General features: G+C 46.4%; 5 protein-coding genes, 1 long non-coding RNA gene, 1 other non-coding gene and 3 pseudogenes across 10 annotated transcripts; 3 read left to right on the top strand and 7 right to left on the bottom strand.

The window, feature by feature from the left end:
- Positions 1-12524: 12524 nt before the first annotated feature.
- LOC146188641 (uncharacterized) lies at positions 12525-13232 on the bottom strand. The gene is made up of 2 exons (XR_014707569.1): positions 12926-13232; positions 12525-12709 (listed from the first exon to the last, which is right to left on the bottom strand). It is a non-coding gene; the product is annotated as an uncharacterized LOC146188641 (long non-coding RNA).
- Positions 13233-50967: 37735 nt separating this feature from the next.
- Positions 50968-51120, bottom strand: LOC146188640 (5.8S ribosomal RNA). Its single transcript, XR_014707745.1, has one exon. It is a non-coding gene; the product is annotated as a 5.8S ribosomal RNA (ribosomal RNA).
- A 22712-nt stretch (positions 51121-73832) lies between these two features.
- Positions 73833-274008, bottom strand: LOC146188633 (uncharacterized). Of its 4 annotated transcripts, none has more exons than XM_084603865.1 (5): positions 273752-274008; positions 272969-273139; positions 267497-267656; positions 264168-264302; positions 73853-74011 (listed from the first exon to the last, which is right to left on the bottom strand). In XM_084603865.1, the coding sequence occupies exons 2-5, from the start codon at positions 273084-273086 to the stop codon at positions 73909-73911; spliced, it is 516 nt and encodes a 171-aa protein (XP_084459991.1). In that variant the 5' UTR covers positions 273087-273139; positions 273752-274008; the 3' UTR covers positions 73853-73908. The 4 variants fall into 4 exon arrangements, with proteins under 4 accessions (XP_084459993.1, XP_084459994.1, XP_084459991.1 ...); XM_084603866.1 differs by lacking the exon at positions 73853-74011 and adding an exon at positions 154342-154463; XM_084603867.1 differs by lacking the exon at positions 267497-267656 and having other exon boundaries at positions 73833-74011.
- Positions 78646-91288, bottom strand: LOC146188639 (uncharacterized; annotated as a pseudogene).
- Positions 110420-112321, bottom strand: LOC146188638 (uncharacterized; annotated as a pseudogene).
- On the bottom strand, positions 149500-151613 carry LOC146188637 (uncharacterized). Its single transcript, XM_084603414.1, has one exon. The coding sequence runs from the start codon at positions 151611-151613 to the stop codon at positions 149529-149531; it is 2085 nt and encodes a 694-aa protein (XP_084459540.1). The 3' UTR covers positions 149500-149528.
- LOC146188636 (uncharacterized) lies at positions 164246-175355 on the top strand. Its single transcript, XM_084603412.1, has 6 exons — positions 164246-164453; positions 166706-166756; positions 168060-168170; positions 171421-171659; positions 174321-174480; positions 175105-175355. The coding sequence occupies exons 1-6, from the start codon at positions 164246-164248 to the stop codon at positions 175353-175355; spliced, it is 1020 nt and encodes a 339-aa protein (XP_084459538.1).
- LOC146188635 (uncharacterized) lies at positions 202311-207307 on the bottom strand (annotated as a pseudogene).
- On the top strand, positions 219845-232754 carry LOC146188634 (uncharacterized). Its single transcript, XM_084603411.1, has 4 exons — positions 219845-219974; positions 231444-231583; positions 231643-231881; positions 232568-232754. Exons 1-4 carry the CDS (start codon positions 219845-219847, stop codon positions 232752-232754), a joined length of 696 nt encoding a protein of 231 aa, XP_084459537.1.
- Positions 274009-276584: 2576 nt separating the features above from the next.
- On the top strand, positions 276585-277022 carry LOC146188632 (uncharacterized). Its single transcript, XM_084605094.1, has one exon. It carries the CDS (start codon positions 276585-276587, stop codon positions 277020-277022), a length of 438 nt encoding a protein of 145 aa, XP_084461220.1.
- The last annotated feature ends 11336 nt before the right edge of the window (positions 277023-288358 follow it).

The following is a 288358-nucleotide window of genomic DNA, read 5'->3' as shown; positions in this document are numbered from 1 at the left end:
TGTGTCTCCAATGTCAGTGCAGTGCTTTCCGGTTTCATGTTCTCGTCGTGCGACGACAGCTTTTGTGCAACCGTGACGCCTAAATATTCGAACTGCGCGAAGACATCTCTTCTGATTCCTCATTTTTTGGTGTCAATAACCCAGGGCCGCACGCGATTGTGGGCCATTAACTGCTCTAGCAGCCGGCATGAGGCTGGCATCCTGTAGTGAAGACGTGCCCGTATCAGTGACCTTGGTTACGGATGTACCAGAGCGGCATGTCGCAGCATCCGCAGTGAATGCTGAACTGCCTGGTATGACTAGTCAAATTCTCTTAATGCCACACAGCGTGATGTCCTGGAAGATCTTTGATCGAAGTATTCTTCAGTTTTTGATTTCTCTAAAGCCACGAGCTCAGACTCCTTATCCGGGTCACGCACCAATCATCGCATTGAAACTGGATATGCGCACCCTATTCGTCAAAAACCGTACCATGTGGCGCCATCCGAGCGCAAGGTGATCAATGAGCAAGTTCGTGAAATGTTGAAGCAGGGTGTCATTCAAGAGTCGTACAGTCCACGGGCTGCTCCAATAATTCATGTGAGAAAGAAAGACGGCACATGGCGATTTTGTGTAGATTACCGCCTTCTGAATTCAGTCACTAAAAGGACGTCTATCCGCTTCCTCGCTTTGATGACGCTATTGACTGTGCGTCATATTTTTCATCTATAGACCTGAGGTCGGGATACTGGCAGATTACTATGCACCCAGCAGATAAGGAGACGACCGCCTTCACTCCCGATGAACTGTTCGAATTTATTGTAATGCCCTTTTGTTTGTGCAATGCGCCCGCGAAATTTTAAAGATTCATGGCTTCTATACTGCATGGACTGAAATGCGAGGTTTGTATGTGCTATCTGGACGACGTAGTCGTCTTGGGCCGAACATTCCAAGATCACAACGACCGCCTGGTGCTCGTTCTGGACTGCTTGCGCCAAGCTGGCCTCATTCTAAATTCAAAGAAGTGCCGTTTTGGTGAGCGACAGGAGTTGGTGCTTGGTCACCTCGTCGATGGTGAGTGTATCCGACCTAATCATCAGAAGACCGTAGCTGTTGCTGCATTTCAGCAACCTCGAATTGTGAAGATCACCAGTTTTTCGGGGCTGTGCTCCTATTTCCGGCGCTTCATTCATCATTTTTCAGACTTCACCTACCCGCTCAGGTGCCTACTACATAAGGACGCTTCATTCCAGTGGATATCTGAGTGCGACTCGTCTTTCCGGCAACTGAAGTTCCTATTAACATCGCATCCTATTTTACGGCACTTCAACCCTTCTGCTCCAACGGAAGTGCATACTGACGCAAGTGGAATAGGCATCGTTGCTGTCCTCGTTCAGCGCTATAATGACCGCGCACATGTGATTGCTTACGCCAGTCGGACTCTAAGCAAGATCGAGCGCCACTACACCATTACCGAGCAGGATTGTCTGGAAGTTCGCTGTGCAGCGGTTTCGCTGCTACCTGTACGAACGGCCTTTCGTAGTAGTAACAGATCACAATTCCCTATGTTGATTACGCAATCTCCGTGATCCGTCTGGTCGCCCGACTTGCTGGACACTTCGATTACCAGCATACGACTATACTATTGCATACAAGAGTAGCCGACGGCACGCAGATGCGGACTGCCTCTCGCGGTTGGCACTTACCACGACAGAATGTGACGCGGGCAGCTTCGAGCATTGCATCACTGCTTTATCTACGAGCTTTCCCGATATTCGCATCTTCCGAACAGAGCAACACAGCGGCCAGCACCTAAAGCCGTTCTTGAATGCTGCTCAGGACCCCCAACCTTGAACAGCCAGTTTGTCTACGTGAAGGCCTGCTGTACAAGGTTTACTCAGACACTGGCCGTCGGTTCCTGCTGGTAGTGCCTGAAAGCCTCCATCTGTCTATTTTACGCGCCATGCATGACGATCCAGCTTCCGGACACCTGTGATCGGCGACAGCTTTGCACCGCACTCAGGAGCGATTCTACTGGCCCCGGATTCTCCACACGATTGAGCAGTATGTGGGAGTGTCAAAGTCACAAACATCCTACTGGTGTAGCCCCCGCAATGCTCCATCCTGTAGCGCCGCCATAGGCTAATTTTGAGAAAGTCGGAGTTGACCTTTTGGGCCCTTTCCGAGAGTCGCAAAAAGGCAATCGTTGGATTGTTGTATGTATGGATCATCCTACTCGCTACTGTGATACGGCCGCTCTTACCGCCGCTAGAGCATATCGAGTGTCTCTTTTTATGCTGCATTCAGTGGTCTTGCGACATGGTCCCCGAGAGCTGTGATAAGGCCGTCAGTTTACTGCCGATGTAATAGAACTTCTCCATTTATGCGCGTCTGATTTGATGCAGTTAACTCTTTACCACCCTCAGACAATTTGTTTAACAGAACGCACCACCAGAACTCTCACCAATATGCTTGCAATGTAGTTCGTCGCTCCGGACCATAAAAACTGGCACTGAGTTTCCCCGTTCATCACGTACGCATTCAACACTGCCAGGCATAAGACCGCCGGATACAGTTCGTTCTTCCTACTGTACACCCGCTCCCCCGACACACCCTCGATACTATCCTCCCATTTTTTACTGACGATTACCCGTGCTTAGCGGAAACTCTCTGCCTGACTGAAGAGGCGCGGCGGATAGCCAGATTACGGACTTTGACATCACAAGACAGATCAAAAGCTCGCTATGACGACCACCATCGCCAGATCACCAACCTCCCCGGCGACCTAGTCGGGCTTTGGAAACCTATAAGGAAGCGCGGCTTACACCATAAAATGCTGGCACGATACACTGGTCCATATGTGATTTTAGAGCGATTCGGCGAAGTAAACTACCAGATAGCACGCTTTGCGGCCAGTGGACGACGTTCGGCGAACATTGAGTTGACGCAGGTCGTCCGCCTGAAGAGGTGTCACAGTCGTCACAAAACCTGACTCGCCCGGAGGGCTTTGTTTGCGAAAGAGGGGCAAATGTTACAGACTAGATGGATGAAAAAAAGGAGCTTAGTGTAGGAGGACGAAGAAGTGTGTGGTAGCGCAGGTGCTGTCTGGCTCGGGCGCGCTGTTGTTTTGCCGCGGTAGCGTTGCCTTACGTGGTGACAAGAGCGCTAGAATATGTTTTGGTATTCTCATACCAATTATCTATGCCCTAATCTCTGTAGGGTTCTAAGGATTTAAAAAATGTCAGCTGCTACTTCCTCCACCACTAAAGCGCACGTGCCACAACTCACTATTTCTATCACTTATCCAATATTGTCATCTAGTTTGGGGTAATGGTAGGAAGCAGTCACTTCATATATTGCGGATTTTGTAGAAGAATGCCCGGCGCACCGTACCAAATTCGCCATATAATGCTCAAAGTGCCGTTTTAATTAAAAACACGGTTATAAGTATAGATCTGCTCTGTGAATATCAGCTTATAGCGTCATTTAATCATGAACTACGCAATCACATTACCGACTTAAGTAATACTGCCAACTTGAAGGAAAGCACTTCGTCTCACTGCACAAGCTTTCGTGAAATCTGCAACGTAAGGTTCCCCGTACTAATTATGGTCTACAGGTGCTGCCGTCTAGCCTTCCGCGTGCACTTAATAAGATTAGCTTTACATTACAACAACTCTGTCTATTATCGAAGAACGTTTTGCATGCAATGTTTAGTTGAAAAAAAGTATGTTCCCCTTTATTCTTTTTCATAATGGTTTTGTTTGCTTTTCTTTTTTTTTTTTGGTTTTCGTCATCACAATAGATTTTTAAGGTACTACATTTAACCTTTTGTTCTTGAGCTGTTTCAGCTGTCCTGCTTGCCAAATTTAAGGGGAGGAAGGGTCAGTCAATCTGCGCCGCATGCAGCTTTTTTCCTGCTTTCCTCCCCATATGTAGCTCTTAAATATTCTGTATATATATGGTGAGATAAAGTGAAACTAAAACTTATAAAAGCTAGGACAACAACATTGTACGAAAGTGGTCCTTCCGACACCCTATAAGCTTCAGGCCTGTGCTCAAGAATTTCCAAGAAAACAAAGGAAATCTGACTACTAGTGGGTGCTCTGTCAAGCATACCAACAAGTTCGGTAATTGTGCCATTCCTGTCATATATAAGATTCCCCTCTCTTGTGGTAGGGTACATACAGGTGAAATTGGCAGATGCATGGCCGCCCACGTGAACGCGTGAACTTGCTGAAAAATGCGTCAGACCAAAATAAGCTCCCTCTTCACTGCATAAAATGTGGAAAATGTATTCCCGACTTTAACAGTATTTTAGCAATCGGAAAATGAGGGAGCCGAGAGGAAGGGGTGCTTGTGAAGGCCCGTCACTATAGGATGCAAGGCAGTGGCAATTGCTTTAGTGCACCGTCGCTTTTACTCATCAATAAAGAAGTAAGATAGTTAAGCTAATCTTTTGCCATGTAGGTTGTAAGCAACACATGATGTTTTACGTGCCTATGATTGTCAGTGTCCACGCAACACTGTGTTGAAACGACAGTTACTGATCCTCTTTTGAGCATATATATCATTTGGTTCCTTGGCCAGCCGTTTTTTCGAGTAAACATCAGTTAGTCCAGCGCTGTCCCGTGTACTTCTTTTCTCGTGTTTTGTCTTTCTCTGGTTCAGTATGTTAGAAAGAAACTACACACTGGGCGCCACTGCGTTGCAAATATGCTGTCAAGGCTCTCGACAATGTAATCACGAGAATATAACAGAACGAGGGTCACATCTTTAACGCGGCAAAATATAACACACTTCGGTGCGAATAGCACGATGTGACGCGGACAAAAGGTCCCGAGCGGTATAACGAAAGGGTCTTGACGCATTATAGCAACTCACGGAAAAACACCTAACCGATTCCATAGTCAATAAGGTACATGTACACTTTTAGCGAAGGCTCGATTAACGCCCTTACGTTCAAACATGGCGGCTCAGGGGCGCTCCGGAGCACCCAGACAAGTGTGGGACCAACTAAATCGAGTGAGTTGAATGAAGTCTGGACTATACGTATGAAATTGGCGCGAAATACAAAGTGTCATTTTTTCGGGCTCACTCTGCCGTATTTTCGAAGCCGTCCTTTTGAAGAGGGCCTCTCAGCGCTAGCCGGCATCTGTCATTCTATTGGGCTCAAATTCTGCTGTTTTGGTGCTGTTGACAATTAAACCCCGCCATTAGATGACGGCACAGGAAAGGAGAAAACCAGCACCTCGTCCAAAAGGACAGGCTCGGCATACTTGTAATGCATGGCCTGTAAATCGCTGGCGTAAACGGCCAATTCGCAATATAGCGTCGAACAAGTATAGCTCCAAAATATTCGTGCTCTATTACATCAAGCCCACAAATACAGTCACAAAGCATAGCAGCAAATAGTATAACAAATCCAGCACTGACCAACATATGCAAGTTACCAAAGAGCACATGTAAGGCTTACGACGCATGCAGGCGGGAGCTCATATGTGAAAGTCCTACGGGAGAAAGTGAAGCGTGAAACCGTCGGTGTACAGTCCTCGCTGTTCACGGTGAGTCAGGCCGCCTTCGAATGCCGCGAGCTCAGTTTAATAGGCACCAAGCTCTTTGAAAGAAACGAAAGCGTGCCACAACGGCGCGAAAAGAATTAATGATGACCGCACGTACAATGAGAAAACGACGCACTTACAAGCTGGGAAGAATCCTACCTAAGACAGCAATGACTGAGAAGCACCTTGCATGCAAGATAAAAACTTCGCAACAAGCACGATTTAGGACAAGCGATGTAACTTCGTACCATTCCCGAGAACGCCATCGCTTACAGTGTGACGGCAGTGATAAGAAACTGTTTCGTTTCCCATGCCCAACACCCAGCAAGGCATGCATTCTCACCAATGCCGATGAAGCACCAATAGCGGACCCACCAAGTGTGGCAAAATTAAAAATAAAGTCAAGCGTTTTATATTAAAAGCTAACTTCTTTCATAAAACAAGGTGAAACATGTTGTTACGTGCTGAGTACGTAACCAGGCTCTTATTCTCAGCTGGGGAAGGCGAGATGATGATGATGACCTCAGACAAAGGAAGGCGAGAGCCCAAGGCTCACCAGTTTCAAGCTTCTTCCTCATTGCTTCCACCTCTTTTGCCTCCTCTTCGCTTGCGAACCTTAGCACGTCGCAGTATTTATAGCCTTGTGTTGTTGCATCGCTATTTAAATTGCCGTTTTATAATTTTGTTATTTCAGTGTTTTTCTCGCCCCAACCTGTGCACGTGTTGCTGTTGCTCTGAACCACTTTTGGCCGAGCATTCGCCTCCAATCTACATCCGCCATGGCACCGCTTCAGCCTTCGTCCACGCAAGGGTCCGTTCTACCATCCTTGTACTACATCAGGCTGGCCAGGGGCTCTCGCCGACTGAGCAACTGTCCCTCGCAGGGTTCTCGTCAGGCAAAGTCCTCGAGCCTTGCTAAACGCAGCAGTTAACGGTGGCGGCAGGAGGGCGCGGTGCCCCGGCTGCGGAGCTGGTTACGATGTACAACGGTGACGACGGCGCGAAACTCAGAAACAGGCGCTAAAGCGCTGCGCTCTAAAACTGGACACCCTGTATACCCAATGCCTGATGACATGGAAGGTGCCGTAATTATGGAAGTTTGCAAACATCTTAGTAAGAAAGAGGACACTAAGTACTTAAACAATTACCAATCACAACAAGACCAATCAGCATACCATTCGTTACGTAAAACGTATTTACTAAGGTAACCACTCATAGCTTCAGGACACACTTCAATCAACTAAAGGATCAGGCAGGTTTCCTGGTATGGTACTCTATCATCGATCACATCCATACTATCAACCAGGCGTTATAAAAGTGCTCAGAATATAAGCCGCCCTTATACAGTGCAATAATTTACTACGAGAAAGCATTTGACTCAGAGGAAATATCAGCAGTCATGCAGGCATTTCGAAATCAGGGTGTAGGTGAGACATACGTGAAATAATGAAATAATCTATAGGGGCTGCACAGCTACCATCGTCCTGCATAAGAGTAATAAAATTCAAATTCAGAAGGGTTGAGAGACATTTTATACAGTTTAAAGAGTATTCGACGAAAAGACGAAAGGCCTGCAGGTTTTCCCTGCGCAATATACAATATCTCATGCTCTGAAGAAAGTTCGCTAAAGAGAAGCTATTGATGTGGTTTCAGTTGCTAGAAGATTATGCTAAATGTGCAAGCAATCACGCAGAGGCAATATGGAAAGAAAGAGCCACTCCTTCTGCGTCAAATATCACCTTTTATTCCTTACAAAGAAGAATACAGAAGAGGTGATTTATCAGATCTTCTCATGCGGCGCCATGTCCATCGGACAGACCGCGAGTTGTGAAGGAGGATGACAGAACATGTTTATTTTTATCGTTAGTAGGGGTAGCGGGGCCCTCATTCTAGGGTCCCGTTGGCCGAGGCTGCAATAACTGCGTGGCGGACCAGCCATTGCTAGCGCTCTCGCAAAGGGTCCTGCAGGGTGGCCTCCCTTCTTCTCTGCAGGTGTGAATGAGTGGAGAAAAAGAAATAATCTGGCAAGCTTATACCATGTGGTTAGAAATTGTCCACTCTGCGCAATCGGTACAGTCAGTGGTATAAGAAGAGGGGTGCCAGAGGTTGACGAGATATGGGGAAAGAAATGTATTTGTTGGTAGGTGGCGGTGAGTTGCTGCTTTTTCGGTAGACTGGGTGGGAAAGGGGTGGTAGGGGTACGACGAGATAGCCTGTATTTTTCAAGCAGTACTGTGTATGTGCGGATCGGGGAGGCATACGTGTGGTCCGGGGGAGGGGAGGCGCGGAGAACAATACCGCAAGCGTGTCGATCTGGATTCCGGGACACAGGTCAATGCCGGGCAATGGTTGTATATATTGAGGGGAATAAAGTAGATTTGTAATAAGGGAGTAATTACTCATGCCCAGCATAGAAGCTTCCCATGGACATGCTCGCGAGGTTTGTAAAAAACGTGTGATCGAATGTGAAACAAAAGTCAAAAGAACAAATTCGAAACAAAAGACAAAAGAACAAATTATCTCACTTTGTCTTCCAGTGCAAGAACTACAAATGCAAACATGAAAAATAATATAAAAAAAACGGAGAACAAAAGACAACCCTTAGCCAAATTCACGTTTAGGGTTAAACCTTTCTAGGCTCATATAACGATCGCACAGAGTGTGCATCAACACGAAGTGTCCACCCCTGCTAGCGCTCTAGCGAAAAAAATAGGAGAAAAATAATTAGTCTATGCGATCAATGAGGCAAAATCAACATAGAAGCCAAGTTTGATCCTCTAGAGTATTTAGTATAATAATTAGTATCAGAAATATGAAATATGCGTCGAAATAGCGCACCACGTCGATGTAATCAGGGGAGCTAAAAACAGCTGAGGTGTCGGAATAGTACAAAAAACATCACTATTGCCTCAGGACGCCATATATTGCAGACTTATATTTGAAATGTATAAATAAAAGTAACTAGCACTTAATATCACTTGAGGACCTAAAATCTGGGTGAAGACAATGAAAAAACTTGAATGATGAGGTCACAACGGTAGAAAGACGCCCGGGCAATATGGGATCTAACAAAATGAGGAAAAAGTACCGGATTTTTGTCGAATTACATAAAAAAAGCCTAATTAAGCATAATTAGTGGTCACCACAGAATCAAAATTGGGATCAATGTCCCTCAAAAACGAAGAAAATTGGATGGTGATGTCATATTCTACAAAAAGACGTGAAAGCACTTTGAACGGTTCCCAATGAAAGAAAATGAGCTCATATGAAAGCAACGCAGACAGTAAAGAAGACAATGAGTGCAAAAGAAAAAAAAAAAGGTTAAACACGGCGAATGAGTACACAGCCGGATGCCCGCCCTCGCCTTACCGCAATTAAGAGATATCTAAGTGCCTGAAATGAATTTTGAGATTAAAAAGTGGAAATGCGTGTTCGACTACAAAAACACGAGCATTATTTTCTGCCATCAAAATAAAGAAACAAGCAAGGTAAAGGAGGCATTTCACTCATGTACCACAGGAATCAGATGATCTTCCTTAGTATTATCTCATTGAGCTATCCTGCTTCCCACTACTGGTTTCAATAAAATTTTATCTACTCACATTTTATTTATATGCCTGCACACTAGTTTCTTTTCTTCAATAAACATCAGTTGATAGCCAGCGCTTATTTGTGCGCCACTTTAGGCTTTGGTCTGTTCCGCCTGCACTGTGAGCAAAATGCTTATGTATTGATGAGTTTTGACATTGCCTTCACCTTTCAATAAATATTCGACCTTGACCTAAATAATGAGTCAAACGAGCACTTCTCGGCCCATTGATTAACCGAGACAGATCAAACCTATCCTAATTTCTCCCCCGGTTCTGCATTGAGAGAACCATTTACTGTCGGTCTGGTCTTTGTGTGACTGAAATACAGTATTCTATCGACACAAACCACCATTTATATATTGTCGATTTAAATTACCTTGTTACGAATCTGACGTTTAGACCCGTCATTGATACGTTTACAATTGCTTCTTACAGTGTTCCACATTTTCCTTCAAATTAAAGTGACGTCCGAAAATGCTGGTCTTATTTTGCCTCGCTTTGTTTTTTGAACGCCGCTACAGGGCACTAAATGTTGATTTTGTTTCTATAGAATATGGCATGACAAGAAAATTTTTGTTAATTTTTTGCCACGATTTCCGCGCTTTGTTCGTAGAATTTTTTACCTTGACCTGCATACAAACGTCATTAGGTGAATGATGAATTTGTCATGCATAACTCGCCATAAGCCTTCAATGACAAAAAAACCTCCAACCTACTTCCATGTAGTGGAGTGTCCACAGGAGGCTGTCCTTGGTCTTTTGTGTTCTTAATTTGCATTACCGATCTATACCGGCTTATGCGTTGTGATATCTGCTCGGTGGTAGGTTACAGCCACATTTATCCATTCATCTTCCCGTTGCAAGCCCTTCTCGCAATGAACCTTTATAGGCCGCTCCACAGCATTCGCAAAATGGTGTTTGATGTCGCTGATGACTCTCGGCCAGAACAAATATCAATACAGGCCTTTTCATCACCGTCACAAACTTTGTTTCCAATGCACATTTTTCATCTCCTCCTGTTTATCTCGTCCATAAATAGCAAATACATTGGCATTATTGTATCTTACAATTTATTCGTGCGTCGAATGATACAACAGACATCCTCTGTCGATACAAAAGAGCCCATTATTGTTTCAGCAGCAGCGCTAAATACTAAAATATAGAGATCATACGTTCGGTCAAGCAGGGCTCTCTGAATGTTGCAACTAAACGCTGTCCATCAGCGGCTTGGGTAGCGCATAGTGCGACACCACATTCTAAGTAGTTGAAGATGTACGGTTGGTGGATAATGCACCTGACTAGATGCTGTTGGCCTCAAGGCGGCTGTACGGTCGTTTTTATTGCTTTAGCAATACTCCGCCAGATTTCAGCCCGTGGCGGAGTCCCCGGAAGGGACGCGTTTGATCTTGAGCCACAACCGAACCCAAGTTGGCGGCTCCTGCTAGTCCACACATAAAGCTCCGCTTTAACCAAGCCGTATGAACGTGCCCTAGTAGCCTATAGTGGTAACGTGATTGCCAGGGTATTGGCAGGCTGATTCTGACATAACCGCCCCATGTGAAACGAGAGACCCAAATTGGCAGCGCCTGCCAGGGGGCCACGGACACGGTCACGAAGTTGTTTAATGAAGACTAGTGGTTCATTTCTGTGTGATGTCTTTACTCATAGCTAAATATCTCAAGCTACACAATGAGGTACACTACTTGCTGAACCATAAGCGCAGCCATGGAGGTGTTGATAACGTAGTTCATCCCGGTTTAACTGGAGATAAACCGTAGCCGATTTTTTAGAGGCGCGGCGCCCATCCGCCTTCCGCCCGCTGGTGGATGCGTTCAGGCACGGGAGGCGCATAGGGTGCTATACTGTCGCTTTTGGTATATGCGACGGAGACGGACGACTCCTACGCTCTAATTGGCGCGCCCGGTGCGCGTTGCCTCGAACGTCGAAACTCGAAACTGCATATGGCGGCTGCGGCGCTGGTTTGGGTAAATTTTTCCTCTCCATGGTGGCTCTCATCGGCTATCAAATTAATCTGTACTCTAACTGTAGAGTTCATGAGTCCCTGCATATACAACACAAACAGTATGAACTGATCATTAGTAGAGTTGTTAGGTCACCGGCAATGCAATCGTCCAGCAACCGCGTAGGCACATACGTGCCAGCGGCGTCTGGTTACGTCGTTTACTTGGTGTGTTCACGCTAGTATTGAGGAAAAGATGGCACGAATTTTTTTCAAGTATTCCCGGAAGTATACATTGAATGGTAAAGTGTATACATTCATATCTTCCTGCCTGTGTTCACGCGTTCACTTTGAGAAAGCCCCCGCGGCAAAGATGTCGGAGCGGGTCATTTATTGTTCTCACCCGACATCACAGCCTTTAGGCATTTTATAACAAGCCTGTTTTACTGTGAGGAAATAGACTTCAAAGCATAAACAAAGATGTTCACCTGTTCACCATTTGTAGCATGTAGAGAAGTGCTATTTACAGTGCGGTTGTCCCCGGTGGTAGCAATTAGTAGCGTGTACATTTCGCCACATAATCCTCATTTCTGGCTGCAACATATAGCTGTGCTGTTGCATATTGGATGCATTTGCATGCAGAAAATGTGTTGAGGTTGAAGGCCTCGCCTTCAAAAAACGGGTCCGCGAGCCATGGTCTCGCCCGACGAGTGACAAATCGAGTCTCTTAAAAAACACCGGTTTATTCCGGATAAACAAAAAAAGCAAAACAGAGAAACATAAGGCGCTACTGCGCTGAGAACAGGCTGTTCATGCGCGCGACATTAGAACAACGGAAAGCGGCAAGAATGTCAGGGCCTTACCGCGGCGAAACAACACACACTGCGGAGCGAATAAAACGAGCAATGGGGCCAAAGCGCTAACGGCGACACAAGAAAGATTGCCCCTCGCGGCACAGCAACTCACAGAAATACGCCTAGGCTGCTCCTGCAGGCACTGCTTCCATCTTCGTGTCGGCGATCTTCTTTCGGTCGTCCGTGAACACCCTGCTGGCCCATGACGCTCGCCGGTTGCCCCCGCGCCGGCCTTTCCGCCGGCGCAAAAAGCCCCGCGCCTCGCTTCTGACGCGCTTATCTACCCTCGTCTGTCGCCGCTAACATCACGCCCCCCAAGATTATCTGCTTGCTCATGCGCACTCGCGCTGCCCGTGCAAACACAATACAAATAGAAAGACGCGCGCGCGGTTTGAAACACCTTAAGGGGCTGCGGAGCCCCACACTCCCCCCCTCTCAAGACGGGACACCTCCCGAGATTTCTAAGAACGAAACAAAGAAGGGCACTGGGAGGAGTACAAAAACAGTGCTGGTTCTGACGAGCTGCCCGCTTGAAGGAATCCGCTGGATTGGTGGCATTCATCAGACGATGGTCCAGGTGGTTCACATCTGGTAGACCCGAGTGCCGTTACGTACTTTCTGGCCGCTCGCTGATAATGGCCAAATCAGGAGGCTCAGCCTTTTCTTTCTCTATTTCTTGCCCGCTTGGAAGTGTGAAGATCTCAGATTCTGCTATGTTGGTCTTCAGCTCCTCCTCTGCTAGTTTCCTATCCTCCTCTTGTCTCCTCTGAAACAAAAAAAGCAAAACAGAGAAACATAAGGCGCTACTGCGCTGAGAACAGGCTGTTCATGCGCGCGACAATAGAACAACGGAAAGCGGCAAGAATGTCAGGGCCTTACCGCGGCGAAACAACACACACTGCGGAGCGAATAAAACGAGCAATGGGGCCAAAACGCTAACGGCGACACAAGAAAGATTGCCCCTCGCGGCACAGCAACTCACAGAAATACGCCTAGGCTGTTCCTGCAGGCACTGCTTCCATCTTCGCGTCGGCGATCTTCTTTCGGTCGTCCGTGAACACCCTGCTGGCCCATGACGCTCGCCGGTTGCCCCCGCGCCGGCCTTTCCGCCGGCGCAAAAAGCCCCGCGCCTCGCTTCTGACGCGCTTATCTACCCTCGTCTGTCGCCGCTAACATCACGCCCCCCAAGATTACCTGCTTGCTCATGCGCACTCGCGCTGCCCGTGCAAACACAATACAAATAGAAAAACGCGCGCGCGGTTTGAAACACCTTAAGGGGCTGCGGAGCCCCACAAGGTTCATGACAGTAAATCTTCAAAAGTGGATACTATAGCACATGATTCAAAACAGTGCATGTTCAAATTATCTGTAAAATTGAATATGTTTACACATTTAAAATAGCTACTCAACTATTTTATTCGTATTCAGTTTGGTGTTCAGTATTATTCATATTTGATTCAGCAGCAAGACTATGCTATTCATAATCAATTCGGTTGGCAAAACTACAGTTTGCATGCCCCCAGTATATAATACCACAGTTTCACCACCTTAGTGCTTTCATGTCAAGTGCAGCATAAACTTCCTTTTCTTGACCTATGGCATTTGGTTTTCTTGGATTTTATGTGTGTGCACTGCTTTTGTCATTTCAGACACTTAAAGTAGCAAATGAAATCTGGCGATTAAGTGTGCAACACAGCTCAAGCTACTCAGCTGCGGCATGTACTGCAAAGAATTGTTACCAATTGAGACAGCCTCTACAAGCCAAATTTCAAGTGACATATTTGTACAGTTAGCGTTCAGCATAAATAAACAAGAAGTATGGCACAACTGTGCTGCTGCTAAGGAAGAATCCAAAACGCTTTCGAAACATTGCATGGTATGCAAGGACTATTCTAAACCCAAACATGTACATATTTTATGTTTTGTGTAGGATGAGTGTTTTATTTTTCTGCTGTAGATTTATTTTACTGTTCATCCTAAAAACGATCTCGCTAAGAGTAGGCGCTGAAACGTTGCGACACTGTACGGTAGAATAATGGTGCACGACCGGAGTGGTCTGTTGGCACCAAGAAATATAAGCCTTAGAACTCATCTTTTCTAGCGCTTCTGTAACACACAAGGGACATTAGACGAAGGAGGAACACATAAGAACAGGACGGACGCTAGTCTTCAACTGTCGTTTATTGAAGCAACGTGTCATATATACGATCTCAAAGTGCACATCACACATGCGTAGAGAGGGTGCCACGCTTAAAGTGAATGAAAACGTTTTTGCGTGGCACGTTGCTACAGCGATGTGGTTGATGATAACACTTGAGAAATTAGGAGGTAAACAGGATAAAAGACAAGTGTTACACATGCGTAGTGAGGGTGCCACGCTTAAGGTGAATGAAAACGTTCTTGCGTGGCACGTTGCTACAGCGATGTGGTTGATGATAACACTTGAGAAATTAGGAGGTAACACAGAAGAAGCGCTAGAAAAGCTGAGTTCAAATGCTTTCCAACTCGCCCAAGTTTCCGCCTTATTAAGTATCATTTCTAGTACAATGGGCCCTGTCTTTTATCCTGTGTTACCTCCTAATTTCTCAAGTGTTATCATCAACCACATCGCTGTAGCAACGTGCCACGCAAGAACGTTTTCATTTACCTTAAGCGTGGCACCCTCTGTACGCATGTGTGATGTGCACTGTGAGATCGTATATATGACATGTTGCTTCAATAGACGACAGTTGGAGACTAGCGTCCGTCCTGTTCTTATGTGTTCCTCTGTCACGAAATCGGCGCCCATTTTCATCAAGCCGGTACGGCGCGAGGCCCGCACGGCGTCGCGTGGAAGGCATGGAGAGAAAAGCCCCCTTCCCCGCGCGGGAGAGCGCGTAGCTTTGTACGCGTTGCCGTCACCCTCTTTCCCATTGCCCGGGGAGGACGATGGTTCATCGGCCTGGAATGTGCCAGGCCTTTCGAGAAATTTCTATGGTACCTGGCCAATGACGACGCGCGGCTCGACTGGAGGAGAAGAGGGAGCTATAACCAGCGAAGCTATCTGTGTGTGCGCGCTAGCTTTGACGCGTGCTAACAAACAGACGCGGCGCGCCCTATTTAAAGAGACCGCGCCGCTTGATGAGTTAGTCAGTCAGTCAGTTCGTCCGTGTTTTGCGACGTATTCGCCTGTGCTTCGGCTGGACTCCAGGGATCACCCGCTGCTGGCAAGCCCACGGACTTTCAAGGGAGCGGCGCTCGTCTCGTATGGCGGCCACATCGTGACTCTTGAGGCGTCGGACTGCATCAGTGCCCGGTGAACAATTTGGTGTTTGTTTATGTACTCTCTCGTGTTTCATCTGTTGTAAAGCCTCTACGTTATTGGATACCTGTGTAATTGCATGCTTAGCGTTTGTATTCTGTGAACCTCTCGTCTATGTATTTCAAGTGATCTTGTGTATTCCTTTGTATCGTCTCTTGCTGTGCATAAATTGTGTTTTGTTTGTTACTTCTGACTCCGATCCTTTCTCTGGTTTGAACCGGCGACCGCTGGGCACCAAATGACCACCCCCTTCTGTCACCACAAGGTAGTTGAATTCCGGCTGAGCTTGCCACGCAGGTCGAGGGCATCTCCTTTGCGACCGGAACAGCTACCCCCACTCACTCTAAGGGTGTCTGGGAGTGTGCGCACCGTTAAGGGCGCATCGTTAATAATACCCCCTTAATTATTAACGGGTGACATCCTCCTTCATCTAATGTCCCTTGTGTGTTAAAGAAGCGCTAGAAAAGATGAGTTCAAATGCTTTCCAACTCGCCCAAGTGTCCGCCTTATTAAGTATCATTTCTAGTACAATGGGCCGTCTTTTATCCTGTGTTACCTCCTAATTTCTCAAGTGCTATCATAAACCACATCGCTGTAGCAACGTGCCACGCAAGAACATTTTCATTTACCTTAAGCGTGACACCCTCTCTACGCATGTGTGATGTGCCCTTTGAGATCGTATATATGACATGTTGCTTCAATAGACGACAGTTGAAGACTAGCGTCCGTCCTGTTCTTATGTGTTCCTCCTTCATTAATGTCCCTTGTGTGTTAAAGAAGCGCTAGAAAAGATGAGTTCAAATGCTTTCCAACTCGCCCAAGTTTCCGCCTTATTAAATATAAGCCCCCGCTGCCTTGCATTAGCCAATGATTCCCACTTGCAGACGTAAACTGACTAGAGGCGAATTTTAAAACAGAAATCAGTGTAAGACCAGTCACTTAGTTACCAGCTAGGCCAGCATACAGACTTGATGAACTTTTGTCTTAACTGTGAACGTGAAAAACTATACCTCTATGAATTGTGCGTTTATCAACCTGAGTCATTTGCTTTGTTTACATAAATATACTACAAGCACATACATCACATTCATTGTGGAGAGAATACATAAATCAACAATAAAATTCAAACAACAGAACTGTAGTAGAACGTAAACACAGCCTAATTCTCCTAAAGAGCCATGACAAAACTGCACCTTGTGGTATCAAATGAAAAATATCCTCGGAGAATTAAAACGTCCTCTGAGAAAGGAAACAGTGTTTGCAACTGTGAACTGTCAAATAAAAGAAAAATGGAAGAAAGTGAGTGTGTGTGGATGTTAGGAGGCCTTGCCATGGGAGGCTAAATGCCTTGCAAACCCAGACGTTTTGTACTCAGTGGCTCGTATAAGTAACGAATGCTAAGATAAGACGCAGAGGCAAATAAAACAGCATTGAACTGCAAGAGGTTTATACTAGGTCAATATTATTATTGCATATAATGAGAAAGCTGCTGGAAATCTTGTCATTGCAAGAAAAATGTTTTTTATTGATTGTTTATGATCACCTGACCTGTCTGAGGCTGATATAAAAAATGCAACCGATGTCCACCAGTGAACCGTTTGAAATTGTGGTTTCATTTTGTACTTACACTTATTCCATTAACCAACTAAAGCTAGCAATGCATTATTTTTCAATGCCACCTATGCTGAAAAGTCCATCTAATGTAGCTTTAGGTTTTGGATTGTTGATTTCTTTGGATTTTGTGTATTTGCAGGTACCTGGAGGTTTCTGAGTCGTTTTACAATATCACCAAGTTGCAGGTGTATCGTGAAGAACACATTTGGTGCGTTGATCAACCGCTGCAGGATCCTTCGTCGGGGAGTCTGTCCCTATAGAAGCATTGAATGTAATGTATAGATTAGTGAGGTTTTATATAACTGCCAGAAAACGCATGCATATGTAATAGCCATTTGGAACTTGTCCATGCGTGCATATAGTAACTCAAACAGCCTTGCAATGGAAACTTGCCACTAGGATGCTACACGTGTTGACCATCTTAAGATTGTTGAAATACTTGCTGTAGGGCTAGTTGGTTCATTGACTAATGGAACGGCACAAGGACACGATCGCAGGAAAAGAAGAGGGATAGAAAGAGCACCTTTCAATTGCTCTTCTTTTCCTGTGATCGTGTTCTTGCGCCGTTTTATTGGTTATCTCTTGCTGGGTTACCGTTGCTTGAATGCATAACAGCGCCCTCGCTTCACTGCCACTGGAAGGTTCTAGTTTGCGCCTGGTTCAGCAGCACTCAGTTTAGATTGCCCCACCAGATTCTGCTCGCCTGTAGAGCTGATGCTGCATGGTATGTTATGCTGTCACGTGTTAGATACATCTAGGTTTTTATATGCATTCCTGATTGTATTTTTCTGTTTTGTTCTTTCGCGTGTGTTTCGATATTTCCTTTTGGTGTTTCCAGGCTCATGCACAAGTTCCTGTGAAGCTTTGTGGATGCGTTCCTGCCTGCGCTGTATTTTGTTCATTTCCTTTTTGGCCATTGTCACTTTTGTATTTATCATTTCCCTTCATTCACTCCCCAGGCTTTTGGGCTACGTCGAATAACATTGTCCAGCACTGCTGCTTCTTGTGCACCTCGTTTTTGTGCTTTACGTTTCCACTTTCAGACGGCATTTTTAGCGCAAAAAACACACACACACACGCACACGAGAGAAAAGGAGGGACACGGGGTCTCTTGTGTGCGTGTGTGTTTTTTTTTTGCGCTAAAAATGCCGTCTGAAGCTGAAAACCATCTAGCCCGTCTAAAAGTTCTTTTAAATCATTGTTTCCACTTTGTTCCCCTTAAAACTGGATACAAACTAATCCATGCAGTTTCACTCTTGGAAGAACCTGTCTGCTTTAGGGCGTAGTCCACAAGTAAATGATTGTGGGGGGAGGGACTTTTATTGCAGCAGTGATGCGCACAACATACAATAGTGATGGTCGCACCTTGTGGACTAACAGAAAATGCTGTTTCCCCTTGAGCAGTGTGGATGGCCATATTGTGGGGTTCCTTTCTATCACAAAATGAATAAATGGATAAGTTTGCATAGCACCACTCTTGCTCATTCATTGCAATTGTGTTTTTGTTCAGGCATGCAGCCTTGTACAGGTGCGGACATAAGTAAACGGAGCACGTTTTTCCGTTCAAATAAAAACCACGCCTTCTACACAGAAGATAAGAAAATAATATTTTCCAACTGAAAGAGTACTGACGTCTCCTACCGGTTCGCACATGCCACGACGGCCAGTTTCAATTATGCAACGCGTGAAAAAGTTTAAAAGAAATTCCGTGCTTCGTTTACTTTCGCCCGCACCGGTACTTTTCAAACTTTTGAAGTGATGCATCTCCAGACAAGCTCTGTGGAACTTGCCATACAAAGGTGTCATTTGCAGTGGCTGTATATAGTAACAGCTTCGTACAGGCCAAAGAGTTCAGCACGGAAAGAGAAGTACACAGCTGTGAGAGGACACTTAAAATGCTGTAAGGTGCTGTGTTCTGGAGTCGTCGCACTAAGCTTTCGGTCAGTCCAAGATTACTAATTAGGTACATGCTGATGCAACTGCATAAATCGTCACTTGACAACCATATCTGTTGAGCACTTGAAAACACTCTAGAGATCTCAGGTGTGTGTAACATGGGTTTTCTGAAATTTTAGGCTCTTTTTGTTGCTTGATGCTGCACTGCTCTGGTTGAAGCCATGGAAATGCGACTAGGCAAAGGATATTTTATCCACATTTTTGCACGCTAGACCATGAACAAAAAATGAATGTTGCCTGTCTGTAGCAGCAAGCTTAAGCTGTTATATGCATTACCCCATTTGTAGCATTTTGCATCTGTGCTACCAGTATAGTGGTCTTTGAAGCCAGAAAATAAATGTTTATCCTCCCCAGTCTGGTTCTCCTCGACTTTGGTTCTTGCCAAGTCATTTCCATTTTTTGCTACACTAAGCAGCAGCATTTACCATTCTCAAGAAGCATCTCAGCTCAAGGCAATGAAAGATAATGTGGTTGTGCGACAGGACCTCACCCAGATTATCATTGTGCGTCCTGCACAGGGCCGACACTATCGAACCTTCACGATTTGGTCTCAATGAAACTTTTTTGAAAGTTCACCTTGTTCAGCTGCAACTCACTATTTAAATTCGTATTTTCTTCCTTGTGATCAAGGGCCCTGTCCTGACAAAAGTGTGCAAGTACCTTTATAGTGTGCAAGTACCTGTATCACTGAAACTGGGAGAACGTTTAGTCATTTGAAAACTTCGTTCAATTGTATATTGTTTTAATTCTGCACCCACAACTATGTTCAATTAATTTCAGTATTATCCTCCCCCCCCCCCCTATCTAGTTTTCGTCGACATTTGGTTCTTGCCAAGTCATTTGCATTTTTTTTTTTTCGAAACTAAGCAGCAGCATTGAATATTTTCAAGAAGCATCTGTTCATGCAGCTCAAGGCAATGAAAAGTACTGTGATCTTTCTCAGCCATTAATTTGGTGGCATCTTGCTCTGTTGGGCCAAGGGTCGAACGACAGAAAGAAGATGGCTACATAGCATATGCTCGGTTGGGAGAAGAATCGTGCCTCTTGTTTTCGACTCAGCACTGAACCCTTTTTACTCATTATAGATATGTACCCTTTCCTGAGAGGCAAGAAAATTAACAGTGCTGTCAGCGCACCATCATGATGCCAGCACCCATAACATAACGAGTAATGAGAACAAGGCGTGGCACAGACAGGACAGGCCTGCTATAATCGAGCTATAACCGCAAGAATTATACTTCACAAATAATCAAGCTACTGAGGGGTGCCAATACTCCTGTAGTCACGTCAGAAAGCAGGCAACGGAGGTCATTTCATCAATGCAAAATAGTTTCCTGAAAGGTCCGATCGCAGCCAAGCTGTCTTCGGGTGCAGTACATATGAGCCACGATCAATATTGATGATGGGCACGTCGCAGGGAGAAGCAAAGTGCACGCATGCTTACTACAGGGAGAGGAACAAAGGTGGCTACCTGTACAGCATTCATAAAGCAAGATATGTGTAGTGAGATCTTCAAACGAATCAAACACTTGTAGGCATTTTCAAACATGGAAACAAAAAGAAGTAAAAATGCAAAAAAGAAAATGCATCGATGAGGGCATGAAATCTGAAGTAAATCATGGGTGCATGTTGTTTCCATTATGATTAGATTTTGTTGTTGCTGTTCATAAGACAAAGAGGGAACTGCATATTACACGACAATATTTGTAGCCACATATATTGACACTGGTCGGCTGTTCACAGGATTTCACGTGATGTCTGAAGTGCTTACATGTACAAACTGCCTGTCTTGAGAGTCCAAAAGCTTGCGAGATGCTATTTTTGCGCATACCTTTGGTTTTAATTGTAATGTACTTGAAAGAACTATATTAGAAACACGTGCAAGGTTATTGTGGAATTAAGTGGAATGCAGGAGCACATTGTTTTGAAAACTCAGTCAGAGGTCACCTCTGTGACGTGAACACTTGTGATCTTCATTGTACTAGACCTGCATTGAGGTTTTCAAGAAGGATTGAAGCGTCCGGTGCTGCACGCCTATTCTGAATGAGCATTGAGAAGCTTCCTTCTTATGTATATTAGGTGACATGGAGGGTGGCGACGCACGCTCTCCAATGTGCTTGAAAACTCAATAGCACTTTAGGAACAGTTTCGATCAAAGCAGGCTCGGGCTCAATTGTACGGGTTGAATGCAGATTGAGTTCAATAAGGATTGAAAGTGTTCGTGTGACAGAAGTATTACATACTTAAATTCAAGAGTGCTTTAGAAACAATTACGATCCAAGCAGGCTTGGGCTCGACTGCACGAGTTGAATGCAGATTGAGTTCAGTGAGGATCGAAAGCGCTCATGTGGTAGAAGTATTACGTACTTAATGGCCTTCTGTTCACCAGTTCCTGCTGTGAGTATCACTAACATCTTTGCTCCTTGAGTCGTACTTGAGAGTACCTGAATTCATGATTCTCATGAAGTGTTAGTGCATGCAGCTTAAGGCATGCCAGATGTAAATATTTGTCTTGTCCCATGCAATGGCGCCTCAGTGTTTATTTATACTGTTCAGGATTCACACTATTCTTTGTGAGCCACTTGATAACGCTGATTCCATGAAGCAATACACACTTTCGTGCAGGTGGTTTGCTACTGAGAGGACTTGTTTGCAGATACTCCTTACTGTATTATTATGGCTCACAGTGTGAGTGTCGGTTTTGCCCTCGTTTTTAGTGAAAATATTGTTACGGGGATGTATTAGTGTAACTTGCGCTGCAATGGGAGGAACTCGGCGCAAAGTCTTCAGGGGCCGTGCAGTATCCACGCTGTCGGCGTCGTCGTCTTGTAGCACACTTTGTCGTGAACGCGTTCCTCTGTCGTCGTCGTCGTCGTCTGTGTACAAATCACTTCTCGGTCACGCGTTTCCCGTCTCGGCTGCGGGAGGTGGTCAGTTCGAAACCCACCGCCGGACACCCACCGGTAAAAATGGGTACAAGCGTCCCCCGGCCTGGTGCTCGGCTTTTACAGGGGTGTGCGTTTGGGAGAAGCTCCGTAAACCCCGCTGCGCGCCCCTCCTCCGCAGTGGGCCCAAACCCAGTTTCGAACCTCGCAGCCTGCAAAGGTGGTTCTGTTTGTCTTGCAAAGGTACTGACCGGATACCATTGCCCCATTCCGCATATGTTGGTGCATTCTGCAAGATCTCCCTGAGCAGGATCTGTGGAGGCAAGTCTGTTGTCCGTGAGTGCCTTCTTTGGCCGCCCGTGGATTGTGAACTGCCAAGTGGACATCGCGGAGCTAACCCTAGCTCCGGGTTATGAGCCTCACGGCGCTTAGTCATGACCACGATGACCAAGAGTGTGATGAAGGGGAGCACGGAGGTCGGCGCCAGCCACGCTGTCGCGTCCGGCGTCATGCCATGCTTCTTCGCAAGCAGCTATCGGAAGGCACTGACGAGGAAGGGCAGTCCACGCAGATGAATAAGGGCCCATCTAGTCACGGTCGCGGCGGTAGTGACGAGGCGGAAGGTGGCCGTGGCCAGACATCGTCCACCGTCGCCAGCGGAAGGCCGTCGGACAATTATGCGGAACACCTGGAAATAAAACTCGACGTAGGCGGAGAACAACATCAAATCAAGAAGGCTTCGGGCGTCGATGATTTTTTGATCCCTGACGGGGGGTTCTTCACCGACGCCGAAGAGGCAAATACCAACCAGACAGAGGACTTAGACGACTGTCCATCGACGTCCTCGGACTCCGAAGGATCGGTTAGACCCAGGAGTGGACCTAATCAGACACCGGCTCAGGGTCTGGCGAATATTCAAGAGACGAACGAATTTCCTGTCGCGTCGCCGGTCAATATGAGCCCCGGACTAGGGGAGGCAGTGAACGAAGCCATGGAGACCTCACCACCGCAGCGGGACTGCGAGGCCGATATCTACCCACTGCAAGACGAAAATGCGGAGCGTTGGACGCTTGTTTCTTCCAAACGGCGCCCAAAAAAGAAAGGCTCGAAGTTCGCTGTGCCGCATAGCGACGTCATTTTGCAGCCAGGTGAGCCCTGGAAAGAAACAAGAAACAAGATAGCGCCGAAAGCCGCAGCTGGCAGAGCAGTGGCGCACGCGAATGGTGTGACGCGCTCTATATCAAAACATCTGGCGGGAGCGCAGCGGCAAATACGGCCACGTCCGCCGCCGCTACCGAAGGATGATATCAAGATCATCTACCGTCCCAAGGGAGGTATAAAAATCAGCGAAATCCGTGTCGACCAGGCAACGCAAGCCCTCGTCGCAGCCAGCGGAGGAAAGATCAAGGAACAAGACTTCATCATGAGACTCCGGCCCGGTTCGAACATCATGATTGCGAGCACGCCCGACCTGGACATCGCCGACGTGCTCAGGAAGATCGAAAAGCTCACTATAAATGACCAAATCTATGAAACCGACACCTATCCAGCCCTACCGGATGACCTCAAGCGTGCCGTCATCCACGGTGTTATGCCGGGGCAATCACCGGCCCTACTGAAATCTAGGCTCCGGCTTCGATCCCAAGGAGTGGAGATTCGCGAAGCGAGAATGCTGGGCAGGTCGGAAACGGCGCTCATCACTTTCGACGGCCCGTATATCCCGCAATGGGTCATTTACCGTTCTGGAGAATTCAAGACCTACCCATATCGTCCTACGAGGCAGATCTGCTACGTATGCGGAAAGCAAGGCCACCGTTCGGACGTCTGTCCAACGCCGAACACCAAGCTCTGTAGGACGTGCGGCACACACGACCCACCAGAAGGGCACCAGTGCAAGGCGAAATGCATGGTGTGCCAAGGCGACCACGTCACCAGAGAGTGCCGTCGACGCCTCAAAACTACTGACGAGCTCCGGGGCAGCACGAGCGGCGTCCGGCAGTCCAGGCAACAACACTGGCAGCGGCAGCAGCAGCAGCAACAACAACTGCAGCAGCTGCAGTGGGAGCCCCAGCAGCAATTGCAACAATTGCAGCTGCAGCAGCAGCAGCAGCGGAACCGGAACCTGAGTCAAGAGCGCCGAACCAGGTGGCTGAGCTCGGAGCGGGACCATGGCCGCTCCTCGAGCCAAGGCCGTAGCATAGTGCAAGATCGCAGCCAGAGCCGATCCAGGGAGGACTCTTTCCCGCCGCTAAACCGGTCAAAGGCCAAGCTGGAGCAGCGACAGCAGCAGTCGCAGAAGCAACAACAGAAGGGCGGCGTTAAGGTGAGCTGGGGAGCGGGCCCTCCAAACTCACTGTTTACGCACTCGGATCAAAAGAATATTACGCGTAACTCGGAAGAGGTTAAAGCTCTAAGAGAGGAGAATGCATATCTCCGTAAAAAAGTCAATGACCTCATTAAAGAGATGCAGGCTCAAACAACAGGGCAGGTACCGTGGACCCCGATCCCGCCGGCAGAAGTGCAACGACCCCCGTCCGCCTTAGACGTGAGTCCCGAGGAATTAAGAGCTTTCATGCAGCACGTGGAGAATTTCACGGTTCGCATCAAAGAAGAGTTTCGCCAAACTCATGCAAGATTAGATGCTATGTATGTCAAAACCAACCTATTAGAACAGAAAGTCACGTTAATAGAGCAAAACGTTGCGTGGCAGGACCACGTCAAAAGCCAAAATACGCGACGAATAACAAACGAGGCCCGGGACAGGCTCATACAAGAGCGCCGTTTCGTCACTGAAGGCTCCAATCCGAACAACGCCCAAAGCCATGGCTAAACAAACACCACTAGAAATCTGGCAATGGAACTGCAGGGGGTACCGCCAAAAACAGGGACTCCCAATGCAGTTTCTACTCACGCAAGACTCCACACCCGATATAATAGCTTTACAGGAAACTAACACGACACCGACACTCAGGGGATATACGTGCTACGATACCGGACGCACGGCAACCCTGGTGAGCAAAAAGTTGGTAACCATAGCCCATGACCCGATTCCCAACACGAAAATTGAGCACTTAGTGACGGAAATTATTCCCAAAAAGAAGCACAAGGAAAAGAGTGTCTTTCTCGTAAACCTCTATAGCCCGCCTCGCCAGCGGGACGCGAATTTTCATAAACTCTTTCTAGGGGCCAGCAAACTTGCTAAAAGCAACACGCTGCTAATTGTAGGTGACTTTAACGCTCGCGGACAGCAGTGGGGATACCCCACAAATAATCAGAAAGGTATAGAGGTCGAGGATGCGGCGGAAGCGATCCAATGTACCCTCTTAACGGACGAAACTCAACCCACGCGCCTTGGCAATTCTGTCTGCCAGGATACGTGTCCGGACTTAACTTTTGCCAGGGGGGCGAAACATGCAACGTGGGAGAATCTGCTGGAGAATCTAGGCAGTGACCATTATATCTTGAAGATCACAATAACAGCCACCAACATCAAGCGCAAGCTCGGCACGGCCAAGATCACCAACTGGCCGGCCTTCCGCAAGGCATGCGCGGACCTGGAAGGGAGGATTACTTCCATAGATGATTGGTGTCAACAACTCAAAGACATCCAGAAGCAGTACACTCAAGAAGTGGATCGCACCGAGCAAACACCAGAGGTGGACCCTCGGCTCCTCAGGCTATGGGAGGCACGCCGAGGGCTCACCAAGCGCTGGAAGAAGCAGCGCTTTAACAGGAAACTCAAGCTGAAGATTGCAGAAGTCACCAAGAAAGCGGAGGAGTACGCAGCTCAACTGGCCAGGCAGAGCTGGCAGCAGTTCAGTAGCTCGCTGGACGGCACCCTCAGCACGGCCAAAACGTGGCGTATACTCAAGACCCTTCTCGACCCTATCCAAACCAGGGCCGAAAGCGGGAAAGCTATCCGCAGACTCATCCACACCTTCGAGGGTACGGAGAAGGAACTGTTAGATAAAGTAAAAGAGAAATGCTACGGCACGACCTTGCCTGCAGCATACCCGAAACCATACTTGGGAAGACCGAACACCCACCTGGACAGACCGATCACCAGGGAAGAAGTGTTCGCTGCCATAAAGGTATGCACGCGCAACACGGCGGCGGGTGCAGACAAGATCCATAATGCACTCATACGCAACCTCATCGACGGGGCAGTCGACAATTGACAACCTTCCTCAACGGGCACTGGGCCGCAGGAACGGTTCCTGAAGAGTGGAAGCATGCAGAGGTCGTAATGATCCCAAAACCGGGTAAGAAACTCCAGATCGAAAACCTCCGACCTATCTCACTCACCTCCTGCCTAGGCAAGCTCTACGAGCGTGTCGTTACTCGGAGGCTCCAAAATTACATGGAGGATGAAGACCTGTACCCCCACAGCATGTTCGGCTTCCGAGCTCACCTCTCCACGCAGGACGTCCTCATACAACTCAAAGAGGAAGTCCTCACCAATGTCCCCAGCGCTGGCGAGAACGCGGTCATGGCCCTTGATATTAAAGGGGCCTTTGACAACGTTAGCCATGCGGCTGTAATGGAAGGACTCGACAACCTCCACTGTGGCGAGCAGATTCACAGCTACGTGAAGGCCTTTCTTTCCAACCTAACTGCAACGGTTGGGCTCGGAGACCTTCGCAGCGATAAATTCTCGACCCCCAACAAAGGCACACCTCAAGGGTCCGTCATCTCGCCACTACTTTTTAATGTGGCTATGATCGGACTCGCTAGACAACTTGAGAAGATCGAAGGCATACAGCACGCCATGTACGCTGACGACTTCACGGTTTGGGTTACCTCCGGATCGCTCGGCCAGAAAGAAGAACGGCTGCAAGCAGCGGCTACCTGCGTAGAAGAATATGTCCATGCACGAGATCTCGCCTGCTCCACAGAAAAATCCGAACTCTTGCGAGTTCACAAAGGGAAACACAAAGAAGGGACCCTCAATGTCTCCCTCGAAGGAAAGCTACTTCCCGAACGAGACAAGATACGAGTCTTAGGAATGTGGCTTCAGAACAATCAGCGATGCAGCCATACGCTCGGCCTTCTCAAGCAATCGACCACTCAGGTCGCCAGGATGATCACGCGTGTGTCGCAGAAGCGGAGCGGTATGCGAGAGGGGGATACCCTGCGCCTGGTTCAGAGCCTGGTACTCAGTCGCGTAGGCTACGCCCTCCCGTATTTCAACCTCAACAAAGGAGAAGTGGAAAGTGCAGATATCATCATCCGCAAAGCTTACAAGACAGCCCTGCACCTACCAATGAACACCTCTAACGCAAAACTGCTAGCTCTTGGCGTTCACAACACCTTCGAAGAGAGCCCTGCACCTACCAATGAACACCTCTAACGCAAAACTGCTAGCTCTTGGCGTTCACAACACCTTCGAAGAGATCAAAGAAGCCCAACTGGTCACGCAGATAGCCAGGCTCCAGCAGACTCCTACGGGGCGCTCGCTTCTTAGGCGACTGGGGCTAGGTGCAACTGCGGAAATCGAGAACCGTACTGCGAGCATACCGGACGCAATTCGCCAGACGCTAAAGGTTAGCTCCCTTCCCCGGAACATGGACCCCAACTTGCATGTGGCCCGTAGAGCAGCCCGGGCGAAGTATGTACAACTAAATTTAGCTACAAGATCCACCACGGTATACACGGACGCGGCTTCGTATACAGGAAGCTCACATAATAGCGCCGTGGCGGTAGCTATTGATTCCAACCTAAAGGAACTAGCTAGCGCCTCAGTCAGGGAATGCACGGTAACCGAAGGGGAGGAGCTGGCCGTTGCTCTTGCGGTGGTAGCCGGGTATCGATGCAACACGTCCCTTACCATTCTTACAGATTCTAGAGAAGCGTGCCGTAACTACATGAACGGCCGCATAGGTCGCGCCGCCCTCAGGCTCCTCCATAGCACGACCCCATCAAAAGTCAAACACAACATCTACTGGGTGCCAGGACACACCGGCATAGCGGGGAACGAACGCGCCGATCAGGTAGCTCGAGGGTACACGAGCCGAGGTTCCTCCCAATCGGACGATCTACCCGAGCGAGTCGGCCCTACGTACTCCGACATTCTTAACTACTATAAGGGGGTACGGATCCGCGATCCGCCGCCTCATCGGGATCTAAAACAACAAGAGGCCGTGTACTGGCGAAGACTGCAGACAGGAACATTCCCTAACCTGCATACCCTGAGCAAAATTTACCCGTCACAATATCGAGACACCTGCCCATGGTGTGGTAGCAAACCTTCGCTATACCACATCACGTGGCAATGTAAAAATAACGACAGCTTTCGTAAAGACCCGAGTGCGGAACAGTGGGAGAGCCGGCTCTCCAGCGGCGATTTGGATTGCCAACTAGGTTTAATCCAGCACGCCCAGCGAGCAGCGAAGCTCAGCGGAGCCCTGGAATAGGGGCACCGACCCTGTGAGAAGACGGAAGATGGAACTCTTCCGCTACTAGCACAAGACCCTCGTAGAGAAACTAACGTATTTCCTATCCTATCCTATCCCGGTAGCACTATCCCCCAGCAAAAGGCAACGTACCGGTACATATTAGGCTTGCGATGTAGAGGGGAAATAATAGAGTTTTAGCTTACCGTGATCCGCGATCCGCTACCGTGATCCGCCACCGCGCATTCCACTGCGCATGCCCAGACTCTCTTGACGCCAATAGATGGCGCCACATACTGGATGCCGGCACACAGACCTGCCGCGTCGGGACCAATCAGCTTGAGCGCACCGCCCACCGCGGTAGAAAGGCACGGTAAGCTAAATCTCTCTAATATGGCTTGAGGCGCGCCACATGCACTATTTCGGAAGTGGGTGTAGCGGACGGTAACTTTGGGCGGAGTGCATAATCCCGTATGTTGGGTCAGTCACTGGGCGTAATACACGATAAGGACCGGTGTAGTGGGGCAAAAGTTTTTCGTATAACTCCACATGGCGAGACGGGAGCCAGAGCAATACTAGAGAACCGGGAGGATAATGAACATCACGATGGTGAGTGTCGTAGTGGCGTTTTTGTGCTTCTTGGGAGGCAGAGAACTTGTAACGAGCAATCTGCCCTGCACAAGGTGTAGAAAACTTCCATCTTTTTATCCTTGTACGGCTACACTTAGGAAACTTCGTGAATAACACATAAGATGGCATTTCATTTCAGATTATGTCAATATATATACTTTTTGTACCATAAAATATATATAGCTTGTCCTAAAGATCCAGACTTCCCTAGCCTTCTCAGCCGTTTCTACGGTGATCGGTCCATTTACCGAACAAGAATGTGAAGTTATTTTTTCCTCAGCACTAAAACCCACTGAAGAGCCCGCCGTGGGTGTGTGCCCACAACGCATGGCTATATTTAAAGTTGCCAAGAACGCTAACAACAATTCTGTCGGCGAACGGTTGTAATGCGAGCATTCGTCGTAAAGAAATTAATCCCAATAAACGCATCAGACAAGACATCAAACGAAGCAATGATAACAAGCAACCATTGCAACGCATACTTCCCGAAGCATAAAGCCGCAGATTGATGCCGACGACCGACGCTCCTCCGTATAGCCAAAATCACTTCGCGCACGCAAAACACGGTTTCAGAAAGGTCACGTGACACCGACGGCAGTTCTCAAGCACAGCACACTCATGAAACACGATTGATAACAGTAACCGACACGTAACACGAAGAACATCGTATACTCATGTTAGGAGTCAACGAATTAAACTGGGTTTATTAAACTTATTATTTACAAACTTAGGTCAGCATGGCCACAGCGATCTTGTCTCGTTCGTGTCCGACACACCGTCTCTCTTCTCTGTATTGGCAACTCTAATGATTGACAGGGGTGCTGCGAAGCTTGGCAACACTGGGCAAGATGGCGGCTATATGGAGGTTCCGCGTAACTCGTTCCTTGAAAATGTATTGCTGTTCTTTGTTTGTGATGAAGTTTGTAGTCTTTTGTGAAAAGTGGTCACGCTTGTGACGGTTCACGCTTCATTCTGACATGCTGCAATTGCACCAGGGATATCAGACCGAAGTTCAGGCGCCGGCGTCGCTGAAGATCCTCAAGAAATCGTGATCAGCTGACGAACGTGTTTACGAAATCTACCATGGAGAAAAGCGACGTGTTTTTCGCCGATGCTTCTGAGAGACGGAAGCACGTTGGCACAGCAATGTGTTTAGATATGCTACAGGTAGTACTTCAACGATTTCACCATTATTCAGCGTGAAAGGGAAGGCGCCGCGCAAATCGTGCGAGCCTCCGGCCGTTGCGCTTGTTGTTTGATAGCGATCAGCTGTAAAACATTTTTGTTTTCAGTCTACAGTATGTTTTTCGTTTCTGAGGATAATATGAAGCTATCGTCGCGAGAAGGGTCATCACGATTATTTTTTTAAATGTGGTTTTTGATTAAATTTGCTTTTATTTATTTATTTATTTATTTATTTATTTATTTATTTATTTATTTATTTATTTATTTATTTATTGTTACCCTCAGGGTAAGAACATTACAGAGGGGAGTGAATGGAGTACAAGAATACAAAAAATGCACAGCATAAAAAAGTATACAAGTAAAAAAAGATGTCAGCATAGTTAAGAATTGCGTAATATTGCACAAGTATTATTTCGGACTCAAAAAATGTTTTAGAAGATATCATTAAACAATATGCAAAGTATTTTCGTGGAAATGTTTGAATGCACGGTACTCTGAGGTGAACACAGAAAAATGAAAGCAAAAGTTATACAGTACTACCGAAATTTTGCATGGTCGACATTGCGCACGGCAGACTGGAATAATTAAAAATTAGCGATGGTTGCAATAGGAGTGGGAAGGCGATACCAGTCTTTCGATGTGCGGGGTATGAATGAGTCAAGGAAACTTCTACTATTACATGCAGTTATGCCCACTTTGTGAATGTGGTCTATCCGAGGTGATATATAAGAAGGTGGAGCGAGCAGTTTATTGCGTAGGTCATCATGATAAAATATCTTATGAAAGAGGCATATACGTGCGAGCTTTCGACGAGTTGCGAGAGTTAACAGGTTGAGATTAGATTTCATCGTGGATACGCTGGCAGTGCGGTGATGTTTAGAGAAGATGAAGCGAGCTGCGTTGTTCTCAGTCATTTCTAGCTGGTTGATGAGATCATTAGTGCATGGATTCCAAACTGACGATGCGTATTCGAGTTGCGAAAGAACAATGGTTTTGTAGAAGAGAAGCTTAGTGTTAGCAGGGGCTGAGTGAAAGTTCCGTTTTAAGTAGCCTAACAGGCGGTTAGCTTTGTTGACAATAAATTCGACGTGAGTTTTGCAGCCAAGGTTAGATGTGATGTGAATGCCTAGGTACTTGTATGACGTTACTGATCCGAGAGCAACGTTGTTAATATGATATGCAGGTAAGGTGCCAGTCGACCTTGACACTCGTAAGAATTTACATTTGTTAACATTTAGTGTCGTTTCCTATGCATTGCACCAGGAAGAGATATTGTTATATATATAAGTTTGTATTGCGCGTACGTCATCATCAGTTATTATTTCGCGGAAAAGGACACAATCATCGGCAAATAGATTATTTATTTATTTATTTATTTATTTATTTATTTATTTATTTATTTATTTATTTATTTATTTATTTATTTATTTATTTATTTATTTATTTATTTATTTATTTATTTATTTATTTATTACATACTGCAGACCCTTGGGTCCAAGCAGAGGGGCATAGTTGAGTACAAAAAAGAGCAAAGAACAACAACAAAAGTAATAAGAAATTATACAATATTAATCGCAATGCATAGCCATCTGTAAATTAGTGTTCCAATCTGATATTGTGCGAGGGAAAAAGGAAAACATAAACGTGTTAGTTCGAGCATAATAGGGTGTCAGCGAGTCGGGATGATGATGTCTCGTATAGCGTGTTGATGCGGGAGATATATAAGGGGACTGATTTATTGCAAGCTTGTTATTTATCAGGAAAGAAAGGAAATCTAGCCTCAGCTGTTTTCTGCGGGATTAGAGTGTGGGAATAGAATTATCGGTCATTGTTTGAGAGGGTGAGTGAAACCTAGCGAATTTATTAAAATAAACCGAACTGATTTTCTTTGTATTTTCTCAAGGTGCTTGATATCTGACTTAGTGTGAGGATCCCATGCTATGCATGCATACTCTAGCTTAGGTCTAATGAAAGAGATGTAAGAGAGTAACTTTACGGAAGAGGGTGCATTTTTTAGTTTGTGTCTCAAGAAACAGAGTTTGCGGAAGGCAGAGGAGCAGATAGTGTTAATATGTAAGCTCCAGGACAGAGTAGAAGTTAAGGTAACACCCAGGTATTTGTAGCTGTTAGTACTGCGCAGTGGTGAAGAACCAAGGAAGTAAGAGAAAACAAGCGGGGCTTTCTTACGAGTAACACGGAGGAATACTGATTTGTCAGCGTTTATCAAGATCCCCCATTCACTGCACCAATTTAATATGTTGCTTAAATCATTTTGAAGGACAATGTGATCATGTGGAGTTGTTACACCTTTATACAAAATACAATCATCAGCATACAGTCTGATTTGAACACCTGGACTCACAACATTCACGATGTCATTAATATATATCAGGAATAACAGGGGACCCAGAACACTACCTTGGAGCACCCCTGACGTGACTGGAAGAATGGCCGAGCTGCATTGGCTAATATTAACGTACTGCGTTCGTTTAGTGAGGTAAGCAACAATCCAGTGGACAAAAATGTCAGGTATGCCAATCATTCTTAGTTTAAATATTAATTTGTCGTGCGGCACTTTATCAAACGCTTTGGTGAAATCTAAGAATATTACATCTATTTGTCCATTATTGTCGAGGGATAACGCAAAATTATGAATTACGGATACCAGTTGTGTTACAGTCGAATAACCCTTTCTGAAACTATGCTGAAACTCTGTAAGCACATTGTTTTCAGCCAAGAATTCATTGATGCAATTTGCCACAATGTGCGCCAAGAGCTTGCAACATTGAGATGTTAAAGAGATGGGGCGATAATTTTGGAGTATTTTTCGATCTCCCTTTTTGAATACCACAACTCGGGCCACCCTCCAGTCTGCCGGGAGCTCCCCCTACGAAAGTGAAACAGAAAAAATTTTAACAAGAAATTTCGCGACATGTTCAGGATACCGCTTTGGAAGATATTCGGTATTTCGTCAGGGCCACATGTAGTTTTGGTTTTGAGATTTACCAGCATATTGACAATACCAGCATAAGAAACAGAACTGGCATCAAATTCACGCTTCTTGGAAAACCCGGTAATAACATTTGATACTGAAAAGACACTTTGAAAATATTAATTAAAGTGCTGCGCTATGTCTATGTCATCAGTTATCAGTGTGTCATCCACTATTAATTGCGGAATTGATTTCTTTTTCTCCTTCATATGCTTCCAGAATTTATCAGGATCATTTTTAATGAAGTTGGGCAGTGAAGTATTATAGTAATAAAGTTTAGCTGCGTTCACCTTCTGTTCAAGCACATCCTCAGCTTCTTTGAGGTAACGGAATCAGGCAGGTCATTAATAAATATTAAGAAGAGTAAGGGCCCAAGCACGGTATCTTGAGGAACACCAGAAAGGACGGGGTGTAACCTTGAGTTAGTGCCATTAGCTGCTACGAACTGCTGACGTTGTGTTAGGAAGCATTCAAGCCATTTCAGTCCATTGGTATCAAGCCCTATTGTTCGCAGTTTTAGTAGCAGACGCCGGTGGCAAACCTTATCAAACGCCTTAGCGAAATCTAAAAAGATGCAATGTGCAGTTGAATGACGGTCAAGAATTGTATGGTAAAAAGAATTGGTAAAAAGGACAAGTTGTGTTTCGCACGAATATGACTTGCGAAAACCATGTTACGCATGATAAAAAAACGAGTTAGATTCTAAAACGTATTACTATGTGTGAAAAAAGGATATGTTCGAGAATCTTACAGGGGATACTGGTAATTGAAATAGGGCGATAGTTATTAGGTGAATGTTTGCTTCCAGATTTATGTACTGGAATCACTTTCCCTATTTTCAGTTTGCCGGCATTGTGCTATGCTCAAGAGATTGCTGGAATACGTTAGACAAAATAATCGAGGAATATAATCTCGTGCTTTTTAAAAACTTTGAGTTTATGCAGTCAGTTCCGGCAGCTGAAAAAGGTTTCAGGCCATCAATAATTTTGGCGATTCCATTGGGGTTGATAGTGACAGGGTACATTGGTAGATAATTATAAGCGCGACAAAAAGGCATGTTGTTAGACAGGATTTGTTGAAGAAACTGGGGAAAACCTTGTTTAATATTGATGAGCATTCACAGTCAGGAATAGGTTCGTCGTCGGAGCTTGTTAGTGATTTTAGACCTTTTTGTGCAAGATAGTGCGTTTCAATTAACAGCGCATTTCACTGAACTAGTGCAACAATTCTTTCGTGATTGATGGTGCCGCTTGCATTGCTTGGTGTCGATTTTAGCACGCATGTGTCTTGCGTATGTCGCTACGCCGACTGACTGCGTCGTGCACCTATGCATTTGCTTTCCTCGAGATTGCGAGCGTGATAACTGATGCCTTCGAGAACCCTGCGTGGTGCGTCGCCTCTTTCACATGTGTATCTACGTCTACGCTATCGAATACCGTAAACCCGTTCTCTAGCAAGGTCATCGGGAATTCTCGCTCCCGCAGGCTGCCTGTGACCGAGAAGTCTGTCAGTATAAATAACGTATTGTGTCGAATTCACACGCTGCTTGCCCGTCTGGCTTGTGACAACCTTTCGACGAAGTACTTTCAACCCAGTTACAGAGTTGAAAAAAAAGCCTTAACAAAATTACTATAAAGGCAGACAGGAAAGTAAACCATAAGACTGCTTTCCGTTGTCCAGCATGGTTCGTAAGCCTCAATTTCGTCATGCTCTTTTGATGCTTGTGTACCAGCAAGGTGATTTAACTACTGAAGTGAAAGTGGAGTTATTATGGCACCTTTGGCACTGTGCACTCTACACAATAGTTACCAGTTGTGGCAAGGCACACGCCCTGGATGTGTGTGCTTTTATTATTCGGATGACTAAATCAGTGTGCCTAAATCATTTGGACAATGACATGTCTTACATGGTATCTCAGCCATTACTTTTGAACTGGCCTGGTTTCAAGTTAGGAGGCATGGTACCGCTGGTATAGGGAGCTTGCATGAAGCGATGCATGCTGGGTAATCCGCCATGATGTTGTCGCTGGCAGCAGACGGCAGGAAGCGCAGCCAGGCTGAATGGAGCGAGTGCCTTCTCATTTTCGACGGTCCACCGAGCAAACAAGCGGCTTTTCGTGCGCTGTCCTTACGCGTGCAAGATGTCAGTGAGGAACGTACGCGTCGACGCTGTGCCCGAAAAATCGGGCACGCTATGAAGAAAGACAAAGCAGTGCGGCGCGGACTTGTTCACGCTAGGCGCAGACGACTGGCTGTATGTACAATGCGTCTGGACCTGTGGCCGCCTGTCGACATCGCCGCATCGCCGACATTCATGACTTCTAGTTCTGGCGAGTAGTTTGATACTTTCCCGGATTGGCGTTGATCTCCGTGTGTTGGCCCGTGCGAGCCATTCGCGTCGGCAACGCTAGAGGGATCATTTGCCTTCCCGCATTCGTGCATACATACTTTTGGAATTGTGAAGAGCCCGCAGTCAGCCTGTCTGATCGCCCCAGCATCGTCTGCGCGCACTACGCGACCATGCAAACGAGGCTAGTGTGAGTGACGTGCTGCGTCGTCTGCTGCCAGCAGCGACATCATGACGGATTACCCGCATACATCGCTTTTATTTTATTTTGTTTTTGCTATCAGTTTCTGAGTTTTGCACTTTTGTGGTTACATGATATATAACCTGTTCTCTATAAACTGAAAGTACCACTAGGAAGATATTTCAGGAGAGAAAAAAAAATATTTTTCAATAAAGAATATGCTTCTGCACATTTTCGAGGCTAATAACTCTAGCATGGTACAAGAAGAGCCACTTGCCTTTCTTTAGGGTCGTAGACCTTTTTTACTAGACTGTGGAACAGCGACAGCCGAACCTGTCGCCAGAGAGTAGCTGACCGAAACGGAGCCATACGGTAGCGAGTTCACTACTGCAGGGCCCACCACCTCGACTTCGTCTGCTTCAACCAAGTCATCCGTTCGTGTATCTCGGTTTGGGAGAATAATCCGGAGGCCAAAAGGACTGGACTTATGAGGCTGGTTGGGTGGTGCTACTGTTCCTTCTAAAACAAGGGGAAATGTGGTGTGTGTGTGAGCGGCGAAAAGACTGGACTTGTGCTGTGCGATGTTGTGAATACTTCCTTCTTAAACAAAGGGGGAACTAGTGTGTGCGAGTTGCGCCAGGTGCCACCACTGCTTCCCCAGATATATACAGTAAAATACCACTTGAACGAACGTCACTTAAACGAAGCATTCAGTTGTACGAATGTTATTAATTTCCCCCGCCGAAGCTCCATTGAACGCTGTGCAAACGCCCTGCAATTTAACGAAATACAATTGTTGCTTAATTATTTCAGTTCTACGAACGTTTTCTATAACGTCATCCTGTGTTTCCCGCTTCTTACTGAGTATTTCAACCAGAAGAACGTGCACGTTTTACTGAATATTTTGAGAAACATATTTTATTAGCGCGTGACGAACGCTGGCCGTCATTTAGTTCTAAGCTTAACTGGCTATCTAAACAAGCTTGTATCCAGCGGAATCACAGCTATCTTTGCATGCTTAATTGGATCCACAGTCATAGCTACCCATAGCCACAACTTCAGCCCTACAAAGCTTCTTAGCTCCAAAAAAGGTGTACATATACATGCTGGTTAATTGTGATCTGCGGAAGAAATGATCTGGTTGGAGGAAATGAATGCCTCGGCTGCCCGGCATACCGCAGCGCCTGACGAGGTTCACGGCAGCTTGCACAAAGGGACTGAGGCAAAGACCACTGCAGTCCTAAGTTCAAAAGTGCTGCAAAATTTCAGTTCAGCGAACTTTCACTTTAACAAACATTTTCCTAAGGTCCTTTAAAGTTCGTTCAAGTGAAGTTTCACTGTATTTGGGGTGCAATAAAGCCTGGGGGTCTTTAGCCTGCTGAGCGGTGGTGTGTCTGGTCGGCGTTCGTGCTTACAGAAGCACATCTCGCTACACGCACCTTGGACCTTATTACGCGTTCAATCTCTCATGGCGTGGTGCGGAAAAATTTAATGAAAGAAAATGACGGGAGCAGGCCCGAAATCGCCCTAAAAGCTGACGTATAGAATCCGGAGGCAGGTGGCCCTGCCACATCCACGTGGTAGACCCCTGTGCATAGTCCGTGTTGAAGTAGTAGGAGTGCCCGAACACGTGCTGCTCGTCTACATTACCGAGTTTGCTTTTCCAAATTTCGAGGGAGTGGTTGGAACCAGAACTTGTGGTGGCACTGTTCCGGTTATTAGCTATGACCAACTCAGTGATTACTCTCAAATTGGTGTGGCCACTCCGAATATTGGGTAAACTGGAGCCCCAAAATTACTTGCAGCTTACCGGTATTCCTTAAGAGGAAAGTATAAAGCAGTTGCATCTTACCTGTACTCACCTGTGGGGTTGAAACATGAAGGCTAACGAAGAGGGTTCTAATTAAGTTGAGGACAACGCAGAGGGCTATGGAACGAAAAATGGTAGGGATAACATTAAGAGATAGGAAGCGCGCAGAGTGGGTCAGAGAAATAACTCAACTTACTGACATTCTAGTTGAAATCAAGAAGAAATGGGCATGGGCAGGACATGTAGTGCGAAGAGAGGATAACCGACAGCCGCTTAGGGTAGCAAATTGGATTCTAAGGGAAGGAAAGCGTAGCAGGGGGAGGCAGAAAGTTAGATGGGCGGATGAGATTAAGAAGTTCGCAGGGGTCAAGTGGGTACAGCTAGCACAGAACCAGGTTAATTGGAGAAATATGAGAAAGGTCTTCACCCTGCAGTGGGTATAGTCAGGCTGATGATGATGAACCGTCCCCGAGGGGGCGGGCAGGTCACCTCCAGAGCCGGACTCGAAGTCGTACTTTTCCCATTGACCCGCGTCCATCGCCGCGTTCTACCGGCGGTGGGAAGTGCACACCCCGGAGACTGCGTCCATGCACTGGCAGCTGGAACAGCCCAACGAAAGGAGCCGTTTACCCGACGCCGCCAGCTCGGTGTGCTGTTATCATCTGTTTTGGCTTGGCTTGGCTTGGCTGGCAGCTGCGACTGCGATAGTGGCGCAAATGTGGCGCAAGTGTATAAAAGCGGAGTGCGAGAATAAACGGGGGTTCATTTCGTCGCTTGGGAGCGCGGTGTCTGGACTGCTTTCTCTGGCAGCGTTCCGGCGCGGTTGCTTCCAGATTTATGTACTGGAATCACTTTCCCTATTTCCAGTTTGCCGGCATTGTGCTATGCTCAAGAGATTGCTGGAATACATTAGACAAAATAATCGAGGAATATAATCTCGTGCTTTTTAAAAACTTTGAGTTTATGCAGTCAGTTCCGGCAGCTGAAAAAGGTTTCAGGCCATCAATAATTTTGGCGATTCCATTGGGGTTGATAGTGACAGGGTACATTGGTAGATAATTATAAGCGCGACAAAAAGGCATGTTGTTAGACAGGATTTGTTGAAGAAACTGGGGAAAACCTTGTTTAATATTGATGAGCATTCACAGTCAGGAATAGGTTCGTCGTCGGAGCTTGTTAGTGATTTTAGACCTTTTTGTGCAAGATAGTGCGTTTCAATTAACAGCGCATTTCACTGAACTAGTGCAACAATTCTTTCGTGATTGATGGTGCCGCTTGCATTGCTTGGTGTCGATTTTAGCACGCATGTGTCTTGCGTATGTCGCTACGCCGACTGACTGCGTCGTGCACCTATGCATTTGCTTTCCTCGAGATTGCGAGCGTGATAACTGATGCCTTCGAGAACCCTGCGTGGTGCGTCGCCTGTTTCACATGTGTATCTACGTCTACGCTATCGAATACCGTAAACCCGTTCTCTAGCAAGGTCATCGGGAATTCTCGCTCCCGCAGGCTGCCTGTGACCGAGAAGTCTGTCAGTATAAATAACGTATTGTGTCGAATTCACACGCTGCTTGCCCGTCTGGCTTGTGACAACCTTTCGACGAAGTACTTTCAACCCAGTTACAGAGTTGAAAAAAAAAGCCTTAACAAAATTACTATAAAGGCAGACAGGAAAGTAAACCATAAGACTGCTTTCCGTTGTCCTGCATGGTTCGTAAGCCTCAATTTCGTCATGCTCTTTTGATGCTTGTGTACCAGCAAGGTGATTTAACTACTGAAGTGAAAGTGGAGTTATTATGGCACCTTTGGCACTGTGCACTCTACACAATAGTTACCAGTTGTGGCAAGGCACACGCCCTGGATGTGTGTGCTTTTATTATTCGGATGACTAAATCAGTGTGCCTAAATCATTTGGACAATGACATGTCTTACATGGTATCTCAGCCATTACTTTTGAACTGGCCTGGTTTCAAGTTAGGAGGCATGGTACCGCTGGTATAGGGAGCTTGCATGAAGCGATGCATGCTGGGTAATCCGCCATGATGTTGTCGCTGGCAGCAGACGGCAGGAAGCGCAGCCAGGCTGAATGGAGCGAGTGCCTTCTCATTTTCGACGGTCCACCGAGCAAACAAGCGGCTTTTCGTGCGCTGTCCTTACGCGTGCAAGATGTCAGTGAGGAACGTACGCGTCGACGCTGTGCCCGAAAAATCGGGCACGCTATGAAGAAAGACAAAGCAGTGCGGCGCGGACTTGTTCACGCTAGGCGCAGACGACTGGCTGTATGTACAATGCGTCTGGACCTGTGGCCGCCTGTCGACATCGCCGCATCGCCGACATTCATGACTTCTAGTTCTGGCGAGTAGTTTGATACTTTCCCGGATTGGCGTTGATCTCCGTGTGTTGGCCCGTGCGAGCCATTCGCGTCGGCAACGCTAGAGGGATCATTTGCCTTCCCGCATTCGTGCATACATACTTTTGGAATTGTGAAGAGCCCGCAGTCAGCCTGTCTGATCGCCCCAGCATCGTCTGCGCGCACTACGCGACCATGCAAACGAGGCTAGTGTGAGTGACGTGCTGCGTCGTCTGCTGCCAGCAGCGACATCATGACGGATTACCCGCATACATCGCTTTTATTTTATTTTGTTTTTGCTATCAGTTTCTGAGTTTTGCGCTTTTGTGGTTACATGATATATAACCTGTTCTCTATAAACTGAAAGTACCACTAGGAAGATATTTCAGGAGAGAAAAAAAATATTTTTCAATAAAGAATATGCTTCTGCACATTTTCGAGGCTAATAACTCTAGCATGGTACAAGAAGAGCCACTTGCCTTTCTTTAGGGTCGTAGACCTTTTTTACTAGACTGTGGAACAGCGACAGCCGAACCTGTCGCCAGAGAGTAGCTGACCGAAACGGAGCCATACGGTAGCGAGTTCACTACTGCAGGGCCCACCACCTCGACTTCGTCTGCTTCAACCAAGTCATCCGTTCGTGTATCTCGGTTTGGGAGAATAATCCGGAGGCCAAAAGGACTGGACTTATGAGGCTGGTTGGGTGGTGCTACTGTTCCTTCTAAAACAAGGGGAAATGTGGTGTGTGTGTGAGCGGCGAAAAGACTGGACTTGTGCTGTGCGATGTTGTGAATACTTCCTTCTTAAACAAAGGGGGAACTAGTGTGTGCGAGTTGCGCCAGGTGCCACCACTGCTTCCCCAGATATATACAGTAAAATACCACTTGAACGAACGTCACTTAAACGAAGCATTCAGTTGTACGAATGTTATTAATTTCCCCCGCCGAAGCTCCATTGAACGCTGTGCAAACGCCCTGCAATTTAACGAAATACAATTGTTGCTTAATTATTTCAGTTCTACGAACGTTTTCTATAACGTCATCCTGTGTTTCCCGCTTCATACTGAGTATTTCAACCAGAAGAACGTGCACGTTTTACTGAATATTTTGAGAAACATATTTTATTAGCGCGTGACGAACGCTGGCCGTCATTTAGTTCTAAGCTTAACTGGCTATCTAAACAAGCTTGTATCCAGCGGAATCACAGCTATCTTTGCATGCTTAATTGGATCCACAGTCATAGCTACCCATAGCCACAACTTCAGCCCTACAAAGCTTCTTAGCTCCAAAAAAGGTGTACATATACATGCTGGTTAATTGTGATCTGCGGAAGAAATGATCTGGTTGGAGGAAATGAATGCCTCGGCTGCCCGGCATACCGCAGCGCCTGACGAGGTTCACGGCAGCTTGCACAAAGGGACTGAGGCAAAGACCACTGCAGTCCTAAGTTCAAAAGTGCTGCAAAATTTCAGTTCAGCGAACTTTCACTTTAACAAACATTTTCCTAAGGTCCTTTAAAGTTCGTTCAAGTGAAGTTTCACTGTATTTGGGGTGCAATAAAGCCTGGGGGTCTTTAGCCTGCTGAGCGGTGGTGTGTCTGGTCGGCGTTCGTGCTTACAGAAGCACATCTCGCTACACGCACCTTGGACCTTATTACGCGTTCAATCTCTCATGGCGTGGTGCGGAAAAATTTAATGAAAGAAAATGACGGGAGCAGGCCCGAAATCGCCCTAAAAGCTGACGTATAGAATCCGGAGGCAGGTGGCCCTGCCACATCCACGTGGTAGACCCCTGTGCATAGTCCGTGTTGAAGTAGTAGGAGTGCCCGAACACGTGCTGCTCGTCTACATTACCGAGTTTGCTTTTCCAAATTTCGAGGGAGTGGTTGGAACCAGAACTTGTGGTGGCACTGTTCCGGTTATTAGCTATGACCAACTCAGTGATTACTCTCAAATTGGTGTGGCCACTCCGAATATTGGGTAAACTGGAGCCCCAAAATTACTTGCAGCTTACCGGTATTCCTTAAGAGGAAAGTATAAAGCAGTTGCATCTTACCTGTACTCACCTGTGGGGTTGAAACATGAAGGCTAACGAAGAGGGTTCTAATTAAGTTGAGGACAACGCAGAGGGCTATGGAACGAAAAATGGTAGGGATAACATTAAGAGATAGGAAGCGCGCAGAGTGGGTCAGAGAAATAACTCAACTTACTGACATTCTAGTTGAAATCAAGAAGAAATGGGCATGGGCAGGACATGTAGTGCGAAGAGAGGATAACCGACAGCCGCTTAGGGTAGCAAATTGGATTCTAAGGGAAGGAAAGCGTAGCAGGGGGAGGCAGAAAGTTAGATGGGCGGATGAGGTTAAGAAGTTCGCAGGGGTCAAGTGGGTACAGCTAGCACAGAACCAGGTTAATTGGAGAAATATGAGAAAGGTCTTCACCCTGCAGTGGGTATAGTCAGGCTGATGATGATGAACCGTCCCCGAGGGGGCGGGCAGGTCACCTCCAGAGCCGGACTCGAAGTCGTACTTTTCCCATTGACCCGCGTCCATCGCCGCGTTCTACCGGCGGTGGGAAGTGCACACCCCGGAGACTGCGTCCATGCACTGGCAGCTGGAACAGCCCAACGAAAGGAGCCGTTTACCCGACGCCGCCAGCTCGGTGTGCTGTTATCATCTGTTTTGGCTTGGCTTGGCTTGGCTGGCAGCTGCGACTGCGATAGTGGCGCAAATGTGGCGCAAGTGTATAAAAGCGGAGTGCGAGAATAAACGGGGGTTCATTTCGTCGCTTGGGAGCGCGGTGTCTGGACTGCTTTCTCTGGCAGCGTTCCGGCGCGGTTGCTTCCAGATTTATGTACTGGAATCACTTTCCCTATTTCCAGTTTGCCGGCATTGTGCTATGCTCAAGAGATTGCTGGAATACGTTAGACAAAATAATCGAGGAATATAATCTCGTGCTTTTTAAAAACTTTGAGTTTATGCAGTCAGTTCCGGCAGCTGAAAAAGGTTTCAGGCCATCAATAATTTTGGCGATTCCATTGGGGTTGATAGTGACAGGGTACATTGGTAGATAATTATAAGCGCGACAAAAAGGCATGTTGTTAGACAGGATTTGTTGAAGAAACTGGGGAAAACCTTGTTTAATATTGATGAGCATTCACAGTCAGGAATAGGTTCGTCGTCGGAGCTTGTTAGTGATTTTAGACCTTTTTGTGCAAGATAGTGCGTTTCAATTAACAGCGCATTTCACTGAACTAGTGCAACAATTCTTTCGTGATTGATGGTGCCGCTTGCATTGCTTGGTGTCGATTTTAGCACGCATGTGTCTTGCGTATGTCGCTACGCCGACTGACTGCGTCGTGCACCTATGCATTTGCTTTCCTCGAGATTGCGAGCGTGATAACTGATGCCTTCGAGAACCCTGCGTGGTGCGTCGCCTGTTTCACATGTGTATCTACGTCTACGCTATCGAATACCGTAAACCCGTTCTCTAGCAAGGTCATCGGGAATTCTCGCTCCCGCAGGCTGCCTGTGACCGAGAAGTCTGTCAGTATAAATAACGTATTGTGTCGAATTCACACGCTGCTTGCCCGTCTGGCTTGTGACAACCTTTCGACGAAGTACTTTCAACCCAGTTACAGAGTTGAAAAAAAAAGCCTTAACAAAATTACTATAAAGGCAGACAGGAAAGTAAACCATAAGACTGCTTTCCGTTGTCCTGCATGGTTCGTAAGCCTCAATTTCGTCATGCTCTTTTGATGCTTGTGTACCAGCAAGGTGATTTAACTACTGAAGTGAAAGTGGAGTTATTATGGCACCTTTGGCACTGTGCACTCTACACAATAGTTACCAGTTGTGGCAAGGCACACGCCCTGGATGTGTGTGCTTTTATTATTCGGATGACTAAATCAGTGTGCCTAAATCATTTGGACAATGACATGTCTTACATGGTATCTCAGCCATTACTTTTGAACTGGCCTGGTTTCAAGTTAGGAGGCATGGTACCGCTGGTATAGGGAGCTTGCATGAAGCGATGCATGCTGGGTAATCCGCCATGATGTTGTCGCTGGCAGCAGACGGCAGGAAGCGCAGCCAGGCTGAATGGAGCGAGTGCCTTCTCATTTTCGACGGTCCACCGAGCAAACAAGCGGCTTTTCGTGCGCTGTCCTTACGCGTGCAAGATGTCAGTGAGGAACGTACGCGTCGACGCTGTGCCCGAAAAATCGGGCACGCTATGAAGAAAGACAAAGCAGTGCGGCGCGGACTTGTTCACGCTAGGCGCAGACGACTGGCTGTATGTACAATGCGTCTGGACCTGTGGCCGCCTGTCGACATCGCCGCATCGCCGACATTCATGACTTCTAGTTCTGGCGAGTAGTTTGATACTTTCCCGGATTGGCGTTGATCTCCGTGTGTTGGCCCGTGCGAGCCATTCGCGTCGGCAACGCTAGAGGGATCATTTGCCTGGCATTCCCAGACATGGCATTCCCGAGTTTGTGGTGACCGACAATGGTCCCCAATTTGTCAGTGCCGAGTTCGAGAAATTTGCAGAACTGTATGGCTTCCGTCATGTCACCTCGAGTTCGAGGCACCCCCAGGGAAACGGGGAAGTCGAACGTATGGTAAAGACGGTTAAGAATCTCATTCTAAAATCGGACGACCCTTACTTAGCCTTGCTGGCTTATAAGGCCACACCTGGTGTTTTGAACATCAGCCCAGCGGAGATACTGATGGGTAGAAGGCTTAGGACGAGAGTCCCAATGCTGCCTTCGCACCGCAATCCGGGACAATGCTGTCTGCAAGAAGCGGCAGCCAAGGACCGTAAAGTCAGAAAGGAGCAAAGCCGCCACTTCGACCGACGTCACCGGTCTAAAAATCTCCCAGAGCTGGAAGCAGGTGATGTGGTGTGGGTGACTGATCTCCGTACCAAAGGTACAGTGCTTGGAGCAGCACCACAGCCGCGTTCATACCGTGTTCAAACGGAAAACGAGGTTGAAGTCCGTCGAAACAGGAGAATGCTTAACCGTCTCCCAAAAGACCGGGTAGATAGCGGGAACTACGAATTTCCGGATAGTCAGGAACAGCCCAGCAGGGCCGGATTGGTAACTGGAATGGACAACCAATTTGACGAAGCTCCGGAAGCTTTGGTGCCTCTAACTCAGACGGAGACTGACGGTGGCAATTCTCAAGCTAGAATTGTAACTACGACCAGATTTGGAAGAGTTGTTCGCAAACCCATAAGGCTGGGCGTGGACGACTGATGCTTGGAGTGACTGTGTTCTGTCGTGTTTTCTTGGGTGTGTTCCAATGTTATTTTGAAGTGTATGCATGTAAAGATGATAGTGCTTGAAAAGGGGGATGTGCTGTTATCATCTGTTTTGGCTTGGCTTGGCTGGCAGCTGCGACTGCGATAGTGGCGCAAGTGTATAAAAGCGCAGTGCGAGAATAAACGGGGATTCATTTCGTCGTTTGGGAGCGCGGTGTCTGGACTGCTTTCTCTGGCAGCGTTCCGGCGCGGGTGCAACAGCGCCCCCTCCCCCCCCCCCTGCCTGGGCTAACACGACACTCGGCAGTCGTCCGGAGACTGAATCCCACCGCATTCGAGAGCTTCGAGGGCCCACCGTTTAACTCTAAGCGGTTTCACGTACTCTTGAACTCTCTCCTCAAAGTTCTTTTCAACTTTCCCTCATAGTACTTCTTGACTATCGGTCTCTCGGTCATATTTAGGCTTAGATGAAGTATACCACCCACTTAGGGCTGCAATCTCAAGCAACCTGACTCACGGGAGGCTTCGTCCCGGGCACGGCAGAGACGGGCATGGCATCCACTCTGGGACGTGCCTTTGTCAGGAGAACTTGCACAGTCGCAAACTCCGGGGAACGTTGCCTTCCATAAACCACATTTCCCGACTGCCAGCAAGGACGGGGGATTCGGTGCAGGGCTAGATCCCGTTTCGCTCGCAGCTATGGTCAGGGAATTCCTGTTGATTTTTTCCTCCACTTAGTGATATGCTTAAATCACCGGGTTGTCTCGCCTGATCTGAGGTCGAGAGCAGTAAATACATTGTCCTCCAAATCGGGCCGATAACTTTTCGGCGTGGCCGAGCGCGCTTCGCTCGCCCTTCTCCCTTTTTGCGTGGCCCACGCTTTCCGCCCGCTCCCCGCTTTTATGCGCAGTCGGCAACACCCTCGGCGACGAACGAACGCGACTGGAAGACACCACAAGGCCGGCGCCCGGGACAGCGCCGCATATCGGTTCCGCCGAAAACGAACCATTGAGTAGGAAGAAACAACCCCCGACTTCCGTGGTCGAATAAATGCCGCCTCTCGTCTCTTTCCTTCGAGCGAGAGGCGAATGTACAACCTAGAGTAGGAGCATTGTCTCGAACGTTTTGCGTCGCCCCCGCCCCAACTGGAGTGGACCAGTGTTTTCGCTGCAGACTACGAAGCCCTTGGACCGACGGCGGTCAACGCTCGTAACCAGAACCGCGTCCGTTCGACCCGTACTAGACATGCTTAGGAGGGAGTCTCATTTCCCTCCCCAGTCAAAATCAATTGAGATTCACTTGGATTTCCAATTGGAAAACATAAAAACCCAATTGGAATTTCAAATTCCAAATGCCTACAGCAATTGGAAAATCCAAATCCAATTAGAATTTCAAATTCCAAATGATCACACCAAGTGGAAAAGGAAAATCCAATTGGAATTTCGAATTACAAATGGTCATGCCATTGGACTTTGAAAATCCAAATGGAATTTCACATTCTAAATGGTCATGCCATTTGGACTGAAAATCCAATTGGAATTTCACATTCCAAATGGTCACCAAATTTGGATTTTCAGAAGCCAATAGGCACTTCAAGTTCTAAATGGCTATTTTATATGGCTGCTTTATTGTCAATTGGTAACTCTCAAGTTCTAAATTAATTTCCCAGTGGAATTGCCATTTCCCAAAAGCTTCATTTCTAAATGAACCTTTCATTTTCCAGTTTACTTTCCATTTGAAGTACCAAACCTAAATTGTCTGATTTCCAATTGGAATCCAAAATCCAGATCGTCAGTGTCATGTTGCAATTGCAATTTGCCAATTCTCATTTGTAGTGCCAGCTCAAATTGTTTTGGAGTGTTTAGTGACCTTTTGGTTTCTCAATGCCAAGTAGTAGTTTCCTGCTGATGCCCCAACTAAAGATAGCATATATTTCATATTTTGTGGGTTGGTTTTTATTTCAAGTGAGCCTCAGACATTGAATTGCCCATGCAAATCAGGTTTTGTAAACACTAAACTGAATTTTATTTGTAAATGAGCTGTGCATATGCCAGCTGTAGCTGGGTTAAGGAATTAATCCAAGCAAACTACATATCGACCACTTTCGAGATTTATTTGCATGATGAATCATATCTGCACATCAAATCAGGTACACAACAATGCAAAAGAAAACTATTTGTAAAACATCCATTTGAATATTAAAGCTTGCATATACCCATTAAATGCACAGTATGCAAACTAAAGAACAATGTGCCTGTGAGAAAAAGCTAAGTTTCAGTTTGGTAAGAAGTGACAAAAAGCAAAAGAAACAAAAGCATAATTTACATCTTCAAACTTACGTCACAACTTATTCAAGATTGATCAGAAGTATAAAAAAGGATGTGTCTTGCTACATATTGAATGATCTACAATAACAATTGTGGAGGTTGCACTGAACACAAAGTTGCTGATTCATACAAGAATATTTGTTTAGTTTAGTGCCCTATGTCACCATGAAAGTGCTTGAAGCCTGACGAAAATAGACCTGCAAGTCACCCTTATTAAACAGTTCTGGACATACACACCAATATATTATAGCAAACATTATATTCTCTGACATCAGTGACTGCATCAGGATAACAAACATTGGCTACTTGTTCTTCCTTATTATGTAATTTGTATAACATACCTGCCAACCTAGCCACGTGAAAATTTGGGACTTGTGCGGGGGGGGGGGGGGGGGGAGTTAATTTGTGTATGTAAAAATATTTCGCGCAATATTTAATAATGAATGTGGTTGGCCTTTATGAACTACCTGAAAATTTCAGGCTGTTTAGCTAACCTACAGGAAAAATATGGAAGACTTAATGAATCGTATAGTGTTCATGTAGTTTCTTGCAAGACAATTGGGTTATTTCAATGCATCCTTGGCCTGTTATGCATGATTTCCTTACAGGGCAATGCTTATATAAACTAACCTCCTGAACTTCAACAGAATTTGCATTTCAGACTCTGAAGAAGACATCCAAAGAAAAAAAGAAATCGCACCGTATCAGGGTGCGACGCATTTTTGACTCTGATGAGTCGGGAAGTGAAGAGGACGTTCCCGTAGAGGTGTGTCGATCATTTTTTTGTGCATGTGCCTCCTGTTCACTTTCCTTTAAGATCTTAGCCTAAAATCCCTTCTCTTATGTATACTGCATTTCAGCCGCCAAAGAAAAAAAAAGGAGCACGAACAGGACAATCTGCTGTCAATATTGACTAAGAAAAAAAAAATGCTCTTAGAGCATCAGGTGCATCAGCACAGCAAGGCAGTGGGGAAGACAAACTTCAGAATGCATTGCAGCAAATCAAAGAATTAAAAAAATTGCAGCGCAAGAGGAGGAGCTGCCAGTACTTCGAAAACTGAACAGAAATATTCAAGCACTCCTCATCGAACAGGTGTCAAGTGCAAAAGGTATGGATGGATTTTTTTTGCTATCATATATAATGTTTTGACTGTTTTTGAGGCTGGTCTTTGAAACTATTTTCTGCATCTGCAGATCGAGCCATGCCAGTCCATCTGCTGCAGCCTGCAGAGGTTATTTCGTCAGTGGCACAAGCCACTCTCTCGGCCACAAAGGTGTCAAGTACAAAAGGTATGGATGGATTTTCTTTCTTTTTTTTTGCTATCATATATAATGTTTTTACTGTTTTTGAGCCTGGTCTTTGAAACTATCTTGTGCATCTGCAGATCGAGCCATGCCAGTTCATCCGCTGCAGCCTCCAGAGCTTATTTCGTCAGTGGCACAAACCACTCTCTCGGCCACAAGTACACCTCCCCCAGCTGTGGCAGAGGTCTGCCAACCAGATGAACACCCTTTGGCACAGCAGTCTATTCCTTTTCCTGCAGTGACCGAGGCACTTCCTGGAGCTGAGAATGTTGAGAAGGTAAGCCACCTTCAGTTCATGTAAAGAATTTTGTGCAGAAAAATATACCTGGCATTTACCAGAAATGAGAGAAAATCAACTACCTGCAAAAGTATTTTGTCAAATGAAGCTGAATCTCACTTTTGTTATGTACTTATGCCTTTCTATTAAGGTGGATGTGGGCAATGACCTATTCATCGCAGCTGAAAGTTGGAAAAGGATACAGCTGCGGCCAAAAGACAGCATATTTGTAAAAGACCTGCTGGTAGCTGTGTGGGGCACAGCGAGCTTGCAAGGCCGGTCACTGCAGGGTAAATAAAACTTGTATTTGATTCCTTTCAGTTTTTCTTTAAAAATATTGCTTCCTTGTCATCATTTACAGGAAAGTACTGCCCCAGGTTTCCCGACCGACAGAGGCAGCTGCCACTCACACCTGAAAAAGTGGCAGAAGTGCGTGGTAACTGTACTGCAGATAGAATCATTAGTTCTACAGTGCCTCAACTACATTGATCCAGATTTGTTTATGTTGTTGCTGCTTTTGTTGCCAAGTGCTCAGTTATTTAAATACAGGGTGCTAGAATAAACCCATATATGACCTCTGAAAAAGTTGAAATTTATATTGGAAATTATGTGAAATAATGACGCTCATGGTGAATTATTAAGAACTGTTTGTTAGCTTTACTGTTACAGAGCACATGCATGCTAAAGCTGCGATTATCAGTAACCAGCTGTCATGTAAAATCTGAGTTTGATTTGTTAATAATTTCAGTGGTTTAGAATTAACAGCTTTCAAGTGAAATGCCAGAAGGCATACTTTCTAAACATTTCACCTATACTGAGTGCTTGCGAGCCTAGGATGTATTTAGCGTCATCTCCGCTAATATGCAGTCCTGCCAAAATATATTGTCATGTTCCACTGCTTACCCTTTAATCTCATGCCTTTTACAAAGTGCTTCAAGGAGCGTCTGAGGAAGAGAGGCGTTCCTTCGTTCATGTTGGAGCCATCGCTTCAGCAGTTTAACCACTATGTGGTAGCTAAGCTGGCAGACATCGACAGGATGTACAAGAAGTATGTATTTGAATTCACATACCTGAATGAATAAAAATGCGTGAACACTGTATCACAACTTAAGCCAACACAACTCTGTAACTGTAGCATAATGTAATTAAAGCTAGTCATATGTATTGTCAGTGCAGACTGTTGAACTAAGAGAAAGAAATTTTAATTGGTTTCAGCAGTTGTAGCTGTGTGCTCCTACTATTCTGTTTGTTAAACAGTTGCACCAAAAGACCTGACAGAGCTATCTTCTTTCCTTGTGTCATTACATGTATCTTTTCTTATCTTTCCAGGCAGAAAACAAGTAGAAGTCAGCGGAGCTTTTTGCTCATATATTTATGCAATAAAATCTGCATATATACCTCAATCAAGCAACTAGTATTTATCTCTACTGCCTGCATGCCCCCTCCAGATAAAGCCTTGTCTGGGTTAGTCCTGTTGGGTCAAACTCAATCCTTTTCATTCTGGTTTGGCAGGGTCACGGCAACTTACTGATTGCAGCACGAATTTCCAACTGGGTATTTTTCCCATTGGGCCAATTGGATATTTCCCAATTGGGCCGATTGGGTATTTTCCAAATGGGGGCCTATATCCAATTAGAAAATTCAATCGTTTCAAATTGTCTTTTTTTTTTTTACTGTGTCGCAATCCGTGAGGATCCATTTAGCACGCCGCACGGCAACGCGCGCCTCTGCGCCTACAAACTCTCCTCTAGCATCAACGCGTTCAGGCCCAGTTTCCCCGCACAAGCCGGCGCAAGATCTCTCTTCTCGCGCGGGCGTTCCCGGACAAGGCGCTCCCGCCTCGCGAGGAAAGTTTCTTTTCACTCTCTAGGTAGGCCAGCCCACAAATTCCACTCGTCCTTCTGGCCTCGTCTCCCTTGAGCAATCACACTGCAGGTAATCCCTTCCTGCGGCAGTCGCCTCTCTCGGAGGCTCAGGCGGTGCGCAACTGGCAGCCTGCGCGGCCCTCGGCACAAAGTGTAGCGCAGGGCAACCCTGACTCGACCACCTTTTGGTGCGGGTGCAGGGTTCGACCCACTCACCTCCTCAATTTGCGCAATATCTTTCGAGAGATCTTCTGCGTGTCGTAGAGCCGTCCTTGATGCCGACACAGTCAAAACGAGCCGCCGACGACGCCACCCCCGGGCGCCGACGCCTCTTGATATATGATCCGACCCTCAGACAGACGAAGCCAAGGGAACACCCAAGGGCGCAATGTGCGTTCGAAGAATCAGTGCTCAGTGTTTCCTGCAATTCACACCAAGTCTCGCAGCTGGCTGCGTTCTTCATCGGCCCAAGAACCGAGTGATCCACCGCTTAGAGTCGTGCATTTGGTTTGTTCAATTCCGTGGAGTACAGCAAAGGGTTTTAGACACCCAGGCTTTTCCCTTGGTCTCCAGTGTCGCAGTTGCGTCGAACTCCTGCAACATCTCGGAGCGTTTCGTTCGGCCTCTGTGCCAGCCTGCAAGCGGCTCGGGCGCTGCGCCTCGCGAAGTCTTGTGCAATTGCAGTGCTACCTGAGAGGAAGTGGGTGAGCAGCGTGCGGTCGGCTTTTTCTCCTTCTCCGTGTTTGTGGTGCTTCGAACCAAAAACCATGTGCGCGTTACTAAAGAGATGACAAGGTATTTTGCTACCAAAAAATGCGTCAGTCAGTGGGTAAACCACGTTTGCACTAACACACAAGAAGTGTTTCATGAGAAAAGTTCTGCAATTTCGCAAAACTCGTTTACTTGAGCGTTAACCGTCACTCCCATGAACCTTCGCTTTCCGGTGGCGAGCCCCAGATAGATCGATACAGCGACGCTCCCCGTGGACCGACCCCTGTCAACGTCCAGCCGCCACGATCATATATCTTCCACCGTCTCCCAAATTTTGCACAAAGGGTCGCTATCAACTTCGTATCCGAGGCCAGGCTCACCGCAAGAGAGTCAGTCGGACTACTCCCGCAATGGAATCCACTAACCACAAGTGTCTCTGACGGCTTTTATAGCGAAAGCAATACTACTCTATGTTTCGAGCCTTCACCGTAACGCGGCGGTAGCCACGTAAGTCTTACCCACGTGACGCTGTGAAATCACACCCCACGTGACACTAGGGTGTGGGCTGGCAGTAGCTGCCAATTTGGGTCTCTCGTTTCACATGGGACGGTTATGTCAGAATCAGCCTGCTAGGACCCCGGCATTAACGTTACCCGTATAGAGCACTAAGGCACGTTCATACAGCTTGGTTAAAGCGGGGATTTATATGTGGGCTGAGGAAGGAGAAAAAGAGAAGAACGCTCGGTCACCCGCAGCTAATGCTTTCGCTCAATATTTAGTTCAGCAGCATTGAACCCTTGTAATTTTTTTTGGTTGCGCAGCAGCATTGAACCCTTGTAATTTTTTTTTGGTTGCGCACCAACAGACTGCTCGGAAACCGAGAAGGACGAAACTCCGGGAGAACCCCAAGGCCGCGAATGCGTTCGAGTGCGGGATTATAACCCCGCCGTCCTTTTTGGTTTCATTGTCTCCTTTCGCGCCATCGGCACGGCGGTAATATTGCGCTTGACGTGCGAGCATCAGACCCCGAACGCGTCATGAACGAAGCAAACGGCATCCAGAGCCAGCAAGCTGCGGTTACTCTCGTACTTCGCAGCAGCGTCGCCGTTCCCTTCCCAAGCAAAAAAAAAGTGTGTGGCAAAAGGTAGGGCCGACCCCTCTTGCCAACCAAAAAGCGGCCGGCCGACCTTCGGCCCCTGACTGAAGATCGGCGTCGGGGATAGACACTTTTGTAGGCAATATGGCCTGAGGTGCAGTAAATGTTGGCTTTACGAGTATATGCCCGTTATACGGCATTTCCTCTTCATTTTTATGCTTATGTACTCATTTGTTGTTGCTGACGGTATGCTAAACCAGCAAGTTTTAGGACCTACCGACGGCCGATTTTCGACAGTCGACTACGGCCCGACCTCTTTGCCCGACGTGACCGACCACCTGCCAGCGTTACTGAATGGTCGGCCACTCGTCTGCCCTAGCTATTTTGCTGGCGAAAGACCGTACGTCGGCCGGTTGCTTCCCGACACCGGTTAGTGGCCGGCAGATGGCTCAAAACCACGGCACAGAGTCCTGCGTCGCCCCTCGTGTAGGTATCTATGCCATGCGTTTAATATATCGTGGCCCATTCATATAAACTCGGTAGCGCATACAAACGCACCAAGAAAAGCAGTAGCTTTTCTGATGTCATGAAGAAACAAAAGAAGTTGGAGTATTTGGTGAAAATTTTATTTGTCAACAGTGTTCAGAAAAAGCTCGCGATTTGCTTTTTAATAAGCGTGGATATATGACTGACTATACAACACGCGTGTGTCACGTGTGGAATATGGGCTTGAGGCTTGGTCTTCTTTTGGCAGCGTGTCGATCACTTGATGTCTGCGACTGGTCTGATCTGCGGCGGGTTCCATCTTGGTCAGCTGCACGAAGACAAGATTTTTAATTAAATATTTCGTTTTCGCCTTTAACATTGAAGGTAAATATAGGGTTGAAAAGTAGAATAAATAATGTCTTTGCTCAATGTCACCAACTGCACTAAGCTTTAAAATAATAACAAGATTTGACTCGTGCTGCATTTGCCTCGATCACATCAATATATTTTATGCGCCTGACTACTTTCATGCGACCCGACTGAAAGCGCATTAGCGCGAAGCCGCAATAGATAATCAGGATCCGTGAACCCGCGAGAAAGGCGCGGGCACTTCGTTTTGCTAGCTGGAGTCATGATGTTGCATTCGCAACTGTACCGCACTCAAACATTATCCTCTCAACGCACTTGTCAAAGAGCGCGTATGAGAGATTCCAACGCGGCAGAACAGTTCCCGCGGTATTTACATGAAACCTAAAATAAGTTTATTCCGCAGAATACAGCTTAATTTTCTCAAACTAGATGCAACTTTTAGAGCAAAAGCGACCGGATATTTAACTATAAGTCATATGTTTTTGTTTCTTTTTTTCATTATTTAACAACCCAGCATTATTTAAAAAATAATCTTATCAGCCAAGACGACTATCTAGACATCTCAACTCGCAGAAGCTTATAGAAACTGTTATAAATTTTTAAACCTTGGCACAAGTTAGCTGAACACCTCATGAGCATGTCAGCAGCAGGAAATAATTCGCACGACAAAAATACAACTGCTTGCACAGAAAGGAAGCGCACAGAGCAAATTCAGATGGCAGTGTGAAGCGGCTTATTCTGAGTGCACCGCATATATAATTTCAAAATCCACAAAATCAATTTTCGCGTATAGACATCATTACAGCAGCAAAAAAACAATGCACTTCGCATAAATCTTGTACTTAGTCCTGGCACGAGCTTCGGCACGGCAGCAGCGATGATGCCTGTACAGCTTCCGATCGCATATGGCGAGGGGTGCTGCCATATTTATATCAGTGATAACATTTAGCATTTAACGGGGTTGCATGCGTCTAATCGATGTGAGTCTGATAATCGAATTTCCAGAACAAAATCAGCGCTAATACCTGTCCGGCAAGTCTACCGCTATGAAGTGAAAGGCCAGCGTTCTAGTGTACAGGAGACCAAGGACCTCAGGCTTCGGCGAAACGAGCTTCGACTAGCTGTCGCAGCCAGTTTCCAGATCGGCTGATACCGTCTTCCTGCACGATCAGCGCAAGATGCGCACATCAATTACAAAATAGGCACCTCTCTTGGTAGCGACAAACCTCTCTTGGTAGCGATCACTATATAATTGAGACCTCTTTCTCACTATCCTGCATAACCCCCCGTGTAAAGAGGAAACTCAAATACACCAACTGGGATCGCTTTTGCGATCTTCGTACCGCGGCCCCGAAGCAGATAGACCACCTTACAAATTGGCTGGCTAACCTCAACAAGGACGTGAACATGGCCACATCGGAAATGCCGTGCACATAAACCTCGGAGGTGATTGACAGCCGATTACTCCACATGTGGGAAGCTCACTCGAGCTTACAGAAGCGATGGCTTAAAAACAAACACAATCGCGCCCTGAAGCTACGCATCTCCTCTCTCATAAGGGAAATGGAGACGCACGCGGCACAGCTCAGTCACCAGCAATGGGGTCAAGTATGCGACCGCAGGACACGTGGCGGTTGCTACAATGCCTTCTTGAACCCGATCACGCCAAGAATGTACAGCAGAAAAATGTGACGCGTCTTATCCATGGCATAGACATGGACAACGACAACATTATTCAATCCTTAAAAGATACATACCTCACAACCACACCGAAGACACCCTTACCACAGTACCTTGGAACCCAAAATCATGAGCTAGACGAAGACATCACAAAGTATGAAGTCAGAGCAGCCATGCTCCAACTCCGCACTACGTCTGCTCCAGGAGCCGATCAGGTCACGAACAAAACACTTAGAAACCTCGATGAAAACTCCATCCAGGCAATAACGGAACTCTTTAACAAACACTGGCAAGAGGGAACGCTTCCCTCAGAGTGGACGCACGCTCAGGTTACCTTTATACCTAAACCCTGCAAACCGCTCACTCTTTCAAACCTTAGGCCCATTTCGCTAACTTCATGTCTTGGTAAACTTTTTGAACACGTTGTCTTGTGTCGGCTACATACACACATGCAAACCCGCGACCTTTTTCCTCATACAATGCTGGGTTTCCGCAGCCACCTATGCACCCAAGATGTCATGCTACAGGTATCAGAAGAAATTCTCCATCCCCGACAATGCAAACGCACAAGAGCATTGCTGGCTCTAGACTTGCAAAAGGCATTTGACAATGTCTATCACTCCTCTATATTGGATGCACTATCCACTCTGAATGTGGGAAACCGAATACATGCTTACATTTCAGCATTTCTCCGGGATCGCACAGCAGAAATTCGGTTCGGACCCCTAAAATCCCCCCTTTTTACCCTCGGTAATAGAGGCACCCCGCAGGGATCAGTCCTTTCCCCTTTTTTATTTAACATCACACTCATCCCCATGGCTAAAAAGCTGTCACAGATCCCAAACCTCTCCCATTCTCTGTATGCAGATGATATCACCCGTGGACCACCACTGGGAATGTAGGTAGCATGGAAGAAACTCTTCAGGAGGGGACAGACATGGTGTCAAGATGCGCAGCTTCAATAGGCCTTGCATGTTCCTCCACCAAATCCGAGCTCCTGATACTCCACCCAGCACGCGGAAACACCACCAACCCCCTATGCTCATCACCGTAGATGGTCAGCCAGTACCACAAGTTCACAAACTTCGAATACTAGGTATGTTCATACAAGACAACGGCCTTAACACGGATACACTCTCCAGACTGACTAAAAAAACACATCTGATCACCCGCCTCATCAAACGTATAGCCAACAAGCACTGTGGAATGCGCGAGCATGACCTCAGACGCTTAGTACAGGCATTTATTATAAGCTGCATTCTTTACTCAATTCCGTATTTATATCTAACAAAAACAGAGACAGACAAGGTGGATGCTCTCATCAGACAGGCTTATAAGGCAGCTCTCGGCTTACCTAAGCGCACCCCAACCTATCGACTCTTAGGCATGAGAGTTCATAACACCCTCCGCGAACTGGTGGAAGCCCACCGCATCGCCCAACTAGGACGGTTCTCCACTACCCCAACTGGACGCCACATTCTTTCCTTTCTCCAACTTAGACCGTTAGGTGCCCCTCCAGTAGAAACTTATGCAGTTCCAAAGACATTTCGCGATCACCTCACTGTCCACCCACTTCCGAAAAACTTGCATCCCCTTCATAACCAGGCCAGACGGAAAGCGAGAGCACGTGCCCTACACAGAGCACATGCGAACGAACCCGACACAGTCTACGTGGACGCCGCAGAATATCCACACCTCTCAGCTTATGCGATATGCGCGGTATCCAGCCGCTTCGAACGCATCACATCAGCCTCTATCATTACCCGAACGTCCGTAGAAGCGGAAGAATCCGCTATAGCCATCGCGATAGTCTCTTCCACTGCCACCCTTATCCTCAGCGATTCTAAAACTGTCATACAAAATTTCGCCCGAGGCCAGCTACATGCTGCCTCTCACAAAATCTTAACTACCAACGTTCAAACACCCCGACCCATAGACCTTGTCTTGGTACCAGCCCGTTCGGGCAACCCCGGTAACGAAGCGGCCAATTCTGCTGCTCGAGCATACGTCGACCGAGCAACAGATACCGAGGACCTAGGCAGTGCCAGAGATCGGCTGATCACCTACAACGACATTAAACTACATTACCGGTCTGAAAGACTTCACTACCCTCCCCCACACCGCCTCCCTAACTAAACCACAACAAATAACAAGGAGACACCTTCAAGCCCGCACCTTTCCCTCCCCAGCACTGCTGCCACTCTTCTCCCCCTCTACTCATCAGTCCGAATGTTCCCTCTGCGAGGCCCCGAGAGCTACATTCGAACATATTATGTTCAGATGCCCGGAGTTTCAACCACCGGCCGAATGGCGCCTTGCGGACAACGAGGCTTGGGAGATCGCGGTCTCCAGCTAAGAACCGGCTCCACAAAAGAGACTGGTCGACTGGGCTGAAGCGGTCGCCGTCAGGCACGGCCTGCTGGCCACCACCCGTGATCAGGAGCCGGCTCAGCCCTTGTAACGAGTATTTCGCGGCTCCACCAAATAGTTTTTCACCGCCACCACCCTGTTTCAAAGGGGACGCTCCTATATTCTATCCATCCATACAGGCAACGCCATCTATGGCGGAAAAGCACAAACTAGGATGCCGCCGGCTGAGCTCGCTGGATACGGAAACTTCGCGACGCTCATCCTAAAGGCGAGATGCTCATTGGCGGGGACTTCAACGCGCAGCACCAAACATGGGGTTACAGACGCTCCAGTCTTCTCGGAACACGTCTGCACATCACATCCACATAGGTAGCGGGACTATACCTTGGCAATGGCACCGATTATCCGACACGACGAGGCATGCATCCTAGTCAACATGATACGTCTCCGGATCTGACCAGGCACTCCAACAACATTATCTAAGATTGGCGATGTGGCCCTGAAACAATGGGCAGTGATCATTACCCTATATGGATACAGCTCCAGTCCAATCTACGCCGCCGCAAACGAAATACTCGTACCGTCAATTGGAAAAACTTCCGACAGGCTTTAGACGATCATCTCGCCGAACTGCCAGTCGAAACACTCCTTCAACGCGCCCGTGATTCAGCCACTGCAATCACACAAGTAACAGAAAACGTTCCTGTACCTGACCCTCACCTGCTTAACCTATGGGAAAGCAGAAAACAAGCCGAACTCGATTATCTCCAATCTGGAAGAGAATACAAAAAGCTTCTAAAACTTCGTCGCCTCACTGCTGAGGCATGCCGCTATAGCAAACGCCTTAGCAGAAGTCGATGGCTTGACTTTTGTAGCACTTCATCCTATAGGACCAACACCAGCAAGCTGTGGAGAGTATTCCGGGCCATCAACGGCAAGAGCAAATCCGCAAATACCGGAGAAACCCTTCTCCTACGCACTACACAGACTGCTACCGAGCTTGAACAGGAGTCAGCCCGCACTTTCTTTCCGCAACCCGCCTCACCACCCCCACCTGACACCTATGCACCTGTTCCATTCACAGGCTCTACTGGCATTAACGTCCCCTTTAACACATTTGAATTCGAATATGCTCTTTCACAAGTTAAAAAGAACAGCGCTCCCGGCAAAGATGGCATCACTTGGAGCATGCTCGGGAACTCCAGCACACCTACTAAGGAAAAATTGCTTGACCTCATCAACCAGCACTGGGATACGGGCTGCCTACCACCACATTGGAAACACTCGGTAGTCGTCCGCATTTCCAAGCCTGGAAAACACCCCACGCAACTTGCCAACTTGCGATCAATCTCTCTAGCCTCAACCGTATGTAAGCTAATGGAACGCATGGTCACCAATCGACTTACACATTACCTTGAGACCTCAAATTACTTTCACCCGTTCCAGACTGGCTTCCGCCCTCAGCTAGGAACACAGGACAGCCTTTATCTTCTACACACCAACCTGAACAAAGCACGCCGATGGTGCAAAGGCCGTCCTGACATACTCGTAGCTGTCGATTTACAGAAGGCGTTCGATACCATCAGCCATCAAGCCATTGTCGACGCGCTCATCCACACTGGAGTTGGAGCCCGCGTGATCAACTTTGTGAAATCCTTCCTGAGTAATATAACCTATGAAAGTCAAATCGATACCAACCACACGGCACAACATTTTACAAACCGCACGGGTGTGCCTCAGGGCTCAGTCATTTCCCCCACCTTAGTTAACATCGTCATGGCGAAAATCGCATGGCAACTTGACAAAATCGATGGCCTATGGTTCACAATATATGCGGACGACATCACGCTCTGGACCACGTACCGTAATACGGCTCGAGAACAAACGGAGACGCTGCAACTAGCACTAGATACAATCGAGATTGAACTTCATTCTACAGGCATGCGTCCATCCCCAGAAAAAACTAAATTTCTGGTCATACATCCACCGCCTGGTGGCATGGACGTCAACCTTCACTTCGACGGTCAAAACATCGCACAACCCCCGGAAGGTTATCTCCGGATACTTGGCGTTCCCATGAATCAGCATGGTACTGCTAAGGATTGGATCCAACAGCTAAAATCTCAATGGAGGCTAACGCTCCACTTAATCAAACGGCTCAGCAGCAAGAGTGGGGGCGCAGGGACGGAGGTAGCGCGTCGCCTCACCGTCGCTATTCTGCTCGCTAAGCTCCGCTACGGTGCCCCTTACTTTGACTTGACCGCAGCCAGTTACAAGACATTTGGCTTACTTTATAACTTTGCCTTGAGGGTTATAACTGGTCTACCTGTACACACGCGCATCACGGAGCTTCACAGATTCGGTCAGCTCCCACCAGTGGATGCACTTATTGCTATGCACCGAGCCAATCATGAAACTCGCCTGCGTCACACACCTAACGGGCATCGCCTCCTCACTCGAATCTTTGACGAAGCTAACCTACACTTGCCCATTGGACCACCTTACAGCACCATGGACAGAAACATTGGTAACAGATCCAAAACCCCTTCCAACCAACACCAAAGGGCCAGGAAGAGATCACCGACAACGCCACATAATTGATACACAAGACCAGCACATCGGTCTCCGCATTTATATCGACGCCGCCCTATATCATGACGATGACACCGGCATCACGTTTGCAACCACCGCTTACTACCAAAAGGGTTCACAGCTGCACGCTACTAGCCACAGTGGTCGCAGGTACTGGTCCGCAACTGAACTCGAATTAACAGCCATCGACGAGGCCCTTCAACACTGCACCAAAGGAACAGATCCTTTCATCCACATCTACACCGACAGTCAAGAGGCTATAAAAACCCTGCAAGCCCGTTCTTACAAGACCTCAGTACAACACAGCATCAAAGAGCGCTGCCGATACCTGCGAGAGACCTCACAAGTCTCGGTACGAATTCATTGGACACCTGGACATCACGCACTAGGAACTGGGAACAGAATGGCCCACGAGGCCGCTGGCGCGCAGCTAGAGGAAGACCGCCGGCATAGCCTTGATGTGGGCCCGTCCAACTCGGACCACCCTTACTGTTTTCCCGTCTCCTTCATCATACCGGACTCTGTCATCATGCGGCTTAAACATGAGCGGAGGGGTTTGTTGCGGGACCTTGTGCCCGGTATTACTCCTCCGATCCCTTCCGGCCTCTCTCGTCCAGCCCAAGTTCTAACTCACAAGGCGCGAGCCGGTGCACCGTACACACCGGACATCCTGAGTCAATGGCGCCGAACCAAGATCAGCTGCCCCAACTGCCCTGCTGACTCCATTGACCTGTAGCACTTGGTATGGACCTGTCCTGGCACGGCTGGCCTCCGCGCACGCTACACATCTGCTCACCACATACAGTTACGAAGACTGGACAGCCCCCAATACCAACGCCAAGCGCAAGCTTAGTGCCCTGCTAGACTTCATGTGGGAGTCTGGCGCCCTCAACCGCACCTGACCCACCCCCTTCCCCTCTAGGCCTCAGGTCATCCTCATGAATAAAGGTTTATGAATGAATGAATGAGCTCGCTGCCTTCGCGAGTACTTCGCAGCATACACCGCGCGCTCTCTCACACATGCACGCGCCCCGCAGGCGCATCGCGGCATGCCGCCTGCATTCCGCCTTGATGATTGGCCGACCTGCCGCGTATTTCCATACAGGAAACTTAATTATAGGCGAGATACTTTTTATTCACATCTGCACTGTAGAAGAGACCACAGACGGCGGTGAGTAAAGATTGCGAATGCGTTTCTCACGTTAGCGGAAACGTAGGAAGGGCATCTCGAGGTAAGTCTGTTATGTAATTATATTGTCGTATACTTGTTTAAAATTGCGAAAGTATTATCAGTAGTTTGAAATAAAGCGACTCGCTCGTTGACCATCGTTTAGCATCGGATCTATATACAGTTTTGTTTTTATTATTACGCTGTCCAAATCTTCCACTAGAAGTATAAGTATATAGTCCGAAGGAGGTATTTCTTCAAAGGAACGAATGCTAGCAGTCTCAAAAGCAAATGAGTGCTCCGTGCGCTGCACGCGACATAACCGGCTCGCTGGCCCGTAAGGCAGTTCAAATCCAAACTTTTACCACGTTCGTGCTTGACTTCGGCTCTTATTAAATGGTTGTGCTTCCCTTATCACAATTTGTTTGCACTCACAATACCTGTGACGCGAATGGGGTGCTCCGTGCGAGGCACCCTGCAGTGCAAGCAGAGGAATGAAGGGGAAAGAAGGGTGCTTGTTGTAATACACGAAGGAAAAAAGCCAACAGTCGGCGAGGCCAAGGAAAGCATTGGGGATTGTACTTTATGTCTTTTTTGTTTTTTAATTTTACTTCGGTAATCACATAAATTAGTAATGTAATCTGTTTAGGCGAAAAATAAACACAAAGTAGAAGGAAAAACAACGTGCCGATGGTGGGAACCGAACCCACGACCTCCAAATATCGCGTCCGGTGCTCTTCCAACTGAGCTACAAGGGCCGCTATCCCACCTGCTACTTTCTTGGGTATTAATATTGCCTGTATACGAACCTTGAGAGTATTCACCAGCGCCACCCTCAGCCATAGCGGTGGACGTGGAACGTTCTGTGTTACCGCCAGCGTCACGTGGAACGCGATCAAGAGCAAGGGCGGAAGCTGTGCTAGAATCCTCTTATGCTACCTATGGCTTCAAGACTGCCAGAACCGAGACCCCCGTAAGCTACATGCAGATTAATGAAGGGGAAAGAAGGGTGCTCGTAATGCATGAAGGAAAAAAGGCAACAGTCGGCGAGGCCAAGGAAAGCATTGGATATTGTACTTTGTCTTTTTGTTTTTAGTTTTACTTCGGTAATCACATAAAAAGTAATGTAATCTGTTTAGGCGAAATATAGACACAAAGTAGAAAGAAAAACAACGTGCAGATGGTGGGAACCGAACCCACGACCTCCGAATATCGCGTCCGGTGCTCTTCCAACTGAGCTACATCGGCCGCTGTCCCACCTGCTACTTTCTTGGGTATTAATATTGCCTGTATACGAGCTTCGAGAGTATTCACCAGCGCCACCATTAACCATAGCGGTGGACGTGGAACGTCCTGCGTTACGGCCAGCGCCTAAACAGATTACATTACTAATTTATGTGATTACCGAAGTAAAATTAAGAAACAAAAAAGGCATAAAGTACAATCCTCAATGCTTTCCTTGGCCTCGCCGACTGTTGGCTTTTTTCCACCCTGCAGTGCAGTTTCACGAAACATGTGGCGCCATCTGATGGCTAAATAAAGAAGTTTGAAGGCGCTCACGCGCGCTGACCATGCTTTGCTGCCGTATCATGGCGTGTGCTTTTTTGATCGTCTTATGTACTCGAGACTCGTTTCCCATTTGGCAACTGCTAAAGGTGCACTAGTTTTTGTACTTGAAAGCGCGGTGGCGTAATAGGAAATGTGTAATCACACATTACCAAAGTACAGATAGACGAAAAAAGTTGTGCGCAGGTACTGACGCTTCGAAGGCTGCAGCAGTCGCTAACTATCGCTAAGTCGCTGAAGCTTTTGGAGAACACACGAATGCAAAATGGGATCATCGTAGTGCGACGAGTCAAGAAAGTGAACTGCTACCTGTGAATCAAATCGACGCAACCAAATAAAAAAAAACTAAGCACGGCGATAGCATTACCACAGCCGCTCGATGGAAGCGCACTAGGTGCGGTCTGCTGCGTCGCCCGAAACCGGCGGGAAGCGTCTACTTCCCGTCGCCACCGCCGCGGCGCCACTGCTCCGGGCTTTGCCAGAGCTTCGCTTGGCTGCGCTTTGAGTGAGGCGTCGGCGTGGTAGGAGCCTGTTATTTTAAGGATATAAGAACTCCGCTTCATACAATTTGGCAACACGAATTCGTATATTCGTCTTAGTGTCAGCATGTCAGCACCCAGCGCACTTAGCGCTTGCTCAGCAAGGATGTATACTGGAGTGTACCCCGAAAAACTTAATTTGATAGTGGTTCAAGGCCACTCGATTGGAGCTCGCATTACCGTGATCTTGCATTCGTATCAAGTTGTTTGTCAAATGAAAATGTCACCCGGCTGGGAACAATTCGAAGCTGTTCAGCTGCCATGGTAGCCTAATGGATAACCACTTAAATCACTATGTCGCGAATTCCGTATGTCATTTTCATACCATTTACTCATTCATGCATACAGCTTTTATACACAAATTGATGTCAACCTGTTCGAAACTGCTAGCACTATCCAATAAAAAAATTTACTACTTAGAGCAACCTCTGTGAAAATGCGACAGGTAACAAACCTTTCTATCTCATTCTAACAAAATGTTACGGTGGAAATATGAAGGTGTTTATTAGGTAAAGTCTAGATGATAACTTGGTATCTTCAACTTAGTGGAGACCTTAAACTTTGTATGCCAGAACGTTATCCGCCATGGCTTCCCGCATTTTGCATGACCAGTCAAATTAAGCGCGCTTCATAGTGCCGGTCTGCCTCAAGGTGCTACACATATGCACCGAACGTCTTTATTACTATTTTTATTGGCTACTTGCAAACGCATATAATTTTGCTGGTTTCTAATTTTCAATGGAAGAACGCGCATCGAATGTTGCTGTTGTGAAACTAATTCTTACCTGCAATCGCAAGAATGTTCACGCTTCAGAGCGCAACTGCAGCCGAGATTCAGCGAGCAGCCGAGAAAGCTTATTAAATGACCACACAAAAAAAGGAAGAAAATTACCATTCGCAGATGGAAAACATTTCTTGAGAGAGGTTTATGCCATAGCCATAAACGTCGCTTCACTGTTGAGTTGACACTTCCAGCGCAGCTCGCTATCAGTGGGTGCAGCAACTTAACAATATCTTGCATAGCTCCTCAGCATGGGCACGATCATTGTTTTGATAGATTAGCTGCAGGCACTCTGTACAGTGAGAAAATAATGCTGAAATCAAAAGTTTAGCAAGCTTCCTACTTCGCCGGGTCTCTTCAGACTCCATTATCCTGTTAATGAAGGCGCTCGTATATAAGCTGACAAAGCTTGATTTCTTCCTTTGCGGGGTGCATCAAGCCTCCAATGTCCTTGGTTTTCATTAATCTGTAACTGATCCAGTTGACTATATTTCTGGCAACAGGCTCTTGCTCGACTGACATGTCGCCTCAAAACCATTACCAAATATCGCATAAATTAAGCAACAACCTGGTAGTGATAAACAAAACTTGGGGTTCTTAAGTCTCCTTGCGGAGTCTCGTTAGTGTACCCGCACTTTGCTACCTGCTTATTCACCGTATCCCTTAATTACTTCCTCTGTTGCATATCATTATAATACAGCCTTAAGCCAACGCATTAGATGGAAACCCTACATATAAGTATATAAAGCCCCTCTTTACCGAAGCCGTACGAGCGTGCCCTATAGGAGTATAGTGCGCCTGACTTGGGATCTGAGGGTCCCACTTTCAATTCCCATTTCACCCTTACGTCTTATTGACTCTCTCTGGTTTGACAGCTACTGCCACATTGAACATGTTATGTGTTCTAATTGCACCAATATCACCAACAAAAGTGCCTCTTGCCAGAGCATTTTTCCGACTTTCCGCCGACAGAGCGGGCGCCGGATTTCCTGTGGAATGGGGCTTTTCAGTTTATAACATCGGCTCAAACAGTCTCAAGAGTATAAAAAAATGTTTTATGCACAGGCTACTTTGCCTGCAAGGCCGCTCAGACTAGCGGCAAAATTTATAACAAATTGTATGCTTATATATATAAAAAAAAAGACATTACCTTTTTTTGATATGTCCTCGCAACATAACCTGCGAGAAAAGCTTCTGATGCTACCTCATCGTGTTCATCAACCACATGCATAGTTAAAAATCCTAGTTCACTGGCCAGCTCCCTGGTAACTAAATAGGTTAAACAGTATGACGGGAACACAGGAAAAGAGGACGACACAACTAACGCGGTTGTGCCGTCTTCTCTTGTGTTCCCGTCACATTGTTTGCACTGTCAACCTATAGTCAATCACCAACAAGTCCAATCTGCTGCCCCTTGCAGCAAATACTTCAGCATCTGGACTTTTTAACCTCAGCGTCGCTTTCATTCCAGAGGAAGCGAGTGCATTTCCACTCCTCGCTGCTGCCTTTACCTGAAGCCAGTGCAACAGATAAAATGAGAGGGTCTCTTAAGGCCCGTTCACACTTGCGACTAGCAGCGGTCGCACGACCGTTTTGGTCAAAAAGCGACCGTCGGAAATGGTCGCATCGGTCGAAAAGCGACTGCCGTGGGCCGATCGGGCACTGCTCGAATTTCTAGTCGCGCGACCACTAGTCGCAAACCATTTCACCAATCAGCGAGGTCCCGAAGTACTCGATCGAGCACCTCAATGCAATTAAAGAATCCTACCTTTTCAACAAACTATGGCCCGAATTGAAAAGCAGGGAGAAAGATATGGCCTGGGAGGAGATTGGAAATATATTCGGACTATCCGATATGTACTGTGAACTTTTGAGAAATGGGTTTTTCACGCAGGCGCAACATTTTATATTGTCACGTAACGGTGACGAGGTTGTCGACACAAATGAAGGGGTCGATGATTGCACTAAAGAAACTCTTTATTTGGGCTGACTTGCGCCCGCAAAAGAACTAAGCAACTCGGCGGCGGCGATAGAAACAAACGTGCTCGTCGATCGTCGAACAAAGAATGCCCGTCACACTCGGCAACGCTCAATTTAAAGGCTGCACAGAACAATCTAGATAACGTCGCAAGCAGCTACCAGCACGGGCTGGAACATTGTGGAAAGACAAGCGAATGGCCGGAACCTTCGAGACAGATCTCGGTGCGTCTTGCGCTACAACAAAACTGATAAAGGTGTGACTCGCGACATCGAGCAGTAACAAACAAAGATTACGGAACTGATACGCGGTCCAGAATCAGAGTGATAAGCCTGTATGCCGGCGGCTGTTAAAAAACAACAAATACTGTTTTGAAGGTTTCGCGGCATTACTCCCCCCTTAAAAAAACATCGCCTCGATGTTTCAAAACAAAGAAACTTAAACATAAACACTGCAAAGTATAAACACCACAGATTCTTTAACGCGCGTAATATGGCTTCAGTCGTACAACATGTACAATTTCTGGGCGTGCGCGTCGCCGTTGTGATGCTGATGTTCCGTCGGGAATGACTTCATAGTCCAGGGGTCCGACGCGGCGAAGGATTTTATATGGCCCAAAGTATCGACGCAACAACTTTTCACTTAATCCGCGACGGCGAATTGGTGTCCAAACCCACACTTGGTCTCCTGGATTGTACTCTGCGTGGCGTCGTCGTAAATTGTATCGTCGGCTGTCGGTGCGCTGTTGGTCTTTAATACGCAGCCGTGCGAGTCGTCGGGCTTCCTCTGCACGCTGCAGGTAGGCGGCGACGTCAAGGTTGTCCTCGCTGGTTACGGCATTGCGTCGAGCGTCGTCGTGGGCTCCCTGCCGTACACAAGCTTAAACGGGGTCGCTCTGGTCGTCTCCTGGACTGCCGTGTTATACGCGAAGATCACGTACGGCAAGATGGCGTCCCAGGTCTTGTGTTCAGCGTCGACGTACATAGCGATCATGTCCGCGATCGTTTTGTTCAGGCGCTCCGTAAGGCCATTGGTCTGGGGATGGTACGCAGTTGTTCGTCGATGGCTTGTGTGACTGTATTCCAGGATGGCTTGCGTCAACTCTGCCGTAAACGCCGTTCCCCTGTCCGTGATGAGCACTTCTGGGGCGCCGTGTCGCAAGAGAATTTGTTCGACAAAAAATTTGGCGACTTCTGCCGCGGTACCATTTGGTAGTGCTCTTGCTTCGGCGTAACGGGTAAGGTAGTCAGTGGCCACGATGATCCACTTGTTACCCATAGACGAAGATGGAAAGGGGCCGAGGAGATCCATCCCAATTTGTTGAAAGGGCAGGATTGGGGGCGGAATCGGGTTTAGTAGTCCTGCTGGTCTGTTCGGCGTCGTCTTGCGTCGTTGGCACTCACGACACGTCTTCACGTAGTGGGCAACTTCGGCAGGCAGTCGCGGCCAGTAATACTTCTCCTGGATTCGACGCAACGTGCGCACAAATCCGAGGTGGCCTGCTGTTGGCTCATCGTGCAACGCCTGCAGAATTTCTTGCCGAAGGGTTTTAGGCACTACGAGAAGCTGCGCGGTCTTGTTAGGTGCGAAGTTCTTCTTCACGAGGAGGCCATTGCTTAACGTGAAGGATGATAAATGTCGTCTGAACACACCAGGAGGGGAAGCGGTCTTTCCTTCCAAGTAATCGGCTAGCGCTTTCAGCTCAGGGTCTGATCGCTGTTGTTCTGCGAAACTGTTGGCGCTTACCGGTCCCAAAAAGGCGTCATCGTCGTCGTCCTTGGGGGGAGAATCGACGGGAGCGCGGGATAAGCAGTCTGCGTCGGAATGCTTCCTGCCCGACTTATAGACTACAGTCATGTCAAATTCTTGAAGTCGTAGGCTCCATCTGGCAAGGCGGCCGGAAGGATCTTTCAAATTAGCCAGCCAGCAGAGCGCGTGATGGTCGCTTACCACCTTGAATGGTCGGCCGTATAGGTATGGACGAAACTTAGAAGTAGCCCAGATGATCGCAAGGCACTCCTTCTCGGTCGTCGAGTAATTGACTTCGGCTTTTGTGAGAGACCTGCTAGCGCAGGCGATTACTTTTTCCTGTCCGGCAGTCTTCTGGACGAGAATGGCTCCTAGGCCTACACTGCTCGCGTCGGTGTGAATTTCGGTCTCGGCGTTTTCATCAAAGTGGCCAAGTACGGGAGGGCATTGCAGGCGGCGCTTGAGTTCGTCGAAGGCTTCTCCTTGCGGCGCTTCCCATTTAAAAGGTACGTCAGCCTTTGTAAGCTGCGTCAACGGTTCGGCGATCCGCGAAAAGTTTCTGACAAATCGTCGATAATATGCGCACAGCCCAAGGAATCGGCGCACAGCTTTCTTGTCGGCAGGCGGTGGGAATTGTGCGATTGCAGCTGTTTTCTCCGGGTCTGGGCGAATACCGTCCTTGCTAACGATGTGACCTAGGAACCGGAGTTTTTCGTAGGCGAAGTGACACTTCTCTGCTTTTAGTGTTAGTCCCGATGACTTGATGGCTTCCAGCACTGTCTGTAGTCGTTTTAGGTGGTCTTCAAAGTTTGACGAGAAGACAACAACGTCGTCCAAATATACCAAACAAATTTGCCACTTCAAGCCTGCCAGGACTGTGTCCATTACTCGTTGAAACGTGGCTGGTGCGGAGCAGAGGCCAAATGGCATCACCTTGAACTCATAAAGGCCGTCCGGTGTGATGAATGCGGTCTTCTCGCGATCTCTTTCGTCGACCTCAATTTGCCAATATCCGCTCTTTAGGTCCATCGATGAGAAGTACCTTGCATTGCAGAGTCGGTCGAGAGTGTCGTCGATGCGGGGAAGCGGGTAGACATCCTTCTTCGTTATGCTACTCAAGCGGCGATAATCAACGCAGAAGCGAAGTGTGCTGTCTTTCTTCTTGACCAAAACGACTGGTGCCGCCCAGGGGCTGTTCGATGGCTGGATTACGTCATCACGCAGCATTTCCTCAACTTGATCGCGAATGGCCTGGCGTTCTCGCGGCGATACACGATAAGGGCTTTGGCGCAGAGGTCGGGCGTGTTCGTCCGTTATTATGCGATGCTTGGCCAGTGGTGTTTGTCGTACCTTCGATGACGATGAGAAGCACTCCCCGTAGCTTCGAAGCAGACTGAGAATCTGGTCTTTCCTGTTGTGGCTCAATGCCGGGTTGATGTCAAATGTGGGCTGACGGAATAGGTCCGGTGCGTCTTCCAGCGTTTGGTCGTGGAGGGAGAATACATCTTTGAGGTCGGCTAATTCGTCGAGAAAAGCGATCGTCGTGCCCTTGTTGAGATGCTGGTATTCTTCGGTGAAGTTTGTTACCAGCACCTGAGCTTGACCTCTCCGGAATTTCGCGATGCCTCTTGCGATGCCGACACCTCGTTCTAAGAGCAATTGGATATTTCCTTCGACGATGCCTTCAGCGGTTTCAATGTTTGCGCTACCTACGCAGACTGCGATGCTTGATCGGGGCGGGACGGTCAATTCTTCATCGAGGACGTTTAGAGCGATGTGTTGCATCGACGTCGTCGTAGCAGGAATGGCTTTGTCTGCAGAGAGCTTGATGAGCTTGGATCGCAGGTCGATGATAGCCCTATGTTCATTTAGGAAGTCTATACCTAAAATCACGTCGCGGGAGCACTGCTGCAAGACCACAAAGCTGGTGGGGTAAGTACGCCCATTTACGGTTATTCTTGCAGTGCATCGTCCCGATGGAGTAATCAGGTTGCCACCTGCGGTGCGAATCAGCGGGCCATTCCAAGCGGTGGTAACTTTTCTGAGCTGAGAGGCTAATGGTCCACTAATGACTGAATAGTCAGCTCCGGTGTCTACTAGGGCAGTGACTCTGCGACCGTCGATATCAACTTCAAGGTCACTTGTTCGCGTCCTCGCATTGCACGTGGGCCTTAGTGTCCGATCTCGGCTTCGTCGTTTCTTCAGGTCATGGCCGGGGCATACCGTTGTTACTTCGCTGGGCGGCGGTGTCTGCTTGCACTCTGGTCGTGTTGTCGGCGATGTCGTCGTGTGGAGCGGCGATGAAATGGTTGCGTCGTCGTTAGTGGTCGTCGGCGGCGGAGGATCTTCTTCTTTTCGCCGTTGAGCAACCTTACCTCCAAAGGTTGCTGCCTTTAGTTTCCCCTACGGGGGCTTGGGGACCTTCCGCGCACACTACCATCATAGTTACGTCCTGGCGACGCAAAGCGGGCCCTGTACGGCGATGGAGACCTGAATCGACGGCTTGGTGGCGCAATCTCACCGCTACGCAGATAGTTGTCGATTTCTTGCGGTCGTTCACCTGGGCGTGGTCGTGGAGCGCCGACTGCAAATCCGCGGAGACCGATTCGTCGGTACGGGCAGTGCCGCAGAATGTGGCCGGCCTCACCGCAGTGGAAGCATAATGGGCGGTTGTTCGCTGTCCTCCGCTGTTGTTCGCTGTCGCACTTCCTGGGGCTTGTTGGTCGTTGGTAGGCTTGGCGGGCGGGGGCGAAGGGGCGGTTTTCAGGAACAGGACGGTTGCGGCGAGGGCTCGGAAAGTCATTACGTCGGGGCGGAGGGCGACGTAATGCACCAGCGTAGTTCATCGCTGTTGCCTCGTGTGTTGGAACAGTCGCAGCCGTCGCTTCAGGAACGCCCAGCGCCTGCTGAACTTCTTCACGGACGACGTCCGCGAGCGTCGCCACCTGGGGTTGTTGCGATGATGGCAGCATTCGGCGGAGCACCTCTCGCACGATCTCCCGGATTATGTCCCGAAGGTTCTCACCGCTTGCAGATGCGCTGGGGTAGTGGCATGAGTAGTCTGGTTGAAGTGGTCGCTCGAAGTGGCGCATCCGGGTGTCCAACGTCTTCTCGATGGTCGATGCTTCACTTTCAAATTCTTCCACAGTTTTCGGCGGGTTCCGGACAAGCCCCGCAAAAAGCGACTCTTTAACGCCTCGCATTAAGAATTTCACTCTGTCATCTTTGGTCATGTTAGGTTCGGCGCGGCGAAACAGGCGTTTCATCTCCTCTACGTAGGCCAGGACGGGCTCGTTTGGTAGTTGAATTCTTGATTGGAGGAGGGCCTGAGCTCTTTCTTTTCTGACAGAACTTGTAAAGGCCATCAAGAACTGTGCTTTGAATATCTCCCAATCCTTGAAAGAAGTCTCGTGATTTTCAAACCAAACTCGGGCATGTCCTTGAAGAACAAAGTAGACCTGCCTGAGTTTCGCAGCGTCGTTCCAACCGTTGAATTCTGCCACACGGTCGAAAATGTCCATCCAGTCACCCGCATCTTCATCCGATCGTCCATGGAAGCAGGGAGGCTCACGGGGTTGGACGAAAACAACCGGTGCTGTAGGCTGGGCCATTGTCAGCGTCGATGTCTTCCGAGATCGAGTAGGGTCAGGCAGCAGACCGTGTTCGGGTTGTAGGCCTTGAAGTCGGCGGCTGGCTCGTTGACCTGTAGGATGGTTTTCCAGGGCGACAGGAACACGGCTTGGGTCTTCGCTTGAAGGATCAAAGGCAGCACCTCCACCAGATGTCACGTAGCGGTGACGAGGTTGTCGACACAAATGAAGGGGTCGATGATTGCACTAAAGAAACTCTTTATTTGGGCTGACTTGCGCCCGCAAAAGAACTAAGCAACTCGGCGGCGGTGATAGAAACAAACGTGCTCGTCGATCGTCGAACAAAGAATGCCCGTCACACTCGGCAACGCTCAATTTAAAGGCTGCACAGAACAATCTAGATAACGTCGCAAGCAGCTACCAGCACGGGCTGGAACATTGTGGAAAGACAAGCGAATGGCCGGAACCTTCGAGACAGATCTCGGTGCGTCTTGCGCTACAACAAAACTGATAAAGGTGTGACTCGCGACATCGAGCAGTAACAAACAAAGATTACGGAACTGATACGCGGTCCAGAATCAGAGTGATAAGCCTGTATGCCGGCGGCTGTTAAAAAACAACAAATACTGTTTTGAAGGTTTCGCGGCAATATTGACACCACGGTGATTGACACCGTCTATTCATCGTCGGCGTTCTCCTGAAAACACGAGAGCGCGGCATGCGCATGGGCTCGCCTGAAAAAGCTGAAGTGTGGCAAGCGGCTGTTACCGACATTCGCTGTCATCGCCCAGCAGCTCTCCTACTCCCAACTCGTTCGGAACCAGAACAGAATGAGAAGGCGACAGTCGCAAGTGTGAACATCGGTAGTGGCAAGCTCCTCTCCTCTGCGACTAGATGAGGTCGCGCGACCTCATCTAGTCGCAAGTGTAAATAGACCTTTAGATGTCTCTTAAGTGGAGGATGGCGAAAGCTTACCCTTCTCCTATCGTTTGCCTCTCATCGTTAGCCACAGTTGTAGTCATTTCAAGTCGTCGTTTGATATATTGGTCGTTTCCCAGTCATTAAGAGTCTGCCTGCGTAGTCATTGTAGTCCTTACCACTCATAACTAAGCAGGTTACTTTTAGAATCAGTAGTGGTCATTACAAGTCGTCGTTTGACATATTTGTCATTTATTCGTAGTCATTAGCCGTAATGAGTCATGCCTAGCTATTATAGTCATTAACACACACCACAAAGCATTTTTACTCATTTCTAATCAATTGCGGTCATTACATGTCGTAGTTTAGCATACTGGTCATTACAAATCATTTTAGTCATTATTAATCATTATTAGTCACAGAATTAATCATTACCTACATCAATGTCTGTTTATACCTTTTATTGATTACCTATCACCATCAAACATTTTCATTCTTAATCTTCCTCCTTGCATGTCCGCTTTTTGCGACTGACACACTGGCGCACAGATGCGAAACACAGATTACAGGCACAGCCTCTGCGCACAGATTTTCACTCCATGAACCCAGAACGGCTTTCGCCTTAAAAAAACAAACGTGTCCCGTCTCAACGTTAGCGTGCTCGCACACCCGCACACAAATAAGTTTGCGTTGACCACGAATACGAGAGGCAAACGCGCCCAGAAAGGAAGCAAGCCGCGCGCTCAGAGCCGGCGACCCCGGCGGCAACGTGGATGGATGGCTGAAATATAGGAGCGTCCCCTTTGAAACGGGTTGGTAGCAGTAGCCATCATGCTCATTTTTCTCCCTCTACCTTAATTATTACTTTAGATTGGTTAACTATACCATCATTCTATTTATAAAATTTTTTCCCCCGCCGGGGTGGCGCAGTGGTTTCTGCGCTCGACTACTGTTCCCAAGGACGCGGGATCGAATCCCGGCTTCGGCGGCAGCTTTTCGATGGAGGCGAAAAGCATGGCGCCCGTGTGCTGTGCGATGTCAGTGCACGTTAAAGAACCTCAGGTGGTCGAAATTTCCGGAGTCCTCCACTACGTTGAATCCAAGCATTTTCTTTCATTGTATGCCAATCATGTTGGCCAATGTGTATTTTAGCCTTTTCCTAGCACCTGTTTTCAGCAACAGCCAGTTGCTTCCACCCTCCTGTAACCTTATTCAACATTTTATACCTGTACAGGTTTGGGGCCACCCCCCCCCCCCCCGGTCTGGATATATAAAATATATAGAGGCCTTCTAGAAGGTCTGAAAAAAACTTAGTACGGCCACTTGACAAGCTGGTGTGAAAATGCAGCAGTAAGCATTCAACAATGCTGCAAGCTTCCTGGAAAAAAAAAAGTGCTAGTTACTGTTGGAGTAGGCTTCCAAAACATGTCAAACAAGCTGACTTGCTTCAAGTCTACATGAATGAGAGGCATAATTAATTGCCTTGTGTAGTTGTACCATTCATTTATGTTCTTGCACATAAATACATCTGCAAAGCCAACAGGAATATTGTTTGGTATATGACAGATGAGTACTGCAAAATACACCACACTCAGGTAGTACATTGACTTTGTGCATTTTGTTTATTTCAGCTACTCTATCGATCAGCACCAGTTTCATAACTTATGCACTTGTCGATTCTGTAATGGCACGCCTAGCGTTGCGGGCCCCGTCCTGGTCTCCAGCAAACATAAACCACCTTTTCGTGGCATCTGCAACACACGCCTCCGTTGTTTCGAAAAGTCTGCGCGTTGCACCTGCAAAATAGAACACATGCACAAATGCCAAAAAATGAAGCACTTTGAACACTGAAACCAGTTGGCAATGACATTGCATCTTTTAGAAGAAACACACTACAAACAACAAAAATGAGACTAAAGGAAAATGCTAACACAAACTGTGGCTGTTTCATGCAAAGCACTGAAAGGAAAATGTGTGTGCCAGTGAAAGACCATAAAGTAAAATTCATCTACAATATTTAAATTCGATGGGATTAGCTTGGCCACTATCATGAAGGCGGAGTGCGTGTTTGGTACTCTTGCTGTCAATGCATGCCAGTATCTGCACAACTGTGCACTTAATAAATTTTGGTAAAGCTAGGAGGCTCTGCTTATACAATGTTTTTGTCCTTTTGGCTCTGAATTAATGACACTGAACCAGTAAAAAGGCACTAAATCTTTCATAGAAACATTTTTGTCAGAGTATGCTTTTGTCAGAACAGGAGTTGGCCACCCTGGTGCAGTAATTGGCCACAACCTCCTATGATAAGCTCCATAAAACCCCGGCCCTCAGTCACCAGCGGCTGCGGAACAACTGACCACGGCGGCGGTCAGACCTGTGACGCAGCAGGGGGTGCTAAGAAAGCCTGGCTACGCTGGACAGGCCGCCATTGGAAACTGACCCTGGCAACGTTTAATGCTAGAACCCTAGCTAGTGAAGCTAGTTTAGCAAGGCTGTTAGAGAAACTAGAGGGCATGAAATGGGATGTCATAGGGCTTAGTGAGGTTAGGAGGCCAAATGAGGCATATACTGTACTGAAGGATGGGCATGTACTGTGTTATCGAGGTTTACCAGAGAGGCGACAACTAGGAGTAGGTTTCCTTGTCAATAAGTATATAGCGGGTAATATAGATGAATTCTATAGTATTAATGAGAGGGTTGCAGGCATCGTAATTAGGCTTAATAAGCTGTATAAACTGAAGGTTGTACAGGCCTATGCACCTACGTGTAGTTATGATGACCAGGCAGTTGAAAGCTTCTATGAAGATGTAGAATCGGCAATGCGAAAAGTAAAGATGCAGTATACTGTACTAATGGGCGACTTCAATGTCAAGGTAGGCAAAAAACAGGCAGGAGACAAGGCAGTAGGTGACTATGGCATTGGTTCTAGGAATAGCAGGGGGGAGTTACTAGTTGAGTTTGCAGAGCGCAATAACTTACGAATCATGAATACCTTCTTCAGCAAACGGAAGAACCGGAAATGGACATGGAAAAGTCCTAACGGAGAGACTAAAAATGAAATAGACTTCATAATGTGTTCAACCCCGGCCATTGTGCCGGATGTAGAGGTAATCGGGAAAGTGCGATGCAGTGACCACAGGATGGTGAGGTCCCGAATTACCCTAAATCTGAAGAAGGAACGCAATAGATTAGTAACAAAGAAACCCATCAACGAATTAGCGGCGATGGGGAGGGCAGAAGAGTTCAGGATCTCGCTACAGAATAGGTATTCAGCTCTAACTGAGGATGGCGACATTACCCTAGAGGCAAGGAACAATAATTTCAGAGATATCATAACTGAGTGCGCGGTAGAAGTAGGCGGTAGGATAGTTAGAGAGGATACCGGTAAGCTGTCTAAGGAGACAAAAGATTTGATTAAGAAACGCCAGAGTATGAAAGCTTCCAATCCAACACACCAGATCGAATTGGCCGAGATATCAAAGCTAATCAATAAGCGCAAGGTGGCCGATATAAGGAAGTATAACATGGAGAAAATTGAGCATGCTGTAAAGAACGGGGGAAGCCTTAAAGCGGTAAAGAAGAAATTGGGCATAGGCAAAAACCTGATGTATGCGATAAGGGACAAGGCGGGCAATGTCATCACTAATATGGACAAGATAGTCAAAGTAGCCGAGGAGTTCTATACAGATCTCTACAGTAGCCAAAGTAGTCAGGACCGTAATGAGATTGGCGGTAGGGAAAAACAGTCAGACGTTCCACCAGCGACGAAGGACGAGGTCAAGAAAGCACTAGAAACTATGAAAAGGGGGAAATCAGCTGGAGAGGATCAGATAACTACAGATTTGCTGAAGGACGGGGGGGAAATCGTGCTAGAGAAACTGGCCACTCTGTATACGCAGTGCCTGGTGTCATCGACGGTGCCTGGTGTCATCGACATCGACAATGAAGAAGGTCCTTCAGCAGCGGGCGAACCCTTACAACAGACCATAATTCGCTACATCCCCTATTGAGTCCTTTCCAGCTTATAGTCACCAGTGAACCGTTCCGCGAACTCATTTGCTCTGTGGTGTGAGACGAACTGCAAAAGCTTTGCAGTGTGCCTCAACTGCAGGGCGCCTTTAGTGCTGATATCATTCGCGACGAGGTACAAGCCATCAGGCCTCAGTCACTGGGTGATGACCTACAGTCTTACTCAGCAGAGTTCAAACATACGCAGATATTTTGGCACGTTCTGCCCCATTATCAGTGCCATTTGTCCCTGTACGACAAGATCCAACGCCACCTTTGTTTACTGCACCAGCTCAGGCACCAATTTTTCCTGTATCTCAAGATCCTCTTCCATGCATGCAGCTGGCCCAGTACACTTCAAATCAACGACCACCTTGGCAAAGATCAGACATCTGGCGTGCTCCCGATCGATGGCCCCTGTTTTTCACTGTAGCGAGCCTGGCCATCTCTTTCGACAGTGCCCTTATCGTGAACTAGGCCTGCAGGGTTTTGCCCCCATCGCGCGACAGCCACCTTATGGACGACGACACAGGGAAATCGAAGCGTATGTTCCTGAACAGCGTCTATATTCTCAGCGGCGGCTGTCACGATATCCTCCTTGCTGCCTCATCCCAGACTCTCACGTGAGGCACCTCAACGATCCCCTAGCCCCCGCAGGGTAAACTAAAGACGACGACCTCTGGGGAGGGGGTCGCTAGAAGTCATCACGATGAAGTCCCTCCGACGACGGGGATGTCAACTGCCACAGGCCCTACGAAAAAGACGTCGGAAATGCATAACTGCTCATCACTTGACATAACTGCTTTTTGGATAAACACAGGTGCGTTAGTGGACACCGGAGCGAACTTCTGTATTCTACATGCCAAACTGGCCAAGCTGCCTCGAAAAGTTATGACTCCATGGTCCAGCACACCAATTCGCACCGCTGGTGGACACGTAGTCACCCCGATAGGACAGTGCACGGCTCGGGTGCAAATTCATGACACCACTTTTGTTGTTAAGTGCCTTGAGCTCCAGGAGTGTTCGCGCGACTTGATGCTTGGTGTGGATTTCCTGCGGGAGTTTGAAGCTGTTATTGAGCTTAGGCAACACACCGTCACGTTTTCAACCGCGAACACGGATCGTGACTCGGCCATTGAACAGTCTTGTTCGGCGCTTAAATTTCTGTGCACAGTGTTATAATTCCCCTGGGCCAGTGTTTTTGAGCGTGTCGCCTGCGGATGTCTATGTGATGAGACAGTGCTTGCCGAGGAAAATCATTCACTTTTGTTTACACATGGTATTTGTGCAGTCTGAACCCTCATCCACCCTCGCCAAGGACAGTCAGCGGTTCTGCTCACGAACTTTTCGAATGAACGTCAACACCTATTTCGTTCTACTGCGATCGCCTTTGCTAGCCCATTCGAAGAACCTTCAGCCTGCTCTGCATCTGACACCGTGAGCCCTCCACTCGGCCCTTTCGATTGCATCAATATTAGTTTGGAGTTCGCTCATGGATGCACTTGATCATTGCATAATTTTTATTGAAGCTGTCCTGTGGTCTATATTTCAGTCTACGATAACTTGCATGAGCACAAGTAATATGCAAAGAGCAATCACTGGGAATGCAGCGTTTTAATTGCGCATTTACTATGTCTTCCGCTTAGTTTCGCGAAATGTCCTGGCAACGGCAACTTTTTTATTTTTGCTCTCATTTTTTCCTCCCTCTCAGCTCATTCCTTTCCTTCCACTCTTTGCCGCTACTTTCCTTCTCCTCCTGGGCGGTTTCATTTGTCCGCCCCCAGCCCGACGTTTTTTTTCCTCGCTACTCCCTGCCCTTTCAGTTTTCTTAACCTCGATGGTTGTCCGCCGTGCACCTCTAGCTTTCCTTGGGATCCCGACATGCTAGCGGCTGTCCTTGTGTCATTGTTGGAATACATGCATGAGGAGCTCACGGTGCATTTTTTTAGCAACCTAAGTGACACCAGCACGCCACACAGTTCGCCACGACTTTCCCACTACAGAGAAAACTCGTGTGAGCGACTTGCAGATACGCACGCCTACCACGTGCCGAGAAGCGGCATCTGATGTCGAAGTACTAGCTGTCCGCTTCGCCCTCCCCTGTAAATGTGATTTGTAAAGCCCGTCTGCCATTCCATACACTTTATTCATTTGTGTCATAATGATGTCTACTGAGCTGCTGAACCTCCAATGAGCTGTGTCTCATGCCATAGAGCTGAATCGAGACTATAGTACAATAATTTTTTTGTACTTATTCGTAGATGCTCTAACAGATCTTGTATTCATTACACGCCATCCTGCTCCGAACAAGTGGTCCAGCGGCTGGCTACCACCTGTTACAGTCCCCTGTCCTAACTTAATTTTGTGATAGAATTGAAAGTACTGTTAAAGAGGCAATGAAAATCGTTAAAAAAAAAGAAAACTAGCATTAAAGTCGGGATCTGAGGCAGGACGTTCTTTCAACAAAAGAGAAAAGTAGGCGTGCTACAAACCTTACATGCCTGACAGAGAGGAAAACATGCAAATGTATTGGAAGCTGTAGATCTGTGCTGCTGTGTAGTTTCCCATTCTCATAGCTGCTTTATTAGGTTCTACTATAATACAAAATTCAGTCCTTTTACTTCATTACTTTAGAGTGAGAGCACTAGGAACAGCCACAACAAACTTCTTCCGAGGTGCCATGAATGTGCAGATACTTGAAACTTGACAGACCGAAACAACGTGTGCATACTGCTGATCCTGATACTTGATAAAAATGGTTTTGTCGAGTTTTTGGGAAATATGTGGCTGGCAAGCATTCTTGTGGTGTCAAGATAAGGAAGGCTGAGCCATCATGAATAATCTTCTCTATCATTCTAGTGGTGTCAAGATAAGGAAGGCTGAGCCATCATGAATAATCTTCTCTATCATTTTAGTGGTGCCAAGATAAGGAAGGCTGAGCCATCATGAATAATCTTCTCTATCCTATCATAAGTTCCATCAAAAAGTTTGACAACAGAGTTGTTTGTTTTTTTGTTGGCACTATATGCAGAGGTTGTCAAAATGAACTTGTCCATAATCATGCGCTTATACTGAAGAACCAGGGAAGAAAATTGTCTGAAATATTGCAGGGCACCTCCATGTGCGATGAATGGCATTCCCCTTCCAAAGAACCGCATTCCCTCTCCACAAACTGCTACAGCCTTTTGAGTAATATGGTTCTCCAATGAGGTACAGTAATGCATGACCTTTGTATTGTCTGTGAGGTCACTGAGTTTAGACACTGCAGTTTGCAATGCCATAGCTCGGCAAATTTGCTGAGGAATACCATTACCTGCCTTTATACGAGCTTTAAGATACCCATCTCGAGATTCAAAAGGAAATGCAGAATGGGCCCATAAAGGCCCCCACAGATGTTTGCTCTTCACAAGATGACCTAATTGATGGACTTTGTAGGTCATGCTACTTTTTCCGTACAAATGTCCTGCCTTGACCGTAAATTCTAGCACTAGTAAATCAATTTCATCGATGTCAGAGATGAAGATCTCCTGTAACATCTCGTGCAAGGATTCAACCAAAAGCGCCCAGTGGCGAAGGTATCGAGCACCAAAGAAGTCCTCTAAGACAGACATGCTGTAGTAGAGAATCCAACTATCTAGATCCTTCGCTTTCCAAAACTTTCTTTCATAGACCTTGGTAATCTACCAACATCCTTAGGTGGCCTCATTTCAAGAAGCTTTTTGTCTAACTCTGCTAGCTTGTTTCTAATGTAAAACTTCCTTCATACCTTCAAGCCAATATTCTAGAAACTGAGGTCCAACTCCCAGAAGCACACAATTCATATAGTCTCGCACGACGGTGTCTGCAAGAGCCACAAAAACGTGTCAGTTCGCGACAGTCGAGGGGATCTGACCAATTTGATTCCTGATCGTTGCTTGTGATCAGCGGACACGGCACCTTGGCTTGGCTTGTTTTCGCTAGCATTTTGTTTACGTTTCAGTAGAGGGGTCGAGTACAATATTTGGCCGCATGCCCTTCTGTCTAAAACGCATAAAGAGTTTAAAAATCTGCTTCAGTCCCAGTAGCAGCCTAATGCTTGCAAACGAATCACTCGTTTATCGCCATGCACTCTATTGCTTGTTCCTTGTTCCCACATGAAACAAATCTGAGCGCGTATCTAATTCAGCGAAAATGCCAAAATTCGCCCTTAAGCAAACGATCACCACACAACTCCGGCCTGTCCTAGCTGCCGAGGTCAACACAACGCGCTAAGTGGTGTTCGTCGTGTGCAGTATAAGCTCCCCGTTTAGTGAACACGTCTTGCGTATGCAATCAGTCTTGCACAATCACTCATATGGTAAACAGTGTCTGCGTGCACGTATGTATCATAGTACATACCTCATCAATATTCGAAGACTTGTCACGCTCGTATCTTGTCGACCTTGGGAGCGTTTCTTCAAAGCCGGCAAATAAATGTTGCTTATAACGTTTCTTCTTCCGTTTCGTTGAACGCTTGGCTCATTCTAAACTATCGTAGTGAAATAGACGTTCCAGTGTCGATGAAGATGGTTTATCGTCCATCTTGTCTGAGCTGCTACCACGCCGACGCAGACACGAAGGAATACAGAAATCAACATTAACTAATATTCGTGATGCAGGATCAGAATGACCTTCCTGATTTACTACTACGGCTATTTAACGCCACCGGGTGGTATGAGACAATAATGCACACACGAAAAGTCGACCCTGTGGAACAATACCACCGTAATGTGGTCAAGCTCGTGGCCGCCATGAATTGATGTCCATAGGGATCTTACACTGAAGTGAAATGAAAGGGTGAATTTTGTTTAATTCAACTTTAGAATACATTTTAATTTAAAACCGAATTAAATAAATATTTTGCGACAGCTTGCTTTCAGACGCTCGAAGGATTTGGACCAAATGGGAGATTGTCAAGACGTCAAGATCGACCCTATTGTCCCTGAAATATATTGTTACGTGGCGGCAAGCAATGACAACAGGAGAACAGAGGACAGAAAGAAGATGCTCCATGGTCGTTAGAAGACGTTTAATGAATCTGTGAGCGGGCCTAACGCGCACGCTCCTGCCCGCGCCACTGCCCTCTTCTTCCTCCTTTGTCCGTAACATGACCCGGGGCTACGATCGTCCTGATCGTAGACGAAGTTTACCGATGATGATTCCATGGCATGATGATGGGTGGGTCTGGATGCTTGAAGAAGAGGAAGAAGTAAGAATATAACGGCTTGCCGGTACGATGTCTGATGCGTGGGTGATCCGCCTCCCCTAGAGCTGTCAACCCTCCGTCACCAGAGTCCATGGGACCGATGGCTCGAGATCGTGTCGGGCAGCTTGGGCGGGGGTTGCGTGTTCGTGTCCATCGGTTCCTTCGGGTCCTTCGTCTCGGTTCTGATTGGTCTGCCTTTTCTTGTCTTAAGGTCCGGGCTGGTAGTTGGTCAGGTCTGGGCTTGAGCGGCTGGGGCAAAGCTGCTCGGCAATGTCCCTGGGCCCTCGGTTGATGGTCCCGGCTTACAGATGGTGTCGATGCTCGAAGGCGAGGATGGGCATGACGTACGCTGCACCTCCAACCAAGTGTTACGTGGCGGCAAGCGATGACAGCAGGAGAACAGGACAGAAAGACGATGCTCGATGGTCGTGAGATGACGTTTAATGAATCTGTGAGCGGGCCTAGTGCACACGCTCCTGCCCGCGCCACTGCCCTCTTCTTCCTCCTTCGTTCGTAACAATATCGACACGATCTAATACAATCCATGTACGACTTCTTTTCTTTGTTGTTTTTAATCCTTGCACCGTGTGGCTGTACCGGGTCCATTGTTTAGGATAATTACGCATGCATGTGTGCGGTACGAAGATGATTTAACGCAGGCAATTGTGTCGGTGCATGATATAACAGACTTGAAACCGACGGGGCCAACCGATTTTATCGACGGTGCTCGGTACTACGTAAGGTACAGTCAAACGGAAAGGACCACGAGGACGACGACTTTGACAAAGGCAGAATTCTGCTCTTGGGAGGTAAGTCGACATTTTCACCCCTGCAGTAGTTATGTAGACAGCCGCTGCACACCCTCATACCCCGCCATGGTGGTGTAGAGATTAGGGTGCTCGACTGCTATACCCAAGGCTGCAGGATCGAATCCCGGTCACAGCGCCCGCTTTTTGATGGAGGTGAAAAGCAACGCACCCTTGTACTGTGCAATGTCAATGCACATTAAAGAACCTCAGGTGGTCAATATTCCCACAGCATTCCACTGCGGTGTCTCTCATAGCCCGAGTTGTGTTTTTTTTCTTGCCAACTCCCGTCGCTGTGGAATTTCCTTAACAGTTTGTTGATTGTACAACTTTTACTTCCATCGGAAACGGGGAGTCGTGTGCCCGCGGATTAGAGGCTGGCAGGTAGCCCTTGGCTTGTTGCTGCCTCTTCCGCCAGATGGACGGTGCGGTGCTGGATCGCAGGGTCCGCGCTTCGCAGCAGGGTATCCCAGGCTTCTCTACTTGTAATATTTTGCCCTATCCCTGAAGATTGTGGGCACTCCCAAATTATGTGGTCGAGGGTCCCTCTCGCCCCGCAGTGTTTGCAGAGATCATTGTCCTTGAAGTCTGGTAGCGCGTGAAACGCCCAGACCGGGTTCATGAACGTATTAGTTTGTAGCCGCCTCCACGCGACAGCTTCTCTATTATTTAGCCTAACATCTGGAGGGGGTACCAGTCTACGTCCCAATTTATAATGGTCGATGATTTCCCCGTAATTTTGCAGACGCTCGTCGTATGCCCAGTGTTCGTGGGGCTCGACGGCTACCCGGAAGTAGAGCTCGGGCTAGCTCGTGAGTTGCCTCGTTACCAGAGACGGCAGCGTGAGCGGGTGTCCAAATTAACTGAATTTTCCTATTTATCGTTCTTTGGGTGAGGAGTTTGGCCGCCTCCGGCGATATCCTCCCCTTCCCAAAATTTTGAATGGCAGTTTTGCTGCCGCTAATTATGAACTTGGCTTCTGTTCCTACGCAAGCTAGCGCTATCGCAACTTCCTCCGCAGTCTCTATGTTGCGGCCTCAGATGGCTGCCGCGGATACCGGTGCCCCTCTGCCATCGACTACCGAAGCTACCGCCGCACCTGTTCTGCCACTTGCCGCATCAACATAGACTACTTCCTTTGCTCCCATGTTCTTGAACCGTTGCTCTAGAGCTTCGGCTCGTTTGGCCCTTCTTTCGACATTAAATTCTGGATGCATATTCCTAAGGAAGGGGGGGACTACCAAGGCATTCCTGATTTCACTATTAATTGTGACTTTTTTTTTTACAGTTTGTGGACTGCAACTAGATTTTTGTTACAGTATCTCGGGCCGACGTCGAAATGAAGATGGCGAAGAACAGAATCAGAATAAAAAGTCAGGATTCCATAATCATCTGAGGATGAAGTTTTTCGAGAGGAGAACTTAAAAAGGCAAGAAAAAGTAAAAAGATATAAAGTATTTATAGCTAAGAAGTCTGCCGTTTTTTGTGCAGATTTAAAGTACTTATACAAAGTTTTTCGTGTTTATTCTTTTTTTTTCCAATGTAGAAGCTTTAAAAAAAAAAAAAACAGGACACCTCCACAAGTCCAACCTGTTGAATATGCTGGAAACAAAGAAAAAGAATTTAAAAAGAAGTATGCCGACCAACACCGAAAATGGCCAAGACTTCCCCAGAATTCATCGCTTCAGCCGAGCCCAAGGGAAGATCCTCTAGGGATGAGCTTGTAAGCTTACAGAGGCAGTTAGCTGCAAAGGATGAAGAGCTAATTAAGCTTAGGAACCTGAATATGCGGCTTCAGGAAGAAAATGGAAGGTGAGAACAATTACAATATTCACTGTTTTGCTTTTGGCGATATAGAATGTGGAATGCCTATCTTGATTAATTTATTGAAGGCCAGTGATTCAGTGCATATCACACAGTTGAGCTGACATACACCTTGTTTTTAGTGTTCTTCAGTACATACTGACCCTATTTCTGCTATTGTTTGGTTGCCAAGGAAGCCCTGTTATGATTTTAGAGGTCACTGACGTTTTACTATATTTGGAATGTACATTTCTGATTGTTTTAGACAAGGACAAGTCGAACCATGGACTACATGTGCCATTTGCCTCAAGGCAGCCATGGCTGACGGTAAGGGGCATAGGAAACAAATATTTTTGGTCTTATATACAGCATGTTCTTGGTGCACTTGCTTTGCTGCTGCAACTTTATGTCCAAAATTCCAAGGGAGCACTGTTACATTTTGGAAATTACTGTTTGTCTATATTTGAAATGTAAATTTGATTCTTTCAGACATGACGACCACACAGCCAACACATGATGCACTGCACATACCATCCACCTCAAGGCAGGTCGACTAATGGTAAGGAGCATAGTAAATTTCTAGCTTGCACACAGCATGTAAATTCTGCTGCACCTTTAAATACAAAATTTCTTCCAGTCATTACTGTGTACATCAAAATTATTTTATCATGCCGAAAAAGAGGACTAATCAGTCGCAGGCATCATACTATGAAACCAAATTGTTTTGTTTCAGCAGTGTATAGCAGATCATGAAATAACTTCCAGCCACAGCAAAACTCACACTCACATTGCAGTCAGAGCGTGATACCTCAAACTAATGCCTTAGATTCTTGGCCATGCTCCCAAAAGTATATTCCATGCTTACATGTGTAGGCATCATACTATAAAACCAACTTGTTTTGTTTCAGCAGTGTATAGCAGATCATGAAATAACTGCCAGCCACAGCAAAATTCACACCTACATTGTAGTCGGAGCGTGATACCTCAAACTAATGCCTTAGATTCTTGGCCATGCTCCCAAAAGTATATTCCATGCTTGCATGTGTAGGCATCATACTATGAAACCAAATTGTTTTGTTTCAGCAGTGTATAGCAGATCATGAAATAACTGCCAGCCACAGCAAAATTCACACCAACATTGCAGTCGGAGTGTGATACCACAAACTAATGCCTTAGATTCTTGGCCATGCTCCCAAAATTATATTCCATGCTTACATTTGTAGGCATCATACTATGAAACCAAATTGTTTTGTTTCAGCAGTGTATAGCAGATCATGAAATAACTGCCAGCCACAGCAAAATCTACACAAACATTGCAGTCGGAGCGTGATACCTCAAACTAATCCCTTAGATTCTTGGCCATGCTCCCAAAAGTATATTCCATGCTTACATGTGTATTTATACTACAGATAGCATTACTGTACATTACTGTGCACATGGTTGCTTTTTTTTTTACAATAATGCAGGGTTATAACAAAACTATACTCCCATAAACTTGGTTTTACATCAGTGCTAGGTGCTGAATTTTTAGTAAAACTGTGCGTAAACCTCCCTCTGTATTTCAACAAAACAAACTGGAAATTCAAGGTCTTGCTTCTGAATCAAGAGGTAAGAGAAAAAATGTTTTTGATGTTACGTCTATTTTATTTCAGCACCCAAAGAACAGCCTCTTTATGACAGGCCACTGCAACAAGAGAAGAGTGGCTCTCGAGAAAGGTTTGTGGATGCATGTGAAGAAGGCATGGTAAGAACAATTTGTTTTTTAAACAGTGTGATACAGTTGTCTCCATTTAAAAACTATCTTCACGGCTCTCTGTGACTCCTGATTTGAATATTTTTGTTCATAGTGTATAGTAACTTACTCTGTTCCTTCTAGCATAACAAATGTAAGTCACTCCTTAAAGGTTGTTATATATGGACTTGTTTTTGTTGAAAGGTTTTTTTGCAATAATTTGTAAACTTTGAAGGTAAACCTGGGACAAGGAATCATTATCTCCGAATGGCAGGCCCTATCGAAGACCACCAAGAACACAATCTTCGTTAAGAAGCTGGCTGTTGCACTCTATGGTCCGAAGGAGCTAATGGAGAGGTCGGCCAAGGGTAAGCATTAGTCTTAAATTTATAGGTGCCGATCAATAAATGTTTTGCAGCTTTCTGAACTCTTGACTAATATAAGCTCAAGTCATTACAAGACTGAACTTAAATTATGTTTTTATTGTTCCAAGGACGGTACTGCCCAAAATTTCCAACCCAGCCAAAAAATCAGCCGATCTCCTTGAAAGCTTGCAGTGATACAAGGTAAATGGCTGATTTCACTGTTGGTCACACGTTTCTTCCTGTTTGTTTATCGTAGACGTACTGAAAGTGTGTTATTTTTTATGCTAGGTGGTGTTAAGGAGTTACGTAAAAAATGTTTAGGTTGCCTATTATACCTGCACACTTCCCAAAATATTTTTCAAAAGTGCTCTGTTTCACAATATTTGCAGTTCTAAGAACATACCAATAACAGTTGTATGATTTAAGTGTTACCTTATCACTGTCTTCAGCATTTGTTGTCGATCCTCTGTCCTATATTCGACAGGGTGCGTCAAGTGTTCTAGTTTAAATGAAGTCATATATAAATTCCCTTTAAAGGGTACGAACCAAACATTATTATTCACAATTTGTTCATCACATGAAGTCCCTGGACATTAGGCAATTAAAGGATTTCCAGCATCCAGATTTGACAATCCTGAGCTTTAGGAATCCTCAGATGTAGATTTTATTGCATTTTCAGTTATCCCTGGAAAATGGAGATTGACAAATTGTATGCTGCATTGTTGAGAATTTTATCACAACTGAGCTTAGTTTTGGGACCCGTTATTTGCAAAAGTTGCATAAGCAAGAAAGTTGAAGGGACCATGAAATTAATTTACCAAGGTCAGACAAGCGATAGGTAGTCCATCACTCGTCGCTCCAGTGCAAGAATTTTTGAGCTAGCTTCATTAACAGCGAAGATATTGATGATTGAAAATAATGCTCCTCTCTCTTCTGAACTTGTATGCTCAGAGGCACCAGAAAAATAAATAGAACAGCGCACTGTACTCGCCCATGAAAAACATCATTAGTTGATGTTTAGTTTACCGACATCCCGTTGTAGGGCCCCTTTTCTTTATCTTGTGTTTCTCCCTCCTGCAATCGTCGATCACTGCTTTTTTTTATTTCTCATCCGCCTTTACTCCAATATGGACACCGAGCTCGAAGTGCAACTGCCGTCAACAGAAAAATGCGGCAGCAATCGATCAGAAACATGCACGAAAGTAATGGTGGAGCTTGTGCATGCACGAGAGGCACGCGCACCAACATGAGCAGACGACTCTCCATGTGTTCCCGTGATGTCATGGCCTTTTTGGTGGCAGCGAATGGCAGCCTCGGCTTGTCACTCACGTGTACTCATGATGTATATCATACCAGAGAATAGTTTCAAAAATTCACTGCTATGCACTACGAATCGGGGCACGAATATTAAGAACTTTTATAAAATTAATAAATTGCTGGCTCCATTTTAAGCAGTGATACGTTTGGAAATTGCTAGAAAAGCACTCATCCTACACATTTACCAAGTTCGGTACTAGATTTCCTCCTTTCCAATAGGTAGCATTTGCTACTACAATGCTTCATCCCAATATATCACAGCTTTCTTGCTAGTGGGGCACTTAATACTCACGCACTAAAGCTTGCAGTAGATCTGGTTTTCATGGAGTGATATCCGAAAGTGACATCTTGAACCTCACAGAGAAAAAAATGCTAGAGGGACTACAAGAACAAAATGTGACTAAGGTGCACCGAATCAAAACAAGAAAAGACAACAAGTAAATACCCAACCCCAGATGCTGCTTTAACTGCCAACGTTTTGGTCATGGCTCACAGAGTTGCCGAAGCTGCAAAACATGTGCTAGATGTGCTGCAAAGGACCATGTATCCGATGACTGTGCTGCTGCGCCGCATTGTACAAACTGCAAGGGGGACCACCCCGCATACTCTAGGTCATGTCAGTCATGGAAAAAAGAAAAGGAAATTATAACAGTGAAACAACCGAAAACATCATTTTCAAAGAAGTACGTGAACGAATCAAAGATAAAAACCCGTTTGTTTTCACAGTGAAAGCAAACTACTCCAACATGGCATGGAGGGGCGACGCGCCACACTTGGATCTGGTTCCTGCTCAGGCTATGCTGCACGCAGGAGCACCTCCGCTTCAAACAGGGACATCAAAAGCTGCTCTGTCAGCTGAGAAACAGGGCCCGCCGGCTCCTCAACCAGCTGCCCAAAAGGCTTCTTCGCGGAAGAAGCCTGAAATCTCTTCTCCCGCAGCTCGTCTGTGAACCTCCAGTGCCTCCGAGCAGGCAATGGATACTACCCCTCACTCGCCCCCGCTCCAGCAGTGGCACTCTCTTGAATGAAAGAAAAAGAGAGCAAAATAAAATAACAGAACCGGATAATCCGGAAACCTAAGTTTTTAGCTCCATCTTCACAAATAATTAAACATGGCATTTCTGGTCCGCTGGAACTGCCGCGCACTCATAGAAACTACAGTGATGTAGCTGATTTTCTAAATTTACTTGCCCCGGTTGCTCTATATTTAGAGGAGACAAACCTTGGGCCTAAACACCATAAACATTCTAAAAAAGTATAAAGTCTTTCACTGTGATTGACAGCAAGCAAATAGGTTATCCGGAGGTGTTGCTATCATTCAGAATTCTGTCGCAACTAATCAAATTGACCTCAAAACTAATTATGAGGCAGTTCCGGTCACTATCCTGCACTACGAAACAATAACATTATGTTCTGTATACCTTCAACCCCATTCTAATGCCACACTTCATGACCTGGAATCACTTTTTAAACAGCTACCAGAGTCGTATCTGGTAGTTGGAGATTTTAATGCACATTCCACTTTTTGGGTAAGTAAACAAACCGATAGCAGGGGCACAGTTTAGAATATTTTATTTTGTGCAATGTTTGCCTGCTCAATACTGGCAAACCTACTTACTGCTCGCCAAGTACTGGAGCAATGAGTTGCTCAGATCTGTCTTTTAGTTCACCATCAATTTTTACAGATTTTAAATGGGATGTTCAGGACAACCCACAGGGAAGTGATCATTTCTCTGTCACAATCAGCTTAACACCTTCACCAGCCATCACACCTAACAAACCACGACGGTGGAAGCTTCACCTAGCTAAGTGGGTATTATTTCAATCAAAAGCTAACCTTGAAAATATTTATTCAGATCACCTCAGCGCAGATGAGCTGAACGAAAAGATTACAACTTTCATCATAGCTGTCGCATACATAGCTATCCCACAGTTCTCAGGAGCTGTACAAAAAAATCACAAGATCTGGTATTCGCGAGAATGTAAAGAAGCAGAAAGAAAACAAAACAAAGCATGGAGAATTTTTCGCAGGCACCCCACGGATGAAAATCTCAAATTTTAAGCAGGCAAGGGCCAAAGCACGATATGTCCACCGCAATGCCGAAAGGTCTTCCTGGCAAAAATATATATCTTCCATAAATAGTTCAATCACATACCAAAAAAATGAGATTTATGAAGTTTACAACTGCATGTAACTCACAGGTTGAAATTACTATGTGAAATGATTTTGCTCTATGAATGCCACCAAGATGACAATCAATGTAATCCACTTTGAGTCATGAACACCAGCATGTTCATTTTCTCATACAAATTCATGTTATCTACAAAAATTAAGTCCTAAGCTTAAGGGGAACATAAAAATCTATTTACTAAACCAAAAATGCACATGAGAAACAGGTATTCCATCAGTGCGCTCCACAATTCAAGAACATTTAAACTAGCTTCAGTAATGCCAAACGTATTGGTGAACATAAAAGACATTCCTCCTCTCCCCCTCAACTCAGCACATGCTGACATGCAAGAAAAAATAAGTATCAAGATGACCGCCTGCTCGTATAAAGGCAAAAACTTCCTCCTGTTGTGCACGCCACCACGCAACCAGTAGCTTGATGCTGTGCTCATTCTGCTTCTCTGACATTTCCCTCTCCCCTCAATCTCTGAAAACACCCGTTCGATCATGTGGTGTAGGGAGGTGTTTAGGGCTTACAACTGGATGCACATATGTAGGTTCGAATTCCTACCACTAGCTAGACTAATGATGCATGCGAATTACCAAAGCTGCATGACACCATGCAGCAAGCTGCAGTAAGACAGTTGCATCAAAATTTTATACATAAGATCAAATCTGGTGTCTGTTAGATGCCTTGCAAGTGAATGGCATGACATGCAGCAGAGGTAAGGGCCTTGGCACAGGAGTATCTTTTGTGCATGCTCCTGTCCAACTCATTGCTTCGGTGGCTTTAAGATATGAGCACAGCGTGACGGATGTGGACCGACAGCGAGGCACAATTGAATATGTAGCTTCTAGTAGCTCTCGTAACGGCATACATTGTCATTCATTTTATACCTAATTAGCACAACTAATTTTTACTCATGACAACAGTGCCATGTTGCACAAGGCATATAAAGCTTCAGGCTTAAGAAAACAAGTGACAATGTTCCACCAGAACCAGTGAGTGGGCACACCCAGAAAGCCCAATTGCTATCGTTGATAAGAGGCCCGCAAGAAGATGTCACCCTATTCGGTTTCAAGTGGATGCCAAGTACATTTTATTATTTTTCTTTTGATAAATCATACACTCCTCTCAGCGCTTTTAAATTTGACTTGCATTTCGCAAAGACCATCACTATGAATTCCTTGTGTTAAAATATTACTTCAATTACTGTTTCAGAGTCCCTTTATTATAACTAAGAAAAGCACAGGCATGTTATGTTCATTTTCATATATTTGTTGTCACAATACTGTCACATAGCGAGCTATGCCCATGTCGCGCGCCGATTTTTCTGACCCGTGCACAGCCGGGAAGCGGTCTTTTTTCTTGCCTGCACGGCGTGGCTGTGCTTTCTCCTTCTTGTTGGGGGTGCGCACCATTGTAGAGATGGCCTTGCTCACGCCAGGGCGTGGTGAGGCCTCCCTTGACCTCTCGGCGGGTATTCTTCGCGATCCACGCCGTTCGGAAAATGGTTAATTGGCTGCGAAGCAGGCGAGCTGTTGGAAGCTCGCGTCCCAGCCGGATGACACCTGAGGGTTTGGGGGCGACGGCTGAGAGCGCGGACGGAGCCTTGTGTTCTGTACCATCTGTGTCCTTGCTGCCCATGTGGTTCTGGTTCACCTTTTGTGTATTTGTGTGCCAGGCAGAGATGCGCCGCGTCTTCTTGAAATTCACGAGGTGCTCACAAGGAAACAACCTCGTGGGCACCGGCGTCCTATTGGTTCCTCGGCTCTAAAGAAAGTCGTCTCATTGGCTCCGTCTAATAAGTGCATCCGACTGGTAACAACCACTGCCTCGAGAGTCCTGAAAAACGTTGGCGAGAGGGGTTTTGGCGGAAAGTGAAGGAGGACAGCGACCATCCGAGCTGCTGCTCGGGACCCCTGCTCAGATGTGTATGCCTGACTGATGTGTTGTTAATCTGAGTTTGTTGTTTAATTGGTACCACTTGATTCGCTTTAATGTTTGTGCTCATCTTTATTAAATTAAGTTAACTTATGTCATCCATCGGAATCACCTGGTCCTTTTCTTCAATGCAGCGGAGCCGTCATGCCGTCACGGAAGTCCAACTTGCGAACACTTCGTTACAAGTGGTGGAAGGTGCGGGGTACGACGACCCCACTCTACTGGAGATGCCTACATCTCAGGAGTGATCCGGACATGTAGGCAACAGCTGACTTCGCTACGATGACGAGCTGCCAACCGAGGCTGTTTATCCCCTCCTGTATTTAAGGGAGCCCCGGAGGAGTCCTTGGCGGAATGGCTGGCAATTGCTACAACCACGTCTCATCGTTGAACGCTTGGGACAGCGACACAAAGGTGAAATTTTTGTACCTTGCTCTCAATGGCGACGCGAAGAAGTGGTATACTGCAACTGCTTACCGGTGCGCCAATTTCGTGGAGTGATTGGATGGCGACGCTCAAGACTGGCTTCAGCAGCCGCCACGCGACGGAAGTCGCTTACCTTCGGCTACAGAATCGAGTACACCTGCCGTCGGAGTCTCCGGAGCAATACTTCTATGATAAGCAGCTGTGCGCCAGGGTCGACCCCAAAATGCCGGAGGAAGACAAATTGCGTCATTTGCCGCGGGGCCTGCAACCGGTGACAATGGAGAAGATAATTATATCCAATTCGTCCAGCTGCCCCGACTTCCTGCAGACACAGCAACGCCTCAGTCTGGCCGCGCTGATGGGTTTGACTTCCCGGGTGCTGCCGGCCGCCGCAGCATACATCACCTACCTGACGAGACCATGTGTTTGCAATTCGAACACCTTGCCAACAGCTGGCAGCGCTAACGAGCCTCATCCGTCGACTGTGCTGGCATCTGAGCAGCCTTACCTACTCCCCACCTACACTGCTGCATCCCATGGTCGACAGCAAAGGCTCACAGGTGAGCAAGCTTTCAAGGCGATCGCTGCCTCCCTAGAATCATTATCAGGGCACCTAAAGGCAATTGAAGAGGAAATGTTTCGTGGGCGTGCGCCATGGCCCCAGAGAACGACACGGGACGACGATGAACGGCCGCGATGCCACTACTGTAACCGCAGAGGTAACATAGCTCTAAACTGTCGCCAGCGATGGAGAGACGAGGACTGCGAGCAGAGAAATGTGCGCGGCGAACAGGCTTTCAATTCGGGAAACGGGGACGGCTGGGCCTAGGTGGTCAGCTCGGCCGATCCTTGCGCGCACCGCGCATGAAACAGCTCCTGGTAGTCCCAATCGGAAAAAGCAACTCGACCACCCAAGACACAGCTAACGACAAAATAAAATGGCCGAGACGAAAAAGCTTCTTGCTCCAAAGAGCAAGAAAAGAAACGTTCACATGCCTTTTCGCCTGCCACGCGAGCCGGCACCATTTAGTGAAGGCAACTTTGCACTGCTGCTTGTGCTAGGTAGCGTGGATGTAGGCAGGAAGCAGAGGGAAGACCCTTGGATGAGAAAGGTGATAAAGCACCTTGAGAACCCTGAGGCGCCCGTAGTCAGAAAACTAAAAAGAATGGCACGGTGCTTTCGGGTGATTGACAGTGTACTGCATAGGTGGAGAAAAGGGCTCCAAGAGAACTACAGTGCAGTAGTAGTCCCAGAGTGTATGCGACCCCTGGTAGTGAAAACTTGCCATGATGATTTAACGGCAGGCCACCTCGGAGTCAGGCATACATGGGAAAAAGTAAGCAGGTGCTACTTCTGGCCCAAGATGTTCGAGCATGTCACGAGATACGTGCTCTCTTGCCCTGATTGCCACACGCCAGAAGCCCCACCTGGCAAACCAAGCGGATTTCAAGCTGATATAGAAGCAGTGAACACTCACAAAATGGTACACCTACTTCGTCAGGAGCGGAAGATCGTACCTCAACCCGAGGACAAGCAGCAGCAGAACAAGAATGCATGCGACTCTCACCGCAAGCAGGACTTCGTCAACGCCGAGCGTCAGAAGCACTACCACTATCATTTTGATTCCGATGAGGACGCTGGCAACGAGTCAGCAAACAGTAATAGAAGGGGTGATGATGTTCGTGCATTCGAGCGCAGAGTTTGTGCCTCAGTGAAGCCGAAACGTGCAGCTGCATCGACAGCGAAAAGCAGGGATCACGGAATTTCCGATGAAAGTGCTACTGAGGCACCTACCTACGAGTCGAGACTCCACTGTAGACAAACGGGAACTCACACCGAACCCAAAGCAGTGAGGACCAAATATGACAGTGAGAACGAGATGTATTACAGTGTGGACAAAAGTGTGGATTAATCCGCTGTGACTTTTCTGTGACTACACTCTCAGGTATCAAAGCTTTCTTTTGTAAGTTGTAGCCATTTCGTGATAATGCTGGCTACATCAACAACATTTGCCAACACTTCTGTTTCTTCCATCCACTGCTTTTTGATAGGTTCAAAATCATTATGGGCACTATGTGCCCAATGAGTACAAAATGCTGGAATTAAAAAAGGCATTAGCAAATACAGCTATACAAGAAATATCTAACGAGCTTATTTCATTTCCTTCTTGCCTCCAGCATGAGATTTGTGCTATGCATAAGCAACCCCACTGTCAAACCAACAGGTGACGAGGTAAAACTACATAGGCAAAGACAGCGCACGAGTGTGATGCTATTTGCAGTAATGAAATGTTTAAATACACTGACTTCAAGAATCTACACGGACAGTGTTAATGCACTCCCTTTTCTAAATAAACTACATTTTCCAGTATGCACTTGCACTGTGTATCTTTTTTCTGGTTTATTTCCTTGTGTAGCATATTAAATAAATAAAAACGGATAACCACCTAGTCCTCATTGCTGTCTTACTTTCATAAAAAAATGTTAGCTTTCATGAAGAGATTAATCAGTGTATCCTACAACAGCTATGTCACTGCTCTAACAAAGAACCCCTAAAATTTGTAATTCGGGCACATGCAGAAGATAGGTATGTCAATACCGTACATCAGATAAAAGATGTAAAATGCACTAATTTCCACTTTCCCTTCTGACCAGTTGACACGTCTTGCACATGTACTTTTTCGGTCAGCAAAGCTTTGAAGATGTGCTAAGTAAAGGCATTCCAATTGTTTCACAAAGTACGATTGAACTTGATCGGCTATAATGGAACAAAAGAAAAAATGGTTCACGCGGCTAGTTTAAATGCAAACTTTCTCACGTCTGCAGCCTCAACACCACTGATTAAATGATGAAACTTAAGTTAGAGACCTAGCTGAAAATTGATGACTCCAAACAAATCTACTCCATTTATGTCAAAGTGTGAATTCTGCACCTATAGGACTGAAAAGGGTAAAAGTAATAAAAAAACAGGAAGCACTTTATAATTTCAGAGTGAATTATCAAAGAATTTAGGCCACCATGCTAGAACTCCCATAAGCAGCTGCAAACAAAAACCTTAGGAGAGTAGTTGCGCATTACTTTTAAAAGTACCACATGATAGTTACTGAATCGCATTACAGTAGAATGAAATGCCATCCCTCCTTTATGGCAGTCTGTACGACTCCCGCAGGCTTCAAGGCTTTATTTAATGAACTAACACCTGAGTATAGAACTTAAACTGTTTTAAATGTTGCTGTGCAGTTATTACATAGTGCACTCATAAAATTTCAGATGCAAGTCTGCCTAAAAACGAAAATGCATTTTAAAATTACTTACAATATGGCAAAGTGGGGATAAACATTTGTCCTATATGGCTGTATAGACACAGGCAAACAAAAAAAAAACTGAATTTTGGTGCACAAAGAACGCCATGTTGCTAGTTGTACACCTGAACGTTCAAGCACAAAAAAAAAAACAATAAAGACGGGCAATGGTCTGACTTACTATCAGGCAGAAAAGTGTTCAGGATGTTTGAACTGGAACTGAAGCTGATATATATATTAGCCATTGTCTTCTTTAGTACAAGTGAAAGTCTGGCTGGCATGATGGAAGGAGTAATGCTCACCAGACAAGCAGCCTGAGTGTATAGATCCCTTTTTCTGTCTTGAGACTTCTCTCCTCAACAGTACCTTACAATTTATTCAAACAACTCTCAGTGCACTTATATACTGATTCCAAAATTGATGCAAATCAACAGATGAAAAGGAAGGAAGCAAAGAAATAGCTTCCCACTACTTTATACTGTGAATTACTACAACACCCATTATTTCTCAGAGTTATCAAAAAAAGAAAGCTTGGGTAGCTGAAGGACACGTGATGCACATCATTATACGAAATGGCCAACTCAACTGTGCTTTAGTATGCTAATGGCATGGAGAGAGAACTAGGTATATGCAAGAAAGACTTGTTATACTTGCAGAGAGAAATGATGTGACCATTATAGTGACATCTACTTCACAGTCCTGGGCCTTGTTAATGTAGTGCCGACAATAGTAGGCGATTTGTTTGATTCAATATTTGATGAGCCATAAGATATGCCTATAATCAACTTGTGACATGATGTAAAAAGATGCAATAAGATGTGTTCCACTTGCTTAATAAAACAAACCCACATTATCATGTTCCGTACACATGCTCCCCGGTCCTCCAGAATGGGAAAGCAGAAAAAAAAATTCTTTTAGAAAAGCTGCGAAATCTCGACTGTATTTACTTACAAGAAAGGTACTGCTCGAGTTGATATAATCCCTGCCATCTCGAATTCTACTGAGGTGTTCCAATTCTCAATCTGCCAGGAAAAAAGAAACATATCTGCCCGGACAACCCTCGATGTCCTCAAAAAGCACAAACGTCCTGGCAGGTCCTCTGAAGTTCTGAGGACGTCTTGAAAACGTCATCCACAAGGTAATTACAGAAACGTCCTGATGGAGACCTATTAAGGTCGATAGCTATTGAATGTATGGCCGATTGGTTTTTCATTCTGCATTTTAAAATACGAAAATAACAGATACAGTCCATCCACTAGAATGAAATACCTGTTAGTGAGGCAGCTACTTTTTGTCTTTGAGCATTGTCACTATTAATGCTCGGATGGAAAGGTATAGAAAAACAGTAATTTTATGTCATTGTTTATGTGAAGCATTTAAAGCCCCATAGCCTCCTTCCATAACACAACCGCTTTCTTCCGAGTGAAAGCCCTTATTTTTTGTGCTTGGCAACCATGAGCTTTCTTTGAGCCATTGGAGCCAAGCCAAGCTTTACTGTTGAACTTTCTGCGCGGGCAAGATGGATTCTGCACATGGAGGCGAGTGGTTTTTTTCACTGTGGCAGAGAACAGCAAAAGGAACTTCCTCCAAGAAAGAAATCGGAGCGCGAGTTTTTTGAGCTGGCAGGCTGCACAGAAGTCGATACAGCCTAAGCCCCTTCTGGTTTATGTGAACTTGGACCCTCCGCACCAGCATGTCTTCCACCCAACCTTGGCGATGATGTTTCTGAGCCTTGACAACGTGGTGTATGCTTGGATGATGTAGTGCAGAAAAGTGTACAAGGTCTGGAATACGGAGGGCCAAGCTTGCTGCTTGTGAACTTAATCAGGTGCGAAAACTCTTAGCACCGATGTCATCTGTAGCATGTGCCAAAGAGTAACAGTAAAGTCAGGGACAGTGATGACAGGGACAGGCTGCAAACATGGGCTATTTGGCCCCGATCACCTCATGCTAATGTTACATGACTGCCGAAAGCATTGCGGACCTATAAAGCACTTTCCTCCCTGCCGTTATCTGCAAGGGTCTTGCTGCAGATGCTGAGAAAGACTGTTTTGACATTGGCTGGAGGGAAGTTCTGCCTTTTTGGCATTGAAGCAGACCAGCAGCAAATCATACAAAGCTGCAAAGAGGTTCCTCCAAGACTAATCCCCAAATCCAGAGATCTCACTTGAAACGCACTTTGACTTGACTTCAGCAAGTCAGCTTGAAGCACCAAGCCGACTTCAAGACGCCCAAGTCAGCCAGCGTCATAGATGATGATGGTGGTTTTTAATGGCGCAAGGGCGACTCAGGCCAAAGAGCGCCAGACTCAAGGTTAACGGTGTACTCAAGTTTATATAATGGAATAGTTGTGATTTTTCATGAAAGAATAAAAAACAGTGGTGTATAGGGCCTAAAAATGTATTCGCTCTGTAAAATTGCTAAAAACAATGGTGTATAGGGCCTAAAATTCATTTGCGATATATAATGGATGTGCAATATATAAGTAGATATTTTAAAGGATCTCATCCGTCCTCTTAAGGAGGAGCGGGCTGAGACCCACGTCGATAAGAAATTTCATGTAAAAAGCCTACTTGTGATAAAAATTTAAGCACCTGTTTTAAGCCAGCGTCCTAGACTCTCATCCCGACTTGCTTCAAGTCAAGCTTCAAGTCCAGTTGGTCGTCTGAGGCCAAGAGTAACAAACGTATCAATATATTAACACGCATTGTACGGCAATAAAACTGTGTATTTCAATTCGTATAAATGAAGAGTATGTACGAATGAGTTTTGTAGATAAACACTGAGAGCGAGAATTGTACATCAGCGCTGCCCGCCGAGTAGCATGAATGATATTTTTGGTTGGCAACCGGCACCGCAGACGATCGTCACCATCGCCATCAGTTCGGTTGCTGTTTTGAAGCTGCTATAGAACCTACGAATCTCTAAGTGACAATGTCTCAGCCCTCAGTTTCGTCACAAGAAGATTCCGGCTCCCAGCGGAAAGCAGCTCCTCGCTTTACTCACAAGGAGAGAGCACTGCTAACAAGTTTGGTTGGTGAACAAAAGCGCGTCGTGGAGTGTAAAAAGACGGACGTAGCTTCGCTAGCGAAGAAGAACAAAGTGTGAGTAGAGATCGCGCGGCTGCTTAATTCCAATCATGTAGTGACCCGACACGACCACCACCAGCTGAAAAATGCTGGAATAATATGAAACAGAAATCCAGAGGAGGCTGCAAAGCAAAAGATAGCCACAAGACGGGTAAGTGCTGTTAGCAAGGCCTGCATAATTTGCGCTTTGGACAAGTGCATTAAATTTCATCTTGTGCATAACTTAACAGGGCCGTAAGCAGCGGGTCCACATATTTTTACTAAGCTCGGAAGCACGTTTTCCACGGAGCAGACACGCTGCGCTGCAATGCGTGAGTGAGCAAAAGGAAAGCCAGACACGTGAATGATCCGCTTTCGGATAAACAGCGAAGTTGTTTGAGTAGTTAGTGGAGGAAGGCAAGTGTTCTGCCCTCAGCTGCGTCTTCTTATGGAAGTTTGCGTAACTAGAGCATAAACACCCATGATTTGAGGCTAACGTGAACTGATGAAATGCTCCGGGCACGCTAAGCTGCCGTCACATGCGAGCAGAGATTCTCTACCTGGCAGTGGCGTATAAATGTAGCAGTGTACTTCGTTTTTGTATGGGACCACTTTCAAAACAGTTGGCATAAGGGAAGAAACAAGAGAATGTCTAGGTAATTCTCCTGCTTGAAAACTTGCTTGAATATGCCTAAACTTTTTTTGTTCTGTTTAGGAGGATGATCAGCACCTGCTACCATGTCACCCCTAAGCGAGTAAGTGGTTGATATCGCCAGCCACATTAGTACCCAGATACAAAATGAGTACGATTCAGATGGGGCTAGTGATCTGCAACAAGTTGACAGCTTGTCCGTGATGAGGCTTTTGCAGCCCATGGTAGATGGGTCAGGTGACACTGGCTTTGACTACAGAGGTAAAGCATTTCGCATGCTGAAGGTTGAAGAAACCATTGGTCTCCTTTGAGGGGCAATTGCCACCTCGTTACTGAGCTATATCCGACAATTTTAGGAACATTGCATGAATTTATATCGTAGAGGATTTACTTCACGTTTTTGTAGCTTTAAACTTTGGTGCTTATGGATGTGCTCATCTCTGCAGTTGGCTGATGCTTATCTAGTGTACGGAGCATTTGGTTGGAAGGTAACTACACTTTTTCTAAGTAGCATCACTGACCGCAAGTGCACATAGGCAAACTGTGTAGTAGCTTTCATGCAGGCAGCATGAGCATTAGAAATGAAAAGACATTAAGTGCAGCCAGATATCTTTATTGTGTCCATAATTTAGCTGCACTGCAATAATGATACAGTTCTGCATTGCAAGTCATGCACAATTTATAACACAAAGAATATATCATAGACAGAACATAGATTCTAGTGCAGGAAGTTGCGCCTTAATCATGAATACCTTCTTCAGCAAACAGAAGAACCAGAAATGGACATGGAAAAGTCCAAATGGGGAGACTAAAAATGAAATTCACTTCATACTATGTTCAACCCCCACCATTATGCAAGATGTAGAGGCAATTGGGAAAGTGAGATGCAGTGACCACAGGATGGTGAGGTCCCGAATTAGCCAAAATGTGAATAAGGAACGCAGCAGATTAGTACGAAAGAAACCAATCAACGAATTAGCGGCGAGGGCAGAGTTCAGGATCTCGCTACAGAATAGATATTCAGCTCTAACCGAGGATGGCGACATTACCCTAGAAGCAATGAACAATGACTTCAGAGATATCATTACTGAGCGCACTGTAGAAGTAGGCGGCAGGATAGTTAGAGAGGATACCGTTAAGCTGTCTAAGGAGACGAAAGATTTGATTAAGAAACGCCAGAATATGAAAGCTTCAAATCCAACAAACCAGATAGAATTGGCCGAGATATCAAAGCTAATCAATAAGCGCAAGGTGGCCGATATATAAGGAAGTATAACATGGAGAAAATTCAGCATGCTGTAAAGAACGGGGGAAACGCTAAACCAGTATAGAAGAAATTGGGCATAAGCAAAAGCCAGATGTATGCGATAAGGGACAAGGCGGGCAACGTCATCACGAATAGGACAAGATAGTCAAAGTAGCCGAGGAGTTCTATATAGATCTTTACAGTAGCCAAAGTAGTCAGGACCGTAATGAGATTGGCGGTAGGAAAAAATAGCCAGACATTCCTCCAGTGATGAAGGACGAGGTCAAGAAAGCATTAGAAACTATGAAAAGAGGGAAATCAGCTGGAGAGGATCAGATAACTACAGATTTGTTAAAGGGCGTGGGGATATCGTGCTAGAAAAACTGGTCACCCTGTATACGCAGTGCCTGGTGTCATCGACGGTACCGGAACCATGGAAGAATGCAAACATTATCCTCATTCATAAGAAAGGGGACTAAGGACCTTAAAAATTACAGACCAATCAGCTTACTGTCTGTTACGTATAAGGTATTTACTAAGATAATCGCTAATAGAATCAGACAACCTCAGACTGCAATCAAGCAAAGGATCAAGCAGGTTTTCGGAAACGGTACTCCACTATTAATCATATTGATACCATCAACCAGGTGATAGAAAAATGCTCGGAATATAACCAACCCTTATACATAGCATTCATTGATTATGAAAAAGCATTCGACTCAGTTGAAACCTCGGCGGTGATGCAGGCATTGCGAAATCAGGAGGTAGACGAGCCGTACGTGAAAGTGCTGGAAGATACAGTAGCCGACGGGTAATTCGGGCTCCAATAATTCGGACTTGTAGGATATTTCGGACTTCAGTGAGGCACCGTCAGTCACCCCATAGAAGAGCATACATATTCGCGACGGATATTTCGGACCTTAAAAGTCCGAAAGTTCGATTTTTCGGACTAATTTCAGTCCCCTGCAGGCCAAAATCTGCCATCTTATCGGCTTTTCGACGGCGCAACAAGCGCCATCTTGGATTGAGGTGGATTGGCTCTGCAGTTGGATTGGCTTGACATGGTTTCGGTGCCCCATTTTTGCCAGGAGAGGCCCCTGCAATCTCTGCCACTTCGAGGTGGCAGTCGGATTGTCATCGCCGTCAACCTGCTTTTGTCGCCAACGCTGACGCGGGCAGCTATCTCTTTGTGCTTTGTCTCATACGTTCGCCGTGTTGTCACACGAGTTTCTCCGACCGCGTCAACCGAGTGGCCCGCCGTCAATCCTTTGGCCGTTTTGAGATTGCGTCCGGCGGTTCCACCGCTCTGAACGAAAAGTGCCTCATTTTTGCGTGTTTGACGAGCGGTGTGGTGCGCACTCGGGCTGTGGACATGGCCCCACCGGTGCTGCCGGGTCCGTCAAAGAAGCGTGGGAGCTATTCTACCATGACCCTTGAGAAAAAGGCAGCGATCATAAAGCTAGTGCTGAGTGGGCGAACGCAAGCTGACGTGGCCAAGGAGTTCGCACTGTCGAAGCAAACTATTTCGGATTACGTGAAAAAAAAGATTTTTTCCACCTTTGAGGCGGAAAAAATCTTTTTTTGTTGATAACTGCGTGGCTCACGGCACCTTCGACAACCTGAAAGCCATTCGGCTCGAATACCTGCCACCAAACACCACCAGCGTGCTCCAACCAATGGACCAGGGGGTGATCAAAAACCTTAAGGTGCATTATCGGACCAGTCTTCTGCGGCGCACAGTCCTTTGTTTTGACAATGGGAAAAAGTACGCCACGGATCTTTTTGCGGCGGTTAGCATGCTGGCTGACGCGTGGAAGGCAGTGAGAGTGGAAACAATTGCTAATTGCTTCAGGCGCGCTGGATTCTCCGCCGATGAAGTCGATGAAGTAGAAGATTGCAACGATTCTGAGGATTTGACTGCAGACAGTGGCGAAGACCTCATCGTTGACCTTCACGGGAACGGAATGGACATTCCAACGGGCTCCACGTTCCGTGAGTTTGTTGAAGTGGACGACGGCCTCGATATGTGTGCGGACCTCACGGACGACGAACTTGTACGCCAGGTTCTTCAACCTGAAGACGAGTCGGACTCCGACGACGACTCGGGCGGCCTACCACAGCCATCGCTTGCACAAATTACGAACGCTGTGAACTTGCTGTCTAGCGTGTACAGCGAAACGACAACTGTCGTGTTAGCCCAGGCAGGGGGGGGGGGGGCCGTTGCACCCGTGCCGGAACGCTGCCAGAGAAAGCAGTCCAGACACCGAGCTCCCAAGCGACGAAATGAACCCCCGTTTATTCTCGCACTCCGCTTTTATACACTTGCGCCACACTTGTGCCACAGATACACTAGCGCCACTATCGCAGTCGCAGCTGCCAGCCAAGCCAAGCCAAACCAAAACAGATGATAACAGCACATCCCCCTTTTCAAGCACTATTAACTTTACATGCATACACTTCAAAATAACATTGGAACACACCCAAGAAAACACGACAGAACACAGTCACTCCAGCATCAGTCGCCCACGCCCAGCCTTATGGGTTTGCGAACAACTCTTCCAAATCTGGTCGAAGTTACAATTCTAGCTTGAGAATTGCCACCGTCAGTCTCCGTCTGAGTTAGAGGCACCAAAGCTTCCGGAGCTTCGTCAAATTGGTTGTCTACTCCAGTTACCAATCCGGCCCTGCTGGGCTGTTCCTGACTATCCGGAAATTCGTAGTTCCCGCTATCTACCCGGTCTTTTGGGAGACGGTTAAGCATTCTCCTGTTTCGACGGACTTCAACCCCGTTTTCCGTTTGCACACGGTATGAACGCGGTTGTGGTGCTGCTCCGAGCACTGTACCTTTGGTACGGAGATCAGTCACCCACACCACATCACCTGCTTCCAGCTTTGGGAGATTTTTAGACCGGTGACATCGGTCGAAGTGGCGGCTTTGCTCCTTTCTGACTTTACGGTCCTTGGCTGCCACTTCTTGCAGACAGCATTGTCCCGGATTGCGGTGCGAAGGCAGCATTGGGACTCTCGTCCTAAGCCTTCTACCCATCAGTATCTCCGCTGGGCTGACGTTCAAAACACCAGGCGTGGCCCTATAAGCCAGCAAGGCTAAGTAAGGGTCGTCCGATTTTAGAATGAGATTCTTAACCGTCTTTACCATACGTTCGACTTCCCCGTTTCCCTGGGGGTGCCTCGGACTCGAGGTGACATGACGGAAGCCATACAGTTTTGCAAATTTCTCGAACTCGGCACTGACAAATTGGGGACCATTGTCGGTCACCACACACTCGGGAATGCCATGTCTCGCAAAAATGCTTTTCATTCGGCTTATCACGGTAGCAGACTTTGTTGACGGAAGAATGGCAATCTCTGGGTATCGCGAAAGATAGTCTACTACGACAAGATATTGCCGTCCCTGAATTTGAAACAGATCGACCCCTACTCTCTCCCAAGGAAAAGAGAGCGTTGGCGATGCAATCATCGGTTCGATCTGTTCTGGCGCATGCATCGCGCAAACGCTGCACTGTTTCACGAATGACGCTATCTCAGTGCTAAGTCCCGGCCACCAGACAGAACCTTTAGCCACACTACGGCATCGCGAGATGCCTTGGTGACCGTCATGCAGTTTGCTTAGCGCTTCCTTGCGAAGGGTCTGAGGAATGATAAGCCTCATACCTTTGAGCAGAAACCCGTTCACCAAAGTAATGCATGCACGTTCCTGCCAGTATGGCAGAACAGGGAACATTTTGTTTCCTGGGCCACCCTTTTTTGCACACTGTGCACAAGCTTCGACACACTTCGTCTTTTGCTTGACCTTCTTTTACTCTTTTCAAGAAATCGTCGGCTGTTTCTAAACCCAGTAAACAAGCTTTCGAGTAAGCGGTTACCTCTGAGACAGTTAAACAGCTTTCCACTTTCGTACGAGCTAACGGCGAACGTGAAAGAGTATCAGCAGTGGTTAGCGATTTGCCTGGTACATATAATACAGAAAAACTGTATCGCATCAGGCGCAGACGAAAACGTTGAATTCTTGGGGGCATAGCGTCGATTGCCATGTGACCCAACAGCGACACCAAGGGCTTGTGGTCAGTTTCAAAAACAACTTCCAGACCACGTATATACTCATCAAACCTTTCCGCTGCCCACGTCAACGCCAGCGCCTCCTTTTCGATCTGGGAGTACCGTTGCTCGGTTTTGGTGAGCGAACGAGAAGCGAATGCAACTGGTCTACGTTGCCCGTCTTTTTGCTTTTGAAACAAAACTGCTCCCAGACCAAAAGACGATGCGTCAGCTGAAAGAGTGGTTTGTAGCGAAGCGTCGTACAAAGCCATGCATTGCGCTGAACAAATGAGCTCTTTGAGTTCTTGGAACGCTTTTTCCTGATTGCTGTCCCAGACCCAGTCCCTATCCTTGTGCAAAAGAACACGCATGGGAGCAGTCACTTGGGCTAAATGTGGCAAGAAGCGGCCCAAATGATTCGCCATGCCCAAAATGCTTCTAAGCTCAGTAACGTTTCTGGGTGCTCTCAAATCTTTTATAGCACTGACCTTCGCTGGATCAGGATGAATACCTTCCTCATTCAAAATGTGACCCAAAAAACGCACTTGCCTAACCCCGAATAAGCATTTCTCTTTGTTTAATGTCACATTTGCCCTTGCTAGGCGTGTGATCACGTTACTTAAACGCTCATCGTGTTGAGCTTTGCTTTCGCCAAACACTAGGACATCGTCCATGAAATTAACGACCCCCGGCAGGCCACCTAGTATCTCAGACATTCTCTTTTGGAAGTATTCCGGAGCGGAGGTAATTCCAAAGGGTAGTCGCGTGAAACAGTATCTACCGAAGGGTGTTAAGAACGTGGTTAGCTCTTCCGAGTCTTTACTGAGTCGCACCTGGTGGAAGCCTGAGTTGGCATCGAGCTTTGAAAACCATTTCGCTCCCGACAGTGACCCTAGAGCTTGATCCACAGTTGGTAACGTAAATCGCTCTCGAACTACGCATTTGTTCAATTTAGTGAGGTCTACGCAAACTCTCAGGTCTCCTGAGGGCTTCACTACCGGAACTATTCCGGCGCACCATTCGGTGGGCCCATCCACTTTCCTGATTATGCCTAAACGCTCCATTTTATCTATTTCGCGCTTCAGGGACTCCCTCAGGGGAATTGGTACCCTGCGTGGAGCGCTTATGGCATGCGGGATAGTGCCAGCTTGTAGCCTGATGGTGTACTGCCCTGGCATCGTACCTAGACCGCGGAACATTTCTGGAAAACGCGTCTCGTACTGCAGGTTTCCCGACTCGACCGCGTCTGCAAATTTCACGATACCTAAGACCTCAAGTGCAGGTAATCCTAGAAGGACGTCGCGTAACGGACTGACAACGTAGCATGTTTGATACACAGTTTTCTCTTTCCATGCGATCTCTGCTACGAATTTGCCTAGTACGTTAAGCTTACTGCCTCCTGCACCTAGCAAGATTTCATCGGTTTTTACCAGTCGGGACTATAATCCCGGAAACGTTGCTGGTAATACTGACACTTCAGCACCTGAGTCAACCTTTGCAAAAATGGGCACAGAATTAATGCGCACCTGAACAAATCGCGCTTTTCTGCATGCATCTATTGATCCCACGAAAGTCTCTCCAGTTTCCTGGTTGACCGCTGAGATGCGTAGCTCTCCAGTTTCCTGGTTGACCGCTGAGACGCGTATCTTTCGTTGAGCGGAAGCCGTTGCTTTCTTCAAGCAGGCCTTTGCGAAATGTCCCTTCTTGCCACAGTGAAGACACTTGGCAGCTCTGGCTGGGCACATTGTCCTGGGGTGGGCGTCGCCACTGCAGAAAGGACACCGCACCTCCGGCGTTCGTTGCCCATGCAGACGTCCCTTGTGCCTCTGTTGAACCACCGCGTCCACATTGGGGTCCTGGTCACGAATTTCCGATGACTGATGGCTGTGCTGTCCTCGTAGAGTACTTTGCTGCTGTTGGACGCTTTCCTTTAAGCGAGCCTTCGACAGCGCCGAAGCCAGCGTTAGCTGAGAATCCATTTGCAAAGCTTCCGAGAGCTTTGCGTCGCGGAGCCCGACAACCAGTCTGTCTCGGATCATTCGTTCTTTTAGTTCACCGTAGTCGCAACGTTCCGCCAAGCCGTGTAGCGCAGTGACGAACTGGTCTACCGACTCTCCTGGCATTTGTACGCGTCTGTGGAAACAGGCGCTTTCGTACACGATGTTCCTCTCTTTTACAAAGTGCCCGTCGAACGTTTTCTTTACGGTTTCATAGTTCTTGGCGTCTTCGTCAGATAGTGAAAACGTCTTGAATATGTCACGAGCTTGCCTCCCCATTGTGTACAACAGCGTTCGTACCTGAGCCTCCCCGGAGCATTCGTTGAGTACCGTTGCATATCGGAAGTCGTCGAAATGTTCGATCCACGCCGGCCACTCTGACGTGCGGTCAAAGTCCAGCGGTGGCGGTTGCTGCAGTCCATGCAGCCGTATTGAAGGCGTCTTCGACATCGTGGATGGAAGGTGCCTGGCTCAGTGCGAAGATTCTTGACCATCTGACATCATGTCGTAGACGGCCACTTCTGACACCATGTCGTGTTAGCCCAGGCAGGGGGGGGGGGGCGCCGTTGCACCCGCGCCGGAACGCTGCCAGAGAAAGCAGTCCAGACACCGAGCTCCCAAGCGACGAAATGAACCCCCGTTTATTCTCGCACTCCGCTTTTATACACTTGCGCCACACTTGCGCCACAGATACACTAGCGCCACTATCGCAGTCGCAGCTGCCAGCCAAGCCAAGCCAAACCAAAACGCTGTGAACTTGCTGTCTAGCGTGTACAGCGAAAGGACAACTTTGGTGCAAATACAAGCGCAAATCATCGCCAGCAAAAGAAATTTGCCGCAAGGTAAAATCGGCGACTTTTTTAAGCCGATTTCCTCTGAATAAAATGATTTTTTGTGCTTCACGGATTTTTCGGACTGTTCGATTATTCGGACCATTTTTCGGGTCCCTTCAAGTCCGAAAAAACGGTCGGCGACTGTATATATAGTGGCTGCACAGCAACCATAGTTCTGCACAAAGAAAGGTGTTAGGCAAGGAGACACGATCTCCCCAGTACTATTGACAGCTTGCTTAGAGGAAGTGTTCAGAGACTTGTAATGGGAGCAGTTAGGGATAAGGGTAGATGGAGAATATCTCAGTAATTTGCGATTTGCTGATGACATTGCCTTGCCAAAGTAACTTGGGGGATGAACTGCAAATAAAGATTGATGACCTAGACAAGAAAAGTAGAAAGGTAAGCTTAAAAATCAATATGCAGAAGACTAAGGTAATGTTCAACAGTCTCGGGAAGGAAGAGCAGTTTACGTTAGGTAGCGAAGCACTGCAAGTGGTAGGCGATTATGTCTACTTAGGACAGGTAGTAACCGTAGATCCGGACCATGAAAAGGAAATAGCAAGAATAAGATTGGGATGGAGCGCATTTGGTAAGCACTCGCAGATTATGACTAGCAGCTTACCGGTATTGCTCAAGAGGAAAGTATACAACAGTTGCGTCTTGCCTGTACTCACCTATGGGGCTGAAACGTGGAGGCTAACCAAGAGGGTTCAACTTAAGTTGAGGACAACTCAGAGGGCTATGGGACGAAAAATGGTAGGGGTAACATTAAGAGATAGGAAGCATGCAGAGTGGGTCAGAGAAATAACTCAAGTTACTGACATTCTAGTGGAAATTACGAAGAAGAAATGGGCATGAGCAGGACACGTAGTGCTAAGAGAGGATAACCAGTGGTCGCTTAGGGTAACAAACTAGATTCCAAGGGAAGAAAAGCGTAGCAGAGGGTGGCAGAAAGTTAGGTGGGCAGATGAGGTTAAGAAGTTCGCAGGGGTCAAGTGGATGTAGCTAGCACAGAACCGGGTTAATTGGAGAAATATGGGAGAGGCCTTCACCCTGCAGTGGGTATAGTCAGGCTGATGACGATGAGGACGATGAATCTTTTTGTACTAACTTTATTTTCTGCAAAGTGGCTTGTTGAGAGAGTTGGTTGGGCATTATATTAAAACAGTGCTAGGAACATGGACATTTTTTATTTTCTGACTCATCACGTTATTTGAGACTTTCATTTTGCAGCTGGCCCACATAACTGAATGTGAGCATTTTTGAAGTACTGTGAATCTGCAGACTTTCTTTTTCAGGTAGGTAGGCATGACAGTAAGAAAGACAAATGGAGTTTCTCAGCCGTAATTGAAAGCTATTTGTTTTCTTCACAGTTGAAATGATTGACTCCTGATTAACCGATCATTAGGTTCTGAGGTTGTTACTCATAATTTTTAGCATTGCATCTGTGGCAATCAGGCAGTACCCTTGAATGACCTAAATTTTGAAAAAAAAAAAGCCTGAAATAAATATTTGATTAAATGGTGAGTACTATTGCAAACTGAAGTGTTGCATGACCCACATGTGTGTCATTACAGCAGTTCAGATCTGCTTTCCTGGACACTGCAAACACATCTATTATACTGGGCACGGGGGTTTATGACCCTTTCAGGACCAAAAACTTATGGCCAAAGAAACTTGCATGACTACGATAACTTCATGAACACGTCATTTCCTGCCACAGCAATGTGTATGGTACAAAAGGAAATATGAGCCCTCTCAACTTTTTAAAGCGTGCAAATGAGACTGACAAAAATACACACTTGAAAAGAGTTCCCTCACGAGTGTTTCCTGCAGCAAAAAAGCAGTGGAAAAAAAAAAGCCTTAAGTATCCTGGGATACTGTCCAGCCAGGAACTTCATTAACCATGGTTGATGATGGGGTTGTAGTCAAAAATGAATGCTGGTTTGGGAGTGTTACGACTATTCACAGCTTAGAGGAAGGAAGCTGACATTTCCACTTGACCATCATCAATGACCAGTTAACTTCACCTATCCTTTTGTGCACAATATGCTTTGCACGTGGAGCACGGAGCCAAACTGGTTGATGTCAGAGCACAGGACTTATTTAGCATGTGGTAATGTGATAAATGCCAAACCCCTCTATTTTTGAATCAATGTTATATTCTTATGATCAGTAGATTTTCCCTTTATTTGCAGAAGCCAGTGTCATTTTAATGTTATTCTTGCAGTTTTTAGGAATGAAATGCAATGTATCACCCTATACATCTGCACTGCACTTTAGTTGTGAGAGCACATGCTGCCAGAAATTCTTGTAAATATCTGTATGTAATCTTGCATATAAAAGCCCTATCTTCAGTGAAAGTAACCTGTCATGAAAATGGAGTAATATATCAAACAGGTGAACAAATTTGTGATTTGTGAAGTTTAACATCTCAAAGGGACACTAGAGCTATGAGGTCTATTAAGTTACATCCTCCTATTATATTAATTTTTTGTAATAATGTCCATTGTGCACCACTTCATGCAGTTATGCCGCATGTACCAATTTCTCTCACCCAAAACTTATAAATCCACATTAATATAGCCTTGTGTGCTCAATCCTTCATTTTTTTATTCTGCATGTCTATTTTATTAAATAGAATGAGAGATTTTGGTGGAAATGGGGAGCAGTCGAAGGCCCAACTGCAGCCCTGCCAGCACGTTTGGGTGGCTCTGAAAAGAGCCGTTATCTTCGAAGTCCAAGCTCCAATGTGAGGCTGTAAGAAATGATGATCTACAAGTTGCTGTCCTTGGCACCAATAACTGTGGCCTGCATCTGAATATGAGGCTGCAAGTTCGATTCTCAGCAGCATTTCGATGAAGGCAAAAGACACTGAGGCATACCATGCTGTTCCCTCTTGATAGAGGTACATATTTTTTCATGCTGAAATAGCCATCTGACCCGTCGCAGTGACTTAATGGTTAGGGCGCTTGGCTGCTGAACCCAAGGAAGTGAGTTTTATCTTGCGGCCTTTTTTCAATGGACGCAAAAAGCAAGGAGCCCATGTAGTGTGTGATGTCAGTGCATATCAAAGAACCCCAAAGTGGAAGAGCTTCCCAGACAATTCCTGTATGGTACCCGCCGGGATGGCGCAGTGTTTACGGCGCTTGACTACTGTTCCCAAGGATGCAGGATCGAATCTCGGTATCGGCGGCCGCTTTTCGATGGAGCCGAAAAGCAAGGCGTCCATGTGCTGTGCGATGTCAGTGCACGTTAAAGAACCCCAGGTGGTCGAAATTTCCGGAGTTCTCCACTGTGGCGTCTCTCATAGCCTGAGTCGCTTTGGGACGTTAAACCCACAAACCAAAACAAACTTCCTCTATGGTGGTTCTCATAGCCTAAGTTGCTTTTGGGCATGAAAGCAAACCAACAGCAATAAGAGATTTCACTGCAAGTGGAGAAGAGGAAAAATAATGTGCCCTCGCTTGTATTTAAGCTTCAAGCATTGAACTTGGTTCCTGATATACGAGAGAGGCCACATCTTAGCCTCTTGACTGAAAGCGCTGTAACGCCTTATGTGTAGCCGAGAGCTCTCAATTGGTGTTTTGAAGAAATCTCTGCCATTTGGCAAGATGCCAGCCTTAACATTATCTTCATGCACTTCAACAATGAGAACAGCACAGTTGTCTATTAAGAAGCAGTCGCCCACTTTCACATGTCGGTCAACTCTTGTACAAGTCTGTGTGCACTCCCTTGCTTCTGACATTCTGCGGCTGAGCTGTGCCAGTGGCTTGTTCGTAATTCTCAGCTTCTTAACCTTTCCTAAGTAATTTTCAAAAGGAAAAGCACTGAAATCATCCACAGGCCCATGCTGAAGACACTGCTCTGCCAAGTGCACCAAACTGTGTACGTTGTACACCAGCTGCTTCACCCCATATAGTACACCGAACTGCTGAACAAAATACCTCAGCAAGTCCCGGGCAAAGCTGTTCAGAACTACATGGTATTCAGGTGCAGCGAGTATTCGCAAAGCCACATGTAACTGTAGGAAGTGTTCATACTTTTCTTTGGGCAGGACAGATTTCAGAACAACAGGTCCTAGGTAGAGCAGAAATGTTCTGAATTCGGTTGTTTCCAACGATCCAACTCCTCTGTTCCTCTGGGTTTTCGCTGGAAGAAACTTGGAAAGGCTTTAGCTGTTTCTCGCAACCTGTTGTTGAGTTCACTTCGCTCATCTCTGCTCAGTCGGGCAGCGTGCCCTTGCGATACCCAATTTCTTAACAGCCGCCGCATTACACCCAGACAGACAAGGTGCATAATTCCGTAGGAAAGCATGCCACCATATCAATATCCAACTTGGTGAAAGGGGAAACACCAGTGTGGTGCCGCTTATCTTCTTGTGCACGAAATGATACATCACTTCGCTGCGGTGCATGAAGGTCAGGAAATGTCAGCCTGTTTTCCACATAGCGACCCTTTTGGCTGCATCTTTCACAAGCATGGTAGCCTCCGTGTCCTATAATTGCCTTTACAAAGCTCCTTGCTGGGGCATCGCAGATCACAGCTGTCAGTGTCACAGTGGCACTAGTCCCTTTCACAAGTAAACCGCTGCTGCTCAGACTGTAGACTTCGTCTAGGAATGGAGCGAGAAATTGCTCCAGACAAGGTGGCTTCCCTGCACCACAGTACACACTGACCATAAATGGTGCAGAGTTCTTGAAGTTCGTTATGCGGCAAAGCATAGGCCACAAACTAGTCTGGCTGCTTTTATACAACGGCAGGCCATCTATGTTAGCACGCAGCCTGATGTTCTCGGGCACAGGTCCTTGCCCAAACGCTTGCTGGATGCCTTTGGCAAGGCCGAAATGAGCAAATGTGTCATTCTGCTCCAGCTGTGATCTCCTTTGCGTCCGCAGCACGGTCCTTGCATCTTTTGGGAGCTCCGGAATCCCGCGACGACGGCAAAAGTCGAGCATATCATTAAGCAAAGCATGTGTGATGTGCTTGTTAGCTATGACAGCCAACTCCTCAGTTGCCGAGAGACTATGAAGAAAATTTTCATCAGGCTGACCCACATTCTCAGCCGCTGGACTGCTAGATGTCTCATCACTTGACTCTTCCGAGCTTGTGGCATGATCATTTCTTGAATGTTCTGCAGCATATGAATCATCCATAGAAAGGTCTGAGCTTGAAGCATCATCACTTCGCCTGCTGGCTGTGCTCAATGTGCTGCTCCCTGATGCATTATCACACTCGCGCACAAATGGTGCTGGTGGATCTGCAGGTGGCCCGCTTCTACTGGTGCAAGCGTCGTCGGCGCAGACTCCGATTCTCCGACGCGTGGTTGCTTCGGACGGTGGCAGGGTGCGAACGTCGAGTAACGATGCTTCACTCTGCGATTGTTTTCTGTCCCCGCGTTCTAATCGTGACGACGCAGAATCGACCGGCCGCCCCGGAATACCGAGCTCTTGCAAGATCTCCCGGTATTCTTTCTCGACGATGCGGTACTTACGCCTTTTTTGCGCTCATGACGAAACGCAACGCTCAGCGGTGAGAGACGAGGACCGAAACAGGTGCACAAAAAGACAACAGATGGATACGGGCCACACCTCTACGCCACAAAAACACAGCGATGACAAGCGAGCGTGCGCTCGGAACCACGTTGGAAGAAAGAGGTGCTCCGAAGGCGCCGTGCGGAGCCGAAGCAGCCACTTAGTGTGGGCGCCAGTGCACTGAACTATGGTCACCTTAACTGTACTGTTCCGCACGGAGCGGCCGCCAAGGGCAGTGCTGGTGCTGAGGGTCGCTCGTTTTGCTGGCGCTTCTAACTGGGCGAACCTGCCACAGGCGCTTCATTTCGACGCGTATGATGTTCGCTTGCATGAAACTACTACTTTCGCATTCCACTCAACAATTAGACCCCTAATTAATTCTCGAAACAACTGTCTCCTTCGCGCTTGGCTAGATTTCAGTGTATACTTTAACAGCTAGAGCAACTGCTTATATAACGGTACTGAGCCGAGAACATATAGAAGTTGCGGTTTGGCGCTGCTTTCACGCGTATATCGTATTACGGCACATGTTAAATGGTGTAATAATTGATTTCAGAGTTTTAAATTCGATGTTATATAAAATAAGGTATAGTACCAGACATTATGATCAGGTTGACTATCTCGTTTGTGAAAAGCAGCATCCATCTATACCAGGATACTTCTAAAACACCACGTAAGATACAAAAAAAAGTATAAGCGATGAAGCATAGGAAAACGACTGCGCATGTGATTGGTGTAAGCTTGGGATGCATATCAACTATCGGCAAGCACGTATGAGTATACATATACGCCGTAGGTATAAGCTGTCTAAGAAACATCTGATGCCGATACAAAAAGTACAAGAAAGACTGTTGGCGGCGCACTATAACGGGATGGCACTTTAATTGCATATCACTGTATGCGCTTCCGATGCCCCGCGCGCGCCAGGCGTCTTCTGCTCGAGCACAGACGTTTCCCATACAGGAATAGCAAATACAGTTTATTTGCGCAGAAGGCAGTGTGAAAATTTATACCAGCTCAGAATTAGGTGTTTACATAACGAAAAGAAGCATATATCATGTTAGAGGTGCCTGAATGCTAACTGAGGTTACAAAATTTCAGCGCGCCTGCCGCTGCTCCGTCCACTGACTCTGGCGGCCTCTTCCGAGCACACCAGCCAAGCTTTTTCGCGGCCCAGGCTTCGAAGCACTACTCTCTTACACTATGCAAAGAACCTCCTCGATCCGGACGCATGGAGAGAGAGAGAGAGAGAAAGAAAAAGAAATACCCGGATGCAAGTTGTCACGAAGAAGCGCCAACACTGTGCAGAAAAAGAAAAAAAAAAAGGCTTGCAAACAGTAAACAGTTGTCACGAAAGAAAGCCAACATTGTGCAGAAAAAAGTAAAATGATTTACCGTTACGAGCGGTACGTAAATTAGATATAGCCACAGCAATTTTACCCATGAGCATAAATAATGCATATTTCCTTTATAACATCCATTCGTTTACAACTTCATCTACTTCAGCACTACGGCATTAGGTAAACACGTGTGTGTTTGCTTTCGTAACTTGCAAAAAAAAAAAAAAAGAACACGATGTGTAGCTCTTTAAAAAAAAATTGAAGTGCAGTAAGAACATAAAAACAAATCATGATGCCGTTGTCAGCACTCAGCTTCAAAGAGCTGTCCTCCACTGCTTTACGCACTATCCCTGTAGGCATCCCTGGGCATCGCTTTAGCGCGCAAACCCGTTATCCCATTATTCCCCCGGTCATTTCGTGGTTCGTCTCCGTCGGCTACGAAGCGCTTGCTTTGTTTTAGGCTGAACTTTGTGGCGTGGCGGCTCGTCTGGGTGACCCACAGGAGCACGAAGGAACTTTTTACGTAAGTATGCATGTTGATCTTCATCCCCTTGCATATTAGTGGTCAATTAACAGCTAATTACTCCTGAACTTAATGGTATGAGTAACAATGAGCCCGACTCGCAAGTAGCCCTTTTTATCTGTCCGTAGACATCATTGGTTGTATTTTGATTAACGCGTCTCTGTGCATCGCTTCTGAGAGGTTTCGTTTATATCGGGTGTGTGCATGGATATTATAACAAGCCTATAATTTTTGGCGCTAAACGAATGTTATGCTACTACTGCTCGTCATGGTTGTGATGACAGGCAAGTGCGAAGTAGTCGACAGCTTTTCATCGCAATTTTCGCGTTTGTAACCGCTAATCGCTATTTAATATATGCGCTGTCATAGAAACCAGCCTACATGCCTTGTGCTTGAATGACGAATGTTTCCACGGCAGTGCTTTGTTTCGTTGCGAGTCCTTGTATGATGAGACAAATGTGAGCAGAACAGATGAGCGAACACAATTCTTTTTCAGCGCTGCCAGAAGCAATGCAAAACCTGCCAGTTACCTGCTCCAGAAGGAGTTTATTTATTTATCTATTTATTTATTCATTAATTTATTTACACAGGTGCCTGCAGCACCTCAAGGGCATTACTGCTGAAGTGGGGGGGGGGGGGGGGTGACAACTGGAAGAAAACATGTATTCAATAAACATGAAAAAAAAACAGCACAGTACAGTTGCTAAAAGCAAGAAAGTAACTTTTTGTCCCCTCCCACTTAACTGAGTTTTCTATCGCAAACCACGGTAAAAATTTTCCCACTCGTTTCCTGCTGGCATCCTACTGGTTCCCAGTAGTATTAGAACCACCAGCAGCTACTAGTAACAGTAGCTGATGGAATGTGTAGCAGCTGGGTTTCTGTCGTGAGCTGCAGAAAGTCAGACTTTGGTGCATTGTTTTCATGGGGTCCTTTTGGCCTAGGAATCATGGTGCAGCAACTACCTTGGGCCATACAACCAAAACAATGATGACGGCAGAGGTTTTATTCCATGAATCATGCTTTATTATTACTTAAGCCTACATAAGCTCTGCAGTTCGCTTGGCCACCCCTTAGTTTGAGATTGTGGTACTACCGCAGGTGTGCTCTAGCTCCAAATCAGATGGCGCCATGAAGTTAGCTGCACAGAAAAGGACTTGTTCCGAAAAACATGCTAGCAACACCATGCTACTGTTATTTATATTTTGAAAGCAGCCACTCATGAACCACACATGTGGTGAGAATCCACACGGGATCAGGTCAAGTGTAGTACAGTCAAGTCTACTTATAACAGATGCACTTATAATGAACGCTCACTCGTTATGAACGAGGGTCGGGGTACCGTCAAAATATGCATTAGGGCTACGAAACTGTCTCAGATTAAATGAACAACCGTGACCACACCACTTTGTTACAATAAAAAGAAAGGGGAAGCCTGGTGACCCGCCACACCACTGCAGTTGAAAGACGCACGCTTGCTGCGAATGCGGAGAACAACGAGCACATCCCAGGTATTGGCACATCTAGTGTCCACCTACCATAGGACAGGTTACAAGGTCTGTCGGTGCACGTGTACCCTGGATGGGTAAAGAACCTAATGTAAAAGCAAATGAGTGGCAATCACGTAAAAGGACCAGTCAAAAACCACCATCTCCGATTTGAGTTATGAATAATAGTCGAGGTATGCGGTGCTCGCCCACCAAGACCGGCGTGTGTGTCATTGACAGAGTCGATTCTCGAGCTTCTGCACTGCTGCCACGTGGAGGCGGCACACAAGAAAACAGATGTGTAGTATGTCCTGTGCACACATGCACTGTAGTAGCTTGGGCACTGCTATCTTGTGGAGAATCGAAGAGTTGGGGGGCAAACTACGAAATGGCATAAGCGCCTCATTAGCTATCGCTATTCCGCGTTCATCAAGCAGCTGGTCCGCAGACTGTTTCGTTCAGGAGCATATGACCACGCTGCAAAGCTTAGAAGGCAGCTTGATAGTGTCCGATTTGAATAAACAGATGTCCAAAAACGACTCTTGGAAAAAAACAAATGCCACTTTTGTAGAAGTTTGCATTCTTTTGGCTGAAATAAGGGGAGTCCACTTCACATGAACTTTGGATACAACGAACAACATCCGTGCGATTGTTATAAGTGGGCTTGACTGTATAATCACATAGCCTTTAATGAAAATTTTTCATGAATGGTGCTCCACCAGAACTTGAGAAAGGGTGAAGGTGGGTCACACATTGTGTGCACTAGTGCATATTGAACCTAAACCCACACATAACAACTGTGTTCACTCAACACTGAGAACACCATTTCTAGGAGCAGTGTAAGTACATGGCCTTAGCATGAGGCCGTAAGTGCTGGTGCTACCAGTGAGGTTACAGGTATACACACTGTTAGCCAGACCTGGCTGCTCAGTGCTGAATGCTTTTGTCTTGTATGGAATGCCACACAAGACACACCTATACGCTACAATAGCTATAGTAGTATCAAGACATCCAAAAACGAATTATCATTGAAAGCTAGCCTACTTGGGCTTCGATTGGCATTACTGTAAACAGTGCAGTCAATAACCAAGTGATGAAGTGGGCACTTGTGTGACACTGCAGCAAGTGTCGCAAGGATTATATTACCTAATTGCTTCTGAGAACAGCCCACATAGTATCGCAGCGTATGCAACAGATCGAGCATCCAAATGCTGCTACACAGTGTATGCCATTAAAATTATTGTGGTACACATTACCGGAAAGCTAGCAAGAGTTCATGGTCACCAGTACTCTGCAAGCAAGTCTGTAATAACCTTTCTGTACATTGGATTCAGGTGGCATCACAGACACCATGACCAAGTCCAAGACATAGCTTCCACAGTGCATGTCGAAACAGGCACCAATAAGCAGATTAGGGAAACATTCAGCTTTCCACCAAGCTTCTAGTTTCAAACACAGTGCCTGATGCAATGTCCGTGCTGCCAATCTAAACAATAGATAACGAAGAAGACAACAGACACAAAGGGAGGCATAGGAGAATGGTAAAAAAAAATCCCTTATTCTTTCCTTTGTTTCAATGGCTGTTGGCTCCTTTGTTGTCTGTCATAACGAAGCCCCTCCCTACATTACTTTGCAAATCTGAAACATGTTACACAATAGTACACATTTCATTGAAGGTTATCACACCCGGAAGAGTTGCTTGTGATTAGCATCTAAAATTTTCATAAAAATCCATTTTCAAAAAAAACAACTTGTAACAATTTTTGATGTGAGAGTGCAGTTTAAGGTAGCAACACAACGAAAACAACAATGCTCTCTTCATAACAAATTGCCATATGCAGAACAGCAACAGCAAAGCACTGAAGAAAAAAAAAGATTTTCTGGATTGTTTTAGATGTGCTACAATGACGTATTAACATAGAAGTATTCACAAAATCCCTTTGTCTGTGCTTTGCTCCGTTCTCGTCCTTGCCGCTCTGAGCGCAGTACTCCTTTTTGTACCAAGGTAAGCGGTGAAAATAAATTAAATATATCGACTATAGCATTAATATCAGTACTGCGCGTTCTACTTCCCGCGAAACTGCCGGCGAAAGTAACTTTCCTCTGAGCATGCTGAGCTTTTTCTCGCAAAGGTGCACTGCGATGTAGCTCCTCGAACTATAACCATAACCAGTAAAGGCAAGCATAACTTAGTTTTGAAAACGAACATCGTACTCTACTGCTACTGCGGCGTAGCGCATTAGCTCGGCCGGAGCTCCTGTTTTTTTTTTTTTCTTGCCTGTTTACATATCTCCAAGCTTGCTTCGTAGTTTAAACGTAACTATTATAGTACCGCTTCACGGGCAGCACTAACAATCAGAGGCTTTTAAGGTCACGTTTTATTATTATTATTTTTTTTTACTTGCGTACAAAAATACGGCCCATTTGGAATTACGGGGTCATACCACCTCACTTCGGTAGTTCACTCCGTTTTTATCAGTAGTGGCCATCACTGCCGGACATGCTTGCGTTACTGTTGGTCTTCCCCAGTGTCATAAATTAGTCCTCGCAAATCTGCCAGGTAGCAACAATCCAATCGGACAGGTGTTTTTAAGGGTCACAGATAAGTCAAATATACTTAGGCAGAACTACGGGCCAACAAAAGTGATCACCTCACTTGGTAGTTCACTCGACTTTGATCAGCGGCGGTCATCATTGCCGGGCTTACGTGCCTGAGAACCGCTGTGCCCGTTTGCGTTGCTGTTTTCCATTCATTTAAATGAGTCTTAGCAAAACCGCCGGACCTGAGCCCTAACGCGTTACACAAGTCGTGAAGACCCACAACACGAGAGAGAAATAAGCTTTTACTCACAATTGCAGCGCGGTGATAGGCCTTGTAGAAGAGTCGTTTTACATTTTTGCGTCTTGCCAGATTGTCATATCGCTCAAATTTACGTAGAAATGCTCTAAAATAATTCATACCAAACATGTTAAAAGCGCAAAATACTCGCGGCGCATCGCGCTCGTAAACATGCATTGGTACACAGGCACGAACATCTGTCGCCAAATTCGGCACTCCCTCAAGATATTACACTGCGTAGACTTCAGGACAGCCACTTTTGGCTTGTGGAGGCTCAAGTGGCTCAAGCCTATGGCTCAAGCCGTAGGACGTGGTCATAGGTGCTAGAAACCTGCAATTGTCAAACTGTAATGCAAGAAATACGTGACATAATAAAAATTATTAACATTATTTAAAAAATAACTTCTTGTACATAATTGTATTCGCTGCACATAGAGAGTTAATGCCGATTTGTCATAAGACGCGTGCGTCGTCTGCTGCGCTAGCAGACAGCAGAAGTAAACAGTAACGTGCACTATGCTATAATAAAGGAAATGTTTCTTCTAAATGATAAAACTTCTTGTGTCCCTGACGCTTGGAATACCTCATAGCGATATTCCACTATGTGGCTACTGCTCGAGAGAAAAAAAAAAAAAAAAACAGACATATGCTTAGCTTGTTTGGAAAATTGCCTGTTCTTCGATCGTCTACCGTTGTATTTCAGCCCACTATAATTCTTATAATGTAACCTAGACTTACCAGAACCATGTTTTAAATATTGGTACATAGTTTCCGTTCTTTTTTTTTTCTAGTGAAATGCATAAAAATGTGGTAATCGTATGCAACAAGCTTTTGTATGGGACTGCATAAACTCAAATGCATGCTTTTGTACACCTTCAAGCCAACTGAAGATCGTCGGGTCGTCTGCTGGTTTCAGCAGACACCAGTACAAACCAGTAGCTCCCAGCCAGCACGAAACGAGCAGGAAATTTTCACCTGATTTTCATGGTTAGGATACATGTGACATGAAGTACTGGGTGAAAATCTCAAGCAATGTGTTTCCTGTCTCTCTTGCTCGTTTGGTCTTTTCTTGCATTTTGCTTTTTTTTTCATCCCCATGCTCCTGATAAAGTGCACTCAGTGCAATATTCAAGTTCTATGCTATGATGCTGGCTGTGATATGTGCATTTCGTTCGCATGACGACAGGCAGAAAGATTGCTTAAATAAATCCCAGATTGCAAGCACTTATGACACACGTAACTGTCAACTTGCTTTTGATGAAAGTTCAGGAGTGTGGTGCGGCACAGAACGAGGTGGATGTGAGAGTAGTGACGTCAGTTGTAGAGGGGCACTATAGCTTATGGCTAGCCTAACAGGAGTACTTAGAGAATATCACAATAATTCTCTTGGCTGTAAGGCTTAGACACTGGGCTGCAAAAAGTTTTTTACACTTCTCTATTAATATTTTGTCCTGTTTTCTCCACGCAGCATGTCGAAACCATTCGCATTGGTGAAGTTCCCAGATGAGGAGGACAGTTTGGCAGCTGTGCCGGTGGGCTGGCTTGATGGCGACAGCCATTGCTTCTGGCCTATGGCCAGCCCAACGGCAGTAATTCGCCTGGCAAAGAGTCAGGCTGATAGAAATGCCAGCGGGCACCAATGGACACGGTGCCCAGTGACAGTGGTTGCCTCTTGCCGTAAGTATAGTCACATTGTAGACTATGTAAAGATGATGATGATCTGGCTAGCAATCGTAAAGAGCTCTTTAAGAAATTCTTTGAGCCTTCAACTCTATGTGACTAAATTACGACTAAGAAGTTGTAATTTAGCAGCCACTTAGCCAGTTATCAAAAAACAAAGAGGAATGAACTGTTATCTGTAAGCCGATCGAAGGCGACTTTTGAAACATACTAGTGCCTTATTCTTGAAGTTCTACAGTTTTCAGCGTAACTGCTGGAGTCAACATGCAAAATAATTACAGTTAAGACAGAAAAGTTTAATGCGGTTCAGTTTTTTTTTTCTTCCAGTTTTAAGTAAGCGTGCTGCAGCAGCTAAGCGTCAGGCACTTTGCTGCTGGGACGAGTCCCTGTGTTACGTGCATGCAGTGAAATGGAGCAGTGCAGAATGTGCTTGTGCAATATAGTATCAGTGCTTGTTAAACTATCCCACTTGATGTAAATTAGTGTTCTTTCACAATGTTGTCCTTCTGTGCAAGCAATGACCTCGATGCCCCTTTTACACTACACGAGCTTGAAGCTGCACTTCTTGCTAACGCCACTCGGCTGGCTCCTGGTGAAGATGGAATCACTTACTCCGCTAACGCAAAAGATAACACAAAAGAGTACCTTCTCAACCTCTATAACACCGCCTGGGAAGAAGGCTCTCTGCCATCTCCTCCGTAGCCATGTGTTGCATAGTTTTTAAACCCTAGAAATTGGAAACACGTTTTAATTGTAAATATAAAAGAATGCCTCTGCCACATGAGTGTTTCAATGGCTTTCAAACATGAATGGAGTCTGTTGGCTGAACTGACTGGTGACTGCAGTTACAAGGGCAGCTGAACAGGCGTCAATTCGGCAAAGTAGCCTAGAACTTCTTTTACATACAGCAGTATCATGCACTTTCGGATGTGTATGTGTTATGGCCAAGCGTTGAGGAATGATATCAATGAAATTTATAAAGAAGGGCAGGTCGTTCAACCAATTGCATGTTTGTGCTTCTATGGAAGTCTATGATCCTACTTCCAAGTTTCGATGACCGGGATTGTTGCATATTTTAAAAAATGCGATATGTAATTGTGATCAGGAAGCCTCTTCCATTAAGAGTGACCGCCATAATTAAATGCTCACAAGATGTCATGACAGACAGCAGAGCGTCAGCAATGAGGTAATATGTCAAAGAACAGATTTCTTTTATTTTTATACATGACTAGCCATATTAGCAGTGTGCATCTTAGGGGAGTGCTTGACGAACATTGCTACCAAGCAAACAATAAATGTAATATGTGTTTTTGCCGGCATAAAGGCATGATCAGTTGGGCTGGGCAATAGATGTCTTACATATAGCTTATTATGCGGCAATCTGCCGCGTCATACCGGCAGCCACAGCAGCACTATCAGCAGTCTAGTGCTTTCAGACCCGCAATGCCAATGAAGCTGATCAGCAGATGGTTGCTTGATCTGTCATAGGCTGATTGAAAACCACTTCGTTGAGGCAATGGCCTAAGTAGTTGCACTTGTCTGTGCCTTAACCATTTAAGAAAATGAAATAAACAGCACTTCAATGTTCAAACTTTAACGTTTATGAGCAGTGAGCTATGCCAGAAATTTCAGTCAACATGGCCAGTTCTACAACAGGTAAACCTAGCAAAACATTGAGTTGGCCATGCTAGTTGGCACAGCTATACCAACTAGCTGTATACCAACCTATGGTCATGATACAACAGTGTAAGAAAAGAAAGAGGGATCAGAGAAAGGAAAACACGGGGCAAGCGCTGACTTACAATTAAGGGTTTTCTTTACCAATGATTTGGTATATAAAGAAACACTCAAAGGTGTGAATGTGTTGATGCAGATAAACCATATAACACAACACTAAAGCCCACTCAGATATGTATGCAACCTCCAAGCATTCTCAAGAAAGGCAATCTCCCTGTCACTTAGAAAACTTTTGTTTGCCTACGCAGTTATCTTGGTCCAATATAGAAATCGTCAACCAGTTCCTGTGTTGTCTAATCATCATGGGTGTAGTGCAGGTGTAGTACAAATTTCATTCATTTCATATTAATTCTTTGCAGGCTCTTACAAGAGCGCAGAAAAAAAGATGCGCAAATATGAATTCACATCTGCTGTGGAGACGCCAGCAGCTTCTGGTAATTATAATTCCTGGAGTTATAATTAACAAAAATTATTTGCATACTGCAGATGATATTAATGTGCAATTCTTTCTTTAGGAAACGAGGGCCATGAAGATTGGCCCGTGGAAGTGGAGCTGCCATCACCTCGTATGTTATGAATTGTCATCGACATTTAATCTATAAGCTTGATTTTAGTTCAGATTGTGAATATATGGCAGTAGGTGCTTGCAAGAGCTGCAAAAAAAAAAGAAAAAAAAAAAAACTGTAGCTCATTGCACTCTCAGAGAAATAGAACACATTTACCGTATAATATCATGTCAGTATACAGATGTCAGTAACCATTTCTTGGCAAACTGCCAGTTTCCCGCAGTTCTAGGGTAATTTTAGTTTACTCAAGAGGTAAAGATGCAGTGTTGAAATTTCTAGTAGACTGCTTGAAATTGGAATAATTAAATTTCTTGAGTTAGGCAAGCATGGCTAGATGTACACGTGTCACATGCTCATTAAGTATTGAGTGATTTTGGCTCCTTGAATAAGAAAAAACATAGTAATATCTTGTTAATTTGGCCTTCAAGGGATCAAGAAAAATTTTCGAATTATTGAATGATACTATATACTGCCAAAAACCTCCTGCATCACAGTAGTTTTATGTGATGAATGCCAGAAGTATGGTTGTCTGTACTTGAGAGGTAAAAACTTATTAACATTGATCATTTTCCATGGCTACATCAAGTACTTTGCTTTGTGCACAATGTCAGGAGTGTTGAAGAATTGCTATAATATGATGCCTGCATAGCCCTTTTCACAGTGCAGTACAGTAGCAGTAATGCCTCTTCACAAATGGCACTGCTGTGTTTCCAAAATGCTTGCATGGACCATGGCTCTTGATGGCAGCGGCAGAATGTTGTGAATTTAACAAAAGTGAAACAGTGCTGCTGGGATATATTTGACAGACGGGGGACTTTTTATCCTACTCACTCTTCTGCTATAGTGTGCATGATTGATGCGTGTGCACGGGCACCACTGTTCCATGCGACTCAAGCTGGGAGGTCTATTTTGGGAATTGCTGTCTTTCTGGGTTGCATAAATTAACACAACTTGGGGTTTGAAATAGGTGCCTTTTACTGTTACCTGGCAAAGAATGGTCAAACAAAAGCACCACCTCACTTTATTCTGGACAGTATGAAGGAGCACTGAACAGGGTAAATGGGGTACACCTCAGTTTGCAGGTCGAGCCAACGTTTCGACAAGTGAATTTGTCTCCGCCTAGACGAAGACAAGTCCACTTATCGAAACGTTGGATCGACCTGCGAACTGAGGCGTACTCCACTTACCCTTGTTCAGTGCCCGTTCATACCGTGTAAACCATCTTCTTCCTCTTGTTGTACCTTTAATCTGGACAGTTTGTTTATTATTTTTTGTGCCTCCTGCATTACCACTAATGATGTTCGTGTTTCAGCACCTCTGAATGAAGGCGCTGAAGTGCCAGCAGTGACGCTTTCTGAAGCTGTCGGCAGTGAAAGTGCAGCCCTGAGCTCCGAGGCTGCCAATGAAAGTGGGACTGTTGAAGGTGAAATTTTCACTTTGTTTTCTTTTTTTAATGTAAAATAACCTAGAGCAAAAAACAGGAATGCTAGCCAAACATGGGGACAATGTGAGAGGATGGGACAAATGTTTGTCCTGTCTTACCAATTTTTCCCTGTCTGATTTTCACTCCTATTTCTCTGCTATCAAGTAATGCTCTCAGCTAGAGGTTAGACCTGTTTAGCCTTAAAAAAAGCAGCAAATTTTATTTTCCTCAGTATATCCTATGCTAGTGAACTGAAGTTGGCATTGCCAGAAATATCTAGAGAATAAATATATAGGAAGGTATTACACGGAGTTCACGATCAGACTGAAATTATGTTCTTTGAAAGTGATAACTCTGAAAATGTTTACTGGTATTCTTCAAAGACAGTCCCTACTGAACCAAAGTAATGCTAAAACATACAACCTGGTATTTCGATTCGCTTTCAGCTTTTGTCATTCATACTGCACTGGCTGCTGTAGTTAGTAACTTTTGTTGTCATCTTTTGGATCCTGGCATTGCTGCTGCCTCTCTCTGCCTATGATCACCAGAAAGCCATCACCATTAATGTACTGCGTGCAGTGGTCCCATGTTCTGTGCTTTTTCTTCTTGCAGAATAATTTATTCACTTCCAGGGGCATACAGGTCAAAGGGGCTCATATTTTAACTTTTGTTGTCTTTGATAGTATCTTAAAAGTTCATTAGCTGGAAGCGAATCCAGCGCCTCAGATGGAGTGTAAAATGTGGAAGAAAATTAATTTGGACATCATGCAGCCCCTGTGCACTCCCTTATAAGGTACCCAAAACCGACAGGGTGGCACGCTGTCATTTAGGAAAGATCTCAGCAGTCTAACCACCTTTTACAGCATCCGCTGCCATTCATCTTTTCTTGCATACAGCAAGATTTATGTGTGATAAGCAATAATTACGACCTTTTTTATTTCTCAAACATTCGCCTGTGCCTAGCAAGAAATGTCAGTTGGTCGGCAAAAAACAGCCCGCTTTATAGAGATGGTGCCACATTTTCTGACTTAAAATTCCATTTTTATTTGCATACTTCAACTTAAAGTGGCAATAAGCTGAACAGTGTTTACCACAAGATGCTTTCATTTAGTGCACACAAAAATGCTTGCACTATTTATTCTAATACTCTCAGAGCGTCTCGCATAGGACTGTATGCCATGTATTACGTCATGTTTATCTTGCTGACAGATGCCAACAATGAGTCACTAGATGATCATGTTTGACATATATGCTGGCACAAGTTTGCTGTTTGAAAGAGGCAGTTGTTTCTGGCTGATTTTCCAGCGAGTTAGCTCGTGGATTAATATTTGGGCATCGTTTGTGGCATATGTCTGCTTTATGCCATTGTGATTGAATACTTCATTTAAATGTTGCCAGCATATTCGTGGAACAGGAGATATTAAAAGGGAGTCTTTGCAAATCCCAGTTGGCATGCAATATATTTGCCCCCCCCCCCCCACCTCCTTCTCAAATTGCTATCATCTGGTGTTGCTTGAAAAACCCACCCTGGTTTTTTTTGTTGTTTAGTTCACTTTTGTAAGCACTTGTTTGTATTCTTGCTTTTGGCAACTACCTTTTTATTCAATGCCTACCTCTCACTTATACTGGAAACTATAAGCAAAATCCAGATGGCAAAACTAGAAACAGTAAACTAGTCACAAGACCAGCACTACATTCAATTCTCGTGTCCAACCCAGCTGGACTGTGCATAGAATCACGCAGCAGCTCACAGGTTATTGGCTGCCCCCTGCTTCGGCATCAGTGCGGCATAGGCATACTTTTGCTCTTTGGCAGTAGAAGCTCGTGGAACCCCTGAGCTCTGCAAAACCCAGTTTGAGAACCCCTGATTAGTGCATAAACAAAAAGAAAGCCTAGGAGTGGTACCTTGCAGCTTGCGCAGTTACTTTGTAAAGGTATGCAAAACAAGATTACCTGCTTAGAGGTCTGATCAGAACTAAATTTTCTGTTTAGTGATATTGCAGATGACTATAGTGTAGCTCCTAGCCTTTGAAACATGTTACTGTGCATCACCCTTTATGCACTGCATTTTGCATTGGAATGTGATGAATTACTGTGGCAAATTTTTCTTAGCGTTCCTTTTTCAGAATTCTGTGTTGTTCCTTTTTGTCATAAGCAATAGGCAACTGTGTGCAGTGTCTGCAGTTCGATAGTGCAGAGATGTATGAAGAAAGCCTATCTGAAATATTGAACATAATATAGGGGTGCCAGCGGAAACACAAAGATGCGAACACAAGAACGAAGAGGTAGCTACAGCACAAAAACACACATCTGACGCATGCGCATCTGCGGTGGTGCTGCAGATGCGCATGTGTCGGATGTGTATTTTTGTGCGGCAATGCTTCCTTAATAAACCACAGTTGATAGTCCAGCATCCGTCTGTAGCTACCTCTTCGTTCTTGTGTACGCACCTTTGTGTTTCCGCTGGCACCCCTGTAATTATGTTCAACATGCACCAACTGGCCCAAGAGCTAATGTTATTGTATCTTATATATTTCCTGTATTTATTTACGTCCACATGGTGGTGGGCTCATCTTGGATTTAATCTTTACTTTGTCCTCTGATGTGGAACTTGACACATGATTCACCTTTTTGTTGCATTTTGTTTATCAGCCAAGGACAACAGTGCAATAGGGATCTTTGCTGCAGCAAGTGTAATGCATTAGCTCCCAAACGTACTTGTAGTTACACAGAACAGACTCCTACCTCCAGAATTTTTCTAATATCATCTTGCCATGAAAAACACTTTTGAAATGATGCAAAGCTAAATTACAGGCGAAGGCCTGCTCTGCTTTCTGACTCCCTATTAGCATGTGCTCCTCATGAGAGTAGAAGAATACATTAATCCTTTCCGCAATGCTGTTGTGTGTTGTGTGTTGTGTTTTATGGCGCATAAGCATCTAAGGCTATCATGCGCCAAACACATGATGAGATCTGCTGTCCATGCAGCAGATGGTAATATGGTAGTTAAAACTCATAATTTGTTAAGAAGGTTGGCATCTTTTAAGAACATAAAAACACATGATATATTAACAAGAGCATTTTCTCCTATGAGTAAGCTAGGGTGAAGAGGGATATATTCTGAATAAAATATTGGAAAATGCTTCTTTCTTAGTTCTTCTAGTTTTGTACAGGAATATAAAATGTGATTAATTGTGATAGTTTCTCCGCAAAGGTCGCATGTTGGTATTTCCTCTTTTCTAAGAATATAACCATGTGTAAGGTGTGTATGTCCAATACGGAGGCGACATAAAATGACTTCAGTGAATCGTTCTTGGTGTGTGCATGACTTCCATTCAGATATGACAGGTTTTACTAGGTGTAGCTTATTATTTTCTTCATTATTCCATTTGGACTGCCATCTATCTCTTAGCTTAGACTGCATTAACTTGACTGCTTCTTTGTAGGGAACGTGCACTTTCTTAATTTCTATATGCCGAGCTTGTGCAGCGCATATATCAGCGTTTTCATTTCCATCAATTCCTATGTGACTTGGAACCCAACAAAGCTTTACAGTATGTCCCTGGGTAGTGGCTGTATTTATGCTGTGTATAATGTCACCAATAAGCGATTTGCCTGCATTTTTATGATTGTATGCTGTTAGTATGCTCAAAGAATCAGTGTAAATGACACTATTCTCTATGTTTTCAATTTTAATTTTTTCTAGGGCCATGAGGACTGCATAACACTCGGCAGTGAAAATGGATGCACACTGTGGTAGCCGTACTGTTCTATTCCAATTGTTTTGGACCACTGCGCTTCCGACGTATTGTGCAGATTTTGAACCATCTGTATAGAATGCCACATATTTTCTGTACTTTTCACTTAGGGCTAAAAATTCCTGCAATATGTGTTCATGTGGTGTTTGGTTTTTCTGAAATTGGTTTAATGTGAAGTCACATACAGACGGCAGGCAGTACCATGGTGGAAGTGGATCAGGTTTTCGGGTAATATTAGGTAATGAGTCTATTAAGTCTAAAACTTGACATTTCTCTTCAAAGCGGAGCAGAAGTGGTTTTATTTTTTGAGGTTTGTTTATGAACAGTGTTCGAGACTGGCATTTTGTAACTATTGGGTAACAGATATGGTTTGGCAGTGAACGGATCTTTAAAATGTATGAGCATGTGAGCATGTTTCTTCGGCTTGTAAGAGATGGTTCATTGGTTTCTACATATAAGCTGTTTATGGGGGATGTCCTGTATGCACCAGTTGAAATACGCAAGCCTGAATTGTGTACAGAGTCCAGTCGTTTTAAATATGACGGCCTTGCAGATCCATATATTATGCAGCCATAATCTAAACATGAGCGAACCACAGAGCGGTAAATTTTTAAAAGACATGTTCTGTCAGATCCCCAGTGTTTATGTGAAAGGACTTTTAATATATTGAGAGATTTCGAAGCTTTCTTTTTTAGGTTGTTTATGTGGGGAAGGAATGAAAGCTTTCTGTCAAAAGTTAGCCCTAGAAATTTATGTTCGTGCTTTACAGGTAGCTTAACATCATTAAGGTGGATGGTGGGATCAATGTGCAGTCCTCTTCTGAGAGAGAACAAAACAACTACAGACTTTTGAGTAGAAAACCTGAAGCCATTCCTATCTGCCCACGTTGCCAGTCTATTTACTGTGAGCTGTATTTGCCTCTCACATGTTGACACATTGGAGGATGTACATGCAATCTGGAGGTCGTCTACGTAGACAGAGTACATAACGGATTTTGGGATTATTTTTGCTATACTGTTAATTTTTACTATAAACAGAGTAGTACTTAAAATACATCCTTGAGGCACACCATTTTCTTGTATGAAGGTTTTAGAAAGGGTAGAACCGAGACGTACTTTAAATGAGCGTTGAGAGAGAAAGTCGCTTATACATTTTAGCATCCTGCCGCGAATGCCAAGCTCTCCCAAATCACGCAGGATCCCAAACCTCCACGTGGTGTCATAGGCTTTTTCGAGGTCAAAAAATACGGCAAGGCAATGCTGTTTATGGATAAAGGCTTCTCGGATAGTATTTTCCAGTCGGACAAGGTGATTAATAGTTGAACATGTTTTTTTGTAGCCGCACTGATGAGTATCAAGATGTTTCCGGGATTCAAGAACAAACATGAGCCTTGTATTTACAATGCTTTCAAAAACTTTTGCAAGGCAGCTCGTCAGGGCTATTGGCCTATAACTGCCTGGGGAGTCCGGGGGCTTCCCAGGCTTTAAGAGAGGTACTATAACGGCTGTCTTCCAGGCTTCTGGTATTGTTCCAGATATCCATATTTTATTAAAAAATTTCAATAATGCATCTACTGACAATGGAGTCAAATGAGCAAGCATTTTATAATGTATTTCATCTGGTCCTGGTGCAGTTTGTTTCCCGGCATTTAATACTCTAGTTATTTCTTCAAGTGTAATTAAACAGTTAAACGGTTCATTTGTGCCTCCAGCTATTGGGAGTCTTTGTTTTTCAGCTGCTGTTTTATACTTTATAAAGGAATGTGTATAGTGTGCCGAACTAGAGATTGTAGCGAAATGTTCCCCCAATATGTTTGCTTGTTCTTCTATACTCGTTTGTATACCAGGAGTTGTTAAAAGTGGAATCGTGAAAGGATAGTATTTGCCGTCTAGTTTATTAACCTGCAACCACATTTTTTTAGATGTGGTTGAGCTATTTATTGATGACACATAATTTTGCCATGAGGCTTTTTCAGCTTCGCGGCGAATGCACCGTGCTTTAGCCCTGGCCTTTTTAAAAGTTATAAGGTGCTCATGTGTAGGATATCTCCGGAATATTCCCCAAGCTTTATTTTGTTTTCTTTTTGCCTCTTTGCACTCTTGTGTATACCACACTTTATGGTTTTGCTGTACAGTTCCCGAGGACTGTGGAATAGCTAGGTGTGCTGCAGCAATAATACAAGCTGTAATCTCTTCATTCAGCTCATCTATGCTGAGATTTTCTGAAAATATTTTTATGAGGTCAGCTTTGGACTGGAAAAGTGTCCAATCTGCCAGGTGAAGTTTCCATCGCCGTGGTTTGGTTAGAGTGATGGATGGTGAGGATGTTAGACTTATTATGACAGGTAAATGATCACTTCCATATGGGTTGTCGAGAACGTCCCATTTAAAATCGGTAAAAATTGATGGTGAACAAAATGATAGATCTAAACAGCTCATTTTTCCCGAGCTTGGGGAGCAATATGTTTGTTTACCTGTATTCAGGAGGCAGACGTTGTTGCACAGCAAAAAATCTTCTAAAATACGTCCTCTACTGTCTGTTTGCTCACTCCCCCAAAAGGAGGAGTGTGCATTAAAATCTCCAACTAAAATATATGGTTCAGGTAACTGTTGTAGAAGTTCCTCTAAATCGTGAAGGGTAACAATGACATGAGGTTGAAGGTAGACAGAACATACTGTGATTGTTTTATAATGAACAACAGTAACTGCAATAGCTTCGAAATTATTTTTGAGATGGACTTCTCGCGTTGCAATACTGCTCTGCACAACAATAGCAACGCCTCCGGAGAGGCGACCTGCTTGTTCTCTGTCACATCGAAACACTTTGTGCTTTTTTAAAAAATTTTTTTGTTGCGGTCCCAGATTGGTCTCTTGTAGGCATAGGACCACAGGGGACAGTGAATTTAAAAGGTCTGTTATATCATTGTAGTTTTTTAAAAGTCCTCTACAGTTCCAATGGACTAAGAACGCCATTTTATATGAGGAAGGTAGAGAGACTAAGTTTTTTCTGGCCCGGTGATTCGGGCCTTTTCTTTTCTGGTTCGCTCCAAGGAGCTCCGTCGCCTGTCAGATGTTGACGGCCCCGGACGGTCGTCGTTTGTTGTGTCCATTGCGTCCTCGGACGTGCTGGACGATTGTGCAGACTGCACAGACACATTTGTGGTAGATCTCTCCGTTACTGGAGAGACCTTGGGGCCAGCTGACCTAGAGGCCCGCGCAGCCTGCTTTGGGGGTGGTGGAGCAGCCCCAGCTACTTCCACCGGGGACGTAGAGGTCCCTGCCTTAGGTGCACCGTGTGTCACCTGGGCAGGTTCCAAGGACTGCTGTGACGCCGCCCCCTTTTGCGTCACAACAGAATAAGTCGGGGTGTGAGTGGACGTGAGTTTCTTACGTGCTTCCCTGTAAGTGAGGTTTTCTTTGACTTTTAGTGTGATGATATCTTTCTCTTGTTTCCATGTTGGACAGGTTCGTGAGTAAGCAGCGTGGCTGCCCTCACAGTTGATGCAAAGATGCGTTTCGGATTCACAGTTCTCAGCGGGATGCTCGTGGGAGGCACACTTCGCACATGTAAGTTGGCCTCGGCAAGTCTGTGAGCCGTGGCCATACCTTTGGCATTTGAAACAGCGGCGCGGGTTAGGTATGTATGGTTTCAGTTTTATCTTCGTGTACCCTACCTCCACAGCCTCGGGCAGTGTGCTCGATTCGAAGGTAAGGACTAAGTGCCTAGTCGGTATCTCTTTGTTATCCCGTCTGATTTTAATTCTGAACACATTGATGACATTTTGTTCTCTTAGTCCTTCAAGGAGTTCTTCTTCACTTAGGTACTTTAGGTCGTCATCTGAAATGACTCCCCTCACCATGTTTAGAGAGCGGTGTTTGGTGACATTAACTGGGCATTCCCCAAAGCTGGTTACTGTTGGGAGTTTTTCATTCTGATGATGGTACATAATTTCCAAGAGAAGGTCACCATTTGGAAGTTTTTTGACATTGTATCCTTGGCCTATTGCTTCAGTCAATGTCTTGGTCACGACAAAAGGAGATATTTGCCTAGCTGTTTTCTGAGGGTCTTCACTGTGCACCACGTGGAAGCGTGGGAATCTGTTTGCATTCTTTAGAAAGAAGTTTGCAGTTTCATCGGTCCGTCCCCTTTTTCGGGAACGATCATTGGAGAGCAAAGAAGAAGCCATACAGTAAGTTTTTGTTCAGCCGGGGTGGCGGCCACCCACCATGGAGCCCAACGAGGGGACGGGACAGGAACTCGCAAAGCAGTCCTGCCCACGCCAGCCATACACCCCGACTATAACCAAATATGGCATAACGCAGGGTGGTTAGCCACACAAGGTTAACCCTCGCCGCCTGGAAGTAGGAAGAAACGAAGAAGGTAAGAGAAGACAGGACAGTTGTAAGAGAGGGGATAGGAAAGTGAAAGATGGAGGGGAGGACAGGAAAAGGCGACTGCCGATTTCCCCCGGGTGGGTCAGCCCGGAGGTGCCGTCTGTGGGAAGCGTGGGCCAAAGTGGTGTGTTGCCTCCGCCGAGGGGCCTTAAAGGTCCAAACACTCGGCATCGGCTCAACCACCAGGATCCCCTTTTCCCCAGACACGGCGATGCCACGCACGGCTAAGCGTGGGTGCTCGGGGTCCGTGGTGTCGCACAGTACACGCAAACACCTGCTTTAACAGGTGCCCCCTGCGGGGTTTTCCGCAATGCAGTAGCAGTGGAAATGCTTCTGAAGTGCCATAACCATTGGCAGAAGCCCAGACTGAGGAGGCATTTGCAGAACAATATCGCAGCTCTTTTGCTATCTGTCACACGTAGAGGAGCTCTGTTTGACCTAAGTGTTCATCAGTGTGATGACATTTATAACTTTTACATTAGGCTGGCAAGGAATAGATGCATGTGTTACGAGTGTCTCTGTGAAAGCTGTAGAAAGTTAGGAGCATAAGCAGCATGTTGCTTCTTGCTGTTTACACTCATACTGTTTTATTGGTGCCTAGGGCATAAGTGATGCTATCGGCCTTAGGAAGCTGTACTCTCACTGAATTTATTATTGATTGCTTCAATTACAGCTGCAGTGCTCAGGGTGCTGAGGATTTTGCTTGAGGTCCGACAGCAGCAGCGTGAGCTGATCAAGCGCGTGCAGCGCATTGAAGATAGCCTGCTGCTGCGGTCGGACCGAGAGCCAGGTTCAGGCACTGCGCAGCCAGTCTCCCCACTAGCACCTCCTCCCGCCCTTGCTCTGCCCGCCTACACTACAGAGGAGCTGCAGCCAGCCGACGCTGCCTTGCAAGATGATGGTGTGGCAGCTGCACTGGTAATCTAATGCTTTTTAATAATTCTTAACTGAGAAAAATGAGTACCTAGTTAGGGTTTGCAATATAAAGTAATTCAGATGTTTGTGAAAAAGGTGCATGCCATGCTCTGTGGATAACATGCTCATCATATTCATAATTCTTACTGATTTGCTTGAGTATGTTGTCACTTCTGCATGTTTTACTAATGTAAATACCTTGTGCATGAAAGCTGCATATACAGATTACTGGGTGTTTCAGTGAACATTTTCAAAAATTCTGAATAAGGGGAGGCTAGAAAAAATCGATTGTAGGAACGCATTTCCTGATTCAACAGGCACAATGTACGGCTAAACTTTAGTAATTACATGGTTAACTAAACTCAGTTATTAAATCTTTAATTTAATTGCGATTTGGTGGTTAGTGGCAGTGGGGAGTTCAATTCCATCAATCGTGCCATACTTTTTTTCAATAAACAAGTTTCAAAAGCACTGCAGCATGAGGAAATCACACACTTTTCCACTTGAAAATGGAAATTATTGTAAGAGGCGTGGAAGCTCAGTGAGGATGGTAACGTTTGCTGAGGCTTGTTGCAGTGACCATGGCACTAAATTTGAACTGTGCTTTATTTCTCTTTATTGCTCTAAGAAAGTAACGTCTACACATTTGGCTATTACTGTCCTTTTCTTTCCATGTAAATTTGATGCAAAAGTGCTTGCAGTTTGAACTGAGCACTGCAACATGTCCGCAGTGGGTGTCACATCTGCAACGACACTCCTGCATGTCTAATGCATAAAGTTTCAGTTTTGCTTCAGGAAGCATTACAATTGCTCGTGCTGCAGGGCTTTTGGCAATTACATTTTCATTTCAGGAATTGATACTACTTCATGGTCTTGTATATGGCCTCAAACCGCTTTTGACACTATACCACCAAACTGTGCAACAACACTGATGTTTGGGCCCGTTGATGTTGATTCATCAACGTATAGTGCTCACAGCACGAGAAAAATGAGGACATGAAGAAACACACAACAGGACGAACTTCCAACTAAATTTTATATAAAATAAAAACAAGCTTAAGTATGGTGCTGTTATTGCCATGTGGTAGTCAACCGTGTTTGTCCAGAAAGGCCATTTCATTATCATACAGAAACAATGAGGGGGGCTGAAACATTGATCTCCCGCTTTTCTGATATGGTATACCTCAACAATATCTCTTTCAGTCTGATCTTTCTCGCACCCAAGAAACTTGGTTTTTCGAAAAATTAGCTTACACTTACAGTTTCTGCATTCAGTGGCAAGATTCCTCCCTTTACCATCTTTGACTTAATCATATTGCTCCCTGGCTCTCTCATTAAAACAGTGTCCTGTTTGACCAATGTAAACTCTATTACAAGTGAGTGGAACACTGTAAACTACCTTTGTAGTGCACCGGGTGAACCAGAGTTGGTGCTTGATACTACAATACGGCTTTTGCTCTTTCATCATCATTGGACAAATTTTTTAGAGCTTACTTGATGCAGAGAAGAGCATGTTTACATTGTATCTTTTTGCAACCTTCTTAAGATTATGGGATACTTTGCGAATGCACGGAATGACTTGTGTTGTCAGCCTCTGATCTTGCTTTTTACTGATCTTTTTCTTTTTTAGCAGGCTGTCTGCAACTGCTAAGTATCTGGAGGATAGCCGGACATGTGCAAACGCTGTGCTTGTATTTTAACGCTCTGAGATTTTTGATGACAACATGATTTTTCCAACGTGTAATTGAGGCAATTCATGGCAACTGCTCATTTTACTACCTTCCAATGAGCACTACTATAGGGGAGGAGTGCCTTTTGTGATCTAGGATTATACATCCAACATATGTGCCCTTTCAAAATTGAAATTCTTAGGTCACGGAACTGTATGCTGTCTTCATGTGGGAGTTCATGCACAGCCCATGAGTTCACAGCCCTGTGTTTTGTTTATGTTGTGGTGTCAAGTCCTTGTTTTCGAGCTGTTTTTTATCCCCACTTTTTCCTCTCTTGCCCATATCATGCTTTCTTTCATTACTTGATCTGCTGCCAAAAACAGGAATGTTAAGACTGCTTAAAGAAAAGTGGTTGCTAGGCATGCAGCTTTACTCATGTGCTTGGGGTACATAATATTAGATCATGCTCAGTTTCGGAATAATGGGCCCCGTGGCAGCGGCTCAGTCACTCAACTGCTGAACCCAAAAAGAGTTCAAACCTGGCTGCAGCAACCACTTTTCCATGGAGGTGAAAAGCAAGGTGCACGTGTGCTGTGCGATGTCAGTGCACGTTAAGGATTCCAGATGGTTAAAATTTGCAAACCCCTCTTCTACAGCATGCTCCTAGCCCGAATTCCTTTGGGACTGCAGCCCAAATACATCCAGCACACATATCTGCTAAAAGCCTCAAGTTATAACATGATAAGAGCGACCACTTTTGCTCAGCACCTAAATTTGTCTGCTCCTAGCAAATTAGAAAAAAAAAATGTCTTTGTTTGCAGTGGTAGAGAGCTGTTGCATCATACAAGAATGATGCATTAAATAGCAGGCACAATTGTATGAGCTGCTGACAATTGGTCACACAGTTATCTCAGTCATTCTATTCAGAAATAAACTAACAGTACTTGTTATTTTAGGTCTAATAGCATTTGCGCAACTATGATTTTCTTTCTTTTCAAAGACAGCAGCTGCTCCGCCTGGGGGGGAAAGGGTTAAAGGAGGTGGCGGCCAACGCCATGACGGCCATCATGGGGGTGTCCGTACAGCGTCTGTACAGTCTGCACGGCCGGAAAGGGAAACTTTCCTTTATCGGCCTAAGATTGTGCAAGGTGGTCACAGGTATATTTTTTATTAATTACAGTAGCTTTTAATTTTAAAACATGAGCGAAAGCACATGTAACAGGCTTTGCTGCACTTTGTTTTCATCTGTAAAATCTGTTGCCACTTTACCCAGCTTACGACTTCTTTTTTTATAACAGATGAATATTTTGTTACTGCAATTGTTTGTGGGGCTGGTTGCAGTTTTCCTCAGTGGGCATCTAAAGAATGAACAACAGATGTATTTTGAAAAAGCCCTCAAACCAGTCAAGTCCATCTTTTCTCGCAGCATTGCAGTCATGTTGCACTGGCCAGCTATTTGTGTTCCCCCTCTAGTCCTTGAAAGGTGGACCATAGTGTCATAGCAGCTATATACAGTTGGTTAGAAGAGCTTTCTTGCGAGAGCTTTTTCTAAAGTTGCATTTGGTTGCCTATAGTCCTTGAATTATGAGGCCCATTCCGTGTAACATTTACTTGTGTGCCCTCTTCTGTTTTTTTCAATAAAACTTGTTGCTGGGCTGGTTCCTCTGTCCTCGTCCTTTTGCGCTACCTTTTATTCTTCTGTTTTTCTTTCAGTGAAATAAGCTTGATTTCTGTGAGCCAACAAAGTGTTCCTGTTGGCCGAAAATGTCCATTTATCTTGTGCAGATGTCATCTGCCAAAAGACAGGCGTGGATGTTGCTGAAGCGCACGGCTTCATTAAGAAGTGGTTGCCAGGGTCAGTGGACCGTGGTGCAGTAGAAAGCGGCGCTTTGCCGAAACACTGAATACAAGTTCTGCCGCCAGCCTGGCAACCACACCGAACCCCTGTGCTTCGGCGACGTCCAGTACGGCACCCTCACTGCCTCACCCGGCCCACACCTCCAGTGCTGCCTTGCAGGGCCCTGCTGGCACCTGAGCCTGCTCATGAGTTGCCTCGATGTGCCAGCCAAGGAATATATGTTATTTTTAAATAAATGATAACACTTTGATTTTTGTTGCGCCTCATTTTATGCATGTGTATATAAAGGGTGCAGTTTGGCAGTAGTAAAGCATGTGGCTTGTATAATGCAAATATTAGCTGGAATGCACTGAAAATGCATGGCCTGAATTCTGGGCCAGCTTTAACAGATAGGCTAAAGAATGGTCTAATTGTGGCATGTCCACTTTTGGTAGACTGGCTGAATGCAGGTTCAATCGTGGCATGAATGTCGGGCCAATGTTATCACATCGGCATAACAGTGGTCTAATCATGGGTGAACGGCGGGCCAATATGAATATATGGGCAGTACAGTGGTTCAATCATGGGTGAACGGCGGGCCAACATGAATATATGTGCAGTACAGTGGTTCAATCATGGCATAATGTCGGACAAATGTAGGCTGGAGAGCGTTCCAATCGTGGCATGAACGTCGGCCCAAGGTTGGAAAAAGTCTCTTTCGGCCTAAATGCCAATGAAGGTCCGACTTTCGTGCCGTTTTTTACCAATGTAACGCCAGCGCTGGTCCATTGTTGGTGCGTTGTGTTGTGTTGGGTTTTATGGCGCATAAGCAACTAAGGCTATCATGCGCCAAGAGCGAGGTTAATGTATGTTCTGGTTGCAAAAGAGGAAATGGATATGTTTAATCTATAGTTTATTTAAAAAGCTTCCTTCTTCTAGGAAACTGAGAACAGATGCTAGGTTTACTAGTGCTCTTTCTCCTAAAAGCAAGGTGGGATGGAATGGGATGGTATGATTGTAAAATATAGTAAAATGTTTTCTCCGTAGTGCCTCAAGTTTTGAGCATGTAATTAGAATCTGGTTTACAGTGAGTATCTCGTCGCATTCTTCACAGGTCGGTTTGTTATGTTTCATTAGCAGAAAGTTATGTGTTAGATGTGTATGTCCAATACGAAGACGGCATACTATCACTTCCATAAAACGTTGTTGATGTGTGCTCGATTGCCATTCTCCTAGTACAGGCTTTATGAGACGCAACTTATTATTTTCTTGGTTGTTCCATCTGGACTGCCATTTATTCATCTGTTTATGTTTTATTAATTTCAAGCAATCACTATGTGGTATGTTTACTTTCTGAATCAATTTGTTGTGGGCAAGTGCAGCACATTTGTCTGCTCTTTCATTGCCGTCAATGCCTACGTGACTAGGGACCCAACAGAACACTATGTTATGTCCTTGTGTCGTGATCATTTTTACATTATGTATTATGTCACCGATTAGAGGCATGGCAGCATTTCTGTGATTTAAAGCCATCAGTACACTCAACGAATCGGTGTAGATGACACTGTTCCCAATGCCTTCATTCACTATTTTTTCTACAGCTGTCAGGATAGCATAGGATTCAGCTGTAAAGATTGATTGCGCACTGAGGAAGCCTAATTATTTGTTCCCAGTTCTCTTCAACTACGGCACAGCCAACATAAGTAGAAGTTTTTGATCCATCTGTATAAAACTCTGTATAATTACTGTACTTTTCTTTTATTGTGCGAAATTCTTGTATTATATGCTCTTTAGGAGTTTGGCTTTTGTTGAAGTGTGTTAGAGTGAGATCGCAGACATTTGGAAGTTTGTACCATGGGGGTAGGGGGCTGTTTTTTGGTGCAGTGTCGGGCAAGGTGTCCAGAATTTCTAACTCACTGCAAATGTTTTCGAAACGCATTATCAGTGGCCTCGTCGCTTGTGGTTTATTTGTGAAAATTACTCGTGAGCGGCATGTTGAGACTATTGGATAGCAGAGGTGTTTTTTCTGTGACCTTATTCTAAGGACATAAGCACATGTAAGTGAAGCCCTTCTATCTTTCAGCGGAGGCTCGTTCGTCTCTGCATATAGACTATCAACAGGGGATGTTCTGTAAGCGCCACAAGAAAGGCGTAAACCTAAGTTATGTACCGGGTCCAATTTCCTTAGGTATGATGGTCTAGCTGACCCGTAGACTATGGACCCGTAGTCCAAGCTAGACCGCACAACAGATCGATATATATGTAGAAGACACGCCCTATCAGACCCCCAGTGTTTCCGAGAGAGAACCTTCAGTATGTTTAGAGATTTTATGGCTTTCCTCTTTAGGATGTTTATGTGAGGCAGGAATGTTAGTTTTCTGTCGAACGTTACACCCAAAAATTTATGTTCGCTCTTTACTGGCAACTCAATCCCATTTAAGTGTAACTTGGGATTGATCTGTATACCTCGTTTCAGCGAGAACATTACTGCCACGGTTTTCTGTGGGGAAAATTTGAACCCATTTTTAAAAGCCCATGAGTCTAGTTTATTTAGTGTTAATTGTACTTGTCTTTCACAAATTGATATGTTTGAGGATGTGCAGGCTATTTGAAGGTCATCGACATACAGCGAGAACATAATGGATTTTGGGATTACCTTGCTGATAGAATTCATTTTTACAATAAACAAAGTTGTACTTAAAATGCACCCCTGAGGTACCCCATTCTCTTGAATAAAGTTCCTCGAGAAGGTGGTACCGAGACGTACTTGAAATGAACGACTTGATAGAAAGTCCTTCAGAACATTTAGCATCCGGCCTCGGATGCCCAAATCTGCTATATCGCGTAGGATCCCGAACCTCCAAGTCGTATCGTATGCCTTTTCCATGTCAAAGAAAACGGCGAGGCAATTTTGTTTATGTATGAACGCTTCCCTGACAGTATTTTCAAGACGCACTAAGTGGTCGGTCGTTGCACACCCTTTTTTAAAACCACACTGATGAACATTAAGAAGTTTATGAGATTCTAAGATGAAAGTTAGTCGGATGTTTAAAACACTTTCAAAACATTTTGCTAAACAGCTGGTCAGAGCTATGGGTCTGTAACTGCCCACTGAGGTCGGCGGCTTTCCTGGTTTCAGAAACGGAACAATAACGGCTTGTTTCCAAGCCTCTGGGAGTTTACCCAGAGTCCAAATTTTGTTAAAGAATTTCACAAGTGCCTCTACAGAGGATTCGGATAAATGAGCCAGCATTTCGTAATGAATTTCGTCAGGACCAGGCGCAGTCTGTTTTCCAGCAGCAAGGACGTTCTTTACTTCTTGGAGTGTAATAAAACTATTATATGATTCATTTCTGCCACCACTTGTTGGGAGTTTTTGTTTCTCAGCTATGTTTTTGTATTTTAGGAATGTTTCTGTGTAGTGTGACGAACTTGAAACGTGTGCGAAATGTTCGCCTAGTATATTGGCCTGTTCTTCTATGCTAGTCTGAACACCAGGGGCTGTGAGGATGGGAATTGTAAACGGGGAAAAGTTTCCACAGAGTTTACGAACTTGTTCCCACATTTTCTTAGACGTCATTGAGCTATTTATTGACGTTACATACCTCTGCCGCGATTCTTTTTCAGCCTTTCGACGAATAAATCGTGCTTCTGCTCTTGCCTTTTTAAATGCTATAAGGTTTCCTTGGGTTGGGTACCTGCGGAAAGTTCCCCAGGCCTTATTTTGTTTCTTTTTTGCATCCCGGCATTCTTGCGTGTACCAGGCTTTGTTACTGCTATGCACAACTCCCGAAGACTGTGGAATAGCTAGTTTTGCTGCACGTATTATGCAATTAGTAAACCTTTCATTCAATTCATCTACAGTGAGCTCCTCTGAGAAAACTTCTTCCAGATTGGCTTTGGACTCGAAAAGTGGCCAGTCGGCTAAATGGAGCTTCCATCGTCGCGGTTTGCTTGGGGTGACTTTTGGTGATGATGACATGCGGATTAGTACTGGTAGGTGATCACTCCCATATGGATTCTCTAAAACTTCCCATTTAAAATCATTAAAGAGAGAAGGTGAACAAAATGACAGGTCTAAAACACTCATCTTTCCCGTGCTCGGAGAGCAGTAGGTCGGTTTACCCGCGTTTAGTAAGCAAATGTTGTTAGATAGAATAAAATCTTCAATAATTAGGCCTCGCGCATCAATTTTTTCGCTTCCCCAGAAAGGAGAATGTGCATTAAAATCACCAACTACCACATAAGGTTCCGGTAGTTGATTTATAAGGTTTTCTAAGTCATTGAGAGCTATTTTTCGATGTGGCTCAACATACACGCAGCACACCGTGATTCTTTTAAATGTAAGCAAGGTGGCTGCCACTGCTTCAAACTGAGTGTCAAGTTTGTATTCACTAGCTGCAATATCATTCCTTACAATGATAGCAACACCACCCGAGAGCCTGCTAACGTGCTCTCGGTCGCGGCGAAAAACTTTATATTTTTTTAGTATGTTTTTATGCTGCGCACCGAGATTCGTTTCCTGAACGCACAGTGCTGCGGGTAAGAATGAAGCAAGAATGTCTTTTATATCGCTGTAGTTTCTTAAAAGTCCTCTACAGTTCCAATGAACTAAGAACGCCATTTTATATGAGGAAGGTAGAGAGACTAAGTTTTTTCTGGCCCGGTGATTCGGGCCTTTTCTTTTCTAGTTCGCTCCAAGGAGCTCCGTCGCCTGTCAGATGTTGACGGCCCCGGACGGTCGTCGTTTGTTGTGTCCATTGCGTCCTCGGACGTGCTGGACGATTGTGCAGACTGCACAGACACATTTGTGGTAGATCTCGCCGTTACTGGAGAGACCTTGGGGCCAGCTGACCTAGAGGCCCGCGCAGCCTGCTTTGGGGGTGGTGGAGCAGCCCCAGCTACTTCCACCGGGGACGTAGAGGTCCCTGCCTTAGGTGCACCGTGTGTCACCTGGGCAGGTTCCAAAGACTGTTGTGACGCCGCCCCCTTTTGCGTCACAACAGAATAAGTTGGGGTGTGAGTGGACGTGAGTTTCTTACGTGCTTCCCTGTAAGTGAGGTTTTCTTTGACTTTTAGTGTGATGATATCTTTCTCTTGTTTCCATGTTGGACAGGTTCGTGAGTAAGCAGCGTGGCTGCCCTCACAGTTGATGCAAAGATGCGTTTCGGATTCACAGTTCTCAGTGGGATGCTCGTGGGAGGCACACTTCGCACATGTAAGTTGGCCTCGGCAAGTCTGTGAGCCGTGGCCATACCTTTGGCATTTGAAACAGCGACGCGGGTTAGGTATGTACGGTTTCAGTTTTATCTTCGTGTACCCTACCTCCACAGCCTCGGGCAGTGTGCTCGATTCGAAGGTAAGGACTAAGTGCCTGGTCGGTATCTCTTTGTTATCCCGTCTGATTTTAATTCTGAACACATTAATGACATTTTGTTCTCTTAGTCCTTCAAGGAGTTCTTCTTCACTTAGGTACTTTAGGTCGTCATCTGAAATGACTCCCCTCACCATGTTTAGAGAGCGGTGTTTGGTGACATTAACTGGGCATTCCCCAAAGCTGGTTACTGTAGGAAGTTTTTCATTTTGATGATGGTACATAATTTCCAAGAGTAGGTCGCCATTTGGAAGTTTTTTGACATTGTATCCTTGGCCTATTGCTTCAGTCAATGTCTTGGTCACGACAAAAGGAGATATTTGCCTAGCTGTTTTTTGAGGGTCTTCACTGTGCACCACGTGGAAGCGTGGCAATCTGTTTGCATTCTTTAGAAAGAAGTTTGCAGTTTCATCGGTCCGTCCCCTTTTTCGGGAACGATCATTGGAGAGCAAAGAAGAAGCCATGCAGTAAGTTTTTGTTCAGCCGGGGTGGCGGCCACCCACCATGGAGCCCAACGAGGGGACGGGACAGGAACTCGCAAAGCAGACCTGCCCGCGCCAGCCGTACACCCCGACTATAACCAAATATGGCATAACGCAGGGTGGTTAGCCACACAAGGTTAACCCTCGCCGCCTGGAAGTAGGAAGAAACAAAGAAGGTAAGAGAAGACAGGACAGTTGTAAGAGAGAGGATAGGAAAGTGAAAGATGGAGGGGAGGACAGGAAAAGGCGACTGCCGATTTCCCCCGGGTGGGTCAGCCCGGAGGTGCCGTCTGTGGGAAGCGTGGGCCAAAGTGGTGTGTTGCCTCCGCCGAGGGGCCTTAAAGGTCCAAACACTCGGCATCGGCTCAACCACCAGGATCCCCTTTTCCCCAGACACGGCGATGCCACGCACGGCTAAGCGTGGGTGCTCGGGGTCCGTGGTGTCGCACAGTACACGCAAACATCTGCTTTAACAGATGCCCCCTGCGGGGCATTGTTGGTGTGCTGCTTGGGATAACTTAATCATGAATACCTTCTTCAGCAAACAGAAGAACCAAAATGGACATGGAAAAGTCCAAATGGGGAGACTAAAAATGAAATTCACTTCATACTATGTTCAACCCCCACCATTATGCAAGATGTAGAGGCAATTGGGAAAGTGAGATGCAGTGACCACAGGATGGTGAGGTCCCGAATTAGCCAAAATGTGAATAAGGAACGCAGCAGATTAGTAAGAAAGAAACCAATCAACGAATTAGCGGCGAGGGCAGAGTTCAGGATCTCGCTACAGAATAGATATTCAGCTCTAACCGAGGATGGCGACATCACCCTAGAAGCAATGAACAATGACTTCAGAGATATCATTACTGAGCGCACTGTAGAAGTAGGCGGCAGGATAGTTAGAGAGGATACCGTTAAGCTGTCTAAGGAGACGAAAGATTTGATTAAGAAACGCCAGAATATGAAAGCTTCAAATCCAACAAACCAGATAGAATTGGCCGAGATATCAAAGCTAATCAATAAGCGCAAGGTGGCCGATATATAAGGAAGTATAACATGGAGAAAATTCAGCATGCTGTAAAGAACGGGGGAAGCGCTAAACCAGTATAGAAGAAATTGGGCATAAGCAAAAGCCAGATGTATGCGATAAGGGACAAGGCGGGCAACGTCATCACGAATAGGACAAGATAGTCAAAGTAGCCGAGGAGTTATATAGATCTTTACAGTAGCCAAAGTAGTCAGGACCGTAATGAGATTGGCGGTAGGAAAAAATAGCCAGACATTCCTCCAGTGATGAAGGACGAGGTCAAGAAAGCATTAGAAACTATGAAAAGAGGGAAATCAGCTGGAGAGGATCAGATAACTACAGATTTGTTAAAGGGCGTGGGGATATCGTGCTAGAAAAACTGGTCACCCTGTATACGCAGTGCCTGGTGTAATCGACGGTACCGGAACCATGGAAGAATGCAAACATTATCCTCATTGATAAGAAAGGGGGGACCTTAAAAATTACAGACCAATCAGCTTACTGTCTGTTACATATAAGGTATTTACTAAGATAATCGCTAATAGAATCAGACAACCTCAGACTGCAATCAAGCAAAGGATCAAGCAGGTTTTCGGAAACGGTACTCCACTATTAATCATATTGATACCATCAACCAGGTGATAGAAAAATGCTCGGAATATAACCAACCCTTATACATAGCATTCATTGATTATGAAAAAGCATTCGACTCAGTTGAAACCTCGGCGGTGATACAGGCATTGTGAAATCAGGAGGTAGACGAGCCGTACGTGAAAGTGCTGGAAGATACAGTAGTCGACAGGTAATTCGGACTCCAATAATTCGGACTTGTAGGATATTTCGGACTTCAGTGAGGCACCGTCAGTCACCCCATAGAAGAGCATACATATTCGCGACGGATATTTCGAAAGTTCAATTTTTCGGACTAATTTCAGTCCCCTGCAGGCCAAAATCTGCCATCTTATCGGCTTTTCGCCGGCGCAACAAGCGCCATCTTGGATTGAGGTGGATTGGCTCTGCAGTTGGATTGGCTTGACATGGTTTCGGTGCCCCATTTTTGCCAGGAGAGGCCCCTGCAATCTCTGCCACTTCGAGGTGGCAGTCGGATTGTCATCGCCGTCAACCTGCTTTTGTCGCCAACGCTGACGCGGGCAGCTATCTCTTTGTGCTTTGTCTCATACGTCCGCCGTGTTGTCACACGAGTTTCTCCGACCGCGTCAACCGAGTGGCCCGCCGTCAATCCTTTGGCGGTTTTGAGATTGCGTCCGGCGGTTCCACCGCTCTGAACGAAAAGTGCCTCATTTTTGCGTGTTTGACGAGCAGTGTGGTGCGCACTCGGGCTGTGGACATGGCCCCACCGGTGCTGCTGGGTCCGTCAAAGAAGCGTGGGAGCTATTCTACCATGACCCTTGAGAAAAAGGCAGCGATCATAAAGCTAGTGCTGAGTGGGCGAACGCAAGCTGACGTGGCCAAGGAGTTCGCACTGTTGAAGCAAACTATTTCGGATTACGTGAAAAATAAGGAGAAGATTTTTTCCGCCTTTGAGGCGGAAAAAATCTTTTTTTGTTGATAACTGCGCGGCTCACGGCACCTTCGACAACCTGAAAGCCATTCGGCTCGAATACCTGCCACCAAACACCACCAGCGTGCTCCAACCAATGGACCAGGGGGTGATCAAAAACCTTAAGGTGCATTATCGGACCAGTCTTCTGCGGCGCACAGCCCTTTGTTTTGACAACGGGAAAAAGTACGCCACGGATCTTTTTGCGGCGGTTAGCATGCTGGCTGACGCGTGGAAGGCAGTGAGAGCGGAAACAATTGCTAATTGCTTCAGGCACGCTGGATTCTCCGCCGATGAAGTCGATGACGTAGAAGACTGCAACGATTCTGAGGATTTGACTGCAGACAGTGGCGAAGACCTCATCGTTGACCTTCACGGGAACGGAATGGACATTCCAACGGGCTCCACGTTCCGCGAGTTTGTTGAAGTGGACGACGGCCTCGATATGTGTGCGGACCTCACGGACGACGAACTTGTACGCCAGGTTCTTCAACCTGAAGACGAGTCGGACTCCGACGACGACTCGGGCGGCCTACCACAGCCATCGCTTGCACAAATTACGAACGCTGTGAACTTGCTGTCTAGTGTGTACAGCGAAACGACAACTTTGGTGCAAATACAAGCGCAAATCATCGCCAGCAAAAGAAATTTGCCGCAAGGTAAAATCGGCTACTTTTTTAAGCCGATTTCCTCTGAATAAAGTGATTTTTTGTGCTTCACGGATTTTTCGGACTGTTCGATTATTCGGACCATTTTTCGGGTCCCTTCAAGTCCGAAAAAACGGTCGGCGACTGTATATATAGTGGCTGCACAGCAACCATAGTTCTGCACAAAGAAAGGTGTTAGGCAAGGAGACACGATCTCCCCAGTACTATTGACAGCTTGCTTAGAGGAAGTGTTCAGAGACTTGTAATGGGAGCAGTTAGGGATAAGGGTAGATGGAGAATATCTCAGTAATTTGCGATTTGCTGATGATATTGCCTTGCTAAAGTAACTTGGGGGATGAACTGCAAATAAAGATTGATGACCTAGACAAGAAAAGTAGAAAGGTAAGCTTAAAAATCAATATGCAGAAGACTAAGGTAATGTTCAACAGTCTCGGGAAGGAAGAGCAGTTTACGTTAGGTAGCGAAGCACTGCAAGTGGTAGGCGATTATGTCTACTTAGGACAGGTAGTAACCGTAGATCCGGACCATGAAAAGGAAATAGCAAGAAGAATAAGATTGGGATGGAGCGCATTTGGTAAGCACTCGCAGATTATGACTAGCAGCTTACCGGTATTGCTCAAGAGGAAAGTACACAACAGTTGCATCTTACCTGTACTCATCTATGGGGCTGAAACGTGGAGGCTAACCAAGAGGGTTCAACTTAAGTTGAGGACAACTCAGAGGGCTATGGGACGAAAAATGGTAGGGGTAACATTAAGAGATAGGAAGCATGCAGAGTGGGTCAGAGAAATAACTCAAGTTACTGACATTCTAGTGGAAATTACGAAGAAGAAATGGGCATGGGCAGGACACGTAGTGCTAAGAGAGGATAACCAGTGGTTGCTTAGGGTAACAAACTAGATTCCAAGGGAAGAAAAGCGTAGCAGATGGTGGCAGAAAGTTAGGTGGGCGGATGAGGTTAAGAAGTTCGCAGGGGTCAAGTGGATGTAGCTAGCACAGAACCGGGTTAATTGGAGAAATATGGGAGAGGCCTTCACCCTGCAGTGGGTATAGTCAGGCTGATGACGATGAGGACGATGAATCTTTTTGTACTAACTTTATTTTCTGCAAAGTGGCTTGTTGAGAGAGTTGGTTGGGCATTATATTAAAACAGTGCTAGGAACATGGACATTTTTTATTTTCTGACTCATCACGTTATTTGAGACTTTCATTTTGCAGCTGGCCCACATAACTGAATGTGAGCATTTTTGAAGTACTGTGAATCTGCAGACTTTCTTTTTCAGGTAGGTAGGCATGACAGTAAGAAAGACAAATGGAGTTTCTCAGCCGTAATTGAAAGCTATTTGTTTTCTTCACAGTTGAAATGATTGACTCCTGATTAACCGATCATTAGGTTCTGAGGTTGTTACTCATAATTTTTAGCATTGCATCTGTGGCAATCAGGCAGTACCCTTGAATGACCTAAATTTTGAAAAAAAAAAAGCCTGAAATAAATATTTGATTAAATGGTGAGTACTATTGCAAACTGAAGTGTTGCATGACCCACATGTGTGTCATTACAGCAGTTCAGATCTGCTTTCCTGGACACTGCAAACACATCTATTATACTGGCACGGGGGTTTATGACCCTTTCAGGACCAAAAACTTATGGCCAAAGAAACTTGCATGACTACGATAACTTCATGAACACGTCATTTCCTGCCATAGCAATGTGCATGGTACAAAAGGAAATATGAGCCCTCTCAACTTTTTAAAGCGTGCAAATGAGACTGACAAAAATACACACTTGAAAAGAGTTCCCTCACGAGTGTTTCCTGCAGCAAAAAAGCAGTGGAAAAAAAGCCTTAAGTATCCTGGGATACTGTCCAGCCAGGAACTTCATTAACCATGGTTGATGATGGGGTTGTAGTCAAAAATGAATGCTGGTTTGGGAGTGTTACGACTATTCACAGCTTAGAGGAAGGAAGCTGACATTTCCACTTGACCATCATCAATGACCAGTTAACTTCACCTATCCTTTTGTGCACAATATGCTTTGTACGTGGAGCACGGAGCCAAACTGGTTGATGTCAGAGCACAGGACTTATTTAGCATGTGGTAATGTGATAAATGCCAAACCCCTCTATTTTTGAATCAATGTTATATTCTTATGATCAGTCGATTTTCCCTTTATTTGCAGAAGCCAGTGTTATTTTAATGTTATTCTTGCAGTTTTTAGGAATGAAATGCAATGTATCACCCTATACATCTGCACTGCACTTTAGTTGTGAAAGCACATGCTGCCAGAAATGCCTGTAAATATCTGTATGTAATCTTGCATATAAAAGCCCTATCCTTAGTGAAAGTAACCTGTCATGAAAATAGAGTAATATATCAAACAGGTGAACAAATTTGTGATTTGTGAAGTTTAACATCTCAAAGGGACACTAGAGCTATGAGGTCTATTAAGTTACATCCTCCTATTACATTAATTTTTTGTAATAATGTTCATTGTGCACCACTTCATGCAGTTATGCAGCATATACCAATTTCTCTCACCCAAAACTTATCAATCCACATTAATATAGCGTTGTGTGCTCAATCCTTCATTGTTTTATTCTGTATGTCTGTTTTATTAAATAGAATGAGAGTTTCTGGTGGAAATGGGGAGCAGTCGAAGGCAAAACTGCAGCCCTGCCAGCCCATTTGGGTGGCTCTGAAAAGAGCCGTTATCTTCGAAGTCCAAGCTCCAATGTGAGGCTGTAAGAAATGATGATCTACAAGTTGCTGTCCATGGCACCAATAACTGTGGCCTGCATCTGAATATGAGGCTGCAAGTCCGATTCTCAGCAGCATTTCGATGAAGGCAAAAGACACGGAGGCATACCATGCTGTTCCCTCTTGATAGGTTGGTTGGTTGGTTTGTGGGGTTTAACGTCCCAAAGCAACTCAGGCTATGAGAGACGCCGTAGTGGAGGACTCCGGAAATTTCGACCACCTGGGGTTCCTTAACGTGCACTGACATCGCACAGCACACGGGCGCCTTGCTTTTCGCCTCCATCGAAAAGCTGCCGCCGAGGCCGGGATACATATTTCTTAATGCTGAAATAGCCATCTGACCCGTCGCAGTGACTTAATGGTTAGGGCGCTTGCGGCCTTTTTTCAATGGATGCAAAAAGCAAGGAGCCCATGTAGTGTGTGATGTCAGTGCATATCAAAGAACCCCAAGGTGGAAGAGCTTCCCAGACAATTCCTGTATGGTACCCGCCGGGATGGCGCAGTGGTTACGGCGCTTGACTACTGTTCCCAAGGATGCAGGATCAAATCTCGGTATCGGCAGCCGCTTTTCGATGGAGCCGAAAAGCAAGGCGTACGTGTGCTGTGCGATGTCAGTGCACGTTAAAGAACCCCAGGTGGTCGAAATTTCCGGAGTTCTCCACTGTGGCGCCTCTCATAGCCTGAGTCGCTTGGGGACGTTAAACCCACAAACCAAAACAAACTTCCTCTATGGTGGCTCTCATAGCCTAAGTTGCTTTTGGGCATGAAAGCAAACCAACAGCAATAAGAGATTTCACTGCAAGTGGAGAAGAGGAAAAATAATGTGCCCTCGCTTGTATTTAAGCTTCAAGCATTGAACTTGGTTCCTGATATACGAGAGAGGCCACATCTTAGCCTCTTGACTGAGAGCGCTGTAACGCCTTATGTGTAGCCGAGAGCTCTCAATTGGTGTTTTGAAGTAATCTCTGCCATTTGGCAAGATGCCAGCCTTGACATTATCTTCATGCACTTCAACAATGAGAACAGCACAGTTGTCTATTAAGAAGCAGTCGCCCACTTTCACATGTCGGTCAACTCTTGTACAAGTCTGTGTGCACTCCTTTGCTTCTGACATCATGCGGCTGAGCTGTGCCAGTGGCTTGTTCGTAGTTCTCAGCTTCTTGACCTTTCCTAAGTAACTTTTGAAAGGAAAAGCACTGAAATCATCCACAGGCACATGCTGAAGACACTGCTCTGCCAAGTGCACCAAACTGTGTACGTTGTACACCAGCTGCTTCACCCCATATAGTACACCGAACTGCTGAACAAAATACCTCAGCAAGTCCCGGGCAAAGCTGTTCAGAACTACATGGTATTCAGGTGCAGCGAGTATTTGCAAAGCCACATGTAACTGTAGGAAGTGTTCATACTTTTCTTTGGACAGGAGAGATTTCGGAACAACAGGTCCTAGGTAGAGCAGAAATGTTCTAAATTCAGTCGCTTTCCAACGATCCAACTCCTCTGTTCCTCTGGGTTTTCGCTGGAAGAAACTTGGAAAGGCTTTAGCTGTTTCTCGCAACCTGTTGTTGAGTTCACTTCGCTCATCTCTGCTCAGTCGGGCAGCGTGCCCTTGCGAGACCCAATTTCTTAACAGCCGCCGCATTACACACAGACAGACAAGGTGCATGTATCCCGTAGGAAAGCATGCCACCATATCAATATCCAACTTGGTGAAAGGGGAAATACCAGTGTGGTGCCGCTTTTCTTGTGCACGAAATGATACATCACTTCGCTGCGGTGCATGAAGGTCAGGAAATGTCAGCCTGTTTTCCACATAGCGACCCTTTTGTCTGCATCTTTCACAAGCATGGTAGCCTCCGTGTCCTATAATAGCCTTTACAAAGCTCCTTGCTGGGGCATTGCAGATCACAGCTGTCAGTGTCACAGTGGCACTAGTCCCTTTCAGAAGTAAACCGCTGCTGCTCAGCCTGTAGACTTCGTCTAGGAATGGAGCGAGAAATTGCTCCAGACAAGGTGGTTTCCCTGCACCACAGTACACACTGACCATAAATGGTGCAGAGTTCTTGAAGTTCGTTATGCGGCAAAGCACAGGCCACAAACCAGTCTGGCTGCTGTTATACAAAGGCAGGCCATCTATGTTAGCATGCAGCCTGATGTTCTCGGGCACAGGTCCTTGCCCAAACGCTTGCTGGATGCCTTTGGCAAGGCCGAAATGAGCAAATGTGTCATTCTGCTCCAGCTGTGATCTCCTTTGCGTCCGCAGCACAGTCCTTGCATCTTTTGGGAGCTCCGGAATCCCGCGATGACAGCAAAAGTCGAGCATATCATTAAGCAAAGCATGTGTGATGTTGTGCTTGTTAGCTATGACAGCCAACTCCTCAGTCGCCGAGAGACTATGAAGAAAATTTTCGTCAGGCTGACCCACATTCTCAGCCGCTGGACAGCTAGATGTCTCATCACTTGACTCTTCCGAGCTTGTGGCATGATCATTTCTTGAATGTTCTGCAGCATATGAGTCATCCATAGAAAGGTCTGAGCTTGAAGCATCATCACTTCGCCTGCTGGTTGTGCTCAATGTGCTGCTCCCTGATGCATTATCACACTCGCGCACAAATGGTGCTGGTGGATCTGCAGATGGCCCGCTTCTACTGGTGCAAGCGTCGTCAGCGCAGACTCTGATTCTCCGATGCGTGGTTGCTTCGGACGGTGGCAGGGTGCGAACATCGAGTAACGATGCTTCACTCTGCGATTGTTTCCTGTCCCCGCGTTCTAAGCGTGACGACGCAGAATCGACCGGCCGCCCCGGAATACCGAGGTCTTGCAAAATCTCCCGGTATTCTTTCTCGACGATGCGGTACTTACGCCTTTTGGCGCTCATGACGAAACGCAACGCTCAGTGGTGAGAGACGAGGACCGAAACAGGTGCACAAAAAGACAACAGATGGATACGGCCCGCACCTCTATGCCACAAAAACACAGCGATTACAAGCGAGCGTGCGCTCGGAACCACGTTGGAAGAAAGAGGTGCTCCGAAGGCGCCGTGAGGAGCTGAAGCAGCCACTTAGTGTGGGCGCCAGTGCACTGAACTATGGTCACCATAACTGTACTGTTCCGCACGGAGCGGCCGCCAAGGGCAGTGCCGGTGCTAAGGGTCGCTCGTTTTGCTGGCGCTTCTACTGGGCGAACCTGCCACAGGCGCTTCATTTCGACGCGTATGATGTTCGCTTGCATGAAACTACTTCCTTCGCATTCCACTCAACAATTAGACCCCTAATTAATTCTCGAAACAATTGTCTCCTTCGTGCTTGGCTAGATTTCAATGTATACTTTAACAGCTAGAGAAACTGCTTATATAATGGTACTGAGCTGAGAACACATAGAAGTTGCGGTTTGGCGCTGCTGTCACGCGTATATCGTGTTACGGCACATGTTAAATGGTGTAGTAATTGATTTCAGTTTTAAATTCGATGTTATATAATATAAGGTATAGTACCAGACACTATGATCAGGTTGACTATCTCGCTTGTGAAAAGCAGCATCCATCTATACCAGGATACTTCTAAAACACCACGTAAGATACAAAAAAAGTATAAGCGATGAAGCGCAGGAAAACGACTGCGCATGTGATTGGTGTAAGCTTGGGATGCATATCAACTATCGGCAAGCACGTATGAGTATACATATACGCTGTAGGTATAAGCTGTCTACGAAATATCTGATGCCGATACAAAAAGTACAAGACTGTTGGCGGCGCACTATAATGGGATGGCACTTTAATTGCATATCACTGTATGCGCTTCCGATGCGCCACGCGCCAGGAGTCTTCTGCTCGAGCACAGACGTTTCCCATACAGGAATAGAAAATACAGTTTATTTGCACAGAAGGCAGTGTGAAAATTTATACCAGCTCAGAATTAGGTGTTTACATAACGAAAAGAAGCATATATCATGTTACAGGTGCCTGAATGCTAACTGCGGTTACAAAATTTCAGCGCGCCTGCCGCTGCTCCGTCCACTGACTCTGGAGGCCTCTTCCGAGCACACCAGCCAAGCTTTTTCGCGGCCCAGGCTTCGAAGCACTACTCTCTTACACTATGCAAAGAACCTCCTCGATCCGGACGCATGGAGAGAGAGAGAGAAAGAAAAGGAAATACCCGGATGCAAGTTGTCACGAAGAAGCGCCAACACTGTGCAGAAGAAAAAAAAAAAGGCTTGCAAACAGTAAACAGTTGTCATGAAAGAAAGCCAACATTGTGCAGCAAAAAGTAAAAGGATTTACCGTTACGAGCGGTACGTGCAAAAAAAAAAAAACACGATGTGTAGCTCTTTAAAAAAAAATTGAAGTGCAGTAAGAACATAAAAACAAATCATGGTGCCGTTGTCAGCACTCAGCTTCAAAGTGGCTGTCCTCCACTGCTTTACGCACTATCTCTGTAGGCATCCCTGGGCATCCCCTTTAGCGCGCAAACCCGTTATCCCATTATTCCCCCGGTCATTTTGTGGTTCGTCTCCGTCGGCTACGAAGCGCTTGCTTTGTTTTAGGCTCAACTTTGTGGCGTGGCGACTCGTCTGGGTGACCCACGGGAGCACGAAGGAACATTTTACGTAAGTATGCATGTTGATCTTCATCCCCTTGCATATTAATGGTCAATTAACAGCTAATTACTCGTGAACTTAATGCCACGAGTAACAATGAGCCCGACTCGCGAGTAGCCCTTTTTATCTGTCCGTAGACATCTATTATTGGTTGTATTTTGATTAAGGCGTCTCTGTGCATCGCTTCTGAGAGGTTTCGTTTATATCGGGTGTGTGCATGGATATTATAACAAGCCTATAATTTTTGGCGCTAAACGAATGTTATGCTACTACTGCTCGTCATGGTTGCGATGACAGGCAAGTGCGAAGTAGTCGACAGCTTTTCATCGCAATTTTCACGTTTGCTAATCGCTATTTAATATATGCACTGTCATAGAAACCACCCTACATGTCTTGTGCTTGAATGACGAATGTTTCCACGGCAGTGCTTTGTTTTGTTGCGAGTCCTTGTGTGATGAGACAAATGTGAGCAGAACAGATGAGCGAACACAATTCTTTTTCAGCGCTGCCAGAAGCAATGCAAAACCTGCCAGTTACCTGCTCCAGAAGGAGTTTATTTATTTATCTATTTATTTATTCAGTAATTTATTTACACAGGTGCCTGCAGCACCTCAAGGGCATTACTGCTGAAGTGGGGGGGGGGGTGACAACTGGAAGAAAACATGTATTCAATAAACATGAAAAAAAAACTTAAAACAGCACAGCACAGTTGCTAAAAGCAAGAAAGTAACTTTTTGTCCCCTCCCACTTACCTGAGTTTTCTATCGCAAACCACGGTAAAAATTTTCCCACTCGTTTCCTGCTGGCATCCTACTGGTTCCCAGTAGTATTAGAACCACCAGCAGCTGATGGAATGTGTAGCAGCTGGGTTTCTGTCGTGAGCTGCAGAAAGTCAGACATTGGTGCATTGTTTTCATGGGGTCCTTTTGGCCTAGGAAGCATGGTGCAGCAGCTACCTTGGGCCATACAAACAAAACAATGATGACGGTAGAGGTTTTATTTCATGAATCATGCTTTATTATTAATTATGCCTGCATAAGCTCTGCAGTTCGCTTGGCCACCCCTTAGTTTGAGATTGTGATACTACCGCAGGTGTGCTCCAGCTCCAAATCAGATGGCGCCATGAAGTTAGCTGCACAGAAAAGGACTTGTTCCGAAAAACATGCTAGCAACACCATGCTACTGTTATTTACATTTTGAAAGCAGCCACTCATGAACCACGCATGTGGTGAGAATCCACACGGGATCAGGTCAAGTGTAGTACAGTCGAGTCTACTTATAACAGATGCACTTATAATGAACGCTCACTCGTTACGAACGAGGGTGGGGGTACCGTCAAAATATGCATTAGGGCTACGAAACTGTCTCAGATTAAATGAACAACCGTGACCATACCACTTTGTTACAATAAAAAGAAAGGGGAAGCCTGGTAGCCCGCCACACCACTGCAGTTGAAAGACGCACGCTTGCTGCGAATGCGGAGAACAACGAGCATATCCTAGGTATTGGCTCATCTAGTGTCCACCTACCACAGGACAGGTTACAAGGTCTGTCGGTGCACATGTGTACCCTGGATGGGTAAAGAATCTAATGTAAAAGCAAATGAGCGGCAATCACGTAAAAGGACCAGTCAAAAACCACAATCTCCATTTTGATTTATGAATAATAGTCGAGGTATGCGGTGCTTGCCCGCCAAGACCGGCGTGTGTGTCATTGACAGAGTCGAATCTCGAGCTTCTGCACTGCTGCCACGTGGAGGCGGCACACAAGAAAACAGATGTGTAGTATGTCCTGTGCACACATGCACTGTAGTAGCTTGGGCACTGCTATCTTGTGGAGAATCGAAGAGTTGGGGGGCAAACTACGAAATGGCATAAGCGCCTCGTTAGCTATCGCAATTCCGCGTTCATCAAGCAGCTGGTCCGCAGACTGTTTCGGGCAGGAGCATATGATCACGCTGCAAAGCTTAGAAGGCAGCTTGATAGTGTCCGATTTGAATAAACAGATGTCCAAAAACGACTCTTGGAAAAAAACAAATGCCGCTTTTGTAGAAGTTTGCATTCTTTTGGCTGAAATAAGGCGAGTCCACTTCACATGAACTTTGGATACAACGAACAACATCCGTGCGATTGTTATAAGTGGGCTTGACTGTATAATCACGTAGCCTTTAATGAAAATTTTTCATGAATGGTGCTCCCACCAGAACTTGAGAAAGGGTGAAGGTGGGTCACACATTGTGTGCACTAGTGCATATTGAACCTAAACCCACACATACCAACTGTGTTCACTCAACACTGAGAACACCATTTCTAGGAGCAGTGTAAGTACATGGCCTTAGCATGAGGCCGTAAGTGCTGGTGCTACCAGTGAGGTTACAGGTATACACACTGTTAGCCAGACCTGGCTGCTCAGTGCTGAATGCTTTTGTCTTGCATGGAATGCCACACAAGACACACCTATACGCTGCAGTAGCTATAGTAGTATCAAGACATCCAAAAACGAATTATCATTGAAAGCTAGCCTACTTAGGCTTCGATTGGCATTACTGTAAACAGTGCAGTCAATAACCCAGTGATGAAGTGGGCACTTGTGTGACACTGCAGCAAGTGTCGCAAGGATTATATTACCTAATTGCTTTTGAGAACAGCCCACATAGTATCGAAGTGTATGCAACAGATCGAGCATCCAAATGCTGCTACACAGTGTATGCCATTAAAATTATTGTGGTACACATTACCGGAAAGCTAGCAAGAGTTCATGGTCACCAGTACTCTGCAAGCAAGTCTGTAATAACCTTTCTGTAAATTGGATTCAGGCGGCATCACAGACACCATGACCAAGTCTAAGACAGCTTCCACAGTGCGTGTCGAAACAGGCACTAATAAGCAGATTAGGGAAACATTCAGCTTTCCACCAAGCTTCTAGTTTCAAACGCAGTGCCTGATGCAATGTCCGTGCTGCCAATCTAAACAATAGATAACAAAGAAGCCAACAGACACAAAGGGAGGCATAGGAGAATGGTAAAAATAAATCCCTTATGCTTTCCTTTGTTTCAATGGCTGTTGGCTCCTTTGTTGTCTGTCATAACGAAGCCCCTCTCTACATTACTTTGCAAATCTGAAACATGTTACACAATAGTACACATTTCATTGAAGGTTATCACACCCGGAAGAGTTGCTTGTGATTAGCATCCAAAATTTTCATAAAAATCCATTTTCAAAAAAACAACTTGTAACAATTTTTGATGTGAGAGTGCAGTTTAAGGTAGCAACACAACGAAAACAACAATGCTCTCATCATAACAAATTGCCATATGCAGAACAGCAACAGCAAAGCACTGAAAAAAAAAAAGATTTTCTGGATTGTTTTAGATGTGCTACAATGACGTATTAACATAGAAGTATTCACAAAATCCCTTTGTCTGTGCTTTGCTCCGTTCTCGTCCTTGCCGCTCTGAGCGCAGTACTCCTTTTTGTACCAAGGTAAGCGGTACAGTGTACTAGAAGGTTTTCCAATGGCTCGAGCGGAGGCGCATCCTATTGTGCGCCGCGTACCTGCTTTGGAAGAAAGTAGCGGCGGCGCTCTCGTCGTCCGCACTTGAAACGAGTGTGCGCGCCTGCCTTCTGCTCCTGCAGTTGTGTGCGTGTTGTTGGCGTCGTGGAATGTTGCTTCGTGCGTGCTTGCCTCCCAAGCTGCGACGATGCCTCCCAAGCGGCGGTTAAATCACTGTTACGCACCAGGCTGCACAACTGGCTACGCGAGAACAGCGCAGGAGCATAAGGTGTCGCTTTTTAAGGCTCCAAAAGACGAACAGCAAAGGCTTGCTTGGCAGCGAAACCTCCATAGGCTTGACAAGCCGCTTGACGCCGATAGTGCTGTGTGTGAATTGCACTTTGAAGCTCATCTTGTTTTGAGGGATTATGTCCATGTGATAAATGGAACGGAAGTTAGAATTCCGAGGGGGACTCCTACGCTTGCACCTGGTGCAGTTCCAACCCTTCTGCCTAACTTGCCCGCCTACTTGAGCAAGCCCATTCCGACTCCTAGGCCTCATAGGAAAAGACGGCAGCTAGGCTTGCCATGTGATACCAGCAGTAAATCCCGGCGCACTGATCACTGTAATCAAGAGGACGGCCAAGCTGCGGACTCTGATCTGGGCAGCGAAGAATGCAAAGGCACGGCCGAAGCCGACGGTGTTTTAAGTGTCGCCGACCTCCGCGGACTCAAACTTCCAACAAAATCGTGGGCGCTGCATGAGTTTTTAGATTTTACCGGGGTGTGCTATGTTTGCTGTGCACTGAATGTGGCTACGGGCGAGATAACAGTTGCGAGAACAGTGTTTTTCAACGCTGAAATCGAAGGCAGCGTGCAATGTAGAGTGCACCTATTGGGCAAGCTAATAGAAGAAACACGTATCGTGTCAATTCAACAAGCTGAAGATGTGCTACGACGGACAGCAAGTATACCTATATGTTGTGGAGCAGCAGAAGTGTCCTCGGTATTGTTCGAACTAACAAAAGGTCTTCTGGCACAAACAGAATCAAAAGGAGGTATTTTCTTCAGCGTGAAGTGCATTGGGAAATCATCAAAAGAAGGTGGGTTCAATCTCAGCACAACAGTTTTGTTACGTACAGTTTGTGGCATTACTTGAATTTTTTTACTGAAAGTTTGAAGCCAGTTTGTGATTTACTAGTTCAATTAATGATATTTGTTAAGATTTCCTGTCATTCCTGAATAGTTTCGGCAAAAACTAGTTATCTCAGACTCGCTGGCTGCAGTCAACAGTCATTTTATTCCACTTTATAAAAATTTTGTCCATGATCTGAATCGGTCTCGAATTGAACTCCTGTAATATATAGAATTTATATCCATGGAATATTAAAATTTTCTCATAACAAAAGAACACTTTATATCTTTTTACAGGTCATCCTTGCTTACATTGCAAGTATCTGCGTAAAGCACTACAAACAAGAAAATGTCGCCTGCAAAAGAAGCTGCCCAAGCCAAGCTGCAAAACATCTCACCGACTTCGAGCTGCAAATCGCAAACTTAAGAGGTTGGAATCGAAAGTGGAGACCTTGAATGAAAGCATTTCAAGGATGAAAAATGCCACTGCAGCTACAGCTGAGAAGATTTTGCAAGACAAGTTAAAACATTTGTCTACAAAGCAGCAACTAGCTGTAAGACACTGCTTTGAGGCGGCAAAACGAAAGAGTGCACGAGGAATGAATTACGACAAAGAATGGATGCTTGAGTGCATCTTGCTGAAAATGCGAAGCCCCAAGCTCTACGAGTACATCCGGAGGCAAAGCATCTTAGTACTTCCAGGAAGGACGACATTACGAAAGTACATGTCTAACTATATGGGTAGCTTTGGCTGCAATGAGAGGATGTTTGAAACGTTAAAAGAAAAAATATCTGCAATGGACCCCTTCAAGCGTCATGGGGGTTTGGTCATTGATGAGATGAAGCTGTCAGAGCATCTCTCCGCTGACACAGTTGGTAAAGTTGCTGGTTTTGTTGACCTGGGGCCATACACACCAAAAGAAGAAAAACACGTCCTCTCCAACCATGGCCTTGTAGTGATGTTTGTACCTCTTACTGGAAACTGGACTCAGATCCTTGGCACATTTGCAACTAACACTAATGTGAAAGGACATCTATTGTCAAAAATTATTCTTGAGGCTGTCATGCTAGCAGAAAACGCAGGACTGTGTGTTGACTATGTAACTTGTGATGCGGCACCCTGGAACCGCAACATGTGGAAAATAATGGGCATAAAAGGAAATTCAAAAGAAATATGTGGAAAAAGAAAGCATCCTGTGGATTATACAAGATCCCTCCACTTTTTCTCGGATTTTCCTCATTTAGTAAAAAACATCCGCAACAGACTGCTGCAAACAAGCTTCAACACACCAGATGGAATAGTAAGCATATTTCAGCATTAAGAAGTAGTATTTTGTGGGCTTTCATCATTTGCAAATTTTATGTCAGCTTTCTATAACTAACTACTCTCATTTCAGGTGTCAATGGAGCAAATTCGGAAAGCTTTTGAATTTGATTCAAATAATGTCACCATGAAGGCAATGCCTCGGCTAACAAGAACACACCTGGATCCAAACAACTTCGAAAAGATGCGAGTTGCCTACGCTTTCCAGTTATTCAGTTCAGAGTCACTGAGAGGGCTTCAGCTCTTCAAGGCACAAGTAGAGCCACATTGTGGGAAAATTGATGCAACCCAGAAATTTTTCAGGTTTGTATTTTGAATGTAAATCAAGCATTTCTTTAATTGCAGCTTTGAAAGTGCATTTATGACTTAAATGTACTTCGATGATTTCTGTCCTTTTTAAGTCATGTATATTTGGTGCTTTCATTTGTAACTGTTGTAAGTTCTAATTTTATTTACATGGCTTTTCTGTTTGCTTCTTTTTTTTGTACAGGAGAATGCAGTCATTGATAGAAATCATGACATCACGCTACCCTGCCGAAGCTTTGAAGCTAAATTCACCAAGAGTACAGGAGCTTGAGATTTCTTGGACTTTATGACAAAGTGGGAGAAGCATGCCGACAGAAAACATTTCTTAAGTGAATCGAAGGCTGAAGGCATCAGAGTCTCCATCACGAGCACTTTGAAGCTCTTGCAATATGTTACTTCTCAAGTGGGGTACTCATATATCATGACATCACGTCTTAGTCAAGACAAAATTGAATGCTTATTCGGCATTGTGCGACAGTCGTCTGGCTGTAATGCGCACCCTACCCCACAGCAATTCTTGACCACAGTTAATTGCTTGAGCTACTACAATCTAGCCAAGAGTGTTCCTGGCGCAAATGTAGGTAGTGACGTCTTAAATTCACTCATGACTGTAAAAGACCAGCCGGCAACTTCTCGTAAACAGCAGTTAATTGATGTGCTGCTGAACAGTGGTGACCTTGCAGCAGCAGAAACTGCAGTCGATGATACGACTCTAGAAGGACATGATGGGCATGGGTACAATCTGCAAAGGAGTGATTCGAGACTGATATATTACGTGGCTGGTTATGTGGCGAGGAAGTGTGTTCTGAAGTCTAAGTGCCTTGCCTGCACAAGTGAGCTGTTGCTATCTGCCTCGGAAGGAAAGATGCTGAATGCAGCAGTATTCACAAGAGCCTGTGACTTCGGTGGCTTGCTCTATCCGTCTGTGAAACTTTTCAAGTTTATTACCAATCTTGAAGATATATTCACAGGCTGCTTCAGCTCTAACAAGCTCCATCAAGACAGCATCATGGATGTGCTCGCTGTCATATATAACAAACAAACTGAAGCTATTGGATGTGAGGAGCACAGCCAAGCACTTACAGCCAATATGATTGGATTTTATGTAGTGACCCGCATGCACTTTTATGATAGACTTGAACAAGTCTCGTGATGCAGCACGCAGAAAGTCGCACCAGCATTTAAAGCTTAGTCGCATATGAGGATATCGTATCATACCAAGCTGTTGTTCGGTGGTCAGCTTAAAAGTGTACATGTGCAGTAAAAATCATTGTTATGCTCTGTGACAACTTTGTTTATTGTTGTTCATAACTGCCAAGCACCTGTGCGTACCAAGCAATAGTAGTAAGTGCAGTGCAAATTCCTTGCAATACAGAAACGTAGACGAAGATATTAAACGCTATGAAAAATAATGAAATTTCCCTAAGAAACTAACAACATGTATGCAGTGCAACAGACAGTATTGAGGCGCGTCACCCCCACCCCCCTCACGCGCGCGCACGCACACACACACAAAATGTTACGACTCTGCTCGGCGTTATTAAATGTCGGCTAGTTCCAAGGCTGGGTACAGAGGGAGGAGCTCTTATGAGTCTCCAAGAGCAATTTTAAAATCATGACAAAGCACATTTCTTTCAAATTAGTAGTAGGAAACAATATTAACCGCCGTTGCATTTCACTTATAGCGAACTTCCTCCTTCATGCGTTCTTGTCTCGGGGCCGGCGGTAGCTTGACCATAAGCAGGGAATTTTTTTTTATTTCGTCAGTAAAGGCGTTTGGAAGCTAGGATGTAAGCACGTATTTTATGTGAAGTGCACCATCGGTGAGACGAAATTTACCATACAAAACGTATAAGCGAAGCAAGTGTATATTGCAATCAGTGTAGTTGAGCCGCCCGCGAAATCGTAGTGCGCGTTTGCAAACACACTTTCTTTTTTCATTTTGCTCGTTCATGGATAAAACAGGGTCAGTAATAAGCATGACAAACTGCAAAAAATACCACCGCGAAATGTGACGCGGCTGTCTCCGACCAGACAATTATACAACTATAAGGTCCACCAGCGACAGCATCGGAATATTTTCATATGCACAACGAAGCTCGAAGAAACAGAAAGCGAAAGCGAACGTTTTCGTTCCTTAGTGGTTTTGCATCACTTTGTGGTAGTAAACTTGACTCGCCTAAAACGTCAGAGGACGCGTTGTCCTACAAGCAACGCCTTGCTACAAGCGCGACGGCCGCCTGAAAGCTGACGCGCTTTCAAGTGCGGTCGATTGCAGCGCCGCCGCACCTTTCTTCCGCTAGAGGCCCTCTGCAGCGGAGGCGGTCACGCCACTAGAAAGTATTCTAGTTCACTATATAAGCGGTGAAAATAAATTCAATATATCGACTATAGCATTAATATCAGTACTGCGCGTTCTACCTCCCGCGAAACTGCCGGCGAAAGTAACTTTCCTCTGAGCATGCTGAGCTTTTTTCTCGCAAAGCTGCACTGCGATGTAGCTCCTCGAACTATAACCATAACCAGTAAAGGCAAGCATAACTTAGTTTTGAAAACGAACATCGTACTCTACTGCTACAGCGGCGTAGCGCATTAGCTCGGCCAGAGCTCCTGTTTTTTTTTTTTTTTTCTTGCCTGTTTATATATCTCCAGGCTTGCTTCGTAGTTTAAACGTAACTATTATAGTACCGCTTCACGGGCAGCACTAACAATCAGAGGCTTTTAAGGTCACGTTTTATTATTATTATTTTTTTTTACTTGCGTACAAAAATACGGCCCATTTGGAATTACGGGGTCATACCACCTCACTTCGGTAGTTCACTCCGTTTTCATCAGTAGTGGCCATCACTGCCGGACATGCTTGCGTTACTGTTGGTCTTCCCCAGTGTCATAAATTAGTCCTCGCAAATCTGCCAGGTAGCAACAATCCAATCGGACATGTGTTTTTACGGGTCACAGATAAGTCAAATATACTTAGGCAGAACTACGGGCCAACAAAAGTGATCACCTCACTTGGTAGTTCACTCAATTTTGATCAGCGGCGGTCATCATTGCCAGGCTTACATGCCTGAGAACCGTTTGCGTTGCTGTTTTCCATTCATTTAAATGAGTCTTAGCAAAACCGCCGGACTTGAGGCCTAACAGGTTACACAAGTCGTGAAGACCCACAACACGAGAGAAATAAGCTTTTACTCACAATTGCAGCGTGGTGCTAGGCCTTGTAGAAGAGTCGTTTTACATTTTTGCGTCTTGCCAGATTGTCATATCGCTCAAATTTACGTAGAAATGCTCTAAAATAATTCATACCAAACATGTTAAAAGCGCAAAATACTCGCGGCGCATCGCGCTCGTAAACACGCACTGGTACACAGGCACGAATATCTGTCGCCAAATTTGGCACTCCCTGAAGATATTACACTGCGTAGACTTCAGGACAGCCACTTTTGGCTTGTGGAGGCTCAAGTGGCTCAAGCCTATGGCTAAAGCCGTAGGACGTGGTCATAGGTGCTAGAAACCTGCAATTGTCAAACTGTAATGCAAGAAATACGTGACATAATAAAAATTATTTACATTATTTAAAAAATAACTTCTTGTACATAATTGTATTCGCTGCACTTAGAGAGTTAATGCCGATTTGTCATAAGACGCGTGCGTCGTCTGCTGCGCTAGCAGACAGCAGAAGTAAACAGTAACGTGCACTATGCTATAATAAAGGAAATGTTTCTTCTAAATGATAAAACTTCTTGTGTCCCTGACGCTTGGAATACCTCATAGCGATATTCCACTATGTGGCTACTGCTCGAGAGAAAAAAAAAAAAAAAAGAACAGACATATGCTTAGCTTGTTTGGAAAATTGCCTGTTCTTCAATTGTCTACCGTTGTATTTCAGCCCACTATAATTCTTATAATGTAACCTAGACTTACCAGAACCATGTTTTAAATATTGGTACATAGTTTCCGTTCTTTTTTTTTTTTTCTAGTGAAATGCATAAAAATGCGGTAATCGTATGCAACAAGCTTTTGTATGGGACTGCAAAAACTCAAATGCATGCTTTTGTACACCTTCAAGCCAACTGAAGATCGTCGGGTCGTCTGCTGGTTTCAGCAGACACCAGTACAAACCAGTAGCTCCCAGCCAGCACGAAACGAGCAGGAAATTTTCACCTGATTTTCATGGTTAGGATACATGTGACATGAAATACTGGGTGAAAATCTCAAGCAATGTGTTTCCTGTCTCTCTTGCTCGTTTGGTCTTTTCTTGCATTTTGCTTTTTTTTTCATCCCCATGCTCCTGGTAAAGTGCACTCAGTGCAATATTCAAGTTCTATGCTATGATGCTGGCTGTGATATGTGCATTTCGTTCGCATGACGACAGGCAGAAAGATTGCTTAAATAAATCCCAGATTGCAAGCACTTATGACACACGTAACTGTCAACTTGCTTTTGATGAAAGTTCAGGAGTGTGGTGCGGCACAGAACGAGGTGGATGTGAGAGTAGTGACGTCAGTTGTAGAGGGGCACTATAGCTTATGGCTAGCCTAACAGGAGTACTTAGAGAATATCACAATAATTCTCTTGGCTGTAAGGCTTAGACACTGGGCTGCAAAAAGTTTTTTACACTTCTCTATTAATATTTTGTCCTGTTTTCTCCAAGCAGCATGTTGAAACCATTCGCATTGGTGAAGTTCCCAGATGAGGAGGACAGTTTGGCAGCTGTGCCGGTGGGCTGGCTTGATGGCAACAGCCATTGCTTCTGGCCTATGGCCAGCCCAACGGCAGTAATTCGCCTGGCAAAGAATCAGGCTGATAGAAATGCCAGCGGGCACCAATGGACACGGTGCCCAGTGACAGTGGTTGCCTCTTGCCGTAAGTATAGTCAAATTGTAGACTATGTAAAGATGATGATGATCTGGCTAGCAATCGTAAAGAGCTCTTTAAGAAATTCCTTGAGCCTTCAACTCTACGTGACTAAATTACGACTAAGAAGTTGTAATTTTGCCGCCACTTAGCCAGTTATCAAAAAACAAAGAGGAATGAACTGTTATCTGTAAGCCGATCGAAGGCGACTTTTGAAACATACTAGTGCCTTATTCTTGAAGTCCTACAGTTTTCAGCGTAACTGCTGGAGTCAACATGCAAAATAATTACAGTTAAGACAGAAAAGTTTAATGCGGTTCAGTTTTTTTTTTCTTCCAGTTTTAAGTAAGCGTGCTGCAGCAGCTAAGCGTCAGGCACTTTGCTGCTGGGACGAGTCCCTGTGTTACGTGCATGCAGTGAAATGGAGCAGTGCAGAATGTGCTTGTGCAATATAGTATCAGTGCTTGTTAAACTATCCCACTTGATGTAAATTAGTGTTCTTTCACAATGTTGTCCTGTGCAAGCAATGACCTCGATGCCCCTTTTACACTACACGAGCTTGAAGCTGCACTTCTTGCTAACGCCACTCGGTCGGCTCCTGGTGAAGATGGAATCACTTACTCCGCTAACGCAAAAGATAACGCAAAAGAGTACCTTCTCAACCTCTATAACACCGCCTGGGAAGAAGGCTCTCTGCCATCTCCTCCGTAGCCATGTGTTGCATAGTTTTTAAACCCTAGAAATTGGAAACACGTTTTAATTGTAAATATAAAAGAATGCCTCTGCCACATGAGTGTTTCAATGGCATTCAAACATGGATGGAGTCTGTTGGCTGAACTGACTGGTGACTGCAGTTACAAGGGTAGCTGAACAGGCGTCAATTCGGCAAAGTAGCCTAGAACTTCTTTTACATACAGCAGTATCATGCACTTTCGGATGTGTATGTGTTATGGCCAAGCGTTGAGGAATGATATCAATGAAATTTATAAAGAAGGGCAGGTCGTTCAACCAATTGCATGTTTGTGCTTCTATGGAAGTCTATGATCCTACTTCCAAGTTTCGATGACCGGGGTTGTTGCATATTTTAAAAAATGCAATATGTAATTGTGATCAGGAAGCCCCTTCCATTAAGAGTGACCGCCATAATTAAATGCTCACAAGATGTCATGACAGACAGCAGAGCGTCAGCAATGAGGTAATATGTCAAAGAACAGATTTCTTTTATTTTTATACATGACTAGCCATATTAGCAGTGTGCATCTTAGGGGAGTGCTTGACGAACATTGCTACCAAGCAAACAATAAATGTAATATGTGTTTTTGCCGGCATAAAGGCATGATCAGTTGGGCTGGGCAATAGATGTCTTACATATAGCTTATTATGCGGCAATCTGCCGCGTCATACCGGCAGCTACAGCAGCACTATCAGCAGTCTAGTGCTTTCAGACCCGCAATGCCAATGAAGCTGATCAGCAGATGGTTGCTTGATCTGTCATAGGCTGATCGAAAACCACTTCGTTGAGGCAACGGCCTAAGTAGTTGCACTTGTCTGTGCCTTAACCATTTAAGAAAATGAAATAAACAGCACTTCAATGTTCAAACTTTAACGTTTATGAGCAGTGAGCTATGCCAGAAATTTCAGTCAACATGGCCAGTTCTACAACAGGTAAACCTAGCAAAACATTGAGTTGGCCATGCTAGTTGGCACAGCTATACCAACTAGCTGTATACCAACCTATGGTCATGATACAACAGTGTAAGAAAAGAAAGAGGGGTCAGAGAAAGGAAAACACGGGACAAGCGCTGACTTACAATTAAGGGTTTTCTTTACCAATGATTTGGTATATAAAGAAACACTCAAAGGTGTGAAAGTGTTGATGCAGATAAACCATATAACACAACACTAAAGCCCACTCAGATATGTATGCAACCTCCAAGCATTCTCAAGAAAGGCAATCTCCCTGTCACTTAGAAAACTTTTTTTGCCTACGCAGTTATCTTGGTCCAATATAGAAATCCTCAACCAGTTCCTGTGTTGTCTAATCATCATGGGTGTAGTGCACGTGTAGTACAAATTTCATTCATTTCATATTAATTCTTTGCAGGCTCTTACAAGAGCGCAGAAAAAAAGATGCGCAAATATGAATTCACATCTGCTGTGGAGACGTCAGCAGTTTCTGGTAATTATAATTCCTGGAGTTATAATTAACAAAAAATTATTTGCATACTGAAGATGATATTAATGTGCAATTCTTTCTTTAGGAAACGAGGGCCATGAAGATTGGCCCGTGGAAGTGGAGCTGCCATCACCTCGTATGTTATGAATTGTCATCGACATTTAATCTATAAGCTTGATTTTAGTTCAGATTGTGAATATATGGCAGTAGGTGCTTGCAAGAGCTGCAAAAAAAAAAAAAAACTGTAGCTCATTGCACTCTCAGAGAAATAGAACACATTTACCGTATAATATCATGTCAGTATACAGATGTCAGTAACCATTTCTTGGCAAACTGCCAGTTTCCCGCAGTTCTAGGGTAATTTTAGTTTACTCAAGAGGTAAAGATGCAGTGTTGAAATTTCTAGTAGACTGCTTGAAATTGGAATAATTAAATTTCTTGAGTTAGGCAAGTATGGCCAGATGTACACGTGTCACATGCTCATTAAGTATTGAGTGATTTTGGCTCCTTGAATAAGGAAAAAAATAGTAATATCTTGTTAATTTGGCCTTCAAGGGATCAAGAAAAATTTTCGAATTATTGAATGATACTATATACTGCCAAAAACCTCCTGCATCACAGTAGTTTTATGTGATGAATGCCAGAAGTATGGTTGTCTGTACTTGAGAGGTAAAAACTTATTAACATTGATCATTTTCCATGGCTACATCAAGTACTTTGCTTTGTGCACAATGTCAGGAGTGTTGAAGAATTGCTATAATATGATGCCTGCATAGCCCTTTTCACAGTGCAGTACAGTAGCAGTAATGCCTCTTCACAAATGGCACTGCTGTGTTTCAAAAATGCTTGCATGGACCATGGCTCTTGATGGCAGCGGCAGAATGTTGTGAATTTAACAAACGTGAAACAGTGCTGCTGGGATATATTTGACAGACGGGGGACTTTTTATCCTAGTCACTCCTCTGCTATAGTGTGCATGATTGAGGCGTGTGCACGGGCGCCACTGTTCCATGCGACTCAAGCTGGGAGGTCTATTTTGGGAATTGCTGTCTTTCTGGGTTGCATAAATTAACACAACTTGGGGTTTGAAATAGGTGCCTTTTACTGTTACCTGGCAAAGAATGGTCAAACAAAAGCACCACCTCACTTTAATCTGGACAGTATGAAGGAGCACTGAACAGGGTAAATGGGGTACACCTCAGTTTGCAGGTCGAGCCAACGTTTCAACAAGTGAATTTGTCTCCGCCTAGACGAAGACAAGTCCACTTATCGAAACGTTGGATCGACCTGCGAACTGAGGCGTACTCCACTTTCCCTTGTTCAGTGCTCGTTCATACCGTGTAAACCATCTTCTTCCTCTCGTTCTACCTTTAATCTGGACAGTTTGTTTATTATTTTTTGTGCCTCCTGCATTACCACTAATGATGTTCGTGTTCCAGCACCTCTGAATGAAGGCGCTGAAGTGCCAGCAGTGACGCTTTCTGAAGCTGTCGGCAGTGAAAGTGCAGCCCTGAGCTCCGAGGCTGCCAATGAAAGTGGGACTGTTGAAGGTGAAATTTTCACTTTGTTTTCTTTTTTTAATGTAAAATAACCTAGAGCAAAAAACAGGAATGCTAGCCAAACATGGGGACAATGTGAGAGGATGGGACAAATGTTTGTCCTGTCTTACCAATTTTTCCCTGTCTGATTTTCACTCCTATTTCTCTATCAAGTGTTGCTCTCAGCTAGAGGTTAGACCTGTTTAGCTTTAAAAAAAAAGCAGCAAATTTTATTTTCCTCAGTATATCCTATGCTAGTGAACTGAAGTTGGCATTGCCAGAAATATCTAGAGAATAAATATTTAGGAAGGTATTACACGGAGTTCACGATCAGACTGAAATTATGTTCTTTGAAAGTGATAACTCTGAAAATGTTTACTGGTATTCTTCAAAGACAGTCCCTACTAAACCAAAGTAATGCTAAAACATACAACCTGGTATTTCGATTCGCTTTCAGCTTTTGTCATTCATACTGCACTGGCTGCTGTAGTTAGTAACTTTTGTTGTCATCTTTTGGATCCTGGCATTGCTGCTGCCTCTCTCTGCCTACGATCACCAGAAAGCCGTCACCATTAATGTACTGCGTGCAGTGGTCCCATGTTCTGTGCTTTTTCTTCTTGCAGAATAATTTATTCACTTCCAGGGGCATACAGGTCAAAGGGGCTCATATTTTAACTTTTGTTGTCTTTGATAGTATCTTAAAAGTTCATTAGCTGGAAGCGAATGCAGCGCCTCAGATGGAGTGTAAAATGTGGAAGAAAATTAATTTGGACATCATGCAGCCCCTGTGCACTCCCTTATAAGGTACCCAAAACCAACAGGGTGGCACGCTCTCATTTAGGAAAGATCTCAGCAGTCTAACCACCTTCTGCAGCATCCGCTGCCATTCATCTTTTCTTGCATAGAGGAAGATTTATGTGTGATAAGCAATAATTACGACCTTTTTTATTTCTCAAACATTCGCCTGTGCCTAGCAAGAAATGTCAGTTGGTCGGCAAAAAACAGCCCGCTTTATAGAGATGGTGCCACATTTTCTGACTTAAAATTCCATTTTTATTTGCTTACTTCAACTTAAAGTGGCAATAAGCTGAACAGTGTTTACCACAAAATGCTTTCATTTAGTGCCCACAAAAATGCTTGCACTATTTATTCTAATACTCTCAGAGCGTCTCACATAGGACTGTATGCCATGTATGACGTCATGTTTATCTTGCTGACAGATGCCAACAATGAGTCACTAGATGATCATGTTTGACATATATGCTGGCACAAGTTTGCTGTTTGAAAGACGCAGTTGTTTCAAGCTGATTTTCCAGCGAGTTAGCTTGTGGATTAATATTTGGGCATCGTTTGAGGCATATGTCTGCTTTATGCCATTGTGATTGAATACTTCATTTAAACGTTGCCACCATATTCGTGGAACAGGAGATATTAAAAGGGAGTCTTCGCAAATCCCAGTTGGCATGCAATATAATTGCCCCCCCCCCCCCCCCCCCCCACCTCCTTCTCAAATTGCTATCATCTGGTGTTGCTTGATCATGAACCCACCCTGGTTTTTTTTTTGTTTAGTTCACTTTTGTAAGCACTTGTTTGTATTCTTGCTTTTGACCTTTTTATTCAATGCCTACCTCTCACTTATACTGGAAACTATAAGCAAAAACCAGATGGCAAAACTAGAAACAGTAAACTAGTCACAAGACCAGCACTACATTCCATTCTCGTGTCCAACCCAGCTGGACTGTGCATAGAATCACGCAGCAGCTCACAGGTTATTGGCTGCCCCCTGCTTCGGCATCAGTGCGGCATAGGCATACTTTTGCTCTTTGGCAGTAGAAACTCGTGGAACCCCTGAGCTCTGCAGAACCCAGTTTGAGAACCCCTGATTAGTGCATAAACAAAAAGAAAGCCTAGGAGTGGTACCTTGCAGCTTGCGCAGTTACTTTGTAAAAGGTATGCAAAACAAGATTACCTGCTTAGAGGTCTGATCAGAACTAAATTTTCTGTTTAGTGATATTGCAGATGACTATAGTGTAGCTCCTAGGCTTTGAAACATGTTACTGTGCATCACCCTTTAGGCACTGCATTTTGCATTGGAATGTGATGAATTACTGTGGCAAATTTTTCTTAGCGTTCCTTTTTCAGAATTCTGTGTTGTTCCTTTTTGTCATAAGCAATAGGCAACTGTGTGCAGTGTCTGCAGTTCGATAGTGCAGAGATGTATGAAGAAAGCCTATCTGAAATATTGAACATAATATAGGGGTGCCAGCGGAAACACAAAGATGCGTACACAAGAACGAAGAGGTAGCTACAGCACAAAAACACACATCTGACGCATGCGCATCTGCGGTGGTGCTGCAGATGCGCATGCGTCGGATGTGTATTTTTGTGCGGCAATGCTCCTTCAATAAACCGCAGTTGATAGCCCAGCATCCGTCTGTAGCTACCTCTTTGTTCTTGTGTACGCACCTTTGTGTTTCCGCTGGCACCCCTGTTTTTATGTTCAACATGCACCAACTGGCCCAAGAGCTAACATTGTTGTATCTTATATATTTCCTGTACTTATTTACGTCCACATGGTGGTGGGCTCATCTTGGATTTAATCTTTACTTTGTCCTCTGATGTTGACACATGATTCACCTTTTTGTTGCATTTTGTTTATCAGCCAAGGACAACAGTGCAAAAGGGATCTTTGCTGCAACAAGTGTAATGCATTAGCTCCCAAAAGTACTTGTAGTTACACAGAACAGACTCCTACCTCCAGAATTTTTCTAATATAATCTTGCCATGAAAAACACTTTTCAAATGATGCAAAGCTAAATTACAGGCGAAGGCCTGCTCTGCTTTCTGACTCCCTATTAGCATGTGCTTCTCATGAGAGTAGAATACATTAATCCTTTCCGCAATGCGGTAGCAGTGGAAATGCTTCTGAAGTGCCATAACCATTGGCAGAAGCCCAGACTGAGGAGGCATTTGCAGAACAATATCGCAGCTCTTCTGCTCTCTGTCACACGTAGAGGAGCTCTGTTTGACCTAAGTGTTCATCAGTGTGATGACATTTATAACTTTTACATTAGGCTGGCAAGGAATAGATGCATGTGTTATGAGTGTCTCTGTGAAAGCTGTAGAAAGTTAGGAGCATAACCAGCATGTTGCTTCTTGCTGTTTACACTCATACTGTTTTATTGGTGCCTAGGGCATAAGTGATGCTATCGGGCTTAGGAAGCTGTACTCTCACTGAAATTATTGATTTCTTCAATTACAGCTGCAGTGCTCAGGGTGCTGAGGGTTTTGCTTGAGGTCCAACAGCAGCAGCGTGAGCTGATCCAGCGCGTGCAGCGCATTGAAGATAGCCTGCTGCTGCGGTCGGACCGAGAGCCAGGCACTGCGCAGCCAGTCTCCCCACCAGCACCTCCTCCCGCCCTTGCTCTGCCTGCCTACACCATAGAGGCGTTGGAGGCAGCCGACGCTGCCTTGCAAGATGATGGTGTGGCAGCTGCACTGGTAATTTAATGCTTTTTAATAATTCTTAACTGAGAAAAATGAGTACCTAGTTAGGGTTTGCAATATAAAGTAATTCAGATGTTTGTGAAAAAGGTGCATGCCATGCTCTGTGGATAACATGCTCATCATATTCATAATTCTTACTGATTTGCTTGAGTATGTTGTCACTTCTGGATGTTTTATTAATGTAAATATCATGTGCATGAAAGCTGCATATACAGATTACTGGGTGTTTCAGTGAACATTTTCAAAAATTCTGAATAAGGGGAGGCTAGAAAAAATAGATTGTAGGAACGCATTTCCTGATGCAACAGGCACAATGTACGGCTAAACTTTAGTAATTACATGGTTAACTAAACTCAGTTATAAAATCTTTAATTTAATTGCGATTTGGTGGTTAGTGACAGTGGGGAGTTCAATTCCATCAATCGTGCCATACTTTTTTTCAATAAACAAGTTTCAAAAGCACTGCAGCATGAGGAAATCACACACTTTTTCACTTGAAAATGGAAATTATTGTAAGAGGCGTGGAAGCTCAGTGAGGATGGCAACGTTTGCTGAGGCTTGTTGCAGTGACCATGACACTAAATTTGAACTGTGCTTTATTTCTCTTTATTGCTCTAAGAAAGTAACGTCTACACATTTGGCTATTACTGTCCTTTTCTTTCCATGTAAATTTGATGCAAAAGTGCTTGCAGTTTGAACTGAGCACTGCAACATGTCCGCAGTGGGTGTCACATCTGCAACGACACTCCTGCATGTCTAATGCATAGTTTCAGTTTTGCTTCAGGAAGCATTACAATTGCTCGTGCTGCAGGGCTTTTGGCAATTACATTTTCATTTCAGGAATTGATACTACTACATGGTCTTGTATATGGCCTCAAACCGCTTTTGACACTATACCACCAAACTGTGCAACAACACTGATGTTTGGGCCCGTTGATGTTGATTCATCAACGTATAGTGCTCACAGCATGAAAAAAATGAGGACATGAAGAAACACACAACAGGACGAACTTCCAACTAAATTTTATATAAAATAAAAACAAGCTTAAGTATGGTGCTGTTATTGCCATGTGGTAGTCAACCGTGTTTGTCCAGAAAGGCCATTTCATTATCATACAGAAAAAATGAGGGGGGCTGACACATTGATCTCCCGCTTTTCTGATATGATGTACCTCAACAATATCTCTTTCAGTCTGATCTTTCTCGCACCCAAGAACCTTGGTTTTTCGAAAAATTAGCTTACACTTACAGTTTCTGCATTCAGTGGCAAGATTACTCCCTTTACCGTCTTTGACTTGATCATATTGCTCCCTGGCTCTCTCATTAAAACAGTGTCCTGTTTGACCAATGTAAACTCTATTACAAGTGAGTGGAACACTGTAAACTACCTTTGTAGTGCACCGGGTGAACCAAAGTTGGTGCTTGATACTACAATACGGCTTTTGCTCTTTCATCATTGGACAAATTTTTTAGAGCTTACTTGATGCGGAGAAGAGCATGTTTACATTGTATCTTTTTGCAACCTTCTTAAGATTATGGGATACTTTGTGAATGCATGGAATGACTTGTGTTGTCAGCCTCTGATCTTGCTTATCTTGCTTTTTACTGATCTTTTTCTTTTTTAGCAGGCTGTCTGCAACTGCTAAGTATCTGGAGGATAGCCGGACATGTGCAAACGCTGTGCTTGTATCTTAACGCTCTGAGACATTTGATGACATGATTTTTCCAACGTGTAATTGAGGCAATTCATGGCAACTGCTCATTTTACTACCTTCCAATGAGCACTACTATAGGGGAGGAGTGCCTTTTGTGATCTAGGATTATACATACAACATATGTGCCCTTTCAAAATTGAAATTCTTAGGTCACGGAACTGTATGCTGTCTTCATGTGGGAGTTCATGCACAGCCCATGAGTTCACAGCCCTGTGTTTTGTTTATGTTGTGGTGTCAAGTCCTTATTTTCGAGCTGTTTTTTATCCCCACTTTTTCCTCTCTTGCCCATATCATGCTTTCTTTCATTACTTGATCTGCTGCCAAAAACAGGAATGTTAAGACTGCTTAAAGAAAAGTGGTTGCTAGGCATGCAGCTTTACTCATGTGCTTGGGGTACATATTAGATCATGCTCAGTTTTGGGATAATGGGCCCCGCGGCAGCGGCTCAGTCCCTCAACTGCTGAACCCAAAAAGAGTTCAAACCTGGCTGCAGCAACCACTTTTCCATGGAGGTGAAAAGCAAGGTGCACGTGTGCTGTGCGATGTCAGTGCACGTTAAGGATTCCAGACGGTTAAAATTTGCAAACCCCTCTTCTACAGCATGCTCCTAGCCCGAATTCCTTTGGGACTGCAGCCCAAATACATCCAGCACACATATCTGCTAAAAGCCTCAAGTTATAACATGATAAGAGCGACCACTTTTGCTCAGCACCTAAATTTGTCTGCTCCTAGCACATTAGAAAAAAAATGTCTTTGTTTGCAGTGGTAGAGAGCTGTTGCATCATACAAGAATGATGCATTAAATAGCAGGCACAATTGTATGAGCTGCTGACAATTGGTCATACAGTTATCTCAGTTATTCTATTCAGAAATAAACAAACAGTACTTGTTATTTTATGTCTAATAGCATTTGCGCAACTATGATTTTCTTTCTTTTCAGCGACAGCAGCTGCTCCGCCTGGGGGGAAAAGGCTTAAAGGAGGTGGCGGCCAACGCCATGACGGCCATCATGGGGGTGTCTGTACAACGCCTGTACAGTCTGCACGGCCGGAAAGGAAAACTTTCCTTTATCGGCCTAAGATTGTGCAAGGTGGTCACAGGTATATTTTTTATTAATTACAGTAGCTTTTAATTTTAAAACATGAGCGAAAGCACATGTAACAGGCTTTGCTGCACTTTGTTTTCATCTGTAAAATCTGTTACCACTTTACCCAGCTTACAACTTCTTTTTTATAACAGATGAATATTTTGTTACTGCAATTGCTTGTGGGGCTGGTTGCAGTTTTCCTCAGTGGGCATCTAAAGAATGAACAACAGATGGACTTTACTGGTTTGAGGGCTTTTTCAAAATACATCTTTTCTCACAGCATTGCAGTCATGTTGCACTGGCCAGCTATTTGTGTTCCCCCTCTAGTCCTTGAAAGGTGGACCATAGTGTCATAGTAGCTATATACAGTTGGTTAGAAGATCTTTCTTGCGAGAGCTTTTTCTAAAGTTGTATTTGGTTGCCTAGTCCTTGAATTATGAGGCCCATTCCGTGTAACATTTACATGTGTGTCCTCTTCTGGTTTTTTCAATAAAACTTGTTGCTGGGCTGGTTCCTCTGTCCTCATCCTTTTGCGCTACCTTTTATTCTTCTGTTTTTCTTTCAGTGAAATAAGCTTGATTTCTGTGAGCCAACAAAGTGTTCCTGTTGGCCTAAAATGTCCACTTATCTTGTGCAGATGCCATCTGCCAAAAGACAGGTGTGGATGTTGCTGAAGCGCACGGCTTCATTAAGAAGTGGTTGCCAGGGTCAGTGGACCGTAGTGGCGGTAGAAAGCGGCGCTTTGCCGAGACACTGAATGCAAGTTCTGCCGCCAGCCTGGCAACTACACCGAACCCCTGTGCTTCGGCGACATCCAGTAAGGCACCCTCACTGCCTCACCCGGCCCACACCTCCAGTGCTGCCTTGCAGGGCCCTGCTGGCACTTGAGCCTGCCGGCAATCTGAGTTGCCTCTCTGCACCTGGTGTGCCAGCCAAGGACTATTTTTATTTTTAAATAAATGATCACACTTTGATTTTTGTTGCGCCTCATTTTATGCATGTGTATATAAAGGGTGCTTGCAGTTTGGCAGTAGTAAAGCATGTGGCTTGTATAATGCAAATATTAGCTGGAATGCACTGAAAATGCATGGCCTGAATTCTGGGCCAGCTTTAACAGATAGGCTAAACAATGGTCTAATTGTGGCATGTCCACTTTTGGTAGACTGGCTGAATGCAGGTTCAATTGTGGCATGAATGTCGGGCCAATGTTATCACATCGGCATAACAGTGGTCTAATCATGGGTGAACGGCGGGCCAACATGAATATATGGGCAGTACAGTGGTTCAATCATGGGTGAACGGCGGGCCAACATGAATATATGGGTAGTACAGTGGTTCAATCATGGCATAATGTCGGACAAATGTAGGCTGGACAGTGGTCCAATCGTGGCATGAACGTCGGCCCAAGGTTGGAAAAAGTCTCTTTTGGCCTAAATGCCAATGACGGTCTGACTTTCGTGCCGTTTTTTACCAATGTTACGCCAGCACTGGTCCATTGTTGGTGTGCTGCTTGGGGCAGTACTAACTATAGGAATGGGGCACTGCCCCTATCAACACATGCCAAAGTTGTGTCGTTTTCTGGCTCAAGACTGCTTTGTTAAATCATGAAAAACAGGAGTTTCACTGTACCTTACATGCCGCTCGCATAATCCTTGGCATGAATTGGAATAGGTGGGTTGCAGAAACCTAGAAGTCAGCTTCTCTGCAGAGCAAAAACCCCTTCACCATGGCAGCCAAACCTGTTTTGGGGCAGAAGTTGGATGCAGCGCAGAATACTTCTATGTCCAGCCTGATGTCATGCACAAACCTTCACTATTGACGCCCGTATTCACAAATGCGCCTCGACTCGACGCTCCACCTCCACTCCGTGGAGGCGAGATATCAGCCGCTCCTCCACTCAAGAGGCATTTCCGTTTCAAGAACCCCGCTCGGCTTTCACTCCGACGAGGCGCCCTCGAGAAACCATCCTCCACTCCACCTCCACCGAGCTGGCGAAAAGGAAGTATGGGGACGAGATTAAGAGCAAATTTTTTCGTATAAACTGCGTGCTGTCATGTGTAACATGCACAATTTCTAGCAAGGCGTGCTTCTGAATTAACTTCTGAAGGAAGATCGACGGTTACAATAGAAAAAACGCGCTTTCCGCACTGTGAGTAATGGCGCGGCCGGAAACGCGTTCGCATCTGGCAACACTCGCGCGAACAACATGCGCGAAACATCTGCGAGGGGCGAGCGGCGGATGCGCTGTAAAGTCGTCTGCTGCCAGTGCTTCTCGGCGCTTTGTAATGCCTGGACATGCAAGCAAGGCATTCAAAGGCGTAATTGCTACGGCGCTTCTTTTCTGCGTACGTCTCTTAAAAAAAAACAGAAAGAAAAAAAAAACGCTGGTCGGTCTCGGCCAAGCAGTCGCGACTGCGTTTCATTAGCCGACGCCTTGGGCGGCATGCCCACAGCTCTCGCGCGGCACTTTCGGGGACCAATAAGTCCTCTTCCTATCTGACAAGTTTCTTCATTTTTTAGCGCTGTTTCATTTTAGAGGTTCGGCTAGCAGCGACTCTGTTGTGAATGGTGAAGCGAAAATAGAAAAATCTTGCAGAGCGTACACTGCTCTGTTACTTTCGGGTGGTCATTTGTGCAACATTCCGCTGAAACAAACGCTGCTTGCGTTTGGAAGAACAGCTGGGAGCTGTATTCAGCAATGCGCAAAGCATGCCCGGAAAAGCAGAATGGGGTTCGAACGCGCACCCTGAGGCGCTGGGCTACGCACCGATATGCGTACGACACAGATGGCTGGCCGCGTACTTGGTCCGCGAGCGCCCACTTTGGTCGTCGTTCGCGCATATGGAATAGCAAAGTGATTGCTAGTCTTTTTTCACTGTCTTTTGAAGAGAACTGTGAGTGCAAGGAAAAGAGGGGTGCGCGGAAAGATAAGAAAGCAAAAAAAAAAAAAAAATTCTACGCCATGCCGCCGAGAACCACAGCCGAAGAGTTTTGCTAGCGTAGTCGATCGCTTCGGACGTCTCTACGTCGGTGCTCTATCGAAATGTCCTCGTCAGCCGAGAGCCAAAGTGTTCAGCCTTCCCAAGAGGCTACGCGGTTTATTTATACAAAGGAGGAACGCGAAGTGCTCAGAGCGCTTGTCGGGAAATATACAAGAACCATTGAAAATAAGCGCACAAATAGCGCTTCGATAGAAGCGAAAAACAAGGCATGGGAGAAGTTGTGCCTGGAGTACAACAGCCAGCCCAACATGCGGCCAAGAACTGCGGAGCAGCTCCGCAAACTATGGGATAATGAAAAGTCCAGGCGGAAAAAAACTGACTCCAAGGAGAAGCGTGATCTATATGCAACTGGTAAGTACCATTTTTTGACAACTTCGTAAATTTTCGACAATTCGATTTCTGTGGCCTGTGCTGAGAAACACACTCCTGCTTGATTGCAACAATGTATGCATGCTGCATGCAGGATCCTTGACCAGGTCATTTATAATTGCCCAGTGCCGCGAACCCGTTATCATATTTGATGCATGTTTATTTTTTGTTCTATGGAGCTTGGATAGAATATACTTTGATGTGCCAAAATTTTAAGAAAACTGCCTTCCGCTAAAAATGTTTGGTGTGTAATGGTGTGCGACTTCTGTCAGACAATTCCTCATCCCTCTTTTTTTTTTAGAATATTTGTGAGCTTAAATACAGGAATATGCATTAAGGGGGGACACGGCTCTTTGGCACCGAAAATCGACCCGAAAATCGGATTTTCAATTTTTTCATTTTCGTATTCCTCGCACCATTCCGCATCTGCACGCAAATTTTCATCCTTATACCCCGCGTATTTATGAAGTTATAGCGATTAAAAAATGCAGTACCACACCCACTGCCCTTTAAATTGTGGACAAACGACACCCAATTTCTATCGCCCGGCGCATGAGAACTACGCGCTCCACCGCGGCGATTTTGGTCTCGTTCGAAAGCGCGCGCTTTCGGCTTATTTTTTCTTTCGGAAAGCAACCCTGTGCGCTCCGCCTTTCCCCCAAAAAACAAACAAAAAGATAGCATGCAGCGCGCGCTACTATTGGCCGGTTAAGGCACGTGATCAAAATGGCGTCGTTTGGTTGGTTCCGGCAAGCTAGCCCTGGAATGCGGACTCCCAGCGACGCCATTTTGTCTTTCTGTCGACCACGCTAGTGCAACGCGAGAGTCATGCCAGGCGCGAAGAAGTACCGCTCTTTGCACAAGTTCGGGCGAAAGCAACCAAAGAAACGCGTTAAGAATGCGACATCGTTGCATACTGTGCAAGAAGCAAGTGCCAGTGCTGCGGGATTGTGTGACGATCACGTTGCGGGCGGCGACGCTTCTCCGATTCCGCTGGACAACGGCGCCGTTCTTCGTGCCGACTGCAGTCGTGTACGAATTGACACCGCGCCTGTCGCTAACAGTGACATAACCCAAGTGAGTGCCCGTGAGCAGGCTACGCTTGATAGACTGGTATCGACGCCGGCGACGGCACGAAAGACCACGCTGTTCGCCGATGCAAGTGGTGCGTCCGCAGAGTCAGATGCGGACGGAACAGCCTCCTATGCGGTAATTGACATCAGCATTGTGAATATCCTTCTGGATGCCGTGCGGTGCAAAACGTGTCGTGGATGCGTACGTTTAGTTACCAGTGACCGGAGCTATGGCCTCGCCGTAAAACTGATCGTGCTGTGCGACAACTGCGGTGAGATTGCGGCCGAGTGGAACTCGCGGAGGGTTGACGGCGAGAAAAGGTGCAATCCTTTTGAGCTGAATATTCTGGCTAGTCGAGCAATGCTTTCGACCGGTAACGGCCAGACAGCAATGAACGATATCTTTTCGGCGATGGGGTTGTCGCGGCGCGGGATGCACAACAAGACGTTTCAACGGCATCTGAAGAACACACTGCAACCTGCTGCTACCCGAGCCGCCACGACCGCTATGGCACAAGCCGCGCAGGCAGTGGCGAAGGTCTACGATGACTTGTGTTTTGGGCATAGGGGGAACATTGCCGTGTGCTACGACGGCACATGGATGACGGGCGGACACTCATCACATATAGGCGTCGGTGCCGTGGTGGAACTCTTCACTGGTTATGTGCTTGATTATGTGGTGTTATCAAACTTTTGTCTGGGCTGCGAAATTGGTCCCAAGCCAAACACTGACGGCTACGCACTTTGGAAATCACGCCACCAGTGCCAAAAAAACACCAACTCCAAGGCTGGTCAAATGGAGGTAGAGGCTGGCAAAATTCTGTTTGAAAGATCTCTGCAGCGCCACAACATGCGCTACACAACCATGCTATGCGATGGGACAGTCGCACATTTAATGCTCTTAAAGATGCTGCAATCTATGGCTACATTGAAATAGTCAAAGAGGACTGCATAAATCACGTGCACAAGCGTATGGGAGCAGCTTTGCGCAACCTCTTGCAGAGGCACAAGGGTGCAGGGAAGCAAAGTCTTGGCGGCAGAGGAAGGCTGACAGCTGATCTAGTTGACAAGCTGGCAATATATTATGGCCGAGCGCTTCGATCAAATGTAGGTGATGTGGATGCCATGCAGCGAGCTGTGATGGCGACATATTACCACATCACATCTACTGATGACTGCCCCAAGCACAGTTTGTGTCCTACCGGTGAGAAGTCATGGTGCCGCCACAACGCTGCAAAGGCAAAAGAGGAGCCTGCACCAAAGCACAATTACAGTCTGCCAAGAGATGTGGCTGATGCTCTTTTGCCTGTTTATAGTCGTTTATCAGAGAAGAGCCTGCTGCAGAGGTGCATTCGGGGGAAGACCCAGAACTCGAACGAAAGCTTCCACTCGGTCATCTGGACCTTGATCCAGAAAGAGCGGCACTCATCACTGTTTGCTGTGGAAGCAGCCACAGCAGAAGCTGTGCTGCGCTTCAATGCCGGCTGCAAGCATACAGCAGCAGCAATTCTGCAAGAATGCAGTACAAACGTGACAGCAACTGGCTCCAGGAGAGCTGAAGAAAAGGACTTGCATCGTAGCGCACGTTCTGCAAAGAAGCAGGCGGCTTCGCTTGGCGTTGCTAAAACAGAAAAAAGAAAACACCGCGACAGCATGCACCCCGACTATGCTCCTGGTGCATTTTAATAGCATGAGGTCTTTGGGGTTGCCCTTCCTGATTAAATGCCGTGAGGCTTGAGTGCTTCCGACAATCCCCCAATTTTGGTAGTGTTGCATTTTTGAAAGATCAATATCTCTGGTCCTGTTCTTGCTATTGCTTTAAACTTTTTTTTTCTAGAAAGGGAATCCTGAGAGTCTCATGAAACCAAGGTAAATGCAGTGACCACAAAAGAAAATTTGCTGAGAAGGTTATGTTGTCTTCGGTACCCAAATGGAATTTTCCTTTTAAACGTTTCCTATTGCGTAACTTTGGCTCAAATTGGCATAGGCCATTAATTTTCGCTTCAGATCACTTTCCACCTGTTTCTGATCTTGTTGACATATCAATCATTGACATAATTTACACCTACATGCTGTGAAAAGTTTTTCTTCGTTTTCTCAAAACTGCAATTTTGGAGGAGAGATATCTCTTAGTCTATTTGTGCTATAGCTCTCATTCTTGTCTTGTTAGAAAGAGAAAACCTTCGACAGTGCCGTAGGACAAAAATATGTATAGTTATTATGCGGCAACATTTACAGAATTAATTATCAATCTTAGGTGCCAACTTGGGCTTTTAGTCATAAAAGTTTGACTTATTGTAACTGGTTCAAATTCTTCTACCACGTTAATTCATGACTAGCGGCACTCTATGATCCTTCTAGATCACTCTGGCAGGGCTATTCTCATCATGCCATAAAATGTTTAGTAATTAACTCACCTCCAAACGAAGAACATGAATTAGGTAATAATTTGAAAGCTATTTGATCTACAAGAAAACTAATCAGATATTTGAAATCAGCATGCAAAAGTACATTAATGGTGCAAGTTTCAATCAGATCCACCCATAAATAAGGAAAAAAGTTTTAAGAGGGGTGTCCCCCCTTAAGGCCAACGAATCGTTTTGAGATATTATATGGTCTACACCACTCAGAATGTGAAATATACACACCAGCTTCTCGAAGTTTAACTGCACTAACAGCAATTTTTATTGACGGCTTAATTATTATGTTAAGCTGAAAACTATGCATATTCAAAAGGCATACATACGGGCTGGCACACTGGGGAAGAAAGTATTCCCTTTTGATCCAAACGTTGGGCATAAGGGGTCAGATCTACCCTTTCATTGACTGTGCATACATTAAGTTGTTATACATGCAGGTTTCGCATATGTACCATTTTGATTTCAGGAGGTGGATCACGAGGATGCCGTCCAATGAGCCCATCATTGGAGCTTGTAGGAGCATTGGCATCACATATGTCAATGCGGGTGGAAAATCCATACGACAGTGATGGCATTCACATGGGCGAGCCAGTATTAGCACTTCCACCGGCTGCCGTGCTCGACGCGATGGTGGACCCAGATCTTGACTGGACCGACATGCCTGGTAATTAGCCTTTTTTGTTGTTTCTACAGACTTGCAGCAATTGCTTTCAAGCATCCTTTTGAGAGACGTTTTGTATAGCATGCAGAGTAATCTGTATAAAAGGTTGAAAATATATATTATACAGTTGCTTGTGCATGACAGAGCGACCTTGCGGCTGCATTCTTATGTAGCATCAGTGCAATTTTCAGGGCCATAGATCAAAGCAAAATGGCTGCATGATGACACCAAAAAGGACCTTCATGTCATTGTTTACCTGGGATACTTGACATGCCGAATGAAACGACTCACACTCGTGCGTTCACCCTGGAGTGGCGGCCGCCTTTTGCATATTCATCCCTTAATAAGCAAGGCAGCATAAACTGCAGGACGAAGAGACAAACAAAGGGAACTAACAACTCAGCTCTTTATTTCTAAAAACACAGGTGATATCGAAGAATGGATGCATCATTTTGCCTATCTATTGGCCAGTTTTCATTCAAGCTTTAATTTTATCTTTCAGCCAAGAAAAACACTGTACCCTAGCATACATGACATTCATTCACTGAACAATGTTTCTATGCAGACGTCCTTAAAGATGTTGAATCAGCTGTGAATATATCCAATGATATTAAGTGATTTCATATAAGTGGTTGCATCTTCGCCATTATTTTCAATACCATGTACTCACTAAATTTTTAGCACATGCCTTGCAGCTTCGCTCCTGTGATATGATTTTGAATATCTGTGGTGTTGCTGATTGCTGCTGCTCTTTTATATTTGTTTATTAATTGATCTTTATTCAACATTTTTCTCTCATGACACAACAGAAAAAAAAAATTCTAAATCAACTAAAAATGATGTAAATTCCTAATGAGAACCGTTGTATTCAAAGCATGCAAAACTGCCTGCAAGTGTGAAGCTCTGCTGTGGACTTGTTTATGAGAATTGTTTCATTAACAGCTGCAGAAAGTTTTGCTAAAAAAAAAAAAGATGCGTGGTGCTAGAGCAATATACCAGATAAGCAAACAGAGCTATCCTGCAATCACATGTCCCTTAAGCAATCTATGTACAGTATCATGCTACTATGACTAAACAGTTGTGCTGTAGCCATTCTCGAAGATCCTGGTGAAGCAATGCCCGATTCATATTCGTTCGCAGGCACAGGTAATCAACTAACAGACAGCATATATTGAATGAACAAACTATATAAAAAAGCTTCCTCTATTTTTTGCTTGCTATGCATTAAGTGAAGCTGGAAATCAGTATTTGTAATGTTTTGAAGTGTTCTTGTACTCATCACACTTTACTTTTTGTTGATATTTATGTGCAAGTTTCAACTCTTTTATTAGGCCCATCATGCCGAAACAGGACGCCATCCCCTGTGATGCCCATGTCACCAGCTCGAAGGCCGGAAACACCACCTTCTGCCAGTGTGAGGACCACAGGCACCAATGGGGTAACATCTGTAGAAGGCAGTCAAGCTGGGGGCCGGATTGCAGCTATAAAAAGCATGCTAGCCCCCGAGACCGAAGCCCGCTACAAAAGCTTTGAGGAAGCGGAAGAAAGAAAGCGTCAGTTACACACACTGCGAAGGAAATTGCTGCGGGGAAAATTAATAATTCCGACTCGGCGATGGAAACATGAAGATAAAAAAAACGAAATGGATCTAGAATTCGAAAGACAGAAAAGAAAAATGGAACTGGAACACCAAGAAAAAAAGAGCAAATTAGAGATTGAGCTGCTCGAAATGGAGAAAAAAGTAAAGGAGCAGCAACTTGCAATGTTAGCATCACGCAGCGATTCGCAACAGCAATAATAGAGGGGCACCTATTTTTTTATGGTTCTGCATAATATGCAAAATGAGTATTTGGAACCCGCCTTTTGTCAGTGGTCTGGATTGCTTAGGTCTTTCATAATCTTTTTTTAAATCAATGTAAAGGAACTAACATCCAGCTCTTGCATGTAGGCCTCTCTTCCACTCTGAGTGATTATTTTTAAATATACAAATATCTAGATTACTTGCCGTAAGAATCAAGACAGGATAATTTAAATGAATGCTTCTTGTTCCCTTTCATTTCAGTTCCTCTTTGTGCCTTTCATACGTATGTTTTAAAAAGTGCCCGTCGTTTTTCATACTACTGTGTTTTTCATAATCTAATCAATTATGTGACAGATCATGTACAGCCCTTTCCTTTATTATTGTGTGGAAAACTTGATGTAAGGGTGCCACAAAATGATGAATTTGTATTGTGTATTCTAATTATTATTTTTTATATAACATTCTGCTAATAGTTTGTGAAAGTAGATATAGCATGCCAATTGGGTGTTGCAGTTCAGATATTAGCAAGCAGGAACCGTGGTAACGAGCAGGAATTACAGGAGCAGCATCGGCATCATAAAAGGACGTGGGGATGGATTGGCAGAGTCTTTAAATTTTCCAAATTTTTCATCGCATTAGCTTAAAGTAGAAAATCAAAATGTGGGTAGTATAGATTATTCAGGCTATTATTATTGGCATGATGACAGCACGGACGACACAAACGATAAGCACAACAGGGACGCAAAAATGAAGAAGTTACTGAAAACACCTCGCGATCACACGAGCACGTGCACGACTGCCATTGATTGTATCAACAGGTGCAGGGTGTGGCAAATGGGGTTGCTGCCTCGTCCTTTGGGGTAGATGGACAGCAGGAATGGGCACAGCAGGTGGGCAAGGTTCGTTCCGCATGCAGGCGATATTATGCAGTGCAGCACAAGCTGTGGTTATAAGCATTGAATGCTCCAACTTGTGCTGCAGCCGCATGTCAAGGCATGGGAACCGCCTTTTCCACACACCGAACGCCCGCTCCACTGTATTTCTCGTTTTGATGTGGGCAGCCTGATACCTGCATAAGAAGAACAGGTCTTAAAGACATCTTAAACACAACATATGACACTGATGGATTTGAAACTCAAGAAGTAAGCTTGTTGCTGTATGTTGTTTCACAATTTTACGTACCTCGATTCTGGGCTGTTTGGGGCTCCAGGATTTGCTAGTGGTGTCATCAGGAATGACATGCAGGCATATCCTGCATCTCCGAGCAGCATTCCAGGAAGTCTCTCGGTTTCATATAGGACCCGTGCACGACTATTGTCGAAGATTCGACTGTCATGCACGGAGCCAGGCCAGGCCAGCCAACAACAACGTCATAAAATTGCAGCTGGGGTCCCGTGATGGCCTAGAAAGAGAAGCAAATTTAAATAGGTTGAATAGATTGCAGCAATGAAAAAAGTAATGAGTGCTGCTTCGTAAGTTATTCTTTGGTGAGATCAATTGAATTCGAAAGTGCTGAAATCTGTATAAGCATCAATACATATTGGCAATGGGCAGCAATTGATTGAAGCTGCATTTGAAATAAGAATCTAAAATTGTGATGTGCATAATTACAAACTGAAAACTCGAGTCAAGTATCAAATATAGTTTTTGTCATTGGTGTCTACATATATAGACGTGCATGCAGAATCCTGGCATGTCAATTTTTGCATGCAGCAGAGTTTTCATGTCAACTGGGAGAATGTGATCTTTTTTCCTACACTTCTGCAATCAATGTATCATGCTGTGTGCTTCGAAATGTTAAAATTTTGGCCACATATTATTTTTCCTTCTAACATTGCCCCACCAATATGTATTTAAATGCTCAGTAAAAGTGTCTTGATGGTTCAATAAAATATGATCCAATAGAAATATTGTGTGAATTTGCATGGTCGCGAGCAGCGCGCTTGCTGCTGTCACGGCCTAATATATATACTTTCATTTTATTATATCCTCTTTATTTCAGTACACCATCAATTGCCTAAGCGATGCCAGAAAGCCCGTTATGAATGAAATGAATGAAAATAGAATCAATTTGTGCTGGGGCAGCATTATGGCTGATGGTTAGCGAAATAAATTGTACATTACAAATATCGTTTCGACGCGAATGCACACAATATGCCAAATTTAACACTGCCAATTAAAATTGAACGCTCACCTGCGCATTGATAGAGAAGTACCCCTTCCGGTTGCGGTAAACTTCTCCGTTGGAGCCTCCAGGGTTTTTAATGCGCACATGAGTACAGTCAATGCACCCTGTCACTCCCGGAAAGTTTGCAATTTTGTAAAAGTCTTTCATCGCGGCATCGAATTCGGAAGCCGCCTGCGGGAACTTCACCACACGAGCAAACAAGGTGCTCGCTATGAGCTCTGAAATCCGTTTGACAACGCGGCACACGGTGGGTTGTGACACATTCACTAGGTCACCAGCGACCACTTGGAACGTTCCGGCGCCGTAGAACCGGAGCGCGACCAGCAGCTGCAGCATCGGCGAGAGCGGCAGGCCACGATTGTCGGCGCTCGGCATCAGCGGCAGCCTTGTCAAGAGGTAGGCCACGGTCTCCTTTGTGAACCAGTACCTAGAGAGGAATTCACGGTCACTAAAATGTTCCAAAGGATTAAGTCGGTCCCGCAGGCGACGTTTTGGCCCACGATGAACTTGGATGTTGCCGTGAAAGGTTTCATCAACTCGGAAAATAAAGTCTACGAAGCGCGCAAACGATGCGATGCCCGCCATGTTTACAAGTGAAGTGGCGGTCGAGGAGCGGCCAAGGTAGCGTCGTCGCCGACTCGAGATTCTCGAGAAAACTTGAGTTTTCTCCGCCGCTGGAGGAGCGATTCGAGTGGAGTTTGCTTTCTGAAACGAAAAACAGGCCTCGAGGGCCGCTTGGAGTAGAAGTTCGAGTGAAGGCGTGTTTGTGAATACGGCGGTGAGAGCCTGGAGGAGGCAGGGGCGGGGGAGGCGTTATGAATGGCACTCACAAACGGAGGGGTTCTTAATCCCATAATTGCGACAACAATTAAGAAGAGGGCTGCAGGAAATGGACGTGGCCATTATTGCCACAATAGACGTCTCCTGCACTGCACCTAATTTCTGCCCCCAAAACAGGTTTGGCCACCATGGTGAAGGGCTTTTTGCTCTGCAGAGAAGCTGACTTCTAGGTTTCTGCAACCCACCTATACTTTAATTTCACTCTTTTGTGTTCTCCACCGTAGATCACATATGTGTAGCGAATAAGCTAGGCAGGGAGTGTTTTAGGAGCTTGTGTTTATTTTGACCCACATATATCGTCTGTTTCTTTAATATAGATGATGACAATTGGGAAGAAATCGTCAATGATCAACCATCACCAGCTGGTACTATTGAAAGTGGGGCAGGTACAGCAGCTCCAGAAGCCCCAGCACTATGCAAAACACCGTTGCAGAAAGCTGCTGCAATGCTGCTTTTGGGCCTGCTAATAGGTTCACCGCTGCTGATGCTGTGGCTGCTGCTGACAATAGCAGGGTACCGAGAGGGCGCATGGCTCTGCTCAATAAATCCCTGGGGAAAGAGAACTGCATGAGAGCTTCCCTCTTCCGTGAGGAGCATGATGTGTGAATAAAACTGCTGGTGAAGGACCATCAGTGTCCTGGAGGAACGCGAAAGGAAAAAGGCGTTCGAAGACAACATTCGCCAACTCGAGCTCCAGCAAAAAAAGATGGAAATGGATAACCTCCAGCAGAAACACAAGCTGGAGATGGAAACTGAAGAAAAAAAGCGAACTTGAGGTTGAAATTCGTGAAATAGAACAAAATATTAGGCTTGAGCAACTAAAGAGGCTGTGAGAAGCAACAAAATAGAGTTGCTTAACTTCAATGAAACTGGAAACTAGTGTACAGAATGGTTACATTAAGCACTTTTCACGTGCACAAACACAACTTTGTTGTTCACCTGCTTGCATGCTTGACAAGCTACCACAATAAAATAAGTGGTAGGAAGGTCATGCAACACTCCTTTTCTGCCAACATGGCTGGTAAAGATAATCTGATGTGAAGATCATGTTTATATATGAAATTGTCACAGTATACACAATTTGACATATGAACTCTAGTCAACAAATGTGAAGAGAATTCCTTTACTCTACAAAGGCTTTCTCTTAATGACAGATGAACATACGTGGATATCCATGTGAGGCCTGGTAAGACTGCGAGAAAACATGGGTCTGTCTATAAACCCCTTAAAGGATCCTGCATTCTATCACACAGTATATGCAGTAACACAAATGCTTGTCCAGTTGAACAATGAACAAGCCATGCAGCTGCCCTGTGGGACACTACAGCTGTTAAACCTGCACCATGTGCATCAGTTTTCATGCATGGGCCCCAAGCACGTCAAAGATGTGTTCTTAGACGCATACAACTAAATACACTGCTTACTCCTGCCCGATCTTTTCTATACAGAATCATACATTCCCCTGCATGCCCAAATTGCCCAGAACACTATGCAAACTTGGAGCATTGCATCTTTTCATGCCGTGTCGCCCTCCAATCTCCTCACTTTCCACACCCTCCTCCCCCAACGTGGCGGGCATGGTTAGCCTCTGACCAGCTGCAAGATCAGTTGGCCTTGGTGACCCTGGCCCAGGACATTCTTAACGCTTAATGCAATGCGTTTAATAAAGTTGTTTCCTCCTCCTTCCTCCACACACTTTATCTGCCTCTTCGTTGATTCGACTCGTAGCATTACAATGACTGCAGCACATATTCCACCCTTTGTATGCTCATTCGGTGCACCTCCGAAAATGCGACATCCATAGCATGGCATGCGAATTCGAAAGAAGCTATCCGGTGAGCGACGCCCCTTCTGGTAGTAGCCATGTTGAAAAAATGAACGAAGTCAGCTTCAAGACAGCCCCCGAACTAACTTGAAATTTGACCCAACTTCGATCGAGTCAAGTCGAGCGCAAGTCGCTTTTCAAGTCAAGCACGATTTATGGCATGCATTGCAGCTGACTTGGAATTGCCGGAAATCAAGTCCGAGTCAAGTCTACATTCGAGGGTAAGTCTCAGTTTTAATATTGGTAGCCTGCTGTTATCAAAAAGCGCAAAAGGACAGTTTTGGACTATTCTTGGCCGCATCAAGGATGCAGCACATTTGTTAGTGTTTTTTTGGCTTCCACTAGACCTTGTAAAGGATGTACATCTGGATTACATGCACCTGGTTTGCCTAGGTGTAATGCGCAAGTTACTGCTTTTGTGAATGCGGCGAGTTCCTTGGAGACCTTTGACGAGAACAGACGTGCATCGCTGCGCTCCCGCAAAGCTCCGCCCCCTTTTCCCAGCGGCACTCCGCTCCCAACCACCGGCGCGACCGGTCGCATGGCGCGTCCGCTCTAAGGAGTACGGGCGCGTTCTCTCCCGTCGCACGCTCGCCTGGACGAGTACGTGCGCATCACCATCGGCGCTGACCGCGACTTCTTGTCGCGTGCTCGCCTAAACGAGTGAACGTGCGGCTACTCGTGCCGCCGCCGACCTTGGAGCATGGCGCCCGGTCCTGATCATCGTCGGCTGCCCGTGTGCCGCACCCGTGGACGACAGTCTTGCGGCCCCCTGCGGCAGCCCGGGTGCCCAGCGGCTGTGACTGTGCGCTCGGTCCCAATCATCTTCGGCTGCCTGGGTTCCGCATCGGTGGACGACAGCCTTGTGGCCCCCTGCATCAGCCTGGATGTCCTACCACTGCGACTTTCCTTCGCCGTGACTCTCCTTCCTGCCCCATGTGTGTGTGCTGTGTTGGTGTTTCGCTTCTGACTCCATCCTGACTGACGGTACCTCCGGCTGACCGGGGACTATTGCGGCCCACCCTTCTGCTGCCGAGTGAGCAAGCGCCGACACACCGCGCCGCATGCCGCAGACTGGGTGAGCAGACTTCGTTTCACCGCGAGCCCGCTTCGGCGCGGCCGCTCCCCGCGATTGCCACTTCGCGTCTCAGTCGTTCCGCGCTGCTCCGCTAGGGGCGCGACGAGATCGCTCTTCCCGCCCACTCTCTCCCTAGTGGCCCGCGCTGCCCCGTCGCGTAGGCCCCACCTCCCGGGGAAAATTTTCCGCCGGCGAGCGCGTCACTCTCCTTGCGACCGCCGAGCGGACTGGACCCCGTACTCGTGCGCTCCCGCCGCCTCGGTGGCTGTTACCCATGCGTCTTCGATGCTTCACCATGGCCTCCGCTGCCCAGCAGCAACGCGTCCGAAGTGCTAGCGCGGGTGGTGACCCCTCCGATATTGCGTTCTGCCTCAAGAGGAGCGCTTGCCAACTCTTCGAAAGACACCACCAAACCCGCCACATCCTCGATGGTGCCGCGTCCCTGGCGCTTCCGTGCCGACGCAGCCGCCCGCCCCGTGCCCTCGCTCGGGACTCCCCGGTCCAAACGCGCCGTATGGCCAAGGCCAAGGCAACAGAGGCGGATTTCTTACGAAGGCCGAGGGAGCCTCCGCCGCCCCCTTCCAAGAAGAAGAAATCGACGCCACCTGTCGACAGTAACAAGGATGTGCCTGCTGACCGGGATGATCCGGCGTCGGGGGCCCTGGCCTCACAGGGCTTGAGCCCTCTTGTCCGGCTGGCGCTGGCCTTGCAGGGCCACCCAGTTCCACGGGTGGCAGTAGAGGACCCCTCGGCCTGTGGCTCGCCCGCACCCGGAGAGGCTTCCGTCCAGGGAGCCCCACTGGACCATCCGATGGCCTCGATTCCCCCTGATGATGACCCGGAGGATTCGGAGAGCCCCCCACCACCAGCTCGACCTACCCGGGAGTCCCTCCTACAGAGCCAGGAGGACGAGGTCTCGTATCAGGTGCCAGGGGAGGTCGAGTGGCAGACACAGGGCCCAAGGAGGCGCCGCCGTGGACCTCGCCAGCACCTTCCATCAGAACTGCCACCGGGTCGAGTGGGCACTGCCCTTTTCCAGCCAACCCAGAGAGGGATCTCCTTCTTAAGCCGCTCCAAGGTGACCATCGAGGGCAGACCTGGCTGCTACACCAGGGGTCCTGGCGGTGAGGGTCAACCCCTCACGGAACATTGTGGTGGTTGATGCTGCCACCGAGGCAGCCCTCACCGAGCTTCTGGACATCCAGACCCTGGCAGGGGTTGCAGTCCGGGGCCGTCCAGCCTCTGAGAGGGGCACCTCCATGGGGTATATCCATGGGGTGCCGATGGACATCGGGGAGGACCTCCGGGCTGCCATTGAGGCACCTGTCCCTGTGCTAGGAGTCCACCGGGCTCGGGGTAGTGCACTCCGGGTGCGATTTGGAGTCCCGGTTCCTCCTGCCTGGGTGACTATGTTCCGACTGCGCCTCCCAGTCCGACCAGCTCTCCCACGTCCAATCCAGTGCGGTCGCTGCGGCCGCTTGGACCACGTCACGGCTTCCTGCCAGGAAGCCATCCGTTGCAGGCGGTGTGGCTGCCACCATCAAACTAACACCTGCAATGCTGCGGCTCCCCGCTGCACCAACTGCGGAGGACTGCACTCGGCGGACACCCCCTCCTGCCCCCGTTGGCAGGAGGAACATCAGGTGGCCGCTGCAATGGCAGCTTCCCTCCAGCCTCTCTCACGAAGGGAGGTGAGGGCCAGCCTGCGGGAGAACCCGGGCGCCCCCACATATTCCAGGGTCCTCCAGACACCTCCCCCGGCCCCAGGTGACTGAGGACGGCGGACTGGCCTCCCCCTCAACATCGGCGAATGGGACTCCGGCCGGTCCGCTGTCCCCGGCCACATTGAATGGGAGGTTGGAGGAGCTCTCCCGGACCCTGGCTTCAGGATATTTCTCAGAAATGTCTAAAATTTTTATTCAATCATGGCCCGATAATCCTTCCTCTTCTACCTGCCACTGAGGCAGTTTAGCTGCCATTCCTGAAAAATTTTAAAGCCTGCTCTCCCTCCAGATACGCAACTGCAATTCTTTTCATGCATTTAGTCCTTCACTTACTAACCTTTTAAGCCGATTGTGCATATATGCCCACATAAATGTAGCCTGTGCTTTTATTTGTGCCTGCAGACTTGCTCTGTAAAGTTCAGTGATAGTTTTGTTAGCTATTTTTATATAATTGTTTTTCATGGGTGGCATAAAATGCATTAATTTACCTTTGCTTGAGCATAAATTTGTTTTTCTCTTGAACAAAGTGGTCAACACATTGTAGTCAAATTAAATGATGACGACTCTGGCTATTGGGCACAAAAAGCTGGCTTTTGGATGATTTGTGCTTCTTGCCTCCAGAAATGAGGCACATTGAAGGCCTGCTGAAAGCAGGTGCAACACCAGGAACTGAGTGGAAAGAATTGCCATGCACTCCAAGGCATTTGGTAATAATCACGTATTTGCTTGTGGCTGTGTGTCCTCTAAATGTGTGCCAATCAAGTGTCGTGAATAGACATGAGGCAGCAGTAACAACTAATTGCCAAGTGTCTAACTTGCTGTGGCAGGCTAAGCCAATATGTATCAGAATACATTTTTTTCCAATTTCACGACATGCATTTTGATGTCGTGAACAGTAACAGAACGCAGTAACACAACCAGTTATTTAGCCCATGTGTACAGCTGTGTTGAATCTTCCTAACCGTGACGCCTCCTGCGAAGTGAAGTTGTCGAAGTTACGACGCGAAGTTCAAGCTGCGTGTTGTTGAATTTGCACGCAATCACGGAAACCGGGCTGCGGGAGGCATTTCGAAGTCAGTGAACAATTGGTTCGGGACTGGCTCAAACCCACCAGTGTGCTAGATAAGGGAACAAAAAAGACGAACCGTGGCAAAAAAGCTCGCTGGCGGGAGCTGGAGAATCGCCTGCGCACATGGGTCTTAGAACAATGAGCCGAAGGCAGGGGCCTGTCAACTGTGCAGCTCCGGCTAAAGGCGAAGACCTTGGCAGCCGAGACAAATGCTGCTGGCTTCAAGGGCGGTCCGTCGTGATGTTTCCGCTTTATGTGGCGGGATAAGCTTGTGATGAGAGTGCGCACTACAATGGCCAGACGCTGCTTTATGATTTTCAGGAGCAACTGGACAACTTCAGTGCTTTTATGAAAAAGGAAATTGAATCCAAGGATATTGGCGCGAGCCACATTATCAACATGGATGAAGTCCCGCTGACTTTTGACATTCCGCTTAGGAGAAGCGTCGCTGAGAAAGGCGAGAAAGCTGTTACAGTGGGAACAACAGGGCATGAAAAGTTTCATTTCACCGTTGTTCTCGCCTGTTGCGCGGATGGAACGAAGCTGCCACCCATGCTTATTTTTCGGCGCAAGACTCTGCCCAAGTACCTCTTTCCTCCCAGTGTGGTGACCTAGGCAAACGCAAAGGAATGGATGGACGAGGAAATGATAAGTACTTGGCTCGACCAGTTTTTCATGTCGCCCCGATGGATTTTTTCACGCTAAGCAAGGAATGCTGGTGATGGACAGTATGCGGGCACACATCATCGATTTTATAAAGAAAAAGATAAAAACAAAAAATTGCATTCCAGTCATCATACCCGGCGGCATGACGAAGATGCTTCAGTTGCTTGACATTTCTGTCAATCGAAGTTTTAAAGCAGTTCTGCGACGCTTGTGGAAGTCCTGGATGTCTGAGGGTGAGCACAGCTTCACAAAACCTGGACCTATGAGACGCGCAACTTTTGGTAAAGTAGCAGAATGGGTGAGCAAGGCATAGAACTCGACTTGTGCAAAAACTATTGTAGCAGAGTTTAGCAAGGCTGGGTTGGTTGCGTTCATGAGCGATGAAGTTAGCGAAGTGGATAGCAGCGAGTCCGAAGATGATGACAGTGACATGCCTGTGGAGCTCCCGCCTGAAGTAGCTGCATTATTTGCAAATGACTCGGAGGATGAGTTCAATGGCTTTGCTTAAACGCCGTCATGTAAGCTGCTGTTTTGCGCATTGCTCATGCTGTCGAAATAAAATTTTTTGAAAAGCACTGTCTTGAATTCGGAAGGCACAAGTGAGCACTGCCTAACTCGGGATGCATACAGAGGCGCGGCCGCAGCAATCATGTTCTTTAGTCGCACATTCTCACTACCTGATCTGCAACAAGTGTTTATATCGCTTGCTAAAGGAGGGGGGGGGGGGCATCTTATACACAGGTGTGACATATATGCTTTTTTTTTAAATGCCATTTGGAGGGGGGTGCGACTTATACAAAGGTGCGACTTATAGACCGGAAAATACGATAGTCTCAACTGAGCAGTATGGCATGAGAAACAGTTTACCATTCAAGGTTCAACAGCTCAGTAGACAATAAAATGTCACTCACACAACTAAATGAATAAAGTGTATGGAATGGTAGACAGGGGCTTTATGAATTACATCAAGTGGACAGCTGGTACTTTGACGTCAGATAGGGAAGGTTTTTTTCACATATTTTGGTTTAGTTTGCATTACAAAATCAATGAAAGCTGGGGGAGAGCAGGCAGAAGATGTATCGACACCTGACGAAGGACCCCGTATAAGATTGGAGCTCATGCAAGCTATCGCAGTAGGAGAAATATAGACCACCAGGACAGCTTAAATAAAAATTAAGCAATGATCAACTGCACCCATGAGCGCGGCCAACTGGGCGCGCACGGCGGTTCCACTAGACGTGCAGTCGATTTGTCGGGCATGCCGATTGGCACTATGCAGATAGTGCAGATGCCTATGAGTTCCCCAATTTTTCTTTTTTTTTTTTGATGAGTTAAAGGGACAGAACACTGGCATTTAGGTCTCGATTTTTTTTCGCCGCAGTGGAAAGATTGATGTCTAAAATGTTCGATTCCAGATTTTGTTAGAAACGCTGTAGACAATTTTTAGTGCGAATTTTTTGATCAATGCGCGCGCCCGTTTTTATGTACTCCTATGCTGGAAACCATAAGCAGTGACCGCAGTGACTGGTGGTCAGCAAAAACGACGTATTGAACACATATGTAACGTTCACTCGCAGGACAGTAATCAGACTTTTTGCGTAGAGTAACGTCCTTTTCAGTTTTACACTCAATGCTGTTATGGCACAATAACGCACGCCCTCGTCAACTAAAGTTTAGTGGGCACTGTCATTGCTTCATTCACGAAATTGCAAACACTGTGGCACCATATAGTGGCAAGACCTGAAAGCATGCGTCTCGCGGTGTGAAGCAGGGGTGGTTTTTATTAAGGACGCACTGGAGAGAGCACAAAATATAATAAATTATGGCAAGCACTCCTAGAAGTAGTAGGGTTGCTCCGCTAGATAGCGCGTCAGTTGTTTTTGTGTGATTTTTAATGGCAAATTAAAATTGTAAAGCCTCTTTTCTTTGATATTGTAGTGCTCGATCTGTACTATATGAGGCAAATCTTTTCATCTCCACCATAATCTCATGACATATTTTGGCCAGTGTTCTGTCCCTTTAAGAAAGACTGCTAACACAGGTGGAGGTAGTGTTTCTTCTTTTGGGAAACACGCCTCACGGAAAATGTGGACGCATCAAATCTGGGCATGATTGTTCATTGGACAGCAGCGAGCCAAGCTTAGCGCCGTTTCGCTTCGTAAAGCTTATTTGGGGAAGTGAAAAATGGCCAGTGAATATGTACAACCCAGTGACTGCAACTTACCAATTCATTTGTGACCATAGAATGCTGCGAATAGAAAGAACGGCGAGTGTGACCCACGCACAGCAGATCTGCTGCGTTTCTACGGAGCAGCCGTGCACACCAGCCACTACAAAAATCTCTTTCCAGCTGTGAGGAGCGCTAACTTCACGGAGCGTGTTACCCCTGCATGGTGCCCATAGTAGCACTCATTTGACCTTTGAGTTGATGGGCTATTTGTCCAAGAGCTTTTAGAATGCCAGTGCAATGAGGTATAAGTGATGACGTTCCACTGCTTCTGTAAACGAATATTTTTTCTCAGTAATTACAGTGTCTTGCTAGTCCTCGCTGTCTATTTTCAGACAGGCATCCTGGTGTCAGGCGTTTCTGCTGAGTCGAAAAGCCAGGTATCAAACACTGGTTTGATGCATCGCACGTTGCCAAAGGTAAGTAAATATGACACTGTGTTGTTACTACAAGAGACTCAAGGTTATGCTTTGAAAGAATAACATTTTCTTGTTTTGTCCTAGGCCTAACCCAACCCAACCCAACTCAACCTAAAAACTAAAGGTGTGTAGTCGCAAGCACTCTATAATAGAGGAATAGATCGAAAGTATAGTCGATTACCTTTACTGGGTGGCCACTATGGGCTGAGGGAATGGAGACCTCATGGTCAGCATGTGGAACAGCTTGCTGAACCATGTTTGCGACAAGCACGATGGCCATAGGGGAAGGGACCCTATGAAAAATGTGTGCATGCCCTTCTTGGAAAATGCCAGTGGTTGAAACAAAGTGCTGTTGTAGAATGCTGTTAGTACCTTATTTACTCCAAGTTGAATTTTAGTCCGCAGTAATAGAATCAAAACAGGATTTCATCAAATGCAATTTCTTTCAGATTCCAAAACCTTCCAGCATCTGAAGAAAATTGCTGACAATTGCTTGTTCTCGCGTGACATCCGTCAACTATCTCCCGACGTGCAGACCTCTTCATTGCAGTCCTTCCACAAATTAGCTCCCAAGGCAAATAAATGCTTTCTCAGTGGAAAGGATGCAAGCAAGGTATGTATGTTTTCACATAAGGCAAGCAAGCAAATCAACATAATTTCTCTTGACATAGGACAAGACTGGCTGTGATGCATTTCAATGAAAATGCCCTGCGAACGCAAGCGGAGACAGCAGACGGAGAGCAACGATGGAGGATCAGAACGTCCAAAGCGAGGAAGGTACACTTCACTGCCTGTCCGATTAAACAGGAGCCTACAGTAAGCAACAATGTACACCTAACAAAAACTTGTATAAGGAAGCATTTTTTTTAATTACAGCCTTGTCACATGGTCACCAGACTCAATATTACTAAAAGTCTTACTAGTCTATCATTCACAGGCTCTTCCTACAAGGAAAGCTTTCTAAAGAATAAGCCGCCAACTCTGCATCTCATGACAAGCCACTACAACAGGCCTGAAAAGCAGGACCTCATCACTGCCAGGCATTCAAGGTTTTCAAAACCACCACCACCTCCACTCTTGCTGCCTGCACTACCATTGACGTCAACAAGTTCATGAATGACAACCTCAAGCACACTGCTGCAAAGTCTTCCAGTTAGCCACAAGGAAAGGCGCTACAGAAATTTCAACCACATGGGTTTCTTTAACGTGCACTGACAGACATCATACAGTACATGGGCGCCTTGCTTTGAACCTCCATTGATAAATGGCAGCTGCGGCAGGAATTTGGCACCACGTCCTTGGGTTCAGCAGTTGAGCGACCTAACCACTGAGCCACTATGGCGGGGCACAAAGAAAAATTATTGATCATTCATCATTTAATATATCAGCACCATTCACAATTCTCTGTGTTTGGACACTACCTGTACTATGCTGGAACTTCTTCATCAACAGAGAAAAATGTCATCACCATTGCAAGTTCGCATGGCATACAGTCAGAGCTTCATCGCTTCCCGTCGCGACCCCCTCGGCTCCACTCTACTTAACGTCCACGTTGCACCAGGTGGATCTTGAGGTTCATCACATGATGCTGAAACCCAAGAATCGCTCAAGACAACACCACCCAAGGCGTGGCACTAATAAAGAAGATAGGCAAAGCTTGGAACGTTGGCGGAGAGGTCTCTTGCTGTAACATGAAACGCTGCCTGCAACGACAACAAAGTTTCTGCCCCCATCTTTATGGTATGTTCGCCGAAGAGCGCCCCAAAGAGCTCAGCCGTCTCCCTGATGTAGACGGCCCAGGATAATCACCATTTGTCGTGTCCATTGTGTCCTCGGACGTTTCGGACAATTGTGCAAAATGCACAGAAACATTTCGGTTAGGCCCCACCATGGCAGGGGAGGCCTTGAGGATGGCTGGCCTGTCGGTCCGCGCAGCCTGCTTTGAAGGTGGTGGAGTAGCCACTAGCTCAATCCACCTTGGGGATGGAGGGCCGTCTGAGGCTCACCATGCGTGGTCTGGGCAGGTGTCAAAGACTGCTGTGATGCTGCCCCCTGTTGCGTCACAGCAAAGTATGAAGGATTTTTAAAAGAGGTAAGTTTCTTTTGCACTTCCCTGTAAGTTAAGTTTCCTTGGACTTCAAGGTGAGAATATCCTTTTTTTGTTTTCAGGTTGGGCATGTGTGTGAGTAAGCAGCAGGCTGCCCTCACAGTTTATGCAACGAGGTCTTTCAACTTGAGTTTTCTGCGGGATGCTTGTGTGAAGCACACTTTGCACAGGTGAGTTGGCCTCGGCAGGTCTGCGAGCCATGCCCATACCTCTGACACTTGAAACAGCGACATAAGTTTGGTACATATGATTTTAGTTCTTTGTGTACCCCACCTCTTGGCTTCAAATGGTTACCCAATCGCAGCAAAGGATACATCAATTGGTCATCGAACTTCTGGCACTGATGAAGCGCCGATACAAGCTTGGCCTCTGAAGTATGCAAGAAAAGCTACAGGGCTCCTGTACCATGGAAAATATGTGACATTTCCAATCATCCACTGTTTAGCAGCTGCTTGAAAGCCTACATTTATTGAACTTTAATGCTAGTGGTATATTTGTTTTAGATGTCTTTTGCTATTGTGGAGTTCTCACTTCAACAAGAAATAGTTGTCCCTGTGTCATGGGTCACGGAAGACATGCTATTGGTCCAAGGCAAAGTCGGAAAGGCTGAAGTTAATCAAGGATCAAGCAGAGCCATGTCACATGCCATGTCAAAGCCATGTCATGTCACACCAGAGCCATGACTGGCATTAGCATCCAGTCATCATGAAAGGGATATTTTGTGAATTGAAGTTTTCCTTTATTGTTTCTTTTTTTCAGGTTGTCTTTTTAGTACTTATTGCATTTCACTATTTCTGCAAAAGAAAAAAACCTTATATTGACTGTGCGCTGTCCTTTGTCGCAAAAAAAGAAAGATATTGTATTGACTATGTATTGTCCTTACTGCTTATGGAACCTTAATGTATTACATTTAAGTTTTACACGTATGTGGGGCAGTGCAATGAAGTGTATTAAGGTGCGTATATATATTTATGAGCATGCAGAATAAGTATGTATTTGCCAAGATTTATGAGCGTCAAGTGCAAGGCATTCAGGTTTGCCACTATTTCTGCCTCAGCTGCCATGGCAAAAACCCCTTTTTTGTATTTGAGGAGAGTGTTTATAAAGGGACAGCGCTGCTTCGATATGGCTGAAATATTGCATTTTTTTATCCAGCCTCATATGAGATGGCCAGGTTGAAGCTGGAAAGGAGCCAGTTCACATTGGATCTGTCTTCAACTAAGGATGAGAGGTCAAGGCAGCGAGATTGGCTCTATCGTTACATGTCTGATTCAGACTCTGCTGATGATGGTCAGCAAAAAAGGCAAAGAAAGGACCTGTAGTTTTATCCGGCACATCCAAATGACATTCCTTCCTCTACTCTTCCAGGTCAGTTGTAATGGTTAAAGCTAAGTGGACATAATATTGGTTACATAGGAAGAGTGATTATTCTAAAATAGTATTGGTTTGACCTTCATTAAAATGAAAAATGCATGTCGGCTTGCTAATGAGCATTCATGGTCATCTGGTCTCCCAGTTCAAGGATAAGTGCACTCATTTCCATGCAAACAGATCATTTATTTGTTATAAAGGTATCTCTCCGGCAGTCTTTTGTCTTGTTTATTTATCTCCTATGCCTTTCTCGCTCCTCAGCCGTCATACATCCACCACATACTTTCAAAATGCCAAAAGGCACGGAATGCCTGTTGCTTAGTGAAATGAGAAGTTTGAACACTCAGCTTCTTCGATTAGCAGTCCCAGACTCACCGCGGACTCACCATGACGCCAGCCGGACGCTCGATTTTCTCCGACAGGGCGCGAAGCTCCGCCCACCAGTCCGCAGCCTGCCAGAAGCGCGCTCGATTTTCTCTGTTCGGCTCACTGCGGACTACCGACGCTGCTGGCACCGGCACGAGCCGGCAGGTAGCAGACGACGCTGCCAGAGACGCTAGCAGACACATGCGCCTTCGCATTTCGCGCCTCTGCGCCCATTTACCCGCGCTTTCGCTCATATTTCTCCTTTGTTTTCACACGGATAGTTGCGCGACATGGCAGCTGTAAGCGTTGTGCTGGACGGAGTCGAGGCGCTCGCATGCCCTGAGTTTGGCCCAGACGGCATACCCGTGTTAGAAGAAGGATTGCCGGTGTATGTCACTGATGTACTGCCTCCTGCTTGAACTATCGTAATTCCTGTTGCACTTATGAGCTAAGCATCGCACTTCACTTGCAGGTGGCGTTCGACTGCAGCTTGCCATCCACGAACAGGAAGCTGCAGTTGGCTCAGACAGCACAGAATCTCGCGAGCAAGTAGCAGCAGCTGTCGACTCAGACAGTTCTCAGACAGATGAGCTTTGGCCGAAGCAGAAAACTTTGCTCCTAATCCAACTCTACAGAAAGTTCAAAGAGAGCCCCGGGAGGCGACTAAAAACTAGGAAACAAATGTGGGAAATGCTGGGGACGAATATTAACGGGGTTTTCGGAGGCAGCCTGACACCAAGCCAGATCGAAAATAAGTGGAGAACGCTTGAGAGGGGCTACAAGAGAGTGCAGGAGCACAACGCTTGTTCTGGTAAGGACCGTCGGTCGTGCGAGTTTGAAGAGTGAGTCCACTATCTGATTTTCGCCTGGGTTGACACGTATTTAAGCATTAATTCGAAACACTCCTTTCAGACTGACGCGCCTGCTAACGTAGATGTCATTTTATGCCCAGGGAGCTCAGTGAGCTGCTGGATAAGAGCCACAGCGTGAACCCGCAGTGTTTGCTGGGGCCTGGAGTTGCGCGGACCCAAAGCGAGTAAATTTATTGTTGTTAACGGCCCAATCACTGGTTTTATTTACTTATATATGTTTCTTTGCGGGAGTGGAAGCAGCAGAAAGAAACAGCGAAGAAATGCTGGAATTCTGATAGCGATTAGGAATTTTCTTTTCATTTTTTTCTTTTGAAGTTGGTCGATTGAATAATTGTTACGTTCGATTCCCTAATCAGACAGGCGTACAAGTCCGCACTTGGCCTCCCCATAAATACCCCAACGGAGCGCTTCAATGCGCTGGGAGTACACAACACTCTCAGTGAGCTAGTAGAGGCCCACCTCACTTCTCAGTACGAATGGCTAACCCACACACCATCAGGACGCTTTATTCTTAACACCCTCTCAATTGGTTACCCCGCAGCAAGGCAGGACAAAATATCCCTGCCCAAGAACCTGCGAGCTCAATTGAAGATTCCACCTCTCCCGAAGAATATGCACCCCGAATTTCATTCAGACAGGCGAGTACAGAGAGCCAAAAACCTACACAAGCAATACCACTTCAAACAAGACACTGTCTATGTCGATGCAGCCGAACATGCGGACCGCAGTGCCTTCACGATTTTGGCTGTAAATTTCCAAGGTCAACTGCTCACGGCCGGCTCGGTCGTTACAAATGACCCGGAAGAAGCGGCAATCGCCCTTGCAGTAAGCTCGACCTCAGCCCTACATATTATTAGCGACTCGAAAACCGCAATAACGAACTACAGCAAAGGCAGAATATCCCCTCTATCACTAAAATTGCTGCTTGCCTCGCAGACGACAAACCGTCCCATTCAGCTGATCTGGACACCAGCACATTCCTGCCTTCCGGGAAATTAGGCTGCCCACAATTTCGTCCGAGGACTCGTCAGCCGGGCAGTGGGAGAACCCCTCATGAGGTTGGCGAGAGACCGTATGGCTTCATATCAAGAAATTACCGAATACTTTCGACAAACACGTAGCTTATACCCTCCGGGACACAGATCGCTCTCGAAGGCGCAGGAGGTCACTTCGCGAAAATTACAGACACATTCCTTCCCAAATCCTGTCACCTACGCCCACGCATATCCTGCATTATACACCCAATATTGTAAATTATGCCAACAGAGGGCCAACCTAGACCACATACTGTGGGCCTATCCACGAGATAGCCCTCCGCGGGATCTGCAGCTCTCCACATGCGCAGTGGGAGGCCGCTATGCTCAGCTCTGACCCGCAAATCCAACTCCGGCCCATCGAGCGTGCAACCCAGGTCGCCAGAGCCCAAGGACTTCAGGCCACCTAGAGTGGTAGCCCCTGCTGCCTGACTTCTTCCTTGTCAAATAAATGTTTATCCTCCTCCTCCCCTGATGGGGCTGAGACAGGTGCGTCCCAGCCCCATCACCGTGGCTTGTGGTGGGGGCTAGCCTGCCGCAGAATTTTTCTGTTGTAGGCCGTCATTGCACCCGCCACCGAAACGGTGGCGGGTGCAATTCAGGTTTTCAGGTTTTTTCAGGTTTTCAAAAAGGCACTCTGTTGATTGAGAACCCTCGTTCCACAGCTGCATTTCCATGGGACAAGCTAAGAATGATCTTGATGAAGGAAAATAGCTCCTTATGGTTGCGTGAACACAATTCAAACCAGAACGTGTCTAGCCCCTGCTCGTTTCTGTCAAAGTTGGTCAATGCCACCTGTGCAGAGCTCAATGAGTATACCTCAACATAGGAATGGTGGGTACGCTCAGCTTCCAAACCAGTCAGCCACTGGTTAGCACCTCCAGGGCAATGCACAGTTGCTTTGCACCAACCTCTGGAGACAATGAAATAGCTGGATCCAAGCAGCTCGCTCCTCTGGTCAACTTGTACTGTAAAGGTGACCTTTCCATCACTTGTTGTGAACACTTCATTACGAATACAATACAGTCTTTTTTGAAGCTGAGCACAGCCAGCTGCGATGGTGTGGGGATCTTGCGAAGCTCATTTTTTGCAGCAAACCCAATGTTGAATGTAGTAGAAGCAATCATGTTATCAGGTTTCTCCAAGTCAATCCTAAGTAGCTTGATGGACGTGTTGGCAGCTTGCAGGACTTCCTTCTGGACAATTCTAGCAAGCAATGACCGCAACAGGCGATCCAGTGTAGGGGCTAGAAAGGGCAAAATTCAGCAAAAAATGGTTCCAGGTCTTCAGCAATTGATAGCACAAATGCCAATTTAACATTCAGCATCTTGCCCCCTACTGCATTTTTAACAATGATGTAGTTAGCACACGCTGGCGCCTTTTTCGCTTGCTTAGAGCATTCCACGAATTTCACCAAGTTCGGAATAATAGCAAGCGCTCTTGAAATCACCTTGCCATTCTCAAGCCATCTTACCCAGCAGAACTTCAATGGAAACACGGCACTTCCTGTAAAGTGGATATAGTCTACACGACGTGCTGGCACATACTTGAATAGATTATAGCTCCTACAAAGAAACGCTACCAGATCCCAGTGCGTCGCAGAGTGGCCTGTTTTAAATGCACCATTGACAACATGGAGTCCACAGCTTCCAATGTCAAGAAGTTGGTGGGTTGAGTCGGATTGTCTAAGTTCTTGTTTGAGGGACCTCAGAAACTTCAAGTTCACATTTGGCCTGTCCATTGACACTTGTAGTATCTTCGTTTGATTAATACCTTCTGTGGCTTTCCTAAAAGCAACAGCCAAATCTTCTGCGGTGGTGTGCCCCAAGAAACACGAAGTTAGGTAGTGTGTTTTCATAGTGGCATCAGTTTGGTCCCAGTACCTAATCAGTACGTCCATCTGTTCTTTCTGAGTGACTTTGTTGAGCGACTCATCAAATGCAACCACTAAATAAGGAAGGCTAGAAAGGTTTGTCAGCAACTTCTCTTGAAAGTATGGACCAATACCATGACAAATTGTGTATCCGACTTTGTCCTTTCCAAGCTGCATTTTAGTGGCGACCTCACATGTAGGGAGCATAAATGAAAACAGCGAGGCAGAGGCTGCCGCTGATTGAAAAGATCCATGGGTCATTACAGTGTCCAAGCACCACATGATCTCGGCCCTAGTAACTCCATTCTTCAGTAGAAAGCTACTCACTGATGTCTTCACAGAGGGGCTAAGTGCTTCCGTGGTGGTGGCTGGACGCAGCTCCAGAGCGCTACAAGCACTAGCGCTACCTCCGAACGAAGCACTCGTTGGCGCTGCGGAAGGCGAGCCGCTATTTGTCACAGTCTCGAAAAATGAGAAGACCCGTGTCTGGGAAGCGCTTTGCTGATATTTCATAGCAGCTTGATGTTTCTTACTCTCAGCATGGCTAGTAATTGCCGTTTTCCCCATGTTGCTCAAGGAGAACTTCTTGCAACACATTGTGCAGCGAGCACTATTTGGGTCATTTGGCACAGGCCTAATCCAATTTGCATATGCGGAGATTTTCGGGTTTGTCCAGTCGGGATTGAAGCAGCATTTCTTTGACAAGGACATCGTCACTTCCACAGATATGTTCACTTCAGGAGCACAACACGAACTTTCAAACTGAAGGTCGAAACGCACGTGGTAGGAAAGATCGTAGCGTGCACGCGGAACCAAATGTGCTTGGTCGGGAAACGCAAGAGCGGCAACTACTACGAACGAATGGAGTGCTATGCAAGCGCCTCTGAGAGGAGAGATGAAAAACAAGGATTAGGTGATGATGATACTTTGAGTGGTGGCGCGTGCCATCTAGTATAGTGTCACGCACCGACGCGACGGGAATCTCGAAGCACAGTGCGAAAATGCCACCACGCCGTCACAGCCGCACTTCACTTTTAAAGCGTTAACTTCATTGCGCTCGTAGTGTCTCATGGCTACGCCTGGCCGCACCTGCGGTTACTGGTACGTGCGGGCGAGCGGGCATTGGGAAATTTCCCTGACTCTGCAATCTTTTTAGAAATATCCCTGACAATTCCCTGACTTTTCCCCGCATCTTAAAATTCCCTGACAATTCCCGGTTTTCCCGGTCGGTAGACACCTTGCGTAGTCCGGTTAAAGAGGTCACATGCCTACTATTAACAAGCGCAAGGCCCCCTCGCCATCACTGGGCTGAAGTGGTGCCACTTTGTTGTTTCTATAGAGAGCATTGTGCAAGGGTTTGATCTTTCTATCAAAAGAATTTCATATAATGAGCAGTTTCGGGAGGAAGTGATGCTCCCAGGGTTGCTCTATTTCTATGAGAGGGCAGTCGTGCCAGAGGCACTAACCCGAAGAGTGAAGCATCTAAACAGACTGCACCTTATTAGGAAATTTAAATAGAATAATAGTGTGGCAAAGCACGAGCGCTGGGTGCTGAGGTTAGGGGCTTCACGTTCCCGAGAAAAGTAGTGTCAAATGTTAAATACCTGTGTAGAAATGCTTGCTGCAGATCCGAAAGTGCTTCGCTGGCTGCCACGGCGTCCCATCATTACTTTTGCAATGAACAGTAGCGATCCATTTTTTCTGCGACGCACGTGACAGTTTTGTGATGGGAAGCGGAAAAACCTGACACCGTTACCACTTTGGTGTAGACTTAAGCAACCGACGGCACTACATGTTTCGGGCATGCTGTACTCTCACAAACGGCACTCACTCGAGCAGCTCCCAGAGAGCACGCACCCACGCTTTATCCTCAGATCAAAATGCACAGTACACGAACTGCCTGTAGACATGCATGCGAGCATCCTACAGACGCTGCGGGCACTATGAGTCCTATCCCGGCAAAAATGGCACCAGATGCGCTGGAGAAGCAGACCTCTGGGAGCAAGGCTTGACGCATGCGCAGAACATCAACTAGAAAACGGTCCATTCTCGATGGAGTTTTGCCTTCTAGTATAGTTCTCTTGCAGTCACCGTGCTCGTGCTGCGATGTTGTATTGTGGCTTCACAGGAATTTTAGCTGCAATGGCGCAGACCTGCCCAGTGGATGACATCAGCGGTGAGTGATTTATGACTTGCATTCTTGCGCTGTAACAGGTGTTGGCTGGCACAAAGCAAGTAGTGCATGTGTTATCCATGCCCTTCGTGACAGTTTGGTAAAGTGCTAGATTCGGTGTATCATGAAGACAGTTGTTTTACAACATTCCACAGTGTATGGTCATCCTCGCTGGCGAGAAGAAGCAATTGATGCCTACGGTGCAGTAAAGTTTCAAAATGAAAGTGGAATTAGCACTGACCGTTTCTTTAAGTTTGTTGAAGCTATACCTCTGATCCTTGTATGTTTAATTTGAAGGAATGGTTCTGAAGCAAAAAGATGGAATTTGCATAGGATCTTCAATTGCTCCTATATTGAGGGACTTATTCCTTGCCAAGGGTGATAGGACACTTTTTAATCATGAAAGAAGCTGAAGTTGCCAAGGCATTCAATATGTCGATGATTGTTTGGTTTGCCTGCCATATAGAAAATAGACAGAGAGCAAAGTTGAGAGCATTGTAGCACTATTCCCTAATGCACATCCGGGGAAGATGCTACAAGAGAATGCACAGATCCAGTACTTGGATAAAAGACTTGTGCTTCACGAACATCATAGGTGTTGGTTTTATAGGACATGAGGGGCAAAACCCCTTCTTTCTTACAACTCCGGTCATACAAAGTTGATCAAAGAGGAATAACTGTCTCGCTTACGGCAGGCATTGATCAAAATCCTGTCTGCACTTGATGGGCGAGTGTCAACCTACAGATTGAGAGGTTAAATAAAAGTGGATATCCGAAGATCATTTTGATATCTGCAGGCTGAAAGCTGCAGATATCAAGCAAGAGAGAGCATAAAGAGAGTAAAAAGAGGAGACAAATTCTCTTGCCCTACGTACATGGCACCTCACATCGTCGCAAGATTGCGAGCCAATTTGAAATTAGGGTCGTGCTATCTGCACCGAACAAGTTAGAGTGTGCAGGAAGGTGAACGGAATGAGTGAGCCCAAGGAAGGATGCAGTGTGCTGCATAGGGAGTACTTTGTCAACTGCTGCGAAGGCGTTGTGTACAGATTCCCTTGACATATGTGGGGCAGACAGGCCAATAGCTCAATGAGAGGTTAAGAAAACACAGGAATGCGTGTGCAGCATTGTCGGCTCCAGGAAACCTGGCGAATCATTACTCTCATCGAACGGAAGACATTCAACAGGACTCGAGGGGTAAACATTGTGTAGCAAGGTTCACGAAAACCAAGGTGCTGGCTCGGGCAATACACTTTGAAAAGACAGATTATCGAAGCATTTAGGATAATACTGGGTCAAAAAGGGGAATGCGTGAGTGTTCCATCTGTGGTGCTTAGCACGAAGTGATACTGCTTCAGTCAGACAATAACGACTAGATGCAATTTGCCATGATTTTCATTTGATTTTTCTTTCGGAATTTCTTTGCATTTTCACAGGATCGCCAGATGCAAGCAGCCTCAACTAGATGGGAAGTGGCATTAGATAATGACAGTTAGTTTGGCAAAGGCAGCTTGATCAGAACTGTAGGTGCTGCCATGAGCCTTTGGAATAATTTATTATGCTTGTGACACGAATTGCAAGTGGTCACAAGATTTTGTCCATTAAAGATATCTGTGATGTTTCTGAATGGTTTTCTTGGATATTCAGTGTTAGTCATGCACTTTCAAAGTTAGGTTAGGCCCTTTGCAAAGAAAAGGTGAGAATGTTTTATTAACTTTATGAACTATTCCTTAAGCATATTGCTTTGCCTGCAGAAAGAATGAAAACACTAATTAGAGAAGACACCCCTACAGTGACATGTTTTAGCTTGGTGAAGTTACTTTTCTATTTGTTTCAGCCATGCTGGGAAAGTTGCTCAAGGAGATGAAGGGAATAAGAGCTCAGATAGATGGTCCCAAAAAACCAGTGCAAAGGGTGGGGCAAGCCATCACACAGAATAAGCAACCAGGTGCAGAACCTGTCAACAGTGCACCATCGAGCTACTTCCTCTGTTAACCTAGAGAGGCAGCTTCATGACCCCTAAAACAGGACAGACCTCGTAAGTTAATTGTTTGTTTGCAAGAACACACACATGAAATTTTGTGAATGCTAACCACTATGGATGTCTTTATTTCTAGATAGCCCATTGCTCCAGAGTTGGTGGCCCATCTGTCCAAGATTCAGTGTGCCAAATCATGCGAAGATGCATATGCAACACATTGGTGTAGTAAGCGTAGATATTGATTTTGAAGCAGAGCCTGCGCCAGAGGTAGCTCAAGACAGTAATTAAGATCCTTGCAAACAATACATCAGGTCAAGAACCAAAACCAAGCACCAGCAGCCACAAAACTTTTCACTGATAACTTTGCACTCTTCCTCCTAAAGCTTGAATCGCAACATTATGTGCCTGCAAAAACAGTGCAATATATGTTGAGTGTTGTGCTGTGTTTTATGGCAGATAAGCGACTCGAGCTATGCGCCAAGCACTAAGCTTATTCTTGGTAGAGGATTGGAATCTTGAGATATCATAGCCTGTTTAGGAAGCCTTACTGCGATGTATTATAACTGTAGGTGAGGCCTACCTCCCTGTAAGTGCACTGTAACAGATATTGTAAAAACTACAGCGTTGCCGCTGTAGTCCATTAAATTCGTCGCAGCCCTGTACTTGCTGCGTCGTGAGGGCTCTCCAATGAAGGAAGGAAAAAAGAATGATTAAAAGGTGAGAGAATTCTGCCGCCGCTGGCACCTTCAACACCTCTTCACTTTAGAAAAACGTGCAAGCGCATCTTGCCGCAGGTATGCAATTTGACGCACCCAACACAAAAACAAAACTGTGCTCACCACTTGGCGGGAGAGCAGCGAGGGCATCAGTTCGCAATTGTTCAACAGAGTATTGAAGCTTGGGTGCTCGATTAATGAAACTGCTAAGTGTGTAGGGCCGCTGGCCACAAAAGAGAAGCTCTCCGTCTGATGCAGGAGTAGGTAAGTGCCTTTGTTAATATCCTAAAACCATTTTGCGGCTATTCATACTACCGTTGCCGCGTGTGTGTGCAAGCCGCATTTGTTTCATAGCCGCTAGCACCGCATACTGCCAAGATGTCCTTCCTGGAGTTCCGCCTTGACTCTTCTTCAATAGTTTTTCGAGCAATGAGATGAAATACTGGTGGGAACAATGACCAAATGCACTAAAGAAAAGCAAGTGACAGGCTCCCACTTGGCGCTGTGGCTCTGCTTTTGCGCCATGCGCTCTATGGCATGTCAATTGCAGTTATTGCAGTGCATGTGGGATGAAAATGCTGCCGTTACTAAAAAGCATGTCACACTACAAGCAGAATATGTAAACACTTGACAGCATTTACAAATGGAAGCTTACGTTACTGAGTGCAGCACCTATATTTCAATAATAAGTGCCCTTGTGTCAAGACACGAGGCCTGGATAGAGAGCGTGGTGAGATACTGCGGCCCGTCTAATCCTCGCAACTGCCATCCTGAGCGTCGAGGCTCTGAGGCACTCCAAGAGCGCCCCCGTTGTTGGGCCACCATCAGAAGTCTCGCGCCTGGATGGTAGAATGCAGGTGAGCATTAATCAAGAATCAATGACAATAAATGCTTTCAACACGACCACTTTCTTCTCTCACGCTGCTGGGGTCAGTCTCAGGTGTCAATAGCTTTGGTACCGTGTTCTGCGGTTTGACCAACGACGGCCCATAAACCCTCACGGAGTTGACGCGACAGCATTGACTCTGCATAAATGCTGGCAGACGATCGAGCGTGCGAGTTGCCTGCGTGCAAAAATGTCGTCGTTGTGTTTAGCCAGGAGCGCTTTCATTATGGTCGGTGAGAGGCATCTCTTGTGATGCATAACGAATGGAATGTATACGCGTATCATCAACAAGAGCACGGACTGATGATTGCAACAGAGTTTGGATATTGGATTATAGCGCGAATTATTCATCCGCGAATGTTAAGAATTGAGATTAACAAAAAAAGGTAGTGTTTTTTTTAAATTAGTTTTGAAGTCCTTTCGAATATCGTTTAGGAAATGCCAATGCATAATGTGCATGCGTGTGTCTCATGTGTACGCATCATCTGAGCCAGAATCGACGGCGCAAAACATCAGCGAAGCAGCTGAGCACATGCAGTTCGGCAGCGCATGTCGCCGATTTCCGCAGCTACATGCAAGAATCGCACACAGGAGCATGAAAGCAGCTACACTGGAGACGCAGTGAAGCGGGCAATTCCGAAATACCATCTCGCCGCGACTTCCATGCAGAAGAAACAAGGCCTAGTGATGACCATGGGAGCAGCAACCTCGGACAAGTAACCTGGCGGCATCCGGTGCTGCCCTTAAGCGGTGCGAATTTGTGTACTTTCGCAATGAAGCTGAGTGCTGACCTTGTTGAACGTGCATTCGATTTAATTATCAACACGCCGCAAAAATGGTCATTGCTGCAAAGACGAGATGGGACTACAGTACGCTGCTGTGCCGTCGGACAGTACAGGAAGGTTGATGTTGCCTATTTGATCGGTACGGTGTTGAATAAGACCAACTCGTGCACTTTTCGCACTCCTGCACCGACGCGCACTTTCAGTTGGACGCCACCACCTTCTCGTTTAACATCGCGAACCGAAGCGCCAAGCTCGGGTTCATGCAAGCAATGCATGCAGCACTCAAGCAGACGACCTTCACAGCTATCGAAAGTGTGTGAAGAAACTGTTCATTCTAGCCTTTTTCTAACTTGTAATCTGGCAACCTGTAACATATACTCGCTCGACAAGGAGCAGCCTTATCGCAATAAACACCAGTCGTCCTTTATAACTGAAACAATGGCGTCGTCATTTGTGCGCGTCTCTAAGTTCACACATAATTATGGTGCCGAAACCCGGGACTAAAACGCTGCAACATTCCGTAAACATCGAGGCCATCAAGCGTCGGCGAGACAACGAATCCTGAGTCATTACCGCAATGATCCTTGGAGGTGAAATCGCCTTGGACTGAAAGGTTCCAAGAACGAGGCCTAGGAAAGCCATGCCCGACGCTCTAACACGAGGCCTGGAGACGCCATACACGAAGCCAAGCTTGGCTCTACGAGGACGATTGACACTACATCGATACAGAAATGGATCGGCTGAAGAAGAAACGAGGTGCTCCGAGATCCCAGGTGACAAAACTGATTTCCGAGGTGGATTCTTCGTTAGAGACGCATGCGGACGAAAAGGCTCTGAATGTACTGTCAGCGAGGCTTAGCGCCCTCCAAACACAGCTTAACAAGGTGGACGCTGCTATCGAGCCACTTGTGCCTGATGAAGAAGCCGAGGAGAATTACACGCATACAATCGCTTACAACGACAGAATCGTCACCTATGCCGCAAAACTACGCGAGCAAGCCGAAGCTCAGCGAGCGACCGCCGGTCCAGGAGCGGATACTACTAAACGGGCCCCTCTTGACGGTAACCGAAGCGCTGCCAGTTCAAAGGTTAGGTTGCCGAAACTCATGCTGCAGCGATGTAGCGGCGCCGCCACGGAGTGGCAGCCTCTTTGAGAGCAGCACCAGCAGGCGATCCACAGCAACGACTCCCTTTCCAACGGTGAGTTTTTATATTTGCAGTCGGCACTCACTGGGAAGGCTGTGTCAGCGGTGGCTGGGATTCAAGCTACAGGAGCCAATTACAACACAGTCATCGAGCTTCTGAAGAAGCGTTTCGAACGCACGGATGTGCTAATCCAGGAACACCTCACCCAATTGCTGGACTTGCCGACAGTACGAAGCGAGCAGGAGGTAAGAGACCTACGTAGACTCTATGACCACATGCAGCGCAACATATCCGCTCTCAAGGCGCTTGGCGTCAAAACAGATGGCTACAGCGCAATGCTCAGCTCCACGTTGCTGCGAATGCTGCCAAGCGACCTTGTCATAAATTATCACAAGCGTTGTTCAGCAGAAAAACAGGAAAACATTCTTTGCATTGCAAGTCTGCAAGAATTTGTGAAAAATGAAGTGGAGAGTAGGGAGAAGGCGGTGCAGGTTGGTCAACGGGAAAGCAAGAACCTTAAACCCCGAGTCGAGAATGGAAAGTCCAGAGTTTCAAAGGCTTCAGCGGCTTTGCTCTTTTCCGCCAGTGATATGAAACAGAATGAGCCCTGTGCATTTTGCGCCGCTAGGGATCATGTAACTAAAGAGTGTCAGACCTCGCTTTCTCTCGAAGAAAAGAAAAGGGCACTGCATCAGGCAGGTCGATGCTTCTGCTGTTCTGTTAAAGGACACACATCGAAACAATGTCGCAACAAGGGAGTCAAGTGCAAGAAATGCGGCAAAAGGCATTTGACTCAGATGTGTGATCCTGCGTGGCAGCCAGCAAACAGCACATCAGCCGAATTGCATGCAGCTACAAGAAAGAAGAGCTGCTGCTCCAGACTGCCCAAGTACGGGCAGAGGGACCGTAAAGAAGAACGCTAACTCGTCTTCTGTTTGACGGAGGTACCAGCGCAGCTTTGTGACTGAAGAGCTCTCACACGAACTACAGTTAGAAGTTCTGGGTGAAGAAAGGAAACGTTACTAGGCAGAAACGAAACCGTGTACGAGTTTGGTTGAGAAGTCAGTAGAACCGAAAGGAGCATTCTATCGAAGCTTTAGAAATACCTGAGATCTGCTGTGATCAGTTGAGTCTTCCCGAAAAGGTGATTCAAGCAGTGCAAGCAGAGATAATGGAGCTTTCAGATGCAACCGTACCACCAGGTCATCTAACAAGAAAAGCCACTGGCATCCTTATTGGTTCTGATTATTATTGGAACTTCATGTCTGGCGACGTGCGGAAAATGCATGATTCATTAGTGGCACTGAAGACGGAATTCGGCTGGACATTGCAAGGTCCTATCCCTTTCAGCAGTTCGTCCACCAGCTGTTCGTCCATGGCTGTGCTGCGAGCCAGCGTAGGTGACGAGACTCACTGCATTGCTGCTGACCTTAAGTCATTTTGGGAGCTCGAAAGCATGGGCATTGTCGAGCCTGTTGCCCAACAAAACGAAGACAAAGCAGTCATCCAAGCATTTGCATCATCTGTCAAGCTCGTTGACAGACGCTACGAAGTCGTCTTACCGTGGAAGCAGGTCAAACTCAGCCTAGGCGATAACAAGGCAGTTGCAGAGAAACGTTTGAACAACCTCACAAAGAAGCTAATGAGAAATGAGGATATGATGCACCAATATGAGGCTGCAATACGTCAGTACCTCCATCAAGGTTTTGCCGAACGACTCCCAGTAGAGGAAGTCAGCAGCTCAGAAAACAGAATTTATTACATGCCGCATCGAGCAGTTATTAAGCCAGACAGCCTTTCCACCAAACTAAGAGTTGTCTTTGACACATCATCCAGAGAACCAGGATGTGCCTCTCTAAATCAGGTTCTGGATGCCAGACCTAACTTGAACCCTGATCTCTTGAAAATCCTGTTAAACTTTAGGATTCATCGCATTGACATTACCGCCAACATCCAAAAGGCATTCCTGCAGATATCGGTCCGTTGTGAAGATCGAGATGCGTTGAGATTCTTGTGGTATGAAAAGATGCCGACAAAGGAAGACGCAAGGCCACTTGTAGAGACGTGGAGAATGACAAGGGTGCCCTTTGGAGCTACTAGCTGTCCATTTCTTGTCGCCGCTACCTTGCGTCACCCCTTGTCGACAACAGAAGTTCATCCCAAGACAGCGGCAATTATGGCAGAAACCCTCTACGTGGATGACAATCACTGGAGCAGACTCGGAGCAGGAGGCGGAAGACTTTTACCATGAAGCACTGCAGGTTATGAGCCTAGCGAGCATGTCCCTCCGTAAATTAAACTCGAATTCCAAAAAAATGCTCCAATTGTTTGACGACAGGACAGGAGGTGCCCTGGGGCGAGTGGAATGTCCAACAGCAAGCGTGTCTAGAGTGTTAGGACTTGTCTGGAACAAGCACGATGACTGTTTGGGATTTTCTTTAGAGGCCGTATTGGACCTACTGAACCAAAACAGCAACACAAAGTGCTTCATTCTTCAGGCGTCGGCTCGAATATATGATCCACTTGGGCTTATCTCACCAGTCACAGTTACAGCTAAGTTGATTTTCCAAACGCTCTGGAAGTTGGGAGTTGAGTGGGATGCACCCCTGCCTGAGGAGGTGCAGTCATCGTGGAAGGAGTGGCGTTTACAGCTCCACCAATTGACTGAGGTAACCTAGTCCGAAAGCTTACGGGGCGGTTGCATACCTGCGCACTTCAGGAATCACTGCACCAGCCGTGACTCTGATCTTATCGAAATCGCGGGTGGCACCGATTAAGAAGCTCACTCTTCAGAGATTGGAGTTGATGGGAATACTGGTAGGCGCGAGATTGAAGGAATATTTGATGCAGTCACTAAACCTACCAATTGTCAAATGGCATCTCTGGAGTGATTCTACAATTGCACTTCATTGGGTTCCCTATGGGGCTGAAACGTGGAGGCTAACCAGAAGAGTTCTACTTAAGTTGAGGACAACCCAGAGGGCTATGGAACGAAAAATGGTAGGGGTAACAATAAGAGATAGAAAGCGTGCAGAGTGGGTCAGAGAAATAACTCAAGTTACCGACATTCTAGCGGAAATTAAGAAGAAATGGACATGGGCAGGACATGTAGTGCGAAGAGAGGATAACCGATGGTCGCTTAGGGTAACAAACTGGATTCCAAGGGAAGGAAAGCGTAGCAGGGGGCGGCAGAAAGTTAGGTGGGCGGATGAGGTTAAAACGTTCACAGGGGTCAAGTGGGTGCAGCTAGCACAGAACCGGGTTAAGTGGAGAAATATGAGAGAGGCCTTCGCCCTGCAGTGGGTATAGTCAGGCTGATGATGATGGTGGGTTTGCGGGTCAGCGCAACAGTGGAAGCCCTTTGTGGCCAATCGGGTGCTGGAAATTCAACAGCGGACGGATCCTGAACTCTGGAATCACTGCCCAGAAGCGGAGAACCCTGCCAACCTTTTCACAAGAGGAGTGAGCCCCAAAGCCCTCAAGACAAACACAGTTTGGTGGAATGGACCTACTTGACTCAAGGAGCCACCCATCGCCTGGCCAAGGCGCGAAGATGACTTCGATATGGCCGCAGCAGAGGAAGAGAGAAGATCAGTGCAAGTGCACAACGTAGCAATAGAGGAAACTGTCTTACCGCTGCACCGGCACAGCTCCCTCTCCAGACTTGTTCGTGTTGTTGCATGGATGCAGCGATTCTTGCACAACTCAAGAAGGCCTAATCGGAAAATCAATGGATATCTGACGACAGAAGAGGTCACCCGAGCACAAACTTGTCTTATACGTCAGGTGCAAAGAGAGGCTTTCTGTGAAGAGCTAGAGTGCATGCGTCATGCATCACGCTTGCCTTGCAGCTCTCCTTTGCGGGATTTGAAAGTTTACTGCCATGAAGACTGAGTGCTAAGAGTGGGGGGACGTTTGAGCAATGCTGCCCTCTCCTATAGCCCCACACATCGAACATCCTGCCTGCCGGTCACCATTTCACTGAACTCTTGATAGTCACCACTCTTCGCCGCCTTCTACACGCAGGCGCACTTGAGACTCACAGAACTGAGGGAGCAGTTTTGGCTAGTTCGGGGAAGATAGATGGTGAAAAGGATCCTGAAGAAATGCTTGACCTGCAATCGTTTTGACAGCCGCGCTGCTACTGAGCCAGTCCCCCCTTTACCTCGAGACAGGGTAACCCAGGCTCCACCATTCGAGGTGATGGGTATCGATTTTGACGGGCCATTGAACACAAGGGATCAAGGTAGCAAGAAGTCATACATCGTCATCTTCACATGCGCAGTTACCCGCGCAGTGCACCTTGAACTGGTGGCTGACATGTCTACTCCTAATTTTCTAATGGCATTTAAGAGGTTCATTTCTAGATGAGGAGTCTGTCGAGTCATATTTTCGGACAACGCTAAGACGTTCCAACGCGCTTCAAGAGATCTGAAGCGGCTATGGACAACGCTACGTGGAACAGAAATCCAAAATTATTTCTTAAACCACCAGATAAAATGGAAGTTTATCGTCGAGAGAGCCGCCTGGCGGGGCGGATTCTGGGAGCGAATGGTTCATTCCGTGAAGACTTCTCTGAAGAAAGTTCTAGGCAACAGCTTGTGTACTTTTGAGGAGCTGACTACAATCTTGGCCGAAATTGAGGCTGTGATCAACTCAAGACCTCTAACCTATGTGTCCACAGAAGCTGACGAGCCGGAGCCACTGACTCCATCCCATTTTATCATGGGAAAGAGTTTGACGACCTTGTACCTGGGCAGCAGCGTAGTCAGTATCTCCATCACCGGGTCAGCTGACTCGTCGCTGGCGATACCACCAAAGTTTGGCTGACCACTTTTGGCGTAGGTGGCAGCACGAGTATCTAACAAGTCTTCGCTCCGCTCACTTTGCTGTGCCAAGTCCATCTAGCACCTTGAAAAAAGGAACTCTCGTGCTAGTTCATCAGCCTCATTTGCCAAGGCAGCTGCGGAAAACTGGACAAGTTATTGATGTGCCTGTCGGGCGTGATGGACACATAAGAGCCTGCATGGTGCGCCTACCTGGTGGGACCATCCTAAGACCGATCCAGTTGCTCTACCCCATGGAGACTACCTGCGAATGATCTGAAGCTCATTCCGGGGGAGTATGAAGAAACTGTTCATTCTAGCCTTTTTCTAACTTGTAATCTGGCAACCTGTAACATATACTCGCTCAACAAGGAGCAGCCTTATGGCAATAAACACCAGTCGTCCTTTATAACTGAAACAATGGTATCATAATTTGTGCGCGTCTCTAAGTTTACAGTGTGTCCATGACGTAGTGGCCGTCATGGCTGTAGCTAATGGCAGCCTGTCGTGACCTGTCACTCTTGGTACTCGTGATGTTGGTACTCACGGCAGACTAGTTACAAGACTCACTGCCACACGAGGACTGAGCAGTCAGCGAACTCCTTGACTGCCTTTCATGACCTTTTCATCTTTAGGGAAACTGTAAAGGCTCTCCTATACGAGCCAGAAGTAAACCATGCAGGCTGGTTACTTATGGTAAACTTAATACATTGCTTTGAAGGTGAAGTCTAGCATTTTTTTCATCATGTGAAAAGTCTTGCTAAAGTTGTTTGCCCAGAATCCTCATGATTGTAGGTACTGAATTTATAGCTGTGTCTGTTTTGATTACTGAAAGGAGTTGTGTGCTTGGTCTCACTTGTCATTTTTTCCCCTCTTTATATATGCAGTTACCTCAGCACTTCAGACTAGCCAATGCCTGGAGCCTACCTGCTGCTCACCTACACACCACAGCACAAATGAGAGACGCACTAAATCATCTACCAGCAAGCACATTGCAGCGCCTTTCTGCAAGCCATCACACGTTCAGGGATGCAGGATTAAGGTCATACCCTAAACACAGCTAAAGATGCTAGTATGAATGGACAGCAGCCTTGGTCTGCATTATTTCTTTTAATAATGGTGTAGTCAATGAAGAAAAATTCATTCTGAAGAAAATCTATTTACATAGTTGTGGTAGCAGCGTCTCCGCGATCGTTGGCAACGCGCTTCGCTAACATCGCGATTCAAACGGCATTCACAGAATGACGACATATGCAGTGTTTTGAACTTCTTAACGCGCATCATGACTGACCGTGCGATGATCCACAAGGTGCACAAAACCGTTCAAAAAACGCTACCAGAGTCCGTAATGAGCGATGATGACGGCGATCTCAAAAACGGTGAAACGTGAAGCGATTCAGCGAGTGCACAAATAACGCCAGCTCAGAAGGAAGCCTGAGCAGGACGAGCCGGGGAGGGACCACCACGTCAGCGCGCACAGCAGCCAATAGCAGTCGCGCGATCCCCTGCGTTCTCACGGAGCACGTGCTTCATTTAATCACAGCCCGAAATCGAAACGCGGGAAGCTCAACAACCCAATAACAAGCGAGCCATGCCCCTGCTATGTCGTGGAAGCCACCGGCAAAGGCAATATGGAAAGGGCAAGCATTCACAATCAAAAAGACCAAGATAGCGGTGCTCGGTTCAGTGGCAGAGAAATGGCACGCGTGCGAAGTTTGGGTACTTTTGCCGTTCGCTCGTGACTCTGGGGCTGCCACACCCAGTTGTAAATTTAATTTATAGCAGTTCCATTATGAATTAGGCAGTTATAGATATAGAAAAGGTAATTTATAACATATAAAGCCGAGATATGTACTTTTTGAAAAGCCGACTTTTTTGAGATTTTTCGACTTTCGAAGCCCGCGTTCCCCCTTAAGACACATAAGGCATTCCTTTGTGAGGGTCCTTGCATGTCCACGCATCCTGCAGACCGTTTTCCTCTGCGTGCAACCACTACAACTTTTGCATTCAACAAAGAACTGGGATATGAGTTAAAATGCTGGAACCATGAAATGTGACTACAGTGAAAGCTCGTTAATTCGACCTCCGTTAATTCGGCAAATCGGTTAATTCAACGTGCACGTGAGGTCCCTCCAATTATACATAGGAGTCTATGGGGCAAAACTCTCGCTAATTCGACCAAATTTTGCCGTGCGTCGGTTAATTCGACGTAGCTCCATAGCCCCGTAGCCCGCAATTTCACATTTCACTGGGGAAGGCGTAAAAAAAAAATGGCCAAGAGCGGCGCTAGTGTGAAGCTGAAAAAAAAAAAGGAAACGTACGCCATCTGCACTGTCATTGTCATCAGCAGAATGATTCGAGGGGACCGAGGTCAGCCGGAAGTTCGTTCTTTCCTAGCCCTACCTTCGCACAGTGGAGTCGTCGAGCTTCGTCTCAGCGTGTCGTCGCCACGTGCTTTTTGCATCTACGGTCACGCTTCGCCTACGTGTTTACTGTGCTGCGTGTGTGCATAGAGTGCTGTGCCTGCACATCTTGACGCTGAGTGCTGCTGCGATGGCGACACCAGCAAAGCGGCCGAAGTATGAAGCGAAGGACCTGGCCACAAAAGTGTCAATATTGAAGACGATCAAGGACGGCGTTTCACGTCAAGACCTATCTCCCTGTGAGTGGGCCACTAATTTGTGCACAGGCTGAAAGATTCGTCGAAGATTTTAAAGCCTCCAAAGGTTGGCTCGCTCGTTTTAAAAGCTGGCACAATCTCACGTTCAAGTCATCGTTCTGCGTTCTGTCGCTACCGTGGTCGCTACTGTGCCTCGCATTTAATTGAATCAGCTTCAGTTCTGAAGCTGTTCCGGATTTTATAAGGAACATTTTTTTTTTACGTGCAATGCGTCAGTGAGAAAGCACTGAAGGGAGTCGGTGTTGTGATCCAGTGGTTCGTAATGGAGAAGCAATCATTGATGTTGTCGTCGGCCTCGAAGGCACCCATGAAGCTAGGCAAGTACCTCACCATGTTGATGACGAAGAAAGCGGCTATTGTGAAGCTCGTGGAAGGTGACCGATCACAAGCAGACGTCGCAAAAGAGTTCCAGATTTTCAGACAAACTATTTCGGACTACATGAAGAACAAGCAGAAGATTTTGAAAGCGGCGGAGAAGTCGACTGGGTGTCATCAGAAGAAGAAGGTTTTAAGGTCAGCGACAGCTGCTTACGATATTTCAAGAAACGTTTCGACCTGTTTCAAAAAACTGTGCGGCGAAAGTGCAGCTGTTGATTTGAGTGTTGTCGCGGACTACCGCTCTGAGAAGCTGCAGTCGCTCTTACAAGAGTACTCGCCGAATTACATGTTCAACTGTGACCAGACCGGACTTTTTTTAAGCTTATGCCGGAGAAGACTCTTGCCTTTGCTGGTGACCCCTGCCATGGTGGAAAACAATGTAAGGAGCGGGTTACAGTTTTGGTCGGCAGCAACATGTCGGGGACAAAAAAACTGCCGATGCTCGTCATCGGCAAGTCAAAAGCCCCAAGGTGCTTCAAAGGCGTAAGACCCTGCTTGTCTTGTATGAGGCTAACAAGAAGGCGTGGATAACGCAGCAGCTTTTTGAAAGCTATGTGCGAAAACTGGACCGTGAGTTTGACCAAGAAGGCTGCCAAGTTTTGTTGCTCGTTGACAACTGCTCTGCACACCGGCACATTCACAACTTGAAGGCTGTGCGCGTCGAGTTTTTGCCACCGAACGCGACAAGTGTCCTGAAGCCGATGGACCAAGGTGTGATCCGAAACCTCACGGTCAACTATTGGTCACGCTTGCTTTCGCGTGTGGTGGTGTGCCTCGACAGTGGGAAAACCTACTCTGTCGATTTGCTTGGAGCACTTAGTATGCTTGCCGATGCGTGGAAGTCGGTGGTAATCTCAACGCTGCGCAATCGCTTCCGCCACACGGGATTTGTGCTGAAAGACAAGTCGGCTGCCTTGGACGAGGAGAGCATCGTCGAGCAGTTGTCGGGCAGTGAGCAGTTATTGATGACCTTCGCGCTGCAGGTGTGGAAATTTCATCGACCGTTTCGTTTTCAGTTTGCAGACGCGGACCACGAGTTGGAACTGTGCTCTGGGCTCACAGATGCCGAAATTATTCATCAAGTGCTAGCAGAGTCAGAAAGCAACACCGACGCACCTACAACAGCGCAGCCGACGCAAGCTGACCTGATGGAAGTGGCCGCAACCCTTTTGTCTGCTTATGGCGACACTACGACTCTCGCCGAAATTCAGGCAGACCTGTTATCACGGAAGCAGAGCGTGGTGCAGAAAAGCATTCACGACTTTTTCCGGACTCAAGATCAATAAATTGAGCTTTTTTGGTGCACATCCGTTTTTTCGGACTGCCCGATTTTTCAGACATTTTCGCGGTCTGTTGAGAGTCCGAAAAATCGGTCGTCATCTGTAGCTATGGGAGACTTATGGCCATTAGACGGCTTAAACGAAGCTCTAGTTTCTGTCTTAGACTTAGTTGAATCTCATACAGAATCTCAAGATGAGTTTGGACGAAGAGATCAGTACTCTTTAGACCACGAACACGAAGTTTTGTATGACACCGGTGTGGATGTTAGCGAATCAAGGCAACAAGAAGATATTGAGTGAATATTCAGGGGAACCCCTAATTCACCCCTTGTATGTGCCGAGCACGCCATTTCATCCAGCGAAAGAGACTGTGAAATCCTTAGAGAAGTACGAGCACGAAGAACTTCTGAAGAACAAGATGCCACTGGAGGGGCTGGTTCACTTCCTCACAGGCCTACACAAAGTAAGCGGCGATGAACAGTGGAAGTAGTATACTTTCTGCTAATGAAAATCTATCAGTGCGTTGGCGCAACGGAGTGTTGAGCAGATGCTCCTTGCGCGAGCTCTTTCATCCCGTCGATGGAGTCATTCATCGAGTTATACATGACAGCATACCCGATGCGGATGGTCAACGAGTGGCTTTTCTTTTTGAGCGATTGGCCTCCACAAGAAAGAGCAATGGACTCTGGGTCATTAGTGTACATCGACGCAGTGGTTCCCCTCACCAACTGGTCCTACCTGGTGCACTACCCAGTCGTTTGGAAGCTCTTCAATTTGCCAAGCTGGTCAATGAGCAGTACGGAAGCTCCGAAGACAGACATGCTCACGTCATATACACGCGTCCGTGCCCTTCCAATTGCTGCAGAGGCAAACCACTTCATGGCATACGAGTCAAGAGCCGAAATAGACCAAGTAAGCCCTGGTCCTTTCTCACTGAGCAGCACTTCTCAAACCTCATTGAATACATCATGCGTCACCCCAGGCAGTTGTGTGTATTCGAAGTTGGAGGTGCACCCGTCCACATCACACTTTCCGGAGGTAAGAATGCATGATATATTATATATATATTATATAGACTAATTATATCCTGCATTTTTAGGAGAAAATATGGAGCCACAGTACAAAACCTGGGGCCCTCTTTGGCCCGCTTCAGTTCAAGTACACTGTTCAGATTTCCAACGAGGTGAACCTTCTGGCCATGTAAGCCCTCTTGAGGAACCTTAATGAGATCACTACAAGCCTGCCCCTGTCGAGCATGTCAAGAAACGAGTTGGAGACACCACTGTAAATGCTATACAGTTGAACCTCGATATAACGAAGTCCTACTCGCAGTCAAAAATTTCGTTACATCGCGAATTTCGTTACATCGAGGTTGTCATGTTTCAGCTGTCAAAATAAAGTATAACTGGTTCGTGGAGCACTGCTAGTTGATGGGAACTTGTAACACTTATTGAGGGAATACGCAAGAAAATATAGTATTAGTAGTGCTAACAAGGGCACCAGATGTTTTTTTCTATATCAGGAACATAATGAGTGATAGCAAACACCGCGACGGCATCAATCATTTTTTTCCGTGTGCGCATAGCAAAGAACGAGCGCAGCGCCTAGTACTCAAAGCCGCCACAAGATGTCGCCACTGGTATCATCATCATTAAACATTTGCAGGCGGGGACGCATCAATGGAGAAAAATTAAAGAAACATATGTTCGCATCGCTCACGCCGGCGCGGCTACCTTGGGCGTGGCTTGTTCTTGCTGACAGTGGAATTGTGCTCGCGACGAAGCGCTTGGCGAACGCTTATGTGACGGTCAAGTGAACGGTTTCTATCAGTGCTTAATTACGCCGCTTTTCTTGCTCTGCACTTTATTTTATTCGCTTATACCACCGGGGCACGTTTTTATTTTATTTTTCTTTCGTCGCTCGCCCGTTTTAACGGTACGGTCACACTAGCTCTATCAGTTTGTCAACACTTGACTTTTTTTTTTTCTATGAGGACATCGCACGCAAAAAAAAAAAAAAAAAACGGATGCTGCAAGGAAATTCGGTTTACTAACTCAATGGTCGTGTTATTCATGGAATTACGAGACTGTTTCATGAATGCAAAAAATGTTTATTGGAACTTTGTGGAGTATGTGCAGTCGATCCAGTTCATGTGGCAGCAAAGATCTCTGTCAACTTCAACTGACGCTTTGTAATAAGCGTCAGCGCTATAAGGCACTCGTATGTAGGCAGGGCTACCAAGGCCTGCTCATGTGAATGCGCGCCCGCGCGCGCACGCAGAACATCCAGCGCACCCATGACTTGCGTCGGTGTAGGCGCGCTGCTCGCCACATGGGCGTCTTGGTCAGTCGTCATCCTCCATTCCCGTGCCGGTGACACTGAATTATAGCGGCATCATCCAGCTCTTCGGTTGTAAGAGGACAAGCATCGCTGAAAACAGTCTTCAAGCGTCACGTCGCTGGGAGCACCACCCTGATCGCAGAGCAGCTGCCACGAGCCACCGACGTCTGTGCTGGATGTGGATGGCATGCTTTTGTGGTCGTCGTCATTAGCTTCGCAACCCAGTTCTTTGTTTGAGTGTATGCTATCCTTGAAGCCCGCCTTTTTGAAGCAGTTCGCTCTATAATCTCGCTGCTCATCGACTCCCATGACGGCGATAGCATCTCCAAGGCTATGAATATGTCGATTTTGGTCTCTCTTTTGAGCTCAATGTTCAGCAGCAGCCTTTCAATCACCCGCTTGCGGTACGAACACTTCACGCTGTTAGTAATACCCTGGTCCAGTGGTTGTATCTGGGAGGTGCAATTAGCGGGAAAATATTCGAGCTCGACGTTGGTGAGTGCACAGTCTTGAACATGATGCGCGGAGCAGTTGTCCACAAGTAGGCAGATGCTTCTTTCCTGCTTGCGCATTTCAGCATCCCTGCAGCCATTTTCTGAACAAATCCCGCGTCATCTATGCCTTCGTGTTTAACGTGTATTTCATGGGCATCGTTTTCTTGCCGCTAAAGCAGCGCGGCTTCTCACTTGTTGCAATTATGAATGGCACGCGTTTATCGCTGCCATTCATGTTGGCACAGAAAAGAACAGTTAAACGCTGCTTACTGTGCTTGCCACCATGGCATTTTTCATTTCGCAGCGCCAATGTTTTCTTTGGCAACAGCCGATAGAAAAATGCTGTCTCGTCGACATTGTAAATGTCGGCGACGTCTAAACGTGCCAAAATGCCCGGGACACGATCACTCAGCCAGTCAGATGCTCCAATCTCGTTCGCCTCGGCCAACTCGCCGCTGGCCACCTTTCCAACAATGTTGTGCCTCTCCTTAAATCGTTAGAGCCACCCGCTGCTGGCTTTGAAGTCGTCGCACCCAAGAATGCAAGCGAAGTTCAGGGCCTTCTGTTGTAGAATGGCCCCGCTCAACGGCATGTTTTTGGCACGCATATCCAAGAACCACGTGAAAGGGGCCTTTTTTACATCGACGTAGCTTGCCTCCTTTAATCTTTTCCGCTGCAGGCCCGAGCCACCCGCACTAACGGCAGTCATAATGCTGTCTTTCAAATTAAGAATCGTAGACAGTGAACTTTGCGAAAGTCCATACCTTTCAGCAAGTCTTCTTTTTGCCGTTCATTACTTCAGTGATAATCTTGGCTTTTATGTCCATAAACAAAACTTATCTCTTGCGAGGAGCACTCATCTTGGACACAAAACTCACTGCATGATGAACGGAGCAAAGTCGAAGAAACGCTGCTGCTATTCGTAGGCCTCAATCGAGCTCAACAACGCGACGCTCTTTGTCAGCCTCCCCAGGCCTCACGTACGCATATTTCCGGTTTGCGCTTTCACGTTCCGAGTCTCCGACAGGCCAGAGGCATCATGGCGTGACGCGTCTTGAAACATCCGTGCCGCGGGTTTCGTATGCGTACGACAGATGGCGCGGCTGTATGTTCTCACAGATTCCCAGACTGCCGGCAAAATTGTCGCGTAAAAGGACAAATACAAAATGCGTTATGTCTCTGCTAAACTTTTATCTCTCATTCAATTATGAAAGTCGCTCCTGGCGCATGCATGCGATGCGCAAGGACTTCGTTGCATCGAAAGTGTGGTACAAAATTACTTCGTTAAATCGTGAAAAAAAGAAACAACATGGTTTTCAATGGGGAAGTGATTGGGAAATGAAAAAAGTATGTTACATCGCGAATTTCGTTACATTGAGGTTCGACTGTATATAACTTCTTAAAGCAAGTGTGTGTGTCACCACCAAAGTCTAGCTGCAGAACTTTGGAATGGGTTAATGGACCTTGTTCAAGTTAAACTGATCTGACAGTGAATACAACCTAGCGATTAGATGGCAGAAAACTGAGCTATGCTATTGGACTTCTGATGATTTTTGTCACCACTATAATGTAGTGCAGGCAAATCCAGTCTTTGTTCCCATGACTCAGTACCTGTCCATAACTGAAAGTCTTGTCATGGTAGAGAGGATCCTAATAATTGAAAGTGATAGAAACATTAAGAAATTTGTTATTGAAGTTTTTTCAGTTATGGAAAAGGTTTGCCTAAAAAGAATTGCATTTATGTAATTTCAGCTCCAAGGTCAGGAAAAAACTACGTGTTCGATGCTCTCCGAACATTTTATCTTAATACTGGACAAATGGGAAATTTCAACAGAAACACTGCGTTCCCCTTTCATGATTTTGATAGCCAAAGGGTTATGTGGAACAAAAAAAAGCATTGAACCCACTTCCTACGAGACAGTTAAAATTAATGAACCATGGTCCTACAGCTGGACTCATTTGCTGTATATACATGTATGCCATCACATTTATGCTTCCTCTGCTTGTCTGTTTGAATAATAAACTTTGCTTCGGTGTCTTGCAGTAAAACATATGTTTACTTTTTGAATCCAGGGATTCATCCGCAAATGATTGCCAGGATTGCTTGAGTAAGGTGGCGGCAGGAATAAAGTGAGTCCTGGTGCCATACTCCACACGAGCCTATTGGATAATAAACATTTTCCCCAGATCATTTTCCTTGCTTCTTTCAATACATCTCAGATGGAGAACAAGGCCAATATTACTATGGTTTGCTGCTGGCCAGTGAAAACACATTGTACCAAATAATGCAGTCTTACTTAAATGACATATCTGCAGGTATGAGACTCTCGCACCGTGGACTGCACAACACATTCCAACGCTATCTGAAGCAGACACTAAAGCCTGCAGCAACACGGGCAGCTGAAGCTGCCTTAAGCCAGTGAGCGCGGAACGTGGAGGCACTGTATGAGGACTTGTGCTTTGGGCACTAAGGTAATATTGCCGTGTACTACGATGGCACACGGATGAACCGAGGCCACTCTTCCCATATAAGCGTCGGGGTCGTCGTGGAGCTGTTCACGGGTATGTGCTCGACTATGCTGTTCAGTCGAACTTTTGCTTGGGATGCAAAAATGGCCCGAAACCTGACAGTGAGGGCTATGCGCAGTGGAAAGATAACCACCAGTGCCAGAAAAACAGTGAATCTAAAGCTGGACAAATGAAAGTTGAAGCTGGCCTGATTCTCTTCGAAAGACCACTCCAATGGCATAACATGCGCTACAAGACCATTCTGTGTCACGGCGACAGCCGCACATTCAATGCAATACAGCAGGCAAGAGTTTATGGCTTTGTTAAGGTGGAGGAGGAGGACTGTGTTAACCACATCCAGAAAAGAATGGGGACAGCGCTCCACAATTTAGTTCAGAAACACAAGGTAAATGGAAAATGACGCCTCCGCGAAAAAGGCAGATTGACTGCAGAGCTCATCACCGCCTAAGCACATACTATGGCTGTGCCTTGAAGTCGCATGAGGGTGACGTAGACGCCATGCAACAGGCAGTGGTGGCAACGCACTATCATATAACTTCTGCTGATAGCTGCCCAAATCACGATCTCTGTCCGACTGGTGAGAGTTCTGGGTGCTGCACAATGCTGATAAAGGAAAAAGGTGAACTTCAGCCTAAGCACCAGTACAACTTGCCCAAGGATGTTGGAGAAGCTCTGCTGCCTATCTATGAACGCCTGGCCGAGAAGAACCTGCTTCAGAGGTGTCAACGATGCAAAACACACAAAACTCCAATGAATGCTTGCACTCAGCAATCTGGAGTCTTGTGTCCAAGGAAAAGCATTCATCACTGTTTGCAGTGCAAGCAGCTGTTGCTGAAGCAGTGCTCAGATTCAACACTGGCAACTGGTTCACTCCAACCGCTATCTTGGATGAGCTGGACATGAATACCTGCAGCACTGCCTCAAAAAGAGCTAAAGAGAAAGACTTTCATCGCAGCTCCAGTTCCACCAAGAAGCGACAGTCATCACTCGGCATCACCAAGATAGCCAAAAGGCGGCACAGAGATGCAATGCACCCGATTATGCCCTTGGTGCATATCTATGAGTCTGAAGTTATTCTGTGTGCATAAAAATGATCTGAAATGTTTTTTCTTTCTCAAAACAACAGTTTTGACACATTTGCAGTAGTGCAGGGAAAATATCTCGGGTTCTAGATTGGCTAGCTTCATAGTTCTCTTTTTGTTAGAAACTTTTGGTGTGTGCATTAAGACTAAAACAAGACCAATCACAATTTAGTACAATTTTAAAACAATCCGATACAATTAAAATGCTGTAACTTCTGCTCAAATGGGTCTAAAACGTTCATATCCTGTGGCAATTCTAGATAGTTTTTATGTGCTAAACTTTGCCATGGCTTTTGTTACTACTTAATTAAATTACCTGCATGCTTCAAACAGTGGTTATGTTATACAGTTGACTCCCGCCACAACGAACGCCACTTCAACAAAATTTTCGCCATAACGAAGTATTTTCCATTCCCTGCAAGCCCCCCATAGGAAGAATGCTTAAACATTCTCTCCAAAGCGAATTATTTGTGAGTAAGCGTTCACTTCAACAAATTTTTCGTAAGCATTCGCCATTCAGTGAGCCGTCCGTTTTAAAAATTTTGGGCCTGTACGGCTTGGCTCGTCTTCGGCGCAGTTGGTTGAAGACGACTGAAGACAACTCCAACAAAATACACTGTCGCTAGCTCTCCCTCCCCTGCTTTCACATCGCGTCGCCGGTATCGCGTCACCATTTTCTTGTGTCATTCATGAGGATCATCAACCACGACCTTGCTGTTTCTGCCAGTCGCTACAATGTCAAAATCGCCACCAACAAAAAAACGAAAGTTTCTTTCGCTTGAAGATAAGGCAGCCATCATTGCCCAAGCGGACAACGGACGGAAGAAGGCACTCATTACAGCGGACTTCGACATCGCCCCGAGTTTGCTGTCGACGATTTTGAAAAGCAAGAACAGCGTAAGCAAGGCACTTGCGTTGGGAACATCGGCCAAACATAAAAAAACGAGCTGGACAAGGCTGTCTACACGTGGTTTGTAGACACTAGAGCGAAAAATATCCTGCTCAGTGGGCATATGGTGCAGCAGAAGGCCTTTAACTATGCCTGCTTACTAGGCCTAGACGCTTTCAAGGCCAGTACAGGATGACTAAATCGTTTTAAGGGGGGACACGGGTCTTAGCTTAGAGCTCGAAAAATCGACAAAAAAAGATTTTTTTTTTGTTATTTTTGTAATCTGCAGCTAATTATTCACCAGCCTGCAAACTTTCAAACTGGTACGTTCGATATTTTTCACGTAAGGCTAATTAACACCGTTGGTATCGACAGAATATGAGCCGAAATTAACACTAAAACGGCACTTTTGACGCGGCGCGCAGCTCCTATACCGTGCATGCTACCGGGGCCATCTTGGTCTCGTCTGGAAGAGTTTTCCCACTTCAATTTCCTGCCACCAACATCTTCGTGCGACCAATGGTTACAGAAAAAAAAAAACGCGCCAAAAAAAAAGGTCCGACGCGCAATCCCGATCGTTGCTCGGAGCACGTGGCACGATGGCGCTATGCAATTGGCTGAATCTTTCTCTGTCATCTGCAAGATGCGCTTGGCCGCGGCAGCAACGGCAGCCTGAGTGCCATTTTGTTTTTGAGTTGGTGCCGGACGTTCCACGATAAATCGACGATCGACGAAGTTTCGCGCCAGACACCAGTTTGGAAAGAAGCTGAAGCGTTCGTTAAGTGAGAACTTCCGAAAACGCACCGAAGCACCCCAAGATGCCCTGGCGGACGAGCTTCACGCATCCAGTGACGGGAGCAGCGACGCTACCACGCTAGGCCTAACATCAGCGGAACCCGACATCGGCCGTGTACGCCACGACACGGCATTTCTGCAGCCTTCTGAGGCAGCAGAATGCCAGCAAAAAGCAGCAGACAAGCTTAAGAAACTGTCATCAACGACACCAACGGCAGAAAGAAAGAACTTCTTGCCGACAGCGACGACGCCGCGGTCCAACCACATAGCGGGACTTCGTTCATCATCCTGTGCCTGCATTCCCTGAACGCTTTGCTCCAGTTCGTGAAGTGCAAATCGTGCTCCGGATGTGTGCAAATACGCAAGGATGAACGCGAATATGGGCTTGCCGCGAAGTTGCACATTGTGTGTGACAATTGCAGCAAGACGGCGTCAGCGTGGAGTTCACCGCGCGTCGAAGGGACTCAAAAGGTGAATCCCTTCACTGCGAACGTTCTCGCCGCGCGTGTCATGCTTGCAACTGGTAATCGCCAAACGGCCTTCAAAGATTTGTTTTCGGTGATGAATATCAGCCACAGGGTCTACATACGAAACATGGCAGGCTTATCTGAAGACGAAGTTGATGCCTGCTGCTGATCGAGCGGCCCAGAAACACACCGAGTGCGCGCAGTCGGTTCGCGAGCTCTACTCTGAACTAAATGTTGATAATCCCGGCAACATCGCCGTTTCTTACGATGGTTCCTGGATGACGCGCAGACATTCATCCCACATCGGCGTCGGCACAGTAATTGAACTGTTCAGTGGCCTGATATTTGATTATGTCGTGTTGAGTAATTTCTGCGCCGGTTGCGAGTCGGGCCCAAAGGAATATGACCTTTTGTATGGAACATGGGCAGCCAGCCATGTATGCCAAAGAAACAACGAAAAAGGCAGGAGAAATGGAAATGGAGGCCGCCTTGATACTGTTCAGGAGGTCCCTCGAGCGCCACCAACTGCGGTACACTACAGTACTGTGTGATGGTGACAACAGGACATACCTCGCCTTGGAGGAAGAAAAGGTGTATGGATATATACCCATAAACAAAGAAGACTGCATTAACCATGTGCAGAAAAGCATGGGTACAGCTTTGCGCAACGCTGTAGCTAAGCATAAAGGCTCTGGCTCCAAAAGCATCAGTGGAAGGGGCAAACTGACAGGAGACCTCATCAGTAGGCTGACCTCCTATTATGAATGGGCCCTAAAGATCTGCACAAAGGAGACATTGATGCCATGCACAGGGCAGTGATGACCACATATCATCATATCACATCAAATGATGCAAAGTCTCAACACAATTTTTGCCCACCAGGGCCTAGCTCCTGGTGCAAGCAAAATGCAGCAAAGGCTCAGGGTGAGCCAGTGCCTAAGCATTCCAGAAACCTGCCTCCCCAAGTTTGTGAGGCCCTGCTTCCCATCTATCAGCGGTTATCAGACAAGAAGCTGCTTGAGAGATGCCTGCGCGGCAAAACTCAGAACAATAATGAAAGCTTCCATTCAATGATATGGGCACTGGCACCTAAGGAGTCCCATGCCTCGCTGTTTGCGGTAGAGGCTGCTGTAGCCGAAGCCGTAATAAAATTCAATGCAGGTAGCTCAAAATCATCAACAGCCATACTCAGTGCGATGAGTCTAAAACCAAGCATGCAAAGTAAAAAGCGCATGTTAGAGAAGGACTTGCGCAGAAGCAGAGAATCGGCATGCAGGCGTGCAAAGTCCGAGAATGTGAAAAAGACCATATTCATGGCAAAACCCAGTCAGATTATATGCCTGGAGCTTATTATTCATATTGAAATGAAATGTGCACATATATTTCACATTCCTTCATTAAATTTTGTTTTGTTTGTTTTTTGTGATTTTGTCAAAACTGTTTTTGGTTGATGTTGGAAGCTTGCTCAAGTCATATTTCGGTACCTAGGGCACCTAGAGCTACAATTCATATAACAATGTGCAGCTGAAAGCACGAGGCATGCAAAGCTGGGAATAGAGTTTTTATTTTCACCTTCAATTTTTTTTTCCCCTCTAATTTTTCATCTCCAGCTGCCATTATGTGAGCACTAAGTTCAGTGAACTGTTAAATCTCTATTATTAGATCAGTTCGAAAACTGCTTCCAGCATTGCATTCATCACACACTGTAGTATCTACTCGTACATTAAAAAAAAAAAATTCTGATCAGTAATTATTTTTCTATTGTTTGAGCAATCAATGACATGAAATTTCTTAATATCTCCGGAATCGATTGGCCTACAAGAAAAATAATTGCATAATTGAAATCAGAAAGAAAAACTGAACAAGTATGTGCAGTTTCATTAAAATTGATCAGTAAATAAAAAAAATGTCTCTAAGACCCATGTCCCCCCTTAAAGCTAGGCACAATGTCGTCGGAAAGGTTTTGTGCGGCGAATCTGCTTCAGTGGACAAGGAAGGTGTCTCAGAATGGGCTGCAAATAACTTTCCTGACATCATGAGTCGGTACACTCCATCCAATCCCTTTGCGACACGGCGTGCACAATTGTACACGCGGTTTTTACGACCTTTTTTGAGTGTTCCTATAGTCGTTCTCAACGCTTGAGCTCCACAAGCCGCATTCGAATTTCCCGCTCTACCGGATAGTGCTGCCATCTCGTGATTGCCGCGCCAAATGCGTTACCAAAACAACAGAACAAAATGGACGCCTCGACGTTCTACGGCGCGCCAAGTAAGTGCTCTTGGTTTTATCTTTTTTGTGTAGGTAAAGCGTTGACTAAGGCAAAACTGAAGCTGTGGTCTTAATAGATAAGTGTTACTGATCACAATAATACGCATTAATTTTTTATTGTACCTCTGGTTAGGAAACGGCGGTCATGTTTACCATGGCGTGTCCATTTGTACACAACGTGTCACATGCACCCTTTTGGCTGCCGCTGCTTCAACCTTGTGTAACTGCTGCGAATGAAGGGTTTCTGCATTCCTGAGCTTTTTTTTTTATTATAGGCCTCAAGAATCATGCTAGAACGAGACGTAAGGCTCCGAACTCGTCCATCGACCAGCTTTTTGATGCGATCTTGAATGGAGATGTGTCAGACGCGGATCTCTCTGATGACGAAGTCGGCAATTTACAGCCAGTTCAAGCGGTAAGTGGCAAGATAAGTCTCGTGTGAGCAGCTGCATAAATTTGCCTTCACATTTATAGGAAACTGCATCGGACGAAGAGCATGACCCAGCAATGCAACTGGCAGCCGCCGCCGATGATCAAAGTGACAGTGACGAGCCGCCTGCAAAAAAAGTGAAACATGTCAAGTGGGTCGCCAAACATTTCGATCCAGTGGACACGCGCTGCACATACCAGCCGCTTGGCGGGTCAACACCAGAGGAACCGCTACAGTATTTTATGAAGTATTTCCCAGACGAAGTGTTTGAGCGCTTCATGAAGTACACAAACATTTATGCCTTGCAGAACACAGGAGCCGAAATTTTGTGCTCCGTTGAAGAGATGAATGCGTTGTTTGGAATTTTGATTTACATGGGAGTCTTGAAATTCCCACGTGCCCGCATGTATTGGCAAAAAGGTACCCGAATTCCTGCAATCGCAGATGCAATGCCAGTAAATAGATTTTTTAGGCTGCGAAGCGCACTACACATAACCGACCAAAATGAACCAAGGAATGTATCTAGCCTGGACAAGTTCTGGAAGGTGAGGCCACTTCTTGATGTGATTCGGTTTCGATGCCTTCAACTTGAAGAGCGTGAACACAACTGCATTGTTGAGCAGATGGTGGCATTCGCTGGTAGGGTGCCAGCGAAGGTAGGGTGCCAGCGAAGGTAGGGTGCCAGCGAAGCAAGTGGTGAAGAGCAAGAAAAAACCCTGTCGGAGTCAAAATCTTCGTGCGGTGCAGCACCGATGGCCTGGCATATGATTTTGAATTGTATCAAGGCAAAGGCACAGGTACAGACAGAGAGTTCTCGTACCTTGGGCTAGGGGGCTGTGTAGTATTGAGGCTTGTAGAGTCGTTCCCAAAGCACCGCAACCTTAAGTTATTTTTTGACAATTACTTCACATCTGTGTTGCTTCTGAGGGAGCTGAAAAGTATTGGTATCCTTGCCACTGGTACAATCAGGTGCAACAGGCTGCTCGGTTGCAAGCTGAAGGGCGAAAAAGAAATGCGAAAGGAGGAGCGTGGGAGCTCCGATATCAAGGTGACGGAAAAGGGAGACGTGGCCCTTGCGCGATGGAAGGACGACAATCTAGTGACAGTGGTCTCAACACACGTCTCCACTGGTGAGGCTGGGGTTGTGAGCAGATAGAGCTCTTCCAAAAAGGAGCGCATTGAGGTGGAATGTCCACAGGTTATACTGGAGTACAATCGTCACATGGGTGGGGTTGATAAGTTGGATTTCATAATGTCGCTCTATCAAATTAGAGCAAAAACAAAAAAATGGCCTGTAAGGGTCATTTCACACCTCACCTCGTTTGCACTTGCAAACTCATGGTTGCAGTATTTACGAGATGCTTCTGCAGAAGGTCTTGTCCGAAAGAACACGATGGATATGCTGCAGTTTTAAACTGACACTGCCTTGAGCCTGCTCATTTCCAATACACCCTTGGAGAAGAAGCGAGGGCGACCAAGTGCGGAAAGTCTGGAGAAGGCACCGAAAGCGCCTCACAATAGTGGGCCCCTTCCTACAAACTCTGTTCGTTTAGATGCTAAAGCGCACCGGCCGCAACACGCGGAAGCAAGATTCCCACAGCGTTGCAGGAAACCTGGCTGCCATTCCAAATCACGAGTGCGATGCAAGAAGTGCGAAGTTTTCTTGTGCCTGTCCGCCACTAATGATTGTTTTTATCAATTCCACACGAAGTAAGGAATTGGTCGTTTGATGATTTCCCCTATCTTTCTCCCCATCCTTCTTTCCCTTTGGAAAAAAAAAAAAAAAAAAAAAAAGCGCCTTTGTCCCGTCCTCTGTCTTGTGGTGTGTTTATTTCGGCGCAGTTTTTCACAATAGAAGTAAGGAAGTAGGCCGATCAAAAATGTCTTCCATACCACTAACGACCACAGAAGCTATTGTGTATTGCTCAAATCCCATTAGCTCCATGCAATAAAGCTTTTGGTTCTTTTTGGCTGATTTAGTTGTATTGAGTCACAATGTGTACATATGAGGACGCGACCTAATTTGTAAAGTACGTAAGGTATCGGGCTGTTTAAGCTTTTTGAGTGAAATATTGGTTGTCAAGAGCATGCACAGGGAGTTTGAAATTTTTTTGATGGGTATTTCCTAACGTGTGTCGCAAAGGGACAACGCCGACGAGACTGCCCTCTTCTGTGAGATGCTCCCAGCGAAGACTCTCAACATTAAAGGGCAACGTTGCCAGGAAGAAAAACAGTAAAAAAAGAATTACTCTGTTGCTATGCACTAACTTGTACGGGTCCGATAAGCGCCCTTCATTAGTAAACGGGAGGAGTACAAAACTGCGATGCTTTAAGGGAAATCGAAGCCTTCCTGTAAAGTATGCTGCAAACGCTTGTGCATGGATGACTCGTGCCGTCTTTGCAGACTGGGTGAGTGCACTTGACAGTGATATGAGTAGACAAAACTGAAAGGTTTGTTTGCTCGTAGACAATTGTTCGGCCCATCGCATTGACGATGTGAAGCTGACAAGTGTGCAGTTGCGCTACTTCCCGCCCAACTGCACTTCTGTAATTCAACCGCTCGATCAGAGAATTATACGGAGTGTAAAGTGTGCCTACCGTGAGTGGCTTATCCAGCGACTTCTTCTGAATACTCAGGGAGGAGAAACGAAAGAGGACCTCTTCATGGCACTGCAAATGATGCTGCTTCATGGATTGTCACACCGAGCACACTTATCAGCAACTGCTTCAAGCACGCCGTTTTTTTTCTTGGCATGGCGACCAGCACCATCACAGCCCCAGAAGACGGCATATCGTCGTCATCGACCCCAGAGATTGATGCGGCATGGAGTTCGCTTCAAGAGACCGGGAGCATCTCTGCTGACATACAGCTAGAAGACTTCCTCGGTGTTGACGCGGAGGTGGCTGTTCACGAGGAACTAAACGACGAGGACATTATCAAAAGTGTCCGTGAAGTAGAAGAACCGTCCGATGATGACTCCGTCCAGGATAAAACTACCTCAGCGACCAAGTGCCAGGCAATGGATGCCTTCAACGTGATCCGGCAATTCCTTGGCACTCACAATGATGATGTTGCCATGGCTCTGTTAGCAAAGTGCGAAACTCGTGTGACGCCGCTGTTTGCGGTGAAACAAAAACAGAAAAAGCTAAGAGATTTCTGGAAATAAAAGAGTGTGGTTTCTAGAGTCATTTTTTGTCCTTTTTTTTGTCGGATTTCTTCACAACAAAATTCCGCGACAACGAAATTTTTAGCGCGCCCCGTGAATTTCGTTGTGGCGGGAGTCAACTGTATTTTGAAAACTGCTTGTTTCACAGAAAAAGTAAAAGCATATTTGAAATCAGCACGTTTAAATACATAAGCTAAAAAAATTTCATAAATATATATCAAGAAATAAAAAAAAATGTCTATACGAGGGGTGTCCCCCCCTTAATTGTTTATATCTTGCAGACACCCTGCACCATCTAGGTTGTTTTTATGGAACCCAGCTCTTAACTGCAGCTTTTGTTTTCAGTTTAGAACGTGAGGGGGCGCCGTGAAAAATAAAAATTTGATAGTGCATAGCAGCGTCATTCGGCAAACATGGCCTCCACCTCAGCATGTTCTGCTCAAAAATGAAAGCCGATACCGAGCACTCTGGCTGCTGCTAGTGCTGCTTTTAGCGAAGAAAGTAGCAGTGATGAGTCAGAGAACGATGTGGAAACATCAAACTTCAGTTCAGACCGCGATGCTTCGTCTCAACAGGCCCAGGACATCAGCACTTGCATGCAGGTAAAGTTTGCTTTTCGTCTACGGTGTGTTTTGCATAGCGCGTTAGGACTGTATATGATGACAGTGCCTTTATTTTTGTGCTTCAGGGTCTCAAAAACATACAGGAACGATAGTTTGCCCAATGCATCACGTCTCTGCCTCGACGACAGCCAGGTGCCCATATCAGCGCATCACTGCGAAGCGGCGCTTGGAGGTTCGCTAGACCGCTGGATTTTTTCTTGATGTTTTTCACAGCGGAAGCGATCAGGACTTTGTGTGAAAGCACCAATAAGTATTTGCTCACCTTCTTACATGTTGAGGACGCAGATGATTCAGCGGCTGCAATATCTATTGGCAAGACCTGGTAAATTTTGGACCGAACGACATATGCTCGGCGTGTGATGGCTCATGGGAGGAAGTCGCACCGTTGGAGATACAGTAGACTCCCGTTAAGGTATGTCACCACCTTTGAAAAGGCACTTTTTTTTTAAAACGACATTTTTTCTTTTTTAGATTTAGAGAGTCCCCAAACATTCAAGAATGTTTTGCAGCAAGAATCATGTTCGTATCTTATATAGTTCAAAAGTTATAGCTAACTTTCCAACAGATGATGAACAGCTCCGAAACCGAAACTGATGTGGTTTGGTAACGGAAACTGATACCTCAACGATAATCTACGGCACATATTGAAACTTTTCTGTTATGTTTTAGTCTCATATGTAAAAGACGTTTAAAGGCAATTTGTAACGCTTTGTTTTTTTTTTTTAATATTTCTTTAAATTTCCGCAAGGGGGGTGCATGACGCTACTAACGTCTCCACAAGGATTGAAAAACTTTAATCGTGTTTTTCACAAAACTTGATTTCTTGCACTTTCTTGTTGTGCAAACAGTTGTAACTTTGAACTGAAGGAACACTTTTCAATGAAACTTTTCACGCTCGTTTCTCTATTACTAACCTGTGCAATGAACTAGGATGAATGAAATCGAATGGTAAGTTTTGATGTAATCATGTTTTATGCCAAGGAATGCAAACAAAAATGACACATTTGTTTGTTTTATTTGGAATTTTTTGTATAACATGATTCCCAATTATCGGATGGCAAAGATCCTAGTTAGTTGCATAGCCTGGTTATTTGGCTAACTCTGTGCCAAAAAGTTTAGAATTTCTGCACTCCATTGGCTAGTTATGAATGTTTGCGTAACAGCCATGTTTGGACCATTTTTTGTCAATAACAAATTCTAGCATCATTTTTTAAACTCTTTTTTGCTTTTGAATATCATATAAAACGATGCTTTATAAGGTCAGTGTGAGATAAAAATTTAAAGGTCAAAATTTAAAAAAAATTTCAAAAAGGTGGTGACATACCTTAAGGCGAACTCGCTTAAGATGAACCCTCGGTTAAGAAGAACAGTGGAGGTCGTTTGTTTGGTTCCCCATAGAGTCAATGCAAAAAAAATCCGCTTAAGATGAACACTTTGCAATCGCTAATCGGTTAAGATGAATTTTCACGACCGGCCGCACCCCACCCGCGCAGCTTACTGGACCGTCCGAGCAGCGGTTTAGCGGAAAGAAAAAAAAAAAAAAGCTTTTCAGTGCCATGACCATCCGTGCCGCCAACGCACGCAGACCCAAGCACGTCGGCGTCGGAAATGCGATTCTACGAAGGCGGAAGAGTGCCGCTGCTCGTCCTCTCCCACCGTTCCCCTGCTCACTCCTTTTGTCCCCGCAGTAGGAGTAGGTTCGCCACTATTGCCAATGCCTTCCGCCATGCAGGATTTGTGGCGCTTAGTGATTGCTCAGTGCAGAATGACTGCGATACTACGAATGAGGACCACACTGCGAACTTGGAGGATAGAAGCATTGTTTCTGCGCCGAGCAGTAAGGGTGTGTTCATTGACATCAGTGCGTATGTCAGCATTGACGAAAGTGTGGAAACGTGTAGGGCTGACACATTGGACGCTCCGATTGAAGAAGTGCTTGACCTACCATCGGAAACTGTTGCTGAAGATTGAATGTTATGCCTGAATCTGCACTAGTTACCTGTGATGCAGCTGATGCCTGCCTAGACACTTTAGTGCAGTTTTTTGAACAGTTTGAGGGCACTGAAGGGTATCTTCAAAAATTAAGCGAGATGTCTGCTTTTGTAGCAGGCCGTCGATTTTCACGACAGACACAAAACAAAATAACAGACCGGGTAACAGTCAACAATGCCTGATGCCTTACTACTGCAAAGTGTAGTAGACAATCATTAGTCCAATAAATGCTTGTATTGCAGTTTATTTTCCCGAGAGGCCATTTTATTCATTTGCTCTCATATACGAGGTATTTGGACACACTCTGCATGCCCAAACATCATTTTTGGAAGCACTCCTGATTAGACGAACTTCTGATAAGATGAACAATTTTCATGGTCCCTTGGAGTTCGTCTACTGTACTAAAGTTCATTGGGATCATCATCTATATTGGAACTGTTCAAATGGCACGACTGCATCTTTATTAGAACACTGCAAATTTGTACTCTGGCCTTCTGCCACGAAAGACCGTGCCTAGAATCCATTCTTTTGCTTTGCTCGCCTTCTTAAATGTTGCAAGCAGAGGTGATTCAGTAGCTGCAATATCCATTGGCAAGACCTGGTAAATATCCTGGCTTTTGGAGCACATCAATCAAACATATATTTTGTCCAGCCAAAATGTGACCTCGATGTTGATGAACGAATGATGAAGTTTAAGGGGACATCAGGAAAAAGGCAGTACATACGCGACAAAGTGGGGATACAAACTCTGGGTCTTAGCTGACTCTAACAGGGTCTACTCTTCAGTTTTCTGTGCACACAGGCAAACACGAAATCCCAGGACCACATGGTCTAACTTTCAATGTTGTCAACAAGCTCTGCTCGGAATACCTGGACCAAGGGTAAAATATTTACTTGGACAACTTCTATACGTCCACCAAGCTTTTTGAGCACCTCCTCGAGCGCAAAACACTTGCGCTCCTAAAAACACCTAAATTGAGGATGTCACATGGGAAAGAAGAGCAGAGCGTGGAGACTTCCGGTGGCTTTGGGTTGGAAACATCTTATATATACAGTGGAAGGATCGGCATGCTGTACACCTAATGAGTGCAATCCACACAGCCAACCAACCCCTTCCGGCCAAATGAAAGCAGAAAACAGGAGGCACGTGGACTGTGACGACGAACACGCAGCCACTCCTGGTGCACGAATATAAAGCAGGCATGCTGGGTGTGGATAAGTCTCACCAGATAATTGGAACCTACAATGTGCTGCAAAAATGCGTACGTTGGTGGAAAACACTGTTTTTTCACTGCGTGGACATTGCCTGCGTGAATACTTTTATTCTGTATGAAGCTCATCGAAAGGAGTATCCGGACATCCCAGAACTTGCCCAAAATGACAAATTCAATCAGCTTGCGTTTAGAGAGCAACTAATTCAGCAGATTTTTGAGTATGACAAGGTAGAAGAGAGCCACGCCCTAAATCCTACTGTAGAACCAATTTGCTACCAACAAAAAAAAAATGGAAAAAAGAAGAAATTGTAAACTCAATTACCGGAATACAAAAGCGGATATCAGAACAAACGTTATGTGCAGCACAGGTCAAGCGTACCTCTGCTTCACATCCTCACGTGACTGCCTTTAACTGTGGCACAACAGTCATGACCACTGACTTGAGCAACCACGGAAAGCGCAGTGATTTTTTTGCTGAGTTAAACTTGCAAACGCGAAGGCTCAAACCACGTGCAAAAGTTTGTATACAGTAATCCCTCGATATAACGAAATCGCTTTATTCGAAATATTGTTTTATTCGAAATGTCTTCCGGTCCCGACCCAAATGCATGCATTTTAAGCCGCATTACTTGAAGTGCCCGAAGAGCTTGACCCGCTTACAGCGAAGTGGCAAGCGGAGGCGTCATCGAGCGGCAGCGTCGCTTTTGCGCATACAGCGGTAACAGCCACTGGCGATGTGTCACCAACACCAACGCCTGTCGTTGCCGCTAGCCCATACTGCACCGCACGGAGCGGGTATCTAAAAACCCAAAAACTGAGCGACAGCAACGAGCAGCAATGCTTTGGCAGTCAACTCCGGTCGGAATCGTATCGCTGGCGTCTCCCGTGATAGAATCTGCACAAAATTAATGTGTTTCTAATGATTTGCGATGCCAGAAAAGCACGGCCTCTTGGATGCTGAAGTGGCCAAAAGACCGCGTTAGCATGGGGTACGTTCGATGAGCAAATTTTTGCCGCTGTAAAGAGCGCTTCTGACGCTAGCACAAAAGAAAAAAAAAGTCCGTCGTTAGCTTTGTTGCTCTTTTGACGATGGAAATCGCCGGACAGTTTTTCGAAAACACACGAATTCGAGCGTCGCAGGCGGCGAGACCAGCGAGGCAGCGGCATTTCCCGCGCACCTCCCCCCAGCTCCCGAAGTGGATTCGCCTAAATTGACGGACAGCTTTCCGAAAACATCGGCGGCGAGGCAGCGTCAGCGAAATTTGCGCCGCTACCACGCTACCCAGCGTCCCGCGCTAGGGTGCCTCGATGCGCGCGCATGGGGACAGCGGGAGACCACGCGCATCAAGGCACCTCCCCCCCCCCACCTCCCGAAGTGGCTTCACCTTCCCTCCCCGAGATAGGCATCTGCGAAGTGTGCACGCGCATCAATTGTGCGATCCGTTTGAACTGCCTGCAGCCAGTTTTGAGTGCCGTCGCTGTTCCTGCCTCCTCCTGACCTCGCGAGGCCTTCCGTGCTTCATACTTCTCAGAACTCCGGTCGCCTTTCTTCCGTCTGCACACGCGAAGCCCGCCATTGCAACCGTCATCCCCAGCGTGCTCCGACGAGGACAGCGGGATGGCCTGAAGGCATGACCACATTCTGAAGCTTCTGCCGTCTGCTTTGCCCACCGCTTTCGCGCCGACGGCGCATGCATTTGGATCCGTGCTGCAGGCCCCGTGGTTGAGTGTTATTCGGAATGCTACGTTAGCCTTGCCTCGCGTGTGCTCTTGTGGTCTACAGTGACAAATGGCTCCGTTAGTCTCCAGGCGAAAATGTCTGACTTTGGAGCAGAAAGTTCTGCTGATAAAAGAAGTGGAAAAAGGCCGCCGGCAGAAAAATGACATCACGAAGGAATTTGGCATACTGCCGTCAAGTTTATCAACTGTGTTGAAAAATAAGGACGCTGTGCTGGATGGCTTTGAAAAGAGCTTATCGTCAAAGAGAAAGAGCAATCGTGATTCAAAATATCTGGAAGTGGAGGGTGCACTTCTACAGTGGCTGAAGAACGCCAGGAGCGCAAATCTCCCTGTAAATGAACCTGCACTTACTGCAAAAGCCGAAGCTCTCGGCCTCCAAATGGGGCATAAGGATTTCAAATGCAGCAATGGCTGGCTTGAGCGCTTCAAAAAATGACACGGCATGACCTCGAAGACGATCGTTGGCGAAAGCGCAGCCGTGAGCCATGACACTGTAGACGCATGGCACCAACATCGGCTCCAAGCTCTACTTGAAAAATATGAAGACAAAGACATCTACAACCTTGATGAGGCAGCATTTTTCTACAAAATGCTACCGAATCGCATGTTCACGACCCCTGGCGCATCCTCATCCGGAGGAAAACAGAGCAAGGAGCGTTTCACAGTGCTTTTTGGTGCTAATGCAACAGGCGAGGACAAGCCTCCCTGGTTGATACTGAGAAAGGCGGAGAAGCCGCGGTGCTTCCGAAATGCAGCTGTTCCAAATGAATGCGTCTACAGAAGCAATAAGCGAGCTTGGATGACTGCTGCAATTTTTGAAGACTACGTGCGCCTAATGGATAGACGGTTCGGCGCAAAGAATCGGCAAGTGCTCTTCATCATTGACAATTGTCCGAGCCATGGGAAGATCGACCACCTCAAGGAGATCACTTTGGAATTTTTGCCTGCCAACACTACCGCGGTATTGCAACCGATGGGTCAGGGCATCATTGAGACCACCCGGAAGCTGTACCGCAAGGCTCTTTTGCAGCGCATGCTCACAGCGTACGATGCCAGCAAGAGTTACAGCATTGATTTGCTTGGTGCGATCCATTTGCTAAAGTTTTCATGGAAAGAACTTGCACCTTCGAAGATCGCCAACTGCTTTGAGCACGCCGGCTTTTCCCGTGCCGCCGTCACCGACCCTGACGATGACCAAACTTGCGGCGATTTGTACAAGGCTGTACATAAAATTGCTGGCGAAGAGGTAGACGGTGACTTCGACACATTCGCGTTGGCTGATGCGGCTGCTCCCGTGGTCGCTCCCAGCGACGAACGCGGAAATAATTGACGCTGTTGGTGGCCCCGACGAGGACGAAGAGCCACGTGAAGTGCCAACTATGGTACAGACACGGGAGTACCTACGCCTAATACGAAATAAGGTTGAATGTATGGGCGGCGACCACGGCCTCGTGCAGAGCTTGTTCAAATTAGAGCAGGGGTTGCTTGTGCCCGGTAAGAACTTCAAGCAACCAAAGCTCACTGCTTTTTTTGCACATGAATAAACTTTTGATTCACTGAAAATATTTATTTTGACTTGCTTGCAATTTTGGTGCAATTAAAGCCCGACTGGTCAAGACTTTGTCAAGTGGTCGCTTATATCGAAATACCGCTTATAACGAATTTTTTCGCTGTCCCGCTGATTTCGTTATAACGAGGGATTACTGTATTTCAGTTTTTCTGTAATCATGTTCTGGCTTCATGCAGCCCCTAATTTTTGTTTTGTTTGTGTTTACTTTTCACATTACTAGCGTGTGCATTGAATATAATTTCTAAATTTCTGGCACGCACAACTTTGCTGTCTGTTTCATTCAAACGTACAACTAATAAGCTACAACTGCATACTACATTGCAATGTGCGACGCGTTGGGTATTTCTAAAAAAAAAAAAAAGATTTCTTAACCCTTTCAGGCGCTTTGTACACAATTGTGTACATATCTGTTTTAGTGTTTTTTTCGCGTTCAGGACGCAGAATTCTCTATTAAGTTGTTTTTAGCGCATTTTGCAAATATTAAACTGGCAACCATGTGCATTTCAGGCACCATCTGTCGCGTTTTGGTAAAGATGTTCATATCAAAACAAGAAATGGCGGACGCCGGAGCAGCGAAGAGCGGTGAGTCAAGTTCTTATTATTTAGAGCCACTTTTGTACGTTGTAGCAAGGGAAAAAAAATTAGACGCACTTGTGCGTTATATAAATTGCCGAACAGTGATAATTTCATTAGTTTTGAGGAGATGGCCGAAGGCTAACGCTCGCACGCCCATGTGTACACGATTGTGTACAAAGCGCCGTGGTCGCTGCAGAAATGTAGAACGCTGAGAGTTGCTTTGTTTTTCTTTCCACGTTTTTTGGCCATACCTTGTTCTTCTTTTTACAATGCGAAGAAGCATGAGAAAACCCAAGAATCAGCTGAAAGGCTTTTGGAGCTCATAGCTAATGGAAACATTTCCGACGTCGGGGAAAGTGACGAAGAAGACGCCACGTGTGAAGCGACCGACGCCTGTGTTGCAGCTGCGTTCACCGACCTCGCCGAAGAAGATGCTGCTGCTGCTGCAGGTGAAACGCAAGCAAGTGACTGATGATCACATCATTTCAAAAACTGTGCGCTGGCAAAAAAAAGAAGTTCACATCGCCAATAAACATCGCATTTGGTGGAGATTTATTCGCCCCAGACGAAGCTGGCACTATGACACCTTTCAACTATTTTTCGAGGTACGTCCCGCAGTCTGTGTATAAATCCTTAACGGAGTTTACTAACTTATACAGCGTACAGCAGTCCCAGATCTCAGTGAACACAAATCCTGATGAGGTGCGCAAGCTTTTCGGTATGCACATTCTAATGGGCGTAATCCCTCTTCCAAGGGTACGAATGTACTGGCAGAGCACTGCGAAAGTTGCTCTCATATCGGAGACTATGACTGCAAAAAGATTTTTCAAGTTGCGCAACAACCTTCATGCGGCTGTTGATGAAAAGGAAAGCTGCGAAGACAGACTCTGGAAGGTCCGCCCGTTTCTAGAGAGTACAGTCAAACCCGGTTATAACGAACTGCGTAATTCAACGCAATTTGTTCGCTATATAAAGTATTTCGCTATAACCAAACCCGTTTATAACGAACTTCAGTACCAAATTCGTTATACACGATGTCCAGACAGCGCAGCGAAAACGCACAAACTAAAGAAAAACCGTGCCGCTCACCATGAATCTACAAAAGAAATTTATTGCAGATAAATGCTCACTTATTTGCAGTAGGCAGTGATCTTCGCCTGAACACTGCATTTAACTCCATCAGTGAGAATCGCACTTTCCACACGCGACACCATTTCCACAAACTCCAGTCCGCTTCCCTGTATTCCGGAGCAGTATCGGCGCAGCAGATCGGTAGCAGCGAGGGCTTCGTGCAACGTCGGGCGAGGGCGATCGTCCTCCGGCGGCGGCTCCTCGGTCTCCTCGTTCGCACCAGATGCCAGCATGTCGGCAACAATTTCCGAGTCCAACGGGCTCGCTGTCACGGCTACGTTGTCGTCAACAGTGAGAAAATCCTCCAGGGCAACTTCTTCGGGCACAGCGTCCGGAGCATCAGCGAGTTCTTCCCACAGCGTGGCAACATCGCTGTCATCTTGCACAGTGCGCGCTTCACTAGCAGCTTCTGCATCCTCTCGACATAGTCCAGCATGGTGGAAGCAGTTGCGGATTGCATCACGTCTTGCCAGGCACGGTTAATCATTTCTATTGCGGCCAGCAAATTAATCTTGAGCTCGTCGTTAACCCGCAATTTCACCAACAGCCTCTCAACGACGCGTTTCCTGTAGCCCAGCTTGAAAGCGCGGATGATCCCCTGATCGAGGGGCTGCAAAACCGCTGTTGCGTTTGGTGGCAGGAAACAAAGCTCGATGTTCTTGAGCGTGACGCCGCAGTGGTGCGCAGAACAGTTATCGAGGAGGAGGCAAATCTTTCGCCCGCTCGTTGCAAGTTCCTCGTCCCAGCCACGCTTCGAACAACGTTCTGGTCATCCAGGCCTTAGAATTTGAGTTGTATGTGACTGGGAGTGAAGTGCATCCTCGCAGGCACATAGGAGACTTAAACTTGCCTATGACAAGCGGCCGCAGCTTTGATGAACCGTCCATGTTTGTCGTGAGAAGAACGGTGACTCGGGCCTTATTCAATTTGCCGCCATGGCACTTCTCATTCTTTAGCGCCAAGGTTCTGCTCGGCAGCAGTTGCCAAAACAAGGCAGTCTCGTCGGTGTTAAATATATTGCACGGTTCGTATCTCTCCGTGACAGCACGCCACACGTCTTGCACCCACTTTTCAGCACTCTCAGCGTCCACTGCTTGGCTTTCACCTGCAACCACCTTCCCGGTGATGGAGTAGCGGTCTTTAAATCGTTGGAGCCAACCACTGCCTGCTGTAAACCCCTCGACGTCCAGGACGAAGGCAAAATCTTTTGCCTTCTGTTGTAGCATGGGGCCAGAGACCGGCAGATTTCGCGCGCGAACGTCCAAGAACCATTGGTACAGCGCTTTCTCTACTTGGTCGTAAGCCGGCTTGCGGTGGCGAAAGCCGTCACCATTTGGTCGTTCCTGTGCATTGCCTCTGATGGCCGACTGGTTTTTCAAAATGGTGCTTAACGTGCTCCGCGGAATCTTGAAATGCGCGGCAACGTCAGACTTTTTTTGCCGCGGCCAACACGGCGAATTATCTCCAGCTTGTCGGAAAGCGGTAGGGCACGCCGCTGCTTCGTCGTCATCTTGCAGGATGTAGCGCCGGAATGCAAGCCAGCAGCAACATAGGCACGTCCGGAATCGTGAGGATAGCAGCAGCACGACTTGCAAACGCGAACAAAGAAAGCTCCGAGGATGCGGGAAAGTTCGCCACTGACGCGTTCGTTGTTCGGAGGCTGCCTTCCCTTCGCCCAAACTTGAAACCAGTTCTGGCCGGTGTTGCTTCTTTCTCGAAGCGCAATAGGTCTGGAGCTGCTCGAACGTCTTTGATCACATGGTAGGCAGCTGCCGAATAGGAGCGCTGCAAAGAGAGGCTGGCCGATGGCGCGGATTTTAAAGGCTACTCACGCTACTCCGGGCGACGGCCGCGCATGCGTACAGGAGGGTCCCTCGTGGAAGCTGCTGTAGAGAGCCCCTCCTGCGTTTTACGGAAGCGTGGCATCGGCGCAGAAGCAGCAGAATCACCCTAGCGGGCGCGTGATGACGTATGCGCTGTGTGAGACCTTGGGGAATGGAGCCGTCGCCAATCCCCCTCCCATCTGACAACGGCATGCGCTAGAAGTATTGCGGCCCGGCAGCGTGGGCTGCCCGGAGAGAACTCGGAGCCGGCACAAAGGCTCGCCCGTTGGCGGGCGTTTGGCGACCGATCGCGCGCGCTGAGTTCGCTATATCCGACGTGTAGTTCGTTATAAAAAATACATTTTATATGCATAATGCTAGCGGAAATTCGAGTGTTCAATATAAAACATAATTCGCTCTATCCGAGTTCGTTATATTCGGGTTTGACTGTATCAGGGCACGTTGCCTAGAACTGCAGGTAGAAAAACAAACAACAGTTGATGAACAAATGATACCTTTTAAAGGACAGCTCTCAATTAAACAGTATGTGCGAGGGAAGCCGTCACCCTGGGGAGTAAAGATATTCGCTCTGTGTGGAAAGAGTGGCTTGCTTTACGATTTTGTGGTGTACCAAGGCCAAATCACAATACCAGAAGAACTGAAGCAAGAGTATGGACTTTGCTCTGGTGTTGTACTGCACCTCGCAAAAAGAATTCCGGTGGGGTACAATCATCAGTTGTACTTTGACAACTACTTCACCTCCATTCCTCTTCTGCGTCAACTCCGGACTGACGGCATACTTGGAGCAGGAACTGTTCGGGCCAACAGACTGTCGAAGTGCCCACTGCCATCAGCCAAGCTGACGAAAAAGAAGCCAAGGGGCTACTCAGAGGAGTGTGTCACAGATGATGACATTGTTGCTGTTATTTGGAATGATAATAATACTGTGACACTTGCATCCAACTTTGTCGGAGTAGGATAGCAATCCGAAGTGAAGTGATGGGAGAAACAAAAGAAAGAGCACGTCTTTGTACACCAGCCAGAAATCATAAGAAAATACAATGAATCCATGGGTGGTGTTAACAAGCTAGATTTTTTGCTTAGTTTGTACCGCACGAAAATTCGTTCGAAAAAGTGGACCCTGAGGGTGCTTTTTCACTTTGTGGACGTGGCTATCTGCAATTCTTGGCTGGAATACCTCCGCGACAATCAAACGCTGCCTAGAGCTAAACTCCTAGATTTGATGAACTTTCGCTTACAAGTTGCCGAAGCACTAATTAAGTCGGTGCCGCCTGAGAAAAAACGTTGAAGGCCTTCTCTTGCAGATATGCAAGTACCACAACCAAAGACAGGGCAAAAAAAAGCAAGAATATCGCTTCCTTGCACAGACGCCCGCTACGACTCCTTTGACCACTGGCCCGAAGCCCGTGACCAGAAGGAGCCATCGAGGTGCAAGCTCGAGAAGTGCACAGGAAGGTCCCGGATATTCTGCATGAAATGCGCCGTGCCATTGTGCCTGACAAAAGAGCGAAATTGCTTCCTTGCCTTCCACAAGTGAATTTTGTGACCACCGAGGCGCTGTGTACACAATTGTGTACGATGTTGCAAATAATAAAGTTTCATAATAACTTTCAAGAATTCAATGGTTTTGTCTTTTATAGGTCTGAAAAATATGTGAAAAAAAAAAAAAGAAAATTTTCTATGAATACAGTTGAATCCCGCCACAACGAATACCGCCACAACGAAATTTCCGCGACAACGAATAATTTTTTATTCCCCGCGAGTATCCTATAAGAATTAATGGCCTAAATTTCTCTGCACAACGAACCATTTTTGCAGAGCGTTTCCGCTTCAACGAAATTTTCGCGTTCAAAATCGAAACCGAAACTAGTTTATTGGCGAGAAGCCAAGTCAAATCCAAAGCCACATTAAGCATGAAATCACGTGATTGCAGTTCCGCCATTTTGGCTTTGTGTCGTGGTCGCGTTGTTCACTCGCTGCCTTTCTCTTCGACAACGACGAGTTTTCATCCGCAGGACACGATGGCAACGCAAGTGAAAAAACGCAAAACTCTTTCCCTTGAGCAAAAAGCTCAAATAATCGCCCAAGCAGAAAGCGGAAGGAAGAAAGCGGCAATTGCTGAAGACTTCGGAATTCCTGCAAGTTCGCTGTCAACGATTCTAGGCAATAAGGACAGCGTGAGAATGGCACTTGCTTCAGGCACATCCTCGAAGCACAAAAAGGTGACGCGGCCCCTCCATGAAGAGTTGGACAAAGCAGTGCATGCGTGGTTTGTGGAAGCACGAGCCAGCAACGTCCCCCTGTCCGGAAGCATCGTCCAGCAGAAAGCCTTGAACTATGCATGCCTACTTGGCATTGATGATTTTAAAGCCAGCATTGGCTGGCTAAACCGTTTCAAGGCCCGCCATAACATCGTTGGAAAAGTGTTGTGCGGCGAGTCAATGTCAGCAGACGTGGACGGAGCAGCTGCTTGGAAGGCGAGTAACATGGCCGGAATTTTAAGCAACTTCGCGCCTGCAGACATTTACAACGCCGACGAGACCGGGCTATTCTACGAGATGTTGCCGGCTAGGACGCTCGACTTCAAGGGGCAGCGCTGTCACGGCGGCAAACACAGCAAAAAACGCATCACAGTGCTGCTTTGCACAAACATGGATGGCTCGGACAAGCGTCCGCCGTTAGTCATAGGCAAAAGTGCCAAGCCGCGCTGTTTTAAGGGAACTCATAGCCTACCTGTGCAGTACAAGGCGAACAACAAGTCATGGATGACCCGCGCTATTTTCACCGAGTGGATGATGGCATTCGACCGCGACATGAAGCGGCAGGGCCGTAAAGTTTGCTTGCTTTTGGACAATTGTTCAGCGCATCACTCCGACGAAGTCAAGCTCACTAACACGGAGCTGAGGTTTTTCCCTCCCAATTGCACGTCTGTCTTACAGCCTCTCGATCAGGGCGTGATTCTTAGCCTGAAGCGCGCTTACCGCGGGAGGTTAATTCAGCGGCTGCTTTTTAACACTGAAACCGGCCGAGACACGAAGGTGGACTTGTACGTGGCACTGCAGATTATGTCTGCTGCCTGGAGCACACTGGGGCGCTCAGTAATTGTGAACTGTTTCAGGCACGCCGGATTTGCCGAAGGTCGACCCGTACACTCTGCTGGCCTAACACCAGGCGTTACAGACGACGACGAAGAGGCGTCACCGGCTCCGGGGATCGCGACCGCCTGGAAAACGCTGGGAGAAATAGGAACCGTGCCGCCTAATCTCGAGCTCGACGAATACATCGGTGCTGACGCTTGTGTTGTTGTTCACGAAGATGTGAGTGATGAGCAGATCATAAAAGCTGCCCGGAATGATAAGGACTCTTCCGATGAAGAAGACGACGACGTACAGGAAGCGCCGGCTGCGGCAACCGCCGTACAGGTGATGGACGCTTTTGATGTCATCAGGAATTTCGTTGCTGTCCGAGACGACGATGTTGCAATGGGTTTGCTGACCGAGTGCGAAAATCGCGTGACGGCGTTGCTCGCCGTGAAGCGTAAGCAAACCAAGCTTACAGATTTTTGGCATTAAACGCCTTTGCTGCTGCTTGGGCAATTCTTTCTGCGTTTCACTTCAAATTTTTCCGATAACGAAGTTCCGCGAGAACGAATTTTTTTTCGTGCACCGTGAATTTCGTTATAGCGGGATTCAACTGTAATTAAAACTGGCGCCTCAAAGGGCTAAAGCCGGAACCACATGGCGCGACAACGTGGCCGTTCGACGCGCGTCGCGTTTTCCGCTCGCAAAAAACTCTCCATGCGGTTCCAGCTTTATACAGTAAACCCTCGTTAACACGAACTCGCATATCTCGAAAAATCGGTTAAGTCGAAATATTTCCACGCCGCGCCTTCATCTCCTATAGGTGCTATGTATTAGCTCTCGTTTATCTCGAACCATTTTTCGGGTGTAATGCGGATATCTCGAAATTTTTACTCGAAGGACCGAAGGTAAAGGTCATTACCGAAATGTGATACGGGCTCCGAGCGAGCGCTTTCTTCCTATACTAAGTGCCGAACGCGGTCACGTTCGAAGAGCGAATACAAAATTTGCGCGAACGCAGCCGTTTTTCTCCTTGGGAGCAGTCATGTGAGCGCCGCTCGCACGCGGGGGCTGATGGATCTTATTGGGCAGTCGGTTCGGCGTGGTTCGGTCAGCTGTCCTTCGCACATGCATACTGGTTAGTGATTGTGTGGTTTCATCGCGCTATGTGCACGAAGCTGATTTTTGCTGTGCATGTGGTGTCCGCAATGGACGGTATGTCTTGCCCTAGGCAGTGCAAATCGCTGACGCTGGAGAGAAAAGTCGTCTTAATAAAGGAAGTAGACAAAGGAGGAAAGTCAAAAAGAAGCATCGCCAAAGAATTTGACATCCCAATGTCGACGCTCTCGACAATATTAAAGAACAGGCAGAAGGTATTGGACGACTTCGCGCAAACCTTCTCAATCAAGCGGAAGCGGACTCGGGCCTCAAAATTCCCGGAGGTAGAAGCAGCACTGATGTTGTGGCTCCAGAATGCCAGGGCAGCCAACCTTCCCGTGACCACCCAAATGATGATGGAAAAGGCCGACGCTCTGGCATTGCAGATGGGCCGCATGGACTTCAATTGCAGCAATGGCTGGTTTGAACGGTTTAATAAGAGAAACAACATTGCCTCGAAGACAGTCCACGGCAAGAGCGGCACCGTTGATGAAGGGGCTGCTGACAACTGGCGGAACCACCGCCTCACTGAGCTACAAAAGGCTTACGCGGACAAGGATACCTTCAACCTCGACGAAGCAGCACTCTTTTATAAGATGCTGCCTAGCCGCACATACACGCCGAAGGGAGAAGCATGCACAGGCGCTAAGCAGCGCAAAGACAGGGTAACAATACTTTTCGGAGCCAACTCCATTGGCGATGAAAAGCTGCCGCTGCTTATTATCGGCAAGTCGCAAAACGGTGCTTCCGAAATGCACGGCTCCCAAGAGACGTCACCTACCACGCCAATAAAACGGCCAGGATGACTGCGACACTCTTTGAACAGTACGTACGCGCTCTTGATCGCAAAATGGCGAAGCACGGTGTTGTTCGTGGTGGACAACGGCCCCGGCCACGGAAAAATCGACAACTTGGAAGCAGTTACGCTGGAGTTCCTGCCTGCGAATATGACATCCGTGCTCCAGCCGATGGACCAAGGAACAATATCTGTCCGACGCAAATATTGTTGCAACGAAGGTGGTGATCAAGTTGATGACGAAGAGCCTAGAGAAGCGCCCACGACTGCATCAACAAGAAACCTCCTACGCTTGCTCCGCAACAGAGTTGAAAGCGGCGGCGGCGACCAACGGCTCATGCTATGCGTTCAGCAGCTCAAAGACGCTTTTGTCGGGCCGAATGCCAACGCGAAGCAGACAAGCATTACCCAGTTTTTCCTGCCAAAATAACAAAGTTCAATTTTTTTCTGAGAATTCTGCGTTTATTATATAAAAGCACCCTTTGTGCAGTGGAGTGTCAACGGGCGTGACGGGCTGAGGGCCACCAAAGAATTTCCGCTCGTCGCTGTCGCGCTCAGGTTCTGGGCATGGTTCTGGGTTTTTAGAAAATAGCTACTCAATTTCTGTTCCTTTTTTTTTTTTTTGCGAGCGAAGTTTGTTTTTCTAGTCCGGTTTGAGCGAAGAATGACAGGCATTGGAGGCGGCATCGCGCGACTAATCGCCAGGGACTGTCGCCAGAAATTTTCGGAATTTCTCCCAACTCGAAACTCCGCTTACCTCGAAATTTTTCCCGGATTTTACAACTTCGTGTTAACGAGGGTTTACTGTATACACCCAAAACATACCATTTTTCCGCGGCAGCAATACAGTTAAAAAGCATTTATTTTTGTGAAAGTCGGCCATAATTGTATCTGTGAATCAATGAAAGCACGCGCTCAGCAGCGATTATGGCAACCGGCTTTTAGCATGGTTCACTTTAAACGGCATTTGCAGCTATCACGCTTTCCAATGAATTTGTGTCAGCGGACTCCGCCCCCTCAAAGCGCAGTGATAAATCGAACCAGGCTTGGGAAATCAATTATTATCTAGTCATCACAGCCCTCTGCCAAGTTCGCTCCCCGCCACCACAGGAGCTAACATCAAAAGTATAGTCAAAAGATAAACACACTGCCAATAGATGAGCTGCGAATGAGACAGCAGAAACCGAGGGATGCACCAACAACTAGTGCTTTTTTTTTTTTTAAACCCTCGGCGGCAAAAGTCGAGTGTGGGTTCATTATGCGAGTGGGTTGAATGCACGACAAATATGGCATCATATTTCACGATCGCAAGCGGCGTCTCAAGGCAATTGCTGTATATCGAATTGTGGATATATCGAACTGTTTCGCGATCCCCTTCGAGTTCGATATATCTGGATTTGACTGTAGAATTAGCTACGGTTTAACTCTAATGAAACCTGGCTGGAAGTGGAAGCTTCTTTGGCCTGCTACGCCTGTGGCCGAACTAGTGATTAAATACACAATTAAGCATTAGTTTATTTATGGTTTCATAAAGCTTCCGCTTCAGAATTAAAAGGGACACTTGAGCTCCACCTTTAAGGGTATGATGCAATCGCGTAGACTACCAGCCCACATTAAAGCCCCGCTTTAACCAAGCCGTATGAACGTGCCTTAGCGGCGTATAGGGTAGTGTGAATGCAAGCATCCTGACAGGCTAATTCTGATATCACTCTTCCATGTGAAAGGATATAGACCCTAGTTGGCAGCTCCTGCCAGACATAATGTCTGACACCCCGACGTCCAGTTCGTGCACGGCCACATCAGCTTCCAGCTACTGCCTGCAAGCGCCATGCTCATGATTCTGCCCTGGTCGTCCCTCCTACTCGCTATATACAGTAAAACCTCGCTAATTTGACCTTCGTTAATTGGAAAAATCGGATAATTCGGACAGCCCATCCGGTCCCATCAACCACATATACTATTCTATGGCGTGAAACTCTCGTTAATGCGGCGACCCTTCTGTTAATTCGGACAAGAGACGGAGCTCACATTTGTGCAAAGCGGCCATGAGGGCAGCAAAGGTAAGATGATGGTGGTGGTGATAGCGGAAGCAGAGCTGGTGTTCAACCGAAACATAAAGGTGCCCTACTCATAGCTGTCAACATCAGCCAAGAAGGAGCGATGGGATGCTTCCCCGTTCTTTGTTGTGCGGCTGCGCCTCGCCACTTTTTTCTTTGTGCTTGCGCATGTGTCAAGGAGTGTTGAGTTGTCAAGTGCGTTAGTAATTCTTTTCTTGAGAGTTGTGCACGTGCTTGGCGTGGAGAGTGGTCAGCGTTATTCTCTTCAACAATCCCAACAGCGCTGCATTCTTCGGCTCCTACGATGGGTACCGTGGCACTAGCGAAGCGCGCAAAGTATGTGGCAAAGGACTTGGCCGAAAAAGTTGAAATACTGACGGCAGTGAAAGAAGGAATGCCTCGACAGACCATCATGTCAAGGTTCAACGTCAAAAGGAGCACGCTGAGCTCATACATAAAAAAATGAAGCTCAGATTTTGGAGGCATATCATGGTGAACAGTTCTCAGACAAGCTGAAGAGACTGCGAACCGCAGCGTTCCCGAAGCTAGAGGAAGCACTGCTCCAATGAATTGCGAACACGCGAAATTCGCAACTCCCCTTGAGCGGACCCCTCATCTGTACACAAGCATAAAATACGCCCTAATAATGTGCATTGATGGCTTCAGTGCATCAGAAGGGTGGTTCGACCGCTTTAAGAAGAGGCAAGGTTTGGTTTTTCACAGCGTCTGCGACGAAAAAGGGGCTGTGGATGGAAGCGTCGAAAACAGTTGGAGGACTGAGCTTCTGAGGCGCCTTGCTGCATTATACTTAAAGGGACACTAAAGACACCCAAAGATGCTATGAAAATCTAATAAACTACATTTGATGACACTCTCGCCGCATATCCGGCACCAAAAAATCGAATTGCTGAGATATTGCGATAAGTTGAGATTTTTTCTTGTTCTTGCCGATCGAATTCAAACTGTTCCCTCCGACTACGTAGTCGGAGTACAGTGACGCACACTCCGACGTAAGCAGTGACTCCAGGATTGCTAGCTAGCCGGCACGGTCCGCGGCGTCGACCGGTTAGCATTTTTCAGGGGCCAACATGGCAACAGCGTACTCGCAATGACGGCCACAGCCGAAATAAATAAAACGATGAACAGAGTAACTTATCTAGCGATGGGCCCATAAAGGAAGAAAAAAAAAAAAAACAGAGCGCTTGTAATGCACAATACTTTACATGTTTCCCAAGCTTTTGCGCTCCTTCTTGCACTGCGTATAAACAAACCGAGCCCTCGGTCATCGCAACGCTTCCCGAAATGTTTACATGCAAATAAGATTTAGTTACCAGCAAAATAGTGTCCTTGCTGCTCTTGCCAGTTTTGAAGTTTCGTCGCACTTTTTTCCTTCAAGGTTTGTGCTACAGCTCCGTGTTCAGCAAAAATTACGTCCGCGGTAGCAGAGCATGACCGAAGAGCCAGCGCCACTAAATTTGCCAGCGCTGTGAAATTCCACATGTTAAAATGGTTCCAGTGCACAATATAGTGCGCATAGGCATCCAGAACATTAGTTGCAAGTCGTGAGAGCAGGCAGCATGCTCCGATGGTCAAGAAGTTGTAATATTTAAACTGGCAGCAGAAACATGTTCTATTGGAAATGCGCCCCCCCCCCTCCCCCCTGCATGACAAAGTGCAGAAATATTTTCGGGGTTCCTGGGGCGCGGCATAGCCGAGCGGTTATCGCCGAACGTTATGGAGCAAGCAGTGGCGAGTTCGAATCCAACTGCTAGTGGCGTTTTTGTTTTTTTCTACAAATCGATATTTTTTACTTTCTGTAATGCATTTGTGATGCTTCGTTATTTTTAGTTTTTACTTTTCACCCGAGGTCCCTTTTTTCGCCTGGCGACCAGCGCAATATATGGAATCTCTCCTTGGTACGAGCGGCAAGTATGCCCCTTGTGTTTACGATGTCTGCAAATAGCACGTTGAAGGTCTTGTTGCCGCAGTATGTTGGTCAGATGTGCCATGATTTAGTAAACAATTGAATGATAATGCGTTTTTCCTTTGGTACTTAGCACATGTATGCTTTTCGTGTGTACGTAGCTGCAGTCGAGCAGTCAGGTCAGGGTTAAGAGGGGACGTGGGTCTTAGAACGGCCAAAAATGGCCAAAAAGTCAGTTTTGGGAAAACCTCATTTTCAAAATGTTTGTACTATTGAACACCTGCCTTGTAAATATTAAAGCTGAATTCAATCGGGAAATACGGTAAAATCGACTTTCTAAACAGCACGAGAGCCCCGAAATGCCCCGAAACATGTGAAATTTGTTCGAACTTCCCGCGCTTGCCGCGGGCGAAGCACCCGGCCGATCGCCGTCATCTTGGGCTCGTTTTGAAGCTTGTTTCTTTGTGCATATTTTGCACAGTGTCAAAATGGCTTCAGCATAGGACAGCGACCGCCCTCGCCAGTTTTCCGAACGCCTTTCCTGCGTCGCTGATTGGCCGGAGCTCCCGCGTGCGAGGCGAGCCTTCCGTTCCAGGCCTCCTATTGGCCGACCCGATCCGGCGTGCCATTTTTTTCTCTTTCTGTTTTCTTTTTGCGCTTGCCATCGTGATACTCCCATCGCACGCCTGACCGCGTCTCTTTTTGCGCAGCGCTCGCTTCGAGAGGTTTCACGAAAGCATTTTAGTTTACTCTTTCCTACGTCGCATACTTTCTGGGCACAAAGTAGCGATGCCGGGAGACGCGCGTTTCAAGACGACGACGCGACATGCGTTCGGGAGGAGGAAGCGTTGGCCACCCAACGCGAAGTGAGGTTTGACGTCGGTATGTTCAACCGTACCGAATGAAAACGGCTCGCTGCTACAACAAGCATCGCCTGCCCTGTCACCTGCCCGCTGTTCGACCATGCCGGATGATGATTCCCAACCACAGCGATCGTCGTCTGTTCCATTGCCTACCCAACGTTCGACCATGTCGGAGGAAGAAATTTCGAAGCCGCAGCTAGCGTCGCCTGCCGCATCACCTGATGAACTTGCTCCAAAATCGAGGCCCGGTCCCAGCACGTCTCATCGACTCGAAACTGGGTTTTACATGGCAAAGGAGATCGCCACGCGTACGAAACACGCAGACATGGTCAAGCGCGGCATGAATGCTAAGCCAGCAACGCAGCGCAAATTCGATCTCCTTGAAGTGGATCTGGCGCACACAGAGGAGAAAGAATCGGGCACTAACTTTGTCGTGGTGGACATAGCAGTGCTGAAGGAGCTTTTTGCGCAAGTGAAGTGTGGCAAGTGCGGGCTGTCTGCGCTCGATCTCAACAAGTCCGACAAGTAGTACGGCCTAGCAGTGAAACTGGAGGTGACGTGTCCAGCGTGCGACTATTGTGTGGCGCGTTTTTAGTCGCCGAGGGCTAAAGAACCTGCCAAAATCACACCCTTTAAGGTGAGCATAAGGGCCACAAAAAGTATACAGAGTATCGGAAAAGGTGTTACGGCCATCTCTGATTTCTGTGCCGAAATGAACCTGTCGCACAGAGGTCTCCACCACAAAACGTTTCAAGCCCACCTAAGGAAAGTGGTCGAGGTTTGTGAGGGCACTGCAGCAGCCTCTGAAGCTGCTAGTGTTAGTGTTGTCAAGGGAGTTTATAGAGACCTTTATCAGCCTCCAAATAACATTGATGTTATTTTTGATGGCACCTGGATGACCAGAGGGCGGTCATCGCATATTGGAGTGGGCTGCATCATTGAAATGTACACTGGTCTAGTAATTGATCATGTTGTCCGTTTCAACTTTTGCCTTGGATGCACCATCGGTCTTAAACCTTCAGATGAAGGTTACGAAGACTGGCTGGCAGAGCACGAATGCCAGAAGAACACAGACTGCAATAATTCAGCGCGAATGGAAGTTGATGGTTTGGTTTGGTTTATGGGGTTTAACGTCCCAAGGCAACTCAGGCTATGAGAGACGCCGTAGTGGAGGACTCCGGAAATTTCGACCACCTGGGGTTCTTTAACGTACACTGACAACGCACACCACACGGGCGCCTTGCTTTTCGCCTACATCGAAAAGCTGCCGCCGAGGCTGGGATTTGATCCCGCGTCCTTGGGAACAGTAGTCGAGCGCCGTAACCACTGCGCCACCCCGGCGGAGGAATGGAAGTTGAGGCAGCCCTGGTGTTCAAGCATTCGCTCTTCAAAAATGAGCTCCGATACACTACAATACTTTGTGATGGAGACAGCCGCACATTCCATGCTTTGCAGGCAGAAAACGTTTATGGGTTTGTCCCCATAGGAAAAAAGGACTGCCTCAATCATGTGCACAAGCGCATGGGCACTGCACTACGAAGCTACTATGGGTACGCCCTCCACAGTCACAAACATGACGTGCCAGAAATGAAGAAGGCCGTACAAGCCACGCTTCAACACATGTCTTCGACAGACAGTGCCCCCGACCACAGCTTGTGCCCCGATGGTGTGAACTCATGGTGTAAATACAATCGTGCTATCGCGAATGCCGAGGAGCCTCCTGCTCACAAAGACAGTTCACCAGCCAGTGTTTGCTCGACTGAGTGATGATGCCTTGCTGGAGAGGTGTGCCGATGGCAAGACAAGATTCCAGTGAGTGCCTGCACTCTGTGATTTGGACACAAGTGTCCAAGAACAGCCATGCATCACTGCTCAGTGTAACAACAGCAGTTGCTGAAGCTGTTGCAGTATTCAACCAAGGCAGAAGAGAAACTAATGAGAGTGTAGCTTTGGGCCTTGGCTACACTCCAGGCTGCAACCTCCTTCGTCGGAGTCTCGAAAAGGACAGGATGAGGCTGCAGAAATCTACAGCAGCCTTCTTGAGCAACAACGCTGAAAAAAAAAAAAAAGAAGTCTTTCTAAGAGGCACAAGGGAGACAGGTGCCCTGACTACGGCCCCGGACAATTGTAAATTGCCGTCAGCCCGAACCACACCAGACAGCCCTGGAGAGGTGCAAATCACCATCAGCATTTACTAGAACTGTTTATTAATAGAGGTTTTGCAGCCCTCGTGCAATAATTAGCAATATGCTATTAAAATATTACTGTCTTGTCTACACATAAGGTCCGCAAATTTTGCCGAATTCCCAATGGCGTATGCTATCTTGGCCTTGGATTGTCCGCGATATCTTCACTTTTAGTTGACATATCCAGAATCCGAAAACAGTTTCAGAAATGGGAAGAATATGTGATTTTTGATGGGAAATATCACATTTCAGGTATCAGTGGTTCATCTTATAACGTATGGTCAAACATCAGATGCAGTTTTCTCGGTTTCATATTTTTGGTCAGTCTCCTCAGCCTTACGCAGTGTTTTGATAACTCCTTTTTGGTTCACAAAAATAACATTCGCACCATTTTCTTCGGAAAGGTATGAGGTACCCGATGACATTCTTACTCTTTTGTTTAGTGCAAGCATAAAAAGCAATTTGCAATCAGCTTAACGAATTTCAGAGTCATACACTGCAACCTTTTACTCTCGACAGCAATATCGGGATGACATGTCTTTAGAAAAAATCGAAGAATGTCATCGGGTATGGGAACTCTCTGGCTATCCATGTAATTAAAAGCAACAAAATGGAATGAGAAAGTTCATTATTGGTGCGTAAGAAATTACCTAATTACACTCTAGACTTTGTAGAATAACTTTTGATCTAAAACTACCAGCTCAATTATGACTAGATTTTTGGAATCAGGAGATAAAAACACATCTGTATGCAATGTTTCACAAGGTTCTACCCATAATTAAAAACGTTAGCTTTAAGACTCGTTTAACTCTTTCCCTACCGCGCCCATTGAGCATCGTTAGCCCGCTAACTACGAATTCGCGAGCCAATTTTGAACCTTTCCGCGCCGCTCATGGACATGCTATGCCATCTAGAGTATAGTCGGATAACTGAAGTTTCGATTTCGATGCTGTTTATATTTTTCACGCGAGGCGGCTATTTTTGAACATGCTCCAAACATGCGGCAGCGTCGGATTTGCACGCGAGAATCGCGCCATCCGCGCCGACGGCGCGCGCTTCGAAAAGTCGCAAATTTGACAACTGCGCACGGTCTACGATCGATTTTATCAATTACCGAAGTAGTAGTGACTCTGAAGATGATGCCAGTTAGCATCTGATTTCAGTTCCGACCCCGATGACGACGAAAAGTGGCCCGGAACACCGGCGGCCGCACTCCGGAAGCACTAACGATGACTTCACGCGCAAATTTTGTAATTTTCTGCGTCTCTCACGGGCATGATGCGCTATCTAGCGTGTAGTCGGATAACTGAAGATTCAATTTCGATGCTGTTTATATTTTTCACGCGAGGCGGCTATTTTTGGACGCGCTCCGAACGGGCGTCGGAGGCGCACGCGAGAGAGGCGCCACCCGCACGCGAGAGCGGCGCCACCCGCGCCGACGACGCGCGCTTCGAAACATCGCAAATTTGACGACTCCGTGCGGTCTACGATCAATTTTATTGATTTCCGAAGTAGTAGTGACTCTGAAGATGCTGCTAATTAGCATCAGATATCAGTTACAACCACGTTGACGACGAAAATTGGCCCGGAACCCCAGCGGCCGCACTAACGATGACGTCGCGCGCAAATTTTGAATTTTCCGCGTCGCTCACGGGCACGATGCGCCATCTAGCTCGTAGGCGGATAAATGAAGCTTCGGTTTCGTTGTTGTTTAGTTTGTTTACCGCGAGGCGGCTATTTCTGAACGCGCTCCGAACACGCGGCCGCGTCGGAGTCACGTGCGAGAATGGCAGCACGGGCATCGACGACGCGCGCTTCGAAACGTCGTAAATCTGACGACTCCGCGCTGACTGCGACGGATTTTATCGACGATACAAGCAGCAGTAACTCTGAAGATGCTACATTATCATCAGAATTCAGTTCTGACACCGACGACGATGGAAACCAGCCCGGAACATCGGCGGCCGCAGTCCGGTTAGTTTCGTTTTTTTTGTTGGCCTTTATTGCATGTGTCTGAGACCGCTCTGTATGTTTTGTTTTTGCTATTGGTATCATTTATCTCTTTTCCAAGGTGTCAACATCATTTGGGCATGATACCTTGCCTCCCGCGCAGCAGAGTGTGATGTTCTGCCCAAGAAGGGAACCGGGCATACATTTTGGCATGGCGCTCCGCAGCGGCCCTCGTCGATTGCTTCGCGAGATTGACGTTTTCCGTCTGTTTTTTACGGCGGACGTTATTGGAACAATTTGTGAGAACACAAACAAGTATGCCTGGATGAAGATTTTGGACAAACCCACCTACAGTGAAGCCGACGGGTCATGGAAAGAGGTCACGCCAACAGAGATGATGACTTTCATTGGTCTGCTTCTCTACATGGGGATAGTAGAACTACCGCGGCTGCACCTGTACTGGAGCACATCTAGTCTTCTTTGTGGATTGATTCCCTCAAAGATAATGCCTGGAAAGCGATTCTGGGCTCTTCTTGGCATGCTCCACGTGTCTGAACCGGATTTGCAAACCCAAGGAAGAACATCAAAATTGGACAAAGTTTCATGGCTCCTAGCGCACATCAATGAACGATCGGCATACTTTTTTCAGCCACACAAAGAACTGTCTGTTGATGAAAGGATGGTAAAATCAAAAGGGCGATCTGGAATCCGGCAATACATTCGAGATAAAGTAACCAAATGGGGCTACAAATTGTGGGTACTCGCCGACTCTCGATCTGGCTACACAATTCAGTTCATTGTTTACGCTGGCAAACGTGACAAGCCGAGTGCGAATGGCTTAGCCTATGATGTGGTCACCCGCCTCTGCGACAACTACTTGGACCAGGGCTATTGCATATATATGGACAATTTTTACACATCTACCAACCTTTTTCGGTGCTTGCTTGAACGCTCAACACTGGCTTGTGGCACAACGCGCAAGGACCGGCGTGGGTTTCCTAGGGAGCTCAAAGATACCAAATGGGAAAGGAAGGCCAAACGAGGAGATGTGCGCTGGCTCCGGGACAGTGGCGTGCTTTACCTTCAGTGGAAGGATCGACGCGTTGTCCACATGATGACCACTGCCCACACCGCAAACAAGTATGTGACCGCGAAACGACGACAAAAGCAAGATGGGAAATGGGACCAAATTTCAGTCAAAAAACCACAGCTTGTCGACGAGTACAACATGGGTATGCTTGGGGTAGACAAATCCGATCAACTCATTGGCTCTTATAATGTTCTGCAAAAGTGCGTCAGGTGGTGGAAAACCCTCTTTTTTCATTGCATTGACATTGCTTGTGTCAACAGCTTTGTGATATTCCAAGAGCATCGGAGGATGCATCCCGAAATTGCAGAGCTCGCAAGGGTCACCCGCTATGACCAGCTGGCATTTAGGCTTGAATTAGTGCGACAGCTGCTTGAACTTGAGGATGCACTAGTAGTTCGGGCTCCTCCACCGCCGCAAGGCATTCAGCACCAACCAGAAAAAATGGACACATACCGAAATTGCAAGAAGTGCTATAATGAGACCAAAACGCAGCAGAAAACAAGAGTCTACTGCAAGACCTGCAATGTCCCTCTTTGTTTCACATCAAGGAACTGCTTTGCCGCCTGGCATGCCCAGCTATAGGACATACAGTTACTGTTCCTAGTTATTGTTCTTAGCAAGAAAGATACTAAATCTATAACCCTGAATTTTGCAGAGACACTGGCCAATGACATGGCAAACATTTTGCATATTCAAGAAAGTATTTAGCCTTTTTATTTTTTAGATAAAAGCATATCTTTACGCATTTTTGTTCATTTTTGCCAAAAGTTTTGTTTTTGGCCAAATATATTTTACCTTGCTGCGTATAATTCGTTGTTCAAACTTGAATACCTAAAAAGCACGTTTATATAGCTTTTTTTTCGTGTATTACACCAGGTTTCAGAGATGATATTTTTGCCAGAAAAAAAAAAAAAACTACTGAAACCTATTGAATTTTGTGCCAAACTATAAGCTTCCAGTTATTATTATGCAGCAAGAATACTATTTGGTACTAGAGTTTTATTTTTTCACAGGAAGTGAACAATACATTTCTCTGCATTTTGTATATCTCGAAAAATTTTTAAATATTTTTTCCTTTCATGTACATGTGCATTTATTCAAATTTTATTCAATTTTTTTGAAAAGCCGTGTTTTTAGAAAATAAAATTTTGTGTTACAATACATAATTTCATTTTCAAAGTTGTATGCCTACAAAGCCAATCTATTTAGCTTTCTTTTCATGTATTTCATAAAATTTTACACAAGACAGTTTCTACAGAAAAAAATATCTAGTGCAACCTATAGAAAACGTCCATTTTCCCAATGGTAGGGAAAGAGTTAACGGGAGCTTGCAGTCGAAGCGGAGACGGCGGCGATACGTTGGCGCAGAAGTGCGAACGAAGGAGCGTGTCGGCGGCAACGAAATTTCGCTCGCTCGCGCCTCCGAATAGTCAAATGTGAACGAGCCAAGCGCATCTGCTGCTCCAAGCTCGTAAGTCAGGCGCTGCAGGTCAAAACTTGAAACTATCCAAGTGCGCACGAAATGCCTGAGCCGAAACATTACCAAAACTGAAGTGGGTGCCTATGGCGCCTCCAAGTATATTTTTGTATTTGCCTTGCAACGTTTACGTTGTCTTCTCGCCGTCGTTTACGTATGATAAAAGCGTGTTATTATATTCGAGAAAAAACCTACGACCGCATTCAAACGGGCAACGTAATTCGCATTTGTCAGCCTCCGGGATCCCTAGCGCGTCACGTGATTTGTAGTTGCGAGTTTCGGCTGTGGCGGCAATACCTGTATTTCTGTTCTTCCTCTTTACTACCATATAACAGCTCTGTTTTCAGTAAGAGTGGACTTTTTGTAATCAGGAATTGGCATTCTATCGATGCAAGTCCACTTCAGTTTTCTCTTTAGTGTCCTTTTAATGCAGATGAGACGGCACTTTTCTACAAGGCCCTGAAAGACAAGACGCTCGCATTTAAAAGAGACCCTTGCGTCAGCAGCAAACGAAGTAAAGAGAGGGTCACGGTTTTGGTTGCTGCTAATATGACTGGCACGGAATGCCTGCCACTGCTGGTTATAGGAAAATCACAAAAACCACGGTGTTTCAAGAATATCAAGCAGCTGCCGGTAAACTTCCGAGCCAACAAAAAGGCTTGGATGACGGCAGAGAGATTTCAAGCTTAGCTATGCCAACGGAACCGCAGCTTTTCAGCGAAAAAACACAAGATACTACTTGCCCTCGACAATTGCAGTGCGCACCACATGTCAGGGCTGGAGAACATCAAGCTGCTTTTTTTTGCCCCCTAACACCACTGCCTCCCTCCAGCCCATGGATCAGGGAATAATACAGAACCTGAAAACTCCGTACCGCAAGCACGTTCTCGAACGTATGCTGTTATGTTTAGAAGTAGGACGCAAGTACGACATGACTCTTCTTAGTGCAATGCACATTCTAGTGAACATGTGGCACAACACATCGCCTGCAGCTACTGCAAACTGCTTCAAGCACTGTGGTTTCACTTAAAGCATCGACACAGCTGATGCGGATGACGTGGATTCCAACTCGGAGGAAGAGAGAGACTGTACAACCGTTCTGCCATCGAATGTTCAGCTTTGCGATTATGTCTCAATCGACAGTAACGAAGCCAATGCCGGCCATCTCACCGACAGTGAAATCGTTCAGGAAGCTCTAGGGAGTGAACAGCCAAGTTCCGAAGATGACGACAATGCTTGTGATGAACTGCCGCGTCATAGTGTGAAGGAGGCTGTTGAGGCCCTGAGTGTTCTTGAAATATGTGCAAGTTCTGCGGACAGTGTGCGCGCACTGCATCATTTGGCAGAAGTGCGCAAGGTAGTAGTTGCGATGCAAGTTACCTGCACAAAGCAGTCAACAATCACCGATTTTTTCAAGAAATAAGGGTATGTTGATGTGGGACACTTTGTGTGTTATTTTTTTCCCCTCTCGATAATTCGACATGCAGTTAATTCGGACATTTTCTCTGGTCCCACGAAATCCGAATTAATGGGGTTTTACTGTACTGCTCCTGACGTCGATCGTGACGTCAGGGCACGATCCGTCAACTTGGTTACGTAGCCCCGCCCATTGTTCCAACCTTGTTCTATTCCCAACGGCACGAACCGAGTAGGTGACCTTTAACCTTTCAGATGACCTTTGAACTACCACATGGTCAACCATAGTTGCATCCATGACCTACGTGACTCGTTCTACGGCTTGACCTTCAAGCTGCTCAAGGGCAAACCAACATTGACACTGAAGGCTCCCACTTTAATAAGAACTTTATTCCAACCAATAAAAGAACTGTACAACACTTGGGCCTATCGAAGCCTCATCGGGCTTGACGGGCAACGCCTAGCAGGGAGCGAAAATTACACAAAGTACTAACCCCAATGTGTTTCAAGTAACAAATGAACCACATGCAGGCTGGCTATGCTAAGAAGCTTGCAGACTGCCACGCTTGCTTAGAGACATTCAACGCGTGCACAAAGCAAGTCGTCTGCAATATTTTCATGTGACGACCTTCCAAGCCTACTAGCTTCGACAGGTGTCACTATGCTCGGCGAAATCTGGTCAAAAACATTAAACAAAAGAAAGAACTAGACTCACCACCCAAGTTTCCACTGCTGGCGATGCACCTCCCCCCAGGAGCTTCGGCCATGCTTGGTGCCCCTCGCGGCCACTACCGTGAACTGTGGCACGACACGTTCCCTGATGTCCACTACGCAGTTCGGCAGGCTGTTCCTGCGGGAGATTCGAGCAGCTGTGATCAAGGCCAGAAAGGAGTTGTTGAAGACTGTCCTAACGCAGACAAATAAAACATCCTATACTTTTCGATTGCAGATGAAGCCTTTTCTCTAAAAGCACTACCTCACAAAGCCATACGCAAAGGAACTTTCAAGTATGTACTGATGCAGTCATGCAGGTGTGCACTTTCTCGAAGCGAGCCTGCATGACAGGTGACATCAGTGCATTCGTCCCCAGCACACAATGCCTCGAATGCACCGGAGTGAGTAAAGTCCCAGAGAGGAACACAGTGGGCGATCATCTGCGTTAGCGTATCATCCTAATTATAAGCCAAAATATGCATGGTGCAAAGAGGTGACACTTTGTACGTTTTACCAGACTCCATTTGATAGCAGCATCCTTTCCTAGGGTGCTTCCGGTACTTAGCTTTTATGAAATGAACAATCCCTGGGTCCATCAGCTGCAATGCGACAACACTGCTTGATGGAAAGAAAGCTAACTTGATGACCTCCAGCCCAGACCCGTTACAGTGCGAGTCACCATTGTCGACATGCATTGGTCCCTCCTGGTCATGCGCTCACAACTGGTGGACTATCTTGCGTAGTCCTTAGATAAATATCTTGGTGGCCACCCATTCCTTATAAGTTTGCGTAGCAGTCAACAGGAACTTCTTTTTAACATTTACAATATGTACAATATGTAGGCTTTCGAGACTTATCAAAAGTGACGGCAGGCCACTATGTCTCAGATGAGTGTCTGCAAAGGGAATCACTTGTTCCTAGCTTCCTTTGTTGCTGACTGAAGGATCCCCTTAAGGGGAGACTCGGGTCTTTAACTGCACAAAATCGCCAAAAAATTGCTTTTCTGAAATATCTAATTTTATTATTATTTTTTTTAATCTAGAGGTTCTGAAGAACCAATTTCTGAAATATTATGGTCCTCTGAATTGTATTTATTGTGTTACTAAATTTTTAAGATAGTAACGCTTCAATTTTCGCTCATAAAAAACCTTAACATTGATCGAATTCAACCAAGCACTCCGCGGTAGCGGCACAGCAGAGAGCAGCCATTTTGGTATCATTCGAAAGCTGCACTCTTGTACTTTCCATCTCCGGCAGGAAATGGTTCTCAGTCAGGCCACAGTGGAGCTAAACCATTGCAAAAAAAGTACTAAAATCTCACACGCCATTGGTGCTTTCGCACCACGTGGGTCAAATCCGACTGGACATCGGGAAGCATCGTCTGCTCTACAAAACAGTGTAGTCTGATACAGCAATAAACGTAGAGGCTCTGAAGATGCATCGTTTCCTGAACAAGTAGAGCGTGTTAAGGATATAAAGAATGGTCCAAATCGTGTCTGGAGACATGCCAACTGCGCTAGTTACTCTGTTCCAGAGGCAAGGCGGGAGAAGAAAACATATATTTGTGTTGCCATGAGCAGAGTGGTTGCAAATGCCACGAGCTTCATAACGGACGTCGAAAACAATGCTGCCGATCATTACTACTCCGTTGTGGCAAAATCTGCAGACGGAAAGCTGATGAAAGGATCATACAAGATAAGGTATCTTGCTGACTATCGCTGAACTATCGAGAAACATACCATAAAAAAATTGCGCGCAGGATTTACGGAGAATAGCTTGGAAGATGCACAGCATCATTTGTGAAGGCATCACTTCCTGAGAGGAATCCAAAGCGAAAGCTATTGAAAAAAAAAGCAGTCAAACGCGCCACGCTGCCAGCGCAGAGATAAAAAGCGACATATACCGGTGCTGACTACGGCCTACCAGATGTGAAACCCAATGCTTTCGCAACTGCTTCCGGCAACATCCTGAAATCGCTTTCACTCTCAGCAGCCATCATTGAAGACCTGCAGCGAGGGAGGCTGTGTATAAAATAAAACGAACGACGGGATGTGCGCGGACAGTTGGCGACATGTACAAAGAAATCACTTCTGAAGCCATTAGGTACGGGAAGGACCACAAGTGCTTAGCACTCAAGCAAATCAAGAATGAATGCAACGTTGTAGTGAAAGAGTGCGGCCTGTTTGCTGACCAGGAAAACCCCTTTAGTAGAGGAGTGTTCCTCGTTTCTTAACCCTTTCGCTGTCACGAACGTACCGGTACTGAAATGCACACACATAGGCATCCTTCGCATATTCCCATGCAATAAAGGCTTAATAAATTTTCTTCAACTTAACCCTCCAGCATATCTTGAACAATCCAAAACACTCTTGCGATGTAATAAAACTTAGCAGCCCCTACAAAGTCTCATTACATACATAACCAATAGAATTGTCTTCCACATGCATGGCGTTACACTAATCATCAGTAATTTAAAATAAACATCTTCTAGCAGAATCTCTACGGTACTGATAGAAATTTTCCATGCAAATATATGTGAATATAGTTCTGTTATCTTTGAAAGCATATTCTCACAGTAGTATATCATTATGGCGTACTACGTAAGACTAGAAAAATGCAGTAATCACCCAAGTGCACCAATCTATCTACTGTTCCATCTCTCTCACATCAATACCATGCAAAATAATGGCATGTATAAAATTCACTCATCTTGCTAAGTTCCTTCATATAATTTCTTGTCTCTAACTCAAAAAGACTGTTCTCTATTACTTTACTAATTATTCACACATGAACGTGAACTCTGCATTTTTAGTAGATTGCATATTTCTCGACTCTGCTAAAATGTTCAATTAAGTTAACGACTCACTGCTTTTATATAAACTAAGTATTCTAAAAACTGGCCCTGCAGTTCTTGACTGGATTTGCGTGTTTCTTTCTTGTCATCTTCAGTTTTCAACACAACTGACATTCTTTCACCACACCAGTGGGAAAGCAAGGACCTGTCCTTAAACCCTTCCTGTTCCTAACTGATATAAATGATCTGCCTACTCTAGGATTCTTTTGTTAGCTGACGACAGCATGAGTTGCTATAAAATAACTGAGGACACTGACATTCGCTCGTTGCTGGTTATCTTTATGTCCTAATTGCCAAACAGAAGTAAACATATAATCGCATATTGGAGCAAGTGTAATTCATCACTTTGGAATGAAAAATTGTAGTAGGATGGAGCAGGCAAACAGTGTAGAAAAGCCTGCTGAGTGTTTAGAAGCTAGATCTCTTTCAACAATACTTTGATAATAATAGCTACAGTAATTTGAAATAAAATATACCTATTGCAATTCTGCACAGCTTTGGGCCGAGAAACGGCCACTTGTCTTTCCTCCCACGTAGGCTGAAAAGCCTGTGTACTTCCACGCTCATTATAGCACTCATAATGCTGGCCGTGATCTCCTTGAGGCTTTTCCCCCCGAGGCGTACAAGCTGCTTCCGCTGAAATCAAACAAAGTCGTAGTTACCCAAAAGTTACTGACACAAACATTCATATGGTATAACTATTTCGTTTCCAAAATGCGACGACACTCCTGCGACTTATTGTGAAAATGCTGCTCGAATACTTGCTAGTATGTCACCAATTACATTAATTTTTTTTATGCATCACGTAACCTAAACACTTCTCTCAGAATAGCAATTGTTCTGTTGTTAAAACCAAAACAGTATGAAGAAAAAATTAAACATGGCTTAGCTCTGCTATGCCTGGATATACGCAGCGAAAAGCAGTGACTACCTCAGGATCAGAAGAAGTTAATTTCTCCAGTCTTCTGCGCCATTCGCCAGCAGCTAAACTCTCCTTGGCTTCCACGTCAAGCGCGTCTAAGTTCACCGGCATTCTGTAATTTGTTTACAGGAAAGGAAAGGTGCAGCATCAGTCACTCATAGAAGGCAAGAAGCACCGCCCAGCGGCGTTGGAGCGCACTCGTTGCCGCTTGGTCCTCATAACTGACAGCAGATGGGTGACGTTAATTCTTGACGTCACTCTAATTGAGTGACTCAACTATTTTAGTCTTTGGTGCTTTCAAATTGCACGCCAATCGCAGTATCTGTCACTCGCGGAATCCCGCTATCATCCTCACGGTAGACAAGCTGAATTATGAAGAGCGTTTCACGGCCCGGGGCGTGGCACAGCAGTAAAACGCTCGTCTGAGGATCCAAGGGATGGAGGTTCGGTTCCCGGATGGAGACTAATTGCTTTTTTTTTTTTTTAATGAGGAGGAGTCACACACCTTTTGAGCGTTGCTAGGCAACGCCGACAGAACTTGGGGAGGGGGCTGCGCAGCTGGCCTTGGCTGTGACTTCACGACATACGGCATAGGCGAAACTCGGCCAGACTCTTGTAGTGAAACTTTTAGCTTCAAAAATGTAAATCTATGACAGTTTCTTGGTCAAATGCCCTTTGTCCTACTTCTTTTTTTCACAGTCGTTCCCTTGAAAGTGTAACATTGTACTGATACCTCAGCACTATGTCGTGGACATTACATAGGTCACGCCCCGTCGGGGTGGCGCAATGGTTACGGCGCTTGACTACTGTGTTCCCAAGGATGCGGGATCTAATCCCGGCCTCGGCGGCCGCTTTTCGTTGGAGGCAAAAAGCAAGGCGCCCGTGTGCTGTACAATGTCAGTGCACATTAAAGAACCCCAGGTGGTCGAAATTTCCGGAGACCTCCACTACGGCGTCTCTCATAGCCTGAGCCGCATTGGGACGTTAAACCCCACAAACCAAACCAACCAAACATAGGTCACATAGCGTATAAAGGAAACAAAACACTCATCTCCAAACAAACTTCTCATTTCAGACATTTTCACTAAGATCATTGCCATAAACTGCCTACAAAACGCCGCCAGTGGATTATGCTTCACCCATAAGGGACGCCAAATGTGTTACATTGAGAAAGGCGTTGAGACTTGACAAAATTGTGCAGCCTGTTTTATTTTCCTTAATTACCAGCATAAGCCTAGCATGAACCAAATAAAAATTGTCAACTTCCTACCTATAGGTACCTGCCACAACCACTTCCGTATTTGCCTATATTACAATATTTTTTTACCAAACACTCAACTTCACTCTTGATGGATTCAACCAGCGTGCTCATGCCGCAATCAACAAAATGCTCATAGTGCACCATTGCAACAGTGACAGGTGCATAGTAATACTTTCCGCAAGCCTAAAAAAAAAATGCAATTCCCTACCAGCATCATCCTTAATATGCACTGATGCTGCTGTTCAAAAATTAAAAAACTGTCATTTTGGTGCTTTCTTGTTTTCATTGTCAATCACAATTATTGTGCTGTTCTAGTTGTCCCCCTATCCCAATTTTTCACGAACTGCTTTAACAAAGGCCCCTCTGAGTTTGAAAAACAGTGCTATTTTGTTTGTTCACCACAAGGATAAAGCCGCGTTCAGACTATGTGCGCATCCGTCGTAAGTATCGTATTTATCGCAGTGCGCATATTGGCTGGAACTCCCGTTTACGTAGCTTGCGACCGCGCATGTTCACACTGGGCCGTTCGGTAAGATGCGTTCTTTACGACCGGCCAATCAGCGCTCTCAACATGGCGCCGGTTAGCAAGCGGCTGATAGCGGAGGTCTGGGCTCTTCAAGCTCAAAATGAGATGTGAAAGAAAAGACTAGACACACAAATAAAATACGAAAAAAAACAATGGGTATATTAACAATTAACAACTCGAATATAAATACACTTCGTTTCACACGCGCACGTTCGCACACAGTTTTCAAATGTCCGCTCACCGTGCTGACGCACCGCTCACTCCTTCGCACCTTTCTTCACGTGCCCGTTCTCATTGTCGACGTATCGCGCACTCCTGCTCGGTGTCCCGTGATCGCACTCTCTCACAACAAACCAGGCGTACGGTCCGCCTGCATCACTGCTTGCGATTTTACCAGTGCCCCGGAGCGATCTTGGAGACGGGCCGGGGCGGTGACTCAAAGGCCATACTACTGACTCCAAACAATGAGCCGGGGCGCGCGGCAGACATGGAAACGTCCGCGGAACCTCGTCCCCCCTCAGAAAATGCTGTTTTCTTTTTCTCTTTTACGGTGAGCTTCTTTCAAACTTCGACGAGTCCGCACCAGCTCCGTTCTGCGGCCCGACCCCAACGTCGCCCCGCATCGGCCTTTCGCTGCAGGCCAACTGTTTCCTCACTTGTCAACGGAGCCCATGTGCTGCGAGAATGCTCGGGGATGAAGCAGGCATCCCCCGCCTCCATAACCTCACTTTTCTAAACGAGAGGAAACATTTGATGGTTGAGAGCTTCTTCGCACATGAAAAAACGGATTGATAAACCACTTACTACTTTGACTCAGCGCACTGGCAATTTGCAGCCAGGCATCGTTTTGCACTTCTCGCTGTGCGATTTCAGCTACTCGTAGTAGAGAGCCGGCCTTTTTTTATGAGAGGCTGATAATTCCACAGCGAAGATTCCGCACTGCACATGATCAAGATGCGGACAGACACAGTCACCGACACAGACACAATCACCGACACAACGCCAATAACATCGGCGAGCCGAGACACTGCAGCAGAATAGGAGCGTTGGATGATGTCGCGATGTCGCCTACTAGCTGGTTTGCGCGCGAAATCTGAGAAGACCGGAAGCCCCGTGACCGGAAAGGGAAAACCGAAACGGCTGGGAGCATTGGTCGCACGTAACAGACGTATCTGTAATAGTCGTAAAAGTCGCGGGTCTTCCGACATTTACGCCCACGCTGGGTGCGGACGTTACGCACCTTACGCTCAATGCGACAGCAGTCTGAACAGACACGTTACGTGCGTTGCGCACGTAGTCTGAACGCGGCTTAAGATTTCTAGTACAAACTGTGCTTCATCATTTTCTTATTTCATTTTTAAGGCCTGCCATTCCCCTCTGAAATGTACTTTGTTCCCTGAGAGTAAAAACAAAAGAAATGTCATCCTTCTTCAGGGTTGTCGTACGCGCTGTGTGTTGCCCCAAGCACCGGCAGAACGAACGGTCGGTTTTTGTGCATTTGTGTATGCCGTGCATTCCGCCAAGTGTTAACGATCTAAAGACATTCCCGAAGCAAGAGCAGCAAAGCGGTGGTGGGGACCGGAGGACCAGTGCCGGAAGGGCGGCAGCGAAGAAAGATATTTGGGCTCCCACAGCGCGCACTGCCCGTGACATCAGAGCTGGCCGCTGCCCGCGGCTGGGAGCGGCTGCCAGCTACGATTGAAGACTTCTGGGAACTATTCGAATCTACCTAGAAGTTGGAAGCTTGGAACTACGCAAAGCAGCCACGGACCCTGGGAGGAGGACTCTCGAAGGGAGAGAGGGGTCGGAGGGGCACGGTGTACGGAGAGACGAGCCACAGACAACAGGAGAGAAACTGAACTGGAGTGTCGTGCGGAGAGGCCGCGCTCTGAGTGATACCAAATGTGCGTAATTTTGTAAATAAATTCATCATAATCTGGAAATGCCAAGTGTGGTCGAGCTTCATCGGAGAATACCAGAGGGGCGTAGCAAGGGACCTGCCTGATAGGGTGGTCTCCTCTTTCTGTGAGCCTGCATTTAAGAATTTTTCTTTTTCTTACCTGAGCTTGACAAATTTTTGTTGGTTTGGCTGGTTGTTTCATGGCACTTAAAATCCCAAAGCGACCCAAACTATGAGTGGCTGCTTAGGCAAGGGCTCTGCAAATTTGAACCACCTATGGTTCTTTTATATTTGCACTAACATCACACAGCACATGGGGCCTTACTATTCAGCTCCATCAAAGAGACCACCACGATCGGAACTGAACCTACATACATGAGTTTCGAGCACCCTAGCCCTAACCACTGCGCCAAGGGGTCAGCGTTGTGTTATAATATTTAGTGCCAGCTTATGACCTTGGCTGGCTTAGAATCGAGCAGATATAGTATTATAGTGAAGTATAAAACTGCATTACAAAAATAAAAACTTTATTATAACTGCATCTACTTTGTTTAACTGCTTAACTTATCCCTTCACAGAATTCACATACATTCAATACATGCCAGAAGCAATTTTGTACCTTGTCAGGAGTTCACGACCAAAAGGTGAAAAGGTTGAAAGAAGAGTAGAAAGGGACTTTGGTAAAGAAACATACTGGCAATGCAATGTGACAAGAGATGCAGAAATGCAACAGTTGGAAGAGGATCCAACCAGAAATGAGGTGAGTAAATAGAAGGATTGGAAATTTTTACTGAAAGTAAAAGGCCCTCAGAACATGGAGGTAAGCGAGCCCTTAATGCACGACAAAGCCATGTCTAAGTGTGCGTCACAAGGGCACTTAACAGAACAAATCAAATTATGCAAGACCAAACCAGTTGAAAATCTGTTTGTCATTAAGGTACTCGAAACATGTTGATACAAAGTATCAATAAATCCAATGCATAATTCCATCGATCACCTGATCAGACATACCATGATGCTCAGGCTTTTTTCACTGTCGCGGTTTGATAAATCAACACAGACATTTTACGCTCGATTAAGGTAGCTGAACGGCTATCATGTCAAGTGGTTTAACACAATGCCAAAGCCTTTTTTTTTTTTTTTTTCTTTTGCCAGTGGCAGCAAAACCCACCAAGCTAGAAGGCCAGAAGCCTGTCCGGAGCCCCCTCCCCAGGCCGCCCCTCCTAGCTTGAGTCGTTTTGGGATATTAAACTCCATAACCAAACCAAACCTAATAACACATACTCAGTTACACCTCTTGAGATAAGTATATTTTTCTTTTTGACACACAGGCACTTACTCATGTACCTGACTTGCGCGGGCACAAACGGCGGCTGCTTCCTTTCTTGCAAGTGTGTCATACCCCAAGGACATGTTGCCCGGCCACTGTGCACACACGGACAGAAGAGCGGGTGCATGCATATGTCCCCAGCTGATAGATGAGCTGTGAGCCCCTGTCCGAACACGGCGCCTGCATCCAAATGTCATGACAAATCGAAATTGGCAGAGTTGATGCGAAATCACTGAAATCCAAGCAGCAGGAATATTTGAACACAAGAGCACAACAGATTCGCCAGTTGCCTCTCATGTGCTCTGGATTCGCTACGGCATGAATGAAAGGGTCTAGAAGTATAACCGCCTTCGAGATTGCATAGTAAACATGCACATTGACTGTGGTAATAATGGTAGTTACCTCATCATATCGTGAGCGCTTGGTACCTTAACTTTTTTTCATACAACAAATCTTTGGCTCTTAGGAAGTACTGTAAAGGTAATGGTATCCCAGTACGAGCTGACGTGAATCAGTCATTTCTTCCCAACCGTAAGCCGCACAGTACATGGTCTTTTATTATTTTCTTTTAACCAACCTGTTCCGTACACGCATGCTGCGTTCCAAAAAATCGGTCATTGTGGTTCTAGCACACGCTTCTAATACAAATATCGTTGCAGGGATAAATGACGGGGAAGTGGCACCAGTGACGACGAAATATGCGGCACTCTTTTACCCCAAAAGTACTTCTCGGTAATGCTAAATACGCGGAGTGACGCGCGAGACAACAAAAATGACAAAAGCATTGTTCACCTCGTTCGATGGATTGTTGTATGGCGGCCGCTTTGGCGCTTCAACCACGATTTCTTCTCTGATCCACAATAACGCAACGACAATGACGCTCCAGCCCACCACAAATGCGTTCGCTGTTTACAAGCGTCGACTGTTACACCATGCACTCAAACTGTCAAGCGCAACATTTGTAAAAATTCTTCAGTCTTCACGAGCCTTTGTTCCCATGCATGTCGAACTTGGCGAAGTTGGTGTTTGAACGAACTTGGCTTGGCCAGCTTGGCTATTTGGCGGTGGCCGGCCTCAATGCTTTAGGCGCGTTAAATTGGCAACAAATGCAAACATTTCTAGATGGCGCCCTTGAAAAGACAAAATTAGGAAGGAGTGGATTTGGTTCCGGTTTTGATTCATATCACGGCATTTGGCCTCGGTGTCTCTATCGGTTCGCGTTTCGCACTACGAAGTAACAAAACAACATGAAAACTTTCTCAAATCGACTCAAGCATGTAAAGGCCAGAAAAAATTGTACAGTGTGAGTGGCAATCCATAGAAAAGACCGTTCATCAGCGGTTTATGCATTTATTGATGAGAATGTTTGCGACAAGTCACAAAGGAATCATTTACCGTGTTCGCCCCGTAGATTCGCCTCTTGTGTATCTTGCTACGTTCGGCCCATTAGCAAAAGAAAAGAAAACGGTGTTGTCCTCCGTCGCCGACAGCCAGGCGGCTATATACCAGTGTACAAAGCTAGGTATACGTAAGAGTCATTTATAATAATGAGTGATGAAACGTGCATGCCATATGACGCGTATATCATTAACAGAGCAGCCTAGCATGACTCAGCGCTTTAAAAAGTGATATATTGTAAGGCGCAGAATTTGTACAAGTATTATGCATGCAACGACTCGCAATCACAGTCATAGAGTCAAGTGCAGCAGCTGTCCGGCGAGCAATATATGTGACGATCGATGTTGGAGAAGAGACGTGACAGCTTATTAGAGATGTGTTCTCTTGCAGTGACACTGGCTTAAGAGCTAGCACGTTTATTTCGAGCGAAAAAATTATGCAGTGCACGGACGTTCCAGAGGTATATTTCAAATATGCGCAGTTGTTCTCACTGAGCTCCCTAGTGCGAAACAATCTGACTTCGGCATTGCCACGAGAGTAACCGCCATTTTCTAGTGCCTATCATTTTCGAAATGACTGACGCACGCGTACAACTACATGCTGGTGAAATACCTTTACGAGCTGCAATCTCGATTTCGGTTAAAACACGTACACAACAGATCCTAATATACTGTTATGCGAAGACGAAGACGAAGTGCTTTCTCCCCTTTCATCGCGGCAAGATAGATGACGACGAACGTGGGCTTGTTTTGCTGTGGTGCTGCTCGCTGCTATGCCAGTTGCAATCTTGTAAATATAATGTAAATAAATTGAGTCTTCAAGTGAAATCTTGGTAGAGGTCCTGAGTGGGGTGTGGCGTCAGCCCCCGCACGACGGAACTCCGCAGCGGCCGCCTGATTTCCTATACCTAACGATGCCCCAGGATACCGTCCTCACACGGAGGCCTTGCCGTCGGTCATCCTCACCCACCCGCGCGATCGCGGTTGTTTTACTACTGGTACGGACACTGCTGTCATGGAAGAATGGATACGCAAGTATGAACGTGTCAGCAAATATAATCGCTGGGACCCCACCCTCATGCTAGCCGTGTTTCTAACGCCGAACGCAAATATTCGATTACTGAGCTCGAGTGTCTCGCCCTTGTGACTTTGCTTCGGCCAGTCTTTCTCAGTTGTAACTGACAATCACGCGCTTTGTTGGTTGTCGTCCTTGAGAGACTCCTCCGGTCGCCTTGCTCGCTAGGCACTGCGCCTTAAAGAATACTCGTACAACGTGGTGTACAAGTCGGGGCCTTCATCAAGACGCTGACTGTCTCGATATCCTATAGAGCCCCCTGATCTTGGTGACACAGAGGCCATCACCTGCATATTCGCCCTCTCCAATCTCGCCAACATAGGAGATGAACAGCGCAGTGACCCATCTTTAAACCCAATCATTGAAGGCCTAGTTGACATCTGGAAGATCGGATTCTTCCCTCCAGCTTTTTGTTGTACAAGATGGTGTCCTCTACTGCCATTATTTCATAATGACGGTTCTCCAATTATGTTGGTGATTCCCAAACAGCTCCGCCTCTCTGTTATTGAAGAACTTCACGACCTGCCCACATCTGGCCACCTCGGTGTGTCTCGCACTTACGACCGGGTACGATGTGGTTTTTTTTTCTTTGGCCTGGACTATACCGCAGCATCCGGCGCTACATTGCAGCCTGTGACTCGTGTCAGCATAAGAAAAAACAATCGACTCCACCAGCTGGCCTTCTCCATTTCTATTGACGTGCCCCTGGAACCGTTTTATCGTGTTGGGCTTGACCTTCTTGACCTGTTGTTCCCGCTCCCTACGTCAAGATCAGGTCATAAATGGATCGCAGTGGCGACCGATTATGCGACACGCTACACCATCACAAAAGCTTTACCCACGAGCTGCGCTACGGATGTCGCTGATTTTCTTTTACACAGCATCATTCTCCATCATGGCACTCCTCGTCAATTAATCACCAACCGCGGTCGCTACTTTTTGTCACGAGTTATCGAAGGCATCCTCCGTTCATGTTCTACAAATCATAAGCTCGCGACGGCGTGCCATCCCCAAACCAACGGGTTTACCGAGCGTTTAAACCGGACACTCACTGACATATGTTATCTATAGATGTCTCGTCTGATAATCACGACTGGGACCTCGCGCTGCCATATATGTGACCTTCGCCTATAATTCTTCCAAGTAAGACACAATGGGTTATTCACCTTTCTTCCTGCTCTTTGGCAGGAACCTTACCTTCACTTTGGACACGCTGGTCCCGCCTGCTGGCCGCTCCATAACCACCTACGCACGAGACGCCATTGCTCAAGCCACTGAAGCGCGCCAAGTAGCCCGTTGTCGGCTGCTCGCCTCTCAGACTTCCCAGAAGTCTGCCTACGATAAGAGACATCGCCACGTATCTTATGACCCTGGGTCCTTAGTTCTTCTATGGTCTCCTGCTCGCCGCATTGGCCTCTCGGAGAAACTTTTGTCCCCCTACAGTGGCCTTTATCGTGTGGTGCGCCAAGTCACCGATGTGACGTACGAACTTGCTCTTCTTGTGTCTGCATCCTCCTCGCCTCGCCCCGCTACTGACATTGTACATGTTTCGCGGCTTAAGCCATACCAAGTTCAACTCATCTCTTCTTAGGAAGTTTAGCGCCGGGACGGTGCTTACACAGCCGGGGGTAATGTTACGCGAAGACGAAGTGTTTCCCCTCCTTGCCTCGTGGCAAGATAGATGACGACGAAGTGGGACTGTTTTGATGTGGTGTTGCTCGCTACTATGCCAGTTGTAACCTTGTAAGTCTGTGTGTCTATGCAGATATCGTTCAGCAGAAAGCAGAATAATTGGCTCTGACGGACGACTGTATAAAAATTGACGAAATGAAACCGATGACGAGAACGCGATCGCCTCTCCGGTCTGCAGCCGCCTTTCCGACTCCCAGCACCCGTGGCCATTGGTTTCAAGACACTCACATCAGATGCTCGTAGGTAAAGCCCTTAATGTCAAAGGAAAAACGGCAAACGCGCGCGCACACAAACGCACACGTGCAAGCGCGCATGAGACAACGCAGACACTCCTGTGATTGTGAGTGGACTGTCTACCCCTTTCAGGAAGCAACATTTAGGAATAAATATTTTTAATTAAACGGCCAATTGTGGATGTTGATTCGTTCGTTCCTTGCCTCAGCACACACCCGAGATCAGCAACTTAACTAGTTGCTAACTTTGAGACGCAAGATTAGGGCCGTCACAAGTTGTGGCAGCGGTGGGGTTCTGCTGAGGTTTTTATGCGAACCCGCATACCTAGCTCGTACCAGAGGACGAACTAGTCAACTTGTTGCCAAAAGAGTCACCTGACTCTCAGGCTGGAGACTTAGGGGTTAATGCAATGATGCTAGAATGAATTATTCCGACATTCCCCGGGGAAGGTGCAGGTCCGAATATCAGGGACTTCCTCCAAATTGTACAGCAGGTCGGTGGCAGGCTAAACATGGGAGGATGGTAGGCTAAACAGCTAATTGATGTGGCCCGGTGCCAAATTGTCGGTGCTGCTCAGGCATTTGCATAGAGGGACGAAGACGTAGCTAACGCCGCCACTTATAAGGCATTCAAGGAGCTAGCGCTAAAACGCTACGACATGGAGTCAGTAAGTGTCAAGTTAGAATGCTTCATGAACACCAGACAGGAGACAGGCGAGGATGCACGTGCTTTCGTGGCTCATTTGCGGATGCTGGACAAGGACACGCTGGGAAGTAACCCTGCAGAGGACTCAACAAAGAAAGCAGCCAAGAGTGAAATTCTCAAGGAATAGCTCCTGACGCGTTAACTTAATGGCCTATGTGATCCCGTTCGGCGTTTTGCCCTCTCACGTGACCCGAACACTTTCGAGGGAGCCGTAGACATTGCTGCTAAAAAGAACGAAATCGAAAAGATCACGCGGCCACGGGGCATGGTTGTCAGACAGGTCGAAGCAGACGAAGGCGCGACCTGAGCGCCTCGAAAGGTTGTTAGAGGAGAATTGAAAGGTCGTTGACGAACGTGCACAAGACCAGTCGAATAGCAGGCCTCGGCGCTGCAATTACGGTCGGCTCTGTTACTCGTGCGGGAGGTCGGGTGACTTCGCTCGTGCGTGTAGTTTTCGGCAGTTGCCCCCCAGAGATTCGCGTACACAGGGTGGCTCGCGCGACCGCACTTCAATCGAAGAGGGGACGTACCCGAGGAACGCGGGAAACTAGAAGCGGTCTCCGCCGAGAACTGCATCAATAGGGGGCCTTCAGTGGCTGTGTTGAGTTTGTGCGGGGAGACAAGTCCTATTTTGGAAGGCAAATTGGCAGGCGCGAAGGTGCAGCGTATGGTAGACACAGGGTCCAGGGTGAGCCTATTTAGGTTCGACGCTTTGTCACGATTTCAGAGCGAGTGGGAGAATACCGAGAGAATAGCTTAATGCTGGTATGCATCACCGGGGACCCTTTGCACACTCGGGGCCAATTTCAGATCCCACTAGTGCTTGGCAGACGTGAAATCAATACAGGATTCTTTGTGTGCAAGGACGACCTAATACTGCCCGTTGACTTCCTGATTGGTAACGATATACTGGAGCAGGAGAGAGAAGACCTAATATTAACGTAGGGTATACTAAAAATTGGTGAGGACTGCGTTCCTATAGTCAATTGGGCCCAAAAAAAGAGCACAGCTACATCTCTTGCAGTGCAACGGTAATTACCCATTGGTCGCGTTAATCCAAGAAACGGTAGTCATCGCAATGACTGAATGTGTTGTGTGGTGTAAATCCCTACGAGATCCACCGTTTGGGGACACTAAACTAGTAGAAGTGACCAGTCTCGAAATAAGTACATAGCGTAGTGGGCGCACCGACGTGAGTCACAATGCGAATTACTGAACGCCAGTTCTCCGGTCAGAGTGGCGAACGTTACACTGCAGGATATAGCTCGCGGCAAGAACAAAGTTATCGGAAACCTGATTGACGCAGACGTCTCAGAACCAGCTCGTAAGGTAGACACAGCTGCCAGCGCAGTTAGCACTAGAAGCTTACTTGCGATGTTCGACCTGTTCATGTGGCCGGGGAACAGAAGTCCCGAATTAAAACTTTAATCAGAGGGAATAAGCAGTCTCTACACACAAGACCGATCTGGGACACTGTCAGACAACCGTAGAACTTACCGGATTCCCATCGCTAAGAGGGAAGAAATGGAAACCTGTTACAAGTGTTAATGCATTTTTATTATCCCCAACTACATACGGTCAACATGGCGGTTGTTCAACCAGCCCTAGCCCTAACCCATGCACACGGATCACCAGACAGCATGAGACACAGCGTCCAGGCCAGTCAACGCCCCCGTCCACTCTGCCTTCTGCACGCCACCTGGATGTCCACTCCGTGCCGCTGGTTACCGACACAAAACCTCGGCGGCGCTAGTTACCACCACAACATTCCTGCCCCAAGTTGAACCTACGGTGTATACCATTGCACGGAGCGGCGAACTCTGGATGACTGACGACGCACTGGTATTTGTAAAGCGGTGGGATCACCAGCAGGTGAGGGGGTAGCAGGACTCCTGACGTTTGGTTCCACTGCGGCCAGCACACGCTGTTGTGCCTCACTCCCCAGCGACTGCGATGTGGAGGCTGGCGTCGGGGTGCTTCGCACCGCAGTCCTTTCTGGCCATTGCATAATTTGCTCACACCGCGGTTCACGTCTGACCCCTCTTCTGGGCCTCCGAGCCGGCGCCGCAAGTAGTCTCCATGGCGGTGCCATACAGTGCCATCCTCCAGTACTACCTCGGCTGATGACGAACTGATCGATGCTTTGGCGATTGCTAGTACCCATCGGGACCCCTGTCTAAAATTCCTGGCCCAAAGTGTGATCCCCAGCCATGGACACTGACTCCCTCCTGGCTTCAGCATCGCCACGCACTTTTTGCTGTAGATGCCGCAGGCCCACTCTGGTGCGAAAGTCTGGCTTCAGCAGATCTATTGCAGACTTCAAACGCCGACCCATGACCAGTTCAGAAGGGGAACAATCATTGAGGTCATGAGGTGTCGTTCGGTATGTCAGCAAAAACCTTGTCACTCGGCACTCAAAATCCCCTCGTTGCACCTTCTTTGCTTGTGCTTTATGGTTTGCGCAACCCGCTCTGCGGCCCCATTTGACGCAGGATGGTATGGTGAAATCAGGATAGGCCGGACACCATTCCTAGCCAAGAATGCCTTTTACTGTGCGCTTGCGAATGATGAATCATTGTCGCTCACCATAACATCAGGCAATCCATGACTGACGAAGATAGTGCGTAGGCATGTATTTGTGGCCTCCGTTGATGGCGACGGTACCCGAACCACCTCTACCCACTTTGAGTATGCATCTACAAGTACCAAGAAATGTATGCCTTGAAAAGGTCCCCCAAAATCTACGTGTAACCGGGACCATACCCGCTCCGGGAGTGGCCATGGGGCCAGTTGCATTGCCTCTGAACCCTTAAAATGCACCTGACAAACTGTGCACCGGCCCACTTTCATAGATGTTCGCATCAATCCCTAGCCACCACGCGCAACTGTGGGCCACTAACTTCATTTTTTCAACACCCGGATGGCACTCATGCAGCAGAACCAGCACAGCTGCCCGTAGCGACTCAGGTGCTGTCACCCGATTTCCCTGTAGCACACAGCCTTCCATCATTGAGAACTCCTCCATTCAATTTGCAAATGGCCGAAAATCCTGTCCGGGTGGCAAGTGCCCTCCCGACCACAACACACTACGCAGGGGTGCCTACACGGAGTCACGATCAATTGCTGCCTCCACTGCGAGGCTGAGAGGACATGTAGGTATGCACCAATTCCAACATGAAGACGTCCTGGATCCTAGGCTCCTCTGGTGGCGCCTTAGCGAGTGGCAGACGACTCAAAGCATCAGCATTTTCCAAGTTCGCCCCTGGTCTGAAGCACAACCGGTAGGTATATCCACTCAGCGTCAGGGCCCAATGCAGCACCCTCGGTGAACTTTGAAGTAGAATTCAGTGGAAGTGGAATTTCAAATGGCATTCACCACACAAACTGATATGGAACTTTAACACGCCAAAAATAACTTCTAGCGCCTCTTCATCCAACTGAATGTAATTCTTTCAGCAGCTGTTAGTCTCCGAGAAGCAAAGGCTATTGGCTTCTCCTCTCCGGACGGCAGCCGACGTGCTAGTACATCTCCAGTGTCATACGGCGACGCATCGCAACACAGCAACAAGGGCAACTTTGGGTCGTAATAAACAAACACCCTTGCTAATGCCAGCAACTGCTTGCTTTGTGAAAATGCTGCTTCCTGTTCAGGTCCCCATGCCATGGGTCTCCGTTCTTAAGCAATTGGTGCAGGGGTTGTAGTACTGTTGACAACTGTGGTAGGAACCTCCTGTAAAAATTAAGCAGACTCAGGAAGCCCTTCAACTCACGCGTTCCAGTCGGTGCCGGTGCTCGAAGAATGGCTTCAGCTTTCTCTGGTGCTGGAGGCAGACCATCCTTGTCGATGTCATATATCATATCCCAGGTACGCTACGCTTGCTGCGGCGAATACACATTTCTGGGCCTTTAACTTTAAACCTGCATCACTCAGTCGTTTCAACACCTCCTCCACACTCTTATAGTGGTCCTCTGCCGACACTCCAGCAACTAGTATGTCATCGAAGTACACGACAGACAGTCTTTCGGCACCCGCGAAGCAAATTCTTCAGTTCGCATTGGAAAATTGCCGGTGCTGAAGCCACTCCAAATGCAGTCGGTTGTACTGAAGCAGTCCCTGCTGGGTATTAATAGTCACATACTTAGAATCCTCGTCCAGCTCCACTTGATGGTATGTGTCTTGAAGGTCCAACTTCGAAAACAACACGCTGCCTGCCAGCTGCACCCAGGTTTTCTCAACCCGTGGCACTGGATATGTCTCAATATCGGCTGCTCGGTTCATTGTGACCTTGAATTCTCCGCACAGCCTAACTGTCCCGTCCTTCTTCAAAACGGGAACCAGCGGTGCCGTCCATTCCGATGTCTGCAATGGTTTGATATCTTCTCTCTGCGGCCTTTGTAGCTCCTGGGTCACCATGTTTTGCAGGGCAAAGGGTACTGGCCGTGGCCTGAAGAACCGTGGCTGCGCATCGTCGGGTATTCTTATCTTGGCTTTAACTCTTGAAAATTGTCCGAGACCTTCGGCGAACACATTAGGGAACCGACCTATCCAGTCCTGTATATCTTCGACTGCGTTACCGTTGAGCAGGTTCTCAAGTGGCATGCCAAAAGCTTTTGCCCAGTTTCTGCCTAGTAGGGCCCGTGAATCACCTCTGGCGAGAACAATGCCAGTTGTGCAACCTTTCCTTCAAACTTTGCAGGCACTGACACTTTCCCTGCGACCGCCGATTAGAGTCCAAAGTGGCCTCTTAAGATCAGATTGCTCCATAGCCATCCTCGGAAAACGTCTCATGAATTCCGCTTCATCCATCACCGAGTAGACTGCTCCTGTGTCAACTTCCATGCGTATCGACTGACCATTGACGCTAGTCACAGCGTAAATAGGTGGAACTCTCGGCTCGAGGACGTTCACACTGTCTGGCTGTGGCCTGATGGCAGTGTTCGCTGGTCTGCTCTCTAGTAACCCCAGATTACCGACGTCCGTTTCTCCGTTCTCATCTTCGGGTGGTGTATCTACCGGGTCTACGGCTATCACTCCGCGGCGAGGTCGATATCTCGCCGCTCCTGCTCCTTACTGCCTGTTCTGTTCCGCGCCTCGCAGACTTGTCCCAGGTTCTTGTCCGCCCATGCATTTTTTTTTGCTACGTGACTTTTCTTCTGGCAAGTAAAACACCGCAAATTCCTGAACCTGCACGAACGCTCGTTGTGCCTCCCGCCGTAGCGATGATAATTATTGTTCGCCTCGCCGCCTTTCGACACGCGGTGGATGTCACATCATCAGCCTGCCCGGTCATCATTTTGGTGCCCGAAGCGGCAGCTTCCATGCTAGTGATGATTTTGACCGTGTGGTCCAGCGTCAGCACCGACGCTTCCAGCAGCCGTCGTCGCATTGCATCATCCCGAATACCATGCACGATCCGGTCCCTCGAGTTGTTCTTCAGTTCCTCTCCAAAATCACACAAACCCGCCAACTTACACAGTTTGGCAACGAACTTCTTGACTGGTTTTCCGTCCCGTTGAGCTCGGCAGTGAAAATGATAGCGTTGCACGATCACTGACGGTTTAGGTTCATAATGGTTGGTCAGCAACTGGATAGTCTTGGTGAGGGGAACGTTACTTGGCTACAGGAAGGCTACAGGAAGGCTTGTAGCTCTTGGGTCTACAGAACGTCTCAAATGAGTCTTCTTTTAGAAGTGCCCATTTCTTGGCCTAGACACATTCTAGATGTCAATTAGCTCTTTTTGTGTTTCGTGGGTTCCTGGGGAGCGCCGGCCTTACTAGTAGAGAAGCCCGACGGCAGTTACCGGTTCGTAGTAGACTACAGATATGTGAACAAGGTAATGCGACTAGACCCTTACCCCTGCCGAATATCAACGAAACCCGGTCCCAGCTCGGAAATACTTTACGGATTTGGACATGGCTAAGGGGTATTCGCAGATAGAAATGGATGCTAAGGGCCAAGAAAAACGGCGGTTAACACACCTTCGGGCCACTATGAGTGGAACAGGATGCGGATGGGGCTCGTGAACAGCGCGGCAGTGTGAAAAGAACGGCCGACGTAATAGTGGCTGGACTGCTCAGGAAACTATCACGTGTACCTTGACGACATTACTATACACAGCAAGTCCTTAGAGGAGCCTTTGCAGGATATCGAGCGAGTGTTTAGGAGAATAGGGAGAGCAGACCTGAAACTAAAACCGGTGAAGTGTCGATTTCTGAAGCCGGAGCTGAAATGCCCAGGACACATTGTCTCCACTAACGGCGTGCGCCCTGACCCCGGAAAAGTAAAATGCATACTGGAATTCCCAACCCCAACGAATTAAACCGAAATACTCCAATTTCTGGGTGTAGTCACTTACTATCGGCGCCACATCTCGGCTTTTGCGGAGATAGCTAAACCAAAGACAAAGCTAACGAGCAAAGCACCTTTTGACTGGACATCAGAGGTCAGGGCAGCTCTCAAAAGCCAGAAGATAAACTTAACTGAAGCCCCCCTATAACGATTCCCAGACTTCGCTAAACCGTTCACTCTAGCGACCGACGCCTCGAAGTATACAGTAGGAGCCGTACTGCCCCAGATTCACGACGGTACAGAATACACGGTCGCTTACTCGAGTAGGAAACTGAATGCAGCTGAGAAACACTAGGGCGCGACTGAGCAATGATATATAGCAGTAGTGTGGGCTGTGCACCACTTCTCCTGTTACCTGTACAGACGCCATTTCAGGATTGTAACGGACTGCCAACCTCTGAAATGGCTCATGAATATGAGATATATCCCAGTTCAAGGCTATAGCCAGTTGGAATCTACTTTTGCAGGAGTACAATTTTAAAATCATCCGTCGGGCCGGGAAAATGAACTAAAATGCGGATGCCCTCAACCGTGAGGTAGTAGGTAGCGTGTCCGAACTGTTCCCCTTGTTCGACGAAGCTATACTGCACAATGAACAGAGTAGGGACCGCTTCCTAGCTAAGAAAATAAAAAAAAAGGAAGAAAATAGCTTTGCAGACAGGACGCGGTCGCTACCACACCGACCAGAGCGGCGCCATTAGGTTTCGAAACAAGGGAAGCTCATCAGTGGGTGGCGGGATCATGCCGCCGTCAATGAGGATAGACATTTTGAGGTTGCACCACGACTTGCCTTCGGCAGGGCACTTCGGTGTCCGGAAGACGCAGGAAAAAAATCGCGAAGAATTATTTCTGGCATGGGATGAAGAAAGACATAACACGCTACTGCAAGCAATGCGCACTTCATAGGGTTCCCAGGGGAAAACAGGTGGTGTCGCTGCAGATATTTTCTGATGTGCGTGCACGAGCCATTCAAGCGAACCGCGATGGATATTGTAGGGCCTCTACCGTGCACCACCTCAGGCAAGCGGTACATTTTGGTGTTCGTGGATCATTTCAGCCGGTATGCTGAAACGTTTCCCTTTGATAACTAAACGGTTGAAACGGTGGCGAGAGCGTTCACTGAGGGGGTAGCATTGCGACATGGTGCCCTGTTAATTACCGATCAGGGAACAAACTCCACAGGGCGACTTATGAAGGATGCATGGTACCATCTCCTCGGTGTCAACAGACTCCAGACTACTGCTTATCACCCAGAATGCAATGGTGCGGTAGAAAGGTTGAATCGGACCCTCATGCATATTCTGTCTCATTATGCTGACAATGATCAGCGCGGCTGGCACCTCTGGCTTCCTTATGCGGCTTCTGTCTACAACTCGGCCGGCCACGAGGGAACACAAATGATCCCGTTTTCCCTTTTGTATGGCAGGGATCCAGCGATCCCAGGCATAACATTTGAGGAACCAAAGGCCATTATGGCACGCTAGAAGACTATCGCGAAGAGCTTGCGCAGAAAGTCTGGCCACGCAGCCGCATCCAAGGCGTTACGCAGCGCGGCAGAAGAACGTAAAAAACGGCAGGCGGTTGTCAGTCAGGACATGGAATTCAAGATAGGTGACCAAGTTTACCTCCAAATTAAATGTCACACCACGTGGTCTTTCGAGGAAACTACACATAAAATGGACAGGCCCCTTCAAGGTGATTGAAAAATTATGAGGCGTCACGGTGAGAACGCGCGATAAAAAAAAAATTGCATGTGAATAAACTGCGCCCGGCCGATGATAGCGAAATTGCCGATCCACGGCAGCACTCGCAGCTGGCGTCGCCATTGCCAGAAGTCCAACCTGTGTTCAAGGACGAGACCCTCGATGCAGGCTTCGCGCCCGAAGTTTTAATTGATCTTGTAATTCCGGAACAGACAGCTATATATACTCCCGAGGTACATACACCGAGTCACGGCTACGCGTTGCTAAGCTGACGGCCAGTTCCCGACCCTCCTTAAGCTTGCCATGTAGCTTGGCTGACCGACCAGAGTGCGCCTTGGGACACCTCTGTATACTTACTTGTAAAATGTATTATTGATCCAGTCCCCAGCTCTCGGCAGCGCTTACATGCCTCCAGGTATCGCGGGTATACAGCAGGTGACTGCATGGTGGTGTTTACCTGGCTACTAACAGATATCCTCAGCTAGTGTGGTTTTGTCTCAAGGGAGGCGACGGTCTGCACGAGTGACTGAGGTACGTGAAGTTGACATTCAAACGTACACTTTATTCGATTTCAGAAATCTGGATGTGATTACGGACGGCCATTTTTGAGTCAGCAGTGTTTAACAGCGTAGAAAGTGTTAGACCGATCGTGTCGCTCTGATCAAGAATTTTGCCGCTGGAAAATTGTTCTCGTAACGAGAAGGGATTGTGGCGTACGCGCCGGACAGTTGGCCTATTGTACCTGCAGCTCCCTACCCCCCCCCCCCCCCCCCCTTGCCTCTTCTTTCAAGACGGCAACCCGTTGTCGACTCCCGAAAGCAGAGTTTCAAAACGCCGGACTTTGGTCGTCAAAAGAACCCACGCCACCTCGGAGCACCCAGCCTCATCACGGAAGCGAGAGGATGCACGCACGTGCCTAAACTCTGCACAAGTAAATTTGAGAGCCATGAAGAGAAGATTCCAACTACAGATGAATGGCCGCGCTCGTAGGACACCTTGTCGCAGCCGTAACATGGCGTGACCAGCAACGGCGAACATCACGCCGATGCATGGCTGGCTAGTTTTGGGAATTTCGCCACAGATGACAACTCCAAGAAATGTCTCATCTTCCCAGATAGTTACGAGGTGCAAGGGCCTAAAGGCGTCACTCACGACGGGCCAACAGGAACGTTGGGAAAGGCGATGCGACTGCCTGCAATTGGACCAGCCACCTTGAGGCGGGAACCTCTCGTTGACCGCAGGTTTGGCTCAATGTTTCGGCTTGGCGCCCCTTCATGGATCACTGCCTTGTCGTGGCGGAGGGGCTTGCGAAACTCGATGAAGTCGTGAGCTCTGCTGTGTAGGGCCACCCAAGATAGACAGGTCACGGCAGAGAGTTCTGACAAAATGTGATTCACTGGAGAAGGTAATGGCAACCCACTCCAGCATTTCCTGCCAAGAAAAACCTATGGCCAGTCACAATACCATTAAAGATATGGCGCCGGAAGATGAGCCCCCCCAGGTTGGAAGGCGTCCCACATGTTACTGGGGATGAACAAAGGGCGATTCCTAGTAGCTCCAGGACGAATGAAGCGGCTGGGCTAAAGCCAAAAGGACGCTCAGTTGTGGATGTGTCGGGAAGCGACCGGAAAGTCCGATGTTGCAAGGAGATATATCACATAGCAACATGGAATGTAAGGTCTATGTCACAAGGTAAATTGGATGTCGTCAAGCGAAAAATGGACAGATTGAACATTGATATCTTGGGTATCAGCGAGCTCAAGTGGACCGGAATGGGAGAATTTAACTCCGGCGACCATTATGTCTTTTATTGTGGGCACGAATCCAAGAGAAGGAATGGGGTCGCTCTCATAGTAAACAGAAGAATGGGCAAAGCAGTGCTAGGGTACAACCCCAAAAACGACCGAATGATTTCACTTCGGATCCAAGGTCACCGTTTCAACATAACAGTTATCCAAGTCTATGCACCGACCACTACTGCTGAAGAAGCTGACGTTGAGAGATTTTATGCGGACCTACAATGCCTTTTAGACCGCACCCCATCATCAGACGTCGTTTTTCACATAGGAGACTGAAATGCTAAGATCGGGAGTGAAGAAATATCCGGAATTATAGGCAAGTTCGGTCTTGGCGAGCCAAATGAAGCTGGGCAGAGGCTAGTAGAGGTTTGTCAAGAAAACAACCTGACCATAGCGAATACTCATTTTCAACAGCACAAGAGGCGCCTGTACACATGGATTTCAC

The sequence above is a fragment of the Amblyomma maculatum genome, chromosome 5, assembly GCF_055883805.1.
Source record: "Amblyomma maculatum isolate TAMU_Amacu chromosome 5, ASM5588380v1, whole genome shotgun sequence".
NCBI lineage: Eukaryota > Metazoa > Arthropoda > Arachnida > Ixodida > Ixodidae > Amblyomma > Amblyomma maculatum.
This window is presented reverse-complemented; position numbering and strand designations above follow the sequence as displayed.

Coding starts and splice junctions, on each gene's coding strand:
- LOC146188637 (XM_084603414.1), bottom strand. CDS start 151,613: ATGAGCGCCAAAAGGCGTAAGTACCGCATCGTCGAGAAAGAATACCGG.
- LOC146188636 (XM_084603412.1), top strand. CDS start 164,246: ATGTTGAAACCATTCGCATTGGTGAAGTTCCCAGATGAGGAGGACAGT. Junction 166,757..168,059: donor AGTGGAGCTGCCATCACCTC/GTATGTTATGAA, acceptor TTCGTGTTCCAG/CACCTCTGAATGAAGGCGCT. Junction 168,171..171,420: donor TGAAAGTGGGACTGTTGAAG/GTGAAATTTTCA, acceptor CTTCAATTACAG/CTGCAGTGCTCAGGGTGCTG.
- LOC146188634 (XM_084603411.1), top strand. CDS start 219,845: ATGCTTGCCGATGCGTGGAAGTCGGTGGTAATCTCAACGCTGCGCAAT. Junction 219,975..231,443: donor CGTCGAGCAGTTGTCGGGCA/GTGAGCAGTTAT, acceptor TTTTTATTATAG/GCCTCAAGAATCATGCTAGA. Junction 231,882..232,567: donor GTGTTTGAGCGCTTCATGAA/GTACACAAACAT, acceptor TGGTACAATCAG/GTGCAACAGGCTGCTCGGTT.
- LOC146188633 (XM_084603865.1), bottom strand. CDS start 273,086: ATGCACCCGCTCTTCTGTCCGTGTGTGCACAGTGGCCGGGCAACATGT. Junction 267,657..272,968: donor CGCGCAAGTCAGGTACATGA/GTAAGTGCCTGT, acceptor GTTTGATTTCAG/CGGAAGCAGCTTGTACGCCT. Junction 74,012..264,167: donor CAGCAGTGGAAACTTGGGTG/GTGAGTCTAGTT, acceptor TCTATTTTGCAG/GTGCAACGCGCAGACTTTTC.
- LOC146188632 (XM_084605094.1), top strand. CDS start 276,585: ATGGGTTATTCACCTTTCTTCCTGCTCTTTGGCAGGAACCTTACCTTC.